Source organism: Ahaetulla prasina, chromosome 2, assembly GCF_028640845.1.
Source record: "Ahaetulla prasina isolate Xishuangbanna chromosome 2, ASM2864084v1, whole genome shotgun sequence".
NCBI lineage: Eukaryota > Metazoa > Chordata > Lepidosauria > Squamata > Colubridae > Ahaetulla > Ahaetulla prasina.
The window spans coordinates 273,174,608-273,462,965 of record NC_080540.1 but is presented as its reverse complement, the minus strand read 5'-3'; the positions used below and the strand labels follow the sequence as shown (position 1 = coordinate 273,462,965).

The 288,358-nt window shown below is 38.3% G+C and overlaps 2 protein-coding genes across 6 annotated transcripts; both read left to right on the top strand.

Moving 5' to 3' along the window:
- Window positions 1-43,529: 43,529 nt before the first annotated feature.
- On the top strand, window positions 43,530-50,881 carry LOC131190738 (uncharacterized protein K02A2.6-like; the record flags this gene model as incomplete). The annotated part of the gene is made up of 2 exons (XM_058168094.1): window positions 43,530-44,293; window positions 50,836-50,881. Coding segments are annotated over 2 exons (810 nt in total), but the record flags the coding sequence as incomplete, so codon positions are not given.
- Window positions 50,882-55,172: 4,291 nt separating this feature from the next.
- On the top strand, window positions 55,173-287,148 carry MAST4 (microtubule associated serine/threonine kinase family member 4). Of its 5 annotated transcripts, XM_058169501.1 has the most exons (30): window positions 55,173-55,944; window positions 88,505-88,658; window positions 97,666-97,787; window positions 145,230-145,304; window positions 151,817-151,848; window positions 216,203-216,291; window positions 228,873-228,942; window positions 230,686-230,764; window positions 232,587-232,744; window positions 235,287-235,362; window positions 235,807-236,016; window positions 238,417-238,518; window positions 241,419-241,551; window positions 246,239-246,300; window positions 247,240-247,325; window positions 253,889-254,097; window positions 254,667-254,805; window positions 255,452-255,584; window positions 256,213-256,378; window positions 259,005-259,106; window positions 261,595-261,717; window positions 264,199-264,314; window positions 265,355-265,479; window positions 265,577-265,809; window positions 271,899-272,099; window positions 272,999-273,228; window positions 275,494-275,616; window positions 279,613-279,749; window positions 280,561-280,742; window positions 281,042-287,148. In XM_058169501.1, the coding sequence occupies exons 1-30, from the start codon at window positions 55,480-55,482 to the stop codon at window positions 284,794-284,796; spliced, it is 7,887 nt and encodes a 2,628-aa protein (XP_058025484.1). In that variant the 5' UTR covers window positions 55,173-55,479; the 3' UTR covers window positions 284,797-287,148. The 5 variants fall into 5 exon arrangements, with proteins under 5 accessions (XP_058025484.1, XP_058025485.1, XP_058025489.1 ...); XM_058169502.1 differs by lacking the exon at window positions 145,230-145,304 and having other exon boundaries at window positions 55,174-55,944; XM_058169503.1 differs by lacking the exons at window positions 55,173-55,944; window positions 88,505-88,658; window positions 97,666-97,787 and adding an exon at window positions 114,575-114,628.
- The last annotated feature ends 1,210 nt before the right edge of the window (window positions 287,149-288,358 follow it).

Below are 288,358 nucleotides of genomic sequence, written 5' to 3'. Positions count from 1 at the left end.
GCCCACCCACACGGACGTCATGACATCATTTTTTTGCATCATTTTAAGTCTCTATGCATGCGCAGAAGGCTTTGCGCTTACGCAGATGATGGCATGTGCAAGCTTTGTGCACATTTGCAAACCGGTAGGGAAAGTAAGTGGATTTCAGCCCTGCTCTTTTCCTATTAGCTATCATTCTATTTGAGGGCTGATATACAAACGGTTCATACCTGACCAACCCCATTACTTCTTTCCCACATTTCCCCCCAGTATCTGCAGACTATGAACCATGCTTGAAAGAGCAACATATATGACTCACCTGTCCCTTCCCCATCTTTCCAGGACTTATTTTTCCCTTTTGCTCTGCTTAATGGTTGCTGTACAACACAGCCAAAGCCTCATGTTTTCTCCATGATTACTTTTACCCAAACAACTCTGCCTTGAAAATGTATGTTGTAAGTTTGTCTGCACCAAATATATGTACTGTCATCTGTGTACCCAGAATTTTATTTTCCTGGGATCGAAGATCACCGCAGATGGGGACTACAGCCAAGAAATTAAAAGATGCTTGCTCCTGGGGAGGAAAGCTATGGCATATCTAGACAGCGTACTAAAAAGCAGAGTCATCACCCTGCCAACAAAAGTGCGTATAGTCAAGGCTATGGTTTTCCCAGTTGCAATGTATGGCTGTGAAAGTTGGATCATAAGAAAGGCTGAGCAACAAAGAATTGAGGCCTTTGAACTATGGTGCTGGAGAAGACTCCTGCGAGTCTTGGACTGCAAGGCGATCAAACTGGTCAATCCTAAAGGAGATCAACCCTGACTGCTCTTTAGAAGGCCAGATCCTGAAGATGAAACTGAAATATTTTGGCCACTTAATGAGAAGGAAGGACTCATTGGAGAAAAGCCTAATGCTGGGAACAATTGGGGGCAAAAGATGAAGGGGATGGCAGAGAATGAGGTGGCTGGATGGAGTCACTGAAGCAGTTGGCGTGAGCTATCATCTCCGGGGGATGGTAGAGGACAGGAAGGCTTGGAGAAAAGTTGTCCATAGAGTTGCGATGGGTCGGACACGACTTTGCAACTAACAACAACAAACTGTTCGCAGATGAAACCTGTGTTTGTGGCTTGAAATAAGTATCTAATATTATATGTTCTATGTACAGAATCTTTTGTGTGTTCCTTTTTTAAGCCTTTTTTTTAACCTTTCTATCACTGGATTTCCTTTTCTACTTCTGTTACACACTAGAATTACTTTTTCACCAGTTGCATTTGAGAAATAACATTTCTTGAAACATTGAAGAAGCTAAGAGTAAAGTTTTTCCTCTGTGTTTTTAAAATGTGTTTTGGACCAGTTTTGGGAAATATATGCAATATGTTCAATCTGAATTGTGTTCCCGCTTTAACAATATAGAATTAATTATTTACACTTCAGTTGGAGTACAAAATACTTTATGAAATATTTATGACATTTACAAAGCAATCCTATAATATATATTGGCTCAATATAATAATGACAGGCATGAACAATATGGAACTAATTCGATGTGTGCATGTGTGTGTACATTGGGGAATGGAGACCGATTTAGAAAGGGGATTCGCTAAGAATTTATTGCTTAAATTGCAGCTATTGTTTTGAAAAAAATAAGACTGATAGAAATAAAACAGATTGTACTGTGGGAGAATACATTTGCATACTGAATTAAAAAATAAAATAACTCCTACCTTTTAAGAATAAAGTCCTTGTAACATGATATAAATATAGTTAGAAATATTCAGTTACACAATTTTAATACGTTCAGAGTTTGGTTCTTCTTATCAAATTTCAAACTGTTTTCTCCTAGGCTTTATTTCCCACAAAAGGATTTGGGGGAGGGGTTTGGGGTTTTTTTGGGCTTTTCTGCCCTATCTCCTTTTGACCTTTCCATTACCATAGTAAAGCCAGATGAAAAACTGCTGATTTCTGAGCCTGAATTAATGTCCCAGTTTTTTAAGATCAAAAGGTCAGAAGGAAACACAGCCGGTTTTTCTATCCGTAAAAAAAATTGCAATGCTTATTGTGGATGGAAAGCAGCAATTTATAAAGAGAAAATCTTGCTTGTGAAGTGTTCCACATCTCCCAGCTTCAGAAATCCATACGAATTGGAAGATGTCTAGTCTCTTCCTGTATTTGAGCTGCTTGAAAAGTAAGAAAACTATATATCTTCCATCCTCCTGGTCCCACTACTCTGGGATAGGCTGCTGGGGGTTCACAGGGGTTCAGGAGAACCTCTAATAAGATTCTGTGCAGTTTGGAAAATCCTCAAATCCCACTCCTGGCTGCCCCCATCCACCCCACCCCGCCCCTCCCAGGAGTCCCCACATGGCCCATTTTGGATGCAGGTAAGTGCAGGACACGTGCAGAGGCTCAGAGAGGGCGAAAAACAGGCCTACCGGAAGTTTGGGAAGGCCTCCAGAGCCTGGGGAGGCCATTTTCACCGTCCTGGAGGCTCGAAGAAACCCTCTGAAGCCCAGGGAGGGCAAAAACACCCTCCTACTGTGGTGCAGGAGGCCAACTAGGCCACACCCACCATGGCCACGCCCACTCAGCAGCCAGGCAGAGAACCCCTTGCTAAAATTTTTGAACCCCACCTCTGCCACTACTCTACTTTCCCTTTGATATTCATGTCTGTGTGAAATTGAAATTCCCGGAATGCTTGATTTTCCTTCCTTCCTATCAGTTCTCACTAGTTACATAGGAGAATATTCCCTGATCACTCTTCTCAACATAAAGACAGAGAATTATGCTCATGCATAAATTAAACCCCAATGTCCAGGTTTAGATGATTGAGGTAAATAAAACCTATTAAAACCAGGCTTAACCTCAATTTAATTTGTGATCAAAGTTCCCATGTCACACTAAGCCTAACTAACCTAACAGGATTTTTATTTGTTCAAGAGTAAATAGAAAATGCATTTCCTGACCATGAACAACATTTAATACGTGATGTACCTTTCAATTCTGAATTGAAGCAAATATTAATGAAACATTATGTTTTATTTATTAGGATGGTTTCACTAATTGAACAGCATTGTATGCTAAAAATTCTAAAGAGAAGAATCACCCATCAAACTTCTCATTTTTAAAAATTTTGGATGGTGATTCCCCAAAGCAATTAGTACATGTCCATTTCAGTTCAGTGCAAATACTGTGGTTGGAAACGGGAGAGTTTCATATAACTTTTTTCTATTGTGCTCAGCTGTCTTTAAAAATAATAATAATAATAATAGCTGAACTGAAAACAAATGCTTCACTAGAGCTGATGAGGCTCTGATGGGTTTTTAAAAAATGCATAAGCGCACTTAGAAAAGTGAAATGTGAGTATCTACTATCATCAGTTCTGTGATTTAAATCAGGGGGTCTCCAACCTTGGCAACTTTAAGCCTGGCGGACTTCAACTCCCAGAATTTCCCAGCCAGCAAAGCCTCCACGCAGATGAGTGCCTCTGCCACCTGTGTCAGTGGTGGGTTTCAAAACTTTTTACTACCGGTTCTGTGGGCATAGCTTGGTGAGCATGGCAGGGGAAGGATACTGTAAAATCTCCATTTCCACCCCACTCCAGGGGAAGGATACTATAAAATATCCATTCCCTCCCCACTCCAGGGGAAGGTTAGTGCAAAATCCCCATTTCCTCCTGATCAACTGGGACTTAGGAGGCAGAGAATAGATGGGGGCAGGGCCAGTCAGAATTTTTACTACCGGTTCTCTGAACTACTCAAAATTTCCGCTACCACTTCTCCAGAACTGGTTAGAACCTGGTAAAACCCACCTCTGCTGTGGCTTCTTGTACATCTAAGGCAAATACATCGAGGTCACTCTGCTTCCCCGCCTGCCACCAACCCTCTCTCTCACCAGCCCCATGGTGAGCTCCCGGCTACCTCTCCCATCCCTTCTCGGCCTCTTTGACGCCCTCCTGATGAAAAGCTGGCTGGTGGATTTGGGGAGTTGAAGTCCTCCAGGCTTAAAGTTGCCAAGGTTGGAGACCTCTGATTTAAAGGAACATGCTGAGAGAAAGCAAATTGGTTCAGACATTTTTCTATTAGTCTGAGAAAGAGGGCAAGGCTGCAGGAAACCCTGTCCTGCTACTTCGTTGGTGCCAGAGTCTCCAGCCATGGTCTCTCTAATGCTATTAAGAAGTCGCCTCATAGTCCATGGAATTAACATAAATGGCTGCTTCCATGGAGAAGGAGAGAGAATTGAAACCCACTAAAAGCCAGAAGCAAATTCAATAAAATCACTGCATGTTCTAATAAAAAGAAGTTATGGGTCCCCCAAAGACAAGAATTACATTGTGATAGAGGACAGTGTCTGAACATTGTTTATATTTATTTGATTCCATTATTTCTACCTTATAGAGGTAGGAAGCAGTGGCAACACGCATGGTAACAGATTTCATATTTTGCTTGAAATTGCTTGTTTGTTGTTTTAAGAGATAAAGAATGTGCCTGAATGGTTAATATATTGAACAAATTCCTTATTGCAAAGGCTGTGTCACACCCTTCTTGAGGTATAAACTGACATATAGAGAGATGTGCCTATTTCTCAATAGGTATTATTGATTTTATATGGGAAAATAAGTGGTTTGTAGATTCAGAAAATCAAGTAGCAAAGAATTTTTTGAATTGCACACATTCAGATTACAAATGAGTAGTACCAAAAATGCTTCCTTGCAACCTAGTAAACTTTTGCCTGTTTTTTTTTTCAACCCTTTTCAAGCAAAGCAATCATATCAGAGGGAAGAGTTTGTCTTGTTTTCTCCCTCTGGCAGATTCTCTATATGTGTTTTTATGCAAATTCTGGAAGTTGAAAGTTGGTGTCTCTGTAAAATACCAGATTAGGGGAAAGTAGGTTAAAGTGCAAACCGAGGGTGGGAATGGTGAAAATTCATTTTATATTATTTTTCCCCACAAAGATTAATACTGTAGTAGATCTGTACTGATATTGTTAGTAGATATGCCCTACATTTTTAGGCTCCTTTCTCTATTTTTTAAAAAAGTAACATATTTATTCATTGATTTGATACCAAATTTCATGCATAATTTAGAAGTTCCAGATGCTGTCAAGAAAATGGGAAGAGGGCGCCTGGGGAATTATAGTGAATATATATAGACTTAGAAAGCTTATTTATATCTATTTAGAAATGAAAGAACTGTTACATCAAACATGACATTTAATTGATTTTGTATGTAATACTAAGCTTAAATTATTGGATGTCATCTCAAGTAACTTATTTTTCTACCATCACACCATTTGACAAACCATGGAATAAACCTTCTTGAATCTACAAATCTGAGATGGGAAAAAAGCCCTTAGTTAAATGCGTTATTGAACTTAAAAAAAAAGTTGAGTGTAAAGCCAAAATCTATACGATATGGCTAAAGGGGGAGTTTGGATGATAGTTTGATATTTATGTACAAATTCTTATGAATATGCTTAGGATTAGCTTAATAGTAACCATCATAGTGCTATTATATAAAATCAGTACTTTTACCAAGTTTGGAGAAATGTGTCTGGATTCAGCATTTAAGGGATCTACCCCAGGGGTGAAATCTAAATTTTTTTGCTAGCTATTCTGTGGATGTGGCTTGGTGGGTGGGTATGTCCTGTGACTGAGTGGGTGTGGCCAACTCAATGTCACTCACAGCCATGCCCACTCAGTCACAACCCCCCCACCAAGCCATGCCCACAGAACCCAATAGGGGAAAAAATTAATTTCTATTCTGCCTTTTCCCTTTTTGCGAGATGCCTGCAGCTTCAGCCTTTCTGCCCGCTTGCCACCCGCTTGCCACCTGTTCTCCCTTCTCCTTGGGTCGGGGCCCGGGGCCCAGGGATGTGCCATTCCCCTAGGCCCCAGAGCCGCCATCTGCCTCAACGGGGTCGGGGAATGCACCATTCCCCAACTCTGGCCTTTCTCCAGAGCTGCCGCCCACTCACTGCCCACTCGCCGCCTGCTCTCCCTTCGCCTTTGGTCAGAGTCCGGGGTCTAGGGATGCCCCATTCCCTGAGGCCCCGGAGTCGCCCCCTGCTCGCCACCTCCTCAACCGGGTCGGGGAATGCACCATTCCCCGACACCAGCCTTGTCCCAGAGCCGCTGCCTGCTCTTCCTTCACCACGCAGCATATACTTACTTTCCTCCAGCGGCTGGCTGCCAGGAAAGGCAAACGTCCAAAAGTTATTGGAGTTGCTCTCCTTGAATATGCCGCCTTGTTCTATGCTCTGGCTGCGCAAGCGAACACCCAACCTGCCGCTGATAAATAAATGAAATAAATGGTGTGTGCTTGCGCAGCCGGTGCATGGAACAAGCAGCAATGGCGGAGGCATATTCAAGGAGATGGACTCTAACTTTTGGACTCTTGTCTTTCCTGGCACCCAGCCGCTGGAAGAAAGTAAGTATACGCTGCGTGGTGAAGGAAGAGTAGGCGGCACCTCCGGGGCAAGGCTGGTGTCAGGGAATGGTGCATTCCCTGACCCGGTTGAGGCAGGCAGCAAGCAGGGGGTGGTTCCAGGGTCTCAGGGGAATGAGGTATCCCTGGGCCCTGACCAAAGGCGAAGGGCGAAGAGGCGGCGAGCGGGCAGCAAGTGGGCGAAGGAAGAGCGGGCGGCGGCTCCGGGGAAAGGCCGGAGTCAGGGAATGGTGCATTCCCAGACCCGGTTGGGGCAGGCGGCGGCGAGCTTGCAAAGGCTGGACTGCGGGCCATGGACTGGTTTGGGGGTGTGGCCAGCAAGCGATTGCTACCGGATTGGCGAACCAGAACCAATCTCCACTACCTACTCGCCCGATCCGGTCCGATCTGGTAGCATTTCACCCCTGATCTACCCATATTTTTCGGAGTATAAGACGTACTGGAGTATAAGACGCACCTTAGTTTTTGGGGAGGAAAATAAGAAAAAAGCTGATTGGCGGGTGTATCGGCCTCCCGGAATACCCCCAATCAGCTGTTCCCAGAGGTGAACTTTAGCAACAGGTTTGTTGGTTGTGAGCTCTGCGCCTTGCTTTTTCAGCCTCTGAAACCTCCATTTCAGAGGCTGTTTTTTCAGCCTCTGAAACCTCTGTTTCAGAGGCTGGGCAGGGGCTACTTTCAGTGTATAAGATGCACCCAAATTTTCACCCTCTTTTACAGAGGAAAAAAGTGTGTTTTATACTCCGAAAAATACGGTATTTCTTTCAAAAACTTAACACAGTTACACACATCTGGTTACTTAAATGTATCAGATTGCAACCAGTCTGCCATTTCTTTCTCTGAAAGATCATTTTTCAATGAGATTACTTCACCTCACCTTCCTTTCTCCTTTCTTTTTCTACCATCCCTCCCACCTCAGCTCCTTTCCTTCCCTCTGCTTCCTCAATCCTTGTTGTTTTTTACCTCTCCTCTTTGTTCTTGAAAGCAATTTTGCCTGTCCTTCAGCTGCAACTTTTACTCTGAAAGAGGCCTGATTACCTCTGCAGCATCCAGAAGCCTTCACCTCAATCTGCCTGGCCGTTAGGGAATGCTTTCTCTATGCCTCCACCCCTTCCCACTGTTCAAAGAAGTATGCAAATGCTACAGCTATGCCAGTAGCCAAATCAGTCACAGATTAGTCATGGGGTGCCCACTCTGACCTGAAGCAGAATGTATCAGAGTATGTAATCATGAATCACGGGCAGCACTAATAAGATGCTAAATCAAATTGTAGCCGCTCATTTGTAAAATATTGCCTAGCATAGGGAATTATTTTCTTCATATTAAACTATGAAAAATAAGAGGAGTGAAACTCCAAATATATAGTGAGGAAACTCTGAAGTAGGAAATGCAGTTTAAGTCACAACTGCTCATTCTGGATTGCTCTGGTACATAAAAGATCGGATTGGCCTCTACATCTCTATCGATGATATACAAGTTAGTCTTTGACTAACAACTGTAATGGAACTTGCTCACTGTGGTCATAAGTTGTGATCATACAGTGAGTCATCAAGTGACTGATCTGATTTTACAACTTTGTTTTGCAGTGATTAAGCAAAACACCATGGACACTAAGTGAATCCGCAGTGTTTGCTATGGGTATTTCTGTGAAAAAATGAAGTAAAGTCCAGTTTTTGGCAAAAATGTAAATTGTGGTCATGTGGCTGTGTGACACTACAAATGGCCATAAATGCAGGCTGGTTGCCAAGTGTCAGAAATACAGTCATATGACTGCAGGGAGGGGGTACAGTGACCTAAGTACCTTTTGAGGTGTCTGCTGTAACTTTGAATTATCACTAAGCAACTGGTCATAAGTTGAGTGCTACCTGTATATTGAAGAACTAGGGTGATGCAATGATTAAGATGAGGGCTTAGGATAGGCAACAGGTTGGTTCAGGTACACTCAGCCATGGTGATTATGGATCATTTATTATCTCTCAGGTCAACTTACTTCATGGGACTGTAGTTGTGAGAAAAATTTAGAGCAGAAAGTGCCATACTTGCCTCCTAATGCTCTCATAAGAAAGACTGATATAGAATGAAGAAATTAGTAAGTGAATGCATTTCCCCCTATTTATACTCAACACTTTGAAGATAGATTAATATATATATTTCTCCCATTGTAATCCTGCAAGGTGAATTTGACTAACTGTAAGATAATGGTTTCTTCCATAAGTTGGGTGTCGTATGATAGTGTATCAAATTAGCCACATTGATTAGATGATGCTATAGTTGGATGCTACCCATAACAACAAGTCCCTAGTGTCAGTTCCACAAGATGGGAATATATATGGACATATAGATTGAATGAATAAATAAATAAATCAATTTTTAGGGATTGCATTTAAAAGAGTAGTCCGTATCCTTCAAGGATGCTTAGTTTCTCACTGGCAAACTCCTGGGAACCCAACATTGTAGCTACATATCATCTCTGTATAAAAAGCTCTAAAGACCACACAGCAGTCATATTAGTTTAAGAACTTTGCTTGAAATGGATGACAAGTTCAGTAATGGCAGCAGTTTGAGCTCTTTCTTTATTCTCTACAGACAGGAAAAGTTGGCACATTTTCACACAAAGATAAGGCTGGATGTGACAGTTTGACTGAAGGCAAAATGTGGGTAATTATTGACCAACAATGGAGACTGCTGATTGGTTGGTGATTTTTTACAAACATTACACATTTGCAACTATATCAATATGCCTACACACACAATTCTGTTGATGACAATGGTCTAAATAACCAGTCATAATTGTATATTAAAAATGACACCAGAAGATTCAGGCAAGAAAAAGACTCATTAGATTAGATTAGAATTCTTTATTGGCCAAGTGTGATTGGACACACAAGAAATTTGTCTTTGGTGCATATGCTCTCAGTGTACATAAAAAGAAAAGATACATTCATTAAGAATCATTAGCTACAACACTTAATGATAGTCATAGACAGGTGTGGGTTTCAAAACCCGTCGCTATTGGTTAACTCGTGGGCACATGTGCGCTCGCGTGTGCACACACCACTTTTGTGGATGTGCCGAAGCTTCTGCACATATGCAGAAGCATCAGGATGGGTGGGCAGAGCTTCCCCCACCGCCGCTACCAGGCCGCCTGATCAGGGGCAAACCGGTAGCAAACCACCACTGGTCAAAGGGTACAAATAAGCAATCAAATCATACTAGGAAACAATCAATATAAATTGTTACATTACCTAGAATTGGTGACTGAAATTCACCAATTTCACCAAAGCCTGAAATAGAAGCTTTATATCCCAATGGCAAGGCATTGCTTCAATTCGTCTTAGATTGGTCAAAATTTTGCACGCTCAACCTTGTTTTTTCCTGGTTAATTGGACTCGGTAGGCTCCCATGATTATGGAAAGTGATGTCTTCTAGAGCAGAGGATGTGTTCCTGCATGTTTATAGGAATCTATAAGATTTTATTGAAAAAAGCTGTCCATTTGTCTGAAGCATCTTTCCATTATAGCCTGCTTTCAAACATTATATTCTTGAATAAGATGACTAAGAAAGTGATAACAGAATAACAGAGTTGGAAGGGACCTTGGAGGTCTTCTAATCAAATCCCCTGCTCAAGCAGGAAATCCTATACCATTTCAGACAAATGACTGTCCAGTCTGTTCTTAAAAGACGCCAATAGTGGAGCATCCACAACTTCCGAAGGCAAGCTGTTCTATTGGTTAAATGTTCTCACTGTTAGAAAAGTTCTCCTTAGTTCTAAGTTGCTTCTCTCCTTGAGTAGTTTCCATCCATTGTTTCTTGTCTTGCCTTCTGGTGCTTTGGAAAATGATAAATGAAACTGAATTTCTGGACCCACTTCAGTTAGTTTTTTGTCCTGGATAGGATACTGGTACAAATTTGTGGCTTTGGTAGATAGAGGGAATGTAACGCTGGAGGGAACTCTTAGCAGCTTTTGTTACTATTTATATAAAGCACTACTAAAATTCTTGTGTCATGTATCTCTGTAATCTTTAACTGAACAAACTGGTACATCAGAGGACAAAACTTTTTCATCCAGGATATCTCAAATGGGCTAACCTATAAAATGTGTGCAAAATCCGGGCCTCATGGCTTCCGTGGGATTGAAATTTAGGAAAATTGTGACTGTTTCAGAGTTGTTGGACTGCTGCTACCGCTTTAGCACTGCTATTGTACTATTACTGTCCCCTGATCCTCATTATCAAGCTTCCTGGCCATGTGTGAAGTTTCTGACAAAAGGGCAGTTTTTTTCCAATAAAAACCTTATAGTTGCTTCCTATAAACATGCTCCCTCCTTTACTCAGCTCAGCAACAGCCACATACCTACTAGAAGAGAAGGGAAGAGACAAGGAAGGAAAGAGAAAAGAGAAGAATAGAGAGGAAGGAATGAAGGGGGAAGAATGAAGAGGGAGAGGAAGGAAGGGTAGAAGGAAGGAAGGAGGGAAGGAAGGGGGAAAGGATGGAAGAAAGAGGAAAAAAGAGGAAGGAAGGGAGAAAAGAAGGAAGAGGAAGGAAGGATGAGGGAGGGAAGAAGGAAGGAAGAGAGAGAGAAGGAAAGAAGGAAAAGAAAGGAAGGAAGAGAAAAGAGAAGAATAGAGAGGAAGGAATGAAGGGGGAAGAATGAAGAGGGAGAGGAAGGAAGGGTAGAAGGAAGGAAGGAGGGAAGGAAGGGGGAAAGGATGGAAGAAAGAGGAAAAAAGAGGAAGGAAGGGAGAAAAGAAGGAAGAGGAAGGAAGGATGAGGGAGGGAAGAAGGAAGGAAGAGAGAGAGAAGGAAAGAAGGGAAAAGGAAGGGAAAGAGAAAGGAAGGGAAAAAGAAAGAAAGGAACAGGAGGAACTGTTGTATGGGCCTCTGTGGCTCAGGCTGCTAAGACAGTCTGTTATTAACACAGCTGCTTGCAATTACTGCAGGTTCTAGTCCCACCAGGCCCAAGGTTGACTCAGCCTTCCATCCTTTATAAGGTAGGTAAAATGAGGACCCAGATTGTTGGGGGCAATAAGTTGACTTTGTATATAAATATGCAAATAGGATGAAGACTATTACTAACATAGTGTAAGCCGCCCTGAGTCTTCGGAGAAGGGCGGGATATAAATGCAAATTTTTTTAAAAAAAACTACCTATCAAAACTGCCACAGTATGCTTTTACTTTAGGTGAATATTGAAAAATGTCTCAAAATTGCAATTGCTGCTTGCTGACTAGGGCAAAATAAAAAGATTTGTGGGACCAACTTTCCTATCATGAATCTGTCCAGTTATTTAAATTAGGAGAAACCTTTCTGAAGATGCCAGCTGTCAGAAACTTGACCATCATGTCTTATGGAAGAAGGCCTTCTTCGGGCTACCAGGCTATGGAATGATCTTCCTAAAGAGACAGGTTGGGCTCCCATTCTCCCAGGATTTAGGAAGATTGTTGGAATAAACAGAAAGTTGGGATATAAATACAATAATAAATAACAATAAGCAATATGCATTGTATGATCTGAAATATATATATAACAATTAATTGCAGTTTCTGAGGACAACTGATCCATCCTTGAAGGTTACTGTTGTTATAAAACATCACTTTTATTAATTGTACAGCTGAGCCAGCTCTGGCCATATGGCAAGATGTAGTTACAAAAATAAAAACATGTAAGTTTTTTAAAATAAAAAAAAACTAACTGAAAACTAATTGTCAAGAGATAGAGAAATAAAATCTTTAGGTTTTAAAGCTGATGAATAATGGAATTTCTCATCGTTTTATTTCTTCCAGCCTTGTTTTCCCCAAGCAGATGGGAATATTTATTTTGAATCTATCTGCATTTTGCACTTTGAACAAGGACTTAGGATACATTGTCCTAGCTGCTTGCATACACTACACTAGATTTATTCAGCTCATGTTCTGACGCACTGTCATTCTGAACATGTTTTAGCCTTTCAATAAGTAGCAAGTGGCAAGTCCTGGTAACAAGGTATTTGAATGCTGATTTGTGTGTGTTTGTGTGTGTATGTGTGTGTGTGTGTGTGTATTCAACGTAATAAACATGAGGAGTTTCTTGGGGGTACTATAAAATCCTTCCAATCCCACCTTATTTTGTTGCTGCCTTTATGCAGCATTTCTCTTAAACAAGGCTGGATATTTAGAAATTTCCATTCTCTCCCACCTTTGGCAAGATGTGATTTGTTAGGACTGATAGCCGTGAACTCAGATGGTGACCTATATAATAAAGAATCTGTCTTAGAGCTGAGTCAGGTTATCATCAACAAGGTGTCTCAATTGGTACAGATCCCTGATGAAGATGGAGTGGTCTACTTTGTATTGCTATTAGTGCCACTAGTAATGTGGACGATAGACCTCCCTTTTGGTTTAGCTTTTATAAGGAAAACTGAGTGCGATGTCCTTCACCAGTGACTGGGAAGGCAATCAAACCTGAAATAGCTTTTATAGAAGAGTCGCAAAGGATTGGATAATGATACTAAAAAATTAATTCTGATTAATTCTGACTAGGCAGCCTGTGGGGGGGGGGGAGGCGTGTTTATCTACTCTAATTTTTAAAAATCCATCTTTCCCTTTTTTAAAAAATTAAAAGATCGTTGTACAGAATGCCAATATCCTAATATGTTTTGTGACTAGCAAGTAATATTGAAGTGGGATCAAGTTCTGGAGCAGCCAGTTTTGTTATCTGGATCCTTATTTAGAGAGCTGAAAGTATATTAAATAATATCTGGCATGCCAGAAAGTGATTGTTATTGTAATTGTATATCAGGGCTGGCTGGAAAATTCTCATCTTCTAAGTGCAAAAGTCTTAAAGTTGCCGAAGTTGTACATTCCTGATTTAAAATATTTAAGGAAGAGTGAGGTGACCATTTATATATACCCCCATTACATCAGTTTTATTTATGTGCTATATTTTATGTCCTACCTTTTCTCTAAGAGGTCAAGGCATGAGGGTCATGCTATCCTCACCAGAGGAACCTGTTGAGTTTGTTTATTCATTTATTTTGTATTTTCATTTTACAGGCATTTACACCATTTCAGTCAGACGGAGGATTCTTCTCTATAGCCGTGGTGATGTGTTTGTACTTGAATTGGGAGGAAAACAGAAAATGGCTGTTACCACATGTCAAAAAGAAATCCAGGGCAGTGATTTCTGCTTGCTGCCGTTGGGTGAATAAGGAAAACATACTGTTCTGACTTAGGCTTCCCAAAAGCACGAAGCCGACTCCTCGTCCCGATAAAACCCCTTTTATTTAGTTTAAAAGGAATTCCTCTCAAGAAAAGTCCCAGCCAACAGTCTTTCCAGAGATTTCACAACTACAGACCTTTATCAGGCTTGGAGAGCTGCCAGGCCAATATCTTCCAAATGCCACATTGGAGCAGACAATACTTGGCAAAAAGTCAGGAACAGATCTTCACTCTAATGAATTGAATTAATTCTCTCTTGCAAACTGTCCTCCCCTTTCACTCCTCTTTATTCCCTATGGGAAGGGCCATTCACCGTCCACCTGTGGCTTTACTCCCGAGTTGACCCTTGTTCCTTAGTTGTTCCCTTCTCCTGGCAGCTCTGCGGATGTGCACACTGGGAACAGGCTCCAGCTGTTCTTCTGCCCCACTGATGTCCGTCTCTGAAGGCAGCTGACAACTGTCAGATGGTCCTGATCCCACCTCTGCCTCTTGACACAGAGCACTCATCAGAGCCTTCCCCAGACTCTGGGACTGGCCCATGTTCCTCCCCAACCTCCTCACTGCCTGAGTCTGCCGCCAGATCCGCTGGCTGCTGGCAGGCCACAACACCATACACTTCCCGATGAATGAAGGTAAATATACGTTTCCTAGGATAATGTTTCAGGATGCAGTCTCGGCCGACTGGAACAGAAGTTTGTCTTCTGAGCAGAATGTGTGAGAGAGATGTTCCCTGAGGATGGGCTCCAGCATGAGTTGGAAAGCTACGAAGACTAAATCTCTGGTCCCAGTGACTGACCCAGATTGGTTCCTGCATATACTTCCCCTTTGCTGCTTCATGCTTCTACTTTCTGCAATAACATTTCAGATTTAAGCATCTATAGTCACTTTTAATAATCATCTCCATGCTAAGACACTGAGCTTGTCGATCAAAAGGTCGGCAGTTCAGCAGTTTGAATCCCTAGTGCCGCGTAATGGGGTGAGCTCCTGTTACTTGTCCCAGCTTAAAAATAGGGACCACCTTTGGTGGGAAGGTAACAGCGTTCCGTGTGCCTTTGGCGTTTAGTCATGCCAGCCATTAGACCACGGAGACGTCTTCAGACAGCGCTGGCTCTTCGGCTTTGAAACGGAGATGAGCACCACCCCCTAGAGTGGGGAACGACTAGCACATATGTGTGAGGGAAACCTTTAAATATGAACAAGATAATTTAAATTAGAAGCAGCCCTCATCCATATTAAGACAATAACTTAATTTGGGTCAGATAATACTTTTTAAGTATCTGTTCATTAGGTAAAATAATTACAAATCTGAAAGGGGTCAAACCATATCAAAACTTGGTCTGCGTGGCTTCCAGCCATGGCAGTTAAATCATTATCAGGTACAATTGTAATAATTTTTTTCCAAAACTTGCTGTAAAGCAAAACTAAGCAAATAATTGTTGGTTCCCTCTCTTTTTTTGGGGGAAAATATTATTGTTTCAAAACTCAAACTTACTTTAGCATGGCTGCTTTGTTTATTGAAATTGGCTGCTCCTTCTGGAAAGATACTCACTAAATCTTTATCTGAACTGCCTTCCTCTGCATGGAATTTGCACTCTTTCCTGTTTCACTGATTTCATTACTGAAGATGTTTCCTGAGGTTTCTGGATAACAATTGTTTTATTGTGCTTGGTAAAGGACCTTGGTTTGCCAATTAGAACCTGATTAAGGATGTCTCTTAGTACCACTAACCTAGCAGGAAGGTTAACATTTTTCCCTTCTTCATTAGTCATACTGTACATGGATGTGACAGGCCAAATGGTATGTTTATAAAGTAGGACTGAGCTTTCGTATCTTTTCTAGGACAAATCTTGACCTTGTGGCCTGACTATTGAAAAGTTTTGATATGGCTCTTGCTAACATCAAAGGCAGCTCCGCTCTGGAGTCACAAGAGGCTTTGGTTTCTTTTCAAGTGATGCCTTTTTTTATTCCTGACTCCTTGTCCTTAAATAATAATTGTTAGAATACCCTTCTGGCTTTACTAAAAAGCATTTTAGTCTTTTTCTTAGAAGGCCACGTTTGATATATTTATTACTGACCATAGACTATGTATCAGGTTTTCAAAAAATTTTGCTGTCTGGCTTTTGGTTAATATTTTAACATTCTAGACAGCAAGGTCACAGAAGTGCTAGGAAAATCTGACAATGTAAGGAGTCTTTGTCCATACGCTTCCCTAAGATTAGCTAGTTTAAAAAAATCATGCTACATAAATATATAAGACATATATAATAAAATAGTACACTCACCCTGCAACCGTGACTCTTTAAATTCTAAAATGTGATATTAAATAAACGTTTGAAGAAAAAAGGAGGTACAATTTTTCTCATTGCATCTTTTGAAATTGAAGTGAGGATGGACCTAATTGTCCTTCAGAGTACAGCATATTTTTTTAGCCACTCACATCTGTAATGGCAAACAGAAAGAAATCAGACTCTTTCATTCAATTGCACTATTCTCTTTTATAGTGAGGAAGACCTTTGACACATTCAGTTTTACACACGTAAGACATAGAGATTTGGATGGGGCTTTCTGCTGCTTTGAAACAGCTGCCTCGGCACTAACAAGCAGATTACACTTCACTGAAAATATCTCCTTCATCAGAATATGGATTTAAGGATAAAAGAGGTTTGTGGATGGAGACGTTCAAAAAAGTTGTTCTTTTCCATTTAGATTTCAACACCTGAATCAGTCACTACATCATGATTTAAAAGAAGTATAAATGTGATACAATATGGCGTGTACCCTATAATTATTATAGCGTATGTCATGTATATTTTGTTTCTTATCACATTACTGGTATTTAAGAGAGAAAATATATTTTCCTCTTTTCACATATTCATGGGAAGTAAACCACATTCAGACAACCTGCTTTTTTTTTTTTTTTTGCTGGTGAGCACCTTTAAAAGTTTAAAACTATGTTGTGAACAATATCAGTGTTGCTTATTTAGCTACAACATGGGTGCTATTGTAGTCACAGAAAATTATTTTGTCAGAATACAAACTGTGGCTAAAGTTATCGGCTATTTCTTTTAGGCCATCAGATGCTAGCCCATTTGTCTTGTAGTAGACTAACTTCCTTCCCATGTAATTGTCCCAAAGGTGCTTTTTTCATAAGGCAACAGACCTTCTTGTTTTCTTTTCTTTGAAAACATTTCACTTCTCATCCAAGAAACTTTTTCAGTACCTTCAGTTCCAGTTTCAGCTTCTTGGATGAGAAGTGAAATGTTTTCCAAACAAAACAAAAGAAAACAAATCCAGTTGTCTTTTGGAAAAAGCATCTTTGGAGCGACCATGACCTGGATGATTGAAAATCTTCATAGACATTTTCCTATGCAATTGTTTTCAATTAACTGTATCTAGAAAGAGTAAAGACAAGAGGTGACATAAATTTTGCAGGTAACACCAGGAATATCTATGGGGCCCCTGAACATTGTTATTACCTATTATTAGACAGAAATTGAGCTCTTATTTGGACAGTGAAATTCAGCAATATAACAGACGCAAGAACATAAGGATAGCTCTTCTGGACACTTGGAAGATTTTCCATGCTAAAGGAAAGTAGAAGGTTTTCCATTTGGAAATTGGAGGCAAAGCTGGCCTATGTTCATTTCAGTCCTTTGGAATGTCTGTAACAGGCCCGTGTATTTGAAATTCAAAACCTGCCATAAAATGTGTGTCTGATATACAATAACTCTGCTTGTCCAAGGAAAGTATTGATTAAGCCCTGCTGAATAGCATCCCTCCCACTGTGCAACATACTATTTGTATGTCGCTCACAGAAAAATGTGTCAAACACATCACTGGCTTACTCCAATCCGTGGGCATGCCTAAAGCAGACTTTTAGATCTGATTCATGATGTTTGGAGTCTCTCTCTCTCTTTCTTTTTATTCTTCCTGAAATCTACCGCCATGCCTGTAGCAAAAGCTTTACTGAAAGTGCTTAAACATCACTCAAGAACTATGGTTTAAAACTAACAGACTGCAGTAGGTTGCCAGCTTTTGTCTTCCATGGTTAACTGTGTTGTGCTGATGATGTATTCATAGTGTTGCAAAAATAAGTAATGGATTCTGAATCTCCTTCAATTAATTCAGACTGATGAAAGAGGGGTTAACAGCTATTTCTAATTAAGATTGCAGACGTCTCCAATCATGTTATTTCAGTGGTAGAGCCAGATGTCTGTACTAATTAAGACTCATCTGTTATCTATAATCAGAAAGGTTTCACTGCTATGATCAATGCTGATATCCTAGGTGGAGAGGACTAGCTTATTTTTAGTGAAATTGTTTCACCTTCAAATAGAAATAATACAGGCATACTGTATTGTTCTGGCATATGCTGCCTTTCATTAGTGGATGTGTAACTCTCTCCTTCCAACAAGACAGTCGATCAGAATTCAGTTTTTGTCTGAAATGCGCACACACACACACACACACACACACACACACACACACTATTCACATGAATAAAAGCTAACACAATTTTAAGGAAGTACTGAAGAACAAAAGAAATTAAAAATAATATGTTTTATCTTTGCTCATGACAGACTACATTTAAAAGATTGAGTGCAGGACCCACATTTCAAATAGGTTATTGCTGAGCTGAAAAACATACAGAAAAGGGCAATGAAAACTGTTGGAGGACTAGAACAATTATATTCTGAAGAAAGTCTATAGCTTTTGGCTTTTAAAAATATTTGTCTTCTACATTAGTATTAATCAATGCAGCTGAATTCTCTTTATAAGATACAACAAGACTATTAGCATACAGAACTTTAAAAAAGAGGATTAGATAAATTAATGGCCAGGAATCTTACTAATGGCTCCTAATTAGATGGGCATACTTAGCCTGCAGGTTCAGAGATAATATTCCACTGAGAATATCAATTGTTGGAGAACAACTGTGTGTATGTATCATTGCTCTCCTTTTTGTGGGTTTCCCTGAGACATATGGTTGGCTGTTGTATGCAACAGGATGCTGTCCTTTGGCCTGATTCAGTGCAGTTTTTCTTACATCGTTATTGTTCTTCTTATGCCTTCAACCTAAGACCCTGTTAAGATCATTTGCATGCCCCCTAAACAGAGTGGTGGGTCACTTACGCAGGGACAAAAATAGAGGTTAAGAAGAACATATATTTGAATAAAATAAATACAGGCTAATTTAGACAGAAGAATGAAAGGAAAGGTCAGGAGGTTTGGCTCTGCTTCAGCTGAAAAATGCAAACATCTTTAAAGAGGCTGTAATTTAGCCTGGGTCCTGCATTTTGATTACTGGTTACCTTTTCTGTTCAGTCATTAACAAACAATCAATACACATCTTTCTCCAGTATATGCAGAGAAGGCAGAACACAGAAATCTGACTTACATAGTAAAAAGGTGACCTGGCGCTTAGAGATGAAACATGATATGATTGAAAATCGGTTTCTTTTAAAGGAATACACAGGGTTTAAATGTTCAATCATTTACTGATTAGCTTAATGATATATTAACATAGAAATGCTCTTTGTTGAACGGGTTTTGTCTTTTAATGTGCAAGATTTGGAGACCCCCTACAGCCTCTCCTTGATGTGTCATTCAGACCACTGACTTAATCAATGATTGTGAATCTTGTGCTCTAATGCTTAGTGACAGCAAGTGTAGAAAAAGTAAATCTTGATCTTTTTTTTTAAACCTGCCTTGTATTTGGAAATCAATTGTTCAGCTGTAATGCTAATTTTTTTTTTAAAAAAAAGCACAGGGCTTATCTCACTGTTTATCCTGTAGTCGGATTTATTGTTCTGCTGCTTTTGGAAGTAATAACTACTTCTTTAGTGCATTACAACAGAATCTGAATTAAATTAATTGTTTCTAGATTGATAGGTTCTTACTCAGCTAACATTGTTATTCTGCATTGAGAACTTAATTGTGACTGTAGTTTATGGCTGAACCTCCAGGAAGTCTTGATTATTCTCTACAAGGATCTTTATCTTGTTTTCTGATCAGGACTTTTTATTTTCCATTCCAATGGGGTGCCCATTCAGTAAAATAATTTGACTTAAAACAAGAGACAATCCCAAAAGAAAATGCTTTGGGTAGATGACATGGTGGTACTTCTAATGAAAGGAGATGGACAGTTTCAAATTAATTTCATTAATTATAAGTTGATTCTACGAAGAAAAAAGTCAGGAAGCCAGTGCAAAGTATGAATAAAAGTTATTTCCTAATTTGTATGAAGAAATTCAGAAACATGGGCTTAGCCCTGCATAGAAACATGAATGTCTAAAGTAAATTCCTTCATTTCTTATGAAGAAAGAAACTTTTGATATATTCGCTGTTCGCTAAGTTGAGCTTCTAAGATTTGTAGAAATCCTAAACTTTAATCAGAGATTAGAAGGAACAATCTTCATCCTATGCTTTTTTCCATTCTTCATTTATATCTTCTGGAATTCTTTCCTAGTTTTAAAATGAGCAGTGTGTTTGTTTCTCTGTCCCAGTGAAGAGAGGCCTGAGGTTATTAGACAGCATGTGGGGCCAAGGGAGTGTGGATTGGACCCCTCGTGAAGAAGGCTAAACTCTCCACAGTAGTCTAGAAATTCAAGAACCATTTATATTCTCTTTTGCTTTTGCTTTCCATTAAAGAGAGGAAGAGCAGTGAAGTCATTTCATATCCCAGAAATACAACCTGCAGTCATGTGTATGACGGTTTTGCACCTTTATCTTTAGAATCTTTCGCTATTAACTTCTGCTCATGGGAATTCTTTGACATCCCCTAACAATGTACTAGGGAAAAATACATCCTTCCTTAGTCTATTTTTTCCTTGTAAGATTTGTAACAGAAAATATGTATTAAGTCTTGCGGGAATTGAAGAATGCCATTTACTTGCCTGCCTCAGCATGCTTACAATCAATAATAACTGGCATTCAAATGTATGAATAAATGGGCAAAGAGTGTTTGCATGTTTGTTCTAGCTATACAGTACCTGTATCTTTTCATCCTGATTCATGGGTGTTCTAATTAGTTTAAATGAGGGCATTTTGCCTAATTTCATTCTTACAATTACAACTTTACAAGGTATGTTTGGCTCATAATGACTGTGCAGCGCAAGCATACATGATTCTTTGTATATAATATATTTAACCAGTTTTCTGAGTTGGGACAACATAATAATCATGAACTAATCACATAGGCAGGGTTTATACAATACACTAAGGGGAAATGCAACTGACCTATTTATGTTTCATTGCAGCTTTAGCTTGAAGTTTACCAGTAAACACATTACAGTTCTGTAGGGAAATAAAATGGGTCTCTCATTTTAAGTCATAGTTTAAATCATAGTCACTGTGTCATCCTAGCTCAGGCTGTCAAACTCCTGGCCCGCAGACCGGATGTGTCGCACACTGGCCACGCCCATGCCTGGTTTAGCGAAGAGGGAAAAAATCCCGATACGTCATGTCACACCGCCATGTTGACCTGAGTTTGACACCCCTGCCCTAGCTGTTCAATATGTAGGTTATTTTTCTTGGAAGTTGTCATTGACAATGGGCAGAATACTACATGTAGTGCTCATCTTACGTAGACAATTGAGCCCAAAATTTCTGTTGCTATGAGAGACAGTTGTAAAGTGAGTTTTGTCCCATTTTATGACATTTTTTGCCATAGTTGTTAAGTGAATCACTGCAGTTGTTAAGTTAGTAAGCTTATGGATAACACTTTCTTTCAAATCATGGGGAGGGGAGTCTTCAAGAGTTGCAACTGATGTATTGGAAAACTGACAGCTCGGCTCTTCTTTATGTTGTGCTCGGGCAAATAAGTTACTAAGGATTTTGTGACACGCCAAGCTGTATGCTGGTAAGTGAGCTTTGAATAGCATGGAATTAAAGTTGTCATGGGAAATGACTGCTTGAATGTCTGTACTCTATTGTAGTACTCACCATATTTTTTGAGTATAAGACGCATTTTCTTCCGTTGGTATATTATTATTTTTCCAATTTTGTGCATATATTATTCTTGCTGCTGTTGTAATATGTATAATTAAGTCTTGTATTTTTTTGTCATATGTCCCTGGAAGTATTCCTAACAAAAATATTTCTGGCTTCATCTGCAAACGCAGCCTCTCAAACGGAGAGCCTCTCAAGCAGATTTTTTTTTCTTATTTTCCTCCCCCCAAAATAAAGTGTGTCTTATACTCTGGAGCATTTATACTCCGAAAAAGACGGTACTGGGAAATGAGACTTATTGGGAAAAGATTGAAATGTTTGAACATGGAAGGAAAAAACAAGAAATATGTATAGCCAAAGTCAGCAATCTAAGAAATCTAAGAAAAATACTTTATGTATCTGTGTATCTGTGTGTGTGTGTGTGTGTGTGTATATGTATACAAACATATACCAGGGGTGAAATGCAGCAGGTTCTGACAGGTTCTGGAGAACCGGTAGTGGAAATTTTGAGCAGTTCGGAGAACCAGCGAATACCACCTCTGGTATTCAGAGTAGGGTGGGAATAGAGATTTTGCAGTATCCTTCCCCTGCCATGCCCACCAAGCCACGCCCACAGAACTGGTAATAAAAAAAATTGGATTTCACCACTGACACACAGACATATTGAAGAAGTACAGAAACTGATTTTATCTTCAAATTTTCTCTTTTTTTTATCTACCCATAAAATTCCATATTAAAACATAAGAATATATAGCTAAGGAAAAGAAAAAGTGAATATGCAGAATTGGGAAACAATAGCTGATGAGAATAAATGCTTTCGGGAAAGAAAATTTTAAGAGCTGAATAGATATGTATTCAATAGAGCATGCCGTTTTTATGATGTAATCAACTGTAGCTTTAACTACGATAGCCTATATACAGTAGCTTGAATTGCAAAGATTCCTGAATATAAATTTTTGGAGGTAGAGAATGGGGTGAGGAAGAAGGAAACTTAAGAAACATTGATACTGTATGTAAAATTTAGGAGAGCAGAGGTTTCAAAAGACAGAATGTATAGAATAACAAATAATTAAACTGAGCCATGTGAAAGACACAATAAAACCTGAACAAAAGAAAATGTTAATCATAAACTTAAGAATGTAAAGAATCTGAAATAAACACCAAAAAGCTAAATAAGATTTTGATCTTATAGAATAGAATAGAATAGAATAGAATAGAATAGAATAGAATAGAATAGAATTTTTATTGGCCAAGTGTGATTGGATACACAAGGAATTTGTCTTGGTGCATATGCTCTCAGTGTACATAAAAGAAAAGATACCTTCATCAAGGTACAACATTTACAACACAAATGATAATCATAGGGTACAATTTAACACTTAATGATACAGCACTTAACAATAAGCATAGGGTATAAATAAGCAATCAGGAACAATCAATATCAATATAAATCATAAGGATTACCAGCAACAAAGTTACAGTCATACAGTCATAAGTGGAAAGAGATTGGTGATGGGAACGATGAGAAGATTAATAGTAGTGCAGATTTAGTAAATAGTTTGACAGTATTTGTTTAGCAGAGTGATGACCTTCGGGAAAAATTGTTCTTGTGTCTAGTTGTTCTGGTGTGCAGTGCTCTATAGCATTGTTTTGAGGGTAGGAGTTGAAACAGTTTATGTCCAGGATGTGAGGCTTTTAAATGGATTTAAGATGTGAGGGTTTTAAATGGATGAAAGATCTAGATAAAATTAGAATATTGAAAATTTTACAATTACAGTAATTATACAATTACAGTAATTATAAAAAACAAACAGCTTCTCATGGAAACCTGTTTTCGTTTTTAGAAGTCATTAAAAAACTTAATAATTTCAATTAGATAAAATTTAATAATTTCAAAAAAGATTTTAGATAAGAGGAAAAATGTAAAGACCTGGAAGATAGTACAAAACATTCAACAACAACAAAAAGGAGACTTCTGAAGAAAGGAATCAGAAAATGCTAGTTAGATTAACAATCTATATTGAGATTAACAATCTCAGTAATAATTTCTGCTTCTTTGGATAGATTAACCAAAAAGATTTTGCTGAAGTAATGTCAGGTGCAGAATAAATTTAATCTGGCCAGGTAGAAATAGTATAAAAAATAGATTTTGACAGGTGAAGAGAATGATTTAAAAAAGGATATTTCACTGAATTTAGAAAAGAAACAGGCTGAGGTTTTAACATTTAAAACAGAAATACAAATTACAAACCAAGAGAGTGGTCTGGATAATTTTTTCCTACTAGATTTACAAAAGAGGCTTGTTAAAGCCGTGAAGAACTTTGCAATGGGACGAAGAAGAAAAGGAATCAGATTGTATAACAATATTTGAATGAACTAAAGATTATTAGAATTAAAATGAAAGAATATAAAGTTGGTTTATTTGATCAAGGTTAAATAAGGTATGTTATTACTTGTGGTTACACTTCATGAACTTTCTGCTGGCACCAGGATTGAAAAGATAATCTTTTACTGATTTGTTTATAGATAAGAGATGTGATATGGGATGAAGAGATAAATGTAGTGTTAGAGAGGGTGAAGAGTTTCTAAATTTGTTTATACTTCTTGTGATTAAGACTGTGGACCACTTCTGTATATATTTCTTTTCTTTTTATTATAATCTTACTTTTCTCTTTCTTCTCTTTTTCTCTTTTTACTTTCTTTTTCCTTGCATGTTTTACTCTCTCTCTCTCTTCTTTTGAATCAGAAACCTCCAGGAAATACCAGGGATTGGATAAATGGGAAAGTTGAAGGCCATCTTAGAGAAAAGCAGTAGCAAAATATTTTGGTATTATTATTATTATTATTATTCACAAAATGACAGTATACACAGCAAACGAGGTAACTATGCTGGATTTCGTATCACTAATCACTAGTCGAACACTTCCCAAGCGTTTAAGACTGTGTGATGTATCGGCAGATTATGCGAGCAGATCCCAGTAAGGTGGCCTTCTGCAGCTGACCAATGGTGATCTTGTCAGTGCCAATTGTTTTTAAGTGCTTACCTAAGTGTTTAGGCACAGCACCCAGTATGCCTAGTACCACTGGAACCACCTGCACTGGTTTATACCAGAGTCTCTGCAGTTCGATTCTCAAGGCCTGATATCTGGTGAGTTTTTCAAGTTGTTTCTCGTCGATTCTGCTGTCACCAGGTATGGCAATGTCGACAATCCACACCTTTTTCTTCTCCACAATCGTAATATCCGGGGTATTATGTTCCAAAACTTGGTCTATATTTGGAAGTCCCACAGTAGTTTTGCATGCTCATTTTCAATCACTTTTTCAGGCTTATGGTCCCACCAGTTCTTTGCTACAGGCAGATGGTAGTTATGACACAAGTTCCAGTGGACCATCTGAGCAACTGTGTTGTGACATTGTTTGTAGTCAGTCTGAGCTATTGTCTTGCAGCAGCTCAGTATGTGATCAATGGTTTCATCTGCTGCTGCTAGTGCTTCTTCTCATCATCATCATCATCATCATCATCATCATCATTATTATTATTATTATTATTATTATTATTACACGGGTGTGTCCGTGAAGTCATTAGGGGTTGAGATGGATATTTTATTTTTGGTCAGAGGAGATGCCTGAATATTTACTGCAAATATCTTTATGTTAAATTTGTCACTGACTTGTTAAAATTCATCAATCAGCTATACAAATAAGGAAGGCTTAGAGGATGTTTGAACAATCTTAGGTCATGTCTGCTTGGAAAGGACATCCTTTGGTTTTTTCCTAATATCACTTTATTTATGATTTAGCCAAACTGAGGGTCAGATTACAGACAAAGAAGAGGAAATGAGGTGACAGTTTATAAGGGAGCAACTTAAACCAGTCATAATCTAAGTCACTTTATGGGCAAACTCGGCTGCACTGACTTCTAGCATATTTCTGAGCCCAACTCAAAGTGTTGGCATTAAATTATGAAGCTTTCATTTTTTTAGTGGGGAAGGGCAAGTTTTTTTGGTGGAAAGTTTCTTTCAATATTTCCCAAAGAGGATCTTGGTCACAAGTCCTTGTTCAGATATAAAGAAACTTTTTAAACTAAGATAAAATAAAAAGAAACCTTTTAAAATAATAGGATTCAATTTCTTACGTACTCGGAGAACAGGTTGCCCTTTTAAACATAGACAAAAAGCTTTTGAAATATGTATACAGCCAAGATTATTAATGAAGGGGAGATTTTCAAAGTAGACGTGTGCGTGTTTGTGTATTGTTTGGATGTATGGACATCCTACATTTTTCAATTCCAACTAGCCATGTCAAAATGATGAGAGCGAAAGACCAATGTATCCCAAGGGAAGTCAGCAAATTAGCCTTAAGAATAAATGCAGTACGTATCTTTGCTCAAAGATCTGTCTAAAGCTTCTGAAAAATTCTTATGTTTTTATATTCACTCATATATTCGCTTACATAATCGGAAAGAACAGATTCTATAAAAATAGCTTCAATAAAAAAATAGGATAAGAATAATCTGATGAATGTTAGAGTTCATATTTGGGAGGTCTCCAAATCCCTTGTTTCCTTTTGGTGAATGTTAAAGCACAGCAAGAATGTCTGTGCCGTTAACATCTGTGTGGGTTGGAATTATTTGGCATTACAATTAGAACGTAAGAATCGAGTTATTTATAGGACAGATTATTTAGTAAATATAGATGCAAAAAATTATTTAATTCATTTCATCCAAACTGCCCATTTACTAGAAGTAAATTCCTCTGACTTCCAAGGATTCATTAATATATATTCTGTGCTGTTAAGCCTCTATAATGCAGGGGTGAAATTCAGCAGGTTCTGACAGGTTCTGGAGAACCAGTAGCAGAAGTTTTGAGTAGTTCAGAGAACCGGCAAATACCACCTCTGGTTGGCCCCAGAGTGGGATGGGAATGGAGATTTTGCAGCATCCTTTCTCTACCATGCCCACAGAACTGGTAGTAAAAAAATAAATTTCACCACTGCTATAATGTATGCAAATATTTTTTTCTATAGATTTCCTTTTATTGTCCAGCTACTTTAATACAAAGTTTAAATCAAGCCTTAAATGCAGCATCCAGCATTTCTTGAAAATTTGTTGCCCAACTGTAATTTTTATTGTGAGAGTGCAGTATGAAATTGATGAAAATAGTTAAGAATCTTCCATTAATTTAATTTTGATGTTAGTTAAAATTTATTTTTGTCCTAATTTCATGCACCTTTATGTTCTCTCATAAAGGCTATTCTTACCTCTTAGGGTGATACCATATTATAAACCATTCAAAGGTCAAGCATGTCCCAATTTGAGAAAAGTTACACATTTCTGTTTTGTGGTTTTTAAAAAAATATTTTTATTCCTACTGCCTCTTTATTTTATTATTTTTTGACTTATTGTCAATCACTTTTATTTAAAAAACAAATATTTAATACAAATGCAAACAAGCAAACACAAATTCTAAACAGCAGCGAGATCAAGTATTAATTGGGGATTCAACTCTGCCTATGAAGGAATTTACCATTATGAATATAGAAATGCAGACATGTAGTGTCTATTATATTTTAGTCAATATCTTTTCTGTGAGTCACCATGAACAAAGTTAACACAATCTGTAACACACTCCTAATAACCAAAAAGAAAAATCACTTTGGAAAGATTGATTCTTTTGAACTTCCATAATCTCAATTTATTTTAACAAGGTTAAAACTCTCATAAGCTACAGCTTTATGGCAAAATTGATGTGAAGAGGGCCCTAACACATTTGAAAGGTGGCAGGTTGTGGAAGAATAATGTATGAAAAGTTGTCCTAGTTTTTTAAAGCTATATATTTAACCCTATTCTACAATATCTTTAAATTCTTAGGCTTAGCCAAAGAAAAAAGAAAAAAGAAAACAAACCTGCAATGCAGCAATTGTATTCTGCTCATTAAAACTATTCCCACCACATACAAATTACCTTGCTGCATTATTAAGTATGTTTGCCACATTATTTATAAAATAATAAAGGCGGGCTATAATAAATAAATAAATAAATAAATAAAGACTATTGACTTACACAATGTAAGCTGCCCTGAGTCTTCGGAGAAGGGCGGGATATAAATGTAAATAATAATAAATGAACTGGATAGATGCAAGCATATCTATTTGTCCATTGGGTTAATCTAGTCATGATGCATAGCGTAATATAGTATGCGAGCCCTGAAAATTATGATCTATGTGATCAAGAAAATCTTGACTCAGTGTGCTGCTGAACAGAGTCACAGTCCAAAAATGACTTTTAATTACTCTCAATATTTGCACTGCTGGCTAGCTGTGCAATTTACTACATAGGAAATAGCTCATAATCTGAACGAGGGCTGGTGGATATCAAGTATTCACAGTAGCCAGGCATAAACAGGAAAAATTAATAATCAAAGTTTTCATAGAAAAATGCAATGAATACAATAACTGGCATGATTTAGATTTTTAGAATAAGGTATTTGGTGTTATTGTTATTCAAAATAATATGACACTGGTGGCATGATTGTGTGGAACAGAAGTTAAACAAGAGCCTTCATTATAAATATAGGTTCCAAGTTAAACTGGGAACACCATACCATCATGGCAGGATGCTTTACAGACTTCAATGGCATTGCAAACTTTTAGTATAATTAAGGTGTAAGAAATATTGCCTGTTTTACCTGGGACTGTAGAAGAATTATTGTCTGTCTTGATGAGCTTGTGCTGAAACTTGCAATAGGAGAAAAAATTATTATCCTTGATAATAGCAATGAGATTCAGTATTACCAAGAATAAATTATTATTTGATATATTGGTTGTTATCAATGTTATGTGAAATAGATAACATAAATTGTAGAGGTGGCATGACAGAAAAAGCAGGAATTTCACACAGTCCTGGGACAAAAGGTGAATTTTAATCAGCAGTAAGATTCAGTGAAAGTTCCTTCAGTCAAAACTTATAGATTTTATTTTTGTATCAACACTGCTACCAACTAACGTGACAAATTTGAGTACTAGAAAATAATCACACCCTATAATGTGATATGATGGTTAAGATCCTAGTTCGGGACTAAGGGGAAGCCTAGGCTTGGCCATAGAATTTCCCTTGGTAACATTGGATTGGTTACTCACAGTCAGTTCAACATACATTTTATTCTATTCATTTAATTTATATTCTGCCTTTAATATTTTAACAAATAATTCAAGATGGTGAACAGACCAATACTACTTCCTCTTTTTATTTTCATCACAATAACATCCCTGTGAGGTGGGTTAGGATGAGGAAGGGTGACTGGGCAAAATCACCCAGCTGGATTTTATGCCTTAGGCAGGTCTAGAATTCACAGTCTCTTAGTTTATATTCTGCTGCCTTAACCCCTAGACTGTACTGGCTTTTTAATTAAATATTTAACTTTAATATTTGTTTGTTTGTTTGTTTGTTTGTTTGTTTGTTTGTTTGTTCGTTCATTCATTCATTCATTCAATTAGTTTGCAGCCCATCTTGATTCATGGTGACTCTGTTGAATGATACTGTTTTGTAGGGAAAATGTATTATGGTACATTGTGCACCATTAGTGAACAATGAATAAATGACACAAAATGTTCAGGTTACAAATATGAGAAATTGGTGAATCAAAACTTGTATCTGCTTATGAGCTTGTGGGATTTCTGAAAAGCATAACATAAAGGTTTCTGCAAAAAGCTTGCACTTCCCCTAGCAACACTGAAAGCTTCCTAGCAAGATTTGTCTCGCATTTGGCAATCTTGGCATATAAAAAGGATTATGTACTTTTATTGTAGCACAGTAATCAAAAGAGCCATTAAAATTTAAAGGCCTTTACATAATAAATTAGTCCCATGTCCTTTCATTCAGATTAATTTTTCAACTGAGTGAAGACACTTTGGAGACTAATATGGTACCTATATTATTAGTGTGATCTCTGTACAGTGCATAGCCCTAAAATTTAAATGTCAAAAGGCGATCAGTCTGTACAGAAGTATTTGTACTCTTCATCTCTAAAGAGGAATTACAACTATTATGGAAAGGAACACATAACCAGAATTCAAAAGCTGTCAATGCAGAACCATTTTTTAAAAACCAATTTTTATAACCTATAGCAACTATTGTTTCTAATATAATCTATTTTTTTTTTACACAATATAAAAAGAAGGCCATTGAACCTGACTGTCAATGTCTTCATTTCAACAAGATGCATTAACGGAGCTGAAAATGTATTATCACCTGAGTTTTAACTTCTAAGTAGTATGTTGGCTGTAATTTGTATTTTAGTTGAGTTATTCTGAAGAGCCCAATTAAAATAAATGGCCTACTTTAGTACAGATGGTTTCAGAATGCACATCCATTATTTTCTTTATTTAGAGCTTTCTCTCTATACTCATCTAGCCATTTTGAAAATTATGGATGGTATTCCCTATAGCAAGTAAAGGAAGTTACAATAAGTATAGTTTGAAGAGGTGATTCTCAAAGAATGATTTCCTGGGCAACATTGATTTTGAAGAATAGAATAGAATAGAATAGAATTGAATAGAATTGAATTGAATAGAATTTTTATTGGCCAAGTGTGATTGGACACACAAGGAATTTGTCTTGGTGCATATACTCTCAGTGTACATAAAAGAAAAGATACCTTCATCAAGGTATCTTATTTTGCTGAAATAAGAAACAGCAGTATTTGTTGCTAAAGTAGGACACATTTAATTTTAATTTATAATTGAACTGAAATTAGATATGTTGTTTTAGGTACATTAAAATATCTAAATTCCTCTGAATTATCCAAAGCCTGGGCTCACAAATATTCAGCTCTGAAAGATTTTGAAAGAGCTCAAAACATCTGGTAACAGAGAGGCTTTGAACTGATAACCTTGACTGCAGGGGTGAAATCCAGCAGGTTCTGGAGAATCGGTAGCAGAAATTTTGAGCAGTTCAGAGAATCGGCAAATACCACCTCTGGCTGGTCCCAGAGAGGGGTGGGAATGGAGATTTTGCAATATCCTTCCCCTGCCATGCCCACCAAGCCACACCCACCAAGCCACACCATACCCACCAAGCCACGTCCACAGAACCGGTAGTAAAAAAAATTGGATTTCACCACTGCTTGCCTGTTCTAAGAACATCAACTCTGATTTTCTAATTCAGATCAAATCTATATACTGTTATTGGAGTAGCTCTCAGTGGCTCCTACAATTCTTAAAAATAAGGCAAGTAGACAATGGTTACTTATAGTGGTGGGATTCAAGCAATTTAACAACCGGTTCTCTGCCCTAATGATTTCTTCCAACAACCAGTTTGCCCAGAAAGTTAACAACTGGTTCTCCCAAAGTGGTGCAAACTGGCTGAATCCCATTACTGGTTACTTATGCCAATACTCGCTAGTGTATGCTTTTGTGGTGTATTTCCTATATATAGAGTCATTTCAAAAAATTCATTGTTTGTTGTTGTATGAGATCCTATAAGAAATAAAGAAATGGCTGGATCTCCCCCTGTAGTCTTCTAATTAGAAAGAATCGTAAACAGAATGTTGATCATTCTGAGCTCAGCTCCAGTAATTCTTCTTAATTAATTTTTTTTTCTTCACCTTACTTGCCGAACTGTTGGGTAGATGGGGAGCAATGGAAGACTATGGGTGGGACTAAATAGGGAAAACCCACAGTTTATAGTTAGCCAACTTATCAGTTATCTAATGGTTTTTCCTAGATTCCAGGGTTGGGAATTCTGATCTCCAAGCATCACTGAAATTTATTTCAATATTCAGTATAATACAGGAGTCTCAGCTTTGCTGGCTGGGGAATTCTGGGAGTTGAAGTCTGCCAGGCTTAAAGTTGCTAAGGTTGGAGACCTCTGGTATGATACAATTCCTTTTATTCAAAATCAGTTTCTGAAATCTAATACTTGATGTAGATAATTTCTAAAACAAAACTTTCTTTTTAAACATTTTCAAGGTTTTATTTATTTTAATATTTGGTACTACCTGTGACACCAAGCCTCATATTATAGCTTACACTTCACAAACAATGAAAAAACATCAAATCTAGTCTATGCCACCATCCCCAAAAAACCAAAATCAGAATTTTAAGACTTTATAAACTAAGCTCTGAATACCAGTGGGAAAAACGCTACTTTTTAAAATATTCTTTTTGTATATATGTTGAATATATAGGGAGATGACAGGAATGCTTTCACAAAACATCTGCCACGGTGAGTAAAGCAGTCACAAAACACTCATATGTCAGAAAGCCAATTAGTAAACTTGTTTATTTCTAACTTAGCTTTCTATTGTCATGAGCAGGTAGTGTTGGGACACATTTCTCAACAAAGCTCTGTGTTGCAGCTTGCCGTCCTTCTTTGTAGGAATGCCTTTGGGATTCTATGTAGGCTCTATGCCATTCTTATAAATAATGTTAGTTCAAGAGACTGGCATTTTACCAGCCACTTTATTTTTTAAAATTGAAATTATTGTAAAAAGTAGGGTGGTTTCCAGGTGCTTTCTGTGACTACCGGATTGCCTGTTCCTGCTTTATGGTATGCTGTTTCTTACACTGCTACACAGCCTTAAAGATCAGGGGTGTCAAACTCAGGTCATCACGGTGTCGTCACGTGATGTATTGGGACTTTTTTTCCCCCTTCGCTAACTGGGCGTGGGCGTGGTGAGTGCATGACACATCTGGCCTATGGGCTGGGAGTTTGACAGCCCTAGTGTAGATCAATGTTTCTCAGCCTTGGCAACTTTTAAGACATTGAAGAAGCTCAACAGCTGGCTGGAAAATTCTGGGAACTGAAGTTCACACAACTTAAATTTGTCTGAAAAACATGGTCCAGGCCAGGGGTGTCAAACTCACGGCCTGCTGGCCGGATGTGTCACACACTGGCCATGTCCACCCCCAGTTTAGTGAAGGGGAAAAAACTTGCGATACGTCACGTGACAACAACATAACACTGCGAGTTTGACACTCCTGGCTAGACTCTGTCTATAAGGATAATTAAGTAATTTACTAATTACATTACTGTGTAACAAATTACTTCTTTTTTATAACAATAGTTTTATAATAATCCACATTCAGAATTAATCCAAGCTTTGAGAAGACCGAAAAATTCTCTGAGAGAGTTCAGATGAAGTACTTGAAGATGCTGGGATTTGAACTTCAGAAATTTTCATATGAGAGGCGGATCTGACACTCAGTAGCATGTTCTTATTCGGTAACCTTGATGTCAAATCTCTATAGGTAGTTATTACAGCTTCCTAATTCCCATACATTAAAATGTTGTTAAGCTAAAAATTAGTAGCAAGAAGTATCCCTTTACTTTGAAAAACCATACCAAACAATATAAAATGGGTACTCCTATTTAAGGTGATAGTACGGGGCAATTAAAATGTAAATAGACCAGGGCGTTCTTCGCTATTACGCTAGGTATGATCAGTAATAGGTTGACTATATAGCTGAACATATTTAATTGACTAGTTAATGGGTATCATAAACCTTGCTTATTATACAACATTTACAAAACTCATAGGACTGCATATATAAACATACTTCTTTATATTCAAAATCTGGGAGAAAGTTTCTAAAGGAAATAACGAGGAAGCAGGTGAATAAGGAATTTCCACAAAGGCTTTACTACTATGTACTATAAAGAGTAACTGCAGAATGGCCAGAATGAAGAGTCGATAGTATATTATACATTAGTTGTATATTGAAGCTTGGGTTAAAATAAATTTATTTGAAGGCTTTCTTATTACAACCTATAGAAAGACTAATGGTTTCTCAATCATTAGGTGAATGAACTCTAGCAACATTTTTAATTCACTTTTGCCGTATGTAGATACGCGCAGATTAATTTATCTGTAATTATCTCTTCATCTTTTAGTTTAAAATAAATTCTTGTTTATTAGGTACTCAGCAATTCTGAACAGATCTTGTATTTCACTTACCCTTTGTGATTTCAGTCATAAAGCTGGGTTGAGATAATCACATTTTTCATCCAGTGCAAGGCTGGCTTTGTTTCTTGTGCTGCTCATACCATTGCTTTATGTTTCAAGATTATTATACTCACTGAGGGCTTTGCTGTTAATCTCACAATTGAAAATTGAGTGTTATGGAATTTACAGAGTGATTAACATGATCACTGAGATACTGCTCATGTTTTCATGTAGAAATGCTTGTGGAAGTTGACACTAATAGCTTAAATAATAGCATTGCACTAATAGCATCGCTGTTCAGCTAAAATATTATTTAGTGGTTGTTACTTTTTTTGGTAGAGTATTTCAGCAAGTGACAGTTCCTGGCTGACCTTGATGAGCTCAGAGTAGAGTTGGGCCTGGTTAGTATTTGAGAGACTATGAGGAAATGCCCAGACTAGACACTAGACCAAGACATTGAAAAACATCCAAGAAGAAGACAATGAGAGATCATTCTTGTATCGCTGCCAAGAAGATTGAATTGATATCAGTAATTCTCTACCTTGGCAATTTTAAGATGTATGGACTTCAACTCCAGAAACCAGAATGCTGGGTGGAGAATTATGGGAATTGAAGTCCACACATCTTAAAGTTGCTAAGGCTGAGAAACACTGATTGATATAATCAATGAAGTAACCAAGATATGACCTTGCAGAGATACAATACTTGCTTTTACTAATTGTTGAGTTAAATTTTATTTACTCTTAAATTTACTCTTATTTAGCTTCTTTCTGACTTAGAAGGATACTTGAACTTTTAACAAGGACTAGCTGATGCAGTCATGTGCATAAATAGTAAACACGTAACATGAAATGTTGATATTTTTGTTGGATAAATTTGTCCAGGGTATAGCCTAGAATGAGATAGGAACCCCAGCAGGCACACGAGATAGCTTAACAAATAATACCATTCCACATCACAATAATTGTATCTGACTTTCTGAAATAACAGTCTTCTGAAAAAATATTGTGTATATTGTTTTGCCAGATGCTCTTTAACTTTAGTTGGTTGACATATATTATTTCATTGTATGCTTTATGAAATTAAATTGAAAATTTCCCCAAAGAATCTAATCATTTATAAATAAAATACCTATCAAACTTTAGCAAGTTAGTTCTACTCCCTTGTTTCTAGGGATCTCTCTAATTTAAGTATGTCTTGTAGAGGTGTAACTAAAATTTATCAAGTTAGAAACAGGAACATTCAAAACCTCTCACTATTTTCATTTAAAACTTCAATATTCATATGAAGTTCTCAGGAATGACAGTCTTTTATTGCAAAATTGCTTTTGAAAACTTGAAGGCATTTATTTTGAAAAATCTGGTTACTGAAAGAATCAAAGTAATAGAACTGTTACCGCTAAATATATTCAATCTATGTCCTTAATAGAATTTCGTATGAAAAAAGCACATTAAAGATTGAATAAGACAGCATGTCTATTGAAATACTTTCATACGCAGATTTAATGCATCATTTTCAACAATCTGCTGTAATATATTTAATACCTTAATGAATATATACAGCTTTGATGGATATAATGTCTAATATTCTGAGAAGGAATATAATAGTACATCTGTGAAAGAAAAATACATTATCCTCCTTTATGCTTATTGTTATTACTATTGTTATTAATAGTAGTAACTTGGCTTAAAATGCATCACAGTGCATTTTAAACTTTTAGCTTCTAATTTGTTAGAAGTCCTATGGGTGGGATTGCCATGGATGGGATCTTATTTGTCACTATTCCTGGTTTTTTAAAATATCTGTAAGTTCTCATTTTCAGTACAAATACAATACATTTGTATTGAACTATAGTATGGTGCTTTGGATCTTAGAACAGGTAAAAAGGGTAAGTCTGCTATAAAAATGAGAGCCACACAGGATGGACTTTGTAATAGAGGGACATGTGGCTCAGTGGCTAAAAGGCTGAGCTTGTCGATTGAAAGATCGGCAGTTCAGCGGTTTGCATCCCTAGTGTCGCGTAATGGGGTGAACTCCCATTATTTGTCCCAGTTCTGTCAACTTAGCAGTTCGAAAGCATGTAAAAAATGCAAGTAGAAAAATAGGGATCACCTTTGGTGGGAAGGTAACAGCGTTCCATGTGCTTTTGATGTTTAGTCATGCCGGCCACATGACCACGGAGACGTCTTCGGACAGCGCTGGCTTTTCGGCTTTGAAATGGAGATAAGCACCCCCCCTCGAGTCAGGAATGACTAGCACATATGTGCAAGGGGAACTTTTACCTTTTACCTTTTAGTTCTCATTTTCAGTACAAATACAATACATTTGTATTGATCTGTAGTATGGTGCTTTGGGTGTTAGAATAGGTAAAGAGAGTAAGTCTGCTGGAAAAATATTTCCCTCTCAGGGCCACACAGGATGAACTTTGCAATACCAAGAACATGGACTTTATAGTACTTGTTAACTAACACAGTTATTTTGTATTTTAATTTGACTTATTTTTCTCTCTTTTTAAATGATGTTAATGGTTTTATTGATAACCTCTAACATTCCTAAACTTCATGATATAAAATGCCTTTGTTCCCCAGATCAGGATAGGATGGGAAGACTGGAGTTTGTCTTCTGATAAGAAAAAGCTTGTTAGTGCTAATTTGTATCTGCTTCATCTCTCTGCAAACTCCAAATAATGTTAAGACTTTCCCCCCTTTCATTAACATGTTAAATTTTACATACCTGTTTTTGTCAGACTTCATTTAAATAGACATTTGTGTTGTCACATGTTTAGCACCATGTAACTGATTTTCTATGAAAAGGAGGAGTTACTTTTGTACTGTCCAATCAATTTTTCTCTTGTCATTTCTTTTGATATGTTAATTATAAAAGGGACTGAAAGTTGGGTCCCGAAGTTCCCTCTTTGAATGAGAGGAATCTTTTTTAGTCAGAACGTTCATAATAAAATGATCTTCTTATCATGGTCTGTTTCATTGGAAAGTATGTATACAGAGCCTCGAGCCTAGGAAGCCATATTTGGCTAAACCTCCTATTTTTAATTGTTATAGCATATGAGGCTTCTATATCACTTCCAGATATTTTTGTTGGGCAATGTAGTATTAAGGAGCAGTAGTAAAATCCAGCTGGATCTATCCAGATTGCGTGAACCGGTAGCACCAGCGGTGGGAGGCTCCGCCCACCTGCCAGGATGTCGCCTGGACTTTCTGACCGCCATCCAACACCGCAGGGAGACGGAGCCGATGCGTTGGTTCCGTCCCAGGCGCCTGATGGACCCGGAGAGGTTCCGGACGGAGCTTGGGCCACTTCCTGAGGGTCTGGCTCACGGCACGTCTGAGGAACTTGTTGCGGCCTGGGAACGGGCCGCGGCGGGGGCCTTAGACCGTGTCGTGCCTCTGCGGCCTCTGACCCGGCGCAGGTCCCAACCGGCTCCTTGGTTCTCCGAGGAGCTGAGGGGGATGAAGCGCCGGAGAAGACGCCTAGAGAGCTCTTGGAGGTCTAGCCGTTCAGAGGCTGATCGGACACTAGTGAAGTCCTATACTAGGGCTTACCTAGTGGCATTGAGGGAAGCGAGGCGTTCCTACACCTCCTCCCTCATTGCGTCGGCAGATAACCGCCCAGCCGCCCTGTTTCGGGTGACTCGTTCCCTCCTTCACCAGGGGGAGCGGGATGACCCGCTGCAGGGACGTGCTGAGGAGTTTAACGGTTATCTATACGATAAAATCGTTCAGCTTCGGGACGGGTTGGACCAAAATTGCGGTTACTCAGGTGAGATGTCCGAGGGTGGTCTTGGTGACGTTGTTTGGGATGAGTTTGACCCTGTGGCTCCCGAGGACATGGACAGGTTGTTGGGTAGGTTGAATGCCACCACGTGTTTACTGGACCCGTGCCCCTCCTGGCTGGTGCTGGCCACTCAGGAGGTGACACGAGGCTGGCTCCAGGCGATTACGACTGCTTCTTTGGTGGAGGGTGTCTTTCCGGCCGCCTTGAAAGAGGCGGTGGTGAGGCTTCTCCTCAAGAAGCCTTCCCTGGACCCGGCTGTTTTAGCTAATTATCGTCCGGTCTCCAACCTTCGCTTTGCGGCGAAGGTTGTAGAGAGTATGGTGGCATATCAGTTTCCCTTACACCTGGATGAAACTGTCTATCTAGACCCGTTCCAGTCCGGTTTCCGGCCCGGTTACAGCACGGAGACGGCTTTGGTCGCGTTGGTGGATGATCTCTGGAGGGCCAGGGATAGGGGCTGTTCCTCTGCCCTGGTCCTATTAGACCTCTCAGCGGCTTTCGATACCATCGACCATGGTATCCTGCTGCGCCGGTTAGAGGGATTGGGAGTGGGAGGCACCGTTTATCGGTGGTTCTCCTCCTATCTCTCCGACCGGTCGCAGACGGTGTTGACAGGAGGGCAGAGGTCGGCCCCGAGGCCCTCACTTGTGGGGTGCCGCAGGGGTCGATTCTCTCGCCCCTTCTGTTCAACATCTACATGAAGCCGCTGGGTGAGATCATCAGTGGTTTCGGTGTGAGGTACCAGCTGTATGCTGATGACACCCAGCTGTACTTTTCCACACCGGACCACCCCAACGAAGCTATTGAAGTGCTGTCCCGGTGTCTGGAAGCCGTACGGGTCTGGATGGGGAGAAACAGGCTCAAGCTCAATCCCTCCAAGACAGAGTGGCTGTGGATGCCGGCATCCCGGTACAGTCAGCTGAGTCCGCGGCTGACTGTCGGTGGCGAGTCATTGGCCCCGATGGAGAGGGTGCGCAACTTAGGCGTCCTCCTGGATGAACGGCTGTCTCTAGAAGATCATTTGACGGCCGTCTCCAGGAGAGCGTTCTACCAGGTTCGCCTGGTGCGCCAGTTGCGCCCCTTTCTAGACCGGGATGCCCTATGCACGGTCACTCACGCACTCGTGACGTCTCGCCTGGATTACTGCAATGCTCTCTACATGGGGCTCCCCTTGAAGGGCATCCGGAGGCTGCAGTTAGTCCAGAATGCGGCTGCGCGGGTGATAGAGGGAGCCCCCCGTGGCTCCCGCATGACACCTATCCTGCGCAGACTGCACTGGCTACCTGTGGCCTTCCGGGTGCGCTTCAAGGTTTTGGTGACCATCTTTAAAGCGCTCCATGGCATAGGGCCGGGCTACTTACGGGACCGCCTGCTGCTACCGAATACCTCTCTCCGACCCGTGCGCTCTCATAGAGAGGGACTCCTCAGGGTGCCGTCAGCGAGGCAATGTCGTCTGGCGGCGCCCAGAGGAAGGGCCTTCTCTGTGGGGGCTCCCACCCTTTGGAACGAACTACCCCCAGGACTTCGTCAGCTTCCAGACCTTCGGACCTTCCGCCGCAAGCTTAAAACACACTTATTTATTTGCGCAGGACTGAGTTAGATTTTAAATTTACGGGTTTTAAACTGGGTTTTATTTTTTATATTTTTTAATATTTGGCGTTTAGAATAAGTTTTTTAATTGTTTTTTACTCTGTATTTATGTGTTTTTAAGTGCCTGTTAACCGCCCTGAGTCCCTCGGGAGATAGGGCGGTATACAAATATGATTAAATAAATAAATAAATAAATAAATTACGTCCCGTTTTTGACACTCTGTGCATGCGCAGAAGACTCTGTGCATGCAAAAAAGAGGCGTTCACTCTTCCATTCCTGAACTATAGCGAAGGTAAGTGGATTTTACCACTGCCAAAGAAAATATTAATTTCATATTAGATCTAAGAAAACAGGTATGCATCTAGATCCAGAAAGTATATGGTCAGTAAACCATAGTATTTATACATAGTTGGGATTTTTAAAAATATAGTTCATTGTTTTGTAGCCTAGTTCATAGATCATGCTAAGCCATCGGAGATCAATTCAAATGTCACACTAAGCTAAAAGCAATTATATTCTGTTTTATCATTATTTAAAACCAGGCTATTACTATGGTTGCTGGATCTCTAAGTATCTAATGATGGCCAATACAAATGCTTATGATTTCTAAGAAAGTGACAGAATATTTATTTAGATAATATAGAGCTTTAACAAAATATATATTTGTTCGCATTAGCAATTTAATTCTCATTGTCCACTGTGCAATCTGTAATGCATAACAATGTTATGATGTAAACATTGACCATTTCTATTTATATCTCAACATATGATGTAAGTATGTTAGTCACCTGTTGTGTTGTGACATTACAACATCTGTTTTGCTATTTGCAAATGCAGTTGCAAATGCATTTGCATTTGCAGTTTGCATAGCTTTGCTATGCAGTAGACAACTTTGCTTTCCTTGAACTTTCATTATACTTCCTAATTCTAATGTTTTTCTGTTTTACATGTGTGATCCAAATGCAAAATTACAGAAAACTTGTGTTACATATTTGTCATGTACCGTTGTAGTCTATTAAACTTTTCACTGAGGAGATAACTAGGGCAAACCTTAAGTTGAAGAGTAAAAGTGAAAATAAATCTGAATTAAAAAAAACTAATAGCAATATGTGTGAAACACATGAAGCATTTTACATCCCTAACACGTTGCTTCCTGCTTTCCTCTTATCTTGTTGAGCTACACTGAAAATCAAAATTGTTTTAATGAACCCTTTCCTACTGAGTTTCCTAATGAAATGTTTATATAACATGAGTGCAAATATTGGAGAATTAAAATGGAAGGATGCCACATATTATTCTTATTGCTTTTTAAAAAGTGTTTGGAACTGATTGACACTATGGTGATTCCTTCAATGATGAAGCCAGAGAAAATATGGAGTTTTTTCAAAGCTTTTTCAGCCTTGAACTCCCGGTCAGGTATGGCATCAAAAACGGGCAAAGGAAACACATGAATTCCCAAGCCAGTTTGGCTATGTTTAAAGGGGCAAATATGTGTCACTGCTAATTATGTAAATTGTGTTATGTATTGATGTCTTGTAACTTTAAATATTTGGGCGGGAAACAAGCACGTTGCTGATTGGTTGAAGCCGCCAGTTGAACTGTATATAAGGAGAGGTTTTTCCCCAGCCAAGCCGCTGGGTTCACCCTATATTAAAGAGCTGTTGTCACTACCCTGGTCTCCAGCCTCGTTACTTCCCGAACTTAACACTGGCGACGAAGGTGGGATCTCGAGGCTAAGGAGCACCAGAACCGAGCTGAAGCACGATAGAACCGAACCCAGCAACTCAGGGCAGAAAACGCGGAGATGGCCAGCTACACTCCGCCCGCACCGTTTGACCCAGCCAGAGAGAAATGGGGAACGTACATGACCCGTTTCGAAAGCTTTTTAGAAGCCAACGAGCTGCAAGGAGTTCCAGATAACCGCAAACGGGCTTATTTCTTGAGCCACTGCGGTCCCGAGGTCATCGACATTGCGGAAGCCCTGGCAGAGCCAACGGCGGTACAATCGGTATCGTGGCAAACTCTGCAAACCCTGCTTAAAAACCATTTCGCGCCAACGCCGTCCAAATACGTGCGGCGTTTTGAATTTGGTGAGCGCAGACAGCTAGAGGGCGAATCCCTCAGCGACTACATGGCCGCCCTGCGGAAAGCCTCCAAGGACTGTGGGTACCGAGACTTGGACGAGGCGCTGCTAGAGCAACTCATCCGTGGGGTCAGAGACATCCGTTTGCGAAGGCGGCTGCTATCAAAGAGCAACCTAATGCTGGCAAACGCTCTGGACGAAGCCAGAGCCCATGAGATGTCTACCCAAGCGCGGAGACTCTGCAAAAGCCACTCACACCAAAGGCGAAGCACAAAAGTCAACCCCGTGCACCAAGAAGAGATCCAGACCGATTCAGACGGTGAGGATGAGGAAGGGGTTTGTCGTACCGAGAGACGGGACAAAGACGACCGAGAGGACTGCGGAAGTTGCGGAGGGCAACACCAGCGCCAACATTGCAAATTTAAGGACGCTACATGTCGGCGGTGCGAGAAGAAGGGGCACCTGGCTCAAGTCTGTCGAGCACCTCAACCTTCCCGCCGAAAATTCAAACCGACCAATCAGAGCACGGGATCGGCAAGGCGACCCGTGATTGGCTCAAACAAGAAAGGCGCGAACTTGAATCGCACGACTGTAATCATAGGCCGCGCCGAAACCAAGGTGGAGAAGAAAATCTTCACCAAACCCAGAATAGAAGGAGTGCCGTGCCGACTAGAAGTAGACACCGGGTCAGCGATCACAATCATGTCCTGGGACACTTTTGCGAAAGCTTTGCCCAAGGTCGCAAAACGCCATCTGCAAAAGCAACGTCTACGAGTCCACGACTACCAAGGGAATCGCATCCCTGTTCGAGGGACCACCTCCGTCCGAGTCGAGTACGGACCACATAAGAAGACCCTGCCCATCACAATCGTCGAAGGAACCCTGCCGAGTTTGTTGGGGCTAGACTGGTTCCGCGCGTTGGGCATGGGAGTGACTGGCATCTACAGAAGTGTCGTTAATCTTAAAGATGCACTCATGAGTGAATACGAAGACGTGTTCAAGGACTGCCTGGGCAAGTACAAGGGGACCCCTATTTCCTTTAATCTAGACCCCCAGGTAGCCCCTATCCGAATAAAAGCAAGGAGGGTACCCTTCGCTTTGAAGCCCAAGATTGATCGGGAGTTAGACAAATTAATAAGGCAGGGGATATTGGTACCAGTAGACCATGCTAAATGGGAGACGCCAATCGTCACCCCTGTAAAACAAGACGGGTCAATTAGAATCTGCGCTGATTACAAGGCAACGTTAAATAAAGCCTTGCAAAAAAGCGCATACCCAGTTCCTGTGGTGCAACACTTGCTGCACTCGTTGGGGCAAGGGCAGGTTTTCGCTAAATTAGATTTAGCACAAGCCTATCAGCAGCTACCCGTAGACGCAGCCACAGCAGAAGCTCAAACGATTGTGACGCATAGAGGGGCTTTCAAGTGCACCCGATTACAGTTTGGGGTGAGCGTGGCACCAGGTCTGTTCCAAAACTTAATGGAGCGACTCCTGCAAGGGCTCCCCGGGGTAGTTCCCTATTTTGATGATGTGTTGGTGTCAGCAGAAAATTTAGAGGAACTTGGGGAGCGGTTGAAAAAAGTTCTGAGCATTTTCCGGTCAGCCGGACTAAAGCTTAAGGAGAAAAAATGCCAAATAGGGGTAGAATCCGTAGAGTTTCTGGGCTACAGAATAGACAAAGAAGGAATTCACCCCACCGAGAGCAAGGTTAAGGCAATCAGAAAGGCTCCAGCGCCCAAAAACAAAACAGAGCTACAGGCTTTCCTGGGTTTAGTGAACTTTTACGCGGTCTTTTTAAAAAATAAGGCAACCGTTGCCGAGCCGCTACATAAGTTGCTAGGGAAAAAGGCTGCTTGGTCCTGGGGAAAGTCAGAAGCCAGGGCTTTCGAAGCAGTAAAAAACCTACTCTCGAGTGATAGTCTGCTAATGCAATACCACAGCAAAATGCCATTGGTTCTAGTATGTGACGCTTCCCCTTACGGAATGGGGGCTGTGCTCAGCCACAGGCTCCCAAATGGCACAGAAGCCCCAATAGCATTCTATTCCAGAACAATGTCCCCAGCCGAGAGGAACTATAGCCAGCTGGACAGGGAAGCCCTAGCTATAGTGTCTGGGGTAAAGAAGTTTCATGAATACGTGTTCGGCAGAAACTTCGAAATTGTGACTGACCATAGACCACTGCTTGGGCTATTGGCTGGCGACCGGCCCACGCCGGCGGCTCTCTCACCCCGGTTGACCAGGTGGACTATTTTTTTGGCTGCCTACTCCTACAAGCTGCAGCATCGACCGGGAAAAGAAGTGGGGCATGCGGACGCGTTAAGCAGATGCCCACTACCAGGGGCGATCGAAGACCCCACTCCGGGGACGCCCATCCTGCTAATTGACTCTTTGGACTCTGGCCCAGTCACATCTAAGGAGGTGGCTCGGGCATCATACCGGGACATTACTGTGAGGACTGTACTCGGTTGGGTACAAAGAGGGTGGCCCGCTGCGCCGGGCGAGCGTTTTAAGGAATTTGTAAAAAAACGTGGGGAACTCTCGGCTCAAGGGGGGTGCCTGCTATGGGGCGATCGCGTGGTGATCCCGGAGAAATTGAGGGAAAAGGTATTGGACCTCCTCCACGAGGGTCACCCAGGGATCGTAAGGATGAAAGGGCTAGCTAGAAGCTATGTTTGGTGGCCACTAATGGACTCAGAAATTGCTGAGAGGGTAGGGAAATGCCAGGCGTGCCAAGAGTCCAGACCTCTTCCCCCAACGGCCCCAGTCAGGGAATGGGAAAAACCCCAAGGGCCCTGGTCGAGAATCCACATTGATTTTGCTGGCCCTTTCCACGGCCAAACTTTCCTAGTGGTAGTCGACGCTTTCTCTAAATGGTTGGAAATCATCCTCATGAGATCCATGACAGCCGAGGCAGTAATCGCAGCCCTGCGGCACCTATTCGCAACCCACGGGTTGCCTGACACCCTCGTATCCGACAACGGCCCGCAATTCACGGCAACCCAGTTTGAGGAATACCTGGCAGACGAAGGCATCCGACATGCCCTCTCTGCACCTTTCCACCCTGCGTCGAATGGCCTTGCAGAGCGTTCCGTCCGGAGCGCTAAGGAGGCATTGTCCAGACTCAAGCCAGGCGACTGGCAAACAAAGATAGATTTCTTCCTGGCCGTTCAGCATAGAACCCCCAGCACTGCTACAGGCAGAAGCCCCGCCGAATTATTGATGGGACGGAAACTCCGGTGCCCACTGGACCGGTTAAATCCCCATTACACACCAGAGGGTTACAAGGGGGAACTGGAAAAAACGAGAGAAATGAGCATAGGCGACCGAGTGTGGGCCCGCAACTATGGGGACGGCCCAAGTTGGCTAGCAGGGCAAATCATAAAAGCAACCGGCCCAAAATCATACTTAGTTGAGTTAATAGACAACCACGTATGGAGGCGCCACATAGATCAGATAAGGAAACGAATAGCCGAACAACCCGAGCTAAATGAGACAGATCATGACCACTCATTATTTGAACCCACAGCTGACCAAAACCCGGGGGAGGCGCAAGACTTAGCTGAGTTCCCGGAGGTCCAGCGACGCCATCAGGTTCCCGATGGAAACGGCAGGGAAAACTCTGCAAGTAATCCAAGGCCGGATGGCCTAGAAAAAGAGTCTGCAAGTAATCCAGGGCCGGTTGGCCTAGAGAAAGAGCTGGGAGGAGCAAACAGCCCCTCCGACCAGCTCAACCCACTCCCAAAGACTGAACCGCGCAGGTCAGAACGAATCAGGAGACGCCCAGGTTATTTGCGTGACTACGTCGAAAAATAACATGTAAATAATATGTAAATAGAGGTAAAGTGTTTTCTGGGAGGGGAGGAGTGTTATGTATTGATGTCTTGTAACTTTAAATATTTGGGCGGGAAACAAGCACGTTGCTGATTGGTTGAAGCCGCCAGTTGAACTGTATATAAGGAGAGGTTTTTCCCCAGCCAAGCCACTGGGTTCACCCTATATTAAAGAGCTGTTGTCACTACCCTGGTCTCCAGCCTCGTTACTTCCCGAACTTAACAAATTGTAACTTTAAAACTGTTCCTGGGCCTATTGTGTAGTCCTGCAGAGTTTTATTTCTAATTCTGTTTTCTCCTTAGACTGCATATGTGCTATCTCACTGTTTGTCTCTCACCTTTTCACCTTTTCTAAAAAGACAATATTACTCAGCCTTCCCACTTCCATGTGCGGAAGTTGGAAATTAAGTGTTATTCTAATAAGGACTTATTAAGGCAACACAAATTATAGGGATAGAAGTAGATCACAGGTGTGCAAATTAAAACCTGAGAGTGCTTACAATATGCCACCAAGCCATCTCCCTAAGTATGAGCCTGGTTTCTTAGATCATGTTAATACGATCGGAACTGCCATTCAGAGTAACCACAAATTAATTACTCAGTTAATTTCATACGCAGTTTTTATTGGGTATGGAGGAGTATGGAGTAACTAAGAAAGGAATTAAAGAAATACATGGAGTCCTCACTGAACATGACTGTTCCAACTTATGAGGTGCTGAACAAAGGTACTTACAAAGAATCATTTTAGGTGTGGCTATCACAGCCTTCCTGCAGTCATGTAATCATAATTTGTATGCTTAAAAATTTGGGTTGCAATTACATTGCAGCATCCCCACAGTCACACAATGACCATTGGCGACCTTCATTGATGGCTTCCCACACACAAAGTAAAGAGGGAAGCTGGCAGGAGGTTGCCAATGGTGATCACATGACCATAGGATGTTGTGTCCATGCAGATTCACCTAGCAGCAAATGGGATTGTCTGAATTGCCATTGTAAATCAGTGCAGTCATGCGACATCGTGCCTTATGACTGCATCACTTAGCAATGACGTTCTCAGTTCGTTACTGTGGATAAGCCTGGGTTATCTGTATAAATAAACAACGTTGAGTCCTGGCATGAAGAAAATGTAAGAAACTGTTGCGATACCCTATAACAATGAATTTCAAAAGTTCTTTAGATAGATAGTCCTAAACTGTCTTTGACCTGACTTATCTCAAAACACTGACACCTAGAAGAAAAGATGAAGCCATTGTGCCAAATATAGACAGCAAACAAGGCTTACAAATCAATTGAACAATGTATGTGGTTTTAGTTGAATTATATATCTGATTTAGCATGTCATTGTTGCAGATCAGATTATCTTGTTACTTGAAGAACACATGAAGCCACAGATTTATAAATGCCTATCCTGATTCTACAGTGGCACTTGGAAGCACAAATATTAATTATGGCTCGGGATGACCATCATTTATGACTTCATAGATTTGAGAGCTCCATGCTTTATATGAAGTGCCTCTGGTGTCTTTCTAAAAGTTCCAATGCTCTCAGGCTGTGGCATTTTGTTAGGTTTGTTACTTAGAATGCATATTAAAATAAGAATGGGCAACCATTCCATTTTCTGAAACCTTTTTAAAGTTATAGTCTAGAAATGAATAGCCTAACTGAAAAGTTAGGGCAAAGTAGATCACTATTTTAATATTGCTTAAGCAATTTTATGTATAAGTCTTTCAGTTAATGATTAGTAAACTTATATATGCCTCAAAGTAATTTTTGTCTGATTGATTATACAACTAAATTATACTTACATGTAATTACTCTAATTATCATTGACATATAACTGACCATAATTTACTGCCTTCCTTTTCAATCACATACTGAAATCCTTTACAATCATATTACTGCAATACAGAATAATAATTTTTCATTATTAATTTTAATAGTCCTGTGAAATTAAATGTAGTTTTTTGGCATTTTAAAATTTTATCATGAAATCACTTGTAAACAATACTTTGAAAATCCTTTTTTCGATAGCAAATATTCCCCTTGGGGTCAACTACAGAAGTCAGAAACAACCGGCTTTGGGAGGAGAAAACAATGCACAATGGACATCAGAAAAGACAACAGAAGATGAAAAAAGATAAAAACTCATTCTGACTTAGGGAATAGACCCTTCAGGCTACTCCTGGGTGTTTTTAAAGTTACTGCTGGATTTTGAAATTGAACTGAAATCTGGAATCTCTCTATTCAGCTAGGACTAATTTATAACCATTCCTTATAGTACAGAGTAAAATATATTGTATCTAACAAACCCAAGCTGACAGCTTTGAATTTCTAGTGGAAATGCAGATGAAGATAAAAATACTGTCAATTCAAGCAGATGCTGTTTTCAGAGGGAGGTGAGACGTCTACACAGGACCTAGCAGTTCTGTCAAGATGACAAAAGCAGCATTGGGCTACTGCAAGATAATTGTCACATAACATACGTGCAATGCCATGATGCAAGAAGACCACGGAGTGTGAAGCGAGATGGAAGGTCCAATACTCTAGGGAAGTGGGGTAAGAAAAGACCCTTTTCGCATGTTGTTTTCAATTTCAATGCTTTAGGCTTTCATTTAACTCAAATAGTTTGGCCACCTAATGAGAAGGAAGGACTCACTGGAGAAAAGCCTAATACTAGGAAAGATTGAAGGCAAAAGAAGAACAGGACGACAGAGTATGAGGTGGCTGGATGGAGTCACTGAAGCAGTAGGTGTGAGTTTAAATGGACTCCAGAGGATGGTAGAGGACAGGAAGGCCTGGAGGAACATTGTCCATGGGGTCGTGATGGGTCAGACATCACTTCGCAACTAACAACAACAAGGGTTTCATTTGGCGCTCATATTTTTGGTTTTACAAAAGTATATCCAACTAGCATTTTACGTTAACTGTAAAATTTTTCTTAGATAATTTTAATCATTTACATTTATATTGTTCTATTCTGTATTTTTGATTTTTATTGTGCCTCACCTGAGAGCAATTCCAAAATTGCTGATATAGAAATTATATATCATATGTGCTTTACAACTTGGCTTTTACCAGGTGTGAACTAATTTCAATTTTGTTTGCAGAAAATATTAGTATAATGTCCCAAGATAATAAAAGCATTGAGCAAACTATAGATGGGATAATTTGTCTAGAAATGAAGCAAAAGAGAAATTGAAGTAAAAAAAGATTTAATATACCGTATATACTCGAATATAAGCCGATCCGAGTATAAGCCGAGGTCCCCAATTTTACCCCAAAAAACTGGGGTAAACTGGGGACTCGAGTATAAGCCGAGGGAGGGAAATGAGGCAGCTACCGGTCAGGGAAAGCCTCCCTCCCTCAGCCGAGAAGGCTGGCGGCTCCCCCGCCCCGCCCTCTCACTGCACCGGCAGGGCTTCCCCGCGCTAATGCAAAAGCCCGCCAAGTTTGCACCATCCGGTATAATGTGAAAAAAAGAAGAAAAAAAAAACTCGAGTATAAGCCGTATATACTCGAGTATAAGCCGAGGGGACGTTTTTCAGCACAAAAAACGTGCTGAAAAACTCGGCTTATACTCGAGTATATACGGTAAATAGTTTTTTTTTGAATTGTAGAAGACAACCTTGACAAATTAGGGTACTATTACTATAACTGTCTGGTTCGGTTCTGCAACCCAACAAGAAAAACACAGACTTCAGAGGATAATTAGAACTGCAGAAAAAATAATTGCTACCAACCTGCCTTCCATTGAGGACCTGTATACTGCACGAATCAAGAAGAGGGCCGTGAAAATATTTGCAGATTCCTCGCATCCTGGACATAAACTGTTTCAACTCCTACCCTCAAAACGACGCTATAGAGCACTGCACACCAGAACAACTAGACACAAGAACAGTTTTTTCCCGAAGGCCATCACTCTGCTAAACAAATAATTCCATCAACACTGTCAAGACTATTTACTGAATCTGCACTACTATTAATCTTCTCATAGTTCCCATCACCAATCTCTTTCCACTTATGACTGTATGACTATAACTTGTTGCTGGCAATCCTTATGATTTATATTGATATATTGACCATCAATTGTGTTGTAAATGTTGTACCTTGATGAACGTATCTTTTCTTTTATGCACACTGAGAGCATATGCACCAAGACAAATTCCTTGTGTGTCCAATCACACTTGGCCAATAAAAAATTCTATTGTTCGTATTTGATCTTTACTTTAGGTCCATTCTTTAGCAATAATAATTCAACACCGAGTTACTATTTTAATTTTCGCTTCCATTTCTCAAACGCTCATCAATATTGCTCTCAAAAACTGTAAGCTCACTAGAGCAGTATGTCTCTGCCACACAAATTAGAATGAAGCAGCAGTTCCCATTAAACGTCTCTTGGAATCACAACTGTGGTGCTTATACCAATATTTATAACATAATTTGTCCGATGAGGTCAGCCTGTGCATTTAAAAATAAACTACCAATAGGTAACTTTAGCATTTTGTAGGAGGGTGTTTTTGGGTGTGAGTGTATGTGCTTCTATTTCTTCTATCTTTCCTTGCAGCATAATTCTGTTGGGCAGAAGAGTAAGAGTATAACTGGTCTAAAGTTACTTGAAGAGGTTCCATGGATGAGGGTTCCATGTTGTTAACAATAAGTAGTAGAAAAAGTAATTCTCATCTTACGCTTGGTTGCTTAGCAACTACTTGAAGTTACAATGGACTTTCCCAGGGCTACTTAGAACCCAGTTCCAAAGTTCAAATTCCATCCTCGGATCACATGACCATATTTCAGGCACTCAGCACTTTATGGCCACTTGCAGTGTCCTGAGGTCACATGTCTACATGTTATGATGGTTTTTGCTGAAAACTGGCATTGATATCGTGTTGCAAAACTGGTCCATAGTGAACCATTGGTTTGCTTAACAACTGCGCAGTTCACTTAATTATTGCGCCCAAAAAATGTTGTAAAATCGGATTGGTTATGTGGTTAGTCCACTTTATGACTATGATGAACAAGCTCCTTCATAGTCATAAGTTGATGACTATCTGTAACACATACCGAAACAAAATGAAAAAGAAACATGAGATACGATTGCTTTATGTAACTTTGGGGGAACTGTTATTGTGTGTAATATCATGGGGAAGATTTTTAAGGGGTGCTTGAATACATTTCTTATCCCATTAAATTCTCATTAGTTGTAAATCTGGTATTTCAGCACATTATGGCATAAGTTAAACTGATACAAAACAGTAGTTGAAGCTTGAAATGAGATAGTTCCATGTAGCCTAAAAATCTGCTGGTCATATGTTCTTCTGAGATTATGAACAATGTGACAAAAACAAAATCAATTTCTTCTAATTTTTATTCCAAATTCTCACAGAATTCTCTGGGAGACCGATTTTAAAGTTGCCAAGTCTGAAAAACACTGATCTAAACAACAGGTGAATTATTTTGGAAAGAAGTACATTAACCTCAAACCCTTCAATACTAGTTTTATATATACTATGATAATCAACTCAGAGAAGATTGCTGTAAAGTCAGTACAGGTAATCTTCAACTTATAACAGTTCATTTAGTGACCATTCAAAGTTACAACAGCATTGAAAAATGTGCCTTATGACTGTTTTTCACACTTACAACTGCTACAGTATCTCCATAGTCACATGATCAATTCAGATGCTTGGCAACTGATTCATATTTATGACCGGTGCTGTGGTCCAAGATCATGTGATCACCTTTTGCACAAGCAAAATGATCACCTTCTGACAAGCAAAGTCAATGGGGAAGCCAGATTCATTTAATAACCGGGTTATTAATTTATCAGTTGCAGGGATTCACTTTCTTCACCTGTGGCAAGAAAGGTCGTAAAATAGGGCAAAACTCACTTAAGAAATATCTTATTTAATAACAGAAATATTGGGCTCAATTGTGGTTGTAAGTCGAGGACTAGCTGTACAGTGTGAGCTAAGTGCCAAACTTTACCTAAAAAGTCATAAGTAAGATTTACATTCTCATTATGCCTTCAGGATTCCAGACTTCACAAAGAGGGAGAAAATCGGTGGTACCACGTGAAATTATACTCTTGTCTGGGAGTAACCATATTCAACATAGCAGGTCTTCTATCTGCATAAACATACATAGAAGGTCTTGCCCATCATGGATATCCGAGGTTTTAGTACTGTAACACTTCAGAATCTAAACTTTAATGTATAATATTAACTGGCAACAGTAACAGTAACATAGGACAAAACTTTAATCTAAATTTCTGGGATGGTAGATTTTAAATACTTAAAATATCACCGTACCTCCCTCTTTTAAGAACTGCGGTGGCAGAGTGGTTAGAATGCAGTATTGCAGGCTACTTCTGCTGACTGCCAGCTGACTGCAATTTGGCAGTTTGAATTTCACCCGCTCAAGGTTGATTTAGCCTTCTTTCCTTTCGAAGTGGGTAAAATGAGGACCCAGATTGTTGGGGGCAATATGCAATATGTAAACCGCTTAGAGGGGGCTGTAAAAAGCACTGTGAAGCGGTGTATAAGTCTAAGTGCAATTGCTACTTAATATTTTTCTAAGCAAAATATAACTGCTATAATTTATTATAGATTTTTGTTCAAATAACCTCCAAATTGACAAGCATTATGATAGTCTTAACGCTTGCTGCATATTAGGAAAAATGTATATATTCATAGATTTCTATAATTATTCCTTTTATCTCACTAACGAAAAATGCAGAGTGAATTTTCCTAAAACATTTTAAAATTATGGAGACACATTGATTGGAATTACATGATTTATTGCTTGGTTTATGTTAGTGTGTTTACAGCTAGTGTGTGCTTATGTGTGGTTTAAATAATAGTTTATGGAGTAATATATCGTTCAAAACAACCTACTGTGGTCTATTCAATAAACTGGGTTTAAGCTATGTTTTGAAGCATTTATTTTTGAATGGTTTTGCTATTCATATAGTACTTTTCCCCTTTCCATTATCTCTTCATGATGGAGCCACAAGGTTAATGGATGCTGCAACTTTAATAAGCTGCACCCGAGTGTATTCAGTACTTTAGATGACAGTACTGTACAATTGAACTATGGTGCTGGAGAAGACTCCTGCGAGTCCCTTGGACTGCAGGGTGATCAAACCAGTCCTAGAGGAGATCAACCCTGACTGCTCTTTAGAAGGCCAGATCCTGAAGAGGAAACTGAAATACTTTGGCCACCTAATGAGAAGGAAGAACTCACAGGAGAAGAGCCTAATGCTGGGAAAGATTAAGAGCAAAAGAAGAATGGGACGGCAGAGAATGAGGTGGCTGGCTGGAGTCACTGAAGCAATCGGCGTGAGCTTAAATGGCGTCCGGGGGATGGCAGAGGACAGGAAGATCTGGAGGAAAGTTGTCCATGGGATCAGACATGACTTCGCAACTAACAACACTGTATAATTAACTTGATTCCAAACTCCCGTGTACTCAGTGATCCATGTGGTAAAACACAATCTTGATTCAAAAGTGCCCTTTGTTCATTACATCTAAATTCAGATCTGCTAATGGAGATCTATACAGTATTTCAGCGCTGAAGAATGCCTGCATAGGAATGAACAAACTAAAAGGACAAATAGGAAGCAATAATAATAATTACACTATAATAATCTTTCATTGGGCCAGTTAATTAAATGACTGTGGTAAACTTCACAAAATACTTGATGTTTATATAATATAACAAAGCTATTTTTAACAGAATAACAATTTTAATTCCAATTTTATAAACATAAGAAGCATCCTTAGGTCAATTACTCAACCTTTTAAAATCCTTTAAATAGAAATTACAATTACATGTGCTTTCTCACTGAGAAATATGTCCTATTTTGATTCTAGCTTCTCTTTTTACTACCAGTTTTTGCTGAATAAAAAAGTAAAATAAAACTACCACAAATAAATAAAGTGAAAAATGTCATTTTGAACATTATAATCATTATAAAGGAATAAGGTAAACATTTTCTTAAAACCAAGCTAAGTATAGTACCTTTGAAACGTTAGTGCTTCTTTGATGGAAAATGTCAAGGGAGCTGGTCTAAACCTTTTGATATATTACCTTCAAAATGATAACTTGGAAAGGATACAAAGTCTTCATTCTCATAGGTATATTAACACATTTCAATTAGTTACTATCTTCTAGATTTATGGAATATTTTGAACTATAAATTAAACAAAAGGGCTGGATTTACACAAATTAAGTCACAAGAGCATTAACCATGACTAAGCACTAATCAAGTTTTCATGTTGGACAATTGTAAAACTAGGTCTCTACCTTATTTGGTAAAAATACGTAACCATGGCTATTGACTGTAATTTTGGAACTTGAAAGGCAAGTTTCAAATTTTCATGATAAATTATCACCATTGCACTAATTTATCATTCTCAGTTTTTCTGATCCTCTCTATAACATCTGAAACATATCACTAGATTGTATTTGCTCTGTTCATATTCCAAAAATTAATAAGTAAGTCACATTTTGGCTCAACCTACTTAATTTCTATATGTTTTCCCTGTGATTTTTTTAAAAAACACCTATTGAACATCTTGTAAATTACTCCAAAATTGATTTCTGGAAAACCTCAATTGTAATATATGACTTAGAGAACTCTGGATGAAATCTACATGCTACATTCTAATTCCTGAAATTTTTTTTTTAGCTAACTTACATTCTGATTCTAAAAACTATTATAATTCTTTTTGGCCTAATAAAATTTATTTATTTATTTATTTATTTTATTAAATTTTTATACCGCCCTTCTCCCGAAGGACTCAGGGCGGTGTACAGCCAAGATAAAACACAGGAATATATACAAATTAAAACATTTAAAACTTAGCAAATTACAAAAAACATCAGCAGGACCAGATTCAGACAACTATTAGGATAATAAGGGGTCTAGAAAGCCCAAGAAGGATCAGTAAAAAGAGTTGAATATTTCTGGATTGGAAAAAGAAAACTAAAAGGAGACATGATAGCAGTGTATAAATACCTAAAATGTATGTGAAATTGAGAGGTTAAAAACCAATGGCTTGAAATGAGAAGACCAGAGATCCAGGATGAATATTAGAAGAGATTTCCTCAAGATCAGAGCTATTTAGAAGAACACTTTGGTTAGATCTCTCTTTCACAGGAAGATTTCAAAGGGGCTAGATAACCACTTTGTTGGAGATGCAATAGTGGTTTTAATTTTCTTAAAAGATAGAGAAACTGTTGAATTCAGCACTGTTAGTTTGGAAGTGTGTCCATGAACCTAGGAAAAGAACAGAATGGGGAATAGCGTAGAGCAGCTTTTTCATCATTAATTATGAAAATGGATAGATTTCCAACACAGCCATTTGTCAAAGTGTCCCTAATATGCCAATAACAAAGACTCCTTGAGACAGAAACATGATCCACTTGGTTTCCGACAGATGCTTGGGATGGGCAATTCTGCCATAAGCTGCATTGAGCTCCAATGATGGCAAGGACGCTGGATGCCATTGTTCCCTGGAGACCTTTTGTTTTTCTATACTGGCTGGGGAATTCTGGGAATTGAAGTCCACACATCTCAATGCTGCCAACAATGAGAAACACTGGTGTTTGGCAGAAGACGAAGACCGAGTTTGCTTAGAAACAGGTACAAGGTTTAGGCTTACATTGTTAGCCAAAAGGGCGCCCCCCAAAAAGTGATAGACATCCATACTTAAAGATTCACTGAAACATTGTCCAGAATGAGTAACTATTCTGTTTGTGAAGGATCAGGGATCCCAATTCACGTGCTGTGGCAGGTTTGCAAATAAAAGATAAATAAATAAAAAATGCTGGCGAATTCCACTCCCGAATGCACTTAGCTAAATCCAAAGGAAATGGGATACCTGAATAAATGCTGATGCTCTCAGCAGCTTTCTTAACAAGAGTATTAAAGCGGTCTGTTATGGACGACTTCCCAGTCTAAGGAAACCTGGGATTCCCTGGTGTCGTTTTGGAGTTCAGACTCTTGGAGATTTAAGGACCCACCTTACCATAAACTATCCGGCCAGCCCATTCTTAAAGACGATTGAGCTTCAGAAGTCAGCCCTATTACACGTCCAACAGGGGCGTGCTCCGACTTTCAGGGCGCTCGGGAGCGCTCCCGCGCGTTTTTCCTCGCCGGCGACTGCTGCGGCTACCGCTCCGTGCTCCTGTTACCTGCCTACTTCCCGCTCACCCAGCTCAGGATTACCTCCCCGCCCCCTCCCCCCGCACAGCCCTATTAGCGGGCCCGCCCATCGCCGGCGCCGCCTTCGCCATTGGCTGCGTGGACAGCCCATCTACCTCGCCTATTGCCAGGAGGCGGGTCCGCGGAAGGCAAGAGACGCCTCCCGGGCTGTCTGAGGACCGAGCGGGTTGCGCGCCGACAGCTCTCCTGCAGCCCGCGCAGAGTTTCGAGCCGCTGGCTTTTTTGCGAAGGTGGCCGAGGTGGGATGTCGCTGCCAGCGGGCGACATCCCGGTATAGCGGGGCACGGCGGCGGCAGCTCTGCTGGCGTTTTTCCCTTTCCGGCGGAGGATGCCTCGGGTGTTGATGCCGCCGGCGGAGGCGGGCGGCTGACTTTCTCCTCCAACCCACCCAAGGCGGGTGGAGGCGGCGGCGGCGGTCTTTCCTCCGCACTTAAGAGGGGCGGCGATGGGCAAGAAAGTTTCCGCGGTGGCAGCGCTGGGAAAGGAGGAGGAGGTTGAGCGGCGAGATGAGGGAGGCCAGCGACTCTCGCCCTCTTCTTCCTCCAGCTCCAGCTCGTCCCCCTCGTCGTCGTCCTCAGACTCCCAAACTCTTTCCGAAGAAGGCGAAGCCGGGTCTCCCGCCCCTCCGGCCAGCCGGAGTGGTTGTGAGCGGGCGGTTCCCCACCGACGCGGCGGTACCTCCGAGCGGCCGGGGCCAGGAGTGGAAGCGCCGGCCGCCCCCGCCGCGTTGCCCTCCGTCCCCCCTTGCACGGGGAAGGAAGGCGAGGTGGCAAAGGAAGGATGCGTGGACGGCCGGCGGGAGAGCGAGGAAGAGGAGGAAGATTCGGGTAACCCGGGAGGTCTGGAAGGCGGCGAGGGCGGCCGCCCTCGTCCCGAGACGGATGCCTCGCTGGAGGAGCAAGACGAGGAGGTGGGAGATCGGGGTTTGGAGGGGCGGTGCTGGGATAGGACTGCGGCGCGGCTATCTCCCCCCACCCCGAAAAGAGCGGGAGGATCCAGGCAGGCTCTTTCCGCCCGGCTGTGGCTGCCCGAAGCCAGCGGTGGCGGGTGGCGTGTGTGTGTGGGGGTGGGAGAAATGACCTGGCTTGACTGAGGAGTGAGGGCAGGAGAAAGCCACCGCCGGCCGCGGCTGCCCTGCCTGGCTCCTTCGGGGCGTCGGGAAGAGGCTGCCAAGGGCGGGATCCCGGCCGCGTGTTGACGGTCGGGTGAGCCTCTCTTCCTAATTGCCTGAGTGGGCTGTGTGTTTGTACGGGGCGTTTCTCTTTAATTACCCTTGAAATCGACCGCAAATGAGGCTCTGGGAATGGCTTCTCCGCCTCTCCGGGTTGGTTGGGCTCAGAGTTCGCGGACGGCCGTTGTCATCTTCCCCCTCAGGTGGTGGAAGCTTGTTGAATGGAGAAAGAGCAGGGAAGGCGAGGGCGCCCCGCTTAGATGGGGGTAACGGACGCAGATGGCCCCTATGACGGCCGGTGGGGCGAGTCCTTTCCTTCCACGCTCGGTGGCGCTTTGGGGGCCGGCGCTTCGTTGGCGTTATTTGGCGCCCAGGCTCCTCGGGAACGGGATAATGCTGCCTAGAAGGCTTTTGCAATGAAAAGTGGGGCTTGTCTCCGGAATTTCCAGGGCTACCTTCCAGGGAGGAAGTGGTCAATTCCACGGGCAGCTGCATTTAAAGTCAGCGTAAGGCATAAATACAAGACTCCAGTGAAGGTGTGTAAGACACTTTCTGTGGAATGAGGCTCCAGAGTCCTCAGAGGTGGATGATCTTGGCCAACGGACCTGAAATTGAGGTGTGGACATCTTTGAAATGCAAACAAACAAGCGCTGCTTAGATGAACTGCTGTACTGGGTGGTTGCAGGCTTAAAATACATTTAAGGTGTCTTCTGTCTCCCCATTGTAGAGAAAGACTTAGAAGGTTGAGAAAGAGAATTTAAGACTCAGTCCTGATCAATATAAAAAACTTATAGCAAAACATGATTCTTGGTGATTGCATGAACACATCCATGCAATTTGTGTGTTGGGAAAGGACCTTTTGGCTCATGGTCCTTAGTATCCTTAAGCTCACTGTTGTGAAGCTGGGCTGATTAGAATGTAAACCAACATACAGTTATGTATATTTTCATTCTGATTGAAATTACCGTTTTTTCCTGTGGACTTAGGTCTGTGAATTGATTTAGAGAAGATTCATTTATCAGATGCTTCAGAGTTACGGCTTTTCACAGAATATATTCTAAAGGCTATAAACAGGAAGCATCAAGCCTTAAATGCCTTGTTATGGCTGTAGAAAGGCAATTAGATATGATAGCTCTGCTTAGAGATTATTTTTTTGCATATCTGAAAACTGGATGTCTTTTGGTTTTTGGCACAACTGACATATTTGCCATGAGAAACTATGGTTTTTATTTTAACTAGCCTAAGAATAGTGAGTTTTAGTTTTTCCCACAGTGTCTATTCACATGCTTTGCCATTTCTATCTCCTGTTTACAGATTTCCCAATTGTAGCCTCGAATTTCTTTATCACCTCCTATGGAATTACCAATCAGAACTCTCATCACTTAGCTTTTGAAATCAGTCAACGTTGGCCAGGTTTCCCCAATATAACTAGGTGCCAGTCATGAAACCTTTTATGCTAGGACCTGATTCCACACTAAACATTAATGCTTATTTCTTAAATAGCAGAAAATGGGAATCTTCTAGTATAGTGTTTTCAATTTACACACTTCAGAATGAATTGTGTTTATTGATCAACTTACAAACAGCTTTCCCTAGAATTTGAACAAAAATTAATCTTGCTTTTTAGAATTTATACCTATTTAAACATTGTGCTTCGCCATAGCTATTGGATAAACCATAACCTTGGTTTGCATGACACATTAGACCAGGGTGTTAAACTTGATTGCATCACATGACGTATCATGACTTTGTCTTTGCGGAGCTGGGGTGGCCATGGTCTGCACATGACACATCTGGCCTGCGGGCTGCTAGTTTGGCATGCCTGCATTAGACATAGATTACAACTAAGAAAGACTCACCAAAACCAAGCCAATCATTTATAGCTTAGTGTGTTCTGTGACAGTGTCAAAAACATATTACATATTTATGCTGCAGTAATCTTGGAAGATTTGAGTGATGTGGATTAATGACTGACTTTGTAATTGACAGATCTGTTGAGTGTAATATGCATGGACATGTTCATTGTTCATTTGAACTTGCTACTTCTCTAAATGCCTGTAAAACAATGTAGAGACTTCTGAAGGGGAGAACAAAGGGATAGGGCCACAATGAAGTTTTTCCCCAAGTTAGGGATGAGAGGTTGGATGAGCTGAATTGTTCCTTTGACCTAGATATTGTTTTTTCCTAATGTGGACTAATAAATACGATGTGTAAACATATATATAAATCAGGGCTATATATTTTTACAGCAAATGTCCATATTGTAATGAATATTTGCAATAGTGGCGAATATCTGTAACTTGGGTGTAGGATGAGAGTGAAAGTTTGTTCTCCGAGCTTGTGGGTTGGTTTCCAAACGTTCCCTTACCAGGCTAGGTAACATCTTCAGTAGAGTTTAGGGATGTCGGTGTTCTTCTGTTTATAAGGGCTTCAGATGTGGGTGTGTCAAGTGAGGGACTTGTGATGGGCCTTGTGATAAAGAGTTTACATCTCTATCGGAGTCATTGGGAGGTGAATTGCTGGTGAGGAGATTGCATGGGTTGGTTGAGGGTCAGTGCTGTCTCTGGTTGGCTGTGTGGTTGATTTGTATCTGAGGGGTTCATAGTCTGGTTATAGGTCAATGTTGGAAGCCGTACGGGTCTGGATGGGGAGGAACAGGCTCAAACTTAATCCCTCCAAGACGGAGTGGCTGTGGATACCGGCACCCCGGTACAGTCAACTGCAGATGCGGCTGTCTGCTGGGGGTGAGTTGTTGGCCCCAATGGAGAGGGTGTGCAACTTGGGCGTGCTCCTGGATGGGCGGTTGTCTTTTGAAGAACATTTGACGACCGTCTCCAGGAGAGCTTTCTATCAGGTTCGCCTGATCCTCCAGTTGCGTCCCTTCCTGGACCGGGATGCCCTATGCATGGTCACTCATGCTCTCGTTACCTCTTGAGTGGACTACTGCAATGCTCTCTACATGGGGCTCCCCTTGAAGACCACTCGGAGACTCCAGCTAGTCCAGAATGCGGCTGCGCGGGTTATTGAGGGAGCGGTTCAGAGCTCCCATGTAACATCCTGCGCAGACTGCACTGGCTACCTGTTGTCTTCCGGGTGCGCTTCAAGGTATTGGTTACCACCTTCAAAGCGCTCCATGGCTTAGGACCGGGATACTTATGGGACCGTCTACTGCCTTCTTCTACCTCCCAGCGACCGGTGCGTTCCCACAGAGAGGGACTCCTTAGGGTGCCGTCAGCCAAACAATGTCGGCTGGCGGCCCCCAGGGGGAGGGCCTTCTTTGTGGGGGCTCCTACCCTGTGGAACGAGCTTCCCCCTGGACTTCAACAATTACCTGATCTTAGGACCTTTCACCGCGAACTTAAAACCTATTTATTTCGCATGGCTGGACTGGCTTGATTGTTAAAATTTTAATTTAATTTAATGGGTTTTAAATTTCTGTAATTTTATAGGGTGGAATTTGTATTTTAAATTTCTTTGGCCAATTGAATAAGTTTTTTAAGGGTTGTTCTTAATATTGTATGTGTTTGTGTTTGTATTTTATTTGGTTGTTTACCGCCCTGAGTCCTTCGGGAGAAGGGCGGTATACAAATTAAAATATTATTATTATTATTATTATTATTATTATTATTATTATTATTATTATTATTATTATTATTATTATTATTATTATTATTGGAATTGCTTGTGGAATGCCACTCGATGAACTCATGAGTGTGGAGGCTGGTAGCGTGGCTGATAATTTTTGGGTTATTCCAATCAAACTGGTGCTGTTTGGTGTCAGTGTGGGAAGAGATTAAAGATTTGGAATCGTGGCATTTGATTGCCAGCTGGTGTTTGTGGATCCTGGTTTTTAATTGACATGATATTTGTCCCACATAGAATTGATTGCACTGGTTACAGCTGATTTTATAGATTACATTGTTTTTTTTAATCCTTCTGTATCTTTGGTTCTGGATAACTCTTGGCAGAATGTGGCTGAGGGTTTCTGGGCAATTGCTAATTCTTAGGGGTTGGAGGATTCTGGCTGTCATTTCCAACACCCCTTTTGTGTATAGTATGGTAGGGTTAGTTTTTGCATGGTGGTTGGCTATGTGGTGTGTTGTGGTTTGGGTGCTGTGTGTTGGAATATGAAGTTTTTGGGATAGCCATTACAGAGAAGGATGTCAAACAGCCATTTCTTTTCTGCTTATCTTAGTGTTTTGGTGCTGCAGTATGTCCTGGTCCTTCTGAAGAGTGTCGGGACGCAGCTTGTTTTGTGTGCAGTTTGCAAGTGGGTGGTTGCTTGCAAAGCTGAGGATCTGGTCTGTGCATGGGTTTGTGGTAGACACAGGTTTCTAGTTCTCCATTCTCTAGCCTCCGTATGTTGAGGAATGGGAGTCTGTTGTCTGTTTCTTCTTCATGTGTGAATTTGATTCCAGGGAATGTTATTGAGTAGATGGTGTGTTTCTTCCATTTGGGAGCATTTGATGATGACGAAGGTGTTGTCGACGTAGAGTGTCCAGACTTTTGGTTGGATGGTGGGTAACATTATGGATTTGAGTAATTGCATGAATGCTTTTGCTGTTAGGCCTGATATGGGTGATCCCTTGTACTTGCTTATAGATTTTTCTCACTGGACTTGAAACAAGTGTTGAGGCATAGATCCAGGAGTTTCATGATGGTTTCTGTGAACATGGAGTGTTATGTAGTGCAGGGGTCTCCAACCTTGGTAACTTTAAGCCTGATGGACTTCAACTCCCAGAATGCCCCAACCAGCTTTGCTGGCTGGGGCATTCTGGGAGTTGAAGTCCGCCAGGCTTAAAGTTACCAAGGTTGGAGACCCCTGATGTAGTGGCATCATTCTTGTGGGTATGGTGTTTATTGGTGGTATATGGTTTATTTAGCCAGGTCAATGGCAATCACGGTAAAGAGAGCGGTGACATCGAATGAGACCATGATTTCTTCCTTGTTGATCTTTGTATGTTTGATACATTGGAGAAATGGTTCTGGGGAATTTATTGAGTGATTGAGTCATTGACCAGGTGTTTGAGTTTCCTCTGAAGGGTTTCTGCTAGTTTGTATGTTGGTTCAGGTAGAGACACAATTGGACCTAAGGGGATCCCGATTATTTAAGTCAGCTCATTTGGTTTTATGGATGTTAATATTTTCAGAAGTTTGACCACTAAACCTACAGTGTATTTGAATTTTCTTTAAGAGCTACAACTTCATTAGATTTCTTAATGAAAAAATGAATGTTTAAATATTTCAAATGAAAAGCATATTTTATTTATTATTTTATTATTTTATTTTATTTATTATTATTATTTATATTAGTTTTGTTTTCCATTACTCCAGTCCTTCCCACATTCTTATCCAGCTTAAAATGCATAACAGATCAATGGAATCTGATTTCACATTGGAGGAAGTTCATGCTGACGTGATAACTTTAGTGTCTTGCATCATAAATTAGTAATTTCTTTTTCTGGGTATAGAATTTTATTCTGTCTGCATTAATTATTTGAGGTCACTTTGCAGTTTGGTGTCCAACGTGCAGTTACAATTGTGTACTTTTAAGTCAGCACATTTGTTTTAGCTGAAACTGAGCTATAAATGTTCCTTCTGAGGACATTCTGAGATATCAGATATAAACAAACCAGTATGTACATAGAACAGAATGTTTTCTGGGTTTAAATAGAATTATCAAACTTTGGCTACTCAAAAACAAAAACAAACCTGAAAGAACATTTCTTATATCAAGAAAAAATATTTGCCTACCAGTGTTAACAAAAATGTATTAAATGTAAAGCTAATTCTAATACTATACATTGCTATCTGGAATAAAAGAACTTAGAAAAGAGAGCTATTTGTTTATAACTTCATTAATTCAAATCTGACTAGAGTACTTATAAATATGGATTTCAGAAATGTATTTTCATGTGTTTCTATGACCTTATTTTGTGCTAATCTATTAATGTCTAGTAACCTATGTATATGGAAGGAATTCTATAATGCATCTTTATCTGGTATACTGTAATTCACTCTAAAGGGGATTTTACTGCTATACTGTTACTATAAATATTTGTAGTAAAATTTTAAATGCAATTCCTATTGCATATTTGATTTAAAAGTGAATCCTAATCTAAAGAGTGAAAACTTTTGAATTAGAATAAAGTATTTGAATAATTGCTTCACACTTGCGTATAAAGTAATGTAGTGTATCATATGAATGAAGTTTTAGCACTAGGAAAGTAGTTGAAAGTAATGGGACAAAGCTTATATATTCTCAGTGTTAGGTAGAAGACCACCATAAATCCTTGGTAGTGAAATGGGTTTAGCTAAAAGGATTAATAAATGATTAATTCAGCTGTGAGAACTGAAAGAGGTATAGTATTTGTTCATTACAGATCTAATTGTATATGGTTACAAAAACTAGTAGAATAGAATAGAATAGAATAATAGAATAGAATAGAATAGAATAGAATAGAATAGAATAGAATAGAATAGAATAGAATAGAATAGAATTTTTTATTGGCCAAGTGTGATTGGACACACAAAGAATTTGTCTTGGTGTATACGCTCTCAGTATACATAAAAGAAAAGATACATTCATCAAGAATTTTTAGGTACAACACTTAATGATAGTCATAGGCTACAAATAAGCACTCAGGAAACAATATCAATATAAATCGTAAGGATACAAGCAACAAAGTTATAATCATACAGTCATAAGTGGAAGGAGATGGGTGATGGGAACAATGAGAAGATTAATAGTACTGCAGATTTAGTAATAGTTTGACAATGTTGAGGTAATTATTTGTTTAGCAGAGTGATGGCGTTCGAGAAAAAAATGTTCTTGTTTCTAGTTGTTCTGGTGTGTAGTGCTCTGTAGCGTCGTTTTGAGAGCAGTAGTTGAAACAGTTTATGTCTAGGACGTGAGGGGTCTGTAAATATTTTCATAGCCCTCTTTTTGACTCATGCAGTATACAGGTCCTCAGTGGAAGGCAGATTGGTAGTAATCGTTTTTTCTGCAGTTCTAATGATCCTCTGAAGTCTGTGTCTGTCTTGTTGGGTTGCAGAACCAAACCAGACAGTCATAGAGGTGCAAATGACAGACTCAATAATTCCTCTGTAGTACTGTATCTGATCTAGGCTAATATTATATAATATTAGCAACATGATTTCTTGAAGATGGGGTTATTCTGGAGTATCTGAGGTTAACTGCTAGGTTGGGTTGAACCAAATTTAAAGGCAAATGCTTTGTATGTATCAGGTGTGAATATAGAACTTGTCTATAGCTTCCTAAACCATATACCGTATATACTCGAGTATAAGCCGAGTTTTTCAGCACATTTTTTGTGCTGAAAAACGTCCCCTCGGCTTATACTCGGGTCTATACGGCTTATACTCGAGTTTTTGTTTTTTTTTAAGCCCCTCGGCTTATACTCGAGTATATACGGCTTATACTCGAGTTGTTTCTTTTTCACATTTTACCGGACGGAAGCCCTGCGGTGCAGTGAGAGGCGGGCGGGGAGCCGCCAGCCTTCTCAGCTGAGGGAGGGAGGGTTTCCCCAACCGGTAGGTGCCTCATTTCCCACCCTCGGCTTATACTCGAGTCCCCAGTTTACCCCAGTTTTTGGGGTAAAATTGGGGACCTCGGCTTATACTCGGATCGGCTTATATTCGAGTATATACGGTATGTTTTTTCCTGTGATTGTGTAGCAATTGTATTGCTCTAAGGAGTTGCAGTCATGTGCTGTTAAGTTCGGGAAGTAACGAGGCTGGAGACCAGGGTAGTGACAACAGCTCTTTAATATAGGGTGAACCCAGCAACAGGCTGGGGTAAAAACCTCTCCTTTTATACAGTTCTGTTGGAGGCTTCGACCAATCAGCAACGTGCTGATTTCTCGCTCAAATATTTAAAGATACAAACATGAATACATAACACTCCTCCCCTCCCAGAAAACACTTTGCCTCTATTTACATTTTATTTACATATCCTTATTCGACGTAGTCACGCAAATAACCTGGGCGTCTCCTAATTCTTTCAGACCTGCGCGGTTCAGTTCTGGGTGGTGTTTTGAGCTGGTCGGAGGGGCTGTTTTCTCCTCCCAGCTCTTTCTCTGGGCCAACGGGCCCCGGATTATTGGCAGACTCTTTTTCTTGGCCATCCGGCCTTGGATTATTTTTGTAATTTTCCCTGCTGTTTCCCTCGGGAACCTGATGGCGTCGCTGGAACTCTGGGACCTCAGCTAAGTCTTGCGCCTCCCCCGGGTCATTGTCAGCTGTGAATTCAAATGGGTATTGGTCATGATCTGTTTCCTTTGGTTCGGTTTGATCAGTTATTCGTTTCCTTATCTGATCTATGTGGCGCCTCCACACTCTGTTGTCTTGGAGTTCTACCAAATACGATTTTGGGCCGGTTGTCTTTATGATTTGTCCTGCTAGCCAACTAGGGCCGTCCCCATAGTTTCGGGCCCACACCCGGTCGCCTATGCCCATTTCTCTTGTTTTTTCTAGTTCCCCCTTGTAACCCTCTGGTGTGTAATGGGGATTCAAGCGGTCAAGTGGGCACCGGAGTTTCCGTCCCATCAACAATTCGGCTGGGCTTCTGCCTGTAGCCGTGCTTGGGGTTCTGTGCTGAACGGCCAGAAAGAAATCTATCTTTGTTTGCCAGTCACCTGGCTTGAGCCTGGACAATGCCTCCTTAGCGCTCCGGACGGAACGCTCTGCAAGGCCATTCGACGCAGGGTGGAAAGGCGCAGAGAGGGCATGTCGGATGCCCTCCTCTGCCAGGTATTCTTCAAACTGGGCTGCCGTGAATTGCGGCCCATTGTCGGACACCAGAGTGTCCGGCAACCCGTGAGTTGCGAATAGGTGGCGCAGGGCTGCGATTACTGCTTCGGCCGTAGTGGATTTCATGAGTATGATCTCCAACCATTTAGAGAATGCATCAACAACCACTAGGAACGTTTGGCCGTGGAAAGGGCCAGCAAAATCAATGTGGATTCTTGACCAGGGCCCTTGGGGCTTTTCCCATTCCTTGACTGGGGCCGTTGGGGGTAGAGGTCTGGACTCTTGGCAAGCCTGGCATTTCCCTACCCTCTCAGCAATCTCTGCGTCCATGAGTGGCCACCACACATAGCTTCTAGCTAACCCCTTCATCCTTACGATCCCTGGGTGACCCTCGTGGAGGAGGTCCAATACCTTTCCCCTTAATTTATCAGGAATTATTACACGATCACCCCATAACAGGCACCCCCCTTGAGCCGAGAGCTCATCGCGTTTTTTAACAAATTCTCTGAACCGTTCGCCCGGCGCAGCGGGCCACCCTCTCTGTACCCAACCGAGTACAGTTCTTAACACAATGTCCCGGTATGATGCCCGAGCCACTTCCTTAGATGTGACTGGGCCAGAGTCCAAAGAGTCAATAAGTAGGACAGGCGTTCCCGGAGTGGGGTCTTCGATTGCCCCTGGTAGTGGGCATCGGCTTAAAGCGTCTGCATGCCCCACTTCTTTTCCTGGTCGATGCTGCAGCTTGTACGAATAAGCGGCTAAGAATATAGTCCATCGGGTCAGGCGTGGCGAAAGTGCCACAGGCGTTGGTGATCGCCAGCCAGTATCCCTAGTAGCGGTCTGTGGTCAGTCACGATTTCAAAATCCCGCCCAAAGACATATTCGTGGAATTTTTTAACCCCTGACACAATGGCTAGTGCTTCTTTATCTAGCTGGCTGTAGTTTCTCTCTGGGGAGGACATCGTTCTAGAGTAAAAAGCTATAGGGGCTTCTGTGCCGTTTGGAAGTCTATGGCTGAGTACAGCCCCCACCCCATAAGGGGAGGCATCGCAAACCAGCACTAGGGGTAATGAGTTGTGATATTGGATGAGCAGGCTATCACTTGAGAGCAGGTTCTTTACTGCTTCAAAAGCCCTATTTTCCGACTTTCCCCAAGACCAAACAGTATTTTTCCTAAGAGCCTATGCAGCGGTTCCATAGCAGTTGCTTTGTTCTTTAAAAGACCGCGTAAAATTCACCAATCCAGGAATGCCTGCAGCTCTGCTTTGTTTTTGGGCGCTGGAGCCTTCCTAATTGCCTTAACCTTGCTCTCAGTAGGGTGAATTCCTTTCTTGTCTATCCGGTAGCCCAAGAAATCGACGGATTCGACCCCTATCTGGCATTTGTTTGCCTTGACTTTTAATCCGGCTGTCCGGAAAATGCCCAAAACCTTTCTTAACCGCTCCCCCAATTCCTCCATGTTTTCCCCTGAAATTAGGACATCATCGAAGTAGGGAACTACCCCTGGGAGCCCCTGCAGTAGTCGTTCCATTAGGTTTTGGAACAGCCCTGGTGCCACACTGACCCCAAATTGCAATCGGGTGCACTTGAAGGCCCCCCTGTGCGTTACAATCGTTTGGGCTTCGGCTGTGCGGGCGTCTTGCGCCCTTGCCCCAAAGAGTGCAATAAGTGTTGCACCACGGGAACCGGGTAAGCGCTTTTCTGTAAGGCTTTGTTAAGCGTCGCCTTGTAGTCAGCGCAAATTCTAATTGACCCGTCCGGCTTTATTGGGGTGACGATTGGCGTCTCCCACTTTGCGTGATCGACTGGCACCAAAATCCCCTGATTAATGAGCTTATCTAGCTCCTTATCGATTTTTGGTTTTAGGGCAAAAGGGACTCTCCTCGCCTTAAGCCTAATGGGGGCTACCTGGGGGTCTAAGTTGAAGGAAATAGGGGTCCCCTTGTACTTGCCCAGGCAGTCCTTGAAGACATCTTCGAACTCGTTAAAGAGAATGTCTTTCAGGTTACAGTCACTTCTGTAGATGCCAGTCACTCCCATGCCCAGGGCACGAAACCAGTCTAGTCCCAACAGACTGGGCAGGGTCCCTTCGACGATCGTGATGGGCAGGGTCTTCTTGTGTGGACCGTACTCGACTCGGACGGTGGTGGTCCCTCGAACAGGGATGCGATTCCCTTGGTAGTCGTGGACTCGTAGCCGTTGTGCTTGCAGGTGGCGCTTCGCGACGGACGGCAGCAACTTCGCCAAAGTGTCCCAGGACATGATGGTGATCGCTGACCCCGTGTCTACTTCGAGCCGGCACCGTACTCCCTCTATTTTTGGTTTGGTGAAGATCTTCTTCTCCACTCGGGTCGAAGCGCGGCCTATGACCACAGTTGTCTGGTTGGAATCCGCGCCTTTTTTGTTTGAGCCAATCGCGGGTCGCCTTGCCGATTCCGCATTCTGATTGGCCGATTTGAATTTTCGGCGGGAAGGTTGGGCCGCTCGACAAACTTGAGCTAGGTGCCCTTTCTTCCCACACCGCCGACATGTCGCGTCCTTAAACTTGCAGCGTTGCCGCTGGTGTTGACCACCGCAGCTTCCGCATTCGTCTCGGTCCCCTTTGTCGCGTTTCTCGGTTCGGCAGACCCCTTCCTCATCTTCACCGTCGGATTCGGTCTGAACCTCCTCCTGGTGCACCGGAGTTGCCTTCGCGCTCGCCTTTGGTGGGACAGGCTTCTGCAGTGTCTCCGCCGCTTGGGTGGACATTTCATGTGCTCTGGCTTCGTCCAGAGCGTTGGCCAGCGTTAGGTTGGTCTTTGCTAGCAACCTTCGCCGCAAACGGATGTCTTTGACCCCTCGGATGAGTTGCTCGAGGAGCACCTCGTCTAGGTCGCGGTATCCGCAGTCCTTGGACGCTTTTCTTAGGGCTGCCATGTAGTCTCCGATGGTTTCGCCCTCCATCTGCCTTCGCTCTCCGAATTCAAACCGCCGCACGTATTTGGACGGCGTTGGTGCGAAGTGGTTTTTTAGTAAAGTCTGTAGAGTTGGCCACGACACCGACTGCAACGGCGTTGGATATCCAACGGCGTTGGATATCAATGACCTCCGGACCACAGTGGCTTAAGAAATAAGCCCTTTTTCGGTTATCTGGAACTCCTTGCAGTTCGTTGGCTTCTAGAAAGCTTTCGAAACGGGTCATATACGTTCCCCATTTCTCCTTAGCCGGGTCAAACGGTGCGGGCGGAGTGTAACTGGCCATCTCCGCTTTTCTGCCCTGAGTTTGCTGGGTTCGGGTCTATCGTGCTTCAGCGCGGTTCTGGTTCTCCTTAGCCTCGAGATCCCACCTTCGTCGCCAATGTTAAGTTCGGGAAGTAACGAGGCTGGAGACCAGGGTAGTGACAACAGCTCTTTAATATAGGGTGAACCCAGCAACAGGCTGGGGTAAAAACCTCTCCTTTTATACAGTTCTGTTGGAGGCTTCGACCAATCAGCAACGTGCTGATTTCCCGCTCAAATATTTAAAGATACAAACATGAATACATAACATGTGCTATGTTTTTATACCCTTACTTTCCAAACATCTTTTTTGTGTGTGTGTGTGTGTGCGTGCGTGTGTGTGTGTGATGTCATAATACAAGTACAAAAGGTTTGTCTTGGTTGATACTTGGTCATATTTGTTTTAGTGTAATTTTTATATGAAAAAATAAATGTACAAGCACGTATAAAGCACAGATACACTGTTAAAATGGGAATAAAAAGAGGTTCTTATAATATTTGAGTATTAATTTTTTCTCCTCTAAGCAATAATGCAACCCATAATTTTGAAAGCATTTTGATGGAAGAAGACAAATACTACAAAATATAAGGAGCTTGCTATTTGGAGAAAAAAATTGTAAATAATAACTCTGTGTAAATGCAAGATCTATCTGGAGAGAAGATCTAATGAATATGTTTGGAACCCATATAATCAATTTATGAAGGGCCACGGTGTGGCTCAGGCTCTAAGATAGCCTATTATTAAACACAGCTGCCTGCAATTACTGCAGGCTCGAGTCCCACCAGGCCCAAGGTTGACTCAGCCTTCCATCCTTTATAAGGTAGGTAAAATGAGGACCCAGAATGTTGGGGGGGCAATAAGTTGACTTTGTATATAAATATACAAATAGGATGAAACTACTGCCTTACACAATGTAAGCCGCCCTGAGTCTTCGGAGAAGGGCGGGATATAGATGTAAATAAATAAAAAAAAGTCAAATTTGGTTAGTAAAGCATTATTATCCAAGTTCATTTTTTCCCTTGCTAAAGTTTCAAAAATATAGTAGTGAGTATTAAAATGTGGTTTGCAAACTATCAGTGAACTATAGAGAAATAAACATTATGCTTAGTATAATTTTCAAAATCAATTGATACAATGATCTTGTATTTTTATGTAACAATGCTTGGCTTAGGAAGTAAATGTATCCTCAATTTGTTAAACATAGAGAATACAAGTAATCCTCGATTTACAACAGTACATTTAGTTACAATGGCACTAAAAAAAGAGATTATAATCATTTTTCACACGTATGAATGTTGCAGCATCTGCATGGTCATGTGATTAAAATTTGGATACCGGTACTTGGCAAGTGACTCATATGACAATTGCAGTATCCCAGAGTCATGTGACAACCTTTTATGACTTCCTTACAAGCAAAGTCAATGGGGAAGCCAGATTCACTTAGCAACCATGTTACTAACTTAACAGCTGCAGTGATTCACTTAACAACTATGGCAAGAAAGGTTGTAAAATGGGGGCAAAATTCCTTTTACAACTGTCTCGCTTAGCAACAGAAATTTTGGGCTCAACTGTGGTTATAAGTCGAGGACTACATGTAGTATTATGCCCATTGTCAATGACAATTTGCAAGGAAAATAATCTACATTTTGAACAGCTAGGGTGACACAGTTAACAAATGTTTTGCTTAACAACATAAATGTTGGACTCAATTGTGATCATAAGTTGAGGACTACCTGTATCCATTCATATATTCTTTGAAACCACACCTGGAGCAAACTATTAACCCTCATTACTTGTACATGACCATCAAACAGTTTCAGATGTTTACAACTTGTTTAAAAGGATGACCTATCATATTTTGATTCGTGCTACTTCGTTGTCTATAAAACAAGCTTAATTCAAGGAAGGCTGACCAAGTTTAAATGGATTAAGTGTGGTTTATTATTCACTTAAGAAATATGTAACAGATATGTCTTATTTATTTCTTGTCTGTCCTGCATGACTATTTACAAGGATTTGAAGTCAACGACCACCTTTGGTACACTGAGACTGTTGAACATCATCCATTTTGATAATAAATAACACCTACTTTAGCTTTGATTAGATATTTCCTCTGTAGGAAATATATATCATGATATAGTTATGTGAATGAATGAATGAATGAATGAATGTGATTGGCAATACCGTGACAAATGATGGGTTCTTTGGGTTATGCTGAGGATTTTTCAGAGTACTAATAGTGCATATGATGGCTAGAATAAAGCCTTTGGAACATTTAATAACTGGTGTCTCATTCAGGAAAAAATGAATTGCACAGAATTGTAATTGAATCAGAAACACAACAATGCTCAGCACAATGAAAAATGAAATGTATCAATTACAAATTGTCATCTTAGACACCAGCAAATTGAAATGATTGGAATTGGACATTTCAGTCAGAATATATTGTTCATTACTCAGTACACACAACCAAAAAAGGACTTTTTGTAGGAAGGTTATAGAAATGATAGTATTTAGCTACAAGGTAATAGATGATCAAATCAAATCAATCTCAGAACAAATGATGGAAATTGCCAAGAAGAGAAGGCAAAGCTTTATGGAAATAACACAATATGAGAGAGATATTAAAATGGAGAAAAAAAGCAGTCTTAAAACAGCATATACATAAAGACCTTGAAGATGCTCATAAATATAGAAAAACAAGAAATGTGTTCCAAAAGATCTTTGGGCTCAGAAGAAGGTTTCAACTTTGAACTGATATGTTAAAGGGCAGCAGTAAGCAGATAGTAACTGATTCAAAGAAGATCAAGCAAAAATGCAAGGAATACACTGAAATACTGTAAAAAAAGTCAATATCTAAGATACTTAGAAGATACTCCTTATTTTCAAGAAGCTCTAGTGTCAGAAAATGAAGTTACTTGAATCAATTCCTGTAGCTCAGAAGGCTACAGGAATTAACGCGTATCTACAGAAATAGTAGGCTAGCAACTGAAAATTTGGTAAAGATTCTAGCCAAGAATTTGGTAAAGATTCCAGCATTTCTTGAGAACCACAAAGTGGCCAAAAGATTGGAAGATAACTGTCTTTTCAGGTACTTCTTGTTTACTGACTGTTCACAGTTACAACAATGATGAAAAAGTAACTTTTTGACATATTCTCGTATTTATGGCTTTTGCAGATCTGTAAAGCAAAGAAAAACTGAAGTAATCTGTATAGTTGTAGTTTCACTTAGCAACCATTTTGCTTAATGACCTAGTTGTCAGTCCCAATTGTGGTTGCTAAATGAGAACTACCAATACTGAAACAAGTATACCAATATTGAAAAAAGGTTACCTAAAAGAGCTGGTGAAGGATTGTATAATATCTTCAATTTTACATGCCGGCAAAATAATGTTTAGGATCATCCTACATAAATTAGACCTTTACATGGTATCAACAGTAAAGTAACCAATAAGTCAAGAAATACCCTGCAGACTACTGGTGTACTTGATAGAATAGCAGTAAAGTAAAAATAACCTGTAAAGTTAAGTTGATAAAGATATATGTTGTGATATTTTTATGCCCACAAAAAAGAATTGGGTAGGCAGTGGTTTTCCCTGCAAGAGTATGGAAATGAAAGTTAGACTTTGAAAAAAAATGAAACCAAGAATATTAATGCTTTGGAATTTTGGTATTGGCGAAGATTCTGGGAAATATCATGGACAGTCAAGAAAATAATCATTAAACAAATCAGCCCAGAGTTTTCAAGGCACAAATGACAAGCTCAAATTATTCTTCTTTGGGCATGTTGTGCAAAAATGCAACTGAGAAATGCACCAGTACTGGGAATGGTGAAAGGAAAAGGAGTTTTCTTATGATTCAGTTGGAGAGACATCATGAAATAACTTATCGTGAACAAAAGAGAAGCTTACCTGACTACTGTATCTTGTTTGCTATAGCTCTTATTCTTAAAGAAAGAACTTAAGAAAAATGCATATGTTTCTATAGATATACCACTTATATCTTTACAAACTCTGAAACAGCAAGCTTGAGAAAAGTTTGGATCTGGAAAAATGTTACCTTGATGTGAAAGAAAGTAGATGTAGTATTGAGAATGGGGAAGAAGTGAGTGGGCCTTTTGCGGGAGAAGAACTTTTAGAAAATCCCAAGAAAGAGGAAATAGAAAGAAACCCTGCCTTGATTTTGTTTGGTATAAGATGTGGCAGTGATAAATTCTGACTTCAAGATTCTGCTATTCTACTACAGAGGTGCTATTCAGCAGGTTCTGACCAGTTCTGGAGAACCCATAGAGGAAATTTTGAGTAATTCGGAGAACTGGTAAATACCATTTGTGTATATTGCTGTTGTTTTTTATCAAGGCTGTAAACCGCTCTGAGTCCTTCGGGAGAAGGGCGGTATAAAAATTTAATAAATAAAATAAAAAATAAATAAAATAAACCATTTCTGACTGGCCCCACCCCCATCTATTCTCTGCCTCCTGAATCCCAGCTGATTGGGAGGAAATGGGGATTTTACAGTATCCTTCCCCTGGAGTGGGGAGAAATGGGGATTTTGCAATAACCTTCCCCTGCCACGCCCACTAAGCCATGCCAAGCCACGCCTTACTGGTAGTAAAAAAATTTGAATCCCACCACTGTTCTAGTATGTAAAATCACAAGCATTCCTAGAATCTCTGCCATGCTTGGGTGGTGGAAAAAATGGCCACTTAAATTAAAAACCAAAACAACTGGAGATAGTTGAAGCAAAGTATCTTTATTGGCATGTACAATTACAGTGATCAGTGGCTTCCTCATCAAAGTATTCGAACAAAGTAAGGAAACTTTGTTACATAGGAAAGATTAAGAAAATGCTGTAAATATGCCTACTGTATATACAGGTAGTCCTCGGCTTACAATGACCACAATTGAGGCCCACATTTTTGTTGCTAAGTGAAATATTTGTTAAATAAACTTTTCCCCTTTTTATAACATTTCTTATCACAGTTTTTAAGTGAATCACAGTAGTTCTCAAGGTAGTGACACAGCTGTTAAGTGAATCTGGCTTCCCCATTGACTTCGCTTGTCAGAAGGTTGCAAAAGGGGATCACATGACTCCCAGGACACTGTAACCATCATAAATATGAGTCGGTTGCCAAGCATCTGAATTTTGATTGCGTGATTTGGATGCCACAAGGGCCATAAGTGTGAAAAACGGCCCTAAGTCACTTTTTCAATGCTGTTGTAACTTTGAACGGTCACTAAATGAACTGTTGTAAGTCAAGGATTACCTGTACTACCTTTTTTCACATCTTTAGGAAAGAGAACAACCTGGTTTGTTGTCTGTCTCCTTTATGGGAGACACTTCTTTATTTGTGAAGTGATTTTATTCACGCCAAAGGCATCTTCAATACCATGCATATTATTATAATTTCTTGATCCCGCCCACCTTGAAGGTTTGGCCGCGGATTAGAACAACAGCTGAATCTACCGGAATCAATCCCTTTGATTTAGGATTTCATTGCATCTGGTAAAGTTTGGTGGAATTGTGTCACCGATGAAACCAACCCATTTGGTACTTTCTGAGATTGCTTCGGATGGCGCTTACCTTTTCACAAAAAGGCTGTCATACTGTACAGCTGCAGAAGAAAACGTATGTGTATGAATAATGATGGAAAAGTACCTGCCCACACAAAGCCCATGAGAGATTGAGCTTCAACAGATAATCAAACAGAGGTTTATATCTAGCCTCAGGTGAAGGAAGGAAAAACTCTTTGATATGGCTCATTCCCTTCCACCACCTCCCTTTCAGTTGCTTTAATTTTTTTCCCCCTCACTACCATAAATGTATGGCAAGAACAATTTTTTCATTTCTTTCTCAGTTACCCAATATATTTCTCTCTGATTCTTCTATTCTCTGCTTGGCTGTTCATCTTGGTTTGAAAATCTACATGGTAAAGAGAGCGGAAGGTTGGAGAATTCCTGAGAGCTTTTGGTGGTCTGTCTCTGCAGATCAGAGGTGGGTTTCAGCAGGTTATGACCAGTTCTGGAAAACCGGTAGCGGAAATTTTGAATAGTTCAGAGAACCGGTAGTAAAAATTCTGACTGGCCCCATCAATTCTCTGCCTGCCAAGTCCCAGCTGATCAGGAGGAAATGGAGATTTTACAGTATCCTTCTCCTGCCACGCCCACCAAGCCATGCCACGCCCATCAAGCCACACCCACAGAACTGATGGTAAAGTAATTTGAAACCCACCACTGCTGCAGAAAAGAGGAAACCCTGCTTTGCAAGTGGAAACTAGCTTGGACACTGTTGGCTAAGATCCATTCCCTGGAAAATGAATTCATAATGTTTTTTGAAAGGTTTTCATTTCTAAAGACAATCCTCTGGTGACACATATTCATCATAACATAACAGTTTATGAATTTGTATGATGGCTTGTTGAATGGAAGCTGGAGATTATCAAGACGCCACAATAGCTCTCTATTGCAGGGTTCTGTCTATTCAAGTCTTCGTCCCATTTCCATTAAACCTGACAATTGTCTGATACCTCTTAAGAGGCCAAGAATTGATAATACTAAATGTTTATTAATTTACTGAAGAAAATGAACATTGTCTAAAATCACTTAAGGCTTAAAGTGAGATTGTATTATTTTCATAAAGAATAAATGGGACAAGTAGCTTATGTGAAAACAATTTTAATAATATAGTGACAGTATGTGTGTTATTGTGTATAATGTGAAGTGTGTTTGTGAATGTTATGATCTAAAGCAGTGGTAGTCAACCTGGTCCCTACCGCCCAATAGTGGGTGTTCCAGCTTTCATGGTGGGCGGTAGGAGTTTTGTCCAATACTGAAGCACTTTCCTTTTTTTTAATTTAATTGACTTTTTAAACAAATTTCATAGCATTATTTAAAAACATTTTCATTAGGTTTTCATAAAATTCCCCGTGACAATTTAAATTTCTGAAAATATACTATTTGTATCACCCGCACAAAAGTTTAGTTCACATTACGTAAGTGAAACTAAATGGTGCTATAGTGCGACCACAAACAAAAGAGCCTCGTCCCAGAATAGCTTGCGCATCTCCCCTCACACCACCCAGCTGTAACAGACAAGCAGAGCTGGTAGCCAGTGCCCCCCTCAAACCCAATCCACAATGCATGAGAGGCATGCACAGACGACAATACATGACGCATTACTGTGGAACCGGTGGGTGGTTAGAAAATTTTACTGCTAACAGAGATACAAAAGTGGGAGGTAGATATAAAAAGGTTGACTATCCCTGATCTAAAGCAATACATTGCCTATAATTTTTTCAAGTAGAATTATTACATATTTAAAAATATACCATTGAAGGTAAATAACTTTGCTTAATTTTAAATAGCATTGTACATGTACATGTACCACACTTTAAATTTATCTTTTTATTGGAATTTTAAAATCATTATTTTGATTGCTTCTTTAAATTGTCTAAATCAATTCATCAAGTCATAAGATGTGACAAAGTATCATGATAAACAATCTGCTGAAATAAACACTCTTTTATTCTATTCTTTTTATCACCTGCACTACTATAACTCTTGTTGTTTTCTCTTCCTATTCTTTAGGGCAAATGAACTTGCAGATATTCTAGACCAGGGCTGTCAAACTCCTGGCCTCCAGGCCAGATGCGTTACACCCGGTTTAGTGAAGGTGAAAAAATTCCCGCTATGTCATATGATGACATCATGATGATGTGAGTTTGACACCCCTGTTCTAGATAATTAGTTCCACAATGACCTATTACTGACTATAGTATTTTAGTCTTATAAGAGTAGGAGACTTTAATTTCTAGAGAACATTAGAGAAAGTTGCCTAGAACTTGGTCCCCAACCTTTTTGGTACCAGGGATCAGTTTCGTGGAAAACAATTTTTCCAAGGACCGGGGAGATTAGGGATGATTTCACTTGTGCTCACTTGCCTGTGGCTCATTTGCTGGCCCAGTTCCTAATAGCTGTTGGGGACCTCTGGTCTAGATCATATCATGACTAGCTGTGAGCTGAGGGCATATACTGGCCTATATCTGATTGTTCCATATGAACGATTCATATGAGTACTTCAATGGTTAGAGCAGCGGTCCCCATTCTTTATGGCTTGGTGGTCCCGCAGGGGGGAGAGGGGAACCAGCTCAAAAGTTGAGCTTTGGAACCAGGCTGCCAGCAGCTTGCGTGGCCCAGTCCCAAATGGGCCATAGCCCAGTAGTGAGCTACGGCCAGGGGTGGGCTTCAAAAATTTTAGCAAGTTCTCTCTCCGGTTGCTGGGTGGGTGTGGCCATGCTGGGTGTGACCTAGTCGGTCTCCTGCACCATGGCAGGGGGGAGTTTTTGCTTTTCCTCAATCCGGAGGCCTTCTGGAGGCTGGAAATGGGTAAGCCCATTTTTCGCCCTCCCCGTGCCTCTGCGCGTGCCCTGCACTTACCTGCATCCAAAACGGGCTGCCTGGCAACTCCTAGGAGGAGTGGGGTGGGATGAGTTGGGCGGAGCCAGCCAAGAGTGGAATTTGGGGTTCTCCAAGCTGCACAGAAACTTAACTAGGGGTTCTCCTGAACCTCTGCGAACCCCCAGCAGCCCACCCGTGCCTACGGCACAAGGATTGAAGATCCCTGCCCTTGAATACGTAGTATTTCTAGGTTGGTGATGCAGAAAACTTCTTTCTTTATGTCCTTACGCTAGAAATAACAATACTTGAAATTGTTTACAGCTACTAACATATTCTTATTTGGGAGTAAAGTGAGCACTCTTGCATTAATTCAGGCACTATAAAGATTTACATTCCTTACTATTCCCCTATGTTTTCCATCTTAATGTAGAACCAAAATTATTAACATTATAAATTAAGATCTATTTTAACAGTGATAGTGAAAAATTATTAATTTAGGGTGATTAACCTGGATATCTGACCACAAATGATTAGATCATAGCATTAAATTAAGCATAAGCAATAATAGACTTTTCCCAGTTTCCCAATTGTTCTCCCATACTATTTGACTGCTTTCAATAAAATATTTTTCCCTTTAAGTTTATATGGAAAAAAGCTTTTCAAAAAGAAAAAGAGAAAAAGGCATTCCTTATTGGGAAAGTAAGGTGTTTCATAACAAGGATATTATCACTGGTAAAGTTTGCTTCCTAACTCTCTCCTTGACCTTTTGTAAAAGAGGAATCTCTTTTGCAAAAGAGGAATCAGCCTAGCTTCTTGCCCTAAGTAGAATGGACACAAAGATTCTAACTGGATCAGATAATTCCAGGATAACAAGATCTTGAGCTAAGAAAGGCTTTATAAACCATAATAGGTAGTAAGAGACCAGAATTGCATCTAGAAACATACTAGTAGCCTATACAGCTTACATCAAAATGGTGGTGTTATGGTTTGTGGAGTAGCTGGATTTTGCACCGGTTGAAGCTTCCAAAGTATCTTCAAGGGCAGCCCCCCATATAGAGAGAATTATAATATTCAATTGTTGAGTGTCAAGAGTGTGAATTGCTATTGCTAGAGCAGGATCTCCTGAACAAGAAAGGACTATTACTAATGTACTAGCTAAAGCAGGAGAAACCTAGTGCCACATAATGGACTAAGCTCCCGTTACTTGTCCCAGCTTCTGCCAACCTAGCAGTTCGAAAGCACATAAAAAATGCAAGTAGAAAAATAAGGACCACCTTTAGTGGAAAGGTAACAGTGTTCTGTGCTCCTTTGGCATTTAGTCATGCCAACCACATGATCATGGAGACATCTTTGGACAGCACTGGCTCTTTGGTTTAGAAACAGAGATGAGCACAGCTCCCTAGAGCTGGAAATGACTGGCACACATGTAAAGGTAAAGGTTATCTTTACCTTTATCTTTAAAGCTGGAGAAACTCATCCTGGCCATCGCTCCATCTACTATGTCAGCAGGAGCTGCAAGTCTAAAAAAAACCCCCCAAATTGATGACCTGCCAATTCAGATTCAGAGAGAAATATGGAAGTGTGCTAGAACCCAAAGACTTCTGTACAAATTACACCTTTGTTTTGCTATAATTCAACTTAGGTTTGTGTCATGGTGTCTAGCCCCCATGCTCTGAATTTTCATTGCCTTTTTCTGCTTAGACTGGAGATGCAAACTGGATGTCAGGATATTGATGATTCCTCATCACAAACAATGGATGACCTCTCCCAGTGGTTTTGTGTAAACATAAACAAAATGGAAGAGTGGATTGAGCCACGAGGCATCCCACACTAAAATGTTGAAGATCTCAAGTCTCCTCTCCTGTCATTATTGATTAAATCCTCTCAAGCAGAGGCTTTCTGCAGAATATACTGAAAAATTATAGTGAAATCTGATGAGCAGTAATTCTCCTTTTTATTTGTAAAAATACTGCTTTGCTAATGTTTGAATATTGGATTTGTAAAAAGCTGAATGAAACATACTAGGTGATTATAATAAAAAAGTAACAAAAATGATCAGTAATGTTTTAGTGACTTTGTATAACCTAGCATAAATTCCTAGAATAAAGAAACACAGTGGGGAATTGTTCTCAGCCAAATGTTAAAATAGATTGTCTCTTTTCCATCTGTTGAGTTATCACCCGTCACTCTGTTCCCGTAAGAACATTTCTTTCACACCAGTCATTATGTTCCCATATGAACATTTCTTTCATTTTTGTTCTTTCCCTCATTCATTAATTCTTATGTGAGTATTATAAAATGTTAAATTATTTTTTTAAAAAAATAAAATTATATTATAATCATTGGTAGGTTTTGAATAATACTTCCTTTGGATTTTGCTATAAGGTAAAGGTTCCCCTTGCACATATGTAATAGTCATTCCCAACTCTAGGGGGCGGTGCTCATCTCTGTTTCAAAGCTGGAGAGCCAAAGCTGGAGAGCCACCTGAAGATGTCTTCATGGTCATTTGGCTGGCATAACTAAACGCCAAAGGTGCATGGAATGCTGTTACCTTCCCACCAAAGGTGGTCCCTAGTTTTCTACTTGCATTTTTTACGTGCTTTCGAACTGCTAGGTTGGCAGAAGCTGGGACAAGTTACGGGAGCTCACCCTGTTATGCGACACTAAGAATTTGAACCGCTGAACTGCCGACCCTTCGACTGATAAGCTCAGCTTCTCAGATATGTGTGTGTGTGTGTATGTGTGTGTATAGGTCTTGGCATATTCGGGTCTTTTCCTGTGTAAGGTTGAGAGTATCTTGGTGAAATTTTGATGAGGTCTCACTCATCATCTTCAGACTGGTGCTTTCGGCTTCGTGCTTGTGCGAGCAAAGCATGGTCAGAGCTTCCGTCTCTCTATAAATACTGGTGGGGAGTGAGGAATGTTGCTGTGAGCAGGTTGATTGGCTGTGTGGTTGCATCTTGATTGGTAGATGGAGTGGCTGTTTGCAGATTGGTTGGCTGTTTCGTAGCATCCTGTGTGGGTGTGGTCCTAGTCTTTTGTGTTGTAACGACCTGGTTAATGGACTGTGTGGAAACACCCTGAGTTCTGGGAATGCGACCTCTTGTAGTGGTAATGGGCTTCCTGGAAATGTCCTGAGTTCTGGGAATGTGACCTCTTGAGTCTTGTGCTGTAACATCCTGGGTAGTAGGTTGTTTTGTAATGTCCTGAGCTTTGGTGTTGTGGCCTCTGGAGTTCTGTGATGTGATGTCTTGAGCAGATGGCTGTGATGCAGCATCCCGGGTTTTGGTTTCAATGTATAATCCAAAGGTTCTTTGTTTCTGGAATTGACAAGTTTGGGTGTTTTGGAGTATAGATTGATGTTAAAGACCATGGATATTTCTATTGCAGGGGTGTCAAACTTGTGGCTTGTGGCCCGGATGCATCACGTGCTTGCCCCACCCCCACCCTTTTTAGCGAAGGGGGGGAAAGTTCCGATACGTCATATGACGATGCCGTGACAATGTGAGTTTGACACCCCTGTTCTATTGGAAAGCCTGAGTGGAATCTAGAATAAACTTTAAATCAAATACTTTGTGATGATTATTTTAAGGATTTTTCTCAAGTTCAAATAGAATTTTGCTTGCCTAATTTACAATAGTGGAGATATATACAGCTCAAGTTGTGTCCTGACAGCTCAGCATGGAAAAGTGTGCTTCAAAGATGTTTTGTTTTCTGATGGATTCTAATTCTGAAACAAAATCTACATCCTATCCTTAAAGAATATTTTTAAAGTTGAAATCACAGGTTTTTGGGATGCCTGGACTAAAGAATTGGAATGTCACTTTTTCAGTTATGCAGAAAAAGGTGAAACATTGAGAACAAAATTATGCCTGAAAGGGCCTTTAGTAGACATATCAGCGGACATACCATGCACCCTTTTTCCTGAACTGTAGGATGAGAGGGAAGGAAGAGGCCTTTAGTAGACATATCAGCGGACATACCATGCACCCTTTTTCCTGAACTGTAGGATGAGATGGAGAGGAAAAAGCTCAGCCACTCTAGATTCAGTGGCAATTAAAAGTCCACAAGAACTGACACCTTGAAGTTTAATGAAATCCAGTAGCTCAAGAAGGGACAATGCTGAGAGAATGATACACCAGTCCAGCTGTTCCCTAGAGCTCAGGTTCAACTAGACGGCCTCACATCAGTGGTGAAATTTAATTTGTTTTACTACCAGTTCTGTGGTGGGCTGGTGGGTTGGTGGGTTGGTGGGCGTGCTGTGGCTTGGTGGCAGAGGAAGGATACTGCAAAATCCCCATTCCTTCTCCACTCTTGGGGGAAGGATATTGCAAAATCTCCATTCCCACCCCACTCTGGGGCCAGCCAGAGGTGGTATTTGCTGGTTCTTTGAACTACTCAAAATTTTCTACCAGTTCTCCAGAACCTGTCAGAACCTGCTGGATTTCATCCCTGCCTCACATGCAGTTATTGTAGGTGCTGTTGCTGTCCTGGCATGTTTTAATGAGACCTGGATGTACATGTAGGATGAGGATGAGGACATATGGGGATGTAATAGGGTATAGGAATAGTCTTGAAAACCAGGAGGAAAAGCTGCAACCAAGAGAAAAGTCAAAAGAATTTGAGTCCAAAGCAATTAGAGAAAATGATTCAACTCGACCCTCCCTAGTTCTCCTGAAGATAGAACGAGGGAAGAAGCATATTCAGACTTGCAAGATTCCTGTTGCTGTAAACAGATAATAAAAGTAGTATTAGCATTCATAACTTTGGTTTTCTAGCCAAAAGGTTGACAAATTTATTGCAGACTAATCTAGCATTTAGCAGCAACTGCCGGAGTCCAGGTCTCTCAAGGAACTGATAACATGGTTCTGAGGAAAGATCTGGGGATTGGAAGATCCCTCTCAACCAGTGAAACAGGAAACAATCAATATCAATATAAATCGTAAGGACACAAGCAACAAAGTTACAGTCACACAGTCATAAGTGGAAGGAGATGGGTGATGGGAATGATGAGAAGATTAATAGTAGTGCAGATTTAGTAAATAGTTTGACAGTGTTGAGGGAATTATTTGTTTAGCAGAATGATGGCTTTCGGGAAGAAACTGTTCTTGTGTCTAGTTGTTCTGGTGTGCAGAGCTCTACAGCATCGTTTTGAGGGTAGGAATTGAAACAGTTTATGTCTAGGATGTGACGGGTCTGTAAATATTTTCACAGCCCTCTTTTTGACTCATGCAGTATACAGGTCCTCAATGGAAGGCTGGTTGTTAGCTATTGTTTTTTTCTGCAGTTCTAATTATCCTCTGAAGTCTGTGTCTTTCTTGTTGGGTTGCAGAACCAAACCTGACAGTTATAGAGGTGCAGATGACAGACTCAATAATTCCTGTATTGCTCCCCGACTCAACTTCAACATACCAAGGCTCTCCACCGTAAGGTGGGGGATAAAGTGAAATCGGTGCTAATGCCTGTGTCCTAAAAGATAAGACACTGGGTCAGTGTTCAACCCCTATGGCACAATGTTCAATCCACTGGGCATAGATCTTCAAGTACCAGAAGCAGCCCACTGTCTGTCCCACACCAAGTCTTTCCAGAACTTTTTTAGGGTACCACTTGAGTTTGCCCATATCAAAAAAAGGGTCAAATAGAATTCTTTTTTTGGGAGGGGGAATGTGTTCATGGGCTGGGGAAGAGGAGAGAGTAACTTGCAGAATTCACAACATTTGAATGAAGACTGGTTAAGGATTGATCCAAGCAATCATCTATGGAGATCCTCAGTCATTCAGATCATGGTTGTCTCAAAGGTGCTTTTTTCAAATGGCAACTGGACTTTCTTTGTTTTTCCTTGAAGATGTTTCTCTTCTCATCCAAGTTGCTTTTTGAAAAAAACCACCTTTGGGATCCAAGCAATCAGTTATCTTCCCTTTCTGCTGACGTGATGATGATGATGATGATGATGTTAGCCATTCAGTTGTGTCAACTCTTGGTGATTCTATAGGCCAGGTCTCCCCGCTCCTTCAGATCTTGCACTGCTTCTTTGAATTTTTCTATGTTGTGGCTGGTCTCAGTTTTGATAATCTCCAGCCACCATTTTCTTTCATGGCCTGATTTCCTTTTACTACTATCACTTTCTCCAGTGATTTCCCCCACATGACATGACCAAAATAAGTGAGATGCAGCTTCTGCTCACCTACTTTTCTTTTCTTGTAATCTTGCAGTCATCATAGATGGTAGAGGAAAGTTGATTGCCATATCACTTTTATTTTGTATTGAGTTTCTCTGAGTTTCTCAGTTCTTTTGCCCCTTTTCAGTTTGCAAAGCTTCTTCTTACTTGGAGTCCTTTTTAATTCTGCTGTTCTATCTCTATCAACCTCCTGGAACTCAATAGCAGTTACTACAGCCTCTATTCCTCATCCTGACAATATACCGTACCTCAAATAAATACCCTGATGTACCTCCTAATCTAATGGTTGTGATTCTTCAGTACAATTATAGATCAGGAATAGCCTTTCTCAGAGATCATTTTAAAGTGCCACTACAGAAAAACCACTTACAACTTTGACACCAAGTTGTAATTTAAAAGCCTTGGCAGATTGTAGGGCTTCCCTGAGTGCTGCAGGCTGATGCAAGGGGTTGGTATAAATGGAGATTTTTAAAGATAGCATATTAAATTAAATATGATTTAATGCTTACACTGCTACTATAATAAGGGATCCCCTAAAGACTTGGAGAAACTTGATTTAAGAGTTAAGCCAGTCTTTCTTTTGCTGCTTGAATCATGAATTAAATGGATTTGAATCAATCCATATCTGTTGTGAGAGTAGGTGAACCAATGGAATAGTTTATTGCAGCATGAATAATGCATAAATTGTCCTAAATTACACTCTCAACTAAGTGGGAATGAACCCTTATAATCTACAGGCTAATTTAAAAATTCTTTCTTCTACATGATTGCTCTGTTTTCCAGCTTTTGATGTTCTCAAAATGAATACAGATTCCTTTATATCAAAGACTTTCCAGAAACATGTAGGTGGATGTACTCACTTATCATCCTTATTGGGTGTATTCATTTAGTTAACTTTTTCAGTTTTCCTAATTCAGATGAAAGTCTTATATTTTCATTGGCTTCTTCTCAGCTTCAACAATTATAAATGTAGCTTTTAGCTTTCTAAGAAATATTTCTCTGATACATAGTCAGATAGTGCTTTGCAGATGGGTTCAATGATACTTTAAGAGATACTCAAAGTTTATATACAGTAGTTACGTGTGCAGTTAATGTAATAGTTGTGCTTCTAATTCTGTAGGAGATACTACGAAATTTCTTACTGTGATTTTATGAAAATATTAAAAGATTATGTGATAAAGTCAAGCATAGCAAGGTCACTGTCTTTATTGTAAGTACAAATAGTCCTTGATCGACCATGGAGATCGTGGTGGCTGTTAAATGAATCACCGCATTGCCTCAAAACCCCCCTCCCCTTCTTGATGAAGTTGTTAAGCAAACTTTAGGGGCTCTGGGGGAGACCATGGGAGTCTCGGCATAGGCCCTGCCCCGAGCATCCTGAAATTTCCCCTCTCCTTGAGGCACTCCATGCTCCACTTTCTGCCCTTGGTGTCCCCACAGGCCTAAGGCCTGCTACTCACCCTGCTGGGTCCTACATGCTTTTTCCCATGCCCTATCACCGATTGCTCACTTGCCTTTGTAGAGCTCCTTCTAAAACCTCCACAGATCGTATTGGGGAAATGTCTGCAATTACGTATCTGCAGTGCTCTGGAGATCCATTCTTGCTTATTTTTGCGAACATTTTTTCATCCATCATGTTCATCAGTGGTGGAATTCAAATTTTTTTTACTACCAGTTCTGTGGGCGTGGCTTGATGGGCATGGCAGGGGAAGGATACTGCAAAATCTCCATTCCCTGCCCACTCCAGGGGAAGGATACGGCAAAATCCCCATTCCCTCCCCACTCTTGGGGGAAGGATATTTCAAAATCTCCATTCCTACCCCACTCTGGGCTCAGCCAGAGGAGGTATTTGCCGGTTCTCCAAACTACTCAAAATTTCCGCTACTGGTTCTCCAGAACCTTTCAGAACCTGCTGAATAACACCACTGATGTTCATGCATTTCTTCATGTTTTTTTCTTTCAAATTTTCTCACCTTTCTCTTTTCAAGGACCTCATAATTATATCTGTGATATTTTAAAAATCTTCCTTCATATGCTGCTGTTAGCACCTTCAGCAACCAATCATCACTTCCATGTTTCTGAAAAACATATCATAACTAAAGTTGATTTAGATGAAGTGTATTATGAAGGAAATGAACAAATAGTCAATAAACTTCAACAAGCATGCAATAAAGCTCAATTTTTTTCCATATGTACCATACATATGTTCCATATGTTCCTCAGTCCAACTGAAGAGCAAAAAACAAAACAAAACACAACACACACACACACACACACAAATGGTGTGTGCATTTCCTGCTTGACATAAATCTGTACTTCCACTTCCCAAATTGTCATCTCTCAATCAAAATTCTGTCAAACTGCTTCCCAAGCGTGCTCCAGAGGTTTTTGCATTCACGCTGGAAGAGAATAACATGATCCAATGCAAGATTGATTATGTCTTCTTGGGGAAAATTGAATCTGTCATGCATGTCCTACTGCATTTTTGGTACGGCTTAGTTCACAGACTTAATAACTCCTTTGCTGCTAAATGATTCTGGTAGGTCAGAAAGGAAATGTCTGGTGGAACTTACTGTGGAGTTGTCTTCAGAAACTTCTAGAAAAGTAGCTCTGTTTTGTTAAATCCATGCTGTTCTGTTGTTACTAGTTTAGATTTTCAGTTGTTAAACATGTACTCACATGCATTGAAATACATACATATTTATGTGTGGAGAGAGAGAGAGCGAGAGCAAGAGAGAGAGAGAGAGAGAGAGAGAGAGAGTAGGATTTAAAGGAAGAGCAAAATATTTTGGCCTTGTTTATTTAGGAATAAAGCAAGTACAACATGCAAGAGTAAGATTAGAAAATTGGATGGTGTTGCATTAGTAGAGATTTTACCATCTTCCATAAAACTGGAATTCAGGATTATTCAGTGAAATGGATAGGTGTTAAATTCAAAATAATAGCTATTCTCTTTCACAATTTGTTTCAATGCAAAAAAAAATTGTAACTGACTGGCATTTTCGTTTGGGAAAAGAAAAAAGAAAACGGCTTCATGGAAAATCATTCTGCTAAGTCCTGTTATGATGGCTAGAATAGAACATATGGCTTCAGAAACAGCTACAAGGAGAGCTGCTGTAATTGTATCTTGCTTGTATAGAAGTTTGTGAACCTTTTTGATTTTTCAATATTTTTTGCATGAATATAACATAAAACATTATCTGTTCTCCACACACTTTCTAAAAGTAGATAAAGAGAACAACATTTAGCAAATGAGTCAAAGACATTATGCTTGTTCATTTATTGAAGAAAATGATCCAAAACCACATATTTGTGTGTGGCAAAAGTGTCTGAATTTTTGCTTTTAATCTCGGTATGTCCTCTTGGGCAACTATAACTGCAGCTAAATATTTCTGATTACTGTTGATCAGTCCTACAGATCAGCTTGGAAGAATTTTAGCCCATTTCTCCTTACAGAAAAGCTTCAATACAGGGATTTGGTGGTCTTTCTTTCCTCTTCAGGTCCTTCCACAACATTTTTATAAGATTAAAGCCAGGGCTTGTACTTGGCCAGTCCAAAACAGTAACTTTCTTCTGCTTTAACTATTCTTTGCTGTACGACTTGTCTATTTTGGTTTGTTGTCTTGCTCTGACCCACTTTCCCTTGAGTTTTGATTCAAAGACAGATCCCCTGACATTTTCATGTAGAATTTGCTGATCGTATTCAGGATTCATAGTTTCACCCATGATGGCAAGCTTTCTTGGTGCAGAGACAGCAAGTCAGGCACAAACCGTGTTATTGTCACTACCATGTTTTACAGATGGGATAAGAGCCTTATGCTGGAATGCAGTCTTTGCCTTTCTCCAAACATAACATTTTTCATTCAAGTACAACTTCTATTTTAGTCTCATCTGTCAACAGAACATTCTTCCAATAGCCTTCTGGTTTATCCACATGGTCTTTTACAAGCTCTAGATGGGCAGCAGCCTTCTTTTGATGAAGGTTGCTTTCTCCTTGCAATCCTGCCATGCATACTATTGTTCAGTGTTCTCCACGTAGTGGTCTCATGAACACTGACATTCACCTTTGTTACAGAGGCTTCTAGCTCTTATGACTTTACTCTGGGTTTTTTTGCTCTTGGTGGGATCTTGGTTAGTCAACCATTCTTGTGGAGGTAATTATTTCTTTATTATAGGAAATTTATATTGCCTCTTATTTATTTTTTTTGTTTACATTTATACCCCGCCCTTCTCCGAAGACTCAGGGCGGCTTACAGTGTATAAGGCAATAGTCTCATTCTATTTGTATATTTTTACAAAGTCAACTTATTCACACATGGTGACTCAAGGTGGTTACAGAAATGTAAAAACTTCATATGTAAAACAATAAAACTAAACAAAAGAGAATAATCATACAGTATAATAAATTAATATTTGCATCCGGAAACAAATCGGCCACCAATGCAGCTCCCGCAGGAGAGATGATACATGTGCACACTGAGGTCTGCACAAAACCATGCGGGCCGCTGCATTTTTCACCAACTGGAATGTCCAGATGCTCTTCGAGGGCAGACCCATGTATAGCATGTTGCAATAGTCAAGACGGGAAGAGACTAGGGCATGAATGACCATGAGTAGGGATAATGGGGTGGAATTGTTTCTGTTTATACACAACCTGCCTGACAATGGACTGGTGGCATCCATATTTGTTGGAAATAGTTTTGTAATCTTTTCCAGGTTACATGAGATTATGTCCTGGGGACATAATCAACTGTTTTTTGGAGGTTTTTGGAAATTTCCTTTCTTCAAGCCATAAAACATCCACATATCTATTTTCTAAAGATCAGGCTTTGATAGTGAATACCCAGAATCCAATTCTTTAAATAAGGCAGGATCTCCCATATTTGTATACTTAGCTTTTGGTTCATTTTCCATAATAAGTGAACAAGTATAGTGTTTTTTTTAAAACTCACTAGTTTAATTGGGTTCTCTTTATAGTTTAGGACTTTTCTGTGGAAAACACATATCTGCATAAATATGATCTAAAATATGATCTGTTTTCTCAAAAGTCCTAAAACTAGGTAAAGAGAACCCTATTAAAAAAAAGAAAATTAAAAAAGGTTCACAAAATTTTAGGCACCACTATGTATTTCTTAAAATGAATGGAAATAATCTGAATGGAAATAGGAAGATAGATTTTTGTTAAATTTAGAAGTCTTCCTCTCCCTTTTATTAGATCTTACTTTTAAGTAGAATGCTTAAAAAGGGTAGATTCTTCTCAGATAGAATTTCTTTAGTAAATTCTTGTTGACACCGTTACACTATCAGTGTAAATAAATCGTTGCTGTTTTGTTTATTATAATATAGTGCCACCTGGTGGATTTTCTACTTTTTCCAACAGTAGTATTAAAATGGAAATCTGGACATGAAATTCCATTTTTATTTTATTTGTTAAATTTAAGCTGCTTGACTATTGAAATCTCTCAATGATTTACAATAAAGAACATAACCAAAACATAAAACCAAGAATAAAATTAAAGTCATACTAGTAGTGTCATCCTTCTGTTAGTTATTCAAACTGCTGTTTAAAAATATTAAATTGGAGTATATCCAGAGCTGGACTGCAGCCAGTTCTGATATGTCCTGAATTTAAGAAATGCTATCTAATGACTAACTTTCAAACTGTCTTCACACTCTCTTTCTCTTTTTTTCCAGCTTGATAGTATATTGTCTCCTCCACCTATGCCATTTCGAAAATCCAGTAATCCTGAAGTTTCTTCTGGCCCTGGAAAATCGCTGAAATTTAAAAGGCAGCTCAGTGAAGATGGACGACCTTTTAGAAGAGGAAGTCTCGGAGGAGCACTAACTGGTAAGAAAAATGACTATAAAAATACTCATGCACATTTCTTTTAGAACAGGGGTCTCCAACCTTGGCAACTTTAAGACTTGTGGACTTCAACTCTCAGAGTTCCTCAGCCAGCTTTGCTTTGCTGGCTGAGGAACTCTGGGAGTTGAAGTCCACAAGTCTTAAAGTTGCCAAGGTTGGAGGTTAGAATACATTTTTCCAGTTTGAGGGATTTCTACCATACTTGCTTGACCACTGCGGGAACATAGTACAGGTAGTCCTCAACACAGCTGAGCCCAAAATTTAAGTTGCTAAGTGAGACATTTGTTAAGCGAGCCCCATTTTACAACCTGTCTTGCCTCAGTTGTTAAGTGAATCACTACAGTTGATAAGATAGAAAATCCGGTCGTTAAGTGAATCTGGCTTTCCCATTGCCAGAAGGTCACAAAAGGTGATCACATGACCTTGGGATGCAGCAACGGACATAAATATGAATCAGCTGCCAAGTGTTTGAAATTTGATCACATGATCACAGAGATCAAGGGGATACTGCTAAGGTCATAAGTGTGACAAATGGTCATAAGTCATTTTTTTCAGTGCCCTTGTAACTTTGAACAGCCACTAAATGAACTGTTATAAGTCGCAGACTACCTGTACCTTTGGACTCATCATGTTCTTACTGACTAATGTTACAGCAAAACAGAAATTAATCCTCTGTCATTGACCTCATTGGGTATGATAACTTCTCTCTCATCATCCTTGTGCTCATTGGTTCTGTTCTAGTATTCTCCTGCCAATCATGTCTATTCTATATACTTATTCCTGTAAACAGAATAATGCTTTACCAAATACTTTTATTTTAAAATGTCTTTGTAGACAACAAGCTGAAATATCAGAACAACTTGTGTAGACAAATATGCTTGAGGTCTTTGGTTAGACCTCAGAAAACAAATATGCTTGAATGTATACATATATATCCAACACACGGAGGTTTTTTTTTAAGGGTAAGCAGCATTGTGCAGAGTGCAGAAAAAGTATAACAAATAGTAAATCAACAAATTAAAGGCATTATAAATATAAATGTATCTAAAAGTAGGTAGCCCTTGACTACGACCACAATTGAGCCCAGAATTTATGTTGCTAAGTGAGAAATTTGTTTTGCCCCATTTTATAACTTTTCTTGCCACATTTGTTAAGTGAATCACTTCAGTTGTTAATTTAATAACGCGGTTGTTAAATGAATCTGGCTTCCCCATTGACTTTGCTTGTCAGAAGGTCGCAAAAGGTGATCACATGACCCCGGGACACTGCAATGGTCATAAATGTGAACCAGCTGTCAAGCATCCAAATGTAAATCATGTGGCCATGGGGATGCTACAATGGACGTAAGTGTGAAAAATGGTCACAAGTCACTTTTTTCAGTGCTGTTGAAACCTTGAGCAGTCACTGAATGAACTGTTGTAAGTAGAGGACTACCTGCAGTGTATATCAAGCCTACTCACTATGTTTTTGTAACATTGCAAAGCTTTCAGGCTTTCGACATGTTTTTTCTTTACATTTCTACCTCTCCTTCAGGTTAATTTCATCCAACCACAACTTCATTAGTTTCTTCTACACTTTTCTCTTTTTTCATATATTTTAGCAGGTTTATCCTCATTGAAAGTTAATCCAAATTATCTCAATGTATTTTTTTTTTCATACTGGTTCCTTCCTTTTGTGTTCAATACACATTTATTCAGTACACATTCATTCTTGACCTACTCTCTTCTTACTTTAGCATATACCATAGTTAAGTATCCAATTCCCTCTACATTTAATCTACTTTTATGTCTTTCCTGACATAGACAAACTTAATCTCCATATAAGTGGGATGCAGCCATGTTTTTTTCTTTTGACAAACACTTGTTCTTTACAATATATACAATACACTTATGGGACCGTCTACTGCCACCGATTGCCTCCCACCGACCCGTATGCTCTCACAGGGAGGGACTCCTCAGGGTGCCGTCAGCCAGGCAGTGCCGGCTGGCGACGCCCAGGGGAAGGGCCTTTTCTGTGGGGGCTCCCACCCTCTGGAACGAACTTCCCCCAGGACTTCGCCAACTTCCTGACCTTCGAACCTTTCGCCGCGAGCTTAAGACACATCTTTTTATCTGCGCAGAACTGGACTAGAATTTTAAATTTTAAATTTGGTTTTAATGGGGTTTTACTATTTTATTGTGGTTTTAATATTCGGCCGTATTTAATAAGTTTTTTAATTGGGGTTTAACTTGTATTTATGTTTATGTTTTACTTGGCTGTAAACCGCCCTGAGTCCCTTGGGAGATAGGGCGGTATAAAAATATGATTAAATAAATAAATAAATAATAAATAGATCACATGATGGTTACTATTTTTCTGCTTGTATTTACACATGTTTAAAGTTTTTCCAGCTGTTTAAGTATCTTTGATGATCATGCTATTGTTTTCTCCAATTTCTTGCTGCTTATGTATATTTTCCAGGTGTTAAGTAACTTTCACCTGTTAAGTATAATTGTGTTGGGTTTTGATGCATCAGTTTTCAAAACCATACTTTGCATTGCATCATACATACACAACATTCTCTGTGGAGTTCTTGGTGCTCTCTGAGGTTGCTTGTTGCTTGCACTAATGATGTTACTTACTTGGCTAATGATCTCCAAGCAAACAGCTTCCAGCATCAAGAACTCCAGAGATTAAACCTGAGTTGCAGATATCATTTTCAATTGGGATAGAATTCTTTGCACATCTTTTGGGTTTGCAGCCAACCATATGGCATCATCTGCATACAAAAACATACCAAGATTACTTCCTCAACCAATAAATTTTTACTAGGATGACATTTATCCATAAATATACTAAACAACCACTAACATATCATATGTTATTTTCTTTCTCAGTGTTGAAACCATTCATATCCATTCCATTTATTCTCATACATGCTTCATTTCCATCATATACCATACTTACTATATTCAGTAACTAACAGCCAATGCCAACCTTAACCAAAATATTTCATAATTTCCATCTAAATCAATAAATGATCTTTTTTACATTTGTACGACCTTTTGAAGAAGAAGAAAAAAATGGCTGTATTTTCCCTGCTCTGCATAAAATTGTGTTGTATTTCAGTTACTGCACATTTATACCTTTTATATCCTTTCAGACAGAATTTTACCAAACACCATCTTATGTTTGGTAAATTACTCACTCTATACTTATCTTTCCTTTTTTAGAGGAATAATATTTGCAATTTTCCAGTCATCAGTCAGAAATTCACTCTTCAGATAATGTTAAACAAGTTACCCAGCAAATATCCATATTTTAATACTTCTCCAGTTATATCATCTATACATCATTTATATTTTTAAATTTTCTTATAGCATTTTTACTTTCTTAATTTTTCCCCTTAGATGTGCAGATTTGTTTCAAGTAATTCTTCAACATTGCATAATCATTCCCATACAAACATATAATATTTATCCTTAAGCACTCCTCATAATTTGGCACACAATGCATCCTTTTAAAAAATATTTTATACGTAGTAAATGGGTAATAAATGTATCTTTACTACATTTTAGCTGATTTTTTTTAAATTTCAGGATGCATAGTTGTCTAATTTCATGTTTGGTTTGTGGACGGGATGGAAGAAGAGAGATTATGTAGTCAATTTTGCCTTTTAAGTGATTTTTCAAAGTTACTTCTACATGCCCCTTCTTCTATCACAAGAAGAAAATTTTTTTCCCGAAAATGCCAACCAGTGAGAATATCTGTAGTAGTGAATTTATGCCATTGTGTTCTAATACTTTCATAAAACCAGTTATTAAAAAAGGATTTTGATTTGTTTTTACATTTTTACAATTCCTTTGATACCAGGTTGAGTGCCAAGACAGGTTAAGTTCAATACTCCTTTTGAGCTTTAGAAAGCAGTGTTGGACTCTGATTTCACTGCAAATCTCAATTTATAGCATACAATGATCACCTACATATTAAAGCATTTGAAAGAGAGGTTTTGACCCTGAGAGATTAGAGAAGAATCCTGTTAAACACCGGTATAGTAGGTCCAGAAAAGTGGAATGCATTCTTCAAAGCTTGACAAAGAATTAATTGGCAGATAGGAAAGGGGTTGTAATATTAGACAAAGCACGCTATAGGTTGCTCATCCTTTTATTCATCTTCTGCAGGAACCTTTCTAAATAAAGTAAGCAGATTTTTAAAATAACCATATAAGTGATAGCAGTGATACTAGGGTACTTAAGAATAGAACAAAGAAGAAAGAACTTGCACAATAAACTTCAAAGTGTAAAATTTGAGCAGTCTTTTTATTAGTAATTATACCAGTTTAAAAAAATGGACGTTAGCTATTTCAGGACCAATACAGTGACATTGCTGAAGCAAAGCTATCTAGGCATAGAATAATAATAGGTGATGTAATAAGTCCCACCTTCATGGAAAATATGTGATTGCTAGGAGCTGACTTCAACTTGATGTCATGTGATCAGTCAATCAATAAATCAGTCAATAATTGCTACATTGAAATTGAGATATTTTTGATGAGAAAAATATTGAGGAAGTATGGGAGGTAATGGATAGTACCATTACCACTCATGCTTCATACAGTACAGAAACATTTTAGATCTGGTGACAGTTGAAATTTTGAGAATATGTAGTGAATGTACTCACAAAATAGAAACTTTCATATTCTCAATATATGCTGAATGCTGGCCAGTCACACAACAAAAGTTCCTCCTTTTTTATTTCATTTCAGTAGAAGTTTTTAAGAAACGTTAGGCATTTATGCAATATAGAATGCTTGTCTAGAAAAACGAGGAACCAAATGATGCCAATGTACAATAATTGATGAGCAGTACATTAATACAGTTGAATTTTTATATAATACATCATTAGGCTGTGAAATTGTCTATATGTTATGATGAAGGCAAATTATGTTGATGGTTTTAAGAAAAAAAAATTGAATAATAATAGACCTATATTACTTAGTGAAAGTTGAAGATAGTCTTCATTTTATCAAACAGATGCAAAGTATCTTATAATGGGAGTAGGCAGGAAGTCTGAGTTCATGCCCTGTTTCTGAACTTCCCAAAGGTATTAATTAACTAGCCTGTGTTAAAAGCAGAAGGATGGCTTAAATAGCTCTTTGGATTGATCAGCAATCTTTCCATGAGCCATCCTTTTGGGCCAGACTAATATTTCCTTGCTATTATGGCTTTTTAACAAAGTAAATTTGGTGAAAGTTAAATATTATTTCACGTCCGCTTGCTTGACAATTTCATAAATTGTATCAGAAAAGAATTAAACAGGTCTAGATGGGGAGAAAGACAGTGAGACTGAAAGTAACAAGATGGTAAAAGGTAAAGGTAAAGGTTCCCCTGGCACATACGTGCTAGTCGTTCCCGACTCTAGGGGGTGGTGCTCATCCGTTTCAAAGCCGAAGAGCCAGCGCTGTCCGAAGACGTCTCCATGGTCATGTGGCCGGTATGACTCAATGCCAAAGGCGCACGGAACGCTGTTACCTTCCCACCAAAGGTGGTCCCTATTTTTGTACTTGCATTTTTTATGTGCTTTCGAACTACTAGGTTGGTAGAAGCTGGGACAAGTAACGGGAGCTCACCCTGTTACGCGGCATTAGGGATTTGAACCACTGAACTGCCGACCTTTTGATCGACAAGCTCAGCGTCTTACCCACTAAGCCACCGTGTTCCCCCCCCCCCAAAAAAAGATGGAGTGTCTATTAATTCAGAACCTGAATTATTCCAAGATAGTGCCAACATTAATTCTGATTTGGGTGGAGCACCCTCAGAAAGTACTGATTCAGAATATGGAGATTTTCCTGGACTCAGAACCCCTGCTAGAAGATATGGAGAGGAGAATCTTTGCCCAGTTCCACCTAGCTGACCACTTAACTTTACTTGAAACAAAATTTACTGGCAGCAGTCACTTACAACTTTATCATTCTCGACTGGATTATTATAATATGCTTATAAGGGCCACCTTGAAGGTCACCTGGGAACTCCAATTGGTATAAAATGTAATAACCTATATATTAATAGAACTGTTCTGATATTGTCATTCATCACCAGTATTACAGGACCTGCATTGGTTGCCATTTTGATTTCATGTGCAATTCAAGGTGCTTTTAATCATCTATAAAGTTCTACATAATTTGACACCTACAAATCTATGAGATCATCTGCTTCAAGTAAAATTTGCCTGCCTAAGAGATATTTACAATGTGTGCAGCCATGTGTTCTCTCTACTTGCAAAGTTTAGCAGGAAAGGACTTAGAGTTGAGTATTCTGTGCTGGAGTTCCTCTCCTGTGTAATTGGTAACCTTCAGAAGATCTGCATCATAATATTCAAATAGTTTGATAAGATTCCAATAATTTGCTAATACCCAGCAGTTTAGTTCTAGGGTAAAGAACTTGATGGAATCTGGGATGTATGTTGTTATTTATGTTGAACTGCATGTTATATAGATGGGGTATTAATTGTTTTTATATAGGTCTTTAAACTGCTTTTGATTGTAGTGGCATAAAAGCAACAGAAATAATTAAAGCAATCCATTTATTTCTGAGATATAAAACATCATGTAATAGATATTATAAAGATATACTACAGATACAGATATTATAAAACAATGACTAGACTTCAAAGATCTAAATAGATTAAAATTGAATTTGTGTTTAAAAAAACCTCTTTTTCTTTGTATCCACTCGGTGTTTTTCTCTGATGTAATGAACTGTGATATTGATTAAAGTACATCCTACTCAATCTGAAATGTGGTTTTGCCACTTATTTCTAAAATGTTTCTATTATTTATGGACATTAATTTTAGCTTAAGCGTTGAGCTGGATTCATTTCTTCCTTTATTACAGATCGTACTGAAAAAGTGAAAGTCATTTTTAAAGAGCAAAGAATTAAAATAACACTAATTGTTAAATGTTAACTGGGCAATTATTTAAAACTGCTGCGAATATTTTAGGACCTCAATAATGTTTGCTGGATAGCTTTTATTACTATATGAAAAAGGAAAGGGGCATGAAAGTGCTGAATTTTGTTAATGGGGTTCGTACAAATGTTTCGCTTGCATTAGCCAAGGACAACATAATTAGGACAGCTGTAATTCTAGCTTTGATTGAATTTTATCAGCTTTAATAGACTGGAGGTTCATCATTGTTTTAAATCTGGCGGAGAAAGAAGTGCTGTCCATTAATTTTAACCATATGTACTTGAGTAATACACTTGACAGATGCTAATTTCCTTAAGTTGTAAGCAGCAAATGATGCATGAATTAAGCAGAACCATACAAGAAGTATGCCTGCTTGTATTCCTCCCCTGTTGGATTTAAATAAAGTTTCTTGATGTAGCCATAACAAAATTAAATAATAATAATGAAGGATTTGAAAACATTGGTTTAAAATCAATTCATGATCTATTTTTGATATTAAGATTAATGAGTATTATATTAAATTTACATATATTTATGTTAAACACAAATGCAGGCATGTCTATTTCATCTTTTGTTTTGGTGAGATTATACAATGGGAAAGCATGCGGTAATAAACCAAAACTCCTGGCAGATTCTAAAAATACAAATTTTTTATTTTCAATCCTGAAGTTAAATTATAATTATAAAATTATAATTGATGTCGATTCTTTTCAAGAATAGATATTATAAAAAATCTTTCCGTGTTCTTCTGGGGCATACCATGTGAGAAAGGGTGCAGAGGGGAGAAAAACAAACAAAAAAACCACCCCTGTTTTGGGATTGGATTCTGTGGACCTGATATTGATTGTACCTTAGATAAGGCTCTTTATTTTGGTTAGATAATGTTCAACTTTTTAAAACAATAACTTTATCTTTGAAAGAGCAAATAGATTTCCTTAGGATTCAATTCCAATGATTTATTTCTGTCAGGAGAACTATTGGTTTAGTATTTTGACAATGCAGTACTCTTAGTAACTGGAATAATATATATGTACCAGTTTTTCTTTTAGAAATTTTCTTAAATGACTGGCCACATACACATCTTGAACTGCAGGCATTCACAAACAAAATAATAACACAAACAGCTAAATTATATTGACAGGTATATTACATGCCTCTTATGGTGCAGTGGATAGTTTATAGGAGAGTTGTTATCTAACAGTTTATTAATCTCAAAAAGGCAGCACAAATGAAAGAAAAAAGGAATTGCTATTAACCAGTAACTGAACTATTTCCGTTCATCCATGTCAGTTTGTCATATAAAATTATTACTTTCGGTTGAAAGACTCTGAGTTTAGAAGCATATAAAAGCAGAAATGTGAGAATTACAGGTTGTCTTCAATTCAAGACTGCAGTCGAGCAAAAAATTTCTGTTGCTAAGTGAAGCATTTGTTAAATAAGTTTTGCCCCATTTTACGACTTTTCTGGCCACAGTTGTAAAGTGAATCACTGTCATTGGTAAATTAGTAACAGGATTGTTAAATGAAACTAGTTTCCTCATTGACTTTGCTTGTCAGAAGGTCACAAAAAGAGATCACGTGACCCCCTGGACATGGCAAACATCATAAATATGAGTCAGTTGCCAAGCCTCTGGATTTTGATCATGTGACCATGGGGAGCAATGGTTGTAAGTGTGAAAAATGGTCTTAAGTCACTTTTTTCCAGTGATGTAACTTTGAACGGGCACTAAATGAACTGTTATAAGTCAAAGACTACTTGTACTTTCTGTTAAACTTCTCCAAATGTGTCCAGTTTTTAGCTCTAAGATTTGCTTTTACCTGCCTTAATTTTACAGCAGTTTGTTAACTTTCTAAATCAGGGGTCTCCAACCTTGGTCCCTTTAAGACTTGTGGACTTCAACTCCCATAGTTCCTCAGCCAGCTTTGCTGAGGGACTCTGGGAGTTGAAGTCCACAAGTCTTAAAGGGACCAAGGTTGGAGACCTCTGTTCTAAATTATGTACTGTAAACTTAGTTTTAACTTATTATTTTTGTCCTCTTGGCAGGCAGGTACTTGTTGCCAAATGCTGTTACCCAACATTCATGGCAAACTGGTGAAACTTCCAATCTTGTCCGAATGCGCACCCAAGCACTCGGACAATCTGCTCCTTCTCTGACAGCTAGCTTGGTGAGTTACATTTCCAAATATTTGTTCAGTCAAAAAAGATTAATGTTAATATAATATTATGGCTAGGATTTTGTTTGCACACGAGTCAAATAACCCCAAATTGCTTTTCAAAACCACAATAATTCAGGCCCTTTCACATAACTGGGGTCGATTATTGTATATCATAGTACTAAACATGTTCAATGTATCTGAATTACGTTTGCTGGGAGGCCTCTAATTTTGAATTGTGTTGCTCATTTTATATAAAACGAACTGGCAGAATATTTTATTATAAGTTTTTCCATTTAAGAAAAAGAGGCCATCATATTTTTTAAAAACCCATTGCTTTCAAATATTAGGCTTTTTATAGATTATCTGTTGCTGTATGCATGTAACAGGCATATTCAACAAATATGTTGAGTAATATGATTCTCTTATGTGCATGTTTGAATGTCACCAAATAATGGGTAGAAGCGTAATGTAGCCTGCAGTACTTATTTAGTACTTATTTAGTGCGGAAATAAAAGTTTTATATTGCAAACGAGTCTAAATCTGATATTTGTAGATGGTAGTTTTCATGCTCACTTTTGTGAGAATGTTGATAACATAAACGCTTAAAAATCCAGTTGTGAAATACATGATTGTTTTCCATCTGACTGCTGACTTTAGGCATAATAATTGATAGCTGAAAATGTGAACATATTTTGTATTTTAAGGTATGGTTAGGTGCATGTCACTCAGTATTATTATGGAAGGAGTGTGGTAATCATAATGACCACTAGATGGCATAAAAACCAAGTGTGTATCATATAGCATTATTGCACTATTTTGAGAAAAGGTTCTTACTAATTTTGTTTTTAAGTTCTACTAACTGGGACTTTTTTCCTTGAGAAATACATTTATATTTCTACATGCATTTTATTATTGTGTTTCTTAACTATTTAGTGCATAAAACACTGCAATTATTATAACATCTTCCTGTGTTAGGATTCTAAAAGCAAAATAGAGTTTTCACTTTGAAAAAAATATAGAGCTGACTTCTTTCAACCAAGCTGTTAACTAATGCTTATTAATTATACAGAAGGATTAAAACACATACTGATATATTAAACAAAATAATGAAATATTTACTATTTGCTGTAAATATTTTATGAATATGATTGGAATAGGAATTTGGGATGGAATTCCAAAATTGCACTCATATCTGGAATTCAGAATAGAGTTTTTATTAGAATTGACTAAGTGCAGCTTCAGTATTCTAGAAAATCCACACAACCAATTCATATTTATTGATTTCTGCTGGTTTTTAAAAACTGATTTGTAAAGATTCAAAACTTCCAGCTATTCTCAATTGAGACTCTTCTCTCTTGAACCTTCCCATCTCGTGCTTATTCTGATCTCTCAGTTACAACCTACTGTTTATGCTTAAGGGAGTGAGAGTTCTGGATATTTCTCCATAACACGCTTCTTGGTTTGGTTTTACAAGGCAGTGTCCTTGGAAGCTTTCTAATTAGGTGCAATTCACTAGAGAAAATACGGGTGATTTTCTTCTGTATGAACCAGATAGTAAACTCAATTTCCTCTGCTCCTTTCTTGCTGGTCAGTGGTCTTTTTGATATTTACACTTTCAACTTTCCTTTGATGTGTCTTCTGAATCAGTCTTTGCAGTACTGTTTAATATTCTGGAATTACAAAAGGGTGAGACCATTCATCCATTCATTTGGAAGAGGAAAAAGGTTGAAGATGATAGCATTACTTTGCACTTATGAGCTATTTGATCACTAGGGCTGATACTGAGAAATAAGTAGGGGTGGGCTGGGGACTTCACACCCAATTCTTGCTGTTTCTCAGCTATTCTATTAGTCAAAGGAATCTTTTTGTTTAAGAAAAAGAGAACACACATTCTCTCACTTGAGACTTAATCCCAGCCTCCCTGTAAAGTTGTTAGTTAGAAGAGAGGGATTTTTATCTTCTTGTATCATCTAATAAATGTTATCTTTTACTTCAAATATAATGAATACCTATAAGCATTTGTGGGTACTTGGACTAATTCCATACAGTTAGTCAAACAAAGTGTGTGTGTGTGTGTGTGTGTGTGTGTATGTTGTTGTTAGTTGCAAAGTCGTGTCTGACCCATTGTGACCCCATGGACAATGTTCCTCCAGGCCTTCCTGTCATTCTCTGGAGTCCATTTAAGTGCACACCTACTGCTTCAGTGACTCCATCAAGCCATCTCGTTCTCTGTCGTCCCCTTCTTCTTTTGCCCTCAATCTTTCCCAGCATTAGGCTCTTCTCCAGTGAGTCCTTCTTTCTCATTAGGTGGCCAAAGTATTTGAGTTTCATCTTCAGGATCTGGCCTTCTAAAGAGCAGTCAGGACTGATCTCCTCTAGGACTGATCGGTTTGATCGCCTTGCAGTCCAAGACTCGCAGGAGTCTTCTCCAGTACCATAGTTCAAAGGCCTCAATTCTTTGATGCTCAGCTTTTCTTATGGTCCATCTTTCACAGCCATACATTGCAACTGGGAAAACCATAGCCTTGACTATACGCACTTTTGTTGGCAGGGTGATGTCTCTGCTTTTTAGTACGCTGTCTAGATTTGCCATAGCTTTCCTCCCCAGGAACAAACGTCTTTAATATCTTGGCTGCAGTCCCCATCTGCAGTGATCTGGGAGCCAGGAAAATAAAATCTGTCACTACCTTCATTTCTTCCCCATCTATTTGCCAGGAATTGAGAGGCAGGATGCCATGATCTTAGTTTTCTTAATATTGTGTTTCAGGCCAACTTTTGCACTCTCTTTCTTCACCAACATCAAGAGACTCTTTAGTTCCCCTTCATTTTCTGCCATTAGAGTGGTATCATCTGTATATCTGAGTTTTTTGATCTATCTATCTATCTATCTATCTATCTATCTATCTATCTATCTATCTATCTATCTATCTATCTATCTATCTATCTATCTATCTCAGTACAACACACACACACACACACAACTTTGAAGCTGTTTATCCATAGCTCTAGATACTCATTTAAGCAACCTTACATTAACAATAACATTTCACAACCATAAACTTTTTTCTTTAACTGTAAAAGTTTAAATTAAAGTCTTAAAAGAAATTAAATTAAATTAAAGCTTTAACATATGAACCGGATATTATTAAGAAGAGATTCAACAATCATTTGTCTGAAATTGTCATGGCCCCGGCAGATTCTGGTTCAGAAGAGGGGTAGGAATCGGGATCCTGCTGAATCTGCCTATGTGACCTGGGTCAGAACAGAAATGGTATAGGGTTTTCTGCTTGAGCAGGGGATTGGACTAGAAGATTTTGCTGCTCCCTAGGTGGCTCAGTGGCTAAGATGCTGAGCTTGTCAATCAGAAAGGTCGGCAGTTCGAATCCCTAGTGTAGGTCTCCTGAGTGACCAGGGGGTTGGCCTAGATGACCTCCAAGGTCCCTTCCAACTCTGTTACTGTTACCTCCAAGGTCCAACTCTGTTATTCTGTTAAATTATCTAAATCCTCAATCTTAATAAACTCCAATACTATACAAATGTCGCTGGATCCAAATATAATTTTTGTATTTCATAATGTTATAGAACTGTGATGGCGAACCTATGGCATGCGTGCCAGAGGTGGCACGCAGAACCCTCTCTGTGGGCCCACGTGCTGTCACCAGCTGCTCTTCCAGGTTCCAGAACATGCATGCGCGCTGGCCAGGCCTCTCCGGGGCATATGCATGCACCAGAACCCGGAAGAGAGTAGCTGACCAGTGCGCATGCGTGTGATGGAACCCAGAAGAGCAGCTGTCTGATGTGCTCATGCACGCTGGCCACCTGCTCACTTCTGTGCTCCAGTGCTCCAGCGTGTGTGCATGCACTATTCTCCAAAGCACCTGAGGGTAGAAAAAAAAGCAATTGGTGGAAACTAATCAAGGAGAGAAGCAACTTAGAACTAAGGAGAAATTTCCTGACAGTTAGAACAATTAATCAGTGGAACAACTTGCCTGCAGAAGTTGTAAATGCTCCAACATTGGAAATTTTTAAGAAAATGTTAGATAACCATTTGTCTGGAATGGTGTAGGTGTTCCTGCCTGGGCAGGGGTTTGGACTAGAAGATCTCCAAGGTCCCTTCCAACTCGTTGTTGTTGTTGTTGTTGTTGTTGCTGTTGCTGTTGTTATTATTACACGCATGTTCCAGTTTTGCACTCGGTGCCGAAAAGGTTAGCCATCACTGGTATAGAACAATATTTGAAAAATAAAGTAAATTAACATAAAGACAAAATGTTGGTCTTTAAGTAAAGGCCAGGTTACCTATAGAATTGTCTTCAATCCATTACATCAACCCACCTCACACGGTCAAGCAGGGCAGGTATGTTGCGGACCCCTTCAGCCATAGAATTCCAACTGGTGGGGTCCAGGAAGACAGACTCTTTCCTGCCGCGTGGAACATTCTCTCCCAGATATGAGGTGGGATTCCACTTTCCTGGCTTTCCAGAAAGTTGTGAAAAGATGTGTGGGACACAGAGGAGCCTATAGCTATGGGCCGGTTAGTGCCTCCCCTCCCCCACCATTTAATTAATTTTTAACATTGCTTGCGTGTTTTTAAAATTTTATATACAATTTTGATGTTTTTAGTATTTTATTTGTACACTTCCCAGAGTCCCTCTTTGAGGAGATGGGTGGTTTTAAAATTTTGCTACTGAATTTCTGTTGTTACCAACAGATACATTACAAGTTCTGGAATATCTGGAACTTTTGCTTTGCTTTGTTTTTGTAGCATTTGTTATGAATCACAGTGACAGTTTAACTATAAAACAGTTGTTAAAGGTAGGGTGGAAATGACATTTAAAAAGATAACTTGGCGACTTCCTGTGGCTCCGCTGGTCATTGAGGATGGTCTTTTTAGACCGCCAGCCCTGGATCGCGTAGAGCTGCTAAGACAGCGAAAATCAGCTGTCTAGCGGCTTGGAAACCTTTCCCTTGGGTGAAGAGGGAAAGGTGAGCGATCGGGTGGAGGTAGAGCTCCCCCAAAAGCACCAGGAATGATCCTGGAGGCTTGATGGGGAGAGTTCCCTTGGGAACCCGAGGAGCTCCGGATCCAGGACGCCTCTGTCTTTTTCGGCAGAGCAAAACGCCGCGACAACATCTGCGATCAATATTGAGTTTAAATGGATTTTTGACTTAACCAGACAGAGCAATGTCAGGAGGCAAGGTAAATGTAAGTACCAGACCTCAACCCCGTGTGTGGATTCCGTTTGAGAAGAAAGGAAATGGCGTCTGAGTATAATGGGTGTGAAAGTGAAAGTCAAAGAGGTGTTTATTAACACTGTTACAGTTTATAACTTTGCTTAAACTTGCTGGATTTATGCTTATATGAAGAAACTATAAAGTGAAAGCTGGAAGGATTATACAACTGACCTAATTTATCTTAAATACTGTGTTTATGGAAAGACTTTGACTTTGTTTCAAATTATAAAATTAAAGTAAGATGGCTTCTGTACAAATACAGCCTGCTGTTTTCAAGGAAGTTGGAGTGCTGTTAGTTCAACTATATGAATTACAAGAGGAGCTGAAGGAATTTCTGAAGGCTCAAATTTCATTCGGGATAAAAAAAATTAAGGAAATTGAAGAGAAAATATTGAAAATTAAAGACTTTGTTGCAGCTGAGGATGAAGAGATAAGAGAAGAAGTGCTGGCAGCATTTAAGACTGATTGAATACACAAAACAATTGGGTGAAAAAGTGGAAGAGATGGATCAAGTTAATTCGAACTTAAAAAGCAAAATAGAGGAGTTTCAGACCAAGGCAGAGAATATAAAGCAGTTGGATGATAGGGTTGAAGAAATTAATCAAGTTAATTTGGACTTAAAAAATAAAATAGAGGTGGTCCAGATCAAGGCGGCGAGAGCAGAAGAAGAGCAGGTGTTATTGCAATACAGAGTTATGGAATTTGCATTGAGAGTAAGAGGTTTGAAAGAAAATAAAAGAGGACTTAAAAAAGATTTTTGCAGAGGCTTTTGCACAGCTGATTGGACAGAAACCAGTGGACTTTGAAATACAAATTGAAAGAATCTACCGTGTTAATTCATGGGTTGCAAAGCAGAGACATTTGCCAAGAGATGTAGTAATTTATTTTACATCTAGGAAGATTAGGAATGAAATTTCACAAGTTTCTTATAAAAATAAAATTCAAATATTGGGACAAGAGATATTGGTATTGAAAGTAATTCCTTCTAAAATGTTAAGAAATAGAAAAGAATATGCTTTTTTGGTGGATCAGCTTAGAAATCTCCAGATACAGTATAGATGGAATGTACCAGATGGATTAACAGTAAACTATAAGGGAGGGAGATATTGTCTTTTTTTAAAGCAAGAGATTTTTATACTAAAGTATTGAAGGTTGGAAGTTTGCCATTGTTAGAAGATAAGATGAAAGGAGAGGTGGGAATGCTTAAAAAAGGGGAAAAGGAAGCAAAGCAAATACAACCTAAAATTGGACTGTAAATTTGGGAGAAGAAACACAGAAAGCCATAGGGAAGGATCAAAGTATGATTGTAACTACTAAACGTAAACAGCAAGGAGTAAAGAAGTAATATTTTCAAATGAAAAGACTTTCCTTTCATGGGATAGGGTAAATTATAAGCGATATTTCTGAATATAAAAAGTAGAAAGAAGTTATGGATTGTATGATAAACGGGGTGTAAATTGTTTAGAAAGTTATAGTATGGGGAATATGGGGAAGAATATGAGGTAAATGTTAAATTCATATAAGGAAAGATGATGTTTATTATTATGTATGATGGATATATAAATATGATGGATTATAAAGTATACTGAGGAATAATTTTTGATATTACAACCTTGGAAGATGGGATATTGTTTATTACAGAAGATTGGACTTTAAATTTAATGGACTTAGATGAGAAGGTAGAATTATCACCATATTTGAAAGATTATTTTTGAAATATATATATATATATAATGGAGATTGAAATAACAAAATACTAAATAGCTTTTAAATGAACAGAAGGTAATTGTATTATTATTAATATTTTCCTTTTTCTTCTTTTTTTATGGAAAAGGGGAGTTGAGGTTCAAGAAGAGGGATGGGAGTTTATGTTAATTAGCATATTTTAATTTATGATTGTTAGATACGATACCCTGTATTTGCTCTGGGAAGGAGGGGGTGGGGAGAGAATGGGGGAAGGAGGGGGGAGGTAGGGGAAGGGTTAGGGTTGGGGGGAGGAGGGATGTATGGGGAAAAAAAATCTTGTAAAACTTTTTCAATAAAAAAAAAATAACTTGGCAAAGGCTACGGGGAGGAAAAATGCTAAAACCCTTTATCCAACATAGGAATGCCACGTCCCAAATAAAATAATAACATTTCTAAAGTAATACACTAAATAATTTAAAAAAAATTGGGGAGGAACATTGGGCAGGTTTTTTTCAATAACTAATTATTGTTATTTTAAAAATAACCAACTATTAATCTTATGTTTCTGCCCTTCTTGCCTTTAACCTGCTAATCATTGACATTAAAAATGCCGATAAATACTTAAGTAGATCTAATATTTCAGTTGTATATCTGCGGACTCTATGTAGCCTTACAAGTTTGTTATTACTAATTTACTGATTGAAGATGAAATCTTCCACCAGCCTCTATAGAAATCTGGTCATTCACTGCAGCTGGTGAATTTCAAGCAGGTGCGCCAGTGCCAAAATAATGGATCCAAATGCATCTCAGTGGGGAATGTTTCTGTCACTGACTGAGTGAGTAGTAACTGTCCAATCTTTAAGGCCTCTTGTGTGATATTTTCCCTGACTCACTTAGCATTTGGTAATTAACCATGATGTGTTTGACTAGGACTGTGTCCCAGCAAATACTTCTGTTACAGTCTAGAATTAATTCTTGTTGGATAAATAGAAGAAAGTTCTTCATAATTTACCTCAGCTGGATAATAAAATGCTGTCAGACATGAGAGTTGATACAGAAAATATATAAAGATGTTATTAACAGTACTTCCTTTAAGGGATTATCAGCTGTATCAGAAGCATTGCAGAGTTTATATTTTGTTCTGTCAGAAACATTTGGTTTAACGAGCTTAGACTTATTAGAGGTTGGGAGAATCTTTGTGTGAATGTCATGGTGTTGGCAGAGCACTTGTTTTCTGGTGCATATTGCACCGTAACATATTGTACTGCACAAAAATAATCAAAAGTTGCTTTGCAGCCTGAGTTTACCTTCTGGCAGCAATACTGAAAAGCCCCAAAAGAATATTAACTTATGCCTCAATAGATAGGGACTGGCATACTTTGTAAAAATTACTTTCAGAATGTAATAGAATTTTAGATTTGCTATTTGTATTCGGTGATTTCTACTTTATTTGCAAAATGATGTATGTTTAAATCTAGCATCTGAAAGTCAAGCGAGATATTTCTGAAAAAACAATGAGTTTTGTCATTTAGTTTATTTCTGTATCTGAGAATACCATTTTTTGATTTTTCTGTTGTTTTTCACCTGGTCTAAGCATGTAGAAATAGTTTCATTTTATAATTTTTTGTTATATATTTGTTACTGCACAGATGTACTCTCTCAGAAACTTTTATTTTATCCTATATTGTTCCCTCCAGCATGTAACTATCTATCTATCCATCTATATGTGGGGGATGGCGGTGGAGGTGTGCGTGCACCTGCACATGCCAATGTGTGTGTAATGTGATTGTGGCCATGTGCACGTTGTCTCAAAGTGATGCTTTCTGACAGAAAATCAATATTTTTCATAGTAGATTTGATGGCAAGATTGGCATAATCCTATTGTAAACTTTGCTAATGGCTAAATACAAACCTGTATTTTTATCTTTCTCATTGGCCTTTGGTAAGAAATGTACCTTTCACCTCTACTCCAAAATGTCCTTGTTTCTCTTTCACCCCTCCTGAAATCTTTTTAAAAAGTTGAAAGTGAAGCAAGAATCTTAAATAGTAATGCTTGCTATAGATATTTAAAGTTCCAAGATGGTGTTTTGGCATAACTTGCAAGTGTGATAATAACAGGTCCTATTTTTTTCCATTTTCTCAAATATTGTGTTGTTTGGGAAACCCTCACAAAGATGATACTAAGGGAGACCTATATATTGGTTGTCATCAATATAGATCTATCATTATAGATCTATTTCATTTTAAAAATAAAAAGGTGTGTCTATTTAGAGAACAGAAAAGGTAATAATTTAGTAATTCATCTTTTAGAAATTCTATAAACATTTTTAAATAACTCAGTTAAATGAGGGCTACTCTTGTCTGCTGTCCTGAAAGGAAAATATTTGGACAGACATGTATTAAAATGTGATCAGCATCTTGCAGTAGAAGCTACCACTATGTACTGCTTCATGCATAAACCATGTATATATTATGAAAATGGATTTAATGTGCTGTGATATATCAGATGAAGAATTATCTCTTAATTTAGTTAGAACTGAAGATATTTACAGGCGCTAGAAACACAATAGTGCTATGATATAGCGAAGATTGCAAAAAAATGCCATGGAAATGAAAGGATAAGCTATAAAAGAAGATGGTTGAAGAAAAGATACCGACTTAGAAAAACAAAATGCTATTTTTGGTTTGAGAAAAATAATACTGCTAGGGATCCAAGCAAAAAAGCAGCAAATATGATTTTTTAAAACCTTAAGCTGCTTGTATTTCCTTTAAGTCTAATGTTCCCACAGTTGTGGAAAGACAGGAATTTTACAGAGGCTAGCTGTCTTAAGAGGGGTATTAAGTAGTTAAGCTAAAATGTACTGATATGCTAAACCACAGTCTGATTACACGTTGCACTTAAGCCATGGTTTAGCTATGGTTTGGTGAATAATCCACATTGCATAGATTTTTATAATACATTTAGCTGAAAACAAACAAATTACATTGATGCTGAGACTCTAGAGAGAGTGCAGAGAAGAGCAACAAAGATGATTAGGGGACTGGAGGCTAAAACATATGAAGAACGGTTGCAGGAACTGGGTCTGTCTAGTTTAATAAAAAGAAGGACTAGACATGATAGCTGTGTTCCAATATCTCAGGGTTGCTACAAAGAAAAGGGAGTCGGGCTGTTCTCCAAAGCACCTGAGGGTAGAACAAGAAGCAATGGGTAGAAACTGATCAAGGAAAGAAGCAACTTAAAACTAAGGAGAAATTTCCTGACAGTTAGAACAATTAATAAGTGGAACGACTTGCCTGCAGAAGTTGTAAATGCCCCAACATTGGAAATTTTAAGAAGATGTTGGATAACCATCTGTCTGAGATGGTGTAGGGTTTCCTGCCTGGGTTGGACTAGAAGGCCTCCAAGGCCCCTTCCAATTCTGTTATTATATTACATTATGACTTAATATGTGTAAACTTAGTCAAATCGTTTTAAAAAATGGAGTTGGATAAAAGATTAATTATTTGCAATTGCAGCTAACCATGTAGTGCTTTGCTTAGAAACCCCTTTATAAAAATGTATTTTTATTATATAGCATCTATATCAGGGGTGTCCAAACTTGGCCCTTTGGAGAGTGGTGGACTTCAACTCCCAGAATTCCCCAGCCAGCATGAGCTATAAATTTAAGCAAGTTGCTAGTTGGAGAATTCTGGGAGTTGAAGTCCACCACTCTCCAAAGGGCCAAGTTTGGACACCCCTGATCTATATGAAGTGATGTTTAAGTGTTTGAATTCCTCTTGGATTGATCTCAAGTCTACTGAGAAAATGATTGTGTAATTCTCTAAGGCTCCTTGGATTTTAGTTTTATTTTGTATTATGGTTTCCTGAGATACCTTATGTATTTCAACATGCATTTTCATGTTCTTTTTTAATGCCTAGTAATCAGAAGATAACTCCCTTTTGCAAATGCTACTATTAGTAGACTCATTTTGTATACTTTTTAATTGGGAATATAATCTGATAAAATACCCATTATTTCTTCAGACTCTATCAGCGTTTTGCTAATACCATTAATACTTTGTCAAATAGATATGCCACAATAGGTCATCATGACTTGGATTGGGTGCTCCTTTAGCCTTGGGCAACTCAGGATTTTGATGAAATCCCCCGAGTGGCTTGTTTTTTTTTTCCTAATTGCCAATCTTGGATGCATCTTGGTTTAGGAGATGAAGGGAGTCATAGAAACAATCTTATGGATTACCTGCAAAGAAAGACTGAAACTGGACTTGATCAGGCACAGTTACACTCTCAGGCATAAGCCCATACTTGGACAACAAGGGAGGAAAAGCATCATTATGTCTCCCTTATTGTTGTTGGTAAGCTATTCGCTTCCTTTAGTTCCTTCTTTTAGTGTATTGAAGAAGATAGACAAAATTGTTCAGAAATGCCACAGTCTTGATTCCTCTTGGGCAGACTCTAATATGAAGGCTGGGATATTATCCAGCTGTGTTAACTGGAATTTGGAGGGGGAAAGTAAATTGAGGAAGTGGTTTAGGCATTACCTCTGTGAAGCTGAAATTTTAAGGATATCCAGACCAGCGTATTCACAAACAACTGCAGCGCCGCCAAAGTCAGCTGTGGCCACATGGTTGTGATTTCCAATGTCCCACAAGCAAAGTCAATGGGAAACTTGCAGGAAGTCAGAAGTTTCTCCCACTCCTCCTACTAACTGGGTGGACGTGGCCAGCTTGACACTACTCCCCAAACTGCTGGCATGTTTCCTCTTCACATTGGTAGACTGGGCTGAAGCCACACTGGCCTGATCTTTCCAGTGGTGGGATTCACATTTTTTAACAATTGATTCTGTGGACATGGCTTGGTGGGCATGGCTTGGTGGTTATGTGACTGGGTGGTCATGTGACTGGGTGGGTATGGTTGGGTGGTCATGTGATTGGATGGGTGTGGCCAATTTGACATTCACGTCGAGGGGCACCTTGCCTCATCCTGGTTGCCTGGCCTCCTGAGCTCTTCTCATCTTTGTCTATTACAGTGATGGCTAACTTTTTCAGGACCAAGTGCCCAAAGCGTGCGTCTGAACCCCCAAAATGCAATGTGCATGCCCTGTGCATGCCCCTTGCATGCCCCTGCGCATGCACACCCCTCCATGCAAGCTCCCCACCTGCCCATGCATGCTTCCCACCCACCCATGCATGTGCATGCCCCCACACACTCCCTGCCCCCCACACCCCCCGCACCCCCCACATGCATGCACCCCCCCATCCCTGCACATGTGCGGCAGAGACACAAAGACCAGCTGGCCAGTGAGAAGTACGCGTGTATGCGCAGCAGAACTGAACTGGGGTGATGGTTCGTGTGCCATCAGAGAGAGCGCTGCGTGCCACCTCTGGCACATGCGCCATAGGTTCGCCATCACGGGTCTATTAATTTTTTTACTACTATAGTTTCTGGTTGGTTATCTAATGCCTGCCTGTCCTTCTGGATCCGGAACTCCCACAGATTCTTAGCTCTATTATTCTCCACAATCTTCTGTGGAAACTCCTTGATGTTGGCTGGAGAATTCTGGGAGTTAAAGTCCATACATCTTTCACCTGAGAGACACTGATCTACCCCTTGGGTTCTATCTAGTGTGGTAAATCCCTGCTTCTATGGATCTGGTGCTTAGTGCCTGTTTTTGTGCTGTTATGATCAGTGATCAGTGCTGCCTTTTACACACACACCACTTCAGGAATAATTATAAAAATGATGATTTCTTGCTCATTTCTTTACTAGTAGTAGAAACAGAATAACCAACCATAAATGTCACCTAAAGTTGGAACCCTGTATTTGGATTCTGATACATATTTATTATTGTGAATGCTTTTGCAAAACAGTGGTTGGGAAGACTTGCCACAGATAAGTTTACAAAGCACCTATTTCAAATAAGATTTCTTAATTGTGTATTCTTACTTGCCCTCTTGTACTGTACTATTGCATTTTGGATTCAAATGCAAAAAAAAAATAAAAAAATTGGAGAGCACAGAGAAAGGAATGCTGCATCTGTTTGCAATTCTTTAAAACAGCTGGGATTATACAGCTTCCTGTGATTATGCAGCTGCCCTTTTTCCCGTGAAAAGGCCATATTTTGTTTAAAGAATTGCAGACAAATGCGTTCCTGTCCACCATAGCAAAGCACAGCAGAGATGGTATTCAGCAGGTTCTGTCCAGTTCTGGAGAACTGGTAGTGGAAATTTTGAGTAGTTTGGAGAATCGGTAAATACCACTTCTGTCTGGCCCCGCCCCCATCTAGTCTCTCCCTCCTGAGTCCCAGCTGATTGGGAGGAAATGGGGATTTTGCAGTAACCTTCCCTTGCCACACCCACCAAGCCACACCCACCAAGCCACACCCACAGAGCCGGTAGTAAAAAAAATTGAATCTCACCACTGATGCACAGTCCACTTATAATTTTTCTGTTTTTTCAAGACAGTGGACACACTTCTAAACAAAACACTGTCTGCAGAAAGCTCAGTTTTTCACATTGCAGGAAAGTTTAGAAATGGCTCAGTGAGTCTAACAACTGGCTGATTTTGGGTCAGTCATTCCTTCTCTCAGCCCAGCCTACCTCACAGGACTGTGATGGGGAAAATAGGAGGAGGAAGTATATTTGGAATGTTTGCTGCTTTGAATTACTTATACAAATAATGATGGAATATAAATTAAGAAATAAATGATTTTTCTGGAGGACGGTGTTTTGCTTTTTGGAAAGTCAGCTTCCCAGTTTTTTTAAAAAAGTTTAAATATATTTTGAAGAACATATAAATATAGGTGGAGTAGATAAATTGCTAGGCAACTAGCAAGATATGTACAGGCATACATTGGCCCTCTGGATGGTACAAATGGTGACCCCAAGCCTCAGATAACTGGTAGAGCATATAGATCAGTCATTAAATTACCATTCTCTGTTTTCTTTTTTGATACTGCAAATCCACCCTTTTCAGAGGACCCTTTCTGCAGATTTAGAGAGCCTATCAAAATAGTCAATATGAACATTTGTAGAAAAATGTTATCACATGAGCTTATTTAAATAATTGGAAAATACAGTACAAAGTAATTTTGTGGAAACAGGGTCCAATATTTTTATTTTCATTCTAAATTCTAAGGAGAGATAATGCAAAAAGTGAACAACAATTTCAGCTCCTCCAAATTTCCCACCCCCTACTTATTCCTTTGTTAATAGAATTTGTTTCTACAGAATAATAAAAGAAGTCTTCTTATGTACTTATGCTACTAGTATGCAATTTAAAGATTTCTAATTGTGGGAAATATGGGACATAACATTTGGATACCTTATGATCAAACTGGTTTCTGTATGCTTTTCCTTCTAGACAAAACTTCTGTCCCACAGGGAATCCTCTCTTTTGACACTGGCCAGGCAGCTGAGCAGCCTCTCGGCCAGGAGGGAGAATGTTCTCCCAGCCAGCTCAGCCATGCAGCTTCCCAGCAAGGCAGGTGAGCATCTTGCCAGCCATGTGGCTTCTCAGCCAGGTGGGTAAGCGTTCTTCCGGCCAGGTAGGGCGAGCGCTTTCCCAGCCAGCGCAGCTATGCACCTTCCCGGCCAGGCAGGCAAGCGTCTTCCCAGCCAGCGCAGCCATGTGGCTTCTCAGCCAGGCAGTTTCTCAGTCAGGCAGGCTAGCATCTTCCCGACCAGCGCAGCGAAGCAGCTTCCCAGACAGGCAGGCAAGCATCTTCCCAGACATCCCGGCCACACAGCTTCTCAGCCAGGCGAACAAGCGTCTTCCTAGCCAACGTGGCAATATGGCTTCCTGGTCAGGGGGGCGAGTGTCCTCCTGGCCAGTGCAGCTATGTAGCTTCTTGGCCAGGGGGCAAGGGTCCTCCTGGCCAGTGTGGCCATACATCTTCCTGGCCAGGTGAGCGAGCGTCTTTTCGGCCAGTGCGGCCAGGAGGCTTCCCGGCTAGATGGTCGAGCATCCTCCTGGCCAGTGTGGCCATGCATCTTCCCAGCCAAGTAGGTGAGCATCTTCCCAGCCAGTGCAGCCATGTGGCTTCTCAGCCAGGCAGGTGAGTGTCCTCCTGGCCAGTGTGGCCATACAGCTTCTCGGCCATGTGGGCAACTAGCCTCCCAGCCAGGATGCTGGGAGTGAAGTAGTTTGGAGGGGGGCAATGTCAATGAAGCGATGTAGTGCAGTACCTGAGGCAGTGTTGGTGCCTGGAGGCACTGTCTTGGGCAGCCAGAGAGGCTCCTGAGGATGCGCGAAGCCCTGATTGAGCTGCAAAACTGCCTCAGCCGCCTCTGATTCTCAAGTGAGCCCTGTTATTCGGGGCCAATGGGGCACCACTCCTTCAGCCTCAACCAGCACTGGGAGCCCAGTCAAAGCCATTGTTGGACATATTAGCCTCATCCGAGACAAGTGTTATCAAACAAATGGTCACGGGACTACCTGTAGACAGAGATATTTCATTTTCTTTCTTTTGCTTGATGATGATGTTATCCATTCATTCGTGTCCGACTCTTGGTGATTCTATGGACCAGGTCTTTCCACATTTTCCAATCTTGCATTAATTTTTTGAGTTTTTCTATGCTATGGCCGATGTCAGCTTTGGTGGTGTCTTGTTGCTTATGTATCCTTAAATTTTGTGAATTAATTTAAAGTTGTTTCCAAAAACTAATCTTCATATATTTATTATTCATCTATTTTAAAAGTTCCTGTTTTAGTGGGGTTTCAAATATGTGTTTGCAAGAATTAGTCATGTAAAGAGAATGGCAGGGCCCATTTATGAAGCATGAAATGCAATCGATTTATTTGGTAGGTAGACATTTAAATCCCTAAGCAATTTTTAATGATACAGTCTAATCAGCTGATTTCAAGTTTAATAGCCTGATGACAGCTTCAAGAAAATCAATAATTGGGATAACCTAAGCTTATACTGATAAGTAAAATCAAATAGCTTTTCCCTTTTCTTTTAAAATTTGTCTAGAAATCATGAACTCAAAAAAAAAATATGAGGCTTTGTTTTGTTGTCAAGCTGAGTTTTATTTCCCTTTGACATTCAGTTATTTTTCTCTACTGAAATACAGAAAGCAGAATTTAAAGCTTTAAATATATCTGAATGTTGTGGTACATTAGTTTTGCAATGTGCAGTGATCTAAATCTCAATATTAAGCATCTTTCTGTTTAGGAATGGAATAAAATGAAAATGCTCAGAGTAAACAACTGAGATCAGTGTGTGAAATTATGCATGATGGTAGAAATAATATTTCTGTCTATGGCTTTCTTTTTTGAGGTGAACTTTATAACTGATAATATTTTTTTAATCAGATATTAATCCTGTGTGTACTGATATTTTAAATGGTTTTGTATCCTGAGACAGTTCTAATTTCCTAGGAAGCTAAATAACTGGTACTGTTTTTTAGACTCAGTGAGCTATGTTGTTTGAATATCCAGCTTTGTTTCAGTTTTTCCATGATTACTCTTAATTTCTCTCTTTACTTTAGGTGCCACTGCTAATTAACTCGCATTTTTACCTCACCGCTTCCTCTCAAAAACTTGATCTATAGACTGTGCTTAAAACGGCATGCTAGCACAGGATGGCAGGCGTATTGTTCTGTGCGAATAACAATCCTCTTGCAGGATTTCCTCTGTCAAATAGCTACTCCTGTCTAGATAAATTTGTTAGGTGTCTGGAGCCCACTTGCTGCTTTGTAATACAGCACTGCAAACATGCATGAGCTCAGAAGTTGCTGAGTGAATAACTGGCTAAAGTCAGCTGACTATTCCTTTCCAATCAGATAAACTGTGATGTAAGTGTTTAGCAGCTGCTAGGATCTGAATAAGTGAGCCGAAGTCTGAGATACTAGAGCATGGCTATATTGTTATAGAAGGAATGAGGGAGAGAATGGACGAGTCCAGCATTCTGAGAAGGCGAGGGCTTCAGGTAGGCTATGTAGCTATTTGAGAGCTATTTTCTCAGTGAATAATTTTGTTGTAAAAGTTTCATTTGTATTTGTGTCCTGTGCAAAAATGTAGAGACAATTTTAAACTATTGATTACTATGTTTCAAGTGCAGCATGATAAATGGTTCATCAGTGAAGTATTACTTGTCAGAAAGCTGCCTGCTTTTTTTCTCTTAAGGATGTGAAATCATACATCTTTTACTAACATTCACCTGAACAAAAAAGCTTTTAAAAAACATACAGTCTGACCTTACAGTCTTATCTGCTCTTTCAGATAGAGTAATAGATCATTGATTCCCTTATAAAGAAATTTTCAAAAAGCATCTTAAATGGGAAAGTATTTAGCATTCAGGTAAATATGAACAGCTTTAGAGAATTTGAAATGTTCTGAATATTTAAGCAAAAAATAAAAAGAAGGCAAACAACCCTATACATTTTTAAATGTTTTGAATTTTCAGCATTCACTGTATATTATTTGGCAAATGTGGAAGCTATTAGTAATACTGTTTCAAGCCTCAAACATCAATGATGCTTCAATTTGATTGTTTTTGATTAACATATTGGCAAAGAAAATTATAGAATCTACTTTTCTGGGAATGCGAACAAAGTTTTAGCAGTCTTTGAATTCATTGCCAGAGAAATAATTTCAGAATACTTAGCTTATCGTTCAAGATTTCTGAGATATTATATATGTTCAGACACGTTATGCCTTTTGTTGTCTGGACTTGTGGATGCCTTAGAATTTCAAAACTTTTTGTCTTGACAACTTAGTGAATTAAACTCTCACAAATCAGTGTTCGGTGTTAGACTTGTAAGCAAAGAATAAAACATAATTAACATGATTGAAGACAGATGAAGTACCACTCTTAAACCTCTTTGTTTTCTGTTGTTAAAGAAAAAAATTGCTTAGGTCATTCATCTTTGACTAAACTTCCTTTCCCATGTTTTCTATGCAATTCTATTGTTTCATTGTACTCAAAGAAGCTATGTTACTGCCATTGTAACTTTGCAGATATTTAATTAGTGGAAATTCCTAAACTTTTAAACCTATAAATGAGAATCCTTACTGAAATAACTATTTTGCTGAAATACGTGGCTGTTTTGACAATTATTCTAGTGAGATCAGTATTGATGAACTAAGTCTTTTGAGGTTTTTTGATAAAACATGTAGTCTTAAAAAGAATATATTTTGTTTGCATTAACACTTGTCACAAGAATAGTTGTCATATATTGGTTATATTAAATAACTGTTATGATCTGAAGGTATTAAATAATTGGGATGATTACAATTAAAATAAACAATTTACTATTAGAAGCATTAATGAATGTCTTGAAACTAGGATTAAAAAAGTAAGTTTTACTTGATTTTTAGTAAGTGCTAATACTGCTTAGCAAAAGCATATAATTCTTTATAAAATATATTTATCTATATGAATCAAGTATTTTTTGCTGCATATTGAAAATACAATCTAATTTTACTACTGATTTTTTGAACTATGCTACCAAAATAAATGCAAAAACTGTTTAAGTTCTTAGTTTTTCAACTTTATTGATTTTTTTTTCTTGCTTCTCATTCAGCTGAGAATTTGATTTAGGCAAAGAAATTTTGAGCTTTGGTTCTTTGTTTATTAAACTTAAGAAAAAATTCCCCAGTGTATCTTCAATATTTATTCAAATGTAACATCTATTTGTTTCTTTGTATTTTATTTACAGCAGTAAAGGCCTGCTATATGTGCTTATATCCACTAAAGAAAAATGTGATTCCCTAAGATATCATGACTTTAATTAGTGCTGATAAGACCTTGATCAGATAAATTGACCTTAGTTTTCTTGCATTAAAGGGATGACATTTTATTAAGACTACAGTGGCCAGTACATTGACAGTGAACATCAGTTTGCCTGCTTTTTTGGTACCAGCCAGGCTCTTTGTCCAGCTGGTCTTAAAATATTTTAAAAAATTCTTTCAATTTAGAGAAAAGGGAAGAGATTACCTGCCATATTGCAAACCAAATGCCATTAGTCAATTGGACTGTGCAGTGTTTCAGATTTGATTCAGTTTGATTCAAAATACAATTATTATTTTTTTTGTTTACATTTATACCCCGCCCTTCTCCGAAGACTCAGGGCGGCTTACAGTGTATAAGGCAATAGTCTCATTCTATTTGTATATTTTTACAAAGTCAACTTATTGCCCCCCCAACAATCTGGGTCCTCATTTTACCTACCTTATAAAGGATGGAAGGCTGAGTCAACCTTGGGCCGGGCTCGAACCTGCAGTAATTGCAGGCTACTGTGTTCTTAATAACAGGCTTTACCAGCGTGAGCTAAACCGGCCCCTGGAGCATGGACATAGCATTTGCCTCTAACTTTTAAAATCAGCAGACCTTTTCTTGGAAATTGCACATCTGCCAATTTTTCCAGGAAAAGACATGACTGTGTTAAAAAGAAGTGCTATGGACACATCCTTTCTGTACCTTGAAGCATCTGTTTGGAATAGAATCTAAATCTTCACACAACTCTTAGTATCCATTACCATTTAAATTTATTGGATTGTCTCTGGTACCACATACCTGAGGAGATTATCAGGGTGATGATATTTGTCTATGCACTGTAATAAATGTGCTTTACTTTCTTGGTTTATGTATGTGGTATAATACAGATTCGTTGTATATGTGTGCTTAATGGTACATTTTCCATATAGGTAAATATAGATATATTTCTTAAGTATTATTAATTTCAATTCTGCATGGGTAAATATGTCATTTAACATAAGAGTCTACCTCTCAGTAATAAATTTCCAAAATCTTGCAAGATTTGAGTAATTTCAATTTGATTTAGTTATTTATTAGATTTTTGTATCTCCTTCAAGGAGGTAAATATACATAATGCTCCTTCCTTGTCCTATTTTCCCACAACAACCACCTTGTGAGATGTGTTGGGCTGAGAGAAAGTGACTGGCCCTAGGTCACCCAGCATTCTTACCCAGTGAGAATGAATATTAAATAAATATTAAGCGCTTGAATATTAAACTGAGATTATGATAGAGAAAATTAAGATGTCATGCAAATGTACTGCAATTTCATATTTGGCAGTTTCATAATATATTTTTTTAATTCTAAAAATCAAATGTTTAAAAATTCGGGGGTTTGAATTGATGGACATGTGTTTGAAAGCACTGTGTTATTGACTCCCTGCTATCGTAGGAATAAATTTGTCTTTATATGCAATTATTATACATACAGAAACAATGTGCTAATTTATTAGTGGAAATAATTGTAGGTGTAATGTTGATTTATTGGAAAGGTTACAGATATATGCACGTATCTCTTTCTGTCTAAGTTAGCATGAATTGAGTAGGGAGAAGGAACACGGTACAGTAATCAATAATTTTGGCAATTCAGTGGCATATATTTATTTGAAACTGCTTAGGAGAATGGTGGATTGTTACTTTCCAGGCTGTGATAAAAGAAGAAAATGGATTTTCCCAAGGTATAGTTGATATTTATTAAGCATCAGATGAAAGTATACTTTGGATCTCTATAGTGGTAGGTTATCTTGCATATTCTGACACTATTAGATTAATTGAAAAAGTGCTAGCATTAATTTAATTATTTGTATAGCTTTATCATGTTTATATGGATAAGGTTTACTTGGGCAACGTTTGGCTATGATGAGCATCTTTAATGTAAGGGCTGGAATGAAAGAAGAAACTGTCAGGCTAAGATTCGCCCCTCCCCCCGCCCCATGCCTTTCCTACTTATTTGAAATCCTGGGAACCAAAGTTTGCTACAAACTTTGCTAATTCCAACTGAAGCAAATTCAAAACAAGCAAAACAAAAGTTTTATTTATTGAGGACTTGTATTATTAGCCTTTATTATAACTATGGGGACTGCTTTTTTTAAAATTAAATTTTGAGGATTTATCTTGGGAAATTTAAGACATCACTATGTAATTATTGCTTAGATGATATGTCTCTCCATTTAAATTGCACAAAATTATTCCCCTTTCTTGGTAATGGAAAGGGTGTAGAGAAGGGATGTACAAAACATTCCATGCATAAACTCTGCCTCCTGCCTGAACCAAAACACAAATATTTGGATTGTTTGGTCCGTGCACAGACTGGGAACCCTTATTTTGGGCAGAAGTGCTTTGAAGGAAGGCAGAAGATACCAGTTTTGGCTGACGGGACGCAGAAGAGAGAAGGAAGGAAAGGAGATTGAAAGATGTTTATGAAGGTTAGTCAGGCTCTGAGGTAGTGATGGCTGAGGGAAAGGAAATAGCAAAGAAGGGACGCCAATGAGATATGCTGCTGGGAATTGGTGGCAGTCATAAAATCTGAATGAATGGCTTAGAGTGGGGGCGTGCTATGAAAATGCTGAGGTGAGTATGGTGGTAAGGCATGAAACAATGGGAATTGCTGAGGGCAAGAGGAAAGAAAAGAGGTGATACACACCAGCCCTGCTCTACTCAATCCCTTTGGACTTTGTTTTATTTAAAACCCTAGCACTGATGATGTTACCTAGTTTGGGTAATGAAACATCTACAAAAAAACAAGCAAGTTCAGACAGCACCAAGGATCCCTCATGTCAACCCTGAGCTACAAATATTCTCCTTTATTTGAAATCCATTCCAATGTATTTATTTATTAAATTTATATACCACCCTTTTCGCTATCCAGAGTGACTCTGGGCTGCTTACAATACAATAAAATAATATTTAAAAAATTGTAATATACAGGAATAATTAAATAGTGTTTGGAAACCAAGGCTAATCCAAAACAATTTGGTAGAATTTTTGAAAGCTATGGTTTGTTCTGGATTTGAAGCAACTTTAATTTTAGAGACCGAGAGAAGGGACAGGAAGTAACACGCAATTCTAAGTCACTAAAAAAACCTGAAAATAACATGGAAGCTAAAAAAAAATTAAACACTAAGACTTTAAAAAGACTTGGGTAAGGAGGTAGGTTTAAGTTGATGTTAAATGTATGTATGGTGGGCTTTATAGAAGGTGTTCTATAGATACAGGCAGTCCTCAACTTAGTACAGGCAGTCCTGAACTTAGTTCGTTCAGAGTCACAACAGCATTGAAAAAAGTGACCATTCTTCACACTTTATGACCATTGCAGCATCTCATGGTCACATGATCAAAATTCAGACACTTGGCAACTGACTCACATTTATGATGGTTGTGGTATCCCAGGGTCTTGTGATCACCTTTTGTGACTTTCTGACAAGCAAAGTCATTGGGAAGCCAGGTTCATTTAACAAAGTGTTATTAACTTAGCAACTGCAGTGGTTCACTTAACAACTGTAGCAAGAAAGGTCATAAAATGGAGCAAAACTCACTTAACAAATGTTTCATTTAGCAAAAGAAATTTTGGGCTGAATTGTGGTCATAACAATGAATAACAAGACTACCTGTTCAAAGTTGGCTGAGTAGGAATAGTGTCATGTCCAAGCCCCAGAAACAACAGATAGTGGGAGTCGCTCAAGGACAGATCTTACTGGCTTGCATCTAATAGAATCTTGCCAGACTAAAGCTGTGACATTCTACCCTAACCGATATACCTTGGGGTATTCTGGGTTATAGCTACTCTGAATATTTTCCTCCCCCACCATCTAGTTCAGAACTGTGCATCTCGTCTTTTGTTTTGGGTTCCTCTCTGGAATGTGCTGCTTCCTTCCTGGGAAGCTGTGGTACTACTGCTGATTTCCCCCCCCCCCCAAAAAAAATCTCCTTCAGCAGCACATTACATCTCATATACTGGTCATTTGGGCATAAGCTTATTCTGATTGACACGTTTTAATCTTGAATTTTACACTTCCATAAAAAATTATAGGCTAATGAACTACTGCTTGCTCTTCATTTTAAAACAGGGGAACATGTTCTTAGAGAATAAATATTTTCTTCTTTTCATAGCCAAGCTAGAGATTGCTAAGCAGACAACATGTATTCAGTTCAGTTTTGGATTGACAAGATATGCAGCATAGCATTGATGATGGAGAAATTGATGTTCAGGCTAAGAATGGTTAAAGATTAGCTAAATTTATTTATTTATTTATTTATTTATTTATTAGATTTTTATACCGCCCTTCTCCTGAAGGACTCAGGGCGGTTCACAGCCATAATAAAAGATAGACAATATACAAATAAAACAAAGATTAAAAAACTTATTATATAATTGGCTAAAATTTAAAACAATATACCATTAAAATTAAACTCTCTAAAACTTATAAAATTATAAAATTTAAAATTACGAAGCCAGTCCCGCGCGAATAAACAAATAGGTCTTCAGCTCGCGGTGGAAGGTCCGAAGGTCAGGCAGTTGACGTAATCCAGGGGGAAGTTCGTTCCAGAGGGTAGGAGCCCCCACAGAGAAGGACCTTCCCCTGGGGGCCGCCAGCTGACATTGCTTGGCGGACGGCACCCTGAGAAGCCCCTGTCTGTGTGAGCGTACGGGTTGGTGGGAGGTATTCGGTAGCAGAAGGCGGTCCCGTAAGTACCCTGGCCCTAAGCCATGGAGCGCTTTAAAGGTACTAACCAACACCTTGAAGTGCACCCGAGAGACCACAGGCAGCCAGTGCAGACTGCGCAGGAATGGTGTTACATGGGAGCCACGATAAATGATAAATGATAAATGATATACACAGGGCAGTGATGGCGAACCTTTTAGAGACTGAGTGCCCAAACTGCAATCCAAAACCTACTTATTTATCACAAAATGCCAACATGGCAATTTAACCTGAGTAATGAGGTTTTACTACCTAAAATAATGATAATGCATAGTTCAGCTAATTGTTCCAAGAAAAAGTAGTAAATGCACTTTTATGCCCCTTCATTTTTTTCTGCTTTTGAAATATTACGTTTAGCAACAATAAAAAAGAAAAACTTTTGTAATATTTCTCTTTCCCTCCCTCTCTCTTCCCTCCCTCCCTCCCTCCCTCCCTCTATCTCTGTCTCTCTGTTTCTCTCTCGCTTTCCCTCATGCTCTCTTCTCTCTCTCTTTCCCTCTCTCCCTCTCTTTATCTCTCTCTCTCTCTCTCTGATCCATCCATCCATTATCTATCTATCTATCTATCTATCTATCTATCTATCTATCTATCTATCTATCTATCTATCTATCTATCTATCTATCTATCTAGTTAGCTAGCTGTGCTCTCCTGTCCAGCTTCATGTATCATGTATCCAACCACTTGGGCTGTGGATATGGAGAGGAGGCTGGCAGGCAAAGCCAAGCATTAGTGATCCACACAAAATAAGGCAACTCTAACTTGGATCCTGTTGGGGATGATTCCCCCCTTCCCTCTTCCTCTCTCCCCACGGCGGGGGCCTGGACAGTATGAGCATAGTTCTCTCCTTGGAGATGATCAGCAAGCAAACAAACGTGGCACTCTGGCTGGGAGGTGGCAGCAGGGAGCCCCAGCTCTGGCCAGTGAGAGCGGAGCAGGCAGGGTAGGCACCTTTCCCGCTGCCACCACTGCTGGCCAGGAGAGACGTGAGAGCTGAATGTTTGGAACCACACTCAGTGAAGTTTGCAAGCGGGCTTAGTGGGACCACTTAGCGGGGAAACTCTGGCCTGTTTGGTTTGCTTCAGTGCGGGGTGGGAATGCAAAAGGCCGAGAAAATCCATGCCTCTTGGCTTTCAGCCCTCAAAGACTCCTTTGGGACAACTTTTTCTGCTTTTGAAACATTACATTTAGCAACAATAAAAAAGAAAAACTTTTGTAATATCATCTCTCTTTCCCTCCCTCCCTCCCTCCCTCTCTCCCTCCCTCTCTTTTTCTCTTTCCATCCTCCCTCTCTCTGTTTTTTCTCTCTCTCTGCCTCCCTCTGTTTCTCTCTCTCTCAGCGCTAGTTCAGGGATTCAGGAACCCCTGAGCTGGTGCTGGGTGTTAAGAAGGCTGATGAGTCCAGGAGCAGAGCACCCATGCTCAGCTGGCTGGTGGGGAGGTGGGGCATCCCAATACAGGCTGGAAAAAGCAACTGCTTTTTTTGCCAAGCCAAGCCGATGCAGAGTTGCATTGTGGCTCCATGTCGTAATGGGCTTCAGGAGGAGGACAGGACCCCATCTCCCCCATTATGAAACACACGAGTGAAAAAGTTCATTCAATCAATCATGCACATTCCTTGCTCCTTTTTATTTGTTGGAAAATTTCCTAGTAAAGTTTGCAAACCTCTTTGCATGTTTATTTTGTGGCCAGAAACAGGACAACATCTAAGCTTTCAGATGAGGTATTAACACTGGTTGGATGCCTCTGTGAGAAGCTCAGAAGTAGCAGAAATACAACAGTGGAATCTTCAGTTATGAAATGGTTCTGACTGAGGGAAATTTCTTTGGAAGGAGAAAATGGAGACCACCTACTTGTGCTGTGAAAGAGCTCCTCAAAAGAAGACCACAGGAATGTAGTTTTTTTTGTGGTTGATCGTAGGTACAGCGATTTGGGAGCTGAGGGATTTATTACATGTCATTAACTGCTTCATGGACATATGACTGGCAAAATTCTCATCTTCTTAATCACTTTACAACCTAAAGGAGATACTCCAAATGACAGTGAAGACCAAAACCTCTAAATGAGTTCCTTCTTTTTGAAATTAGGAAAAAATATGCTATTTTATAGGATTTCATTTTAAAAGCAAAAAGCTTAAGGAGATTGTGATCAAAGAAAGTTTTAAACGGACAAAAGGAACATTTTAAAAAGAATATTTTTTTCTTATGAAAGTGCCTTTGAAAATAGTAAAATCAATTAGATTGACTGGAAGTTCATGAAAATGTTGATTGTTTATTTTTAAAGACAGAAGTAATTGTTTTGTTTTGTTTTGTTACAAAACAAAAATATGAGGATATGGGCTAACTTATACTGAGACTGTAACTATGGAGACCTAATTGGGACTAAAGTGTTAAAGATAGAGAGAAGCAAAACAAAACAAAAAGCCTGCCTTTACTTTCATTGTAGCAATTGACACTTCCTCACTTTTTCACCATGGCAACCATAAGAAAAACTGCTAAATTGTGAGAGGGATGCAGGGGTTCACTAGAACAAATTAGAAGTAAAGGTACTTTACCAGAATGAAGAAAGTGTTTGAAGAATTTTGCATAAGTTTACTGCAACAGTTGCAGGGCTTAAAGAAGTTAAGAAAATAGAAGATTCTGTAGGGCAAAAGAAGCAGACTTAAAACAAATCAGATGACAAAATTTTGGAAACTAAGACAAATTGTAACTAGGGCGAAGGAGAAGGTATTCAATATAATATGCTATTATTGTAACCCTAGGATTTCAACTGTGGCATACAACACAGTTTGCAAGAATGGGTTGTTATACAAACTGGGCCATGTTATCTCCTGTAAAAACTCTGTCAACTAATTAATAAAATACTGAGTGATAGTAATGGGGGACAACGTAAGTAAGGTAAGAAAGTTAAACAACAGCCTCCCACAAAGCTCTGTAACAGCACCTACACTGTTCAATTTATACATATTAGATATTCCAGCAACAAGAGGACACAAATTTGGATATGCTGATGATTTGGCCATAGCAGTACAAAAGAAATACATAGACATGGCAAACAGCTTCTTGTCCAAAGATCTTAGGATCTTGGGAAAATTCTTCACTGACTAGAGACTTATTCCTAGCACCAGAAAAACAGTAACTACATACAGCAAACTAGCATATGAAGATCGATTTAAACAACAACAAAGTACCTTGGAGTACTTTGGACTGGAATCTCTCATATAAGATACATCCAGATAAAATGGCCGCAAGTGCTGTCCCGGTGTCTGGAAGCCGTACGGGTCTGGATGGGGAGAAACAGGCTCGAGCTCAATCCCTCCAAGACAGAGTGGCTGTGGATGCCGGCATCCCGGTACAGTCAGCTGCAGCCGCAGCTGACTGTTGGGGGCGAGTCATTGGCCCCAATGGAGAGGGTGTGCAACTTGGGCGTTCTCCTGGATGGACGGCTGTCCTTCGAAGACCATTTGACGGCCGTCTCCAGGAGAGCTTTTTACCAGGTGCGCCTGGTTCGCCAGTTGTGCCCCTTTCTAGACCGGGATGCCCTATGCACGGTCACTCATGCTCTCGTGACATCTCGTCTGGATTACTGCAATGCTCTCTACATGGGGCTCCCCTTGAGGAGCACCCGGAGGCTCCAGTTGGTCCAGAATGCGGCTGCACGGGTGATAGAGGGAGCCCCTCGTGGCTCCCATGTGACACCTCTCCTGCGCAGACTGCACTGGCTACCTGTAGCCTTCCGGGTGCGCTTCAAGGTTTTGGTAACTATCTTCAAAGCGTTCCATGGCATAGGGCCAGGTTACTTATGGGACCGTCTGCTGCCACCGATTGCCTCTCACCAACCCGTGCGCTCTCACAGGGAAGGACTCCTCAGGGTGCCGTCGGCCAGGCAGTGCCTACTGGCGACACCCAGGGGAAGGGCCTTTTCTGTGGGGGCTCCCACCCTCTGGAACGAACTTCCCCCAGGACTTCACCAACTTCCGGACCTTCGAACCTTTCGCCGCGAGCTTAAGACACATCTGTTTATTTGCGCAGGACTGGACTAGAATTTTAAATTTTGAATTTGGTTTTGATTGGGGTTTTATTACTTTTATTGCTATTTTAAATATTCGGCCTTATTTAATAAGTTTTTTAATTGATGTTTTATTCTGTATCTATATGTATGTTTTTTAATCAGGCTGTAAACCGCCCTGAGTCCTTTGGGAGATAGGGCGGTATAAAAATGCGAATAAATAAATAAATAAATAAATAAAAAAATCAATACTAGGAGCAACATATTCCACAAATTATGTGGAACTAAATGGGGAGGTTCAGCTCAGGTCATCAGCACTTCAGAGGATAATTAGAACTGCAGAAAAAACAATTACTACCAACCTGCCTTCCATTGAGGACCTGTGTACTGCACGAGTCAAAAAGAGGGCTGAGAAAACCGAAGAGCCAGCACTGTCTGAAGACGTCTCCGTGGTCATGACTAAATGCCAAAGGCGCATGGAACACTCTTACCTTCCTACCAAAGGTGGTCCCTATTTTTCTACTTGCATTTTTTAAGTGTTTCAAACTGCTAGTTTGGCAGAAGCTGGGACAAGTAACTAGAACTTACTCCGTTACGCGGTGCTAGGGATTCGAACTGCTGAACTGCTGACCTTTCGATCAACAAGCTCAGTGTCTTAGCCACTGAGCCATCGCATCTTCAAATGTATTTTTGAAATCTGAATAACATGAAGCAGCATTTTATCATGCTTAATGAACATAAATTTATAAAGGTGAATATGTATTTATTGAGGAAAATGATCCAAATCTACATATTTGTGGGTGGCAAAAGGATGTGAATCTCTAGGATTCATTTGAAGAGTCAGAAGTTTTAATCAGTGGGATGATAATCAGGTAGGAGGTCCTGCCTTATTTAAAGATCAGAATTTCTGATGTTCACCATCAAAGGTTGTTCTTCACAACATAGGTAGATGCAAATGTCTCATGGTTTGAACAGAGGAGATTTCTGAAGATCTCTGACAGACCATTGTTGATGCTCCCCAAGATAGAAAAGGTTACAAAACTATTTCCAGAGAGTTTGGACTCCAGCAGTCCATTGTCAGGGATATTTTCAAAAAGGTTGACAAACTTTGAAGGACCATTCTAGAAAACTGCCTGATGGGAAACTGAATCTTTAGCTATTGGTACAAATTAGGAACCGTCCTTAATGTTTTAAATGTAAAATCTAATCATTTTATCAGAAGCAGATGTTGGTGAACTAGTCACTTCCTATAGAATCCTGAGAACAATACATCTTGTTGATTCAATGCAGGCTGGTCCCCTCTGGGAGTTCAGTGTGCTATTTACCGGTATTACCTACAAACAAATCCCTACATGATTTGGGAGAAGGATATCTGCATGCTAATTGTGTATCATATGTACATATATATCCTGCTTTATTATTTAATAGAATTATATAATTATGACAGAAAGATAAATTATATTTATAAATATACATTATAATAGTGCAGTGATGCAAAAAAAAATTCAATTAATACTCATCAGAAAGTTTGCAACAACACTTTGAACTCTGCAGTCTTTTAATTATCCTCCTTCATTGCTCAATTCAACTGAACTTGCTTAGGAAGCATGGCTATAGTTCAGTATTATTTTACAGTTGTGAGTCTCTTCAAAAGTAACCTAAGGCATTCTGAAATATTATGTGACCTCTGGCATACAAGGTTTTCAGTGAGCTAACCTGACTCAGACGGCTTTTTAAACCTTTTTTTTAAATAAGAAAAAGATAGGATTGTACTTCTGAAAAGAATTAAATGAAAATTTGGGAGATTATTTTAGATATGACTTTACCTGGCAGTAGAGCACAGAATTAAGAATACTATGCCTAGAAGGTCTTATTCCAAAAGAGATAGTCTAACGATTGTTATTCAAAGTCTGATAACATTCAGTTTAGAGCATGGATATCCAACCGAATGGCTTGCCTGGGCCTTACTGAGTGCAGAGGAATTGTCTTGGGCCATAAATAAAATACCAGTATATAATATAGTTAATGGATATAAGTTACATAATCAAAGGTGGTATTCAGCAGGTTCTGACCAGTTCTGGAAAACTGGTAGCAGAAATTTTGAGTATTTTGAGTAAAACTTTTCAAATATTTATAGTTCTTAAAAGAGTACTTGAAACATTTTCACTAGACAGTCCATCTTAAAAGGAGCTAAGTTGCATGATAAGTGCAGCACTACCTAGTATCTGAGACCAGAAATGTCACTTTATTTTTTGAATATTTGTTTCAGCTGTCACTTTGAAATAGTGACAGCTGAAACGAATAGGAAATGTAACATATAGTCAAGTTCCTGGAATTTTAAGCTAATGCTGGAAAAACCAACAACATAATTATCACCTTTAAAGCGCTCCTTGGCATTGGACTGGGATATTTACGGGACCGCCTGCTGCCGCCAGTTACCTCCCATTGTCTGGTACGTCCAGTGCGCTCTCACAGGGAGGGCCTTCTTAGGGTGCCGTCGGCTAGCCAATGTCGGCTGGCGGCCCCCAGGAGAAGAGCGTTCTCTGTGGGGGCCCCGGCTCTATGGAATGAGCTGCCGGTGGGACTCCATCTCCTCCCTGATCTCCGGATCTTTAAACGCGAGCTCAAGACTTTCTTTTTTCACCAAGCAGGGCTGGCCTGATTGATTTTAATATGGGGGGTTTTAGTGGGTTTTTTAACAAGGTTTTAGCTTTTGAAAAATTTTAGCTAATATTTTAAGTATACAGTGGTTGAATTAGATTTTTAAACTTGTTATGGTATTTTAATTTTTTGGATTTTTGTTGTTTTATTTGCTGTACACCGCCTTGAGTCTTCGGAGAAGGGCGGTATAAAAATATGAATGAATGAATGAATGAATGAATGAATGAATAAATAAATAAATAAAATAATTTTACTCTTCTGAGAGCCCACCGATCCTGGAATAAATAACTTTTAAAAATTGCAGGTGGTAAATTCACTATTATTTTGAGTAGCATCATAGGTCCTGGGATCCCTGCTTTGTTGAGTTTTGAAATTTATTACATTAGACTATTTTTTAAAAATGTAAATATTTTACCTAAATCATTTCAGTTTCAAAGTTATTTTACCCTACAGTGATTCTGGATGATTTACAATTGAACAGTGAAAAAGGAAATGATTTATAGCAAAGAAGAAGAGTACAGCTGAAAGGAAGACAGAACCAAAAACCAATCTACCAATCCATTGCCATCCAAACCAAAGTTTAGGGAAACAACCAGGTATTTAATACCTTGTGGAAAATCAAAAGGGTGGAAAAAGTAGAGATCTCTGATGATAATGATGATATGTTATCAAGTCTTTCTTAGTATTTAGCAACCACATAGTTATATTTTCTCCATGATGATCTGTCTCTTAGTTTGATTCTTCAGCTCCTCCAGTGATGTAGTTATCATTACTGTAACTGACTCATTCATTTTGCTACTGATGATTTTCTTTCCTTCCATCTTCCCCAGCATTAGAATCTTTCCAGAGAGAAAGCTTTTCACATAATGCATCCAAAGTAGGATAATTTGAGCCTGGTCATTTGTGTCTTGAGTGCAAACTCTTGGTTGATTTATATCGTGATCCATTTGTTTGTTTTGTGGCCTGTCCATGTTATTCTCAGGAGTCTTCTCAAATACCAACGTTCAGAAACATTGATGCACTTCCTATCCCGTTTCTTCACACAACAAAACACAACAAAGAATGTTCTTTCTGCGCCAACTCAGAAAGCTCAAACTGCCCAAGGAGCTGCTGATCCAGTTCTACAGAGGAAGGATTGAGTCTGTCATCTGCACCTCTATAACTGTCTGGTTTGGTTCTGCAACCCAACAAGAAAGACACAGACTTCAAAGGATCATTAGAACTGCAGAAAAAACAATGGCTACCAACCTGCCTTCCATTGAGGACCTGTATACTGCATGAGTCAAAAAGAGGGCTGTGAAAATATTTACAGAACCCTCACTTCCTGGACATAAACTGTTTCAACTCCTACCCTCAAAATGACACTATAGACCAGAACAAGTAGACACAAGAAGAGTTTTTTCTTGAACGCCACATCACTCTGCTAAACAAATAATTCTCTCAACACTGTCAAACTATTTACTAAATCTGCACTACTATTAATTTTCTCATTATTCCAATCAGCCATCTCCTTCCACTTATGACTGTATGACTTTAACTTTGTTGCTTGTATCCTTACGATTTATATTGATATTATTTCCTGATTGCTTATTTGTACCCTATGACTATCATTAAGTGTTGTATCTTAGAATTGTTGATGAACGTATCTTTTCTTTTATGTATACTGAGAGCATATGCACCAAGACAAATTCCTTGTGTGTCCAATCACACTTGGCCAATAAAAAATTCTATTCTATTCTATTCTATTCTATTCTATTTTATTCTATTCTATTCTATTCAGTTCAATATGGATTTCTGAATTGATATAATACCACAGGACAGGAGCCATTAGAAAGAAGGCAGATTTCCTGACTTTTGTTGAATCTGTGAGATATGGAGAATGTCCATCAATGTGACCTCATTGAATGGGCAGCAACATATGGACATAGGATGTTCAAGTTGCCAGGCTCTAAGCTATGAAAGATTTTATAACTTATACCTCAGATTCTACCTGGAAACCAATTGTACTTCAGCAGGCAAAGTAGCAGGAACATGTGGATGTTTTGCAATGTTACCTATCACTGCCCATGCCACTGCATTGGGTGAGTGTTCTTGGACGACAGTCCTGTGTAGACTGCAGTTCAGGTGTTCAGTTGAGAGGTGAGAATGGCATGAATGAGTGCCTGATGAAGGGCATTCTGGATCAGCTAGACGAACCTTTGCAAAGACTCTTTTGGCCAAAAGTTGTCATCTGCTCTTTAAGCCTAGGGGACTCCCAGATTGTGCGCTAGTCTTGCATGGAGAAGTGCAAACTGCATTTGTGTGTGTGGGCATTTTAATTGACATTCAAGTGTCCCATGGTATATTATCATTGGGAAGCAAACTGAATATGTTCACAAATATGTTTGTATGATTGTTCAAATATAGGAATATGGTGCTTTTGTAAGTCAAATAGATAAATAGATAAAAAATGTTGCTGAAAACTGGTGGCTTTGTTTTTGGATTTCAGCAATGTGATTTGGGCACATGGATTTCATATGCAACTGATGGGTTGCAAATTGCTTACCTTTATATTGGTAGATGCACCAGGAAAAAGAACAATGAAAGATGTAAGCCTTTGTGCCATTCCTATACAGCTACTCCTTGATTTATAACCATTCGTTTAGTGACTGTTTGAAGTTTTATTTATTTATATAAATGAGCCTTTCATAAAGTGGCTTTTCTGACTTGCTTAGGATTCACAGAGAAACACACAGATCTGGGGCTGGTTAGCACCTTGAAAGGTGTTGAAAGGTATTGTGATAATATTCTCTTAAGTGTGTTTGGAAATCTTAATTGGTCCAGAATGCTGCAATCTATTTGTAAATAGAAGTTGCATATAACATAACATAACATAACATAATAACAGAGTTGGAAGGGACCTTGGAGCCTTCTAGTCCCCCTGCCTAGGCAGGAACCCTACACCATCTCAGTCAGATGGTTATCCAACATTTTCTTAAAAATTTCCAGTGTTGGAGCATTCACAACTTCTGCAGGCAAGTCGTTCCACTTATTAATTGTTCTAACTGTCAGGAAATTTCCCCTTAGTTCTAAGTTGCTTCTTTCTTTGATCAGTTTCCACCCATTGCTTCTTGTTCTACCCTCAGGTGCTTTGGAGAACAGCCCGACTCCCTCTTCTTTGAGGGAGATATTGGAACACAGCTATCATGTCTCCCCTAGTCCTTCTTTTTATTAAACTAGACATACCCAGTTCCTGCAACCGTTCTTCATATGTTTTAGCCTCCAGTCCTCTAATCATCTTTGTTGCTCTTCTCTGCGCTCTTTCTAGAGTCTCAACATCTTTTTTACATCGTGGAGACCAAAACTGGATGCAATATTCCAAGTGTGGCCTTACCAAGGCATTATAAAGTGGCACTAACACTTCACGTGATCTTGATTTTATCCCTCTGTTTATGCAGCCCAGAACTGTGTTGGCTTTTTTAGCAGCTGCTGCACACTGCTGGCTCATATCTAAATGGTTATCCACTAGAACTCCAAGATCCCTCTCACAGGTACTACTATTGAGCAAGGTACCACATATACGGTACCGGTGCATTTTATAGAAATCCTAAACTCTTTAGAATTCACATCCTGTGTAGTTGAGTGATGTTACATTTTTATTAGCATTTAAAAGCTTTACTAGCTTTTAAAAAGGACAGTTAAAACACATCATTTTGTATAGACTCTTAACTGCTGATTTTAGCTGGTAATATTAATAATTTTGTTTATTTTACTTGTTTGTCTTAATTGTTATTTTTACAGTTTTAAAATCTTGATTTTAAATTCGTTTTTGTTGTTAACTGCTGAAAGACTTCAGAGTTTGGAGTGTATAAGTTAAGTACAAATAATTCTAAACCTAAATGCTTTAGAGGCAAAATATTTGAAAGACTACCTTCTATAAAATAATTTGTCTTTTGAGTTATCTTCAGAAGCCTTCTTCTCAAGATCAGTAATTCCCGAGAACCCTGAAAAGTTTTGGTTGGGATTAAAGAGACATTCTGGTCCAAAGTAACAGAGGCTTAGAATTATTTGAGGCCCCAAAGACCCATTTTTTAAACCACTGAAACCCTACAGTTGCCAAAATCAGTGGCACAATGTCATGCATTGTGAGATGTGAAATTCATGAAAATTATACTATAGCTCGAAAGATCGGTTCAACATGGTTTAAAAAGCAGAACTTTCCAACCATGAGAGCATGAAAGAAGATAGATCCTAGACCTACCCACAATCATTCATTACCTTTTGTATCCTGACCCCATTGCATTGGGTTCACAACCCCTAGTGATCACAGAAAAGGAAGTGCAGGACCTATTTCACAGACAAAAACCAGGAAAAGCTCCAGGCCCAGACAAGATAACTCCTTCTTGCTTAAAAGTCTGTGCTGACCAATTGGCCCCCATCTTCACCCATCTAAGCCAGGACTGGCTTAGATTTTAAATTTAGAGGGGTTTTAAATTGATTTTAATATTTATATTTTATATTTATATTTCTATTTTTAATAATTCGGGCGCTAGAATAAGTTTTTTAAGGATTATTTTAATTTGTATATTGATGTTTTATATGCCTGTGAACCGCCCTGAGTCCTTTGGGAGATAGGGCGGTATATAAATTCGAATAATAAATAAAATAAATAATAAATAAATAAAAATAAATATTTTCAATAAATCACTAGAGATGTGTTATGTTCCTTTTTGCTTCAAACGCTCTACCATCATCCCAGTGCCGAAGAAGCCCACCATCAAGGAACTGAATGACTACAGACCAGTTGCTTTAACATCTGTAGTCATGAAAACCTTTGAAAGGCTAGTGCTTTCCTACTTGAAAACCATCACGGATCTACTGTTAGACCCCTTGCAATTTTTTTTTTAAATTTACATTTATATCCCGCCCTTCTCCGAAGACTCAGGGTGGCTTACAGTGTATAAGGCAATAGTCTCATTCTATTTGTATATTTACAAAGTCAACTTATTGCCCCCCCAACAATCTGGGTCCTCATTTTACCTACCTTATAAAGGACGGAAGGCTGAGTCAACCTTGGGCCGGGCTTGAACCTGCAGTAATTGCAGGCTACTGTGTTCTAATAACAGGCTCCTTACAGCCTGAGCTATTACGGCCCTAATTTGCGTACCGAGCAAATAGATCAACAGATGATGCTGTTAATATGGCTCTGCACTACATCCTACAACATCTTGAGTCTCCAAAGACCTATGCAAGGGTCCTTTTTGTAGACTTTAGTTCAGCATTCAATACCATCATTCCAGACATTCTTCTGTTGGAAGAAATATCCATCTGGGTTCAGTTCCAAGTGGGGACAAAGACACTGGAAACATGGAGGCTGCTTGGAAAGATGGTTTAATGGTGGCCAGGATCACATGACTTGAGATCCTGAACAGAAAAGGGCTGTGATCCTGTGTGCTCCCTGGCTTTATGCTTTTTCTGAGCTTTGAACTTTCTGGGGCACAAGAAGAGTACCCTGATTGGCTGTCAGACTCCCAGGGGGTGGGGGTCTTAGCTAGCCTTGCTGGCTGATGTAATCTTCCCAGGTGCCATGTGGTGAGTTTCAGTTGCTAGATGGGTTCTATTATGATGCAGATGATGGTGGCCCATTGACAAAGGTGGGGGGTGGCAGGAAGTTTAACATAACATAACATAACATCAGAGTTGGAAGGGACCTTGGAGGCCTTCTAGTCCAACCCCCTGCCCAGGCAGGAAACCCTACACCATCTCAGTCAGATGGTTATCCAACATTTTCTTAAAAATTTCCAGTGTTGGAGCATTCACAACTTCTGAAGGCAAGTCGTTCCACTTATTAATTGTTCTAACTGTCAGGAAATTTCTCCTTAGTTGTAAGTTGCTTTGAACTAAGGAGAAATTTCCTGACAGGGAGTTGCAGGGAGCTGCTTTGTCTTTAAAACATGTTTCTCCATTTCTCATCCAGGGAAATATATTCTGCCTTTTTAAATATTTTCTAAAATATTTCATTCTTCTAGGAGGGGGGTGGGTGCTAAATTCCTACAATCCCTACTTTTTTTTTTCAAAACGTTGAGTTTTGAAACATGCTCTTGGCAAAAAATTAAAATTGATAAAATCAGGGAGGCTTGATGGGTGCTTTTAATTTTTCTGATGCAAAGGAAGCCATTGATAGAGACAACAGAAAAAAGATTCCTTCAGTGGCTCCCAAAAGCTTTCAACCATGAAGGTCTAGCAGCCAGGGGAAAAGTTCTGGTAAGAATTTTACAGTATCCAATTTTCTATGCCAATTAATTTCAGCTGTTAGATATCACTTTCTGTGAGCTTCCAGTCAGGTTTCAAGCAAGCACACATCCCAAAATTTTCACAGCCATGGTTTTCCTTTAAATTACAGGCTGCCCATTTCCAAGGGTTGGTTACTGAACCTGCCCTAGCTCTTACTTTAGTGCATCCAGATTTTTTTTAGTCCAAATTGAGGTTAATCAGTATGCAATCCAGGCTTTTTCCTTTTTTTTTTTTAAATTACACACAATGAGCCCTGGGACTTCTACTCATGAGACCACCAGTGCAACATATCTTGCTTTACTGGGCAACTGGGCAGCATCATTTGTGAGTCAGTCAGGGCTTGGGTTTTGGATATCACTTTTTCTGCTATCTCTTCAAGAGAGGAATTGCCTGAGGGGGATGCCCCTCCCCCATGGAATTAGCAGGGAGTTCTGGCTCCTTGGGCTTTTAGTGCCACAGAGCAAAATCAACCTAGGGGAAGTCTTGTGTGGAGGTAAGTGAAGGGAATAGTTTCAGTCTAATTCTGAATGGTGTGTCTCTCTCTGTGTGCCTGTGTATGCAGCTACCTTTACAATTCAGGCAATACAAACAATACAAACATGCTGGACAAATTTCCCTACCATTAGACAGAAATCTCAGGTGTTCAGAACTAACTGTGGCAGCCACTTTCAAATACAATCCTTACATGAATACTTTAGACTGATTACAATATAAAGGAGACAAGACAGAAAACCTTACAATGAATTTCCACCCTCCCACCATAGTCTTTCCAGCTGTCTTCTGGGAATTGAAAAGAGTCTTTTAGTCTTTACTTGTACATCTCAGGGTCCTTTCTTTCATGTCTGCTGGGTAGCATGCTTGGTGATAAGGCTGGTTAGTCAGGCTTGGAAGGTCTGCTCCACTCTGGTTGCTGTGATGACTTTCAGTGGGGGCTGGATTCAAACTCAATTCCTGGCTCCAACAAATGGAAGGTCTCCTCTGGGGGCAGCATCTGGAACCATGTGCTCTGCTTCCACAGTTGCAGAGTCATCTTTTCAGGGCTGAAAGACATTAGAACAGGATCTCCTCCCCACTTTTGTGGGTAATCTTCTCAGGAAAGGCATTGTAACAGGATTAAAGGGGTGGGGGTAGATATCTTGCAGGCAGAGTTTGAAAAGAAACAACACATCAATATTGCAGTTACTAAAAGATAATGCAGTTTCAACAAAATGCAGTTTCAACAAAATGGAGACATAACTGATGAGAAAGAAAAAACTGGATTCACCTGCTTCAGGAAGAGGATGAACAGGTAAAATCATTTAAACACACAGTAAATGCAAGACTGAATTTTTTTTTCTCTTGTAAGTGAACTTAAAACATTTCCTCATAAACTTGAGTTGTTACTTTAAGATAAAGAGAGGGAAGGAGAAAAAAAAACAGAAACAGGATGAAAAGTCCTCTTTACTGTTTTGTTGGCCGGACAAAGACAGGAAAAAGGCTCTTTCCTTTTTTCTCTCTCTCTCTTTCCCATTTTCATTGCTTCAACCTTTTGTTTTTCTTTTTCCCTAACAATTTAAAATTCTTGTCTCTAGAGATCAGATACATTTTACAGTTACAATTACCTCAAGGGCCCACAAAGACAGACATACACACATAAAAAACAAGGAGGACAAAGAGAAAAACAAAACTCTGAGATTTACACACACACTGATCATTCCCGCCATAAATCTCAGTTAAATTAGGGAAGGCACAAATCTTAACAGACAGACCACGTGGTTCCATAGAAGACAAAGAAAGAGACAAACAAACAAAACAAACAAAACAAAAACCCAAACATTCCTATTTACATATTTCCCTTTTCTTTTAAGTACCTTTATTTAGCCAAATTTGTTTCCTATTCTCATCTCTTAGCAAAGCCCATTTTTCACATAGTTTCCTCAACTACTTTTTCCGCATACCAGGCAAAACTGGCAGCCGCCTGGCATCCCAGGCCCCAAGCAGGTCTCCTAGGGGATTTCCCGCCACCCTCGAGCTACTGCTTCCCATGTTTCCCTCTCCGATGTGAGGTTTTATTTTTCACTTTGGCTTAGCCGGGTGGACCCTCCTACAGTTTTCAGAAAAAAAAGTTCTGGGAAGGACTTCGACTCCCTTCTGTCGAAGTATGGGCCCCTTCCTGTTAAGGGAGCTTCGTTTTGGATCAAAAAGGTGATCCCAGAGGACCTACTGCCCCTCCAGCAGGTACGAGCACCTCCTCAACACTGCTTCCTGCTTTGCTTTCTCTAAAATACACTAGTAAACTCTACTCTTTTTAATTGTCCCCTTCACGCTCACTTTCCTTTTACTCGGCTCCCGTTCCTGATAAACACAAAGTTCCACGTTTGGCTTCCCCCCCTTGCTTTCTCTAGCTTACCGGTCACAGCTTGGTGGAGCTAGCAGTAGGCAGAGGTGCGGCTAGAGGTTGCTCAAAGAGGTGGAATCAGATTGTTTCCTCAGGTGGAATCCCACACACACACTTCCTCCTTCCCTAACAGAAGGTCCTGTGCTCTGGCAAAACCCCCATGCTCTCCAGACTTTTGGTCTTTCTGCGGTTAGGAAATGCACAGAGGAAGCAAGATCCAGCTGTGATTGGGAGAAGGGCTCTCTTACACACACACATGCAGGCATACACATATTTCCTATACTTTTCCATGCTTTAAAATTAAAATTTAGAGGTACTCACCTTCTTTCCAAGCAGCCTTTGAGCTCAACACTCAAAACCCCTTTAAAACCTAGTTCCAAATGGCCAAGGTCCAGGAAAACTTACCCACAGACTCAATGGGTCTGCTGCTAGCAAGGGAGGCTTACCTGGGCCAGGTCCATTGGTTAGGTTAGCTTGGAATCCCATCTGGGTCGCCAATTGTTGGAAGAAATATCCATCTGGGTTCAGTTCCAAGTGGGGACAAAGACACTGGAAACATGGAGGCTGCTTGGAAAGATGGTTTAATGGTGGCCAGGATCACATGGCTTGAGATCCTGAACAGAAAAGGGCTGTGATCCTGTGTGCTCCCTGGCTTTATGCTTTTTCTGAGCTTTGAACTTTCTGGGGCACAAGAAGAGTACCCTGATTGGCTGTCAGACTCCCAGGGGGTGGGGGTCTTAGCTAGCCTTGCTGGCTGATGTAATCTTCCCAGGTGCCATGTGGTGAGTTTCAGTTGCTAGATGGGTTCTATTATGATGCAGATGATGGTGGACCATTGACAAAGGTGGGGGGTGGCAAGAAGTTGCAGGGAGCTGCTTTGTCTTTAAAACATGTTTCTCCATTTCTCATCCAGGGAAATATATTCTGCCTTTTTAAATATTTTCTAAAATCTTTCATTCTTCTAGGAGGGGGGTGGGTGCTAAATTCCTACTCTTCTAACTAAGCTAAATCAGCTACAGGTACCGGAACAGACTTGTAAGTGGATCACAAGCTTCCTAACAAACAGGAAGCAGCAGGTGAAGCTAAACAAGATCACATCAAATACCTGTACAATTAACACAGCCCTCCCCCCAAGGCTGTGTGCTCTCCCCACTTCTCTCTGTATACCAATGACTGCATCTCCAACGATCCATCTGTTAAGCTACTGAAGTTCGCAGATGACACAACAGTGATTGGTCTCATTCGAGACAATGACGAATCCGCATATAGACGAGAGGTCGAACGACTAGCCTTGTGGTGCAACCAAAACAATCTGGAACTGAACACACTCAAAACCGTAGAAATGGTGGTAGACTTTAGGAGAAACCCTTCCATACTTCCACCTCTCAGAATACTAGACAACACAGTATCAACAGTAGAAACCTTCAAATTTCTAGGTTCTATCACATTGCAAGATCTAAAATGGACAGCTAATGTCAAAAACATCATCAAAAAAGGACAACAAAGAATGTTCTTTCTGCGCCAACTCAGTAAGCTCAAACTGCCCAAGGAGCTGCTGATTCAGTTCTACAGAGGAATTATTGAGTCTGTCATTTGCACCTCTATAACTGTCTGGTTTCGTTCTGCAACCCAACAAGAAAGGCACAGACTTCAGAGGATAATTAGAAATGCAGAAGAAATAATTGTTACCAACCTGCCTTCCATTGACGACCTGTATACTGCACGAATCAAGAAGAGGGCCGTGGAAATATTTACAGATCCTCACATCTGGGACATAAACTGTTTCAACTCCTACCCTCAAAACGACGCTATAGGGCACTGCACAACAGAACAACTAGACACAAGAACAGTTTTTTCCCAAAGGCCATCACTCTGCTAAACAAATAATTCCCTCAACACTGTCAAACTATTTACTAAATCTGCACTACTATTAACCTTCTCATAGTTCCCGTCACCAATCTCTTTCCACTTATGATTGTATAACTGTAAATTTGTTGCTGGCAATCCTTATGATTTATATTGATATATTGACCATCAATTGTGTTGTAAATGTTGTACCTTGATGAACGTATCTTTTCTTTTATGTACACTGAGAGCATATGCACCAAGACAAATTCCTTGTGTGTCCAATCACACTTGGCCAATAAAAATTCTATTCTATTCTATTCTATCCTTGTTTCTTCTATACCAACCTTTATTTTATACTCTTCCTTTTTAAGTCTGACCTCTGGTCAGTTAAAAAAAAATCATACCTGGCTTATTCCGAATAAAACTTATATTCTTATTAGGAGCATTTTAGAAGTTGGTAAATACCTCCTTTATTTTATTTTTTTTAAAAACAATCAATTTATATCAGTTTTTCTTTTTCTACTGCTTTCTCTCCATGTGTTAGAGATTGTACAGTTTGTTATGAGCTTCTAGAGCTCTGTGGAGGATAATTGTGATTGAACTAACCCCACCTACCTTAGCGGTATTCCTATTGGTACATAAGTACATAAACAAATTGCAGTGTTTGTTAATTGGTTTTCATTGAAAAATGGTTTGGAAAAAACGGAACAGTGCACTGCTAAATTTAGCTATCTTTTTTATTTCTTCTTAGTTAAATTGCTTATTAGAAGTTTATACTTCTGAACAAAATATGGCTTTACTTCTCAAATTAGTTGTATCTGGATGTGCTTTTAATTTCCATTGAATTAATTTTTCTTGGCGTACCAGGTAACAGTGTATTTGCTTGCTTTGTCTTATGTTTTTGAAACATTTAGCACATTTGCCAAGTTTTCTCCAGGCTCTTCATTTTTTAATTGTCCATCCTGCTATTATTAAAGCTATTAAGCTTCACAAAAGGGTTAACACAATCCCCATGGCTTCACTATTTCTGTAGTCTTGTAGCCTCATGTAACAGAAGCAAAACCTGTTAAGTTAATAGCTAGAGTATTTGGCATTTGGCCAAACTAAATGTCTGTAGCCTGTATCGTACTTCTCATTAATGACTTTTTGTAATTGCACCAACATTTCTTGATAATGTGTACAATATGTTACCAAACTGACTATTTAGTGTTCTGTTTGAAAGGAAAGCATAAACTTAATGTTCCTTCATGTCAAATCTATTATCAAGCAATATGTCTTGATAAAAGAATCTGAGGATATTTTGAATAGGATTACATTGCATTTTTAGTTCGTCATTGTGGTCTCTGTGATTCACACATATGAGTTTATTATTGCACATAGCCCTGTAATGAAGCCTTCAAACATCATACGTTCAGCATGTTTATCTTAAATTGATCGATTCCTTATTTTTTTAATCATCTCTTTTTTAAAAAAATAGTTTTTTTTTCATATGTCATTTAATCTAATTTTGGAGTTATGCTCTAGGAGGATTTTTTTAAAGGAAGGGATTATTTAGACCAGAGGTGTCAAACTGGCGGCCCTCAGACCAGATGTGCCACACACAGGCCATGTCTATCTCACCTCTGCAAATGGGAAAAAATGTCATGAAATGTCATGTGACAACAACGTGATGCCATGAGTTTGACACCCATGAGTTAGAGAAATCTTTGTGTTGTTCATGAAAGTTTATTATATGGTACAACTGAGCTTGGGTGAAGGCTTAGAATAACACAATTCTTGAATCAGATTTCAGGCCCCAGGCCTGAAGTAGCATTGATTATGCTTGATTCTGTCTTGGTACCTGAAGGCTATAAAGAGAGAAATGTTGCTAGGTTGAGGGTGAGTTAAAACATCCTCTTCCTTGTTTATATTGTTCCTTGCTCAAACCCATAGGCCCCCAATCCATACATGTACAACCTACAGCCTTCTCCAAGAGGATTGCTAAACCCTCTTCCTGTACTCCTAACCAGTCCTCTGAAACTGGATTGGCGGGGCATTCACTCATCTAGCGTTCATTACTCTGCTTTATTTTCATGTTGTTACATATTTGATGGCTATGCTCTTTGAGTTTTTCATTTCCTGCTACTTTTATCTGTCAGCTTTTCATATAGCCTCTCTAGTGGTAGTCATCTCAGGTGCTGAGGTTTCATCCTTCATACTGTACCTGGTTCTGCACATAGATGAAGGACCTCATATTGCTTAAGAATTTCAGCTTGTCAAAAACGTCGTTTTGGTTTTCTTCTTTAATCAAAACCTGAATCTCCTTATATGATATCCACTTCTTTTGGAAGGTGTATAGTGAGGTTACTGATTTATAAGCATCAGACCTTCCTTTTTATTTATTTATTATTTAGATTTTTATACCGCCCTTCTCCCGAAGGACTCAGGGCGGTGTACAGCCAAATTAAAACAATACAATATACAATTTTAAAACAACAAATTAAAAGAACATATTCTATAATGGCCGAAAAATTTAAAAACCGTCAAATTTGACCCAATAAAACAGAATACCCAATTTAAAATTATTAAAATTCAAATAAATTCAAAAAAGTTTTAATAAGAAAAGTCCAGCAGCAGGTAAATAGCTGAGGTACTTCTTGGAGGGGCTAATGTCAAGTCACAAAGCTTATCTATCTACCTTGATTTTTTTTGTATAAATGTTCTACTTGTATATTTATTAGGAACTGAGCAAGGAAGCATTTGTGCTGTAAGACAAGTGATGAAGCATACCAAAACTTCACCATTGATTCATAAAGTTCCTAGTGGTTTGTAGAAAGTATAGAACTGATTCATTTTGTACAAATAACTGGAAGAACTACACTCAATCTGTAAAAGACTAATTTTGCTCTGACTTCTAGACTATGTAAGTGAGGGGAAGGGTGATTCAGGATTTTATACTGAAATTCCTATACATTTGAATGCATTGCAAAAATGATATATAAATTTTCAGTAAAACAACTTTAGAATATAGAGAACAAAACAGAATATTGAAATATATTTTAGAATATATTGGTGCCTATAATACTAAATCTCACTCTTAGGAAAGAGGTTAATGGTTAGAGTAAACTAAACCATGTGCATTTATGGGAATCCCTATGATACTAAAATAAGGTTTATCATTTTACAGAGAGGCAGTAGTGATGCCCCAAATTTGAAACATTTACATTTTTGGAAACTCTGAAAGGGTAATCCAAAAGGCATACAGTATCAGAAATACTGCTTTTATTTTTGTCCACAAGAAATGTTAACAGGTAGATCTAGTGAACAGACATATGTTTTAAAGGCCAAACAGAATGTTTTAAACATTTCTATTTTTTAAGTTGTCATATATTGAAGTTTTCCAAGGAAAATAAAATTAAAAAACAGAAATAAAACTCTTAAAAAAAGAGGAATAAAACCCATAAACACTGCAAAATTGTTAAATTAGTTTAGAAGCATCAAATAAAATATCAGAGACATACTATATGAACTTACAAATATAGTAGATGAAACAAACAGCAGCAGAATAAATAATTAAAAGGACAGTACAAAAAGATACTTAGTAAACACCAAAATGAAGGGATAGTTGCCAGCTGAACTTTTACCAGCCTACATTGGTAAACACAAATTCCCAATTCATTTTTTCACTAAATGAATCAGGTGAAAAGCTAGAGAGGTTTACTTGTAAACATATCACTTTCAAAATTTCTGGTTTACTATTTTAAAGTCGCCAGGTTTTTTCATAAGCTGTCAATCTTGTTTCATGTAAGAAATCATAAACATTGTAGAGATTGTTCCAGTGAAAGTGCTGCTTTTGTGCTCAGCAATATCTCTGCTGATTTTTAAAATGAAAAATAGGAAGCACATGATTATCCATTCCAATCTATTTTCTCCAGATAGAAGTGCCATCCATTAACAAAACCTCCATTTTGCTGGCATGGGCTTTAATTTATTGGTTCCCATCCAGATCATTACCACAGGCAAGCAGTGTTGTAGAATACTCACTTCTAAATATCTCACTAGGTGTTGATAGACGAGGGAAAAAGAGCTGCCTTGTGTATTGTTGTACATTAAATTATTTCAGCAGATTTATTTCTATATTTAGTTTAATATAGTTGTTAAAATAGTATGGAAATGAAAAGGGAATGAATACAAAAGGATGAGAATGCTGTAGTGTCTGGGAGAATCAAGTAGCATTCCCCTGATTTTTATCTGGCAAAGATGTTTCCCCAGAGTGATCAAGTCAGTTCCAATTAGGCCTTTGCAGTGTTTTGCATTTGATGATGAAAAATATATCTGTTATGTATGAGGGGGGGGCGGGTTGTAGCATCTGTATGCAACTTCTTGTATCAGCTGCGTCTTTCCAAGGATTATATGACTTCCCTGTGCAGCAGAATGACATTAAGAAATGTAGCATTAAAGGATAAAGTAGCTTTTTCATTTTTATTGGAAAATTCATAGTAGCTTTACTACTAGGCATTTTAGTATAAAAATGCATAGCCATGGAAATGCCTATTTCACAATATAAGGTGGGGAAAGTTATAAAAATGTTATAACTTTATTTTTATATAAATTTATATATATATATATATAAATACATCATTTTTCTTGCACTTGTGGCATTTTCTTTATATGTAATTCATGTAGTAACTACAGATCATAACATCTTTTCTAGTAATTATTCACTTATTGTCTCACAAAGATAGCCAGGCAGAATATAATGGTGAATATCCTTCATTTGAGGTTATCCACGTGGAAATGGACAAAATAAAGATAAACAGTCATCCTGATTAACTATATTGGCGCAACAAACCTTTAAGAAGTAATAGATGTCAGTATAAATAATGAATGGTATTGGTTTAATTAGAGCTCAAGAGAATATATAATCCATGTAATTTATGAATACCATCATGTCATTATTTAGTCTTAGAAACCACATAGATAGATTTTCTTCATGACAATCTGTCCCTAAGCCGGGTCATCCAATGGTGCACTCATCACCATTGTAACTGTTCATCCATCTTGTTGCTGTTTGTCCTCTTCTTTTTCCTTCCATTTTTCCAAGCATCAGAACCTTCTCTAGAGAGCTAGGTCTTCTCATAATGAGTTCTAAATAGGATAATTTGAGTTTGATTTTTTTGTGTGTTGAGTGAAAATTTTGGGTTGATTTGTGATTCATTTATTGTTTTATGGGCTGTATTTTCAGGGTTTTTTTCCATCTCTAAAGTTCCAAAGTATCTATACTCTTCCTAACCTGCTTCTTCATGGTCATCTTTTGTTTCAATAGAGTATCACAGAGGAATACCATTGGTTGTACAATTCTGCTCTTTTTAGGTATGCAAAGGTTTGCAAATCATGGCCTTTACATCTGCTCAGTGGTGAAATCTGAACCGGTTTACTACCGGTTCACTGGCTGTGCATGCTTGCTGTGTGCGCGCATGCACAGTGCGCACCATGCACCAGATGTGAGGTGTGCACGTGTGCAGTGTATGCCAAAAGGAGGTACGCGGTAAGTAGAACAGCGCGCGTGGGATGGGGGTGATCAGCTGTGGTGCGCAATCTTTTTTTTTTTTAACTTTTAAAGGCATTTTGTTTACAACCTATTCGGCCGCACGGCTCAGCTGTGAGTGTCAGAGCCTTTTTTTTACCTTTTAAAAGCATTTCTAAAAAGAAGTGGCAAGCAGGCAACCAGGTGATTGGGTGGGCATGGGCGGGGGGGGGCAGGGATTTTTGCTACCGTTTCTTTGAACCACCCGCCGCCATCGCTACCAGATGGGCTGATCTGGTCTGAACCGGGAGCATTTCACCCTGCTTCTGCTCTATCAAATGCTAGTCTGTAATGTATTTCTTTATTGCTTGTTCTTTACTATAGATCCATAATGGCAAACCTATGGCACGCATGCCAGAGGTGATACATAGAGTCCTCTCTTCCGGGTTCCAGAGACCACTGAGTGCTGAAACTGGAGTGTGCGCATGCGCCGGAGTGCCGGAACCCGGAAGAGAGCAGCTGCCCAGTGCACATGCTTGTGACGGAACCCGGAAGTGCAGCTGGCCACCGCACACATACGAACTGGCCAGCTGCTCTCTTCCAGGTTCCGGTGCTTCGGCACATTAGTTTAGTTTCAGCACTCGGTGCTGAAAAGGTTAACCATCACTGCTATAGATGGTTGATCTTAAAAGGCACAAGCTATCCACCACTTTGATATCTTTGTTGTCAATTGTAAGGCCGATTGTTATACTTATTATCATTAGTTTGGTTTCCCATTTTTCACTATGCTCCATTTATTCTAAAGATTGCAGACCACTTACAAGTATTGCCAGGATAGCAGGTTATTGATGCTTCTTCCTCCAATTTTAAAATCACATTCACCTTCTTTTAATCCAGGTACTCTTAATATATATTCAGCATGTAAACTGGGAGTATACAGTCTTCTCACACTCCTTTGCCAGCCTGAAATCAGTTTGTTTCACTATGTTCTGTCCATACTGTATATATAAGTTTCACACGAGGCCAGTAAAATGTTCTGGGATTTTTCAAAATTTCTAGATATAAATGATACACCCTTAACTGAAAAGTATGAAGATGTTTGGCTGAAGAGTGCTTGAAATTAGAAAAGTCACATGATTTGGCTGAATTGTGCTAATATCAATTATAATCTTAGTAGTACTTGGTACCTACATTTTTTCAGTATTAATATTGTTAGATTGTCCTATATTCTCCTTTATTGGTATTAAATTCTTAGAAACATAGTTAAATATAATTTAGTTAAATATTCTCCCTTTCCCTTTTCCAATCATTCCCCATTCCTTCCTTCCCATATTTCATCTTTCCCTGTCTTGTATTCCCCACCTTCACCCCCACCACAACACATTCTATTCACTGTCAGGAAGGGACACCCCCGAAGAGCCATTTCAGCTCAATCCGGCATCGCCAGCGGCTAGTGGAACCAGCAGCTACAAAAGTGAGTGGGCTAAAGGGAAATTTAAATGTATCAAACAAGGGAAATATTTCGTGGCTTTCATAAATGTATGCTGGATATTTTACATTAGTACTATTGTTAATCATAGGCAGCTGGTGTCCTTTGGGTACTGTTGGACCAGTGTAAGTTACTGTGAATACAGGAGCCCTTTCAAAAACATTTTACTCCAAAATCACAGGTGTAGTTTTCAGATTACTATCAAAGCTAACTCATACAAGAAATCCATGTTATATTAGGCAAGAAATGACGTTGTATTGGATTTCTTCTTCGTATTATTGTTTGCCTTTGCTAAAAGATTGTTTTATCTTTATAGTCACAACCATATCAAATTTGGGATGAAAGTTATTCCTGATGAATTAATCTGGAAATAATTTAGGATCACAAAAGATTTGTTTAAGAAAATTCTGGCTCCTTTCTATTTCTGGTCAGTTTTGGCTGCTGACATAGAGAAGCATTATTATATGGAAAAGTGTTGTCTCTTATGCCCTTCAGATCTGGTAACAATGAAATTGAACTCAACTATCTTATATTGCACAATTTTTCTTTAAGGTATCATTGATACTATACATTCTTTCTGAATAATATGTCTGGTTTCTAATAATTTATTAAATATCCTTTTATAACCAACAATATATAGAAAAGAAAATGGTAGTAGAAATAATAATTGTTTTAACAGACAGTTATTATTATGCTTTGGAATCTCTATGTTAGGAATTAGCTGTATTTTACTTCGGTTTGAAAGAATTTTTAAGATCAAAAGACCAGTTTGACGGTCTTTTTGTTTATAATTTTGAGTATAGGGTATGACCTATCTTCAGTTCCATAAAACAGAATAGCAATGGAAATCAAGCTTCTAATGACTCTGTAACATTTAGTGCAGTCAGATAACACAAATTCTTAAATGAGGTCATTCTGAACATTTTTGTTAATTGCAAAAATTAACAAAATTTTGTTAATTTGTTGGTGTGTTTTCTTGTGTTTGTGTTTTATGTTCAAATTACAATTGTTTTGTGCTGTTGTCTTGGTTGTCTTTCAGCATTAGTGGTTTCTGATTCCTGAATTGATGAAAGGAGCACCATATATCCCATACAAGCCCATCCACATATAATATGACCTTCAAATTTTTAACCAAAATACCATGAAAAATGGGTTTATTTATTTATTTTGATTTCTATAGCCATCAGTCTCAGCAATTGACTCTGGGTGTCTCACAATTAAGCCTTAAAAATATTTTAAAACAGTAAAACAGTATAAAGTACTGAAACAGTAAGAACATTAAAAGTTTGAAGTATATACAAAGCAAGATGTCTGGCCTGTTAACAATATAGCCAGGAGGCAGGGCCCTTGACTCATATAGTAACCCAGGCTTAGGACCACAGCCATAACCATAGCATTATCAGAATACTAATAGGGTTGGGGCCATTCTAATCTGTGAAAGGAGGATATTCCACTGCAGAAAAGGTTCACTTTCTAATCCCTGTCAGTGTCAGCTGACATTTTTTGGGTTGCGCATAGATAAACCAGCTTTCAAATTTTTCATATTTTTTTTCAATTAATTCTGAAGTATTGTTTATTTTATTTCATAGTTTGTATCAATAAATGTTGTTTTTCAGAACATAATTCTGTTTTAGTTTTTCACAATTGGCTTAGCCGTGGGTGGCTCAGTTTTCTTGGTATTTTGGTTCAGCTAATTTGTGACTATATATGGGTACTTTAAAAAAGTTTTACCATATATGCTTGTGGACAAGCCTATCCATAGGTAACCGAAATTTACTTTGTACTTTGGAGCCTAAAACTCTTGGCTCACCCTTAAGCATATATGGAATATATGGTATTACCCGCAGGTATATAGTATTCTTAGGCAAAACAGATTCTGAAATATATTTCTTTCTTGCAGTAGTATATAGGTAAATTTTATGTAAATTTAAAGAGGTAGGGAAAAAGACATGTAATTAGTACTGTTGTGCATTCCAAAACATTTCAAAAGAGATGTTTTGGAATGTTTAGGAACATGTATAAAGTGTGTCAGATAAATAGTTAAACAGAACTATCTTTCTCCAGACTTATGGTTCTGGCTGTTAGGAGTAGCTTCTGAAGCAGCCATGTGACCCTGAAAAAGGTGCTTTTGCTCTAATGATTTGAAAATAAGATATTAGAGTCTTTGGGTGCTGGACAACAACAGAATGATTACAATGTCTAATACCAGACAAAGTAGAAACGGTGCAATTCTGAGCACAGATATGGGACAACCAAAAGATATTCAGTAAGAATACCACTTGAATAAAGCATGTCGATAAAAATAAAAAACGAAGCTGAAATAAAAAAAAAACTTGTAATAGCAGCAGAAATGGTGGAGAAAAGGGTAAAGAAAATCAAGAATTGGTCAGCACCAGATGAAAATGAACTGCATAGTTTCTGGTTGAAACTTCTGACTGGTTTATACCTAATAGGGCCTCTTGTGGCTCAACAGGCTAATGCAGTCTGTTATTAACACAGCTGCCTGCAATTACATACAATTATTGCAGGTTCGAGTCCCACAAGGCCCAAGGTTGACTCAGCCTTCCATCCTTTATAAGGTAGGTAAAATGAGGAGCCAGATTGTTGAGGGGGGGGGCAATACAAGTTGACTTTGTATATAATATACAAATGGATGGGACTATTGCCTTACACAATGTAAGCCGCCCTGAGTCTTCGGAGAAGGGCGGGATATAAATTCAAATAAAATAAATAAATAAAAAATCACTGTCAAGCAGTTTAACAACATACTGTAATGAAAATTGCTTAACATTTAGCAAAAGCTTTCTGATAATGAAAAATTCTGCAATGAAAAGAGCAGAATCAGGCAATTGCAGGTCAAAGCCATGCTTACCAACATCTTATAAATTGCTGACTGGTGCTGTGGCTGAAACACATCTAGTTGAAAATGATCTCTTTCCATCTGAGCAGAAAGGAAACCACTCAAACAGCGCAGAAACAAAAGATCCATTCCTAAATGACAAGATGATTTTGGAAAACTGCAAGAGAATGTAGACCAACTTGAATGTAGCTTAGATTGATTATAAGAAAAAAATCGACTCCTGATTATTGGATAATCAAGTACCTAGAAATAACAGTAGAAACAGTGGAAGCTTTGTGCAAAGATCAGGAGCACAATGGATGACGTAATTGCTTGTCCATGATGATAGATAGAAGAGGTTAACATCAAGAGAGGAATGTTTCAAGGAGTCTCAGTATCAACACTACTGATTGTCATTGTACAGATTCCTCTGTCAATGATACTGAACAAGTCAGGCCATGGCTATCATACATCAGAATCATCTGTCCGGCTATCCTACCCCCTTTACACAGATGAGCTGAATGAAGCTGAATGAAGAAACTCCATTTAAAATAAAATCGCTGCTGAACACTGTCCATATATACATCCAGAATATTGATGGAGATGGAGTTGTACTAGGAAAAGGTGCTACCCTTTCCATCAACAGGTGAAAAAATAGTGAAAATTGAAGATGGAAGATGTTATGGAAATAACATCTAGAGTCTGGATAAAGAAGATCACTACAAATACCTAGACTTCCTTCTGTTAACATCAAGAATATGGAAATCAAGAAGAAGGTTAGTAGTGAATACACCTAATATACGAGAGTGAAGAAGATCATAAAGTCTAAACTCAGTAGAGGAAATGCCATTCAGGCAATTATTACCTGGAAAATTCCAGTTGATACACAATTAGAACAGTGGACTTGACTCAAACAGAACTGGAATCCTTGTATAAGAAGACCAAAACATACAATTATAATGAATTGTGCCTTTCATCGTAGTAGCAACACTGACAGACTCTATATACCAATAAGTATAGGTGGGTACGAAATGTTGCAAGTACACCAGACAGTTGAAGAGGAAAAAAAAGAAGATGCAATGAAATTAGTATACTGTGTTGGGAAGGCTTACTGAGTTGTGGAGAGACCAAACTGATCTACAAAAAAGACTAAATAAGAAACATGATAAGGCAAAGTGTTACATGGGCAATACATTAAAAAAAAAACCCTAGCAGGCAAAGCAGATAACAAGACCTGGCAATGGCTAACAGAAGGAAAGGCGAAGAAAGAATGGGGTTGCACAAGACCAAGCCTTATGAACAAATGCATAGAAAGCAAGGATTAAGAAGACAGCAATAGTCATCAAATGCTACCTTTAAAAAGAAGCAGAAGAAACAGTGGACTACCTGGTAGCTGTTGCAAGAAATTTGCATAGACTGAACACAAACAATGGCATGATAAAATAGCAACAATAGTGCATTGGAATATCTGCAAAAAATACTGTTTTACTGCCATCAAAACAAGAATTGGTGGGACCACAAAGTAGACAAAGTAATAGAAAATGAAGAAGCTAAAGTGATTTGGTAGTTTAAAACTCAAACAGACAACGTTTGCCATTTAACATCCCAGGCTTAACAGTTGTTATAAGACAGACAAAAAAGTCTGGGTAGTGGATATTGCAATACATGGAAACAGCAGAATAGAACAGAAAGAACTGGAGAAGATAACAAAATACAAAGATGTGAAATGGGATATCTGTGGCAAAAAAAAGTAAAAGTAGTACCATTAGTTATAGGTGACTTGGATGCAATTCCAAAAACAATTGGAGCACCACTTGAACACCATCACCATTGACCATCAGTTAATTGGAAAAGGCAGCTGTTCTGACCCAGCTCCCCGAACATGACAAACCCCCTGTAGTTAAATCAATGATTTTTTTATTAGAAGTGCCAGCAGCCCTGGCAAAAGTTTATCTTTCACCACAGGCTATCAAGTCTGTCCGGCAGAGAGATGAATAGTTGTCTGCCATATCTATTCATCTCTGCCCCCGACTTTTATCCCCAGGGCTAGGATAGGGTTTTTCTAGCAGTGGTCGCCCTTCCTTCCCAAGGATTGGCCCATAGATTTCCATTGCTTTCCTCTCCTCTGCCTTCTGTGCATCCTTGTGTCAGGCACTGGACCCAGCTGTTCTGCCTCTTCCTCATCAGCCACCTCCAGACCTGGGGGCTGTTGTCTCTCCATCTGGGGGCTGACATGTGACCCAGGCTCCGCCTCTGCCTTTCTCTCTCTGCCAGCTCCATTCATTCTTCCCCCACGGAGCTCTCAGGTTGCCTTGATGCTGACCCTGACTCCCACACCTCCTAATCTGATTCAGCTGCTGGAGGGGCCTGTGGCCTACAGGCCACAACAGCAGCTTTTGCTTGGAACAGTTTACTTTCTGCAAGAATACCTTTAACACCATCAAAGAACACCTGCTTATCCCAGATTCTTGTGAAAGACTCAATAAGTTGATAAAATCCCAGTCTAAAAAATTGGCTATATGACCAATAATACTAATAATAACGTGCAAAGTACAGTATTATTATTAGATGTTAGATAACAGATGAGGGCAGAATAATTTGTAACCTGTTGCTTGCCTAGATAATTCTAAAACTTCAGTTCTACATTCATAAATAGAGGGGAAGTTCCTGACTTTGTCGTGAAAGATCTTGAATAATTCAAAATCCAATGAATAAGTATAGGAGGAGATTGTACTGTTTCACGGGTGGTATTTTCAGTCACTTTACTCATCTTTCTTCAGTTGGCAGCTGAGAAACAAAGCTGTGTCTTTCAATAGGTGATGTTCCCAATATGCAATGTGCCATCCTGAATAAAATTCATCCAGACTGAATAAAAAACCTGAAAAGCATTGTAGTTGTATCCTTTTCTTGAGTAACTGAGAAAATTTAGTGTGACTAGGAACAATTTCCGGGGTCCCAGAATCTGAAAGAAGTAGGCAGAGCTATATATACATTATTGGAAGAGTCAAGAAGTTTCATTTCCCCAGCTAATTGTTTTGCATATACCATTTTCTCTCATTCCAGGCAAACATACTAGTATAGCAAAGGATTTTTTTCATTTTACTATTTTTTCTCCAAACTTGTGGTTGTTATCAAAAACTTTTTAAATATCTTAATACTAAACAATGTTAACTTAACGCATATATTTTCTTAACATATGTGCACCATGATTCATAATTCTTAGCCCTACTGCTATTTATTGCTCTTGATCTTATGATATTAATTGACATTTTTACCATGCACTTTTAGGCTGAAAAGTTGACAGAAGACTGGGAGATTTTGTTACTGATAAACATTTAATCAATGCCAGGCTTTAAAATCTTCTAAATGAGACTCGGATGATGCGGTTTCCCTTATTTCCCAGGTTGTGTCCTTAGATGTTTCAATGAGTTTTCTCATCCCAGTATCCATACATTGTAATTAAACTATTCAGTTTATTACAGGTTTAGTTTACGTATTCTGTATTTTGATATTCTTTGTATCCACAATGTTGTCCTTGGCTAAACTGGTTAAAGCTCATTTCCTGAACTGAAGTAAATAATAATAGTAATAATAACCACCAAAATTTTATTATATTTTTGGGAACTCAAAGTAAAATACTCTTTTCCTACTTTTGCAGAAGGAGCTGAGCCTTCCAAGAAGAGGAAGTTTGTAAGTAACCAATGTTTATTTTGATTATGTGTATTCATTATAAAGGGTGTGACAGGTGCTCAAATAGTGAACAAAAAAAGTTTATAGTTCTTGTGCTTTTTTCTGCTTTTTTTCTTTCCAGATATAATTATTGATCAGGACAGATTAGGAAGATTTTTTTAGATTAAGACATTTATTAATTCAATTATTTATTCATTTTTTTAAAAAAAGTTTCATTATAACAATATAGGTTGTCAATATTTTTCTATGAAATTACATCTGTATTACTTTGAAACTATAAAAATTGATAGATGCCACCCAAAATACTAATTCCTACTGGTGCCTATCATATCTTCTAAGAAACTGTGACTACTAAATATGGAATGAGAAATAAAACAGTTGTTGGTAGTTGCTTTAAGAAAGTCTTCCGATGCTGATGAATTGAGTAATGAGATTGTAGCTAAAAACAATCTGCTATCTATTGCCACCTAAATAATTTCATCTTACCCCACTCCCATTTATTGCTGTTTGCTAATTCAATTTGTGACAATCCTGTATCAATTAAACATCAAGCGGAATAGTTCATTGAAAATTTGCAAAATGGATTTTTTACTTATGATATGCAAAAATGTTGGTTGGTTATCCTGCTTTCCATGCATATCTCAGCTCTTTGGAGGTTTTACATAAATAAAACATAATTAATAGTAGATATTGTTTTGGTTTATACCATTGTAGAATGCAATTTTTTAAAAAGCGTAAATGATTTTACTTCAACATCCAAAGTATATACATAAGCTACATGCAACCTTATGGCCATTGTGGTGAGTCCTATTCCATTTTATCATAGTACATGATAAACTTCTCCTAAAATTAAAATCCTATGGCATTTCAGGACCCCTACACAATTGGATATCTGCTTTTCTGTCTAACAGACAACAAGTGGTTAAAATTGGTAATGCTCTATCAAATCCTGTTCCTGTCAAGAGTGGCGTTCCTCAAGGTAGCGTTCTTGGACCAACTCTCTTTATACTATACATAAATGATCTTTGTGACCATATCTCAAGTAACTGTGTTCTCTTTGCTGACGATGTCAAACTGTTTAACACCATCGACAATACATCTACCATTCAAAAAGACCTTGATCATCTAACCGCTTGGTCTAAAATTTGGCAACTACAAATCTCAACCAGCAAACGCTCAGTCTTACATATTGGAAAAAAGAACCCAATCACTAAGTATATGCTTGATGGACATTACCTTACAGATGACCCCCACCCTGTCAAAGACCTTGGAGTTTTCATATCTAATGATCTAAGTGCCAAAGCCCACTGCAACTACATAGCAAAAAAGGCTCTAAGAGTTGTTAACCTAATCTTACGTAGCTTCTTTTCCAAAAACACCACACTACTGACCAGAGCATATAAAACTTTTGCTAGGCCAATTCTTGATTACAGCTCGCCTGTCTGGAACCCATACCTCATTTCTGACATCAATACAGTTGAGCGTGTCCAGAGGTATTTTATGAGAAGAGTTCTCCACTCCTCCATAACCAACAAAATACCTTATGCCACCAGACTTGAAATCCTGGGTTTAGAAAACTTGAAACTCCGTCACCTTCGACAGGACCTGGGTTTAGCTCATAGAATCATCTATTGTAATGTCCTTCCTGTTAAAGACTACTTCAGTTTCAACTGCAATAATACAAGAGCTACCAATAGATTTAAACTTAATGTCAACCGCTCCAATTTGGATTGCCGAAAATATGACTTCTGTAACAGAATTATCTGTGCTTGGAATGCATTACCTGACTCTGTGGTCTCTTCTCATAACCCCAAAAGCTTTAACCAAAATCTATCCACTGTTGACCTCACCCCATTCCTAAGAGGACTTTAAGGGGCGTGCATAAGAACACAAACGTGCCTACTGTTCCTGTCCTACTGTTCTTTTCATATATATATATAATTATTATTTATTAGATTTCTAGACCGCCCTTTTCCCGAAGGACTCAGGGCAGTGTACAGCCAAAATAAAACATAAACCATATACAATTAAAAATGAATTAAGAAACTTATTATACAGATGGCTGAGAAATTAAAATATTTAAAAAATCTAAAAAGCTAAATATGCTTATACTTCCTTGTTTCTCCTCATATATATGTTTATATATTATATAATCTTTTTGTGTGATGCTTGTGTATATTGTTATGACAAAATTAAATAAATAAAAATAAATAAATTTTAAACTTTAGCTAATTGCAGCCCAGATGGGCTTGTTTTTAGTAAGTGACCCTTTCAGAAAATTTTGGCTTTTTAATTTATTTTGGGACTAATAATCCTGAAACTAAGACCATTGTGATATTATACTTGTATACCTGTAAAATAATAATAATAATAATAATAATAATAATAATAATTCTAATAAATGCTACAAATGACAGATTAAACTAAATGATAAACAAAATTCCCATCTATGTCAGGAAAATTCAGTACAGAAAATCAAAATTCTCTTTCTAAAAACGGTCCTAAAACTTGTGAAGGCTAGAATGCACACAAATATAACACTAATTCATTGTTTAAGGTTGATTATTAGGAATAATTTTCATTTTTTTCTTGAGTTCTTCCATAAGGTGGACTGTAATGGCTTGAACAAATTATAGCAAAATGTATAATCTTTAGGTGTCTAAAAATTATTGTTGATTGGTGTATATTGAATCCAAGATCTGTTTTCACTTCCTGGACTAATATTAGAGAAAACTAGTGAATGTAGTACTGTAGTTGCATATCGTATCAGCTGTGTTGCTTGATGGGAATAAACAAATTTTTCTTAGAGAAATAACTATGAAAGTATTCAGAAAATTTGAGCTGAACCTTTCATCTATTTTTCAAAACTAGCAGCAGACTCAAACTGTTGCTATAATGAACTGGTGTTTATGAATATGAGTATTAAATATTTTTTTAAAATTATTACACTGAAAAATCTTTTCCTTGTTATTTATTGAAAAGGTAATTTTGGTCCTTTATTTCTGAGTCTATTTTTAGTCATTTGAGATTCTTATGATTGTTGTAGAAATGTCACATTAAAACATGACAGTAGGCTTATAAGTTTACAGAGAAGATTTTTGGAAAATAATTGAACAACATGTTTGGTTTTAATACTGTTACAGCCTTGTTTATCCTTTTCTACATCTAATTTTAATGAAATATGTCAAACTGTCATCTATGAAAATATTTCATAGAACCTCTTTGTTCTATTATTTAAGCAGTTTTCACAATCAGGCTACTGCAGGTTTCCGATATAGCAATCACAAGTGTCATTCTGCATTGGAGGAAAAAGTGGCTAATAGAGATGCTGAGTACAAATTTCACATATGAAGTTTAATAAGAATTATTAAGATACTTTTTCCTTAAGGTTTATTCTGGCATGTTTCCTAAAAGCTGATAAAGGTTATAATTTCCAACAGTAATTCTTGAGTGTGAATTATTGGATTATTTTAAGGAAGGAAAGATATAATGGTAGAAGATACAATGGAATATTCTTATATTTTTCAAAATAAAATGAAGTATGTTTGTTACCAGTTTAAGTCCAAATTAAGAAAAATGCAGTTGTCTTAACAGATTTACAGATTCGTTTGAAATGTCAATTCTAATGCACCAATGCAGGAGAGGTCCCTATGTCAGGAACCCTAGGAAAACAACCATGAGCCATGCAGTCATTGGCAATGTTATCTGGCCAAAATTTATTTATTGTTGGCTTTTAAAATTTCAATGAGGGGAAAGCAGAGAAGTACTATTGGCTGAATATTCAGCATTTTCAGAATATGTACACAAAATAGGATTTATCTTTTCAAGAAATTTAAGCAGTCACTATTTTCTCTAGGTAATTAAGTATTATTTAAATAATAATAAATAAAGGAAAAATCAGTTATGATTCAAAGCAAATTTACATTAACAACAAATATATCTTTTGGGAAATAAATTACTTGAATAAATTACTCATTTGTCTGTTCTATGTGTAAGACAGAAGCCTATTTTGACTATTTTGAAAGAATGAATAAACAAACGCATATGTGAAAAGATGAAGCACTGGAGTGCTTATCTTGATGTTGTAAACAAAATTAAATTTAAAAAACAGGCTTACACAAAATTAAATGCAGTTAAAGAATTATATTTCTAAACATGAGGGAAATCTCTACAATTTATTTATTTTTTTTTGCTGGGGAAATCAACTGAAATAAACCGGATAACATTCTATAGCACGGGTGTCAAACTTGCCACATCATGTTGCCGTTACCTGATGTTTTGTGATGTTTTTCCCATTTGTGGAGCTGGTGTGGTAACGAATCCAGCCCACAGGCCGTCAGTTTGACACCCCTGTTTGAAAGGTAAAATAGTTGATCTATGCTGAACTCCTATTTTCAAGCAGTGCATACAAAAATACAGACAAATATATTTTACTTATGAAGAATATGTATTCAGGTAGCCCTCGACAATTAGGACTAGATTTTCAGTTGCTAAGCAAGGCTGTTGTTAAGTGAATTGCACCTGATTTCAAGAGGTTTTTTTTTGCCATCATTGTTAAGCAAATCATTGTAGTTTTTAAGTGAATCTTTCAGTCATTAAGCCAGTCCACCTTCTCCCATTGACTTTACTTATTGAAAGTCTGCTTACAAGGATGCAAATGGTGATCACGTGACCCCAGAATGTTGAAACCATCATAAATACATACCAGTTGCCAAGTCAAAACTTCTGATCACATGACCTTGGGGATACTGTACTGGTTGTAGGTTATTTTTTTCAATGCCACTGTAACAAATGGTGTAAGTCAAGGTTTATCTGTATTACAAAGGTTTCTTCAGTCTTAGAATACTTCTTTCTAATCTTGGAGCATTCATCTGGATTGGAGCTTCAGAAATTCATGACTAAAATTTTAGTACCAAACTATTTGTGCAGACAAAATGTAATAATTCACCACAAAGCCTCTCAGTATGTTACCCATATCCTACCTGCTTAATGTAGCTCTTCCATATAAAACCCTACTTAAGGTTAGCTGATTGCACATTTGATCATCTAGCTGCATACTTGATCCTCTATCGCAGGGGTGTCAAACTCGATTTCATTGAGGGCCACATCACGGTTGTGTTTGACCTTGGGGGCCGAATGGGCATGGCCACTTGATATCACTCATGTTGGGGGCACCTGTGGTGGCCCGAGCTCTCTGCCAGTGAAAACGGACATCGGGCGGGCCATGTGTGGTCTTCCCAAGCTCCGTTTTCACTGGCAGAGTCACTACGGGCTGGTTCTTTGCTGTTTCCAGGGTTGCCCTGCAGGCCAGATCCAGCCCACCGGCCTTGAGTTTGACACCCCTGCTCCATCGGCATACTTGCTGTGCTATGCTCCTCTATTTGCTATGGAATATGCCATCTCTCCCAATTATCAGTCTCAAAGAGTAATACTGTTCAGGTAATTTTTACTATAATATTTTTATTTTATGTTTTAAATGTAGTATCTCAACTGATAATGGAAATAAATTAATATTTCTGAAGCAAAAATATTAGCATGAAATTCAGTGTGACAAAAACTATTATTTTCTGTAATCATATTGTCTAGTAATAAATTGCTCCTTATTTTTTGTCTGTAGCAGAATATAATAAAAGTGAATGTGAATCAATATGTCAGAAATTCGTACCAAATTAAAAACTGTAGGTGGGAACTAAAGAAGGAACACAATAGATTATACTATACATTCTGTATTTCTCAAGTCACCCCTTTTTTGTGCAGTAGGCATGTTCTTGAAAAGGTGTCTCATAAAAGAAGAAAGAGAGAGAGAGAGAGAAAGAATACTCCGTAGGTAAAAGGTCTCCAACAATTGTTAAGAAGAATGAATAGATGAAACTCATAAAATTCGGTAGAAAATATCAAGCAGATATAGATAAAAAAAAGAAATAAACCTCCCAATCTTTATGTGGTACTTCAAAGATACTTTCTCAGTATATTTATATGTTTGAAGATTGTGTTTGCTTATAGACTTTTTTCACCTTTTGCATTGAACTGTTGGTCCTTTCATCTTTAAAATGTTCGTTTTTTAATTGTTTACTAGCATGGTGATAAATTGTGGTCAGTGGACAAAAATACTAGGAAGATTAGGTAGAAAAATATATTTTATAAATTGAAAAGTTAGTTTATAGGATATTGGTTGAAAGATTTTAATCTAATATATTATTAATATTGGAATCTCTCTCGTGCTCTCTGTGGTGCAGTTCTGTTTGGTAGAGAAAGGACCCATTATATATTAGAATATGTTTGCTTATATTTTCTAGGAACAATTCTTACTTATCTTAATAAATTCACCAATGCACATATTAAGTTTCATAGCTATCAAAATATTACTTTCAAGTCAGGTGCTAGTTTTTTAGTATGCTTCATTGTCAAATATGATTTGTTATGTAAAGTTCCATTTGCATATAATAATCTTAAATAATTTTCAATTATCCAGTATCAATGGTACTTCAATTTTATTGTGGCAACGGGAGTGTATTCAAGACTTTTATTGTAAATGTTCAACTAGTTTGTTAATTTGCACTCTATTAAAAATACTTGAATTAAAAACTAGCAACATACTTTTAAAATATGGTACTAATATGGTTGTAAGACAACACTTTGTTTCAATTCACATATATTTGTAGATATCAACCATTACTTTTTTTTATGGAAATAAAATGTGGTCCCTATTAAAAAATTGATTCTGAAAATGCACATAGTTTTATTTGGTGAAAATACCAATCATTGAATTGGACCTAGATTTAAAGAAACTTAATGTTATATATATTATAAAACTTGGTATATTTAAAAAGTTACTAAAACCTAATGTTAGCTACTTGTTCTGTGTCTGTGTATTTTAAACTGTTTTTTGAAAATTAGTAAATAATAAAGTGCATTATTATGAGTATATCAGTATATTGTATAACACTAGGGCCTCTGGTGGCTCAGCAGACTAAGTCTGTCTGTTATTAACACAGCTGCTTGCAATTACTGCAAGTTCAAGTCCCACCAGGCCCAAGGTTGACTCAGCCTTCCATCCTTTATAAGGTAGGTAAAATGAGGACCCAGATTGTTGGGGGCAATAAAAGTTGACTTTGTATATAATATACAAATGGATGAAGACTATTGCTTAACACATTGTAAGCCGCCCTGAGTCTTCGGAAAATTTATTTGAATATAAATTCAAATTAAAAAAAAACAACACTCATAGTTGGTAACGTGAACAATCGTGTATTGGCATGCAAAGTAATACCTTGATAAATAATCCTAGTTTAAATTGACATTGTGAATATACTTAGAGAAGAAATGGGCTCTGACTGCAAATGTAGCATACTGGCCAATTGTGCCAAAATCTTAACAGTGTATAGGGAATGTTGCATTTTGTATGGTTATAACTATAGTTTATAATTTAGCACATCTTTTCTTCATTTTACTGAAACGTTTTATGAGTGGCTTGATTGGCTAATGCCCAGACAGAAGGTAGAGATCAATATTCTGGATGATCTATTCATGAACATTTCATATGGAAGGTGTAATGCAACTTGTAATACAACAGTATTCTATGACAAAAGCAGGTATAAAAATAGAAAGAAAAATAGATATGCTGTGTTTCTGAAACTAAAAGAAAAGGTAAGAAGATTTATATGTAAATGGTCTGATCTCGTGGAATGGAGTTAATGAATGCATGCATAGAAATGAAGATGAAATGAATTATTATGAATAAAGAGGGTAAGAAAACATGAATGATGTAATCTAATTTATTGAATGTGCACATAGAATGGAAAGCCATATATTGTTCAATGTGTATTACGCTAGACTGAATAGTGATCATGAAAAATTAGAGATGCTTTCGAAAAAAATAATACAACATTTTGAAGGAATGTGATTTGGGGGAAAATTATTAGCTGACATCAATGGATGCATGAGATGGAAGATAAAGAAAAAGAGTTTGAACCATTTGGAGAGTCAAGAATAAATGAAAATGATGATGTGACCATCTGCCTAGAAAAAAAATGAAGGACCACTATGAATGAAACATTTTATGGAAATTAGATCACCCACAGAGAAAGAATGAGGATTGAATCATCAAAAGAAATCTATGAATGGGGAATGAATGGCTTGAGAGAGATTTAGAAAGTTATGGTTGGATGGAGATTCTGAAAAATGAGATGTTGGAAAATGTTTGATGTTTGAGGAATTATTTTCCTTTTTAATATTATTTGGCGATCTTACCTAATAAAACATCTACGGTACTAATTTATGGCTATGGTAGCTAAAGAAGGATAAAAGGCACTGATTCTTAGCTGACAGATCAGCAAGTTTTTTCTGTACAGAATTTCTGGTTTTTATGTAAGAAAAGCAAGGTCTTTCCCCCAATATTCACAGTACTTTGAGTTATATACCTTTGAAGTTCTTAAGTATTTTCTTCCCTTATTTTCTGTGCCCCTCAACCATATCGAGTTTGACACGCATGTTCTATATCATTCCTGAGAGACGGCTATCCAGTCTCTAATAGTAGAAGAGTTGAAACAAACTCCTGTTGGCCTAGATGGGCTTAGATGGGTTCTGATCCAGCAGAGCACTGCTAATGTTCTTATGTTCTTTGGTGCTTTGCTTTCTCATCTGTTTGTTTAAATATTTTATGTAGTAAATAAGTTAAAATATTTACAATCCATCCGATATCCCTTGATCTTAGAGCAAGCTATAATAATGAACCATTAAAATAGATTTAAAATACTAACAAGAAATATATAAATCACAATTAACACTGAGATTAATAAAATGTGAAAATTTGGAGTTTTAATCTGGCTCTGAAATAAAGTTACAGTATCTAATTAGGCTTGTAAGGGAAATTATCATTTCATCAGTGGCATTAGATCTATTTTTTATTGAGATTAGTTTTTAAGAACAGAATTTTGCAAATGTGAGTGTATTTCAGAGAATCTGCCTAAATCACTTTTGAATTTTTATTCTTAACCACCGATCTCCCTCACAATTATCTCATTGTTCTGGCCTTAAAAATACATTTCCACGACGTTGCCTAAATATTGATATTGCATATCTCCATCAAGATCAGGTTCTACTTTACTTTACTTTACATTATAGTGTCCAGAAGGGTTGAAAGGTGGTCAGGCAGAGAGCAACATAATATCAAAATGCCAGCTTTTAAGGAAAAAGCAGGATGGAAAGAGCCTAGGCCATATACAACACATGGCCAACAGAGTGTACAGAGTCTGGCAGGTGTGCCTTCTCAGAACTGTTAAAACTGTGGCATCAAATTCACCACTTCAAATAGCTGCTGGGAAAAGAACTCTGTGCATTGTCAGCCATTTTAGCTGTCTTTATTGCCCAGCTGCTGTTGTCCAGTATTGAGCAGGTAGCTCCCAGACACATAAAGGGGGATGAAAAACCTATATTTGCATCCAGTTGGGTGCTGTTTCTTGGGGGCAGCCTTGCTAACCGATGTGTCATCAAAAGCTGGTTAACTTCCCCAGGAGGAAAACTTGGGCAACAGCAACCCCTCCCATCAGTTTGTTTCCAGATACAGGGAGGGGGCGACTTCTGATCTCATCATCAGCTAATTAGGAGTGATGTCTTAAGTTTCTACAGGACAGTCTATAAAGTTCTACACAATGATGAATGTGTAATTGTTCTGATGGATACTGATATCCATTTCTCTCTCTCTCTCACTTTCTCTCTCTCTCTCTCTCTCTCTCTCTCTCTCTCTCACACACACACACACACTAATTTGTAGAATATATGAGAACAAAAAATCATGTAGTTTGTTTTTATTTTTTGATTACCAAATCAGAATTTGGATGATGAATTTAGCCAATTGCAACTACATCAACAAACCCTTATTAAACAAGATGTCTGGTGGTAGGTGCGAGTTTTGTTTGTTTTTAATCTTGCATACTTTATAATTTGAATATTTGTTATTAGCTACGTAGGTTTATTTTATATAATATGGGCAGTCCTAGGTTTTTTTTCCTCCAATAAATAAAAGAGTAAGCTTAACAAGATTGGGGGAATCCAGTATATGCAAACAAAAAATTAAATCAGTTGGAGAATCAGAAGTCACTTCCATCCTTTGGAGAATGATTTGCAATATCTCCTCAAGGATTCAGGAGCAGTGCTCATTGGATAAATAAAATTTTTGCAAGTTGCAGAGGATCTTGTAAAAAGCTGAAAATAACCTTGGACCAATGTTATCATATATGATTGTTAAAGTTTATGAAGCATAAAACATACACATTTCTGATTTTTAGCTGCTTTAAAAATCTTTATACAGTATTTATATCTTCATTTTATAATATCCTGTCCTTACTAGAAACCTGGTGAAAGGCATGCCTGTCTTCATTCTTACTCTCTTTTGTTCTGTAATAGGAAAGATAAAGTAGCACTATAACATGCCACTCAAGTTTTCCTCACGGCCACCTTAATGTACATTCCTCTAGTTCTTGACTCATAGTAAACTATGCTGGGGTAATGCAAATTACACCAGTGGCTGAGTTGTAAGTTGTCTTCCCAAATATTCTTAGAGATTTATTATTGCAGGGAAATTTAAGGGAATCAATTATTGTACTGTATTATCCTAGATTTACTTTCCCTCCCTTTTTGTGAGACCAACTGGTATGAAAAACTATCCCCTTAAATTGGTATGGATGGTGATGCTAGTGTTCCACTATGGCACATCCTCCTATCTTGCCTTCTCCCAGATTCTTTTGGTTCCTTCCTTCCTTGTCTCTGCTTTTATCTCATCCTCGCTGTGTCCCAGAGCAACATACACTGTAATGTATTTTGAACTTTGAGAGGGAATTTTGGGCGGGAAAATTGCACGTTGCTGATTGGTTGAAGCCTCAACCAAAAGAGTATTTAAAGAGGGGTTTTTGCCGGTTGTTCTTTGCTGGGTCACAATAAACTAAAGAGCTGTTGTCACTCATTGGTCTCCTGCCTCTTCATTGCCCGAACTTAACATTGGCGACGAAGGTGGGATGTTGAGGCAGTGAAATCGAAAGAAAGAGCTGAAGGAACCAGGAATTCAAAAAACCCAGCCAGTTTTCGAAGGCGGAAAATAGCGATGTCTAGCTACACGTCGCCAGCGCCATTCGACCCAGCCAAGGAGAAATGGGGTCGATATGGCTCGCTCGAGTGTTTCAAGCAAACGAACTACAGGGAGTCTCGGACAATCGGAAGCGAGCATACTTCCTGAGCCACTGCGGTCCAGAGGTCTTCGATACGGCGGAGTCACTCTCAGAGCCAACGCCGGTACAATCGGTACCGTGGCAGACACTACAAACAACACCGAGCGCACTACGCACCGGTACCCTCAAAGTTCGTCCAACGTTTCAAATTGAGGCAACGGGTTCAGCGAGAAGGCGAATCAATAAGTGTGTACATGGCCGCATTGAGGAAAGCCGCAAACCACTGCGAGTACAGAGATTTGGAGGATTCCTTACTCGAACAGCTCATTTGTGGGGTCAGAGACATCAGACTACAAAGGCGGCTGCTGTCTAAAAGCAACCTGACTCTAGCGATAGCCCTGGACGAAGCCAGAGCTCATGAGATGTCCACCAAGGCGGCGGAGACCTTGCAAAAGTCAAACGCGCAGGGTGCCGGGACAAAGACTACACCGGTCCACAGTGAGGAAGTCCAGGCCGAATCAGAAGGTGAGGAAGAGGAAGAGGTGTTCCACACCGGGAGGCTGGAGAGAGGTGACCCGGACGAATGTGTGAGTTGTGGGGGGCAACACCAACGGCAAAACTGCAGATTCAAGGACGCGGTTTGTCAGCGGTGTGAAAAAAAAGGACACATAGCTCGGGCCTGCCGAGCCCCCCAACCTTCCCGCCAAAAATTAAAACCGACCAATCAGAGCGCGGGAGCAGCGAAGCGGCCCGGGATTGGTCCATTTAAAAAGGGCGCGAAGTTAAACCAGACCACTGTGAGAGTGGGCCACGCATCGACACGACTAGAGAAGAAAATATTTACCCAAGTCTACATTGAAGGGGTGCAGTGCCCCATGGAAGTAGACACTGGGTCGTCAATCACAATTATGTCCTGGGACACCATCGTGAGAGACTTGCCAGCGATCGCTAAACGTCAGCTACAAACCCAGAAGCTGAGAGTGCAGGACTACCAGGGGAATCGGATCCCTGTTCGAGGAGCCACATCCGTCCAAGTCAAATATGGACAATTCACAAAGACCCTGCCGATCACCATAGTAAACGGAACTCTACCGAGTTTGCTAGGGTTGGACTGGTTCCGAGCTTTGGGCATGGGAGTGACCGGGGTCCGCAGGAGCGACGTCATCCTCAGAGACGAACTACTGAAGGAGTTCGAGGACGTATTCAAGGATTGCCTGGGCAAGTACGTGGGGACCCCTATTTCTTTCAACCTTGACCCCCAAGTCGCCCCCATCCGGTTAAAGGCTAGGAGGGTTCCATTCTCCCTAAAGCCTAAAATTGACTGAGAATTGGACAAGCTAGTAAGCCAGGGAATATTAGTCCCCGTCGACCATGCAAAATGGGAGACACCCATAGTAACCCCAGTCAAACCGGACGGTTCGGTCCGAATTTGCGCTGACTACAAAGCAACGCTTAACAAAGCATTGCAGAAAAGTGCATACCCCGTTCCAGTGGTGCAACATTTGCTACACTCATTAGGGCAAGGGCAGGTCTTCGCCAAACTCGATTTGGCCCAAGCCTACCAGCAGCTACCTGTAGATAGCAGCACAGCTGAGGCGCAGACAATTGTCACGCACCGTGGGGCTTTCAAATGTACGCGACTCCAGTTCGGAGTTAGCGTGGCCCCAGGGCTCTTCCAGAACCTAATGGAGTGATTATTACAGGGCCTGCCAGGAGTGGTACCATACTTCGACGATGTATTGGTATCAGCTGAAAACTTAGAGGAACTAAGGAAGGTGTTGGGCATTTTTAGGTCTGCGGGGCTTAAAGTTAAGCTCAACAAATGCCACATTGGGGTGAAATCTGTAGAATTCCTAGGATACCGAATAGACAGGGAAGGGATCCACCCCACGGAGAGCAAGGTATGGGCCATTAGAAAGGCCCCAGCCCCCAAAAATAAAACAGAATTACAGGCATTCTTGGGGCTTGTTAATTTTTATGCGGTATTCTTGAAGAATAAAGCAACAGTAGCCGAGCCGCTACATAAGTTGCTAGCAAAGAAAGCTGTGTGGTCCTGGGGCAGAGAAGAGGCTAGGGCATTTGAGGGGGTAAAAAACCTTTTGTCCAGCGATAGCCTCCTCATCCAGTACAATGGCACGTTGCCACTAGTGCTAGTTTGCGATGCTTCACCATATGGGGTGGGGGCGGTGCTCAGCCATAGGTTACCGAATGGAACAGAAGCCCCTATAGCGTATTATTCCCGGACTATGTCCTCTGCGGAAAGGAACTACAGCCAGTTAGATAGGGAAGCAATGGCCATAGTCTCCGGGGTTAAGAAATTTCACGAATACTTGTTCAGGCGAGATTTCGAGATAGTCACGGACCACAGACCCCTTCTAGGGCTTTTAGCGGGTGACCGCCCAACACCCGTGGCACTTTCTCCCAGGCTGACCCGATGGACTATTTTCCTAGCGGCATACTCCTACAAATTGCTCCACCGCCCAGGAAAAGACTTAGGGCATGCGGACGCTCTGAGCAGATGCCCTTTACCAGAGACAATTGAGGACCCCACCCCAGGGACACCCGTCTTACTAATTGACTCTTTGGACTCTGGCCCAGTCACATCCAAGCAGGTGGCTAGGGCATCGTATAGAGACATTACAATTCGGACTGTAATCGGTTGGGTGCAAAGGGGTTGGCCCGCTGCACCGGGCAAGCGTTTCAAAGACTTTGCGAAAAAACAATCAGAACTGTCTGTTCAAGGGGGGTGTCTGTTATGGGGGGATAGGGTAGTTATCCCAGAAAAATTACGCGAAAATGTGTTGGAACTGTTGCATGTGGGCCACCCAGGGATTGTGCGGATGAAGAGTTTAGCGAGGAGTTATGTATGGTGGCCCTTAATGGATAAGGACATCAGCGACAGGGTAGGGAAATGCCAATCCTGCCAAGAGTCGAGGTCGCTACCCCCTACAGCCCCAGTTAGAGAGTGGGAGAAACCCCAGGGGCCTTGGTCCAGGATTCACATAGATTTTGGGGCCGTTCCATGGGCAGACCTTTTAATTGTGGTAGATGCCTACTCAAAATGGTTAGAAATAATCCTCATGAAAAGCACAACGGCCGAAGCAGTAATCACAGTCCTAAGGCATCTATTCGTAACACACGGCCTGCCCGACACCCTAGTCTCTGACAACGGCCCGCAATTCACGGCAAACCAGTTTGAGGGGTATTTAGCGGGAGAGGGCATCAGACATGTCCTCTCGGCGCCTTTCCACCCGGCAACGAACGGACTTGCAGAACGCTTCGCTCGAGCACCAAGGAAGCGCTATCTAGGATAAGTCCAGGCGACTGGCAAACGAAAATAGACACTTTCCTGGCCGTCCAACATAGAACCCTTGTGTAACAACTGGCCGCAGCCCAGCCGAAATCTTAATGGGCAGGAAACTCAGGTGCCCACTAGACCGACTAAACCCAACTTATACCCCAGACGGGTACAAGGGTATTCAAGGAAAAACCAGGGAAATGACAGTGGGTGACCCAGTATGGGCACACAACTATAGCGAGGGCCCAACATGGTTAAAGGGGGAAATTCTGGGCATAACCGGACCCAAATCATATGTAGTAGACATGGAGGACGGCCGGGTATGGAAACGCCACATAGACCAGTTAAGAAAACGTATACCAAACAAACTAGAAACCAAACAACCAGGCCCTGACTACCAATTGTTTGAATCTGCAGCTGACTCAAACCCGAGGCGAGCGGAGGACTTATCTGATTCCGATGAAGTCCAGCGACGCCAACCGGTTCCTCCTGAAGGCAACAGGAACGATTCAGCCAATAATCCAGGGCCGGACGGCCTAGAGGAGGAGCTGGGAGGAACAAACAGTCCCTCCGACCAGCTCGACTCTCTCCCAGAGAATGAACTGCGCAGGTCAGAAAGAGTTAGGAGACGCCCTGTCTACCTGCGTGACTACGTAGAGAAATAGCATGTAAATATTATGTAAATAGAGGTATAAAGCGTTCTGGGAGGGAAGGAGTGTAATGTATTTTGAAATTTGAGAGGGAATTTTGGGCGGGAAAATTGCACGTTGCTGATTGGTTGAAGCCTCAACCAAAAGAGTATTTAAAGAGGGGTTTTTGCTGGTTGTTCTTTGCTGGGTCACAATAAACTAAAGAGCTGTTGTCACTCATTGGTCTCCTGCCTCTTCATTGCCTGAACTTAACATACACTACCAACCTGCCCGCCCCGATTTTTTCAGTATCTTTGCTTTCTCACAACCACATCTACCACCACTGATATTTGCAAACCCAGTCACCAAGAAAACTCTCAACCTTGCTTTTTCCTGCTCTTATTCCTTGTGCCATATTTGGAACAAAGCAAAACAAAATAGCCCTGTTCCATTCCATTAATTACTTTCCTGTTGAATCTTTGCTGAGCACATCTTGTTGTTTGAAATGAGGTTATTTAAGAAAGATGACTTATTTGAATCACAAATAAGGAATTACAGTGTTTCAACATTCCTGCATTGCTCTCTAAAACTTTAATCTGCTGCATGAGAAGAGAAAGAACAGATCTTACCTTCCTATGATTTTCTCAGAGCTAACGCTTATTTGCTAAGATTGTGACGTCTGTTAGCTCTGTTAAAGAGTAATCTTTTTACTGCACTTTAAAAAAAAAAAGAAATCTAATAGTTTTTGTGGCTCTTTGTCCTCTAACGTTTGTGCCAAGCAATGCTTGTTAGAACATTGGAAATGTGTAGCTTGATATTCAAATTGGAAGCTTTCTTGCTGCTAGCTAAATCAGTACACTGCACTTGGTGGTTAATCTAGACGAAAGCAGCTGACATTTTTTCATGACAGCTAGAAGTGGAAGGACCCAAATTTACAGAGCTTCCTCCCCCAAGGGTTTGTTAGACCATTCCTTTATAATGGCTCATTTGGGCTCTCTGTCATCACCAGGATGCTGCCACTGAATGTTTGTCATGGTTACAGTAGAATGTGTTAACCTAACAGCCATGAAAGCCCAACGGGAAAGGCTGCAAATTCCAGGGCTGACCTTGGAGTAAGTATTGTCTGCCTTTTAATATTTTAATGCTTTCTGCATGGCACGAGCTTATTTTACATGTGTTTATGCTGACAGGCTAAAAGCACTGCAGCTTTAGGTTGCAGGAACATTTTCAAAATGTACTGCAGTTGCTTTAGCTTCAAATGTGTTTCTCTAAAGCAGTGATATTGCAGGATATTTTAAACGATACTGCATATCTAAATTTGCTATAGCTGAATGCATGAATCTGGGCATCATAAATGTATTAAGAAAGACCTTCCTTCTGTAGGCCATGGTGATCCTTTTCTGTCTATCATCATCCAACCCCCCAACCCAAATCCATTACTATTTGTTTATCCAAATGCTGCATTTTTTGAAAGGCCTTTTTCCCCTGGTGAATAATAGACAGCTCTGTAAGAAATTAGAGCAGAAGAGGAATGCTATTTGTGAAAAATCATTAAATATGATTTCTTTTTTTTTTAACTGAGCAGCAGAATATTCTTGAACTATATTGTATCATGACGTTTTTGTTTGGTATTAAAGACTTTAAGCTAAATATATTTGGCTCTGGAAAGGCTTTGCTTACTATCTTCTAGAAATGATAAGAGTTATTTGTGTGATTCTAGCTTCCATTTATAAAACAATTACATAAATATATTCATAGTGTATTATAGACCATAATGGCCATCTCTGTCAAAAATATAAGTATATTTCTTCTATTTAAACAGCCAAACTTAAATACAATTAATTTCGAATTTCAAAATATACTGCATGGGTATATAACTATATGCCTGTGTGCATATGTACACAAATAAAATATTCTCTTAAGATTTCATGTTGGTAGTGATTGAATACTGATTTAAATATCAGTTGTGTTATTGTGCAAAAAGAACACGTTATCTGTAGTTTAAGCTATTTAACCATAGGCTATTGAATGAATTTTGGGTATCTAGAGACTGTTTCATATATTTCTTTTGTTACATGCAGTATCAATTTCTTTGAGTTATAACTAATGAAAAGTAATATTGCTTTAAAGAGGATATTCTGCTGGCTTTTATATTTTAGATAACTATATTACAAAACATTGATTTTAAATGTATTTATTTATAATGGCTGTAATTTTATATCAGTTTATTGAAGAGTAAGTCTTCAATACTTCTGTATATGGATTAATAAGATTCTATTAGTTGTAAATAATATTTGGAAAGAACTTATTGCAGCATGGATTATTGCTTATATATTAATTATATGGTTATAATTTTAGACACTTGGTGCTTGGGGCAAACTTTAAATTTCTTGGGAGGAAGTGTTTATTCCCAACTTCATTTTCTGTCCCAATACTTATAAGTAAATCAGTTTAATAATATATGTTTTTAAGCATCTAATCTCAAATTTTAATACAAACGTTTACTTGATAAACTAGAATTTTAAACAAAAAATGGATCTCAATCTCCTTGTACATTTTTCATTATTAATGTTGAAACAATCTTATAAGAATTGATGTTCTCCTTGCAAACTTCCTTTTCCGGTTATTTTAATTCTACTAAATAATACTATTCATTATTTTTATTTTGATGTTAATTAATCTTTTTCTATTGGTAGTTATGTTGATGTGATTTCTGAACCATTGTTATCATGGCTAAGTACAAAACTAATCTTGGAGAAATGCTAAAACGTTAAGAAAATTGTCGCTATAAAACATTTTGTCAAATATAGAAGTTAAAGGAAATGATCAAAGTTTATAATTCAACAATCAGAAATGCTTAAGTTCACCTCAGTGATTTGAACCCAAGCAGTAAATGATTATAGTTACTAACTTTATAAGACACTTTGAAATGCAGATCAATAATGTATTAAAATTAAATGTGCGTGTGTGTGATACTGTAGTTGTTGGAATGTATTTTTCACAAATGGCATTCTCAAAAGCTAAAAAGAGCATTTTTAAAGTTTACTACTTATTTTTAAATTTTTATTTGCAATGTTTTGGTTTTTTCTATTCCTTATTCAATAGATGTAATTATAAATACTTAATTCACAGTTTGTGCAGTGCAGCATGCTACTTAGGGCGATTAAAACTGAGGCATGATATTTCTAACAGAAAACTTTTCTTAAAGTTCTCTTAGATATGGAAATTCAGAACCGGTGGTGCTTGATTGAAAATTACTTTATTTTTAAATTTTTTAATAATAAAAACATATTTGCATGCTTAACACAGTTTTCTCCTCAGTGCAAAAATGGGATTATCAGAGAAATATTAAAAATAGACATTGCAATCTCTATTTTAGCATGTTTTTTTTATCAAAATAGAGAAAACAGATTCCTACTGTTGATTGTCCTGAAGCTCATACTCCTTTAGCATGCTTTATTATTATTATTATTATCCAGAGGAGTCACTAGAACTAATTCTCTGAATTCAGTCAAACTAGAGCTTTTAATGGTTTTCTATCACTAGAGATGACATTATTTTAACTTTCAGTCTCACTCCAAGAAGTCTGAGCCCAACCCCAACCAGTCCCTGCAGTCCATGCAGTCCTCTGTTCGCTTTTCATTTTTGGAGGTAAGCAACTATACTTCCATTGTTGTAGGAAAGGAGAAACTGAATAATTGAAATATTTATATGTGCACATATGCTCTAAAGCGAACTATTCTATATGAAAGCCTAAAGTACAAGGCCAGAATCAGAAATGTTAGCAATGTGCCTGGATTAGGAAAATGAAATAAATACAGATTACCTTTTGAGAACTAGTAATAGTCCAGTTTACCTATCACAATAAAGAAAATTGAACATGTTTAATACTCATTTCAGTAATCTCTATGCCAATGGTTTATTCTGGAACCAGTATATTCAGAATACCATGAAGCATTTTTTGGTCCAAAGAATATGTTTCCAGAAAATTTTGTTCAGAATATTTAAATAGTCTGAAAATTATGTGCATTATATTTATGATAGCCTGAGATATTGATATAAGATACAGCTAGTAATAGCAACATACAATAGCAGAATTATTTTTCTGAAATCACTTTTGAAGTTGTGCATGTATAATGCATGCTGTCATTAGCTATCTTATATCAAAGAATCGCCTCACGTATTATAAAAAGTTTGGAGAAAAGAGCATTTTGATGCAGTTTGCAAAACATATTGTGTTTAGGCACATGTCTTTTTCTGCTTAGATGGAATTCTAAATGACTGAAATGGAGTTCTATCAGTTCGCCTAACCAATATTCCGAGGGCTTACAGTATTATAGATCCAGCAGCCTCTAGAAATGAAGAAAAGAGTTGATGCATCATTGTGAAACTAATTAGGAATGACTGTATGAATGAGTTCATCGGAAAGCACATATGATGTTATATAAATAATAGAGACATTTATATTTTTTAAAAAGAAAACATTTGCTAATGAAAAATCAAGTTCGCCACTCAAATGACTCATCTAATTAGCTGTGTGAAAGATATGATGCATTCATTTTGGAAATAATATGTAATACTTTTGTTCAATCTGAAGCTTGATTCTGGGGGATAAGGAATAGATCCAGTTTAGCCCATCGTGTACTGAATTAAAACTTTCCATGAAACACTAAACCCAAATGTGTTTGTTTTGGTAGTACTCAGAGAGGTGGGAAATCCCCATGAAAGCTATAGAATGGAGAAGAGAAGCCTTTACTTCAGAGTTACACATTACATTTTTTACAAAATCGATCAGACAGTCTCTGTCTGGCCAAACCGTAATCCTGTAGATCAGGGGTGTCAAACTCAAAGCCTGGGGACCGGATCTGGCCCTCAGGGCCACCCTGGAAACAACAAAGGACTGGTGCATAGTGCCTCTGCCAGTGAAAAGGGAGCTCCATTTTTGCTGGCAGAGGGTTGCAGGAGGCCTTCGCAAGTAAAAATGGAGCTCAGGAGCCCTTTTTTGCTGGCAGAATGCTTGGGCCATCACAGGCACTCCCGACACGAATGACATCAAGCTGGCCATGCCAATCCTGGCAATGCCCACCCTGGCCCTATCAAACACAATCCTGATGCGGCCCTCAATAAAATTGAGTTTGACACACCTGCTCTTGAAAGCAGTTTGTTAGTTGCAAAGTCATGTCTGACCCATCGCAACCCCATGGACAATGTTCCTCCAAGCCTTTCTGTCCTCTACCATCCTCTGGAGTTCATTTAAGCTCACGTCTACAGCTTCATTGACTCCATCCAGCCACCTTGTTCTCTGTCATCCCGTTCTTCTTTTGCCCTCAATCTTTCCCAGCATTAGGTTCTTCTCCAGTGAGTCCGTCCTTCTCATTAGGTGGCCAAGTATTTGAGTTCTAGATAGCACTAGTTTGTTGCCAAGAGTTGGAACTGTTGGTGAAGGTCTAATGTGGAAAAGGGAATTACAATTGTCATATAGAATTTCATATGTCCTGTATAAATCTGCTATTTACTTACAATTTAGCGTTCAGAGGCTTTGATTATAGCTTTAAAAAAGGGTTCTGTTTAAATAATTTACTGATACAAAAACTGCTCACCAATTCCAGGAGATTTAAGTGACCCTTATTCCAACAAGTATGTAGAGTAGTGACTTCAATTAAATTAGTTTTACAATTCATATCTATGAATTTGAAGAAAACAGTCATTAGTATAATAGAAGAAATGTAAGGAAAAATGAGCACTTACTATGTAAGAAAATAAAGTAAGGATATTGTATATATTTTTTCCAGGTCTATTTTTTGCAAGCAATCGTTAGCAATATTAGTTTGGAGCAAAATGTTTAGCCATATATGAGATTATCTCATATAGTAGATACTGTATTATATTGGTCCACTTAATTTTTATATTTCCACTTTTTGTCCTTATGATGGGTAGCTATCTCTATTCCATCAATTTTAATTTAAAAGGACAGCTGCCTCTTTGATTAAATGCCCACCATGAAAAGGTGTTTTTGCTCTGAAAAGAGGAACTCTCTTCCTCCAAAAGAGACAAGCAAACACTTAAAAAAGCTATTAAATACAATCTAGTGTGTCCAGAATGTGAGATAAGTGCAAATGCACTTTTTGATAGGCTTCAAGTTGTTGTGCCTTCTTCTCTGGCCAGACCTCTTTTTTTCCTTCTGGCATCAGTCTGTATAGCACTATGAAACCTCAGCAGTGTGTCCAAAGTATGTTCTCAAAGGCTAGAGTGCTTTTAGATGATTTCTAGCCCTTTAAACTATACTGGAAATAAGCTGTCAATCTGTGTTGTTGATGCAGAGTATGTTTTCATAAGTTAACAGTCCACCAGGCAAGTTGCATCCTGCACCAGCTGTAGATTCTGCACAGCATTCAAAAGTGCTTCCGCGTAAAAACACATTGTATGAATAAGCAGAACATTCACCACCTTCTTTTCACATATGATTGAAATTGTTGACATAACAAAAGGTACTTTTGGCAATATTGATACTCCTTAGGCAGTATTAGCAGACCCTTCAGACCTAAAGGCAGTATTTATTAACTGGATACAGGATTTAGAAATGACACAAAGCTAGGATTAGAAAGCTTACCAATTTTATTGGCTTTTTATATATTAAATGTGATTTTAAAACCTCACTTGAAAGTGAGTCACAGAATTTGGAAACACAGAATAAGCTGTTGGTTTTTTTGAAACTACATTACATACCCAGATCAGTGAATGTGAAAGAAGTCTGTGGAACTTGCTACATTATGCTGAAGAAAGAAACCGCCAAACACATATGGCTCTCCCCACAAGCATCAGGGTCAAATGAGGAAATAAGGAGATATGTGGGAATTGTGGGAGAGTATTATCCTAGGATGTCAGGAGTTGTTATAGTGGTTGCTTTTTTCTTTTTCTTTTTTCTCTTTAGCTCTCCAGGGTTGCGGTTTATAATATGGATGGATATAAATTACTATGAAATATAGTACCCTGACATATATTTTCTAAAATATTTCGATTTTGCAACTCCTGATAGATATTGCAAAATTTTTTGGAACAGTTGTACACCACCTGTTCTATAGGTCTATTTTGGTTTTCTTATTAGCAGACTGAAATGTACCCAAAACTTCCATACTGTAGCCTAAATGTGTTTTGCTTTTCTCTGGGTATTTTTTTGTTTTGTTTTCTTTTGTTTTGGTGTCATCAGGTTAGTGTTGACTTCTGTCAACTGCCCAAACTAGTTCCTGCAGTTTTGTTGGCAAGATTTCCACTGCCTCTTTTCTAGGACTGAGAGACAGTGACTTGCTGGCTTTGTGCCTAAGATAGGACTAGAACTCAAAGCCTCCCTATTTGTAGGCAGATGCCTTAACTACTACACAAAACTGGCTCTTCCTCTAATGTTTAGAATTTTATGAATCAAATATGATAAAATATTTGTTCATCAAATATTATACAATTTCTCAGATGTATTCATTTATTAATCAGTTTTAGTGCAACCTGTTTACTGGATTTTACTGGCTTATTTTTACAAAAATGTAACAAATATAATTGCTATAATAGAGTCAATAACAGTTAATTAATCCTCCATTACTGTTGGCTATTCAGAACCTTCCAGTTTAAAGATCTTACAAAAAAGATATCCTAAATTACGGAAAACTGAACTTGTGTGCAGGTATCAATATATTATACAATGAGAAGGCTACTACTTTGAAAGCTATTTTATGAATCTCTTCCTTCTTGATCTTTTGGAGGTAGACACTACAATGCCACTTCATATCCAGTCCATATTAGGTGGACAGATTCTGATTGGAACAGATAAACCTAAAGGCTGTGAGAATGCAACCTATGTAGGATTAGCAACTGAAGTAAGGATGCTTGACCTTTACAGCAGAGTTTCCCAACATTTCTAGCATTGCAGACTGGGGTGGGGGGAGAGGGGATGGCTCTTCGTGAGCAGCCAGCAAGTGTGCACACACAGCTCTGTTTGCATGAGTGGTGTGCATGCACATCTGCCACTCACAGAGATGGAATGCGTGTGCACACGGTCACCCGCTGTGAGGATATGCGTGCACGCATACCTTCTGTTTCCACAGCCCAGTTGCAGTCTCCTCAGCTATAGAAATTGAGTAAATAAATAAAAAATAAAACATATGAAACATTTTTCTTGTTCTTGTTTTATTGTTGCTGTTGAGTTTCTTATATAGAACAGAACAGAACAGAATAGAATTCTTTATTGGCCAATTGTGATTGGACACACAAGGAATTTGTCTTTGGTGCATATGCTCTCAGTGTACATAAAAAGAAAAGATACATTCGTCAAGAATCATAAGGTATAATACCTAAGGATAATCATAGGTACAAATAAGCAATCAAATCATACTAGGAAACAATATAAATCATAAGGATATAGGCAACTAAGTTACAGTCATACAGCCGTAAGTAGGAGGAAATGGGTGATAGGAACAATGAGAAGATTAATAGTAATGCAGACTTAGTAAATAGTTTGACAGTGTTGAGGGAATTATTTGTTTAGCAGAGTGATGGTGTTTCGGGGAAAAACCATTCTTGTATCTAGTTGTTCTGGTGTGCAGTGCTCTATAGCGTCTTTTGAGGATAGGAGTTGAAACAATTTATGTCGAGGATGTGAGGGGTCTGTAAATATTTTCACAGCCCTCTTTTTGATTCATGCAGTATACAGGTCCTCAATGGAAGGCTCCTTGGTGGTAATTGTTTTTTCTGCAGTTCTACTTATCCTCTGAAGTCTGCGTCTGTTTTGTTGGGTTGCAGAAGCAAACCAATAATGTTAGCTATGTTTTTAAAACATTCTGCCATAGATTTTTTCATATTAACTCATTTTGTTTTTCCCCCTGATGTTAACTTTTCACAAATAACTTGGGAACTCACAATTTATCTAATTTTTGTATTTATTTTTTTTAATATTATGTTCTTTATTAATGCACACATACATGCAGATGCCGCTCCCTTATTTTTGAGCCAAAATAAGTTAGTTTGCTTTCCACTCTAGATGGCAGCCTGAATACACTATTATTCTGTTGTGTGGAACATTACAAAGAGGGTATGTAGGCTGAAATATCTGGTCACCTTTAGGTATCTGGCTGCATTTCTGTTTTCATTGAATACATCCGTGTACAATGTCTCTTTTGACTATAGCAAATACAGGGGGTTTTCTTTTCACTATAGCAAATGTGGATTATTATGTGTCTAAATTCTATAAAGCACTGGACATAGAAGTATGTGGTGAATATATGTATGTATAAACGGTCACATGAAATTAAATAGCACAATACCTCTATTGCTCAGACTTGTGATCACAAATTGTTCCTAGATCCTAAATCTGGTTTATTCAAATCAAAATAAATGCTGTTTATAGTATATTGTTTTAGAGGACTGCTTGTTAAAGGTCATATAAAGACAAAGTGCAGAATTACTACTAGAAACAAATCTTGATTCTTAAAATAAGGTATTATGCTTAATTTCAATTGTAAAATTTAACTACTTTGAGCAAATAATCAGGATGATTGCATTGTTTTATGTTGATTTCTAAATCAAGTTTTTTTTAGTAAAATAAGTAGGATTGAAAGATTAGCATAGTTTTAAAACTGAAGCAAACTTCAATAACCTTAACTGGGCTGTTAATGCTACTCTCACAGCCAAAAATGCAAAGGATCTATAAGCTCTAGTAATAAATGTCAAGAAGCACATTGAAAAAAATAGGACTAAAATTAAATAAAAAGAAGATTAAACTAATAATTAGTATTACAACCAGAATTGGAATTGACATAGAAGATATTAAGGTGGTGGATAGCTTTTGCCTTTTAGGTTCAACCATCAATAATAGAAAAACAAGTATTTAATAAATGGTTTGGTCTAATAATTAAGGAATCAGACTAAAACCAGGAGACTGTGAGTTCTAGCTTGGGTTTAGGCATGAAAGCCTGCTGGGTGACCATGATCCAGTCACTGCCTCTCAGCCTAACTTCCTTTATAGAGTAGTTGTTGTGGGGAAAAGAGGAGGACAGAGGAGGACTAGATATCTTCGCTTTCTATTTATAGATATTTATAAAAATAATACAGGTAGAATATAAATAAATAAATGTCACAGATTAACATTTGGTAGAGCAGCCATGAAAGCTTTGGAAAAAATAGTCAGATGCTCTGATGTGTCTGTACCTCCAAAGATAATTCAAACCGTAGTATTTCCTATGGCACTGTATAAAAGTGAAAGTTGGACTTTTGAAGAAGTCAGATAAGAAGAGTGTTGATGTTTTGAACCTTGGTATTTGAGAAAATGCCTGAGATAGTCAAACAAACATACGAATCATTGAACAAATCAACCCAGAATTCTCACTCCAATCAAAAATGAACAGTTTAAATTGTCCTACTTTGGACACATTATGCGAAGACTTAGCTGTCTGGAAAAGGCTCTGGTTGTGGGGAGGAAAGTAAAAAAAGAGGATGACCAGCAGCAAGATGGATGGATTCAGTTACAGTGGTGATGATGCAACATAGAAGACCTGAAAAACCAGTTTAGGAAGAGATTGTCCTATAGAATATTTATCTTTGTGGCCACTCAGAGATAACAGTGAGTTGATGGCACATAATCAATAGCTGAACATATTTCATCGTTTAAATTATTTTACTAGTTGCAATTTTTAGTTACTAGTATGTAACCCACCAAACTGTATTGACAATATGTAAGGATATTATTTTATTCAAAGTTCTGAAAATATTGGGAATGCTGTTTTATTATAAGGAGTCATGTTCTTTCTTAAAAACAACTTTGATATATTGCAACTGCAAGAATAATTTTGGTTGGTCTTAGCAAATCTAAATAACTACAACACCAACACCAACAACTGGTTCTGTTGCAGTAGCCAGAAGCCTTGTGCTTCTCCTAATAATTGATACGTTTTACTTTCAGGCATCTATTGTGAGAATGGGCCTGTTTATTATTTTCACTTATTAAACATCTGTTGAATTTGGCAGTTCCTGTCCACTGACAGTGTACAAATACTAGTTTTGGCTCTAATGATCTTCTACCTAGTCTTTCGTACTGCATCTGTTTATGAATGGGTGTTTCCTTGTCTTTTCAATTATCCCAATCTTTTTACTATACCTTACCTTGTTTTTCCTATGTTTTCTTACTATAAATACATATAGAATCTTGACGCTAGAATTTAAAGGTCTGCAGTTTAACATTAAAAAAAGCTTTTCCCTGTTACCTGCCCAGCTCCTCTCCTGGAATACGCTTATTTCTTTACTAGGGTAAGAGCTTCATTCCATTTCCTTTTTGAGTATTATTCTATCTCATTTGTATGGATTTCAGGATCTGGGTGCTCAATTATGGGATTCTTTTTCTACTTCCTGGCACCATTTGTCTTGGAGTACATTTAGGAATGATTTGAAAACCTTTTTATTTAATAAAGATGACAGATTGGTAGAAGTATTTGTGAGCAGATGCTAAGAATGGCAGAAGGACTGGTTCAGTAAAGATTTAGCTTTGTTTAATTATACAGCATTTTATTTTCATTGTAATTGTAAATATAGTATTTCATATAGATTTTGTGAATGTGCTTGTGTGTGTGATCTTTACTTATTTATTTTTATTTATTAATTTTACCATACTGGGATCCCACTTCCCCAGTTTGTGCGGGAGCATTATACAAATCTTTGTTTATTTTGCTGTCTGCTGTGAAATATTTTACATGATTAGATTAAAACATGTAAAATTACCCTTATTCTTTTGGATAATAGTAGCATTAGTTTGCAAAGCATATTTCTAGTTTCTAGGAGTTTTATATAGAGATAATTCCTTTGCAGGTTTTATAAAATACCTTTATTTCATCATAAGTTTTGTGATGGCAAAGTGACCTGGTGTTCTATTTCTTTTGTTTTAAAAAGAAATCATGGAATACTTTTAATAATTAAGCACTAGTATGCTTTAATGTATTTTTATAACAACAGTACGTTTATAAACTAAAGATATATATGTATGTATGGGAAACAGAAAAGTGAATGTAATATATTAGCTGTATTGAAAAAAAAACACATCAGAAATTTTTAAGGTTATATTTTATATACTTAAGTTGCACATGCTGCTATATAGATAAAAGTACCAATTTATGATCTAATAATAGCAGATCAAAATAAAAAATAGAGGTTCAAGAGCAAAACACTCCTGCTGTTGTCTTATCAGTATAAGCATACATGTACATGTTGATGTTTGAACAAGCAGGAGTGTTTGAATGAATGAATTATCTTTATTAGTGTATAGGTCACAGACTCCAGACAACACTCAATATAATGTATGCTATAAAAAGGTCAGTGATCATGCCCAGTCTATTTGCTATCAACAAATCTTGATTTCTTCAGGCTACTGTTGCAAATTTAGCAATGGCAAGTGTTATTTGAAGAACTTTATTTGCCAAACTTTATATAATTTGTTTTGTCCATCCAGGAAATGGATTAAAAATGATACAGTAAGCCCTCGATTTACAAGCACAACTGAACCCAAAATTTCTATTGCTAAGCGATACATTTGTTAAGTGAGTTCTGTCCCATTTTATGACCTTTCTTGCTGCAGTAGTTAAGTGAATCATTGCAATTGTTAAGTTAGTAGGATGGTCATTAAGTGAATCTAGCTTTCCTATTGACTTTACTTGTCAGAAGGTTGCAAAAGGTGATCACCTATCCCAGGGGCACTGCAACCATCATAAATATGAGCCAGTTGCCAAGGGTCTGAATTTTGATCACGTGAGTATGGGGATGCTGCAATGTTCATAAGTGTGAAAAACGGTCATAGGTCACTTTTTTTTCAGCGCCATTTTAACTTTGAATGGTCACTAAACAAATTGTTGTAAGTTGAGGACTGTAGTTTATTGCAAATACTTTGATAAAAAATACAATAAAACACAGTATGACCCTATGGTTTTTTGGTCCTGTCTTCTGTATTTTTTGGGAATTTTAATTTAAGGGACTTTCTGGAATTTGCCATCGAGCTCTGTTGACAGCAATATATTGAATTGCACTAATATGAAAGCCCAATGAAGTTTTTTTGTAAGTTGTACTCTATGTAACAGCTTATCAAATTCTGTTTGTAATTTTGTATCAACATTTCAGCTGGAAATCCCATTTATCATGTTTGCTATATTTGATATTTTGAAAAACATTAATATTTAGCTGTGAGAGATGTGTCAAGTCTTGAGGTTGAAAATTAGCTTTTGTCCAATATTTAAATACATAAAACCATACCATCATTCCAGTTTTATGAGCTTTGCTTTTTGACAGGGCAACATTAAGCACAATATTTTCACTCTGAATAATTTGCATACAAAACTGATTTGGAATCTTTAATTTATCTTAACTGATGCCTGGGTTTAACTGAGCTCCATATAGGAACTGTAGTAGTATCTTGCTTTGGAAAAAAATAATGCGGCTGGTATGTGCTGGTTACTTTAAGAACTGAATTGTGTGCTTTATACTGAATATTGCAACATAGAACCCAATAATAAAAACAGGAAACTTGCTATACGTTAAATACCTTGAGGCTCATAGTAATTTTTAAAAAGTCCCTTGAAAAAGGCATGACTTTTGCTTTCTCAGGTTTAATTTGTAGCAAGTGTTACAGAAATGGACCAGTGGTTTCACTGTCCTTCTGAAATTTACTAGTGTCTATGATAGGGAAAGAAATAGGATAAGACAGGACAGGACAGGACAGAATATTCTTTATAGGCCAAATGTGATGGGATACTCAAAGAGTTTGTCTCCAAGATTATTACACCATCATCTTTCAAAACCAGTATCAATAAATATTCTGTAAGTCTGTTTTTGAGGTTGGGAAGTTTGCTTTTACAAAGCACTTATCAGTGCATTGATATAACTGTGTTAAATGGCTGATGGACACTTTGCAATGTGTACTTATAATTATTGTCTTGTTTTGCTTGATAGTCATGGTGTTATAAAGATTGGTTTAACGTTCTTTTGAATTCTTTTCTAAAAACTTGGAACTTGTCATTGTATGAAGTTCCAAGTTTTTAGAAAAGTTTATATATTTATATAGTTTATATAAACTATATATAGTTTATATTTAAACTATTTAAAAATTAGGCTAAATAATTTCCTTTATGCAACATAATTTGTTTTCCTCTGTCTCTCCCTCCCTCCCTCCCTCCCTCCCTCCTTTCCTATCCTAAAAAAAAGTATACGTTTAAAAATATTTTGATCCATGTACAAATACTCTATTGCACAGGTAATTCTCCTAGCCAAAGGCATGTTATATTTCTTTTCTGTGGAGCAATATACATATTAATCTAATGTCTCCTCTGCTTTTTTCATAAAAAACTATTATCTGATATGTAATTCAAGGCATCAGAGCACATCCTAACAAAAATTTACAATGTGTAACAATATTGGATGCTTGTCTAATTTTAACTCAGCATTATATAATTAAAAATTAGTTTTGTGATGGGTAAATTAGAGATGGTAATTAAATATTGTTTGGCTCTCCCAGAACATGTTACTTTTGTTGGCAGTGTTACAGTTTTTCAAAAAACTGGCAGCTAATAGTGACAGTTTGGTGGCATTTAGGATATGTAGATTTTTCTGGTACCAGCTTTTTTTCTCATTACTTATTGCTTCTTCTTTCACAATTGTTTGGATTTTAAATCTAAATCAAATGTTGTGCTGCTTACAATCTTTATCACAATCTTTATCTACTATTGTAGAAATAGTAGTAACAATATAAATTCATTTGCACATTAGAAATAGATCCTTTCATAAAGTATTCATTTGATGAATTCTACCTAATGTATTTTTACCTCCAGTTATAGAAAATGGGAATCATAAGACAAAATTTCAGAATAATATTTGAAGCGGCCTTGAACATAAACAGGTACAAACACTTTCTAAATTAATGCAAAAGTTGCTGTATGTAGTTGTTGAACAGCAATACTTTTCTGCAAGGGATTATTATTTGTATTGGATTTAAAATATTTCAGGACATGTCAAGAAAGGTCTGATGTCAACTGCAAATCAGATAGCCCTTGACTTGCAACTGCAATGGGGCCTGCACATTATAGTTTTAAGTCATGATAGTTGTAAAGCAGATCATCATGTAACCAACCCGATTTTTACAACATTTTTTGTGGCAAGGATCATTTAGTAAATCCAAGGTCATTAAGCAAACCCATTGTTTATCATAAATTGTTTGTTGTAAATTACGTCATGTGACTGTAGGCCCCTGTAAACAGCCATAAATATGAGCCAATTGCTGAATGCCTGAAATGTGGTCACATAAACCATGTTCTCTCCCCCTTTTAATGCAAAAACATTAAAAACACCCAACTAGAATAACACAGTAAAAACTGTTGGCATGCCAGCATAGTATTTTCTGAATGTCAGCACTGTACCTCGCTGAGTTATGCAGAGATCTGGTTTCAGAGGAGGAAAATGGATTTGGAGCATAACTGGCATGCATTATTATTATTATTATTTATTATATTTGTATACTGCCCATCTCCCGAAGGACTCAGGGCGGTTCACAGCCAATAAAACAACAGAAAACATATAATACATATAAAACAGCAAAAAGAATAGACAATTAAATTCAGTTGATGCCTTAAAACTTTTAAATACAAATTTAAAACCCATTTAAACCCCTGATTTAAAAACCCCAATTTAAAACTATGGTCAAGCTAGTCCTGCTCTTCGAAACAGCAATGTCTTCAGCTCGCGGCGGAAGGACCTGAGATCGGGGAGTTGACGAAGCCCCAGAGGGAGCTCGTTCCAGAGGTAGGGCCCCCACAGAGAAGGCCCTCCTGGAGGTCGCCAGCCGACATTGTTTAGCTGACAGTATCCGGAGGAGGCCCTCTCTGTGAGCGCACTGGTTGGTGAGAGGCTAATGGTGGCAGTAGGCGGTCCCGTAAATATCCCGGCCCTAGACCATGGGCGTTTTAAAGGTGATAACAAGTATCTTGAAGTGAACCCGGAAGACCACCGGGAGCCAGTGCAGATTACGAGGAGGGGTGTTACACGGGAGCCACAAGGTGCTCCCTCTATCATATATAATGCATGCACATTGCATTTCTAACATTTTCTTAAATACACTTTTTCCTTTTCCAGAAAATATAATTTGCTTCTTTAAGGAACTACTGACAGGTATGACATGCACAAATGATCTGCATCACCTTTTCTCTCCTTAAATTTAGATTTATGCACATATCCATTGAGTGTACTGAATTCAAAAATGGTAGTCAATATATATATATATTAACTGGAACTGGAATATTGTATTTTTATCATGTAGTGAGTGAGTAATGAGTAAGCATGAAGGTGCTTCTAAGTGAAAGAAACTCTGGGGTGTGTACTTTTAGTCATTAAATAGTTTCTCCTACCCCGCCCAAAATTTTGGATTGTTTGTGAGAATATAACAGAGTTAATCTGTCTGAGAGAGATTATAGTCAGTCTTGGAGTGGGTGGTTAAGTCCAGGTTGTGGAACGTTTGGCAGGAAAATACTGAGGCGGTTTCCTTCTTATATTCTGCTTACTCCATCTGTACTGTAAAATGTTTTCATTTTTCCAATTTCACTTTCAGTCTTGGCAGTCAGAATATGATCAGATATATTAAATTAAAATTTACAAGTGCATAACCATCCCTGTTGTATTTTTCCTTTAAAAGAAACTTATTATTTTTTGGTATTCAAATAGTACTGTACTAAGCACCCTTCCTAAATTGTCTATAATTTGATAAGTAGTTCCATTAAAATAATATTTTTGAGCAAGTAAATACTACTTTAGTAACTTCCTGATTTTGTTTCAAGTTTCATGCTACTTTTAATACTTGGTAGACTGTAAATAATTTGTGGACTTTGACTAATTTAAATACAGGTAATGGGATGAAACTTTTGAATTCAGTAACTTCTGTAAATTTTATTGTTTCAAGTTTCATGCTACTTTTAATACTTGGTAGACTGTAAATAATTTGTGGACTTTGACTAATTTAAATACAGGTAATGGGATGAAACTTTTGAATTCAGTAACTTCTGTAAATTTTATTGTTTCAAGTAGTATAACTTTTGTTATGGAAGTTGAGGCATAAGTTCAAGTTTGATCACATTCTTACCTGTAGAAATAAAAGCTAATGAGCTGCTGCTATATTAATGCTATTATTATTATTATTATATTTGTATACCGCCCATCTCCCGAAGGACTCAGGGCGGTTCACAGCCAATAAAACAACAGAAAACATATAATACATATAAAACAGCAAAAAGAATAGACAATTAAATTCAGTTGATGCCTTAAAACTTTTAAATACAAATTTAAAACCCATTTAAACCCCTGATTTAAAAACCCCAATTTAAAACTATGGTCAAGCTAGTCCTGCTCTTCGAAACAGCAACGTCTTCAGCTCGCGGCGGAAGGACCTGAGATCGGGGAGTTGACGAAGCCCCAGAGGGAGCTCGTTCCAGAGGGTAGGGGCCCCCACAAAGAAGGCCCTCCCCCTGGAGGTCGCCAGCCGACATTGTTTAGCTGACGGTATCCGGAGGAGGCCCTCTCTGTGAGAGCGCACTGGTTGGTGAGAGGCTAATGGTGGCAGTAGGCGGTCCCGTAAATATCCCGGCCCTAGACCATGGAGCGTTTTAAAGGTGATAACAAGTATCTTGAAGTGAACCCGGAAGACCACCGGGAGCCAGTGCAGATTACGCAGGAGGGGTGTTACACGGGAGCCACAAGGTGCTCCCTCTATCATATATAATGCATGCACATTGCATTTCTAACATTTTCTTAAATACACTTTTTCCTTTTCCAGAAAATATAATTTGCTTCTTTAAGGAACTACTGACAGGTATGACATGCACAAATGATCTGCATCACCTTTTCTCTCCTTAAATTTAGATTTATGCACATATCCATTGAGTGTACTGAATTCAAAAATGGTAGTCAATATATATATATATTAACTGGAACTGGAATATTGTATTTTTATCATGTAGTGAGTGAGTAATGAGTAAGCATGAAGGTGCTTCTAAGTGAAAGAAACTCTGGGGTGTGTACTTTTAGTCATTAAATAGTTTCTCCTACCCCGCCCAAAATTTTGGATTGTTTGTGAGAATATAACAGAGTTAATCTGTCTGAGAGAGATTATAGTCAGTCTTGGAGTGGGTGGTTAAGTCCAGGTTGTGGAACGTTTGGCAGGAAAATACTGAGGCGGTTTCCTTCTTATATTCTGCTTACTCCATCTGTACTGTAAAATGTTTTCATTTTTCCAATTTCACTTTCAGTCTTGGCAGTCAGAATATGATCAGATATATTAAATTAAAATTTACAAGTGCATAACCATCCCTGTTGTATTTTTCCTTTAAAAGAAACTTATTATTTTTTGGTATTCAAATAGTACTGTACTAAGCACCCTTCCTAAATTGTCTATAATTTGATAAGTAGTTCCATTAAAATAATATTTTTGAGCAAGTAAATAATGAAAAGTGTTTTGCTTTGAATATAAGTAATTATCACAGGATCAATATACTTCAATAAACAATCTTTCATCTGTAGAAAAATGTTAATATTTATAAGTTCCTCTGATTTGAATGAAATGATTTATTCACATTTCTTTATATACCTCTTACTAAATTCTTCTCTTTTAATAAATAACTCCTAGAATTCTTTAGTAATATCTGCAACAGGCAATTTAAAGAAGTGAGACCTTTTTTTCCTTCCATGGTAAACCACACTGTTTTAATTTTCAATCTTTTATTAATCAGAAATACAAGTTCAATGATGATAGATTGAAGCCCTGGAAAAATCCCTGAGAGATAAGCTCATTTCCAAAAATTGTTTAGGGGAGCGATTGTATGGTCTTTTTAGCTTTTCTGATATTAAAGAATGCTAAAAAAGCAAGAGTGTCCTTTAGGTATTGGGCTTTTTAAAAGTAGAATTATATGTTAAACCTATAATAACCATAAAATTATAAAAGAAAAAATATAGTTCCCCCTCTTGCTGGCTCAGAATGGTATCTTCCAAACATATGACAAAGTACCTTGGCTGAATCACACGTACAGGAACAGAGTTTCAGCAGAACTGGAATCTGAGAACTATTGTAATGCTTAGAAGCACAGAAGGTGTAGCGAGGAAAGGAAAGACTTTTTTGTATTTGCGAGAAAAGGATTTTTAAAAATTACTATTGTTATGATTATTATTATTACTTTAGACATCTAAGGTACCCAGCTGTTTGATCTATATTAATATTTTGAGTGGAGTTATTGTTTACATTTTCAGTAGTGAGAGAGAGACAATCGAACTGGGATTATTATTTTTTCCTATTCTCCACTTTTTCAAATAATTGGTGTGTTAAAGAAAAGAGTATCTGGATATGTCTGATCCAGCGATTTGGAGTGTCCTCTCAAACTTTACATTGCCTCATTTGAGAAGTGGAAACAGGCTCCGTCGAACACAAAGGTAAAACAGAGTCCAGAAAACTCTTGTACTAACTTGTCTATTACCTATGTTGTAAAAGTTTTTGTTTTTGTTAAAAAAATACTGTACACAATTCTTTACCGGTACTGTTGTCAAATAGGTTGAAAAGCAAGTAAATACTACTTTAGTAACTTCCTGATTTTTGTTTCAAGTTTCATGCTACTTTTAATACTTGGTAGACTGTAAATAATTTGTGGACTTTGACTAATTTAAATACAGGTAATGGGATGAAACTTTTGAATTCAGTAACTTCTGTAAATTTTATTGTTTCAAGTAGTATAACTTTTGTTATGGAAGTTGAGGCATAAGTTCAAGTTTGATCACATTCTTACCTGTAGAAATAAAAGCTAATGAGCTGCTGCTATATTAATGCTATTATTATTATTTTCTTAGATGTTAATATGTGGCACACAGTTAAAAATAGTTACAGAATATGTTCTTATTTAGAAGCATGATTAGAACCACCTAAATCTATCTTAGGGTAGTTTGGCGCTGTTGCTTATTTAGGTATGTGATAATAGGATCTGCTGAATAATATTGAGACTATTAAGAACATAATTATTTCAATCTTATTTTCTGATCTGTATGCATTTGTATGTATAGTAATGTATCTATCAAATTAGTTTTCTTATGTCAATTGGAAGCAATATAGTAGATGTATCAAAGTAATAGCAAGGAAGAAAGAAATACATAATTGAAGTAATAGTGAAATAAGAATTGTTTCAAGAACAAAATACTATTCTGAAATGAGCGTGTGTTTTGTCATATTAGTGCTTGATTTAAGTAACATGTTTTTATCCATATTTTTGTATACAGTTTGCATCCACTTATCCTTGAACAAACACACTGAAAAGGTTTAGACGAATGAGGAAGAACTACTGCATATACTGTATTGTAATTTATTACTGCTCACTAAATTCTCTGTCAACTGAGATAGATGTTCTAAAAAAAAATTCAGTTGTTCCTTGTTTCAGACCTCCCGCTTTTGGGGGACAAATTGAATTTAAAACATGAGAAAATTATCACATTTACTAACTGAGATCTCTTTACCAAGACCAATTAAGAGCCATATAGTAGTAGATATGGGAGTGATCCCTTGGGGTTCTTTTTCAGTTCAATTTTCTCTAGAAATATGTTTACGTAATAACTAGTCTAACTTTTGATTTGTATTTAAGAAAATATATCTGAAATAAAGAGACTTGCAAGTATCCTTCCCCACCGCCTTCTTATTGTATGTCCACCTTCACATTCTTATACTGATACAAGACAGTTTGAGTGATATATTCAGCAGTCCAGAATTAAATGCTAGATAGCAGGTATCTGTCTAAAACAGAAGATATAGTCAGAACATGTTTCCAGTCTTCAAAATGCAAGGGTCCTTATGTATAAAATGCTTGGCTTTCAATCCATTTTTCATGAGCCACAGCTGTGATTAAAAATTAATAAACAATTATTTGAAAAATTATTTTAACTTAACAGCTCCAAAGCAAACAACAAAAGTTTGTAGTTATATATAAATTATGGTAAAAGTGGCAGTGGAAGAAAAATACACTCATGACAAGTTAAGTAGAGTATAATCAAACCAGGCGGCAGGTCCAGAATGTGGCGGTTCACTGTAAAATTGGAAGATACTGAAGATAAGTTGCATTTAAAAATTGGAGTGGGTTTTAGTAACTACTTGTAGAATGTTGTGAAGTTCACAAAAGGAGCTGTAGCCACGTGCTACATTGAGACCTAAATTGCATACAGATTTAATCTTTGGTTTCTGGTATGGGAAGAAGCTATAGACATAAAAGGCCAGTTGAGATTGAAATAGACCAGTGGTCTGACTCAGTATGACTGAGTTTCCTAACCTATACCAATACTTTCAGTGATTAACTGCTATCAGTGAGACATTAATTAAAATAAGAACAAATGGTAATGTTCTGAACATTTTGCTGGCATCAAATGCCTTTCTTTTTCTAATGGTTGAAATATTAATTTTATTCTTCTTGGGTTGGTCTCATCAAATTTATTCCTTTTTTATTATTTTAAAGTTAGGTGTTAGGAGAAATGATTTATATTTAAAAATACCCTGTAAACAAAAGACCTGGCAGTTGGCTTAGGACCCCAGTGGAGGAATAGCACACTGGAGATGGTTGATTGACTAATAGCAACTTCCACTTTTCCCTGAACAATCTGTACCTTTTCTCCCCATCTATTATTTTTAGTTATAATTTGTATTTTTATCATGATTTTATTGGGATTTTATACACTTACATGTGTGTGTATAGATATATAGATATGTGTTTTTATTTTGATGTAGTAAGCTGTCCAGAGTTGCCTTGCAGCAACATGAGTGGCAAACAAATTTAATAAATAAAATAAAAACATAAAACTCTTTATTATAGTTATAAGCCAGCATAAGCTCCATACCTTTTGGCTAATAAAAACTTAAATAAAAGTGTCAATATTAAAACAAATCTTTATAAGGATACCTAACCTTAACATGAGAACTCTTGTCCCATTTGCTTTCTGCCTTTCCAAAATTACAGACTTTCTCTTTAAGTACAGATATCAGGGATTCTAAGGAACAGCCAAGGATTTCTGGAAATTGAAGTCCACATATCGCAGGCTCACTCACATTAGGCTATATACCAATGGTACATTTGGTTGTGTTTCTAAGTTAATGATGGGATTGTATTTATGAGACACATATTAGAAAAGAGTCCTTCCTTCCTCCCTCCCTCATAAAATTATAGAATGCAAGTCCAGAGATGATCCAGTGGATCTGATTACAATACAGGTAGTCCTCAATTTACAACCATTTATTTAGTGACCATTTGAAAAAGTGACTTATGACTACTTTTCACACTTATGACCGGATGGTCGCATGATCAAAATTTGGACACCTGGCAACTGAGATACATTTATGATTTTTCCAGGGTCCTGGAGTCATGTGATCACCTTTTGTGACTTTCTAGCAAGCAAAGTCAATGGGAAAGCCAGATTCACTTAACAACCACATTACTAAAGTAACACCTGCAGTGATTCACTTAACAACCATAGCAAGAAAGGTAATAAAATTGGCCAAAACTCACTTAACAACTGTCTTGCTTAGCACTGGAACTTTTGGGCTCAATCGTGGTTGTAAATCAGAGACTACTCATACATATAAAAAACATCTGGATTTTTGCCACTGTTTGAGGCCTTATCAAATATCACTTTATAACAATATATAGCATGTTGAAAGCATTCTGTAGGGCTTCCTTTTTATTAGTCTGCATAAGTTAGCAATCAATTAGGCAAATAGTACTGACCATAAGTATTTTGTAGTTTATTTTTTTCATGATAACAGGTAATGTCAACTCTTTGATTTTAGTATCTCCCTTAATATGAACAACCAGTTTTATTTCCCATAGTCTGGAAAAATAGACTACTATGGCTGAATATACCAAAATTTCATTTTGCAATTAAATGCTTTAGATATAACTATTTTGAGTATGCACCAGACCAAATGGCAAATTTTTTTGTATTAAGGGCACTTCCTTGGAGAAACACTTATTGGCTTCTGTATGTATGCCCTCTACATGTATACTGAAAGATTTTTTTTAATGCTAGACAAACATTCACTATTTGCTCAGAATGGGACTAACTGTACTGCTTTAAAATACAAAGTTAGAACTGTTAAATGGTAACTATGCAAGCTATTAATAACTTGTTTTAATGTCATATCAGACCTTGAAGAGTGCTACCAGCAAGCAATGCTTTTTTTCCCTTTTGTGTTCTCCAATGCAGTAGTACTTGCCTTAGTGAATGGAATATGGCTGTCCATTTTCTATGTTAATAGTTTGTGCTTTTATCTCTTTTGGACAACTCTATGCTCACATCTTCTGCTAAACTACGAATATTAAAATTTACTGAAGTAAGAACAGTTTGTCCTTTGAGGTTACACGCAAAAAGGAATTCTTGCCTTTGGATCTAAGTTCTAGATATGATTACATCTCTATCACTGCTTGACATCAGAAGAAACAGCATCGTATTCAGTCTATATGCATACCCTGTGGTTTTGATGCAATAGATCCTTTTGACCATTAACAGATTTCAGCATTAAAGGAAGTGTGTGCATTGAGTCTCACAGCTATAGGTAGGGTGAGTCTTCACTGTGTCTGTGTTCATTCAGCAGGACTGAATGAGTACTATGTTGAAAGCTTAAGTTAAACATTAATTCTCCTCTGGATTACCATGTCCATTTCTTGCCTACAGCTGAGCCAAAATATAATTCTTGAGCTTCTTTGTTTCCTAGATGAGTTGCAACATAGGATTATTATGCATTTCAGGGTGCTCTCCAGTTGGCCTATGTCTTGACTTGAATAGTAACAATAAAGAAAGAACCCTGACCTCTTTGTTCATTTTGGATTTGGAGGATTTCAAAGAATAACACTTAAAAGGAGAACATTTCGTATTGTAAATGAAATTGAAGGTGGTGTTGAGGTTTGGAATGAAACTCAGCCCCTGGAACATCAACCACAGAAAATGGGTGGCTGTGCTAAGATGAAGGAATTTTTCTCCTAACATTTTTTTTGATTAAATGTTAATGAAAGAATAATTGCTCCATAGGGAACTCATATTTTCATAACAAAATAAATCAATGCACACCATATGCATATATAAGAATCTCATTCGTTGGGAGCATGTGGTCGATGTTTAAAGGCGATCACGTGCTCCGGCCCCCCAGTCCTTACTCGTTCCCTGGATGGTCAAGATCCTCAGAGCTTGGGTCTACGGCTGATGCTCTGCAATGCCCGGTCCGTGGTTAATAAGGCTCCCCTGATTTGTGACCTGATTCAGAGGGAGTCCGCGGACTTTATGGGCATTACGGAGACCTGGCTGGGCACAGAAGGGGGTGTACCCCTGGTTGAACTGTGCCCTCTGGGTTTCCGTGCATTCCATCAGCCGAGGGCCCAGGGTAGGGGTGGGGGGGGTGGCGGTTGTGATTAGGGAAAGTCTGGAGCCGAGGGAGTCCACTGTTCCTCAGATAGCTGGCTGTGAATCCCTCCTTGTGAAGTGGGGCCATCGAAATCAGATGGGGTTGTTGATCACGTACCTGGCTCCTTGCTGCGTGGCTACAGCCCTACCTGAACTACTGGAGGTGCTCGCTGGCGTGGCGGTTGAGATTCCCAGACTTCTGGTCTTTCAACTTGCCATCGGCCGGCTTGTCATCAACAGTGGTTCAGGAGTTCCAGGCCTCCATGACGGCCTTGGACCTGATTCAAGTAACTGATGGCCCTACACACATTGGGGGAGACGCGCTAGACTTGATTTTTATCTCTGGTCAGTGGGTAAATGATCTGGATTTAGGAGATATAGTGAAAGAACCGTTGTCATGGTCAGATCATTTTCTCCTTCGCCTAGACTTTCGAACCGCTGCTCACCACCGCAGGGAGCCGATGCGTTGGTTCCGTCCCAGGCGCCTGATGGACCCGGAGAGGTTCCTGATGGAGCTTGGGCTGTTTCCTGAGGATCTTACCCACGGCACGACTGAAGAACTAGTTGCGGCTTGGGAACGGGCCGCGGCTGGGGCTTTGGACCGTGTCGTGCCTTTGCGGCCTCTGACCCGGCGTAGATCTCAATTGGCTCCCTGGTTCTCCGGGGAGCTGAGAGAGATGAAACGCCGGAGAAGACGCCTAGAGAGTGTTTGGAGGTTTGGAGGTCCAGTCGTTCCGAGGCTGATCGGACACTAGTGAGGTCCTTTACTAGGACCTACCTAGTGGCAATGAGGGAGGCGAAACGTTCCTACGTTTCCACCCTCATTGCATCGGCAGATAACCGCCCGGCCGCCCTGTTTCGAGTGACCCGTTCCCTCCTTCAACAGGAGGGACGGGATGACCCCCTGCAGGGACGAGCCGAGGAGTTTAACGGTTATCTATACGATAAAATCGTTCAGCTTCGTGATGGCTTGGATCATGATTGCGATGATTCAGCCGAGGTGGCAGAGACTCGTCTTGTTGAGGTTATTTGGGATGAGTTTGATTCTGTGGCTCTCGAGGACGTGGACAGGTTGCTGGGGAGGTTGCATGCAACTACGTGTTTACTGGACCCGTGCCCTTCCTGGTTAGTACTGGCTGCTCAGGAAGTGACACGAGGCTGGCTCCAGGGGATTATAAATGCTTCTTTGGCTGAAGGGGCTTTCCCCACCGCCTTGAAGGAGGCGGTGGTGAGACCCCTCCTGAAGAAGCCTTCCCTGGACCCAGCTATTTTGGGTAATTATCGTCCAGTCTCCAACCTTCGCTTTTTAGCGAAGGTTGTAGAGAATGTGGTTGCATGGCAGCTTCCCCGGCACCTGGAGGAAGCTGTCTATCTAGACCCGTTCCAGTCCGGCTTCCGACCCGGTTACAGCATGGAGACGGCTTTGGTCGCGTTGGTGGATGACCTCTGGAGGGCCAGGGACAGGGGTTGTTCCTCTGCCTTGGTCCTATTAGATCTCTCAGCGGCTTTTGATACCATCGACCATGGTATCTTGCTGCGCCGGTTGGAGGGGTTGGGAGTGGGAGGCACCGTTTATCGGTGGTTCTCCTCCTATCTCTCCGACCGGTCGCAGACGGTGTTGACAGGGGGGCAGAGGTCGTCCTCAAGGTGCCTCACTTGTGGGGTACCTCAGGGGTCGATTCTCTCGCCTACCCTGTTCAACATCTACATGAAGCCGCTGGGTGAGGTCATCAGTGGTTTCGGGGTGAGTTATCATCTGTACGCTGATGATACTCAGCTGTATTTTTCCACCCCGGACCACCCCAACGAAGCGGTCGAAGTGCTGTCCCGGTGCCTGGAAGCCGTACGGGTCTGGATGGGGAGAAACAGACTCAAGCTCAATCCCTCCAAGACGGAGTGGCTGTGGATGCCGGCACCCCGGTACAGTCAGCTGCATCCGCAGCTGACTGTTGGGGGCGAGTTAGTGGCCCCAAAGGAGGTGGTTCGCAACTTGGGTGTCCTCCTGGATGGTCGGCTGTCCTTTGATGAACATCTGGCGGCCGTCTCCAGGAGGGCCTTTTACCAAGTTCGCTTGGTTCGCCAGTTGCGTCCCTTCCTTGACCGGGATGCCTTATGCACAGTCACTCACGCTCTGGTTACGTCTCGGCTGGATTATTGCAATGCTCTCTACATGGGGCTGCCCTTGAGGTGCACCCGGAGGCTGCAGTTAGTCCAGAATGCAGCTGCGCGAGTGGTAATGGGAGCCGCTCGTGGCTCCCACGTAACACCACTGCTCCGTAGTCTGCACTGGCTTCCTGTGGTCTTTCGGGTGCGCTTCAAGATCCTGGTTACCACCTTTAAAGCGCTCCATGGCTTAGGACCCGGGTACTTACGAGACCGCCTGCTGTTACCTTATGCTTCCCATTGACCCGTACGATCTCACAGAGAGGGCCTTCTCAGGGTGCCGTCCGCCAAACAATGTCGGCTGGCGGCCCCCAGAGTAGGGCCTTCTCTGTGGGAGCACCAACACTCTGGAACGAACTCCCCCCTGGCTTACGTCAAGTGCCTGATCTTCGGACCTTTCGTCGTGAGCTTAAAACATATTTATTCATTCAAGCAGGACTGGCATAAATAGTTAATTTTAAATTGGGGTTTTAATAATATTTTAAATTTTTAAATGTTTTAATTATCGGCCGTATAGTAATAGTTCATTTTAATTTCTTTTAATTGTATATATTCTGTGTTTTTATTCTGGCTGTACACCGCCCTGAGTCCTTCGGGAGAAGGGCGGTATAGAAATTTAATAAAATAAATAAATAAAATAAATAAAATGGTAAGTTGGAATCCTCATGAACAGTCAGATTGTTATTTAAGTAGAAAGATTCATAGACCACCATTTGACGGTTTGATTGTAAAGGGGAATATAGGCCAAAATATTAGTGCAGAAGCCAGGCGTGTAAGTAGACACAAAGGAAATAAATGAAAAAGGAAGAAATAGTCCATTTTAATTGGACCTAATATTGTTTCTTTTAGTCTACAGAAGAATGTTTTTGTTGATTTTATTTTCGTGAGCTACTTTTTAGCTTAACAAAATATGAAAAGACAGTTTTCTCATTTACCTTTCATGTTTCTGGGCAAATTCTTAGGACTGGAAAATGCCATACAGGTGGTTATTGACATATAGCCACAGCTGTGACTGGAATTTCCATTATAAGTCACCACAGTCAAAAGGAGTCATCACCTGTTTGGACTCAATTTTATAACCATTTTTATCACATTTAAGTGATTACATGATTGTTAAGCAAATCTGGCTTCTTAAGCAAATCTAATTTTGCTTGTTGGAAGCTGACTAGGAAGATTGCAAATCATGATCATGTGACCATAAGACATTGCAGCCATCATAAATGTCAAACACTGGTAATGTGATCATGGGATCATGGGGTTGGTCCAATGGTTATACTGTGGGACAGGCTGTAAGGCACCTTTTCCAAGGCTGTTATAACTTTGAACTGTTATTAAATAAACAGTTGTAAATTGAGGATTTCCTGTATTTGCAAATACTTCAAAATAGTTTCAAGCTTTATAGAAACTGATTTTGCATGTCAATTGAGTCTTCATGTTTTAAACATAGTTTGGGCCATTTGAACATAGCCATACACATTTTGCACATGCGAATATATCTCCTTTGTTTGGAATTGTGTTTTTTTTTAATAGAAGAGTTAGAGAAAAAATTGGAAGAAAAGAAAAGTTGGCTGTTTATTCTAGTGTATAGTCTGTTATCAGAATACATTTTGAATTACTGTAGGCATACAAGGGATATTTAGTCCTTTCCTCCAATATATCAGCTGCTTGTGCTCTGTAAGCTTGGGGACCTTCCCAAATGGTATTCATGATATCGAAGTAGCTGCCACTGGGAGGAGAAGTTGGCAGCTTTCCCATCTGCTTTGGGCCTCTCATGGAAAAGTTGCTTTATGCACAAGTATAGTACTTTATGTATATTTTTATTTATTAAATATTTCTAGCTGACATGTCAGCAAATCTTTCATGGTTGATTAACTCAGTAAAAACAATAAAGGCAATTAAGAACAGTAGAGTACTAAACGTAATTGAATAACAGATAGTCCTTTAATAGCTTCCAGAGATCTTTCTTAGGTCAGAATCGGACAAGTGATCAGAATCTATCCTTAAGTTTTTCATAAGAAAGCCCATAAAGGCCATTTAAATGCATCCTTGAGTAAACCCAAATTTCCTTGCATTATACAAGAATTCACTAGTCTTTCATTTTTTAAAATCTTCCTGGGAGGAGTTTGGGTTGTGTGGGAGGAAAGTTTTAAGCCCACAATATAATACTTTCAAAGATTTCATTTTAATGAAATCTTCAAAGACTTGGAAAGGAATTCAGTGCATTCAGCCTTAAAAACTCCAGGAGCAATCCATATACCATGTCTCAGTTTTGATTGCCAATATCTATGACACATATTTTTATGTGTCTATGACACTATGCATAATAGGAATGCATAGGTGCATTCCTATTCTCCATCTTCTTGGCTTGTTGTTTACAATACGAAGCTTATATTCAGCTATATAATATTTTCATTTTGTACATGTTTTTCTTGTTTTCTTACAGCAGGTGGTGGTAACCATTTGATTATTTCATTGTGTTTTATTTTGTTTTACTACATTTTCCAAGCTTTTGAAATCAAGATCATCATCAGTCAAAATCAACCTACTATAGGATGAAGACCTCTTTACTGAAGATAATGGAGAATAAACTACCATACTGGTCTGGCCGATAGATTGGTAGATAGATGTATTTGTATTTGTATTTCCATGTTCAGGACTGAAAGAGACTGGCTCAAAGTCACCCAGCTGGATTTTGCTCTCTTTTTTTGTTGTTGTTGCTTTTGCAGGGTTTGTGGAGTTAATGCTGAAAAATAGAAGCACTAACTATTGTGGTTTGATAAAATAGAACACAGTGAAAGACCACACTGTATTAAAAACACATTAACAACAGTCAAAATTTCATCTCCATTGGAAGATGTTTAACAGCTGAAATAATTGTTATTCAAAAATCCCTTTATTTACAACATGGTTCATGATAATGACAATAAATCAGAGGCAGGTGCTGGTAAATCCTGTAGATCAGGGGGGTCCAAACTTGTTTGAGTGAGGGCCAAATACAGAAAAATAAGCAAAGGCCCGGGCCACCGGGGGGGGGAATGGGCGTGGCTTATTTTGGGGTGTGGCTTGGTGGTCATGTGACTGGTGGGCGTGGCTAACTGCTCATGTGACTGAGTGGATGTGGCTATGGGCATAGAAACTACTCAGAGGGCTAAAAAAAGTAATTTTTGACCAGTCCTCACACTTATGACCATCCTCACATTTATGCCCATTGCAGCATTTTTAACAACCATATCACTCATTTCACAACTGCTTCTCTTCACCACGGTTACAAGATAGGGTGCAAAATGTAAAGATAGTTGTACGTGTGAGGACCAGTCAAAAGTGTGAGAACCTGTCAGAAATCACTTTTTTCAGCCGTCTGGGTAGTCCCTATGCACAGTTTAGGCTTAAGTATACTATATGTGTGTGAGTTATATATATGTGCATGTGTATCTCTATGTTTGTGTACGTGTGTGTTTGTGTTATGTTGGTTTTAATGTAATATTTTAAATATAATTATTCAGAAAGGCATGCGGCCTGAAAACCTGGGACATTACAATACAGATGGATACAGTCAGTCTACTAAAAAGCAACAATATGTGGATATCATCTTCATTTAAGGGGGGAAAATGTTTCATATTCATTCATCTTGGCCAGGGGTGTCCAAACTTGGTCCCTTAAGACTTGTGGACTTCAACTCCCAGAGTCCCTCAGCCAGCAAAGCTGGCTGAGGAACTCTGGAAACTGAAGTCCACAAGTCTTAAAGAGACCAAGTTTGGACACCTGATCTTGGCTTTGTTTTGTATTTGGTATGAACTTGAAACTCCTTCGTTATTCCCTGCCCAAGGGGTGGAGGAGGAGCCTCACCAGGCGGCCCGAGGAAGGCGAGGATAGAACTGCTGGGCCGGGCACGGCCAGCAGCCTCTTCGCGCTTGCCGCCTCCTCCCTCCTTCGTTATTCCCTGCCCGAGGAAGGCGAGGATAGAACTGCTGGGCCGGGCACGGCCAGCAGCCTCTTCGCGCTTGCCGCCTCCTCCCTCCTTCGTTATTCCCTGCCCGAGGAAGGCGAGATAGAACTGCATAGGTGCATTCCTATTCTCCATCTTCTTGGCTTGTTGTTTACAATACGAAGCTTATATTCAGCTATATAATATTTTCATTTTGTACATGTTTTTCTTGTTTTCTTACAGCAGGTGGTGGTAACCATTTGATTATTTCATTGTGTTTTATTTTGTTTTACTACATTTTCCAAGCTTTTGAAATCAAGATCATCATCTGTCAAAATCAACCTACTATAGGATGAAGACCTCTTTACTGAAGATAATGGAGAATAAACTACCATACTGGTCTGGCAGATAGATTGGTAGATAGATGTATTTGTATTTGTATTTCCATGTTCAGGACTGAAAGAGACTGGCTCAAAGTCACCCAGCTGGATTTTGCTCTCTTTTTTTGTTGTTGTTGCTTTTGCAGGGTTTGTGGAGTTAATGCTGAAAAATAGAAGCACTAACTATTGTGGTTTAATAAAATAGAACACAGTGAAAGACCACACTGTATTAAAAACACATTAACAACAGTCAAAATTTCATCTCCATTGGAAGATGTTTAACAGCTGAAATAATTGTTATTCAAAAATCCCTTTATTTACAACATGGTTCATGATAATGACAATAAATCAGAGGCAGGTGCTGGTAAATCCTGTAGATCAGGGGTGTCCAAACTTTTTTGAGTGAGGGCCAAATACAGAAAAATAAGCAAAGGCCCGGGCCACGGGGGGGGGGGGAATGGGCGTGGCTTATTTTGGGGTGTGGCTTGGTGGTTATGTGACTGGTGGGCATGGCTAACTGCTCATGTGACTGAGTGGATGTGGCTATGGGCATAGAAACTACTCAGAGGGCTAAAAAAAGTAATTTTTGACCAGTCCTCACACTTATGACCATCCTCACATTTATGCCCATTGCAGCATTTTTAACAACCATATCACTCATTTCACAACTGCTTCTCTTCACCACGGTTACAAGATAGGGTGCAAAATGTAAAGATAGTTGTACGTGTGAGGACCAGTCAAAAGTGTGAGAACCTGTCAGAAATCACTTTTTTCAGCCGTCTGGGTAGTCCCTATGCACAGTTTAGGCTTAAGTATACTATATGTGTGTGAGTTATATATATGTGCATGTGTATCTCTATGTTTGTGTACGTGTGTGTTTGTGTTATGTTGATTTTTAATGTAATATTTTTAAATATAATTATTCAGAAAGGCATGCGGCCTGAAAACCTGGGACATTACAATACAGATGGATACAGTCAGTCTACTAAAAAGCAACAATATGTGGATATCATCTTCATTTAAGGGGGGAAAATGTTTCATATTCATTCATCTTGGCCAGGGGTGTCCAAACTTGGTCCCTTAAGACTTGTGGACTTCAACTCCCAGAGTCCCTCAGCCAGCAAAGCTGAAGTCCACAAGTCTTAAAGAGACCAAGTTTGGACACCTGATCTTGGCTTTGTTTTGTATTTGGTATGAACTTGAAACTCCTTCTTTATTCCCTGCCCAGGGGGTGGAGGCGCGAGGAGCCTCCCCAGGCGGCCCGAGGAAGGCGAGGATAGACCTGCTGGCCCGGGCCCGCCCACCACCCTCTTTCGCGCTTGCCGCCGCCTCCTCCCCCCCTCCCTTCGTTATTCCCTGCCCGAGGAAGGCGAGGATAGAACTGCTGGGCCGGGCACGGCCAGCAGCCTCTTTCGCGCTTGCCGCCGCCTCCTCCCCTCCTTCATTATTCCCTGCCCGAGGAAGGCGAGATAGAACTGCTGGGCCGGGCACGCCAGCAGCCTCTTCGCGCTTGCCGCCGCCTCCCTCCTTCGTTATTCCTGCCCGAGGAAGGCGAGATAGAACTGCTGGGCCGGGCACGCCAGCAGCCTCTTCGCGCTTGCCGCCGCCTCCCTCCCTTCGTTATTCCCTGCCCGAGGAAGGCGAGATAGAACTGCTGGGCCGGGCACGGCCAGCAGCCTCTTCGCGCTTGCCGCCGCCTCCCTCCCTTCGTTATTCCCTGCCCGAGGAAGGCGAGGATAGAACTGCTGGGCCGGGCACGGCCAGCAGCCTCTTTCGCGCTTGCCGCCTCCTCACCTGTTTCTCGATGGCTGTCACTGCCGCCACGCGTGTCCGACATGGGGAGGCGCGAGGGGCCTCGCCAGGGGGTCCGAGGAAGGGGAGGATAGAACTGCTGGGGCAGGCACGGCCAGCAGCCTCTTTCCCGCCGCCTCCTCTGCCCCTCCTTCATTATTCCCGCCCATGGGAGGAGCATGAGCCGCAGCTTAAAAGGGCCATATTAAATTATACTTCCAGAATTTGCTGCGGGCCAATAAAAACTGACCCGCGGGCCGCAGTTGGCCCGCGGGCCGTAGTTTGGACACCCCTGCTGTAGATAATGACCTCAAATCATTTAGGAAGTCTCAGGAAATAAAACTGGAAAGTGATTAAACTGTTTCAGGACTGATATAAGGTAATATGTAAAACAGTCTCAGGCAAAAGTCTTTTTTGACTAACCTGCATTCTTCAAGCCTTTTTTAAAGACATCAATTCCGATCCATGGTGCATTACAGTAATAATATAAATGAAGAGTTATTAAAGTTTGGATCAAGGATTCCAAACCTTCCTTCAAAATGAAAGGATGTAGTTAGCACACAAGTGAAGCAGATCAGTGGTGGGTTTCAAAATTTTTTACTACCGGTTCTGTGAGTGTGGCTTGGTGGGCATGGCATGGGAAGGATACTGTAAAACCTCCATTCCCACCCCACTCCAGGGGAATGTTACTGCAAAATCCCCATTTCCTCCCGATCAGCTGGGATTTGGGAGGCAGAGAATAGATGGGGGCGGGGCCAGTCAGAATTTTTACTACCGGTTCTCTGAACTACTCAAAATTCCGGTTCTCCAGAACTGGTCAGAACCTGCTGAAACGCACCTCTGAAGCAAATCCTGTTAATAGGATTACTGCCATCATTTCCCCTTGATCTTTCTGAACAACATAGCATAAACGTACCTGTAATTGTACTGTTCCTTTTTTGGAAGTATTGTTATCACATCAAAAATAGTTAGATTAGGTCGTCTAATAATGAATAGGGCATCTCTTGAGTGAAGTATGCCTCATTTTGTTATCCCTATCATTAACTAAAATGGGATTAGAAAATTAGATAACAAGTTTTATCTGTTTAGATTATGAAAAATAATCTGAACATGTCTGTTCATAATGTCCTAAAAATTCACTCACTAACCTTGATTGTTGGTTTGAAGTCAAAGATAAAAATGTTGAAAAATATCCCACTTCCTATTCCTATACTATGAATTTATAGCTAACCAGCTACATCTGGAAATTATCCTTACTTAAAATGATACAGGAGAATTCTGGAATTTGGTGATCCAGCGCAAAATAAATTTGCTTATGCACACTTCAGTTATTTCAAAATGTATTTTTAATGCAATATACATTTTTGAAGTTATGATTTACTTCATTTGATTCATATACATAGATTATAGCTATCTTAGGGGACATGTGTTTTAGACGCTTCTAGCAATTATTTTGACTAAAGTGAATTGTATAACGTATAAATACAGTATAGGTTAAACTTTTCCATGTGCCAAAAGGCAATGGTGTATTCAAAGGTGAGATGGAATATTTTTTATGCCACTGGAGTTTTCATAAACTTATTCTGAATGAAACAGAAGGAAAAGCAGTTAAACAAGTTCTGCTGCTGTCTGGTTTTCTTTTTATTTAGATGGAGTGTGTGAAATAATATGACTAATGCTGTGCCACTCAAAGATTACTAACAAATAGGTCATGCCTTAATTTACCTAGGAAGCAAGAAGAGACACGTTAGAAAGCCAGGATCAGGGGTTTTTTTTAAGCTTCATTCTCACTTTAGGTGTGATGACTCTTCTCTTCCACTTCCTTATACTAAAAGGAACATAAGGTGATGTAATGTTTTTCTCATAAATCTATACTTTCAGATCTGAGCAAAGACTTGTTTCTATTTACACAGTCCTCTATTTCCTCATTAAAAATCAGTAGAGGACTTAAGAGACTTGGCCAATTGAATGAGTTATCTGCAGCAGACTAGAAAACAGGAAGTGATTTGAATATACCTGTTGCCAATATTTTTTCCCTGACAAACATTCCTGCATGACAAGCAGAAATCTCACATGTGAAGCTTCTCCTGTAGTTGAACAGTTTCATTATTCATCATGACGGGTATTAAAAAGATATATTTACAAATTCAGTGTACTAAACCAAACCAGGGCTTTCTAAACTTGTAGGCTGTGGAACTTGTTAGTTAAAAAAAAAATTCAGAACCTTTTTCTTTCTATCACAAAACAAAACACTAGTGATGGGGGCCGCAGTGCCTCATGTACTAAGACGCTGAGCCTGCATTCTACTGAGGCTGGCAGCTTGGCGGCTCAATTCCTGTGAGCGAATAAATGGCTTAGGAACAGGAAAGGAGCCTCCCCCCAGAGGTGGATTTCAGCAGGTTCTGACCAGTTCTGGAGAACCAGTAGCGGAATTTTTGAGTAGTTCGGAGAACCGGTAGTAAAAATTCTGACTGGCCCCACCCCCATCTATTCTCTGCCTTCCGAGTCCCAGCTGATCAGGAGGAAATGGAGATTTTGCAGTAACCATCCCCTGGAGTGGGGTGGGAATTTTTTTTTTATTTTGCATTTATTCTCCGAAGACTCAGGGCGGCTTACACTATGTCTTCATCCATTTGTATATTATATACAAAGTCAACTTATTGCCCCCAACAATCTGGGTCCTCATTTTACCTACCTTATAAAGGATGGAAGGCTGAGTCAACCTTGGGCCTGGTGGGACTTGAACCTGCAGTAATTGCAAGCAGCTGCTGTTAATAACAGACTGCATTAGTCTGTTGAGCCACCAGAGGAGATGGAGAATGGAGAATGGAATGGAATGGAGAATGGAATGGAGATTTTACAGTATCCTTCCCCTGCCATGCCCACCAAGCCACGCCCACCAAGCCACACCTACAGAACCGGTAGTAAAAATTTTTGAAACCCACCACTGCCTCCCCCGAATGCCTACTGGCATTCAGGTGTCCCACGGGTAAGATAACACCACCTGAAAAAATTCCTTCTGTGATCCCTGGCTAACACGTGCCATATGGTTAAAAAGAAACCCTGTAATGATAGAAAATTGCTATAAATGAGTGAAACTTTCTCCCTCCCCCTCTTAAATCCCATCAAAGATTATACAGAATAAATATAGTTTGAAAAACACTACGAAACCTGATGAAAATGCATTTGTGTATCGAGGCTTTCAGTTTTCCATGTAAGTGTAAATGATAAGTGAACTCAAGGTATTTAACTTATTTATGACATATAATGGAATTTATTTATTTATTTATTTATTTATTTATTTATTTATTTTGGTTGAAGCTGCCCATCTCCCTCAAAGAGGGCTTGTCAGCATGTACGAATAAAATATTAAAACATAAAAACAGATATAAAATTTAAGAAGAGGCAAGCTTAATTAAATATCAGTGTTAAAAGTTAATTAATGGGTGAGCTTTGAGGGCACTCACCAGCACCATGGCCATGCTCCTCTCCGAGCCCAAGGAAGACAGCAGAGCCATGTTTTGAAACCTTTCTAAAAGACAATGGACAATACCGTTGTTATTTCAAAGCTACGTTAGCTGTTTGAAGTAGTCTAGATAAGAAGCACAACCGTGAGTACAAATTCTGTCAGGGGTCTGCAAACTTGGCAATTTTAAGACTTGTAGAATTCAACTCCCAGAATTCCTCAGCCAGCATTATGTGCATTAACAGAATCTTATAAGATTTAATATTTCTATCCTCCTTTTACTGTCTAGAAAACTAGGGATGGCCTCTTCTGAAACACTTCTTGTATTCCCCCCCTCCTGTTTTGTGACCTCAGATATGTTTTACTTGATAGTTGTCTAGTTCTTTCTCCTGCCTCCCGTCTCCCAAAAGCATTCCCACACATGGGGTTGGCCTTAATGGTCATCTAAAACCTACAGTTGGTACTAAGTCAACTGCTTGTATGCCGACCAGTCAGACTGGAATAGCAGATAATGGTGACGTTGTGGGAGTTGTAATGGCTGCAAGTTTACCTCTGAGTCTAATTTAAGGTTTGTTTATATTTGTAAAGTCTTTACAGCTCACATGCTTGTTACTTCCGGTACTATATGATCCAGGGAGAATCTGTCCATCTACTACATCCTGGCTGAGAGGAGAGGATAACAACCTTCCCAGTCCCTATGTTTTAAACCCGAGGTGCCCAAAGGCAAGTCTTCTCAAGTGCAAATCTTCCAACATTGAAAATAGCCTGATCCCTACCAATTGTCACTTGAGATCCTCATTTACAATGAATTATCTTATGTTACATCATTTGCACCTTTTTCAGTAATTGGGAGAAGAAAAGGTATTCTTTTTTTGGGGGGAGACATATAAGTAGGGTTTAAATCGATCTGTGTTTCCATGAAAATAATGAATCTTTAGAAAATGTAATAATATCAGCAGAATCCTTCCCCAACTAAGAATGTCACATTATGCCTAAAAAGAAGACTTAACCAGTTAGATGGCATTTTATGTGATGGAATATGTGTGATGATTACAACATCAAAAGACTGCATCTAAATCTATTTATAGTTTTAAAATTATTATTTGACATACAGTATGAACATATTCTTGCCATGGAGGTTTCTCATTCACAGACTGTATCACATAACATATGACTTTTAGTAAACTCAGACAAGAGTAAACGATGGCCTGAGGTGATGCTGCAAAATAAACAGATCTACATCGACTGTGTCGATGATTTGGAGTTTTATTATTATACACATGGTTTTAGGGATGGAACTAATGTTATTTTATGATTTATACAATAGTTTCATATGTTGCCTTTCTCCAAATTGTGGAAAACTTTTAAATCCCATTAGTTTTTTGCAGTTGCCCTCCAAAATTTGATGGAATGGTTGGTCAGAACAGGAATACATGAAAATTGAACTTGTGCAAAATATCCACTGCTGTCTTAAAAGATGCATTAAATTAATGCAATTAGGATTTTAGATGACATATTCTGTATTGCAAGGAAACATATTTTATATTTCTCTGAAATTCTATGAAATGGATAACATGAAAGAATTAGTTTACCAAATTTTCCAAGGTTAATAATCCAGAAATTAATGAATTATGTGCATTCACAGCCTGGAATTAGTCTGAAAAGAAATGTTTGCAAAAATAAGAAACCTTAACTCGTTTTGGTTGAAAGATAAGAGAAGAAAACAAAAAACAAATTTTTGGGGGATGTCAGTAATTTCCATACAGTATATTAATTCTGCACCATCACCTGGTAGTTATATTTTAGTTGTAAGCTTTTGGCTGGGAATCACTTCCTTCAGAATTTGTGCATTTCAAGATTATAGCTCCTGCATTTTTCTATGCCGTTTCAACTTTACAGTTTATATAGTTTAAACAATTACTCTCCCAATCTGAAATGCTTATGAACTGGGCAGAATGGGTTAGATGCCAGGTTTCATTCCATTGATGGCAGTGTGTAATTCTTCTTGCTAGTAAAAAAACAACAACAACAAAGAAAAGTTATAGGTAGTCTTGTTTAATGACTGTCTTGTACAGCAGCTATTTTCAGTTACAGTGGTGATGAAAAAGTAACCTTGCTGCCAGTCCTCACATTTATGACCTTCATAAATCTATACAGCATAGGAAAGCCGAAGTAAAATCATAAACACAGTCACAGTTTCATTCAGCGACTGCTTTGCTGAGGCTCCCAACTGTGGTCACTAAACAACGGCTATTTATATTACTTTGCCAGTGTTTAACTTTTGCTGTAATCTTTGGTTCTAAAGCCTCTTTTCAAATAATAGCTTTTCAACGTGCAGGTAGTCCTTGACTTACAACAGTTCATTTAATGACTATTTGAAGTTACAACAGTACTGAAAAAAAAATAACTTGTGACCATTTTTATGACAATAGCAGCATCCCCATGGTCATTTTATCAAAATCCAGACGTTGGCAAGTGACCCACAATTATGACAGTTGCAATGCTTTGGGGGTCACTAAATCAACTTTTGTGACCTTCTGACAAAAAAAGTCAATGGAGAAGCTAGATTCACTTAACAAGTGCATATTAGTTTAACAGCTGCAGTGGTTCACTTAACAACGGTGGCAAAATACTTGTAAAATGGGACAAAATTCATTTAACAATTGTCTTTGCTAAGAACAGAAATTTTGGGCTCAATTGTAGTCATAGGTTGAGCACTACCTGTACATTATTAGATGTAGAGGGTGGGAGAAAACAAATTGGTATTTCATCCTCTATTATATCAGACATAGTCTAGGGACATTTTAAACTGGGGCAAGCATTATTTATGATTTATTTATTTATTTATTTATTTATTAATCAAACTTTTATACCGCACCATCTCCTGCAGGACTCAGGGCGGTTAACAGCCATATTAAAAAAAACAATATAATAAATAACAATATAAAACCCAATTAAAACTAAATATTATAATAGCCAAATCACTAACTCGTCAGAGTTAACATGGGGTAAGGAGCTTAGGTGCTACATCTGGCATGCCAATCAGTTGCTTGGCAGCTGGTGGTGTGGCACAACAATGGAACTGTCCTAGAGGCCTTATTGGTATGAAGTGGTTACAGAAGAAGAGACTGCAGCAACAAATCTTGTTATGTGTAGGAGCAAGAATGCATTGATAGTGAAGCAGAGAATCAAACTGGACCCTGTAGTTTTAGCCCAGTTCCAGTCATGGTTTCATATCCAGTTCCAGCCATGTGTGCCTCAGGTACAGAAAGATGAATTTTCAATCTGTGCAAGACTGAGAGTTCACTTATAGGGTGCCTGCTATCAGTTGGAGAAATGCATACAAAGGCACAATTGAGAAAACCTCAACAGGTAGCAAATGGTGTCTCTATAAAGAAGCAATAATGGTGCTTGGAATATCTGCAAATACTATCCTTCTCTATACAGTACTGCTTCCAAAGAAAGTAGAATATTGTTCTGTGCCTTATTTTGAAATACAATGCAGTTTCTTGCTAGGGACAAAACAATATTATGCAGCTATCATTTCCATTACAAAGAATCTCTTATCAAATTTTATTTGTACTCCAAATGGAATGAATCTTGTCCACCAGCAATAAATAGGAAATGGATATCAAGTTTCATATTTACTTCAACCTTTCTTGTGGTTGTAAAATCTCAAGGGGATATCCTCCCAGAATCAGTATCTATACTCTGAATGTATTAACTGCCCTTATCATTTCTGATTCTTCTGCTGATACTACAGGGAAATTAAAAAAAATATGTTTCCTCTTTAAAAGTTTATTTTGGTCACCTTGGAAAAATTAGGTGATAAGCAAGTTCTCTTTGTTTTTTATTTTATTAAATAATTGAAACACACTGAAGGAAAAAAGCAGAAAATAAAGCAGAAAAAATAGAAATTTAAAGGTGACCTGCACACAACTGTTTCTCAAACCATATAAAGCAAAACCATTGCACAGAAAAGAGATGAACGATCTATAACGCTAAAGCAAGTATTTTTTTCCTAGGGCTTTTCTGAGAGCTTTTAAGGCTTATCTCTGCTCTGAGTGGCTATACAAAACTTGTGAAGTTACATTCACAGTCTGGCTAGGAAAGCAGCCAGAAATTTTCTAAATTTGTCTAAATAAAAGAAGACAGTGATAAATTTTTGAATTACAAAAGTGGTAAACTTAAAGAAATGAATAATTAGAATTGTAGGAAAAAGAATCAAAACGGTGTTAACTTCACAATTCTGGAATTCCCTTTAGAATAAGGAGTTCAGTTTTGCTAACCAGCATGATTTATGATTAGATTTAGATTTAAACTTCATCTTGCACACTGAAGTACATGAAGAGCTGAAAGTGAACTTGGGGTACTGGTTAAGTCACCAGGCTAGAAACCAAGAGACCAAAACATCTAGTCCTTTTGGGAACAAAGGAAGTTGGATGACAATCTTGAGCCAATCACTCTTTCTCAGACCAGGAAGGAAGCAACAGCAAACCACTTCTAAAAATTTTGTCAGGTAGCCCCAAGAAGTTCAAACAGACCTCCAAAGCATAAACAATAACAATAATAGCAATAAAAATAGGAGTCAACATTGACTAGATTACCCTCCCCTCCAAAATGAATCACCACTACTTCCAATTTTCCCTACAATAATCCTGTGTAATAGGGTTGGGCTGACAGACCATGAAGTACCAGGGAACTGCCAGAGGATAGTTCCCCGGTGCTTGGAAAAGAGCTGATGAAGTTCCCATCTTTAAAAAAGGGGAAAAAAATAGATCCAGGAAACTACAGACCTATCACCCTGACCTCAATATCAGGGAAGATTCTGGAAAAGACAGTCAAGAACGAGTCAATATTGTTTGACAATTAGTTGCGATATGAGATAACTGAGCTGTATGATGAACAGTAAAGTATTTTTGAAAATGAAATCAAAAGTTTTGCAAATAATTTAATCTGTGCACAGACTAAATGCACGATTGAATGGAAGGGAAAGTGATTAAGGATGGAATTATAAAGCAATGTATGAAGCACCGTATGTACAAAATAGAAGCAAAAATGAAGATATGAAGAGTTTTAGTGAATGTTGATATAAATTATATTTAACTATTTTATATTTTCTTTATATTTTATATTTATCTTTTGCTTCTTTCTTTTTTTCTTTTTCTCTACATTTTGCATAACATTTTTTATCTGAAAGTAAATTGTGTCATGGAATGTATGTATGTATGTATATAGATATTGGAAGGCATGTACTGTCAAAAAGTTAAACGTAGGTTTCACTTCAATTTTGTAAAGGATCCAAATATAGTTGATAATAAACTTGTCACTTCCAACTATATCAATTTAATCATCATCACCAGCATAAGCACAGTATTAACAGGAACTGAGGTTATCTTCATCAAGACCAGGGGTCTGCAACCTTAAACACTCAAAGAGCCATTTGGACGTTTCCCACAGAAAAAAAAACCAAACACTCAGAGCTACAAAACCTGGGTGGGCGTGGCCAATTCCACGTCGCTCACTCCCACTCAGTCACATGACGCCCTAGCCAGACCTACCCAGCAGGTCATCAGGGCGGAGAACCGGTTGTTAAAAAACACCACAACAGGAACCACAAAACCCTTCTCTCCCCCCTCCCCGTATCTCCCCCTCTCTCTCTGTATCACACTATGTCTCTTTCTCCCCCCCTCTATCTCCCCCTCTGTGTATTTCTCTCCCCCTATCCCATTCTTCTCCCCACTCTCCCCCCTGTATTTCTCTCTCTTTTTCTATCTCTCTCTATGTGTGTCCATGTCTTGCTCTCCTGCTCTCTGTATCTCTCTATATCTCTCTCCCTCTATCTCTCTATGTCTCTCTCCCCTTTCTCCTCCCCTCTCTCTGTATCTCTTGTGTGTGTCTGTCTGTCTCCCCCCCTCTCTGTATCTCTCTCTCCCTCCCCTTTCTCTGTATCTTCCCTCTCCTCCCTCTATCTCTGTGTGTGTCTGTCTTTCCCCCTCTTTGTATTTTTCTCTGTCCCTCTCTCTCCATCTGTCTCTCTATCCCTCTCTCTGTATCTTTCCCTCTCCCCCTCCCTCTGTATCTAACTCTCCCCTTCACTATCTTCCACTCTCCATCACTCCCCTGTGTATCTGTCTCCCTCTGTCCCTCTCTCCTCTCTTCCTCTGCCCCCTCTGTATCTCTGTCTGTGACTCTCTCTCTGTCTCTCTACCCACTTCTCCCTCTCCCCGTCTCTCTGTATCTCTCTGTGTGTCTGTCTCCCCCTCCCTCTCTCTTCATCACTCCTCCTCTCCCCCCTCTGTCTCTCCCACTCCTCTTCCCCTCTCTGTATCTCTCCCCCTCTCCCTATCTTCCCCTTTCTCTCCGCCCCTCTCTATCTCTGTGTGTCTCTCTCTCCTTTCCTGTGTGTGTGTGTGTGTGTGTGTATGTCTGTCTCTGCATCTGTGTGTATCTCTCTGTATCTCTCTCTGTGTGTGTGTGTGTGTGTGTGTGTGTATGTGTGCCTCTTCTCACTCTCGGAAAGCTCAGTGAGCTGGGAGCATGTGCACAAGTGGGAATACCCTCCTCAAGTGAGCAGCTGGGTTTGGCCAAAGAGCAGCAAAGGCGTGGTTGGGACGGCTGGCACTTGTGCACATGCTCCCCGGCCCCACCACAGCCAGCCATGGGGTCGCAAGAGGAGAAGGAGGAGGACTTGGGGGGAAGCCTCCATCACAGCTCACACTTGTCCCTCAGCCACCCCAAATTTCCAAAAAGTTGCTAAGAAGAAAGAAAAGGGGTTGTGAAGAGCCCCAAGGAGAGCTCGTGGGCTTTCAGAGAGAGAGAGAGAGAGAGAGAGAGAGAGAGAGAGAGAGAGATGCACGCACACACACACACACACACACACATCACACACACACAGAGAGAGAGAGAGAGAGAGAGAGGCGGGGAGCAGACCAGCTGACGGGTGAGCGTCTTTGGTGGGGGCGCTCTGGCTTTCTCCAGACCTGAACTCCGGGGTGGATGTGCAAGGTTTGGTGGGGCCAGCCCCCTTTTCCTACTTTCCTGAGCTTCTTATAGGCGTGGATGGGTGCTGTGGTCCATCCCCCTTTCCAGCGTCCCTTCCTCCCAGATCCCACTCCACCAGCCGTCCTGTTAGTCGGTGTCGGTTGCAGCTGGGTCAGGCTGGTATCTTGGGACGGAGAGCAGGTTGCGCATCTACCCAAGTGACTGAGGCACGCCCAGCACCAAAAAGGGCTGGAAGAAGCCCCAGCAATCATCCCAGGCTGCTTCTCTATCCCCCTCTGTCACCCTTACCTTCTCAGGCCAGGCAAGGAGTGACTGGGAGGGGAAAGCGAGGGGCAGGACCAGCCAGTGATGGGACAGGGAGCCGCAGCAGAGGGCCAAAAGAGCTGCGGGTTGCCAACACCCAATCAAGACCATGGATGTTTAGAAGGTAAACTGGTCAGCCCTTTAAAATAGACCATATCAGGAAGCAGATTTCACAAGGACTACTAGAACTCTACCACTGTAGGGTATAATAATAGCATCTTGAAAGGCTGCCAGAGTTTTGTTCTGTCTCATTTTATATCATGCACAATCAAGGCAATGTTATTTTGAATCTCTCTCTTACTTTCCCACAGCTGACATTTAATTTATAGTTATTGCATTCCTTTACCAACATTATTTCTGCCTCTGTCAGAGCAACACTCTGCCAGAATCTTATTTCTACTGAAAATTGTACCACATACTTTAGATAGTGCCTACTGTCATAAAGAATATTTTCTCCTTAAAAGCCAATGTATACATGAACGTGAAAGTCATAGGAAGTTTTTTGGGCATTGAAATGGAAGTTGTTTGCTAATAAATCCAATTCCAATTTCTAATCATGCTTTGAAATGATGTATTTAGAAATCAGTGACCCTGTATCCATATTTTGCCTTATTCTACAAAGGCAATTATGGACTAAGATTAATGAGTCTAATTAGCCACCAAAAGTTGTAGTTTTCTCTTTACTCATTTGTATGTATATATTTTCCTTTATTTTTTTCAAACAATTTGCTGTGATTTTATTTATTTATTATTATATTATGCTTCTACGAGCTCTTGGTTCAAGTCTGTTGAAGGAACAGTGTTATTTTGATGGTTGCTATGTTGTAATATTCAAAAGAGATTTGTTGCAAGTAAGGCAATTCTAAGGCACAAAGTGAAAAAGACATGAAATTCACAAGATGCTGACACTGTTTGATTATCCCAAAATTGCTGAACTAGTATCATACTATAGGAATTAACCATTTGCAGTACTATGTATAAAAATATCTGTGGTATTTAAGCTTCAATGCAAGAAACGAGCTAATATCATCTACTAAAAGTTCCATCTGTCATCCAAAGATCTATAGAGATGATAACCTAATTCAACTGCAGAAAAATTCCTGAGAAAAAGTTGGAAGTGACTCAGTTTTATATATACAAAACAATTAAAATTTTCTTGCATTTCTTTTTGCATAGAAATTTTGAAGAACTTTGTGATTTCTACAGATTCCTAATGTGTATTTTATGCATCATGCAGAAGTATCTGCAACATAATTATATAAGACATATTAACATAGCAGCCTGCAAAAACATCTATATTATTTCTATATAAATAAGACCAATGATAATTATGGATTTAGGGAGCAAATAAAACACTGTTCAAATTAAAGGAAATACTTTATGAATAATGTTGGACAAAAGTCAGTTTGATCTTCTGGAAGAGAAAGAGCTACAGTTACTGTACATGTAAAACAGCTCCAGGTTAATTAAAAAGCTACTAGAAATACAAGTCTGGTTCAAAAGAATGGCTATTATATGTATAACTCCATTTTTAATTTTTTTTTTTTTAATTGACTACATGATATAACACCAAACCACAACATGGTTGTTCTGATGGTCTTATCATGATGGCTGAACTATTTTTTTCCCCTTGGGATGAGTTTGTACATCAAACTATGCCAAAATTAAATATTATAGATCAGTGTTATATATAAATAAGACCTGTGATTAACTCTGTTAGTAAATGAGGACCCCGATTGTTGGGGGCTATATGCTGACTCTGTAAACTGCTTAGAGAACACTGTAAAGCACTATGAAGTGGTATATAAGTTTAAGTGCTATTGCTATTGCTATTAATTTAATGCTATTAAATTCAGCATCTCTCTTGTTTAATTTCTGGTTAACAGGAAATTATTTTTATGCATATGCCACCAAGTAGGTAATAGCTATATTTCAAAATGTGGATATCTCTTTAATGTTAACACACAATGCTACAAAGTACCGTACCCAATACTTCATAAGCAAGGACAGGTTTCTTAATACTGCCTTACTGGGTGTATCACAGGTATAAACTTAACAAAACATTCCAAGCCTTGCCATAAACTTCTATACAGCCTAAAAAACCTTAAATCCAATACCTTTGTATTATCTTTAGACTTCAACCATTCATCTTCTATAATAACCCAAGCTGTTTGACAGTTGCTATTATAATTATGGTTGGTCACCCAGTCAGACAGATATTTAGGCTGGATTTGGCATTTTTATCCACCTATTGAGTCCTTCCCCAGGACTTGGGATAAACAGGTGTTGTTTAATGGTGTTAAAGGTATTGTTTCAAGAGGTAAGCTGTTCCAAATAAAGCTGCCTTTTGCAGTTGTCAATGCTAATGTGTTCCAGTTGTGCTGCAGTTGTTTTGGGATTGCACCCAAGACGCTTATTACTACTGGTATTACCTTTGCTTTCTTTTGCCACAGTAATTCTATTTCTATTTGCAAAACTTTGTATTTTGCGATTATCTCCATTTCCTTCTCTTCTACTGTGCTATCTCCAGGTACTGTCATGTCCACTATCCAGACTTTTTTGTCTTTCTTATCAACAATTGTTAAGTCTGGGGTGTTACATGGCAGATGTTGTCTGTTTGAATTCTAAGGTCGCAGAGCATTTTAGCTTCTTCCTTTTCTATTATTTTGTCTACTTTGTGGTCTCACCAATTCTTGCTTGCAGGAAAAAGAGGGGTTTTACTGTCAGGTTTGTTGTGATACATTTTAATAAGGAGAAATTATGTTGGAACTAAGCCAATAACTAGTATCTGTCTAATAGCAACATTAATTACAAATGCGTTCAAGATTGTTTTCTTGATAAAAGCCTTCTTATCCCATATTAATAGCGTTGCTGCAATTTTTAAAAAGTATTTTTAAGTGAAAACATTAACTTTAACTTTTTGAAATAACAGCTTTTTTCAACCATAATTTCTGCTATCCAAATCCTAAGATGTTGCATTCATAGTTAACTTTTTGTACCTGAATTTGCAAAGACAGCAAATAATTGAAATGACAGATCAGCATGTTTCATAATGCATGCCAATAAACAAAGTAGAAATGAAATAATCTTATTTCTTGGAAAGAGATGTTTGGCATAGGTTTTATTACAAAGAAAGATGAATAAAGGAGGGAAAAGAATCTGTGTAACATATCTTTTTTTTCTTTTGCTTACTGCAGCTAAGTTTTATAACAAAAGTTCTTCCTCACATTTTTGTTGGCCAACTGCATTATTTCATTTCACAGTAGCTTTTCAAATACAGTGGTTCATATTCTTTGAAGCTTCATCTCCTGCTTATCCAGATGGCAACTAAATTATGGGCTACATTACAGCAGAGTGCAATAGTCAGCACATGTTCCTAAAGGTGCTGCCATAGTATTTTAAAGCTTGTATCCATCTTCATTACAAGCGCAAATATTAATAATTAAGGATGTTAAAGTGAAATTATTATAAACGATTAAAGCAGACGCCAAATTTCATGTGAAAACCATGATAAGGAGTAATTGCTGTCAGCACATCTTCCATTCATGCTCCTTTTAGCAATTAACCTTTATTGCTAGTAATTTACTCCTGTATACAGACTAAAACAGTGCTCTCTGAAGAAAGAACCTTAATGGATCATATTATTGGGGTATCATTGGTGCTGTTGATTGCTTATCATGAAAACTGCAGTTAGGAGTATCGCTTTGAAATATGTTTGTATGTTAATATTGATTTATGTGTTCTATTATATATAACTGTTAAATAACTAAGAAGTTATCAAACTTTACGTAATTTATCAGAAAATGCTACATTTAGTAAGTATGGCTATTATAAAGAGGTATTTTTTCCTGAATGCACACAATTTTAAATCAAAAAGTAATCTAGGTATTTGATTCTTGAGCAGTTATTTGATATTCTAATTCTTCTGCAATACTTGGCATAAGACTTCACAGTTAGAAATATATTTATAATTAAGAACCTTTGTATTTAATACTATAGGTTTTGCACCAACAGGCTAGAAACATATACTCATTATATGAAATAACAAAAGGTGGCAGTCTGTTAGATACTTAATACAGAAACAGTGCTAATTGAAGAGTTGGAGTCATTGTTTAGTTAAAGTATTAGAGTGAATGAAGGGGGAAAACGCAGAACAAAAGTATTTAGCAGATTGGTAGTGTTTTTCCTCTGGCGTTCTTGTCAATCTAGAATAAACCTAAAGAAGTAGAGAAAAGAAAGCTGGAAGTGATTTAATTGATTGATTGATTTGATTGATCAAAATGAAATAATAGAAACATTTGAAGCCAAATTAGTCCATGAGACATAGTGAACAACATGTGTTGTGGGAATCTGGCTGAGACCTGTGAGACAAACTCTCATTAAAGAGACACCAGCATTTATATGACAGGATGTTTGTGAATAGTGAATAGCAATAGCATTTACATTTATATACCGCTTCACAGTGCTTTACAGCCCTCTCTAAGTGGTTTACAGAGTCAGCATATTTTCTCCAACAATTTGGGTCCTCATTTTACCTACCTTGGAAGGATGGAGGCTGAGTCAACCTTGAGCCTGTTGAGATTTGAACTGCCAAATTGCAGGCAGCTGAACCATATAATATTGCGTATTGGAAACAATAGCAATATAATTCAATAGAACTGTAAACAAGATTCATGATCTTGGGTCACTGTTAATTGTAAAATGATTTACAGATATAAAACGAATTGAGAATGCAATAAGACAGTAGGACATGTATTCAGGAGTCTTGAATAACCAGTAACTCCTTTGGGGCCTTGAATAAACAGTAACTCCTTAATAATTCATGTCCAACTACACTCATAATTTAAACAGGTAAATCCTTGCTTAAAGGATTATGGACTGGTAAACTGCAGCAAGAGTGAATGGGTGAGTGCTGTGATGTGATTGCAGGCAGAGGTAGGGCTGAGGGTGGTTAGCACGAATGCAGCTGAGGCTTGTACTTGCCCTGCTGGGGGCTTTCCAGAAAAAAAGCAGTGGGAATGATTGTCTGGAGCAACTTGTGACCTCCTGCTGGCTTCCTCATTGACTTTGCTTATGGGAAGGTAGCAGGGAAGGTTGCAAATAGTGATCACGTGACCACCATTGCCTAGAATTTCAACATTTATAAATACTGCTAAAAATCTGCAAAGAATTCTTTCTATTATGAAATATAACTATAATATTCCTGTCAACTCTAATTGAGAAAAATAGTGATTGGCAATATTTGAGATGCAAAGCATATGAACAAAGGAACACATTTATCTTTGCAGTATATGCCACATCTATTTACAACAAGCCCAGATGTGAAATTTGCCTCAATAATTAGATTTTTAATTGGTATATCATAAGACAGATCAATCATTCCTCTGTTTGACATAAAGAAATCTATATAGATACAATTACAATGATTTTTTTCACAATCATTTTTTCTGGCCTTTTCCCCTTACCTTTGCTCCCTTACCTTTTTCCCTTACCTTTGCTCTATATTAAGTAAACCTGCATTTGTAACCTTGAAGAGGAAAGTGGAGGGTGAATATGTTTGCTGGATAATGCTTGTATTAAATGTGGCTTAATTCATCTTAGTATATTTTTCCTGATATATAGGATATACCCTCCTTTGCCATTTCATATATAGGATGTAACAGGTTTGTAACTTAGTGTTGAAATAGGTGACATAGATGCTATGCATTTTGAGTTATTTAAATATTAACTAATGATTATCATTTAATAACCAAGTACTCTCTTCTTATAGTTGCCGGACAAGTAATCGAAAAAGTTTGATCTGTAATGGACAGTCTTCAGCTATGCCTCGGCCCCATTCACCACTTTCTGCTCATGCAGGTAATACCGTTGTTCTTTTAAAATCTGTTATAGTATTTTCCTGTTTAAAATTTTGTCTAAATGTAGAGTATGTGATATGATGTGTTTTAATGTAGAATTTAATAATATGAAATGCAGGTTTAATATTTATTGGAATGAATTTGTCATATCTATTTGAATAATTCTTGCTTATAACCATAGCAAAAGTCATTGATAAGATAGGAGTGAAAAAATTTAAATACTGTAATTAATGCATTATGCAACATTATAAACTGATAATTGTATCACTAGTTGATTTCTCTGTACAATTTGAACAACTGACATCAGTTATTCTTTTTAAAGTGAATTGGTTATTCTCACTGATCAGAAGCAGTACAAGATAAAAACATCTGCAGAATTGACATAAAATAGATTTGGAACTATAACTTCAGGCAAAACAAATGTAGTTGATATTAATTGTAATAGATGGCACAGGTTTACAGATAGAGCTTTGTTACATTCATTTTTGCTAGATCCTAATAAACTAAAACAAAGTACAAATAAATGTTTATGCGAAGGTTGGGTAAACTTGGGCCAATTGCACTCTCTCAGCTGGTGGTGGTAAAAAATAGAAGGAGGAAAGAGAATTAGGGTAATGGAATGTGTTGATGATCCTTGGGGGATGAGGGAAAGGGGTGCTGCTTAAGGAAACAATGAAACAAGAGAGAGAGGAGCCTACAGTCACCACATTATTTTGCTAAAAATAATAAAAGTGGGATTATTTTTTTTAAAAAAATCTAATTAAAAGAGGACTGATAACAATTTTCAGAGGTTTTCTAGAACAGAAGAAAGGTAAATCAATTCTGATGGATTATGTGCTTACTTCTTAAAAAAGGTTTAAACCACCATAGTAGAACCTCTTAGCATAATCTATGAAATATCTTTCAGAACCAGCTCCTTACCTAATTTACGGTCACTAGCCACGGTCATCCCTATCTTCAAAAAAGTAGCCTAGTTGAAAATTACAGACCAATTTCCTTACGTTGCATCACCTGCAGAGTCATGGAATGAATTATAAACCAATCCATTACCCTCTACTTAGAGACAAACAGCCTACTCTCTAACAAGCAGTTTGGCTTCAATCTGCAACTCTTACACTGCAAAAACATATGGACTTCACAACTTGTCCAGGGTAAAGCAATAGACACAATTTATATAGACTTCTGTAAAGCCTTTGATTCAGGGTACACGACAAACTACTTCTAAAACTAAAATCTTATGGCTTTTCCGGATCCCTGCATAAGTGGATAGCTGCATTCCTATCAAACAGGCAACAAGTAGTCAAAATAGGGAACACCTTATCTAAACCTGCACCTATTAAAAGGGTGTCCCCCCAAGGTAGCATTTTAGGACCCACACTCTTTTTCTTTTATATAAATGACCTTTGCGATCATATTATAAGCAACTGCGTTCTCTTCACTGATGATGTAAAACTTATTCAACACCACCGACAATGTGCTACCCTACAAAAAGACCTTGACTATGTGTCAGAATGGTCAAACAATTGGCAACTCCAAATCTCAACCAACAAATGCTCTGTTTTACACATTGGAAAAAACAACAACAACAAAAAACAAAAAAACCACAAAATACAAGCTGGGAGGATACGACCTCGTAGACAGCCCTGACTCTGTCAGGGAACTTGGAGTACTCATCTCAAATGGTCTAAGTGCCAGAGCTCACTGTAACAGCATTGTCAAAAAGGCATTAAGAGTTGTTAACCTAATCTTGCATAGCTTCTTCTCCAGTAATATTGAACTGCAAACTAGGACATACAAAACATTTGCTAGACAAATTCTTGAATACAACTCATCTGTCTGGAACCCGCATTGCATATCGAACATTAATACAATTGAATGAGTCCAGAGATATTTCATGAGAAGAGTCCTCCTTTCCTTTGCTCGCAACAGAATAACTTATGCCACCAGATTTGAAATTTTGGGCTTAGACAATATAGAACTTCGCTGTCTTCAGTCCAACCTAAGCGTAGTACATAAAATTATATGCTACAATGTCCTACCTGTCAATGAATACTTCAGCTTCAACCACAACAATACACGAGCACACAATAGATATAAACTTTTTTAGTGAAAGGTTAGTATTTTCCTCACTTGGAAACAAAAATATGTCTTCATATAAAATGTTAATGTTTTTGCACTTAAATATTTTTTACCTTCTGGAGTAATTAAAAGTATTCCCTAAATATTTTTGAAAGCAAATATTGGGCCTTAAAAAGTTACTTTGCTGTCCAGATGCATCAAACCTTAAGGCATATATTTTGAAAAGTTACAAAAGTTACAAAAAGTTACAAAATTCCTGATTACATCAAATAATACACATGCTGCAATAGCAACTAAGTTTTCAGGATTTAAAAAAAAAACTATTTCAAGAATAATTCTCCATATAATATATCAAGTTCAGATACATTACTATTTTAAATATTCGTGTGTGTCTTTATGTATGTCTGCCTTTGAGTTAGTTTGGACTCCTGGTGGAGCAGCTGACAAGATTTTTGTAAATGGTTTCTTCCTAAGAGTGAGAGAAAGAATGACCCATCAAAGCCACCCATCTGGCTTTGCCCCTAAGATGGGACCGGAACCCAACATTTTTCAGTTTCTAGCCTGGTGCCTTAACTACTATACCAGACTGATTCACTCAGGGATGATTAGCTACACTCATATCAATGTCTCTGTGTGTAATGTATCTTTAAATATTTTGGCGGGAAACAAGCACGTTGCTGATTGGTTGAAGCCGCCGGGTTAAACTGTATATAAGGAGAGGTTTTTCCCCAGCCCGGTTGCTGGGTTCACCATATAGTAAAGAGCTGTTGTCACTACCCTGGTCTCCTGCCTCGTTATTGCCCAAATCTAACATTGGCGACGAAGGTGGGATATCGAGGTTAAGAGCACCAGGAACGAGCTGAACACAACGAAAGAACCGAACCCAGCAAAGCTCAGGGCAGAATCGCAGCGATGGCCAGCTACACTCCGCCCACGCCGTTTGACCCATCCAGGGAGAAATGGGGAACGTACATGACCCGTTTCGAGAGCTTCCTGGAGGCAAATGAGCTGCAAGGAGTTCCAGACAACCGCAAAAGGGCCTATTTCCTGAGCCACTGCGGTCCCGAGGTCATCGACATCGCGGAAGCCCTGGCAGAGCCAACGCCGGTACAATCGGTATCGTGGCAAACTCTGCAAAATCTCCTAAAGAACCATTTCGCCAACACCGTCCAAGTACGTACGGCGGTTTGAATTTGGAGAGCGCAGACAGCAAGAGGGCGAATCCATCAGCGAGTACATGGCCGCCCTGAGGAAAGCCTCCAAAGACTGTGGGTACCGAGATTTGGACGAGGAGTTACTAGAGCAACTCATCCGTGGGGTCAGAGACATGCGTTTGCGGAGGCGGCTGGTATCAAAAAGGAATCTAAGGCTGGCAAACGCCTGGACGGCCAGAGCTCATGAGATGTCCACCCAAGCGGCGGAAACCCTACAAAAGCCACTTACGCCAACGGCGAGTGCAAAAGAAACCCCGGTGCACAACGAAGAAATCCAGACCGAATCAGACGGCGAGGATGAGGAGGGAGTTTGCCTCACCGAGAGAAGGGGCAAAGAAGACCGGGATGAATGCGGAAGTTGCGGAGGGCAACACCAGCGTCAACGATGCAAGTTCAAGGACGCTACATGTCGGCGGTGCGAGAAGAAGGGGCACCTGGCTCAAGTCTGTCGAGCACCCCAACCTTCCCGCCGAAAATTCAAATCGACCAATCAGAGCGCAGGATCGGCAAGGCAACCCGTGATTGGTCTAAACAAAAAGGGCGCGAGTTCAAATCGAACGACCGTTGTAATAGGCCGTGCAGCAACCCGCGTCGAGAAGAAAATCTTCACCAGACCAAAGATAGAAGGAGTGCCGTGCCGACTAGAAGTGGACACAGGGTCAGCGATCACAATCATGTCCTGGGACACTTTTGCAAAAGCTTTGCCGAAAACCGCCAAACGCAAACTGCAAACACAACGGCTACGAGTGCACGACTACCAAGGGAATCGCATCCCTGTTCGAGGGACCACCTCCGTCCGCGTCAAGTACGGACCACACAAGAAGACCCTGCCCATCACGATAGTCGAAGGGACCCTGCCAAGTCTGTTGGGTCTAGACTGGTTCCGTGCATTGGGCATGGGAGTGACTGGCATCTACAGAAGTGACTGTAACCTAAAAGACACACTCATGAACGAGTTCGAAGATGTCTTCAAGGACTGCCTGGGCAAGTACAAGGGGACCCTGCCAAGTCTGTTGGGACTAGACTGGTTCCGCATTGGGCATGGGAGTGACTGGCATCTACAGAAGTGACTGTAACCTAAAAGACACACTCATGAACGAGTTCAAGATGTCTTCAAGGACTGCCTGGGCAAGTACAAGGGGACCCCTATTTCCTTCAACTTAGACCCCAGGTAGCCCCCATTAGGTTAAAGGCAAGGAGAGTCCTTTGCCCTTAAACCCAAGATTGACAAGGAGATAGACAAGCTCATCAGTCAGGGATTCTGGTGCCAGTCGATCACGCAAAGTGGGAGACGCCAATCGTCACCCCAGTGAAACCAGATGGGTCAGTTAGAATCTGCGCTGACTACAAGGCGACGTTAAACAAAGCCTTACAGAAAAGCGCTTACCGGTTCCCGTGGTGCAACACTTGCTGCACTCGCTGGGGCAAGGGCAAGTCTTTGCAAAGTTAGACTTGGCTCAAGCCTATCAACAACTGCCCGTAGACGCCAACACAGCCAAGCCCAAACGATTGTAACTCACAGAGGTGCTTTCAAGTGTACCCGTTACAGTTTGGGGTGAGTGTGGCACCTGGTCTATTCCAAAATTTAATGGAGCGACTTCTGCAAGGGCTCCCAGGGTAGTCCCTATTTCGATGATGTATTGATATCAGCGAAAATTTAGAGGAATTGGGGAGCGTTGAGAAAAGTTCTGGGCATTTTCCGTCAGCCGGTCTAAAGGTTAAAGTGAACAAATGCCAGATAGGGGTAGAATCCGTAGAGTTCTTGGGCTACAGAATAGACAAGAAGGAATTCACCCCACTGAGAGCAAGGTCAAGGCAATAAGAAAGGCTCCAGCGCCCAAAAACAAAACAGAGCTACAGGCATTCCTGGGGCTAGTGAATTTTACGCGGTCTTTTAAAAAACAAGGCAACCGTTGCTGAGCCGCTGCATAAGCTTCTGGGAAAGAATACTGTTTGGTCTTGGGGAAAGTCGGAAGCTAGGGCTTTCGAAGCAGTAAAAAACCTACTCACGAGCGATAGCTTACTGATCCAGTATCATAGCTCATTGCCATTATTATTGGTTTGCGATGCCTCCCTTACGGGTGGGGCTGTGCTCAGCCACAGACTTCCAAATGGCACAGAAGCCCCAATAGCCTTCTACTCCAGAACGATGTCCTCGACAGAGAGGAACTATAGCCAGTTGGATAAGGAAGCGCTAGCCATTGTGTCAGGGGTAAAAAAGTTTCACGAATACGTTTTCGGCAGAGACTTTGAAATTGTTACAGACCATAGACCACTGTTAGGATACTGGCTGGCGATCGCCCAACGCCTGTGGCACTTTCGCCACGATTGACCCGATGGACTATCTTCTTAGCCGCTATTCCTACAAGCTGCAGCATCGACCGGAAAAGAGTTGGGGCATGCGGACGCCTTAAGCAGATGCCCACTACCAGGGGCGATCAAGACCCCACTCCGGGACGCCCATCCTGCTAATTGACTCTCTGGACTCTGGCCCAGTCACATCTAAGGAGGTGGCTCGGCATCATACCGGGACATTATTTTGAGGACTGTACTGGTTGGGTACAAGAGGGTGGCCGCCGGGCGAGCGCTTTAAAGAATTTGTAAAAACGTGGGGAACTTTCGGCTCAAGGGGTGCCTGCTATGGGGGATAGAGTGGTGATCCCAGAGAAATTAAGAAAAAGGGTGTTGGATCTCCTCCACGAGGGTCACCCAGGGATTGTTAGGATGAAGGGTCTAGCGAGAAGCTATTTGTGGTGGCCCTTAATGGACTCAGAAATTGCTGAAAGGGTAGGGAAATGCCAGGCCTGCCAGGAGTCCAGACCTCTACCCCCAACGGCCCCGGTTCGGGAATGGGAAAGACCCCAAGGGCCCTGGTCGAGAATCCACATTGATTTTGCCGGCCCCTTCCACGGCCAAACCTTTCTGGTAGTAGTCGATGCCTACTCCAAATGGCTGGAAATCATTCTCATGAGATCCATGACAGCCGAGGCCGTGATCTCAGTCCTACGGCACCTATTTGCAACACATGGGTTGCCCGACACATTGGTTTCCGATAACGGCCCGCAATTCACGGCAACACAGTTTGAGGAATACTTGGCAGAAGAGGGCATCCGCCATGCCCTCTGGGCGCCCTTCCACCCTGCGACGAATGGCCTTGCAGAGCGCCGTCCGAGCGCAAAGAGGCATTGTCCAGACTCAAGCCAGGCGACTGGCAATCAAAATAGATATTTTCCTGGCCGTCCAACACAGAACCCCTGTGCCACCACCGCAGAAGCCCTGCCGAATTACTAATGGGCCGAAAACTCAGGTGCCCACTAGACCGCTTAAATCCAACTATACACCGGAGGGTTACAAGGGGACTCGAAAAACAAGAGGAATGGATATAGGCGACCGGTATGGGCACACAACTATGGTGAGGCCCGACCGGGGTAGCAGGAAAAATTCTAAACATAACAGGTCCCAAATCATACTTGGTAGAGTTAACGGATGGCCGAGTATGGAGGCGACATATAGACCAATTGAGGAAACGGTTAGCCGGACAACCCGAGTCAGACGAAACAGGCCCTGACTATTCCATGTTTGAACCAACAGCTGACTCAAACCCGGGAAAATCGCAGGACTTAACTGAATTCCCGGAGGTCCAGCGACGCCCACAGGTTCCTGTAGAAAACAGCAGGGACGACTCTGCAATAATCCAGGGCCGGATGGCCTAGAGGAGGAGCCGAGAGGAGCAAACAGCCCTCCGGTCAGCTCAACCCACTCCCAGAGACTGTACTGCGAGGTCCGAAAGAATCAGGAGACGCCCAGTCTATTTACGTGATTACGTAGAAAAGTAATATGTAAATATAATGTAAATATATAGGTAAAGTGTTTTCTGGGAGGGAAGGAGTGTAATGTATCTTTAAATATTTTGGCGGGAAACAAGCACGTTGCTGATTGGTTGAAGCCGCCGGGTTAAACTGTATATAAGGAGAGGTTTTTCCCCAGCCCGGTTGCTGGGTTCACCATATAGTAAAGAGCTGTTGTCACTACCCTGGTCTCCTGCCTCGTTATTGCCCGAATCTAACACTGTGAATAACCTGTGTTGATACCTTATATAATGTCTGATCCCATTGATTAGATTTAAATAGTAGTCAACAGTCATTGCAAACTACCTGTCAATGAATACTTCAGCTTCAACCACAACAATACACGAGCACACAATAGATATAAACTTTTTTAGTGAAAGGTTAGTATTTTCCTCACTTGGAAACAAAAATATGTCTTCATATAAAATGTTAATGCTTTTGCACTTAAATATTCTTTACCTTCTGGGGTAATTAAAAGTATTCCCTAAATATTTTTGAAAGCAAATATTGGGCCTTAAAAAGTTACTTTGCTGTCCAGATGCATCAAACCTTAAGGCATATATTTTGAAAAGTTACAAAAGTTACAAAAAGTTATAAAATTCCTGATTACATCAAATAATACACATGCTGCAATAGCAACTAAGTTTTCAGGATTTAAAAAAAAAAACTATTTCAAGAATAGTTCTCCATATAATATATCAAGTTCAGATACATTACTATTTTAAATATTCGTGTGTATCTTTATGTATGTCTGCCTTGGAGTTAGTTTGGACTCCTGGTGGAGCAGCTGACAAGATTTTTGTAAATGGTTTCTTCCTAAGAGTGAGAGAAAGAATGACCCATCCAAGCCACCCATCTGGCTTTGCGCCTAAGATGGGACCGGAACCCAACATTTTTCAGTTTCTAGCCTGGTGCCTTAACTACTATACCAGACTGATTCACTCAGGGATGATTAGCTACACTCATATCAATGTCTCTGTGAATAACCTGTGTTGATACCTTATATAATGTCTGATCCCATTGATTAGATTTAAATAGTAGTCAACAGTCATTGCAAACTACATGACATTTTTGAAGTCTTTGAAAGCATCAGGCTCTGGAACAATAGGATTTAGAGTAGACTAATACTCACAGAAAATATGTGAGTTATGAAGGTTATAGCCAGGCCTCTAAAATTAATATTTTTTCCTCAATTGCTACACAATTAAATATTTCATAGCATACTTTTTTTAAATCTTGTATAAAAGTTTGTCCAACAAGAAGATTTTTTGCAGCCAGAATAAACTGAGTCCTTAAAAAGGGCCAGGTAGGTATGGGGCAATGAAAAAGAAAAGAAATAATTAACTAAGATACATAATAGCAATAGCACTTAGACTTATATACCACTTCACAGCGCTTTACAGTCCACTCTTAAGTGGTTTACAGAGTCAGCACATTGCCCCCAACAATCTGGGTTCTCATTTTACCTCAGAAGGATGGAAGGCCAAGTCAACCTTGAGCCTGCTGAGATTCAAACTGCCAAATTGCAGACAGCTGGCAGTCAGCAGAATTAGCCTGCAATACTGGATTCTAATCACTGTGCCACCACGGATAAGAAAAGTACTATTAAAAATATATTACTTTGAAATGGTTGGATCAAAAGCAGTTCTATCATCCCCTTTCCTTTTGTTTCTTACATTCCCCATGTTGAAATTGTGGCCCTGCTGGTCAGCACCCCATTTTTCCCAAATAACTCTTCATCGAACAAGTAAGACATTGACTCCAATAAAAAGTGGCAAACATGCTTAATTTTCACCTCACTGTTAACTTCTTTTTTGCTTTTAAAAGAAAGAAAGAAAAAAGAAATAGGATTTGAAACTCAGGAATGAAGTATTGCTGCTCATCTCATCTCCCAAGTATGCATGGATACAAATAGGGCTGTGTGGGTACATTAATTTCCCTTGACAATTCCGTCTCTTCCCTGCCTGATTAGTTTGTTTACATAATTCATGTTGTAAAACAGTTTCAGTGCTTCCTCGTTGTTTTCATTTAGATCAGAATTTCCTCAAGAACAGAGGAGTTTTATAAGGAAAAAAAACACACCTCAGCAACACAATAGATTTCCTTAATAAAATATGAACTGCAATAGAGCGGTTGTAATCAAGACTACTGGTTTATTTTGGAAGGAAACAAACCATTGGGTGGGAATTAAAGAGTTAAGAACCAGCTAAAGAGCTAGCAGGGTAAACTGTTTTAAATGACAGAAAATATTTTCAATAATAAAAAAAATAAAGCAGCCAAAAACAACAGAAGGTTAAAAATATGACATGGGTCTAACAATATTTTAAAGATATGGCTACTTATAAATGATTCTGAAACCAGAAGGCCCATTAAGAAATAACAAATTTCACTATTCAATATTCTTTTGTATCTTTAAATCTGACTTTCATAAGGCAACCTTTTAAGTAAGGGACTATGATGTAAATGATGTAGCTATTTTATTTAAATTGGGAGAAGCTAATAGGACTGAAACCATGCAGAATCATAAATACCCAGTCTTTCATTTTAGCAGATTTATATTCTAGATTAGAAGAAGCAGTTTAAATATATAAAACAGAAATATTTTAATTTGGCCAGTAAGCCTAAAAAATTATCTTCTCTTATACCAAGGTACAGATTAAACTATTATACAAAAGAGGTACAGTGGTTCAGTGGCTTAAAGATGCTGGAATTGGCAGCATGAAAAGGTCAGCTCTCCATACTCCAGCAGTTCGAGCCCTAGTACTGCATGATGGAGTGAGCTCCCATCACTTGCCTTAGCATCTGCCAACCTAGCAATTTGAAAGCATGTAAAAATGCAAGTAAATGGATAAGTACCACTTCGGTGTGAAGCTAATGGCATTTTGTGGGGTAGCAAGGAACCAACTGGCACTGGTGCTGCCTGAATGCGAGGCAAAATTGGTGTAGAAAGTCTTGGATAACGCTGATACTTGGAAAGTGTTGTTAGCTACCCTCTCTGTGGAGCTAGTTTGCCCCCTGCAGTGGACCCTGGATAGCATGCGAGTGTGAACTAAACAAACTAGCAATCCTAGGCAGCGAAACTACTTATAATAACATTGTAGACTCCCTGGCTCTCAGTGTACAAACACCATATGTTAAATAAATAATAACATGTTATATACACTATAATTCATTTTCATTTGTAGGATATTTTATGTTATACAATCATAATTAAATTGGTAGAACATTTTATGGTAAGTAGTTAATCAATGAAGATCTGATATGTCTTCATATTTTAACTGATACACTTCATTAATAATTTACTAAGTTAAAAAAACAAATACCGAAACGAAGGTTGAAAAATGCAAGTCCTATATGCAGTAACTCAACTGTATTCACTAAAGTGACATGATATATTTTTGTGAAACACAATAAAGGCTTATCAAAGAATTTTATAAAGATACTAATTCATTTTCTGACAGGCATCTTTGCTTATAAAAAGTTCAATTTTGTTTTGTATCACCTATATATTTTGCCTATAGAAAATCCTCATGTTCCAGTTATACATGTTGAGGGTAGAGGAAGAAGGAGATATCAGCCACTGTGTGCCAAGCATTCCCAGTGTTTAGCAGCAAGTTGAATGGTTTCATGTAGAGCTGTGGTGGTGCAGTGGTTAGAATCCAGTATTGCAGGCTGACTCTACCTACTGCCAGGATTTTGATCCTGACCACTTCAAGGTTGAGTCAGCCTTCCATCCTTCTGAGGGGGTAGTAAAATGAGGATCCAGAGTTTGTTGGGGCCCTTAGAGTGTGCTGTAAGGCACTATAAGGAAGTATATAAACCTAAGAGCTATCGCTATTGCTATGTAAGAATAGTAACAAAGCCAAAGGAAATGCCCTCTTCACAATGAGGAATCACATCTTTATATCTTTCCAAATCATCTCTACATGGCCTGATTTTTCTAGCAGTAATATTCCATCTGATTTTAATAATGTGTTTATACCGTGTTTCCCTGAAAATAAGACAGGGTCTTATTTTCTTTTGACACCCCCCCACCCCAAATAAGGGCTTGGCCTTATTATTGGGGGTCTTATTATTTTGGGGGTGCAGGAGGTGGCGAGTGTGGGACTGGATGTCCTTTCACTGCCATCATCTCCCCTCCCTGTTCTTTGCGCCGGCCGAGCAGCACAACACGTCCTACCCCACTCCAATGGCAACAGCTGCTTTCCTTCCCCGCTGTCTCTTTATTGAGAGGGGTGGCAGGTGGGGCGGGTGAGAATCGGGACACAGGTCTTACCTTTCACGCTCCATTGCTTTTCACGCCGTTGTGTCCAGGGAAACCCGCTGTAAAAGAAAATCTTCTCGCGAGTTCAATCAAACTTCTCGAAGGGAGGGGAACCTTGACCTTTATCGAAATAAAATAAAGCACCACAGATGATGTAATTTGTGTTATATGTTTAATGTTTTAATAACACAAATGACACAAATTGGTATACATGACCTAGTTTGGGTCATTGGTTTAAAAAGAGAAGTAATATATTACATATTACTGTAATAGGTTGTATTTTAATACTTTGTTTTGGTCTACATACATACTTAAATATATTTTTAGTATATAGAAAATATGGGTTTTATATACTAAAATACAGAAATTATATTTTCTGCTGAAGAAAAAAAAGAGTATTTGAAGAAAATAATTTGGGCTTCCATCCATTTAGTTTGGCTCCATTAACTTGTTTCTTCAGTCCACCAAGCATGGTTCCTAAAGAAATAAGGTCCTGGGAAAGAAAAAAAAATGGTTATTCATCACTGTCTTAGCTGCTTTTTCATTTGCATTTATTTAATATCAGTCCAAATACAAAAAATATTATGTTTGTTTGGGTGAAAAGTGGGAGACTTTGCACCAAATTATTAATACAGGTAGTCCTCAACTTACAAACACAATTGAGCCCAAAATGTATGTTGTCAAGTGAGAAATTTGTTAAGTGAGTTTTGCCTCCTGTTACGACTTTTCTTTTCACATTTGTTAAGTGAATCACTGCAGTTGTTAAATTAGTAACATGGTTGTTAAGTGAATCTGGCTTCCCCGTTGACTGCTTGTCAGAAGGTTGCAAAAGATGAACACATAATCCCTGGACACTGCAACCACCATAAATGTGAGTCACTTGTCAAGTATCCAAATGTAAATCATAGTACCATAGTAACTTTGAATGGCCACTAAGTGAACTGTTATAAGTCAAGGACTACCTTTACTCACATTCCTTGAGTTAGTACATAAGATATCCTGCCAGGTACCTTAAATAGAGCACAACTCAGTTTCATATAAGTATATATGGAAGATAAGGCAAAAAGGGGCATCTAAATGAGAAATAATAATTGGAATTTATTACAGATTCTTGTTGAACCTCATGATTTATGGAACTTTCTCTTAAGATATTTTATATTTATCTTGTTCATAACAGGCAGCAGTCCTCAAGACAGCCCTAGAAATTTTTCTCCTAGTGCCTCAGCCCACTTCTCTTTTGCACGAAGGTAAGAAAATATATGCTTATAACATTAGAATTATCAGAAAAATATTTTTGATACGTATCTTTAATGATAATGCTGATGGTTAGGGTGTTAGCTCATTTAGTAGTTTCTTGATTGGATATTGTTTACATCTTGATTTTGGATCTGATATCAATCTTGATGTTAATCTGTGCTGATCTGGGTATTGATTGCTAGTGGAAAGGTGTTTTGTTTTTTTTGTTCCAACCAAAGACGGTCCACAACCATTCCTACCAACACTGACATCCCTTCTAGCACTGATAATGTTACCTAGTTCGGTAATGAAACGTTTGTAAAGAAGCAACCAAACTCAGAGAGCACCAAGGACCCTTCATTTCAACCCTAAGCTATAAATATTCTCCTTTCTCAATGAGATACATAATCATTTGCAACAAGCTCTATCGCAAATTATGTTATAGTAACCCACCACTGTCTCTCTATAAGAGGTTGAATTTGTCCCATCTTTATTATCTGAGAAAAACAAAACTAGATCACCTCCATAGCATTATCAAAAACTTCATTTGCAGGATGCTTGAATAAATTTTATAAATGATCAAGGAAGCCAGGAAGAATTAAAAATTTGTATAATTCACTTGAGCATCTTTTTGTGCATCAAAAATTGTTAATATGGGTAGTCAGTTTTTCTTTACTAGAGAAACTAACTGTAGAAATTAATCCCACTTGTTTAAGTTATTTGAAGATTCTGTGTAATTTACTCATACTTAAAAAATTGTCCTTTTGTGTTTCTTTCTAAATATATTTGGTACAATTACATTTGCAGTCATGGGCATCGAAATGAAAGGTAAACTATCTCTTACCTGTACAAGCTGTGCTCACTGTTGCAGCCATGTCTGTGCAAGGCTGAATAGGTCATTACAGCAAGTCCAGATACAATCTGCAGCTATTCTGTTTTCTGCCTGCTTCTTTTGCCTCATAGAGAGAAAACAAGGAGTGCTTGTGTGGTGTGTGGTGTGTTTCCCCCCCATGTATGTGTATTTAAAGTGTTCAGTCTGATACGATTAGGCACCTATCTGTGTGGTAGATAAAGTGTTACATTCACATGTGGGACTAAATATAGCTGTGTTTCTGCATGCTGAATTCTGAACAATGTCGAGCAGACATTTCTTATATGATAGTTAAATCATTCATATTATGCATGTAACTTGCTGTACAAACTATAGCTTGGTTGAGTTTCCTGATTTATGCTTTGTGAGATGTTTGTCTGAGAATAGTATTGCTTGGTAATAGTGAAATTTAAAGCATAGGCAACAGCTATGCATGTGTTAGATAAATATTTAGGCTGTGACTGGGAATGAAACTAGGTCGGTAGTTCTATGTCTCAAATTTCATTACATGTATTAAAGATAAAAAATGTTCCATATGATCAATATTTTGCCAAAAATATAATCATCTCTGTTTCATTTTGCAAATAAAACAATTATCATTCTTTATTCACTTTAACTGTCAATCTACATGTGTTATATTTAGTACGTAGATTGTTTTCTCTACTTTCTTCCTAGTTGGCATTTTGAATTGGCTAATCAGAATGATGAAATCTTCCATTTGTTTCCAAACATTTGCACATGCTTTAAAAAAAATGCACTGAATAAGACTTGCTTATAGTGCTGTATTTTCCTTTTGGTCATATTATTGCATAAACTCTATTTGAATATTTTGGCATAGTAAAATTGCAGTTGTATTTTGTGACTAAACTCAAATACACTTTAGGACTGATGGACGGCGTTGGTCACTGGCATCTCTCCCTTCTTCTGGATATGGTACAAATACTCCCAGTTCAACAGTTTCAGTAAGTGATTTCATACTGGCTTCTTTCTGTAACATATTTTCAGATTCAGCTCTCTCTGAAAACTGTGGTGTTTTGGGTAGTATTGACAAGTAAAGAATGAACTCTGTATCACAGTACACACACACACACACACACACACACACACACACACACACACACACACACACACACACACGAATATATACTGTGAAGTTTAAACTTAATAATCTGTTGAGAAGTTTGATTGTAGAGACTGGTTGTGTCATATTTTCTACTAGATAGATAGAAACTGAGTGATGATGCTAGAACATCCAATAACTGGGCGTGTAAATTTTTATATTAGAATGTCAGAAATGTGCAGCACATTCCAAGGTCAAACCATTTTTACCCACACATTTTGAATAAGATCAGAATAGCACCGGAATAGCTATATTTCAAGGTCAAAGCAGGGCTTTTTGCTTTCCAAACAATTTGAAAATATTTTTATATTTTGCCCATTTTTACAACTTATTTCTGTGACCGCCACAAAACTAGGCAGCATCTTTATTCTTCATTTTCTTTTATAAGAGTTCTAGCAAACATTATTAAATAAAATGTAATTTGTCTGATTTAAATTAAATACTTATCATGACTTTAGTACTGAGTAGCTCAGCCACCTATAACTGCTTCTTATCTTTCTATCCATTAGAATGGAAGTGCTGAAGAAGTCTGTGGTTTCTATGTTGATAGTATAGGTTAGCGGCTAGCCTCAACAAATCTATCCAAAAAGGTTTATAATTGAACAATATGAACCTGAAAACTTGTAATAAATTAATCAATATTGATCAATACAGGAAGGAATATTTATTGTTATATGGTCACAATCTGGCTATGATAGTGAGAATTTCAGTCACCTTAAATAGAATTTGTGAACACATTGGTAAATGAGACAGAGATTTAAATGACCTAAATATACAGCTGATAGTTTAATCCACCCATTAGACTTTGAATAATTTACTCTAAAAAGTCTTGTGTTTGAATTATGGAAGGTAAGATCTGCCTGTAGTGATGAGAATTCAATGACATTTTCTCTAATCTTTCATTATTATCTATGCAAGATTTAACGCTGCATTAACCGTTATGTAAAAATTTTTGCATTGACAAATTTGAATTACCAGTACTTCCCCTGAAATAAACCCATCTTTTAATAAAGCGTCATATTCATTGGAAAATATGCTTGGTTCCTAGGTATTCTGGAATATTATTTTAGGTACTCAACTTTATTAATATTTATTTTTATGATGAATGGTATTCAAAAGAAACAGAAGGAATTATGATTAATTGCATTCCTCCATTCTTAGGTTACTTATTTTATCAAATTCTGCTATTTTAAAACTTTTAGAAAAATCTTATAATGAAATACTTTAGTAAGAGGTTTCCAGAGAGATTTTGTATTCATGTGACATTGAAGAGATTGTTCTGCACTAAATACTCATCAATTTGAAATTGAGCAAAGTTTATTTCACTAGAATATGTATGAGATAGTAAACATGTAATTAAGAGAAAGCCTGTTTTTCATTAACAGCTTTTTTTCACAGTTAATTTTTTTAATGTTATATTTTAAACAAAATCATAAATATGAGTAATTTTTCAGGAAGCAAACATTCTAATTTGTGAATTTAAATTCCAAGTGCTCTGATTTAGCACATGTTTTGGTTGGTATGGAAAATTATATTAGAAATGCAATATTGTACATTTACATGTAAAAAGAAACTTCTTTGTATACTGTAACCTTGTTGATAAGAAGTGAGAAGAGCTGATTTTTATTTTGACTATTGGTACATATTTCATACGTTTATTGCAGTCATCCTGTTCTTCCCAAGAGAAGTTACACCAGTTACCATATCAGCCAACACCAGACGAACTTCATTTTTTATCTAAACACTTCTGTGCTACTGAAAGTATCGCTAGTGATAATAGATGTAGGACCACTCAAATGAGGCCACGATCCAGAAGCCTCAGGTAGGTTTATTATTTTTTTCCAGAAGTATGACATCAGAGGTGGGTTTCAGCAGGTTCTGACCAGTTCTGGAGAACCGGTAATGGAAATTTTGAGTAGTTAGGAGAACCGGTAGTAAAAATTCTGACTGGCCCCGCCCCCATCTATTCTCTGCCTCCCAAATCCCAGCTGATTGGGAGGAAATGGGGAGTTTATAGTATCCTTCCCTTGGAGTGGGGTAGGAATGGAGATTTTACAGTATCCGTCCCATGCCACACCCACCAAGCCGTGCCACGCCCACCAAGCCACACTCTCAAAATCCGTGGTAAAAAAATTTGAAACCCACCACTGTATGACATGTATCTTGGTATCAGAACTTGTGAAAAATGATCTGAATACACACACACAAACAATATTATTATGCTTATACTGGTATTTGAGATGCCAAAAAATTTAATCTATCATGTTTTATATTGTTGTTTAAAAAGGAAAATCGATTCTGAAAGGTGCTTTCAATGTATAATTCTGCAGTATTTGTATGAAGTCTAGACTTTTATTGTAAAATTTGTAATTTTTATTCTGGTTAATTTCTAGTCTAATATTCTTTAGAAACATGATTATCAATGGACATTAGAAAAATTGATTAAATATATCTTTATCATAAACATACATTGAATGGCAATGTAAATTATTTGAAATCTCCAAATTTAAAGAAAAATGTGTAAATATATTTTGTTGTTAAAATGTATGGGTACTTTATAACTTTTAATAAAACACTGTATTCATGACTAGTAGAATGCAATGTATGGAATAGAGGTTTAGCAGGCAAAAGCTATTCTTCTCATGTTTGTGGTTCACAGCTTTGATTTTATTGAATAGCAGCACAATATAATTGAACAGGGGACTGTAATTTGTCTGTCAGTATAACCAAGTCAATCTAATGCAAGCATGCAATGAACCCTGATCAGATTTCTCTGGTATCATCTATTACTTTAATCAGAATTTAATGGAAGTATATAGATTTTGGATGAATGAGAAAAAGAAATATTGTTTGACAAGACAGGGCTAGATTGATAAAGGTAAGCTGATGTTTTATAATCAGGTCTTGCCACAATACATTCTGTTTGATGGAGAGAAATTTTAATCTAAGTGAGAAGAGGTAAACATTGATGGTCTCATTTTTGCAATGGATATTTTCTTTTGATGGATTTATCATTTGCTTATTAAGTATTTTGATTAAATTTTAAATTTGGAATAAAGTCCACCTCCTACAAACTTTGTAATTGTGTTTGTGTGTGTGTCTTATACATGCAAATATTTTCTTTTACTAAAATAATTTTCTTGATAAAACTGCAGTATACCTACAAAATTCTATAGTCTTGGCCTCCAGGTATGCCAGATTATGGCAAAATCACAAAAAAAGTAATCAATTTCATGATATTTTTTATTTAATTTATTTATTTTTCACATTTCTGAACCCAGAGGGATATACTTTTAGTCCTATTTTCTGGACTCACATACATACAACATTGTTATATCAAATATTTAATGGTGATAATTTTTAAAAAAACCACTAGGAACACTTGTTTTACTGCTCTTTTAATCATACTTGGAATAAGAGCTAATTCGTTGAGTTGAGCGGCTATAGAAATTGAAAAAATAAAATAAACCCATATTGTAGCATTTTAATATCAGGAATAATATTAGGCAATGTCTCAAAGTTGGCAACTTTAAGATGGGTGGATCTTGCCGGCCAAGGAATTCTGGGAGCTGAAATCCATCCATCTATTTTAAAGGGTCACAAGAGACTTCATCTTGAATATTAAGAGGTAACTCAACTTGACTAAAAGTTTTTCTCTTAAAGTATTACTCTGAACATGGCATAAAATAAATCATGAGTCTTGTTAAGAATTTGCGGCAGTCTTTCTTCCTTGTTTTCTTAGTACAATATTTATTAGCTATGTTCTCTAATATAAGAAACAACATATCAGAGCTGGCTTCAGCATATCTCTGTCCCACTAGTTCCTAAATTAATAATTGTTTAATATCTTTATCAATATATAAATGGATTAATATATATTAATCCATTTATATATTGATTTATTAATAATATGAGTATTGAATGGTTCATGAAGTAACTGCTTAATAATAGTCTAAAACTTTTCAATGTATTGAAATACTGTTAGAAGATATTCTGTTTTACCTAATGTGTAGACAGTTTGTCACCATTAATAGAAAATTAAAACATATTAACAGGTTTCAGAAAACTGCAAAACTTGCAGGAGACAAAAAGGGGAAAAGTACATTAAAAAAGGGATAATGCTGTAAATTAATGGAATATGTGAGATAGGCCCAAAGTGCTAATAAAACACAGACAAAAATTGGCAATCAAACAGAAACCAAGTAAAATAAGATACTGTTGGCAGATTGGAACAGTAAACAGAACCTGGTCCCACTATTTGGGCAGATTGTGACTTGTAATAAACTGGCTGTCAATGGAAAATATGGATTATAAATTTTAAATTAATTTAGAATGAAACTGAAGGGTTAATTTCTTTCTTGCAGTCCCGGACGTCCTCCTGCCTGCTGTGACCATGAAATTATTATGATGAACCATGTGTATAAAGAAAGGTTTCCTAAGGTAATAAAGAATATAAATTGTATCTAGTGTTAATTTCACAAAAAAACCATATGGAAAAACAGTGTTTTGTGTTTCAGATTAAAATAATCCCAAATAGCTTTTTTTCTTTTACGTTCCAGAAAATTTAAAGCAGCAATTTTTGACTTTTATGTTAATATTTAATTGTAAAAATGTCCTTATTGACATAGCAGAAAAATGTATCTGGAATCAATAAGTCCATATATAGTGTACATATGTACAATTTATAGGGTTATACTTTAAATATGGTTTTAATTTTTTGATTTACCTTTATAGCTTTGTTAATAATATCTGATTAAGTTCAAAGTTTCATTTATAATTTAAAAGTAATTTTTTGGTTTTTGCATTTGCTTTTGTGCAAATTTTGATTTAGAAGCTTAAGTTCATTAATACCTTGATTAAGTCTATAAAACATATATTATACAGGCTACTGCTCAGATGGAAGAAAGGCTTAAAGAGATTATCACCAACCATTCTCCTGAGAACATCCTTCCCTTGGCAGATGGAGTGCTCAGCTTCACCCACCATCAGATCATTGAACTGGGTCGTGATTGCTTGGATAAATCTCATCAGGGTCTTATTACCTCACGATATTTTTTTGAATTACAGCACAAATTAGATAAGCTCCTACAAGAGGTATAATCAATTAAGGTTTCATAAATTGCTAAGCAAAGTTTATTTATTTATTTTGTACCTTCAAGTCACTGTTTACTTCTGATGACAGCCTGCTGCTTTTTAGACAAGTTTTTTTCCAGAAGTAAACAGAAATTCTTTGGACATTTTGGACAGTAGATATTGATTCCATTACTATTTTCCAAGATCTTTCTTTGGCATGGAATCATTGTCAATTAGTCAACTACCGTATTTTTTGGAGTGTAAGACACTCCAGACTATAAGATGCACCTACCATTTTTGGTGGGGAAAACAAGAAAAAGAAATCTGACACTGACTCTGTGTCCCAGCAATTTTGCCTTGTTGCAGCAAACAGCAAATAGCCTGCTTTACTTTCATTTTCGTTTTCAGCATAGCTTGATTAGCACAAGAAAAACAAATCTGCTCCCAGCAATTTACCTCTTTGCAGCAAGCAGCAGAGGCCCGCGCAGCAATAGGCAATGGGAAGCCCTGCACCCTGAAACAGCTGAGCGTCAGGAGGCTGATCCAATGGACAATCAACTTGTGCTAGTTAGGTTGTGCTGAAGCTGAAATGGGCTGTTTCTTCTTGCTGCTTGCTGCAAGGAGGCAAATTGCTGGGAGGCAGAGGCCAAATTGTAGGGGCCAGTGGGTGGGCGGGGCTACATTCGGTGTATAAGACGCACCTAAATTTTCACCCCCTTTTAGGAGGGAAAAAGGTGCATCTTGTACTCCGAAAAATACGGTACTTAATAGTCTTTAGAAGTTTAAAATGTATTAGTAAAATGCATGAAGGTTTCATAATTTTGGAAGTACTTTGCATGTCAGTGTATTTGACAGATTGGGATAATTGTTTCTGTGTTTTATAGACAAATGAGTCTATGTTACTCATTCCAGTACAATGTAAACAACTATTTGTGAAAAAATACGGTTTTATGTGGTAAATCAGTATGGAGAAATAGATATTTAACCTAATGTTTTAATTCAGTGGAATGATTTTGATATTCTTAATTTATGAGTTTACCATTGATTCCCAAGCACGTTTATAAACAGTATCTTTAGAATCAAATGGCACTTTTATGGTTTTCATTTATGTATCCTCTATTTTCTGTCTGATTTACTGTGTTTCTCAACCATGTAGTCTTGCAGGAAAGCCTGCTGTTTTTGGAACTACACTGTGGGAATACAGTTTAGTATTTTGGTGATGCATTTCAGTCAGTCCCCAGCTGTGACATTCAGTAGATGGCTGTGTCCCCTGCTGCTTGGCACATTGTGATTGCAATGCATGGCCTAGGGAAGTCACAAGGCATCTGAACAGTTTTGTTTAGCTGACGTTTCAGGAGTTCTCAGGTCAAGGTTAACTGAGTTTTATTGCTGGAATTTTTTTCACTTTACAAAAGCTTTGTTTATAGTTTCACCTAGTGTTTCATTTAAGCCTTTGATACCAATAGTAATATATTAGGTATGTAGCATTTAGTAGACAGATATCTCTGAAATTTTGACAAAATGATTTATCCATTTCTTCTATTATTATAATTAATTAATGCTTGGAAAAGCTGAATTAAAAACAAATTAAATCTATTCAAAATCTGTTATTATTTTTATCTTAATTATAAATATTTACAAACTTTTTATGCATGAACTATACAAATGTTTTAAAACCAAATATCTAGGAGTGAGTTGTAATCTGTTTAATTCAATTCCATATACAAATAATTGTCCACCGTTGTAGACTGTAAAGTAGTATATGGGATTTGAACTTTATCCTACAACTGCTTTGAAATGAAGCAGAAAAGTGTCTTCTTGAGATATGAACAAAGGCATGTAAGAATATTTCCCCTAGGAAAGAAAATATGGTTGGGGTTGGTTTTTTTTGCATTTATTAGACTTCTGGAAGTCTACTCTTACAAGTCAGTTTTGATTACAAGTCAGTCCAGAATATATAATTTATTTCCCCATTTATCTCACTTAGATCATTCATTTATTGTTACTTCTCTAAATTTAAAAGTGTTTTGGGGGCCACATACAAACTTTCTGGGGTCACACATTGTGGTAAAATTGCCATAATTGATCAAATCAGTAGGGCTCCTTTCATATTATGTCTGTTTCTGTAATTTCTTCTCTAGCTTTCATTGTTAATTTGGACTAAGATGTTTGTCTTTCTACATAGTAATTTCCTATACCATAGAAATCAAACAAATGATAAATGGTAAATATCAGTTAGTAATTTATGCTAAAGAGTAATTGCTCACTTACAAATATATTGGTTTTCTTGAATGTTTAAGATTGTTGAGATGATTATGTTGAAATAATATAGTTCATTTAATTCATTATATTTACTCTATCATATTTGTGTTTCTTTGTGTCATGTTTAATATCAAGACTATTTTGATGCCTATTTAACAGGGCCAAGAACGATCAGAAAGTGGAGAACTGGCATTTATTAAGCAGCTTGTCCGAAAAATACTTATTGTCATTGCACGTCCTGCTCGTTTACTTGAATGTTTGGTAAGATTATGTTTGCTTTACATAACTTTGATAGCTAGTGAAGTATAGCATATAAATCATAAACATAAATGTTCATATATTGATTAAACTTAAATAGCATTAAATATATACCTGTCCAAAGAAGTGAGCAATTTCCTGTATTAATAACGATGACAGGACTATCCTTGGGTCTCACTGAAAATAGGGCAACTTTATTACATCTGATTTAATAGATATCTAATAAATGTTGAAAACAAATACTGGATCTGCAGGCTCTTTAGGGTCTGCCAATTGTCTGGTAATATCAGTGAGGAAGTGATGAATCTGCCAATGTCCTGATACATTGCTTAAAAACATGACAATACCTTGAAGAACACTTGAGGCTTTGATACTAATACTGCCAGATACTGTCAGAAGCAGATATTATCTGGCTAATATTAGAGACAAATGATATTTCTTATGTCCTGTAATGCATCAGGATATAGCTGTGTACATGCTTATGATAGCATTGAAGTCTGTTACACAAACAATATCTACGTTTAAAAATGTGTTTAAAATTTGGCAAAGAAATATGTTTAAAATTTGGCAAAGAAAAAATACACAATAATTTTAGAGAATGAATACAGTGTGCAATTTAACTTAAAATTACATATCTTTTTAAAACAAACAAACAATTGGATTGAATAAATCTAAGGAACAAAGAAATTTAATCATCAGATAACCTGGTAAATGTTAAAATAACATTTAATCAAATTTCATATAATTCACTGTTATATTTTACACTTTAGAGTTTACAGGTAATTTTGTATAGGTAAATAGCCTTGTAACAGATGCTTTATAGTCCATAAACATTTCATTACCAAACTAAGTAACATCATCCATGCACATCTGCAAGAAAACAACCATATCAGAGAGCTTCAAGTAGTGGTGGGTTGCTCCTGGTTCTGTCCGATTCTTTAGAAGAGGTAGTAAAAGCGGCGGGAGGCTCTGCCCACCCAGCCAGATGTCATAATTGATGATCTGCACATGCACAGACGCTTATGCACATGCTCCCGTTGCGAACCAGTAGTAAAGGTAAGTAGAACCCACCCCTGGCTCCAAGGACCCCACAGTTACTGTAGGCTGCATTAATGCAGTATGCACAGGATAGATTCCCTTACTAAGTTACTTTTCCATGCTGTCTGCAGCATGGTAGTCTCCATATTACTTTGTGCTATTCAATTTTATCCAGTAGTCTTTTGATGTTCCCATGCATGGATCTTGTGCAGGTGTGGGATTCAGAAATTTTAGCAACCAGTTCTCTGCCTGGTTGTTGGGTGTGTGTGGCCATTGTGGGCATGGCCTACTTGGTCTCCTGCACCACAGGGGGGAGGCATTTTCACCCTCCCCAGACTCCAGAGGCTTTTTTTGAGCCTCCAGGAGGGCAAAAATGGCTTCCCCGGGCTCTGGGGGAAATGGGCCTGTTTCCAGACTTCCAGAACTTCCGGTAGGCCCATTTTTCGCCCTCCCAGAGCCTCTACGAGGGTGCTGCACTTACCTGGCATCCAAAATGGGCTGCGTGGAGACTCCTGGGAGGGGAGGGGAGATGGCTGGGGTCAGCCAGTCCTTGCAACTATCGGTTCGGCGAATCAGATTAAAATTAACATCCTGTTCGTCCGAACTGGTCTGAACCCACTGAATCCCACCCCTGGTCCTATGTATCCAGATATTTAGAAATTCCTTTTTAAATAAATTAAGGACTTTTTTTTTTTGAGAAGTTAAGTTTAATTTCAATTTTTCCTCCTCGCTCTCCATTGCAAAACAAACAAAGACACAGAAATTGAAAGTGTCTTGCCAAGACACTTCCAAAAACCTCAGAAAATATATATATATATATATATATATATATAAAATTGAAAGTGTCTTGGCGACGTTTCGACACTTCTGGGAGCAATGTGTGATCGCAGAATGTGTGCAATGGGAGCAATGTGTGATCCCAGAAGCACGAAGCTGAAGCCTGAAGATGACGAATGAGACTTAAAATTGAAAGTGTCTTGCCAAGACACTTCCAATTTTACACGGAGAAAACCAACAACCAAAGACCTATATACAAACACCCGTGAAAACCTCAGAAAACATATATATATATATATATATATATATATATATATGTATGTATGTATGTATGTATGTATGTATGTATGTATGTATGTATATAGATACAGATATAGATACACACACACACACATACATATACATATATATATATGTGTGTGTGTTTTCGTAGGTTTTCACGGGTATATGTATGCAGGTTTTGGTATGTTCGGGTCTTTTTCCGTGTAAGATTGGAAGTATTTAGGCAACGTTTCAATGATATATATATTATATCTGCATTGCTGTTCACCAGCTCAAATCCCCCTGCAATTCAGACTAATCTGAGCACAACCAAGCCTCCACCCAAACAGGACACAACCCCATCCAATCAGAGCACAAAAAAAACCCCATCCAATCAGAGCACAGCCAAGTTCCCACCCAATCATTTCAAACCCCCACTAGCAGTTAAAAGGAAGAAACAGCTGCGATCACACATTGCTCCCAGAAGCACGAAGCTGAAGCCTGAAGATGACGAATGAGACTTCGTCGAAACGTTGCCAAGACACTTCCAATTTTACACGGGAGAAATCCCGAACAACCAAAGACATACACACACACACACACACACACACACACACACACACACACACACACACACATATGGCTAGCAATGATCATATTTATAGCATGTGGAATTGCTATACATAAAGTTGTTTTTATAAAGAATTAATAAAAACTAATAGCAACCATAAAGCAAAATTGGTTCTTTTCCTGCAGGAAGAAGTAAGTTAATGTCTACTGGGGTAAGGGTGAAATCTCCAATTCATGTTTTCTTCCTTTTCCATTAGGAGTTTGATCCTGAAGAATTTTACTATCTTTTGGAAGCTGCAGAAGGCCATGCAAAAGAGGGGCAAGGCATTAAAACTGACATCCCTAGATATATCATAAGTCAACTGGGTTTGAATAAGGATCCTTTGGAAGGTATGATAATTTAATAATCACAACTGATTTTTTTTATTCTGCCCATTTTTTGGTATTACCATTTTTATTCATTTTGTATATTTCAAATATGTATCTAATGCATCATGGGATTTTAATTCCAAACTGCTATAAAATAATAAAAGACCTTTGTTAGACAAAATAAATTAGAAGATTAAGCTCATTCTTTGTTCATCTCAGAAAATAATTGATGAGTTAGTTGGGGATTAATATCAAATTTTTCAAAGAAGGAATATTGGGGCAAGATGTTTGACAATGTTGTCAAAGCTGGAATGAATGAAAATTTAGTCAGATTGTAGGCTATGATGATGAAGCTTGATGTAAATCCAGTATTATAGTAGAACACATCAAAGCATTAACATAAAATAATTGGGGTATTTTTTAATTATCTTCACGTAGAAACCTGAAATAATTTATTAGACAATTAATGAAGTAGAAGTACAAACTGAAAAACAAACAAAAACATCTGTCTCATAAAAATAAACTAGTTTCATAATAAAATTGAATGTAGCACAAATGCATTTGACTTTGTGCATAATCCCTTAACTCAGAATCATGAATATTTCTCAAATTGAATGTTTATATTTTGATCTAATGATTTATATTATTTGCTATTATGGAAATAGGTATCCATAACAATATAGTTTTATTTGTATGTAATGTTCAATTAGTATTAGCAATAGTTTGTTGAACAAGCAATAGTGGCTTTATGGGTTTATAAATTATACTAGGGCAAAACAAATTGCATTATCCAGGTTTATCTATCATACCTGAACCATAATATCTTTATTTTCTTTCTTCTTGCATCCTAAATGTTTAAAATCAATCACAGCTTCATGTTGTTTTGAAATTAGAGAAGGTGCAAATTTGTTTTGATTGTTTTTACATTCCCAGAATTTCAACCACAATGTCTTTATTTGTGCATTCTTAAAAGAAAATGTGTTATGTAAGTCTGAATGTCATGCAGCCTATTTATCCCACATTGTAGCATCACATTCTAATAAAGAATGTAAATTAAATATGGTAATCTACATGTTTTAAAATAAAGATTTGAATAACACTTATTCCGAAATTAGTATATTGACTATTTCACCTTTTATATTCAAGAAGGTATCGTTGATCAATCATTTTTACATGCTTTAGAATGAGCCAAACAAATATATGTCTAGGTAAATACAATTTTTCAGGGCAAAATGAAATTAGGTTTAACTGAATTATGGTCCTTAGTTATTATAAATTGGCTATATACATATATGATAATTGAAACAACAATTAAAATACTAACAAGGGAGTATTCAGTTTTTCTCTAGGATCAATATAAATTAAGTACTGCTTTATTTGTTGTGCTATATTATGGGAACTTCATAGTATCCAAGCCTACAGCTGCTGATTTATGTTATGAAAGCACATTTTAAAGAAGGACATTGATTTTTTCCCGCCCCAGTTATAATACATTTCTTTGCTTCCAATGGAATTTTCCAGTAATTGGACTTAAAATTGCATCCTTTACTTTTTTGTCCATTAGGTATAGTTTCTCTTCAAATAAATTGATGCATGCAGTTTTAACAGATAATGCTAGATAAAACTATTTTGTACCCAAAGCAATAAATAGCAGATTCATCATTTATTGGAGTGTGGTCATTGTATTTCAGAAATGCTCCCCAGGTTGAAATTTTTTCCTGTGGCTTTTAGATTAAATTTTTACCTTTTTGAATTATGACTCTTTAGAAATGGTTTAAGTCAATAAAGTAAAAAAGCAGATGTTTAATGGTATTTAGATGAATTTTAAAAAATGTCTTCAGGCGTTGCAAAATGTTTCCTTAGCTTTCAGCTTCAAAAGCTGACTTGGTTTTATTCTATTACTACCTACTGTTTACAAATAATACGTACTTCTCAGATAATTTTTTAATTCAAAACTAGGATACATAACTGAATCACTTTGATTTTCTATTTATGAATATAAATATGGGATTGACAAAACTGTCAAAGTACATTACAATGGTTTGGTTTAAACAAAATGAAAAACAAACCAAAAGCTGTTTCTCACAGCAGTTCTTTAATAAAATTTCACTTTTATATTGATAGTAAAGCTAATCTCAAGTTTTATGTTTTTGTTCTAAGTGTCCTTCATCTTACATAAAAACATGCTGGGTTTGATTTGAAAGAATACCCCGCAGGCATGTTTGACTTAGGTTGTTATAAATTTGTAAGAAACTACATTTTGGATTATGAATGTTATATTTGCTATGATAAGATCTTTCCCTTTGTACTTTCAGCTTCAAAGTCAAATAGATGTTTGCCAGTGTTTATAATTGCGCGTACAGGTAGAACTCTGTTAATGATGGTCACTGGTATCAGAGTTTCCATCGCTAAATAATGTCATAAAGGGCATCAGATGATTGCATTGCTTAATGATGGCATTCCCCTATTGCCATTGTTCAGAAAAAATCAGAGATCATTAAGGGAGACTCAGGCAGCTTACATACAGGCCAGCAGAGAACTAAAATATGGTGTAGGGCATGCATAAACCGGGGCCAGGAGTGACTGCTGCTGGGTGGGGAGGGTGTGCAAGTTTCCTACAAGGTACAAGGACTAGCTGCTGCCAGGCAGTGAAGAGTGTGAGTGACTTACCACAGTGACTTGTGACCTTCTGTGCCAGATTCCCAATTGATTTCGCTTGTGGAAAGCTGGCAGGGAAATTCACAAATGACAATCATGTAACAATGGAATATTGATCCTGAGGATTCCAGTGATGGTTACACATTTTCTCTTTTTAGTGCCGTTGTAACTTTTGACTGGCTGCTGAACACACAAGTTGAGGAATACCTGTACACATCCACAAAATAAAATTATTTATTTTTTAAAATTTCTGCTTCTGCATTTATTTCTGTGACTAAAAGATTTAAGATTTATATTGACTGTTTCCCTATGACTATCATTGTGTTGCACCTTATGACTCTTGATGAATATATATTTTCTTTTATGTACACCAAGAGCGTACGCACCAAGACAAATTCCTTGTGTGTCCAATCACACTTGGCCAATAAAGAATTCTATTCTATTCTATTCTGTTCTATTCTGTTCTGTTCTGTTCTGTTCTGTTCTGTTCTGTTCTGTTCTATTCATTGTAAGGAAATCTGTAATGCAATAACAAAGTTTGAAACACAGACATAATCTACATAGAGATTTTCATATACATTCTTTTTCTAGTCATGTGAATTATTGGATAAATATGAGGAGATTAGAATGAGGCACAGATCACTTCTGCTGGTAGATGACTTCTGATGATCCCCAAGGTCTGTTGACAGAAATGTGTCCTCACTGCTTTCCTGTCCAAAATACACTCTTGAGGAAGTGATAAAGGGATAGAATTGGTGTAGCAAAAAGGGGCCCATTTATGCAACATCCAGGAACACCCTTCATTGCTGACAGTTAGATCTTGCTGATATCCAAACAAAAGAAGTCTAAAAAACCAAGTCTTTATTTCCTTTCTGAGCTGCACCCATTCTAAAATAATTCATTTAAGATGATGATGATGATGATTGTTCAGTTGTGACCGACTCTTGGCGATTCTATAGGCCCTGCCTCTCCACATCTTCTGATCTTGAAGATATAGATTGGTTATTTCTAATCATTTCTCTTTCTGCTAACTTGCCATGATTGCATGTTGTATCAGCATCTGGTAAACCAGCATAGGATTAAGATTGATAGGTAGCTTTTATTGAAGAGACATGGGAACATTTTTAAAAGTTTCAAATCTTTATAATTACTGTAATCATGTTAATTACTTATATCATAAATAAAAGAAAAAATAGTTCATACTTAAGATTGTATCTGCTGTTTCCACCAATAGCTTCTGCAGAACAGAAACTACTGGTGGAAACATTCTGAGATTACAATGGAAAGTATGGGAAAGATAAACAAGAATATATCTTGTGTGACTATAATCTTGGGATTTCTGCATTTGGCAAGCATGAAAGTCAAATCTATTATTTTCTTTAAAAGGAATATAAATATTTAGACATATCTTAAATTTTTAAAACATTTCATTCATTACATGTTTGCTGCAAGTGAATTAGTAGAAATGTTCAGAAGGTAACAAATCAACTACTCAAATATAAAGTAGCCATATAATTTGCTAAATTTCCTGTTAAGCTGTATAATTCATTTATACATTTTATTCTAAATATGTAAGATGAAATCCTTGCAAACCAGCTAGTTATCGTTAATACTAAACCTTAAAATCTAATGATTTTTTACTTTTAAAAAAAGGCTATCAGTAATTTATGGAGCATCCTATAAATCTGTACGTTGTTTTAAGATTCCAGTGCATCAGAATTCAAAAGCCAGGGAGCAGAAATTAAACGGATTAAACTATAAATGGTAGTGATTTTTGATTCTCAATGACACAACAGTTCATTCAAGGGCTAATTTGCTCGTTTTTATATTGGTGCATTTTAATATTATGGAACCTAGTTTAACATTGATCTTAATTTAGTGGATATTGATGTGAAAAGTTGATACTACTTAAGAAGATCCTGAGTTAAGAATTTTCTTTCCATCTTAGAGACCAGGATACGGTGCATTATATAACATAACATAAAACAATACTAATAAAGCTTAACATACATAAAATGTTTTCTAAAAATCATATTCTTTTTTCTGATAGAAATAGCTCAGCTAACTAACTATGACAGTGGAGCAGCAGCCACTCCAGAAACGGATGAACCGGTCAGTATATATCTCTTGCTTTCTTGTACTTTTACTATTAAATAAATAGTTTCTGCTTTGGCTGAATTCACCCAAAATGCAAATGATATTTTTAAGATATGGGAACAATCATAATGAATTAGCTTACCCTTAATGATAAGCAACATATGTCATTGCTAAGTCAAAAACAAGCTATATTTTAGCTTAGTGTTATTTGGGAAATAGCTGATTTTTATATTCAGGTGTCATACAAAAGTAAATAAGGCAAGAGTACGGATCTGAATCAGCATATGTGTGTTCCTTAAACAACTGAAAAATTCTTGTCGTCCTACCCATGCTGCCACTTTAACATGCACTGCAGAGTACTGACATAAAAACTCTAATGCTGTAAGACAAAAAATAAGTTTAGAGTAAGCATTAAGTATTAGATGTTAATATTGATACTGTATCTCTCATCTAAAACTGATGAATGATTTTGTTATGGTTACTCTTGATGATGTTTTCTAAGTAATATCTAAAATAAAGTATGCAAATTATTAAAATCTAATGGAAATCTGATAAAATAATGGCTTCTAATATATTGCTGGGCGTTACCGAAAAGACAGTATTTATTTGATGAATGGCACTACATCTGAAAATCTGCTAACTATAATGGATTGGTTAATTGTACAGAGGATCTGTGGTGGTGCTTTTGATCACAAGGGAAAAAGATGCTTCACAATATATAGGGTTTTCACATAGACCTGCCAATAGTTAGAGAAGCTAATTGTTTTTTTTTTAATTCCAAGATGATTCCTTCATCAATTACAGCATAATTTCAAGACAAGGCAACATTTGATTTAAGGAGTTGCCAACAAGTGTTCATGCACATGTGTGCATGTTTTGAAGTTTATCTGAAACTCTGTACAACCCTAGTGTTACTGTCTGGTGTAACTAATTTTCTTCCCCTTTATTTTGAAGAATTCTAATGCATCAGTTAAACTTAAGAGGAAGCCTCGTGAAAATGATTTTGAAACTATTAAGCTGATTAGCAATGGAGCATATGGGTGAGTAAAAATAAATAAAATTCTCTGGGTTTTGTTTGTCACAATTTTATGTACCTTGGTATATTTTTCTTACTGCGCACAAAAATTGTGTTTCTTTTGGAGGAGTGCTAAAATATTGCTGCAGAAAAATGTCAGAAGAAATGTACTGAAGCCTACATACTGTTTAAAATGAAATGCGTTTGTCATTTCTTTCTCATGAAAATTGATGACCCGAGGGAGAGGGAGAGGGAAAGAGGGAATAGGTGGCCACAGTGGCTTTATAGCATTCTTCAGTGATCCTGATGAAAAAATCCCAGGTTGACAGAATGAAGTAATTGAGAGGTGAGCTAGTGGCTGTGTGAAGCACTGAATAGTGTGTGGCTGACATATAGTCATAAATCTGAAAGGGGTACTCTGCTTCATACTTCAGCTGTCAGGAAAGTATAGGAGAAATGAGAAAGAAGCTTGGTGGAATAGAGAATGGAAAAGAGAGGAATTTGCTGGTAGAGCTCAGAAGTCAGAGAGTAGGAATTGGGAGAAATGAAGAGAGACATTGTTTTAAGGGATTGGTTGAGAATGAAAACATTTCTGGAATAGGAACTGACAGCAAAAATGTCAGTTGTTTGATTGTGGTGGCAAAGAAATACGTTTTATGTGTCAATCATTAAAAATAAGTACATCCTGAGAGCTTCTGATTAAGTTATATTCTTCCCATGCCTTTCCATCAGGTCCTAGTTGTATAGAAATATTACAAAAACAACAGCCAATGTTAGCACCTAGGCTACAACATTTGTCAGGCACCAAGAACTAAGAAAGATGTGGACTTACCATATTTTTCAGAGTATAAGATGCTCCGGAGTATAAGATACACATTAGTTTTGGGGGAGAAAAACAAAAAAAAAAAATTCTGCCTCTGCCTACCAGCATCCATCAATATTCATCTGGCTAGCATCCTTGTAGCAAGCAGCCTGGTCAGCTTCAGCACATTATCGCAGTCTGATTCAGCATGCACAGCAGATTGGTGGTTGATTCAGCCTCCTGGAATACCACCAATCAGCTGTTCCAGGCTGCGGAGATCGCCACAGCCCATCGCCGCCTCCATGCGTCACGTTTTTTACCGCGGCGTGTTGCATTTTGGCCAGTTCCAGGCAGCAAGGATTACTGAAAATGAGGCGGTGATCGGAGGCGATGTGCTGTGGTGATCCTTGCAGCCTGTAACAGGTTTAAATGGAGCATGTGGAGGGCAAAAACGTGACGCGCGGAGGCTGAAAATGGCCGGCAGGTGGGTGGTGGTTTGGCAAAATTCGGTGTATAAGACTTGCCGCAATTTTCACCCACTATTAGGCTGTGTGTGCATCTTATACTTCAAAAAGTATGGTATTTCTGAGTAATTGTCATTATTGTTGCTCACCTATAAACAGAAATTTTGTTAAACTAAAGCAACTATTTACAATCACTGAGATATACTCTGGGAATTGCTGGCGAGTTGTCTTCTTAACTCTCTTTCTCCTGACCAAAACCTTCCATGCTTTTCTGCCTCTTTGCTCTCTGCTTCTTTGCTCTCTGCTTCTTTGCTCTTTGCAGCCTATTCCTCCTGGGAGGAATCCAAACTACCCTTCACTACAGATTTGCAGAATGACACTCTTCTATAACTTCCAGCAGATATCAAAATTTCAACCCCTAAGAAACATTTTGATTATGACACTGAAATTTGTACTTTATAGCTTTCAATGTTGCCAGCAACTGCAAGGCTTTGCTCAGTCACATAGAAACACAGTCTGATATTCACCTGGTGATTATATCCTCCCCCTGTAACATTGATTTGGTACTTTCTGTTCCTTCAGCTTGACAAACTGATCCTTCTCCCCTAGCATAGACCTTGTTTTTGCTTTAACAGGATTTGATTAACATTGGATTACAAGCAGTTTATTGCTGCCTTTGCTATAGAACTCCATGTTCCAAGCACCAGAGCATGAAAATGTATGGACAGGATTCTGTGGGTGTGACTTGCAGTGTTTTTGTCATGTATGTTACTTGCATGAAAACAGCCTGGAATTATCTTTACTGCAAATGAACTGTTTTTAGCACCATTGATGAAAAAGTTAACTGGTGGAAATAAGTAATAACTATTGTCCCTCCTGTGACAAAGAATACGGGTTTATCAGATCAAATAAAAGAGACTTTAAGAATTGAGACAGCAAGCAACCCTTTGTAAGGAAGGGAGTCAAAGGGACAAGCAGTCAAGAGATTTGCAATTAGAAACAAGCTACATAGAAACTATTTTGCACTGCTGGAACTTAGAAACAGCTATCAAGACTTCACAGAAGAATCAAGCTGGGCATTTTCAGAGGAAAGAATGAAGACAGCAGAACAGAAGAAAAGATCTCAGAAGGACAGAGGAGATGCAGCTGTATCCTGACAGAAGATGAAACAGTCATGGTGGTAAATAACACTACAAGGGATGAAAATAAATGTTTGTTAGCTTGACAATTGGCTTATAAAGTGTTCTGCCTGCCCAAAGCAAAGATTAGGGACTGAATAAACTTTGAGTCATACTAAAAACATAATAATAAGTTATCCCTTCTAATCCACACAGGGAAGGACTACTGCAGAGGACTGTGAATATTTATGAAGGAAGCATAAAATTCTGGGGATTTAGGTGGTGGTGTCATCCATCCTCCTTCCTTTTGGAAGAGAAGTCTTAAATGATATCATCCCACTCTGCATTAGTCAGAACCCATTTAGAATACTGTATCCAGTTTTGGGCATCACAGTTTAAAGAGAACCTTGAAAAACTAAAATGGGTTCAGTGATAGGCTACCAAGATGGTAAAGAGATATACACAGTGAAAGGAACTTAGTAAAGAGACCCCTAGATTTATAACTCCACGTGGAACCAGAACTTCCATCACTAAGCAATGTGATTGTTAAGTGAGTCATCATGTGACCATGCCCAATTTATGACCTTTTTGATGTAGTCATTAAGTGACTCACATGGTCTTTAAGTGACTTCAGCTTCTCGCTTGAGTTTCCTTGTTGGAAGCCTGCTGGGAAGGTAACAAATAGTGATCACATGACCCTGGAACACTGCTACATCATACAGATATGCTTTGATTTCAATGATTGTATGAAACAAGATACAATTTGAATTCTTGATGTACTAATGTAATTATAATTTGATTGATATAATGGAGATTAATGGGACTTAATATCTTGACTGAAGTATAGGATATAATTTGTTCAAAAAGACTAAAATCACTTAGAAAAACCACTTAATACTGTATATTAAAATGCTCAGAAATTCAAATGAATAAACCTGGTGATACTACATATCATATCTAAGTTAAAATAGATGGAAAAACAAATAAAATGAGGACAATAGCTTTTATTGCATGGCCAATCTAACAAGAAGAAATAGATAATGATTTCCAAAAGTAAACTGGAGATTTTTCAAACAGGAATTAAATAATAATGATGAAGAACTTGCATTACCCCCACATCTTTTGGGAGAGGAACTCCCAAATCATCCAATCATCATTGTTTACGGAATGTCTATCTTGCCTTACAGAGGATGGGGAAAGGTACAATACATCAGATATTCCTGACAGAATATAACTGATAGAGAAATTTAATTTAGGAAGTTGAAGTAGCATTAAAATTAGATGGAAGTGACAATGTAAATGCTGGATTGAGAATACTCAAATGTGCATTTTGTAGTTCAGAAACTATGGATTTTAATAAACTCAGAGCAATGATAATATGGTTGCCTGATAGGAAAGCCCTAATAGAAGAATGGATTTGAAATGTATGATTATTTTCCATCAACAAAGAAAATGGTATTGAATAGTATAAGTTGTAGTCCTGGACCCTTTATTTGTCTTTTTTTTAAAAAAAAAATAGCTTAGATTAATAATTGGAGATTCTTTTTATAAAACTTGCAAAAGACACAAAATTGGATTGGATAGCAAATATCCTGGAAGAATGAAACACAAATCAAAAGTTAGGAGTACAAATCAAAAGAAGCAGAATCATTCATTTTGAAAACTAAATGCACATTTACAAGTATGGGATAAAGATACTTGGGAAAAGGTTGGAATAGTAGTTGATTACTAATTTCCTGAGTAGTGTTATATAACAGTGGTCTCCAACCTTTTTGGCTTGGTGGCCCGGGGAGTGGAAGAGGTGATAGTTCTGTGCGAGCAGTAGGCACGTGCATGAGCACGCTCAGCTCTATTTGAGTAAGTGGCAGGCTTGTGTGCTTATCACTCACATAAATGGAACTTTGAGTACAAGGGCCTTCTGCTCACAAAAAAGGAGCTACATGCGTCCTCACCCACCATTTGCCCTATTCTGAATGGGCCACATCCTGATAGTGGGCTGAGGCTTAGGTTTGGGGAAGACCATGAGTGGGTTATTCATTTTTCCAAGGGTCCACATGAGAACCTGGGGCTATTGTGAAAAGCTGCTGATGCATCTCTACTACCCCTTGACCACCCCGACTGCCACCCCCAACCATTGTTGCCACCATTGCCAGCCGGACAGGGATTGTCAGAGGGCCAGATGTGACTCATAGGCCATAAAATGCTCGAGTTGTATAAGACAGACAGCTATGTAAGTTTCTTAAATAAATAAATGAATATGAGGCAGCAGTGTGACGTGGTTGCAAAAACTATATTTTCAATTTTATGGTATAGTAAGAAATATAGTTCCCAAGACATAAGGTGTAAATGTACCAAATAACACTAACTGCAAATACATTAAAATGAAAAAAACAAATAATCAGAAATCTTCTCTCTAAATAGCTAATAGCATGGGAGGCAGATTGACTTTCTAGTGAGATGCTGTTCCAAAGTGTAGTTACACCAATAGAAGAAAAGTGGCTTTGGGTCTCTGAAATGAGCAGTAGGAATAATCCTGAAGAAGAGGAGGAAGATCCACAACCACGGCAATAACCAGAAAAATAAAAACTGAGCCCAGAGTAGAATTGTAATGTAAGAAAGTGTCTCATACATGATCATCCCTTGTTTTCATGACGGTAAAGAAGAGGGTGGGGGAAGTTTATTCAGAATTGCAAGTATCTATTATTGTAATCTTATAATAAAAGTAGTATACACAACTCATGCTGTCCTAGTCTGATTTGCTTTGAAAGGCTGACACATTCATATCAGTGGTGGTGGCTCCCGGTTCTCTCTGGTTCTAGTGAACTGGTAGTAAAAGTGGCGGGAGGCTTCACCCACCCACCCTGATGTCATATTTGGCGATCTGTGCATGCGCAGAAGCTTCTGCGCATGCGTGTGTGCTCCCATTGCAAACCGGTAGGAAAGGTAAGTAGAACTCATCCCTGATTCATATGTATCAATTTGTTCAACTATTCTGTGGTGAAGAATTGCGGAATTCCAGAAAAGCATAAAGACAAATGGTTTTCTCTTATGGAGCTTTTAAATACTGCTAAGTGTTTAGAGGAAAGGCTGTTGATTCCCCATCCCCTCATATTTCTACTACTTAATGTATTTGAAATATTTCCTGAAGGCACTTCATAAAAATATATATCTTGAAACTTAAACTATAAATATTTACACAAACATCAAATTTTGAAGAGGCAAATGTGGCTTTATGGCAATGAGAACATGGTGTTCCCTAAAATAAATTATGAGGAAATACAAACAGTGGATATGTGATTTGAACTTTTGATTAAGTTAGTGTTGTTGTAATTTGAATTTTAATCGATTGTAATAATATTGGCTTGCCAGCACTGAATTATGGTATGTTCAAAGGCATGTCAGCTTCAGTTTTTTGAGTTTTCATTTGTTTGCTTTCTTTTTTCCCCCTGTATACTTTCTCTAGTCTGAAAATTAAGAAATTAAAGTAACATTAGTGTATTAATTGTGATACTACATATAGCATGAGTAAGGAGGAATCTGTTTTTTTAAACTTCTTATGCTAAATCCTGACTATAATAACAGTGTTTCCTATCTAATTGATGCCATTTTCAAGTTTATAATCAATGTGTTAATTTTAATTTATTATTTAATTATTACCTAAATTTTAAATTAATTTATTCTTAATCTATTAATGCAGAACTGGCCCAGGGGTGGTTTTGAGTGTTATAATGCTTATCTCAGCTATGAATTTTAAGATGGTTTTAATATGTTTTTATATTGTTTTACTATTTTATTGTTCGGTTGTTTTATATTGTTTTATTTATTTATAAGACATATATATATGACATAGACAGCTGTATAAATTAGAATAATAAATAAGCAATTTTTTTCTTATGTTTACAATCTTTCAACTTTCCTTTGAAACTAAACATGTATATTATTACAATTGCAATATTGTGCCATATCTTTTTTTACAAAAAATTTAATGAAATGAAACTTACGGATAATTATCAAAACATTATGGATGCTTCTTTTCTGTAGTTGAGTAGATAAATGATAAATTGGGATAGCAAGCTGCATTAAAAAATAAATTCTATTACTTCTCAAATGTTAAAATTCTCCTACCAGATTACACATCCATTTAGTATTACAGATTTTAAAATTGTAATTGATTTACTAATTCCCCATTACTTTTCTTTCCAAGTGCTGTTTACCTAGTGCGTCATAAAGAAACAAGACAGAGATTTGCAATGAAAAAGATTAACAAACAGAATCTCATTCTTCGAAACCAGATTCAGCAGGCGTTTGTTGAGCGTGATATCCTGACATTTGCAGAAAACCCATTTGTAGTCAGCATGTATTGTTCCTTTGAAACTAAACGCCATTTATGCATGGTCATGGAATATGTGGAAGGTACAGTCTTTGTTTTTGTCAAGTGCAATGTATTATAATATTGAGAAACCATAAATAAATATTGAAAATTAGAAATGTCTAATGTTTTGTCTCTTGATTTAAAAGATGACTCTCCTCCATATGTCATAGTATTTGTGTAGCAATAACAGGGCTGGAAAAGGGAGTCATAGCATCAAGTCTCTGTATGATCACAAGATTATCTAATGTCATTTTGTCTGTCATAATCTCTATTTAATTTATCTCATGGGTTATTGAGAAAAGAAATGAGAGTGGGAAGCCAAGACTAGTCCTGGTTGGTACAAAATTACCCCCAAGTCATGATGCCCATTTGTAAAGCAAAATGCTTTCTTCGCTATAGTATAATCAGCAAATTAGTGTACAATATTTTAAAATTTTAATCTGAACTAAAAAAAAAAAGAATTTCTATATAACCACATGTAAGTTTATTTTGTTTTTTGTTTGCTAACGAGGAAGTTTTGTTTTTAATACTGCCATTAGTTTGCTAGTAAGAATGCTGTGGTTGATTTTTCTGTGTGGAATAAAATATAGCAATATGCATTATGTTCTAGGTGGAGATTGTGCTACTTTGATGAAAAATATGGGCCCTTTGCCTGTCGATATGGCCAGGATGTATTTTGCTGAGACTGTTTTAGCACTGGAATATCTCCACAACTATGGAATAGTACACAGAGATTTGAAACCTGATAAGTATGTATGTAGCATGTAATTAACAGAAAATATTTACAGAAAAACTAGGAGTGTATAATATGAAGCAAAAAGCAAATGTTTGTCTTATTCTTTTTATGTAAATTCAAAATTCACAATGTGATTGCAATATTTGTTAATTATATAAAGAATGATTTATGAAATAAATTCATAATTATGATGAATATTAGTACGTATCTCAAGATATTTATGTTTATAATGTGTTCATTGATTGATATTTTATAACTTTCATTTTCAAAATTTGAATTGAGTACACCAATGCATTATAAATTTGGTGTTATGAAGTTTGATATTTAATAGTGAATAATTTAAATTGACTTTGTTTTAAAAATCTGACACAGTTTACAGATTGATAACTTTAGTTTTTTAAGGTGTCAAGTATCCTTCCATTATCCCTTAAGACTATCTTGTGATTTGATGGATCTCATTAAGCTAGTAGCACTTTGTTTTCAAAATTAAATGTACACTATGAAAAATCACATTTCAAGTGTCATAGTCATTTCAACATTCTTGCAGATAGGATGTGATTATAATAAAGGCTTAATATTAAGTGGTGATTTGAAAATACTTTTCCGTTACAACAGTAACAAAGTTGCTAATAGTTACTTATTGTTATTCTCTTTCGCAGTTTACTAGTAACATCCATGGGACATATAAAGTTAACAGATTTTGGGTTGTCTAAGGTTGGCCTCATGAGTATGACTACCAATCTTTATGAGGGTCATATTGAGAAGGATGCTAGAGAATTTCTGGATAAACAGGTAAGCAATGTTTTTCTTTCCAAAAGTTTAGCAAATTAGTTTTAATTTCTATAATAGTATTGCAAATTCCTATACAAGAGTTATCTTTATTTTTGCACTGCAGATTGTTTCAGATTTGGTTTTTCACCATTAGGGTCTATTAGTAAGATGAATGGTCTAATTGAAAGCAAGTGAGGTTGTGAAAGAGACAAATTGAACGTTGTTTTTATAAAGAATTCAGAGTCTCAGCAGAGTACTTGTGGAACTCATGATGCATTGTACAATCAAGGATGCTAAAAATCCTAGCTATGGCCCATTTCCCTTTAAGCATGCCTCATTACCATTTACCCACAATCTGTTCATTCTTAAGACTTACTTAAGGTAAAACTGCTCAAGTTTTCAATTTAAAATAAGAATAATCCAAACATAATCTATATAAATATATGTATAATATATTTTTATTTCAAGTTAGCAGATAGTATCTGTGAAATATTCTTTTACTCACAAGTTAAGTTGGAAACTTTTATTAGAAAAATATGAAATCTTAACATGTTTTCTTAAAATTAAAAAAGGAAAAGAAAATTTGAAATTATTTAATACGATAGACATTAAAGTTTACAGTTTTCTTTTTTACTGTTTCCTTATTTAGGTTTGTGGTACACCAGAATATATCGCTCCAGAAGTGATTCTGAGGCAAGGTTATGGCAAGCCAGTGGACTGGTGGTCCATGGGAATTATCCTTTATGAGTTTCTTGTTGGGTGTGTGCCATTCTTTGGAGATACACCAGAGGAGCTATTTGGACAAGTTATCAGTGGTAATTATCACAAGATAGAAGTGATTTTCCTTATATCATTACACACTTTTCCTTAGGGATGGCTACCTGTGATGGGAAGTGCTGCTGGAGCAAGGGGTAAGGGAATTGTGGCACTTTGGTTTCAGGGAGGACGCAGCACATTCCAGTTAGGGGCCCAAAACAGAAGGCCTGCAGGCCTGCACAACCTTGAACTGGATGGAGAAGTAGGAAAAAGTTCAGGGTAGCCACACTTTAAAATCTCCCAGACTGTCTCTATTAAGTTAGAAGGTTATGCCTTTAGTCTGGCAAGATTCTACTAGGCACAGGCAAATAAAAAACTGAAATTGATTAGATTTCAACATGGAATGTTTTGGGCTTGACTGTGACTGTGACACTCCCTGACCAGTTTTAATTCCTCAATCAGGGTTTTATTATTTATGAAAGCCTATAATACTATATTAGTTATCTATAACTAATCTCCATCTCGTCCATCAGGCAAGAATGATAAGTCTGCAAATTTAAACTTCAGAAAAAATAGAATAAATTTGCTAAGAAATATTATATATTATTTTCAGCGTGCTTATTTTTTTTAGAATAGAATAGAATAGAATAGAATAGAATAGAATAGAATAGAATAGAATAGAATAGAATAGAATAGAGCCAAGTGTGATTTTCCTGGCCAAGTGTGATTTGACAGAATTTGTCTTGGTGCATATGCTCTCAATGTACATAAAAGAAAAGATACATTCATCAAGAATTCTAAGGTACAACATTTAATGATAGTCATAGGGTAAAAATAAGCAATCAGGAAACAATATCAATATAAATCGTAAGAATACAAGCAACAAAGTTACAGTCATACAGTCATAAGTGGAAGGAGATGGGTGATGGGAACGATGAGAAGATTAATAATAGTGCAGATATAGTAAATAGTTTGACAGTGTAGAGGGAATTATTTGTTTAGCAGAGTGAAGGTGTTCGGGGAAAAACTGTTCTTGTGTCTAGTTGTTCTGGTGTGCAGTGCTCTATAGCATCGTTTTGAGGGTAGGAGTTGAAACAGTTTATGTCCAGAATGTGAATATTATAAATAAATGTAATTTTATATAATATAACTGTAAATATAGTTTGAATCATTTCCATGCTTTCCCATTCTGTAAAGTGCTAAAGTTTTCACTGTTGGAAGAACCTTTTCTCTTGACACACATTCCAGCTTTAAAGTCATTTGAGTAAATGTGCTTGCTTTTCAGTAATTACAATAACAGCAATCACAATTACATTAACTAATACTAGTAAAGTTGTGACTTTGCATTAAATACACATTTAGAACAATTTCTGTCTCCATGTTCCCAGTATAGAGCAATTGTGATTAAAGAACCAGGGAAAGGAATGGAAAAGGAAGAATAATTTGTTACAGAGCTGCCAGAGAAGAATAAGATCATAAAGAAATTAAAAGTTAAGATATCATTAGTCATATACAGAGCAATTACATTATAGAAATGAGTGACTATATATATTTTAAAAGGAGAGGGAAAAGCAATAAAATCAACGACAGTCGGTTTAAGCAGGAAGAAACTATTTAGATTAATGATTCAAAGTACCATAGTTTAGTCAAACCTTAAATATTAGCCATACTTTAAAAAGTTCACAATGACTTAATTTGCATAAAATGGAAAATGCCTAATAGCATAATGCAATAAATTAGAAGAGGTGTAATAAAAAGCTAAAACAATTGTTTCCCAAATAATAAATAATGAGGAAATGAAGAATTCAAATGCAGTTCACAGATTGTTAATGATTTCACTGGTGGCTGTTACAGTATAATGTTATTTCTGTAGCAGCTGTTCTTCTTTCATTTAAAATTCTATAACCTTTTAGATTGTAACCTGCAGGCTGAACCAAAGTATTGTTTTGCAGCTTGTGGCAAAACTAAATGCTAATTGAACCACATCTATCACAATTCTAGTTGGTGTTCTTTCATGTTTTCCAGATGCATAGAAATAGATACTTGTTGTTTATGTCAAACAATCTATGTTTACTCATTTCCCAATATATTTTACAAAATATGCTGTTAAGGTCTATTAATAAAAGGAGGTAGTAATGGTAAAGAAAAAAATTGCAATTGTGTTTTTAAAAAGGCTTTTAAAAAAAATAATCTGGCATATTTTTAATAAAAGTGAAGAAAATATATGGTGTGCCTACTGTTAATGAGCTTTTTATACAATATACTAGCTGTTCATAATACAAGTAATAAATACTGTTTCTGGTATGGTGCAAAGCTATATGAAATGTTTAATTAGTACATGTAACAAATGTTTTAGCTTGATCCCTTAGGGTATCAACACATATTCATATTTTTCAAATCAAATTTAAATGGCATTTTAAAAACTGAAAACCAGCAAACTTCAAAATAAGCTTTTTATTTATTTATGTGCTCGAATTCTTGGGTGTATGCATAGTATATTATATACTACAATAGTAGTACAATTAACTAGTAACATTAGACAATACAAAAATGTTTCGAACATTTTGGGGGCTTAAAATCTATAAAGAAATAACAACCATGAACTGAAAATTAAACTGCCTTGATTTGTCCATATAGCATGCCTACAACATTAAAAAAAACAAATGGTATTTTTTTTTCTCCTAGATGAGATCAACTGGCCTGAAAAGGATGAAGCACCCCCTCCAGATGCCCAAGATCTGATTGCTTTGCTTCTGAGACAAAACCCCTTGGAGAGATTAGGAACAGGTTAGAAAACTTTGCTTTTGTTTTACTGCATGCTGGAAGTGTTATCTCTTCCTCTGCTGTGTGGTTGGTCTTTTTGTTTCTACTTGATAAATACCTGTCTCTGACTGTAGTTTAAAAACATATTTCCTGGTTCTCTTTGTTTTGCTAATTTAAACAATAACTAAGCTGGCATTCAATCAAACCACACCTTCTAAATTCTTATCATTTTCTAATCTATTCTTACTATTTATGTATTTGTTTGTTTATTTATTTATTTGTATCTTGGCTTTATTATTTTTACAGACAGCTGAAGGCCACAAACTTATCTAAGACCCCTTCTTCCTCCTATTTTCCCCCACAATAGTTCAATAAATGCTGGTCCTCGCTAGCTAAACAATTTGCCATCATGGTAAAGACTGCAGAGCAGGGGTGTCAAACTTGCGTTGTCACGGCGTCCTCACATGACGTATCGTGACTTTTTCACATTCGCTAAACCGGGCGTGGCCAGCGTATGATGCATCTGGCCCATGGGCTGCAAGTTTGACAGCCTTGTTGTAGAGGATTGAGAATTTATTAATGCCTGAGACACTTGCAGAGAACCTGGAATGGTTTATCTAGATAATAGTACTTCACAACTACACTTTTAAAAAACTATCATGTTTGCCATGATGATTAGAACCCCAAAATTTTGATGGGATCTCTTCAATCATAAAATCGGTCACACATGTTTTGAAGCAGTACACCAATTATTTTTCCCTCCCCCTCCTAATACTTAAAATTTTCACTACAGTTGGGGACTCAGGTTGTAGACTATTAAAAGTCTCATTATGTTTGTCTGTGTGTCTATTTGTCCTTTCAAATTAGCCCAAACAGTGCATTATATTGCAGCAATTTTGAATCAAAGTACCTACAATCCACTAACTTTAAATATATGTAAAAAAAAATCCAGAACCCATTATACCTGTGGAATTGAAATTCCCACTATGTTTAGACCAGCTTTATTTGCAAAAGGTTGTGGCTGTTGCACCATCTCCATGATCATATGATTTCCCAATGCTCCCTGCCATTTCCCACAAGCAAAATCAATGACAGAAATCAGAAGTCACTTCAGCTCTCACTGCTTTTTTCCTCACTTGTGGTAATTCTATTTATTTGTTTAGGTAAGTACATATTGAGTTATTTTTGAAGTTCTTTTTTCACTACAATTATGTTTTATTTATGATATATGTACTCAGATGATTTTTAACCATCCAACTGGGTTAAAAATAGAAATATATTTATCCTATAATTAAATGTTTATTTTGCTCATCTCAGACCATGCTAGCTTTTGTCAAAGTATGACCCACAGGGAATTCTGCTAAAGATATAAAGTTGTCCTTAAAACCTAGCCTATATTTACTAAGCATCTTTCTTTGCCTATACTGTGTTCCTTTTTGTTGCCTTGTTATAAAATTAATAAAATACAATGCAACACAGACTATGTTAAAGAAGTATAAAAGAAAGATTTGCTTCTTTGTCTTCTTTTTATTGGAGGGGAGAGAGAAATTGTAGAAATTCTTTAAATTTAAATTAAATTAATGTAAATTAATAGGTCTTAATTTTAAAAAGTTACTGTATCACAAATTAACTTGTTCTTATAGTAAAAGTTGGATAATTTTGAGTAAAAGAGCCTAAAATCAGAGTTGGAATTTTTACGCAAATATGATTCCTACTGGGAAAAAAGTGTAACTTGGTTTGATTGGAATGAACTCAGAAACTTAAAGGACTTTCTCATAGGTAATCAGTGTAAAGCATGACACTAAAATTGTAGTTTGTTGAAGCTGGAAGTAATGGAAGAGGAAGGAGGTGTCATTTGTTTTCAGTAGAAGGTGGAATTTCTTATGCTTCAAACTCTGTTTCATTAACCATGATTGTAGAATTGTTTGCAAATGATCATATATCAATGAAAAAATATTTATTTTCTATAAATATTTAGTCTACTCTGAGAAATTACTGTATACCTGAACATCACAAATAAATAAAATGAATGTTATATACAATCCAATAGTACACTGCCAAATGTTTTACATGCCGACAAGAATTGTTTACCTATCAAATTTGAGTATTATGGGAAAACAAAATTTACGCAAAAAATGCAAGTAGACCCTTGAAAAATAGTTTTAAAAAATCTACAAGGAGTCCAGTGTTTTAATAAGTAATTGCTTCCAGCTGATTTATAAATAAGCTTTCTTCCTTTAATATTATGTCTTGAGTTTTGGATCTAATATAAAATTATTGAATACTGCTTAATAACTTAAAAATGCACTGATAGTTAATGGGCATATTGTACTTTCTTTAGTGTCCTTTTTCCAAATGTAAATATTTCTTATTAATTATGAAAATTAGTGGCATGATAAACCTCCAGCCCTTCTAATCATTATGTGTACATTTGGAAGGTAATTCACTTTTCAAACATATAAACAATTTATTTGTATATATAATCTGCAACAGTTTTCTCTTGCTCCCCCAGGTGGTACTTATGAAGTGAAACAGCACCAGTTCTTTCAAAACTTAGATTGGAATAGTTTGCTGAGACAGAAAGCAGAATTCATTCCTCAGCTGGAATCTGAAGATGACACAAGCTACTTTGACAGTATGTCTACTTCGATAGAGATATACCAAATATCCATATATTAAGTTTTATGGCTAAAGTAGTTGATTTTGAAATGCATTTTTGTTGACATCTAAAGATTTTTGAGTAAAACTCATTTAATTAATTTCTGAGTCATGGTAATTTTTATTATTTTGTGTGTGTGTGTGTGTGTGTGTGTGTGTGTGTGTATTTCGAAAATAAGCCCTAGGATGATTTTATGTGTGCGCCTAATGTAAGCCCTACACCCAAAATAAGCCCTACTTAAGAGCCTGCACAGTTGGCCAGCCATTCCATGTAGTTGCTTGTGCAGTGGCGAGGCAAGGTGGTGGTGGAGCTGCCCCATGCATCCCGCACTGGCTTACCTGAGGGCCTCCGCAGCCAAGCCATCCACCCCCCAACACCTACCTCACAGAGGCAGCACCAGTAGCCATGTGCAACAGCAACCCATGTGGATCCCGGCTCACTTATTCTGCTTGTGGCCGCAACGGAGCAGGAGGTCAAGCAGTGTGTGGGTACCGCAGCTGCAAGGCGAAGCAGGTATTGGGGCGTGGGTAGACTGGCTGCGGGGGGCCCTTAGGTAAGCCAGTGCAGGGCACATGGGGCAGCTCCACCGCCTTCCACTGCCTTGTGGCGGCAGCAGTGGTATGCCATGGAGCCTCCTGCCTTGCCATGAACAAGCAGAAGTGGTAGACCTCCTGTACAAAAAATAAGATACCCTGTAAAAATAAGCCCTGGTCTTTTCCCGTGTAAGGTTGAGAGTATCTGGGCAACGTTTCGATGAGGTCTCACTCATCATCTTCAGGCTGGTGCTTTTGGCTTCGAGCTTCTGTGGGCAAAGCATGGTCGGAGCTGCCGTCTCTCTATAAATACTGGTGGGGAGGTGGGGAGTGTTGCTGTGAGCGGGTTGGTTGGCTGTGTGGTGGCATCTTGATTGGTAGATGGAGTGGGTGTTTGCAGATTGGTCGGCTGCCTCACAGCATCCTGTGTGGGTTTGGTCTTTTGTTCCTGAGCTTTGGTGGTGTGGCCTCTGGAGTTCTGTAATGTGATGTCTTGAGCAGATGGCTGTGATGCAGCATCCTGGGCCCTGGCCTGGCTCCAAGGTCCTGTCATGTGTTCCTGACATGTGTTAGCTTGCTTTGCGTGGGGATCGGAGGGGGGCGCAGCAACCAATGGTGCCAGCATGGTCTGGCTTCTGGATGGTGGTTGTGTTTCGTCTGTGGGATGGGTTTGGGTTTGAATCTGGTGAGGATGATCGGTGGTGGTGTTGTGTGTTATCCTGGGTCTGGTGTCAATTTTTGTGGCTGGGACTCATTTGTTGACTAAGGACCTCGGACTCAGAGATAGACAGCCTTCTGCACAGACCAAAAAAATAGCCAACATCTTAAGAAACCCCAAAGACAAGATCCATCTAGAAAACCAAGGAGTCTATGAAATACCATGCAAAGTCTGCCCAGCCACATACATTGGACAAACTAATAGGAGAATAAATGCATGCATCGCAGAACACAAGAACGCAGTCAGAAAAGAAGAAAAAACCTCCTCCATTTTCCAGCATCTTAAAACCACAGGACATGAAATTGATTTTGAAGGAACCGAATTAATCTCCAAAACTGAACACTATAACAAGAGAATAATTATGGAAGTCATCGAAATAGAGAAACACCCCCACAACATGAACAAACAGGATGACACCTCCCACCTACCAGACATCTGGAAACTGGCCTTAGTCAGCAAATGAGTCCCAACGAAAATTGACACCAGACCCAGGATAACACACAACGCCACCACCGATCATTCTCACCAGATTCAAACCCAAACCCATCCCACAGACGAAACACAATCACCATCCAGAAGCCAGACCATGCTGGCACCACTGGCTGCTGCGCCCCCCTTCGATCCCCACGCAAAGCAAGCTGACACATGCCAGGAACACATGACAGGACCTCAGACTCGGAGCCAGGCCAGGGCCCGGGATGCTGCATCATAGCCATCTGCTCAAGACATCACATCACAGAACTCCAGAGGCCACAACACAAAGCTCAGGAACAAAAGACTAGGACCACACCCACACAGGATGCTGCGAGGCAGCCGACCAATCTGCAAATACCCACTCCATCTACTAATCAAGATGCAACCACATAGCCAACCAACCCTCTCACAGCAGCATTCCCCACCTTCCCACCAGTATTTATAGAGAGACGGCAGCTCTGACCACGCTTTGCTCACAGAAGCATGAAGCCAAAAGTACCAGCCTGAAGATGATGAGACCTCGTTGAACATCGCCAAGATACTCTCAACCTTACACGGGAAAACACCCGAATATGCCAAGACCTACATATATCTATAGCTATCCATCCATCCATCTATCTATCTATCTATCTATCTATCTATCTATCTATCTATCTATATTAATATATGTCTCTGTCTGTCCGTCTCTCATCTCTCTCTCTCTCTCATCCATCCATCCATGTTGTTTTATAGCTCGTTCTGAGAAGTACCATCATATGGAGACAGAAGAAGAAGAAGAAGATACAAACGATGAAGACTTTAATTTGGAGATAAGGCAGTTTTCTTCATGTTCACATCGATTTTCAAAAGTTAGTATTTAAATGTTGTGCATAATACAAAAATGTAATTATAAATGATTACAAAATAATGTTGCATATAAATTTAAGGGTTCAGTATGTTAATATGGGTGAGCAACTCATGGCACACATACCATTTGTCATCCTTAATAGCTACCTGTGCATATCCTCACAGGACAATAAAATTCTGTTTCCAGCAGCTCAAGGAATCAGTAGGATGCCAATATGATTACTATGAAGTGCATTTTTCTTATACTGAATGAACCTGTTGAGGAGGAACAGTAAAAGTAAAGTAAAGTAAAGTTTACAGTAAGTTTGCAATTGATATGGAATTGCAATAAACTTGATATCCTACTATAGTACTCTCTTGGATTATTGTGAGTAAATTCATTCAGAGGGACTGCCCTGTTTCCAAATTCTTTTTGCCAACAACATTCGATTATTCTATTTAAAAAATATAAATGTGTGTTTCTTTAATCCAAACATTATTGTATGTTTTTTACTTTTCCTCCAAAAGATTTCCATTTGTTTTTCAATTGAATTGTTAGCTTATATGTTAAAGGTGCAAAAATTCTAAAGTGATTTATCTTGATCTGATTTTTTAATACCTCAAAAACCTGGCATTTTAATAGGGGTATGTAGACTTTTTATATATATTGTATGCGCTGCTTGTATTCAAGGTGGTTGCAATTGGGGGAGGAAAGGGAAAGGGAAAGTCATGAGAAAATCAGCAGGCAAGTTGGTACACAGGCATGCAAAAAGGAGAGGAAGGATGAAGGAGCAGGAGCTTTGCACTACTCACCTATTTTGGGTTTTTTCTTTGCCAAAACCAGAAACAACTAAAATAATCTGGATTTCACTTTGATTGTACTGTGAGCTACTTAGAATGACCCAGACAAACCCCATGATATATTTCTTCCTTGTATGAAAGTAAAAATAGATTGTACACACTTTCATTTGAAGCATATTGCATACTTTTCTGAAGTTCTGTTTGATACAAGTAATCGTTAACTTTTCATTATTTTGTCCGTATTCCCAATCCCTGCACACAGGTTTTTACTAGTATAGATCGAGTGACTATTCAAACTGAAGAAAAGGAGAACACAATAGAAGGAACAGCAAATGTGACACTAACATCTTCAGAATCTTCATGCTGGAGCTCAGAATATTCTGATATGTAAGTAATATTAATAACATTTAATTATTGAGCAACATTTGTGAACTTATGTATATTTAGTGTGTGTTGACATTATGTGATATCATTTTAAATATAGGCAACAGATATCTACATCAGTTTCTTCAGATACTGAAAGTGTTAAGCAACGCCACAGTTCAGGGTTACTTCCAAAATTAGCTATATCAGCTGAAGGAGATTCAGAGGAATTACTGTGTTCTGTTGGATCTCATAAACTTCAAGAAAAGACTGTGTTTGTAAACGAAGAAACTGTTCAAGATGAAGTAGAGGTAACAACTCCAGCAAGCACAATTAGTAATTCCACGCTCTCAGGTATGATGCATAATATATAGAAATGGCTTTTCTTAGGTCTACCTTTTGAGCAGGCTATAATAACAAGTTACCTTGAATTTTTGAACTCCTCAGTGGAGTGAAATGGGTCACTCCGATGAGAACATTAGATCATTTTCTTTATATCACAACATATGGGGAATGAACACAAATTTATTTTATTTCTTGCCCCTTTTGTTGCAAAAAAAATAGCCCTTGGTTTAGATATAAGAAGATAGTTCTGTCAGTGCTTATATCAACTTTTTAAAAGCATATTTGTAACAGTAGGAAAATCTATGAGCTGAGGTGGCACAGTGGTTAGATTGCAGCACTGCAGGCTACTTCAGCTGACTGCTAGATGTAGTTCAGCAGTTCAAATATCACCAGCTCAAAGTTGATTCAGCCTTCCATCCTTTCAAGGTGGGTAAAATGAGGACCCAGACAATATGCTGACTCTGTAAACCGCTTAGTTGTTGTTGTTGTTAGTTGCGAAGTCGTGTCCGACCCATCGCGACCCCATGGACAACATTCCTCCAGGGCTTCCTGTCCTCTACCATCCTCTGGAGTCCATTTAAACTCATGCCTACTGCTTCAGTGACTCCATTGAGCCACCTCATTCTCTGTCGTCCCCTTCTTCTTTTGCCCTCAATCTTTCCCAGCATTAGGCTCTTCTCCAATGAGTCCTTCTTTCTCATTAGGTGGCCAAAGTATTTCAGTTTCATCTTCAGGATCTGGCCTTCTAAAGAGCAGTCAGGGTTGATCTTCTCTAGAACTGACTTGTTTGTTCTCCTTGCAGGAGTCTTCTCCAGCCCCAGGTTCAAAGGCCTCAATTCTTTGGCGCTCAGCCTTTCTTATGGTCCAACCTTCACAGCCATACATTGCAACTGGGAAAACCATAGCTTTAACTATACGCACTTTTGTTGGCAGGGTGATGTCTCTGCTTTTTAGTACACTGTCTAGATTTGCCATAGCTTTCCTCCCCAGGAGCAAGCGTCTTTTAATTTCTTGGCTGCAGTCCCCATCTGCGGTGATCTTGGAGCTCAGGAAAATAAAATCTGTCACTACCTCCATTTCTTCACCATCTATCTGCCAGGAATTGAAAGGGACGGATGCCATGATTTTAGTTTTCTTAATGTTGAGTTTCAAGCCAACTTTTGCACTCTCCTCCTTCACCCGCATCAAGAGACTCTTTAGTTCCTCTTCGCTTTCTGCCATTAGAGTGGTATCATCTGCATATCTGAGGTTGTTGATATTTCTTCCGGCAATCTTAATTCCAATTTTTGATTCATCTAGCCCTGCCTTTCTCATGATGTGTTCTGCATATAAGTTAAATAGGCAGGGTGATAGTATACAGCCTTGCCGGACTCCTTTCCCAATTTTGAACCAATCAGTGGTTCCGTGTTCAGTTCTCACTGGCTTCTTGACCCGCATACAGGTTTCTCAAGAGACAAATAATATGGTCTGGTACTCCCATCTCTTTAAGAACTTGCCACAATTTGATCCATACAATCAAAGGCTTTAGCATAGTCAATGAAGCAGAAGTAGATGTTTTTCTGGAACTCCCTAGCTTTCTCCATGATCCAGCGTATGTTGGCAATTTGATCTCTAGTTCCTCTGCCTCTACGAAATCCTGCTTGTACTTCTGGTAGTTCTTGATCCACATACTGCTGGAGCCTAGCTTGTAGGATTTTAAGCATAACCTTACTAGCATGTGAAATGAGTGCAATGGTGCGATAGTTTGAACATTCTTCGGCATTGCCTTTCTTTGGAATTGGAATGTAAACTGACCTTTTCCAATCCCCTGTGGCCATTGTTGAGTTTTCCAAATTTGCTGGCAAATTGAGTGTAGCACTTTTACTGTGTCGTCTTTTAAGATTTTGAATAGCTCAGCTGGAATACTGTCTCCTCCACTAGCTTTGTTGTTGCTCAGATTTCCTAAGGTCCATTTGACTTCACATTCTAGGATGTCTGGCTCAAGGTTAGTGACCACCCCATCGTGGTTATCAGGGATGTTAAGCTCATTCTTGTATAGTTCTTCTGTGTAATTTTGCCACCTCTTCTTAATCTCTTCTGCCTCTGTTAGGTCCCTGCCATTTTGGTCCTTTATCATGCCCATCTTTGCATGAAATGTTCCCTTCATATCTCCAATTTTTTTGAATAGATCTCTGGTCCTCCCTATTCTATTGTTTTCTTCTATTTCTTTGCACTGTTCATTTAAGAATGCATTCTTATCTCTTCTAGCTATTCTCTGGAATTCTGCATTCAACTGGGTGTATCTTTCTCTTTCTCCCTTGCTTTTTGCTTCCATTCTTTCCTCAGCTATTTGCAGAGCTTCCTCAGACAGCCATTTTGCTTTCTTGCATTTCTTTTTCTTTGGAATGGTTTTAGTTGCTACCTCTTGTACAATGTTGCGAACCTCCGTCCATAGTTCTTCAGGCACTCTGTCTATCAGATCTAATGCTTTAAATCTATTTGTCACCTCTACTGTATATTCATCAGGGATATGATTTAGTTCATACCTGAGTGGCCTGGTGCTTTTCCCTACTTTCTTTAGTTTAAGCCTAAATTTTGCAAGAAGAAGCTCATGATCTGAGCCACAGTCAGCTCCTGGTCTTGTTTTTACTGACTGTCTAGATTTGCCATAGCTTTCCTCCCCAGGAGCAAGCGTCTTTTAATTTCTTGGCTGCAGTCCCCATCTGCGATGATCTTGGAGCTCAAGAAAATAAAATATGTCACTACCTCCATTCTTCAATTCTGCCAGGAATTGAAAGGGACGGATGCCATGATTTTAGTTTTCTTAATGTTGAGTTTCAAGCCAACTTTTGCACTCTCCTCCTTCACCCGCATCAAGAGACTCTTTAGTTCCTCTTCACTTTCTGCCATTAGAGTGGTATCATCTGCATATCTGAGGTTGTTGATATTTCTCCCGGCAATCTTAATTCCAATTTTTGATTCATCTAGCCCTGCCTTTCTCATGATGTGTTCTGCATATAAGTTAGATAGTATACAGCCTTGCCGGACTCCTTTCCCAATTTTGAACCAATCAGTGGTTCCGTGTTCAGTTCTCACTGGCTTCTTGACCCGCATACAGGTTTCTCAAGAGACAAATAATATGGTCTGGTACTCCCATCTCTTTAAGAACTTGCCACAATTTGTTGTGATCCACACAATCAAAGGCTTTAGCATAGTCAATGAAGCAGAAGTAGATGTTTTTCTGGAACTCCCTAGCTTTCTCCATGATCCAGCGTATGTTGGCAATTTGATCTCTAATTCCTCTGCCTCTACGAAATCCTGCCTGTACTTCTGGTAGTTCTCGATCCACATACTGCTGGAGCCTAGCTTGTAGGATTTTAAGCATAACCTTACTAGCATGTGAAATGAGTGCAATGGTGCGATAGTTTGAACATTCTTTGGCATTGCCTTTCTTTGGAATTGGAATGTAAACTGACCTTTTCCAATCCTGTGGCCATTGTTGAGTTTTCCAAATTTGCTGGCAAATTGAGTGTAGCACTTTATTGCGTCGTCTTTTAAGATTTTGAATAGCTCAGCTGGAATACTGTCTCCTCCACTGGCTTTGTTGTTGCTCAGATTTCCTAAGGCCCATTTGACTTCACATTCTAGGATGTCTGGCTCAAGGTTAGTGACCACCCCATCGTGGTTATCAGGGATGTTAAGCTCATTCTTGTATAGTACTTCTGTGTAATTTTGCCACCTCTTCTTAATCTCTTCTGCCTCTGTTAGGTCCCTGCCATTTTGGTCCTTTATCATGCCCATCTTTGCATGAAACGTTCCCTTCATATCTCCAATTTTCTTGAATAGATCTCTGGTCCTCCCTATTCTATTGTTTTCTTCTATTTCTTTGCACTGTTCATTTAAGAATGCATTCTTATCTCTTCTAGCTGTTCTCTGGAATTCTGCATTCAACTGGGTGTATCTTTCTTTCTCCCTTGCTTTTTGCTTCCATTCTTTCCTCAGCTATTTGCAGAGCTTCCTCAGACAGCCATTTTGCTTTCTTGCATTTCTTTTTCTTTGGAATGGTTTTAGTTGCTACCTCTTGTACAATGTTGCGAACCTCCGTCCATAGTTCATCAGGCACTCTGTCTATCAGATCTAATTCTTTAAATCTATTTGTCACCTCTACTGTATATTCACCAGGGATATGATTTAGTTCATACCTGAGTGGCCTGGTGCTTTTCCCTACTTTCTTTAGTTTAAGCCTAAATTTTGCAAGAAGAAGCTCATGATCTGAGCCACAGTCAGCTCCTGGTCTTGTTTTTACTGACTGTATAGAGCTTCTCCATCTTTGGCTGCAGAGCACATAGTCAATCTGATTTCTGTGTTGACCATCTGGTGATGTCCATGTGTAGAGTCGTCTCTTAGGTTGTTGGAAAAGAGTGTTTGCTATGACCATCGTGTTGTCTTGACAGAATTCTATCAGCCTGTGCCCTGCTTGCTTTATTTTGTACTCCAAGGCCATACTTGCCTGTTATTCCGGTTATCTTTTGGCTTCCTACTTTAGCATTCTAATCTCCCATGATGATAAGGACATCATTTTTTGGTGTTAATTCTATCAGGTGCTGTAGGGCTTCATAGAACTGGTCAATTTCATCTTCTTCAGCACCAGTGGTTGGGGCATAGACTTGAACTACTGTGATATTGAATGGTTTGCCTTGGAGGGCTGTAAAAAGCACTATGAAGCAGTATATAAGTCTTAAGTGCTATTGCTATTAAAACAACAAAGAACTAACATTTTCTATATTCTGCTGTTCATTGTATTCTTAACATCTACTTTTAATGAAGAATAAAAAAAATCTAATGTGATTCATAGTGGCATGGTCATGGTCTCATCCTCAGAGATATAAGGATTTATAACACTCTTGCAAGCATCAATAGACCAAGATACAATCCTTTGATACTAATAGAAAAAAAATTTAACCCATGGTTGAACTGTGGGGTCCTTGGTGCTCTCTGAGCTTGATTGTTTGCAGATGTGTAATTACCCTGTAACCCGAAGCCCTGATCTAGCACTGAAGATCTTACTTAGACTGGTAATAAAACGTCTACAGCAAACAGCCAGAGCTTGGAGACATGAAGGACTCCACAATCTTTTGATTAGATATGTATATATAATTTAATAAGTACAGCTATATATCTACTTCTTACATTAGCTAATCCATATTTGTCTAGCTTGCTGAGTAAAATATCATGGAAGGTACTAGCATAAATGTTTTGCTGAAATGATATACAGTAGCATTCCTATATCTGTTAATAAAGTTATCTAATAAAAATTATATATGAGTAATCTGATAAGACCTATTCCTGAAAAATTCATATTCCCTTTTTTAAAGTCAAAGGCGCATGTTTGACCATATTCAGCTTAGTTTAATTTAAAGTCAGAAGCTCCAGCATTATACGATCACTTTTCTCCAATGTTTCTACTACTGCTACTTTCTCACCTCAGTTTTCTATATTGTTTAATAACAAGCAATACTCTTTGCCTAAAATGTATTTTATGAGCATACAGAAATAATCATCTTAGATCTGATAATCTTTCCTCTTTCATATGAGCTCTAACTTTCATATGAGGTCTTTTGGTTTTATGCTATAAATGCTTACGGAGATTCTCAATCATTCAGGTCATGGATGTCCCAACGGTGCTTTTTCCAAAAGGCAACTGAACTTCCTTGTGTTTTTTTTTTCTCTGAAAATGTTTCACTTCAGAACTGAAGAAGATAAATATTTTCAAAGAAAAAAAGTCCATCTGTCTTTTAGAAAAAGCACTTTTGATATGTTTTATGTTGTATTTTAAAAATTGTAGCTGACAGCAAGCTAATCCCTGCAACTTTAAGCAGGGTTGTGAAAATTACATCAATTATTAAAATAAGGAAAACATGGGATGTTTAGTGCAAGGAAGGATAAAGAAAGTAATATTAATGCTTGGTCCTCATCCCAAAATGATGATTAATAACTGTGCAGGTGCTTGTTCTAGAATTTTATTGCATGAGATTGTACCAGAAAAATAAATCCTCATGTTATTGCTTGACTTCCTCCCAAATCTTGATTTAATGTGTTGATTCTTTTATTTTGTGCAGCCGGTAGCTTTTCAGAGCACTTGGATCAAATAAATGGAAGAAATGAAAGTGTGGACAGCACAGATAATTTTTCAAAGCCATCTACTGAACAAGCATCTCACATGGCTCGTCAGCGATTAGAAACTACAGAAAAAAAGAAAATATCTGGAAAGGTTACAAAGTCTCTCTCGGCCAGTGCTCTGTCCCTTATGATTCCAGGAGGTAGATACTGTTTATAATGATGAAATTGATCCTTTTTTTCTCTTTAAGCAATACATCTTGTGTTAGAACGAATCACGCTTTTTAAAGGTTTTGCATGGTGTGTACACTGAATCTGATCCAGAAGAGAGATGCAGATAGAAGGTGGCTTGCAATACTAAGAATTGGTCCATTCGAAGCCACCTGCGTTTTATCTTCAAATCACCGCATCTGCTGCCTTTCCCAATGCAGATACACACTTGAATCAGAAAAATGGAAGAAATGAAAGTACAGATAGCCCAGATATTTTCTGAAAGCTATCTAGTGAACATATGCAACACAAGAAGAAAGAAAAAAGAAAACATGCTCATCACATTACATTGTTGCACAGAAAGAAATACAGAACTGTATTTCTATGGACTACATTAGTCCTATAAGACTTGGCTGGTGAGGAGTTAGAATGAAACTATCCATCCCATGTTTTCCCTTCTTTGTTTTAACCATAAAATAATATTCTGCAAAACATGGGTCTATTATATAGTTTGTAAGAGTAGGAACATATTCTGCCTTCAGTTTTTAACCCAAAAGATCATAACTATAAACATTGTATAAAATACATAAACCTGTAGGTTAATTTTTTCCACCAGAAAAAAAGAGAAATATTTTGGAATGTTTTGAATAGTGGCAGATACTTCTTAAACAGCAAAGCTGTGCATTTGATAACATAGTGACATGATGGCGAACCTATACATGTGCCGTCACCCTAGCTCAGCCAGCTGGTCATTGGGTTTCCGAGGCGCGCATGTGTGGTGGCCAGCTGGTCGTTGGGTTTCCGTACTCTGGTGTGTGCACGTCATCACTGACATAGTGTATTAACATATATATGAAACGGAAGATACTAAACAGAGGACCATTTTTTCCAGATATATTTGGGGTGTCGCCTTTGGGAAGTCCAATGTCCCCCCATTCCATATCTTCAGATCCTTCATCTTCCAGAGATTCTTCTCCAAGCCGTGACTCATCAACTGCTCCTGCAAGTCCCCACCAACCTGTCATAATTCATACTTCAGGCAAAAAGTATGGGTTCACTATCCGAGCAATACGAGTATATGTGGGTGATAGCGACATCTACACAGTTCATCACATTATTTGGGTAAAATTTACAATCTCTTGTACCTGATTAATTTATTTGTAGGTTATGCTTAAATGAGACACATAATTTAGTGTGGTTTAATAAATGGAAAATATTATAACTTAGTATAATAGGTAATCCAGCTGTGCTCAATCATTTCAGGTCCTCTTTACAGTCTTAAAAATGATTGAGGACTCCAAATATCTGTCAATAGTTACTATATTAGAAATTAAAACAGAGAAACTTCAAAATATTTAAAATATTCATAAATCCCATGGAAAGCTGTTGTGAAACCCCAAAATTCTCCAGACGAGACTTTGAGAGCCACTGATTTAGTCTAAATTGGAAATATAACTAAAGTGCCTGTAAGACAAAGTAGTCCTAACCATTTAAAATAGAATATTTGAACTTAAAGGAGGAAAATGTATGAGATTCTTACCTTGTTTAGGCTTATTGAAATTAAAAATAGTTTCAGAAGAACATATCTTAATGTATTCTATAGACCTTGGCAGTGTTTATTCTTTACTAAACTTCAATCTGATCGCATTTGTTATTGAGGTACCATAATTTCTGTGGACCAGTTCCAAGTTTGGTTTCTCTAATCTTTCAGCCAATGTCCCCTTTTCAGTTTGTCTGCATCAATATGAAATTCAAAAGAAAAATCTTCAGGAAAAAAGTTTAGTTTTCTTGTAACTCGACTTACCAATTCAGCCAAAAATGTAAATGGCATTAAAATTAGCATTTGTTCTAGAAGAACAATGTCTTTCAATTTCTTGCTATGGCAGTAGTTAATTAATAAAAAAAGTTGAATCATTCCCCTTATTTGAATCCAATACTAATGGGGGGAGGGGATCTGAAGTCCAAGGCCTTGTGCTGCTGAATCCCCCTTTTCTGATCAATTCAGCTATGACTTTTTTTCCCTTTTTCCCTCAACGTTTGCACTTTTTCTTCACATATTGGTTCAATTGATTCCAGTTTTCATTCATATTTTCTATATGAGCAAACTACCTCAGCATTCTTCCTTAATACAGGTAATCCTCATTTAGTGATTGTGTCATTTAGCAACTGTTACAACAGTGATGAAAAAGTCATTTTTTTAAATGATCCTTTCATTTATAACCTTCACAGATTTGCAAAGGAAGTAAGATCATAATGACTATTGCAGTTTCACTTAGCAACCACTTCACTTAATGAAAAAAATTGCCAGTCTCAATTATGATCACTAAAAGAGGACTATCTGTAATGGCTGCTCATTTTTGTATTCAATCCACATTAATTCTTCACCTATCTGTTCTTCACCAGATCTTTTCTTGTTTTATTCCACACATTTCTTTTTAAACCCATTTCCTTATATTTTACATTTCTTTCAAATTTCACTTGTATATAACAAAGCAGGAAGACACATCCAGTTATGCATAGCCACTGTTCTTTCCTCATAACACACCATACACTGTTGTATCAGAATGTGTGTGTCATAAAATTTCTTAATCCATTTTTCCATCTTTAGTAACTATTCTATCAAAGAACACAAATTCATCTATTTGCTATAAATTTTCATCATTTATATATAATTTGCAGTTGTTCACTCCATTTTCCCTACCAAACATAATTTCCTGGGTCTCTGATACATTAATTTTAGATGCATACTCTTCCATCATGCAGTATATCTAACATTTGCTGCAAATCTTTCAGGTTCTCAGCCAACAACATGGTATCATCTCCATCAAAAGGTACTCATGCATATCTCTCCAATCAACATTCCTCTAATTTCTGCACAAACATTCCTTTATCTGTAAATATATTAAATAACCAAGATGTAATGAGACATCGTTGTCTTGAAAAATGCAACAGTAATTTTAAATGAAAAAACAACTCCCCACCACCAGTAGGGAAATCTTGGATTTGCATATACTTGTAAAATGACTTTGTCTACTTTATAACATTTAATTGTGCTGTCAGCAACCCAGACTGGTTAGTGTTTCCCTTGGTTTTCCCAAATTTCCCTTTCATGATAGATCCAAATGTGATGGTTTCGAATGTAGAAATTTTAAAATGAAAAGTGTGGCACATAACAGGCAGAAAATTTAACATTCACAATTAATCTTTAATATTCAGTGATATTAAAGAGCAGACTTGTTTATATTATGAAGGTGATGGACTCTGTGCCATTGGCATGTGGAAGAACAACAAAGTAATGCCTTTTTTTTCTTGATAAATCCAAAAGCTTCTGTATTATACTTTTAGGACAAATATACTTAAGTTTATACATTTTCTTTTACTTTCTAGAACATTGAAGAGGGAAGTCCAGCCTATCATGCTGGGTTGAAGGCTGGTGATCTCATTACACATATTAATGGAGAGCCAGTGCATGGCCTTGTTCACACTGAAGTCATAGAACTGTTATTAAAGGTACAGTAATCTGACAAAAATCTGTCCCTCTGCTTCATTGGCCCTTTCACCCATTTCAATTCCTTTCATTTTGGTTTTTGTTTAAATTGGATATGTTCATTTATATTTATCTCTTTTTAAGAGGTCTATAAATAATTAAAAGCCTTCCTTTATTTGTCCAGAGTGCCTGGTAGTGATTCTGAACCATATGCATTTGGTTAATCAAGTGAAAAATGGTTAATAAAATCATTTACATGTCATAAAAACAGAGGCCTTGGATGTTCCTGTCAGAGCTAGAGGAGGCATCCAGGGAGGCAACCTGGCAGGATGGGTGGAGATGCACTCCCAAGTTAATGAAGAGAAAAGTGGCAGAAATGTAATGATATAAAATAAAGCACTCCTTGCAATTAGCTATCCTCTGAACTGTGTAATTATATTTCATTTTTTCTGCTAACACCTGATAATGATATACTAAAGGAAGCCTCCAGCAGCTGGTCTTTTCAAGTGAACTCAGGTCTCCTTCATATTGCTCTCAAGCATGCAATAGGCACACTGTTGCTTTTATATTTTAGAGAGACTGAAATTATAAAACAAAACCTTTTTTTATTTTTTAAAAAAGATAATTAGCTTTATCTGAAAAACTGTCTTCCACAATTCTATCACCATGTATAATTTGTCAGCTTCAATCCGGCAACTGATGGAACAAAATGGGCCCTCAGAGTATATCATTAAGACCATGTTTTTTCTCACAAGGATTAGATACCACTTTTAATTGTTTTTCTCACAACTGAGGAAAATGTCATATCTTGTTATTACTGTATATTCCGTATTGCCAAAAGTGTGTGAATTCAAATCATTTGAGGAGGGTTTTAAAAAATGTAGTTTTCTTTTTTGTAAATTTATTTATTTATTTATTTATTTATTATTTAGATTTTTTATACCGCCCTTCTCCCGAAGGACTCAGGGCGGTGTACAGCCAGATTAAAACAGAACAATATACAAATTAAAACCACAGTTAAAATAACGTATTCTATAAATGGCCGAAAATTAAAACCGTCAAATTTGACTCATAAATAAAATACACCAATTGAAATTGAAATGAAAGGCACAATGAAAGAGTTTTAGGAAATGGATTTTTATAAAGTCATTTTAAAAATATTTTGCTGTAAAAAACATCAGAATTTTTTTTACTATGATTTAATTTATAGAAGGATTAAAGTGTATGACAAAAGTACATAGATAACTGCACACAATTGTGCTAATGCACTACAGGCTATATACATACATTTATACAGATTGTGTGGTGTGTGATGTTTATCTATTGCCCTGCATAAACTGTCTATATATTCTGGCATTAACTGTTTGTTGACAGGATAATATGGCTTATTTCAGTCTTTCTCAACCTGGATGAGGTTGTAATAAACTTTCAGAATTTTCAGTAATACCATTTGGGCTGCAGAATTCTCGTGGTTGTGATGTTACTTTTGGAGAATACCCAGATTAATATTACCTAATTTGCTGTTCCTTTCACTCAATTTATCCCAAATTGGCTTAATGTTTATACACCCCAAGACACTGGTTAATGCCCTGGGGACAAAAAAACAGTTTGTTGCAGGCAGCTAATTCTTAAAGATCTGCAGAAAATGCTTTAAACAACAACAACAACTAGAGGATATTTGCCATCTATAGCCAGATATTTAGGCATGCCTAGGGGGCTTAGATGTCATTTGACAAAATGACAAAATTAATAGACCAGAGGAATGCTGTCGATATAATTTACTTGGACTTCAGTAAAGCATTTGATAAAGTAGACCATAACCTACTACTAGATAAAGTAGAAAAATGTGGGTTAGACAGCACCACCACCAGATGGATTCGTAACTGGCTGACCAACCGCACTCAACGTGTAGTCCTCAACGGAACTACATCCACATGGAGGGAAGTATGCAGTGGAGTACCCCAAGGCTCTGTTTTAGGCCCAGTACTCTTCAACATCTTCATCAATGACTTGGACGAGGGGATAGATGGGGAACTCATCAAATTTGCAGATGACACCAAGCTGGCAGGAATAGCCAACACTCCAGAAGATAGGCTCAAATTACAGAAAGATCTTGACAAACTTGAACATTGGGCGCTATCTAACAAAATGAAATTCAACAGTGAAAAAAGTAAGATTCTACATTTAGGCAAAAATGCACCAGTACCGTATATGTGGTACCTTGCTCAATAGTAGTACCTGTGAGAGGGATCTTGGAGTCCTAGTGGATAACCATTTAGATATGAGCCAGCAGTGTGCAGCAGCTGCTAAAAAAGCCAACACAGTTCTGGGCTGCATAAACAGAGGGATAAAATCAAGATCACGTGAAGTGTTAATGCCACTTTATAATGCCTTGGTAAGGCCACACTTGGAATATTGCATCCAGTTTTGGTCGCCACGATGTAAAAAAGATGTTGAGACTCTAGAAAGAGTGCAGAGAAGAGCAACAAAGATGATTAGAGGACTGGAGGCTAAAACATATGAAGAACGGTTGCAGGAACTGGGTATGTCTAGTTTAATAAAAAGAAGGACTAGGGGAGACATGATAGCTGTGTTCCAATATCTCAGGGTTGCCACAAAGAAGAGGGAGTCGGGCTGTTCTCCAAAGCACCTGAGGGTAGAACAAGAAGCAATGGGTGGAAACTGATCAAAGAAAGAAGCAACTTAGAACTAAGGAGAAATTTCCTGACAGTTAGAACAATTAATAAGTGGAACGACTTGCCTTCAGAAGTTGTGAATGCTCCAACACTGGAAATTTTTAAGAAAATGTTGGATAACCATCTGACTGAGATGGTGTAGGGTTCCTGCCTAGGCAGGGGGTTGGACTAGAAGGCCTCCAAGGTCCCTTCCAACTCTGTTGTTATGTTATGTTATGTTATGTATCTATTTAAAATGGCAGTTGTTTATTTTACTTTTGGTTTAAATAGCAGATTCAATGCTCAATAACAATTTGTACCTGAAAATCGTGTTAGTTTGAAAAATATTTGTAATACAAGTAGTCCTTGGAGTATGATGGCAATTGGGACCAGGATTACCGCCGTTAAGTGATGCAGTTGTAAATCCGCAATACCACTTGACCTATTGTTAGCAACAACAATTCCAATCCTGGTTGGCATCATAATCCAAGATGCACAAGTTGTTAAGCAGGAAGCATGGAAGTTCCAGGTAAGGTATCTGGGGGTGCCACAGGGAAGGGGAATGGCCCTGGGAGTAGTGGTGCAGGCCAGATGCAAATACAGGAAGTCTGAGGCATGAGGATATGATGGACCATAAATACAGGCAGCCAGGAAATAATCATGCAGTGGGGTATGAGCCAAGAAGCGCTGGGGAATGGACAGGGTGGAGGGGCTGGGGGACTTACCAGAGCGTCTTGCAACCTTCCCTCATTGGCTTCCCCATCGACTGTGCTGTAGGAAACTTGCAGGAAAGGCCATAAATAGCGATCACGTTGCAACCATTATAAGTGCAAGCCAGTTGCCAAACACCTAATCATTGTCATGTGGCTACGGGGGCATTCTAAATTAACATCACTTGTAATATGAAACATAAGGAATGCTAAAAGCAAGAAAAATACTGCTCATGGTAAAAATCTTATTTATAATGGTTTGCTTAACAAAAACAAAGATTTGGTAATGAGAGTGATACAGAAAATCCTATAACTATATAGATATAGAAAACAGGATTTCTCAAACTTTTTCAGGCTATAGATATTAAGGAAAAATCCAGGAATACCTGGTCAAGACACAAAAGAGTAGTGATGATAAAAATCAGCCAAATTCAAGTGAACATCTCTCCCCCCCATCTTAGTATTTCAATAGTATACCAACCTCTAGGGTTTTGTGATGGAACACACCAACCTAATGGGTGTTTTTTTTCTTCTGGTTCACATATTAGACCCATATTCTGATTATTTTGTTCCTTTTTTAATAAAGACTTTATAGTGATACCATATTGTCTGATCCTGTTTTCTTATTTGACAGAGTGGCAATAAAGTGTCAATTACTACTACCCCATTTGAAAATACCTCAATAAAAACAGGACCAGCTAGAAAGAATAGCTATAGAGGCCGAATGGTTAGACGGAGTAAGAAAACAAAAAAGAAGGAGAGTTTGGAAAGGTGAGTTGTGATTCCTTAATGAAGAGTAAATTTGTAATATTTGTGCAATATAGACTTCTTTATGTTAGATGTATCTTTTTCAATTGTATTTTCATTCAAGATTTCCAATTTTTCTTAATCTTACAAGCATTAAATATTGCCTCAAAGGCTGTTGATTCATTACTCATGTTTTACAAGATCTCTTAAAATCCCTAAAGTTTAATCATCATTAGAATATTAAAATCACAGCGTTTCATTAGAGTAATTTAAGATTGTGCTTTTTATAATGATTAACCTGCTAGAAAGCTGGTTGGGTTGTGAGCCTTAATTTCTGTATTTACATGTAAATAATATGAGGGGCAGTGGGATTTTTCTTTTTTCTTTTTGTTTTATCGCAGATCTTTCTTTCAAGAGTTTTTCAGAATTAAGGTTTTGGTTAGTTAAGATTTCTTTAAAAAGTGTTTAGCGTATGGCTTTTAAGTGCTATTATTATTGCTATTTGTAAACTGCACAGAGTCACTCAGTTGAGATGGGCAATGGATGGAGGGAGGGATAGATGGATAGATAGACAGACAGACAGACAGACAGATGCCTAGCACTTGTTATCAGAGCATTATCCCAGACTTCCAGAATAGAATATTGGAAATGATCTCTCATAGTTTGTAGATTTTAACAAATATTTCTGATTTACAACTTAAGTGCCTAAACATCTAGTTGCAATATCAAGTAAAACATTGTAAGTTTTTAACTACTAAAGGAAATGTTGTTATAACTTTTGGATTATTGCTTTAGATATTGGGATTTTACTGAAAAAAATTCGTTTTCGTGTTAGGAAGAGATCTCTCTTCAAAAAGCTGACTAAGCAACCATCACCTCTTCTTCATACAAGTCGGAGTTTCTCCTGTCTGAATCGATCGTTATCATCAGGAGAGAGCTTACCTGGTTCTCCAACTCATAGCTTGTCTCCCCGATCACCAACACCAAGCCTTCGTTCCACCCCTGATTTCCCCTCAGGTAAGGAATTGGTGATTAAAGATTCTCAATGAAAAAAATTAAAAGTTCCTCAGATAGTAATCCCAGAGTTAGTGTGAAGGTGGGATTATTTTCATGAAGTTTCTTGTGTGGCTGTATGAGTGGCAAACATAAAACTTCTATGGCTGGAGAAATATGATCTCTGATAATATTTAGTCTGTATCGGCCTTGACAATAGTTTTTTCATGATCTGTAGATTCTATGAAAATAATGTATCCTATAATAGTTTCTAAATATTGAAATGAAGAACTTACAGTTTTATGTGTTATTTTTTTTTCTAGGAACAAACTCTTCCCAAAGTAGTTCTCCAAGTTCAAGTGCACCCAATTCTCCAGCTGGCTCAGGACATATTAGACCCAGCACACTCCATGGTTTAGGACCCAAGCTTGGAGGATCAAGATACAGATCTGGAAGGCGCAAATCAGCTGGCAGTATTCCCCTTTCACCATTGGCAAGGACTCCGTCTCCAACACCTCAGCCAACCTCTCCTCAGCGATCTCCATCACCCTTACTGGGTCATTCAATAGGCAATGCAAAAATAGCTCAGGCTTTCCCCAGTAAAATGCATTCTCCTCCCACTATAGTAAGACATATTGTCAGACCTAAGAGTGCAGAACCACCAAGATCCCCACTGCTCAAAAGAGTTCAGTCAGAAGAAAAACTTGCTCCTTCTTATGGCACTGATAAGAAACATTTATGTTCACGCAAACACAGCTTGGAAGTAACTCAGGAAGAGGTTAATAGAGAAGCATTCCAGCGTGATATAACTCTTCAGAGTCTAGAGGAGAATGCGTTGGAATCTCCTTCGGTCACACGAGTGAGACCTGCAGAGCAAGGCTGTTTAAAACGCCCCCTTTGCAGGAAACTGGGTAGACAAGAATCTGTCGATGAACTGGATAGAGAAAAATTGAAGTTCAAGATAGTTGTAAAAAAACAAGATCTGGCAGAAAAACAAGAATATTTGCAGAAAACAAGCACCGTACATGAACTTTTTAGTGAATCAGAAAACCCTATTATCTCAGGCCTGGAAGACAAGGATAGCAAAAAAGTGTTTCAAAAAGCTTTGGAAAGATCAAATCATGAAATTAAAATTACTGCTTTGGAGACACAGTCACCAGGTGGCATACTGAAAGAGACCCTTCAGAAGAATGCAAATTTGAAGTCCAATGAATACAGTGCTTCAGATGTGTGTATGTCATATCATAGCCCTGCACTTAATGAACTTAGTCATTTGTCTTATGATTTCAAAAGACTTTCCCCTCCGTGCACATTGCTAGATGTTCTGCCTCACTCATCTGAGAAGTTGGCAAATGGAAAAGAAGGGAATATAGATAAAAATGCATCAACAAAAGAATTTGTCAAATTTGAAAGATTAGATAGTAAACTTGCAAATATAGATTATTTTCGAAAGAAAATATCTTCCGAAGAAAGTGATGACAATTCCAGTCCAGTGCTAAAGCCCAAATTGGCAACAAACATACTTGAATGCCAACAGCTTAACTCAGCTAAGCCTATAAATATTATGCAGAATTCCAATTCGCCTGCTGAAAGTCCACCATTTCTCAGCAGTGCTCATGCTGCTCAGATTAGTTCTGTTCCTTTTGTTCCCCTCAAAACCTTGAACAGCAGAGCAGAACCTAGCATGGACAAATCCACCCTGATCTCCACAGAATCATTGGCCTGGAAGAGTTCATCAGATTACAAGCTAGAAGGAAGATCTGTTTCTTGCTTGAAACCAATTGAAGGTACATTAGATATTGCTCTACTTTCAGGGCCACAAGGTTCAAAAGCAGAAACGTCTTCATGTGCATTCCAAGGTGACCAGAGTGCTAAAAATGACCAACTCCCCCAGTGTGACAACAGCCTGAAAGTTGAGCCCTTATCTCAGAAGGTGCTACCAACTATCCAGCAATCCAGATCCTATAAATCTGATCTTTTGGAGTTGCAGAGCTCAAAGCCTAATAAAAATACCCAGCATTCAACTGCAGCATCTGTGATGATTGAACAACAGCCAAATAAATCATTCTCTAGTCTCAGTGCTAATGATGACTCCTCAGTAAGGGAGACCTGTCAAAAAGAAGAGACAAACCAGGTTGGTACAAACAATATGAAATCTAATGGCTTCCAAAATCAGAATCCTACTTTGATAACTTGCAGAGCTATTCAAGGCCAAGGAAATACCGAAAAAGGCAAACGAAAAGAGAAGAAGCACATTAAAGAAGTTTTGGAGAGCCACATGAAAAATGAACAGACTGATGATGAGAGAATTGCAGATTCCTCAGTGAAGAGCTTCGTTGCAGATTTGGTTTCGAACCAAGACTCTAAGCACAGTCAAAGGTATACTTTGGATTCAACTGCTCATTTACAAGCATGTGGTACAGCAAAAGTACAAGCATCTAATTCCAAGATGAAGCCCAAAGATGTCAAAGATATGCTTAAACAGCCTGCAAAGGAAGATGAAAACATCAGTGGAGAATTTTCAGGAAATGAGTTTGGCATGCCTAAACCGAAAATGAATGCTTTGCTTTCCCCAAAGTATTTCAGTTCCGCTAAAATAGAAAAAACAATGGTTGCTGCAACTGTGCAAAAGGATAAGACTCGAGACCTGGGATCAAAAGAGCAGAGGCAATCCAAAAACACACAGCATCTGACTGCTGATAAGGAGCCTAATTTTGCTTCTAAGCCACAAAGTAGCAATTCTGATGTTCCTGCAGTAAAAGAACCATTCAACAGACCATCTGCAGCAGATGTTCCTGTGCGTTATAGCAATCAAGAAAGTCTCCGGCCTGCTATGGAGAATAGCGCTGTTAAATCAAAGCCGGTTCTTGATGCTTGTTCCTCTAAATTAAAACATTCTGAAAAATTTGCGCAGAAACCATTAGCTACACAGGTGAAAGAAAAAGAAAATGGTGCGCTGGGAATGGCTGGTTCTCGAAAGGAGGGGAAAAACATATTTAAGATCACTTTGGATTCTTTCTCACATTCTTCAAGCTCTCAGAGAAAGCTAAATAATGCACAGATACAGGCAGAACAGAACGTGGTTGTAGCATGTAGATCAGAACCACCGGTCCAACTCAATAGAACCGTTGCTGAAAATCAGCTTAAATCTTTTAGTAAAAGCCAGGGGACAGAGAATACCAAGCTTTTTCAGAAGGAAGAGACAGCAAGCTTAGGAGATCCAGTTGATCAAAAGCCATTCCATCTACGGAATAAACCAAAGGTATCCACTGCAAAAGAGTGTCCCTTGGCGAACAAAGAGGGAGATAAGGATTCAAGTAACCCAACAGTGTCTCCAGAAAAACAACCAGAAGGAAGGAAATGTACTGACGCACTTTATTTTCAAAGTGACAGCAAGAAATTGGATTCCAGCCTTTCTGTTTCTGCTTACGATGCCAGAGTAAAAGGTGTGGAAAAGTCAGCCACCGGTAACAAAAACTTTCAGGACTGTAAAGGAAAAGGACACGCAAATCCAAAGCAATTTGCAGAAGGGAGTAAATCAAATCCAACAAAACATTCCTCCTCGGCCGCATTGCAGAATCCGTGTCGCACGGTTGGAAACACTACAAAGCAGCTGGATGGCCCATTCAGCTGCCCAGAACCTAGACAGAAAGCCCCTGTTTTGCCTTCCTCAAAGGCAAAAGTGCTATCGGCAGCGCTGCCCTTTGAAGCTGGCTGCAAGGAAGTCAAAAAGCAAAGCAGCTTTCCTTCCTCAGCAGATGGCAGAACAGAAACTGTGTCACTATTGAACTTTCGCTGTACTTCACCCCCTAAAGAAGAGCAAATTCTTACTCCCGATTTAGGGGGAAAGCCCAGAGGTCAGGAGAGGTCTCACTCTTCTAGCACTATGGACATAAAAGGAAGAGACCCCAGTCTGCCTCAATCCTCTGCTATAAGAAAACAGAATGTAGGTAAAGATTTGCCAAAGTCAGGGACTACAAACGACTCTCTCAGTGCACTTTCATTGGACAAAGATTCTTCCCGGCAAAAACGAGGAAAAGACCCCTCAAGACACAGCCCTCACAAAAAGAGCTCTTAGTAGTTGCTTGCAAATAGGACATCTAGGATGAAAATCTAGTTCCTTGTCTGTCTTCCCCCCGCCCTCAAAAATCAGCACTGTGTAGTGTTTTTTTTTTCTTTTCAGAAAAAAAGTGTGCCACTTAAGCAGCAAGGTCTGTAAAGAAAGACTCGAGTTTTTTTCCCCTTTCATAAATGTCTTCCCAAATGTTACCGGTTAAAACTGTTAGCCTATGGTATTTGTATAGAAATACTTTTACAAGTTGAGGTAAAGTGGGCCTGGGGTTGCGGCTGGTCATGGCAAGTTCATGTAAATACTTGGTGTGTTTGTTTTGATTTACAGTATCCAACTGCTGCTGATTGTATTTTTTACTCTTTTTTAGAGTTGTTGCTGCTTTTCCACCAATTTGCCATAATCAAAGAAGAAACAGAATAGCTAAAGCTTAGGCCTAAGCTGAACCCACATATTGCATTGCTCTAATGGGAGAATGAAAGTAGATCATTTTTTTTCTTGTTCAGATTTCTATACCTAGCATAAAAGTCTAAGAATATCGAAATCTACTGCTTTCTAATGAGTTTAGCTGCATAGTTTTAAGACCTACAGATTCATACTTTTGTGGGTGAGCTAGACTTACTCATTTAAACCAGTGCTTCTTAAACTGGGAACTTTTAAGATGTGTGGACTTCAACTCCCAGAATTCCCTGGACACCCATGCTTGCTGGGAAATTCTGGGAGTTGAAGTCCACACATCTTAAAGTTCCCAAGTTTGAGAAACACTGACTTAAATGAACAAACTGCAGTTCTGTAATGCACAGTGATTGTATTTATTCAGTGTTGGTGTTAGGAATCAGAAAGAACTTCCATTGTCTTCTCATATAATACTTCCTTGTTAGAAGACAGTTTTTGGAATAACAGGAAATGTTCCTTTTTCTTCATGGCATGCTAAGCATACTTATCTTTATTCAGGTCATATTAACTATGGTTTGGCCTTTCTGATATGATACTTATGTAGAAGCAAATGTGGTCTTAGGACTACATTTCATCTTTTCTATCATGACAGGTAAATTTGGTCATTTAGTGGTTCAGTTTTCTTTGCTGTTTTATGACAAAAATGGTGAAGGGGTGCATTTTCCATCATTTTATCTAGATAATATATTCAGTACCTGATAACATTTAAATACTTAGCTGGGGCCTTACATTGTAGATTAAACTTGCTGTTTATTTGCAAGTGATGCTAGGATTCACATTCTGGTTGAAGTATATTAAGTATCTGTAAACATTTCATGGCATGATATTTATTTGTATAGAAAAGAAGTTAATTTTTTAAAATAAGAAAAACATTTTTAGATTAAAAGGGGAGAACATGTTGGAGCTATTTGGGACTAGAATGTGAGCATGTTTTGTTTTGTTTTTTAGTTTTCCTAAGCCTTACATTAATTTCATGATTCATGAAATAAGTTTAAATGGATGACATTTGAAGGAAACTTGATTCGGTTGGAAACAGATAAAAACATCAATGATAGACAAGAATGTTAAAATGAGAAGAAAATTCATTAATTTTTCTTCCTTTTTATATAAACTTATGGAAGTCCATTTAAAGTTGAGTATTCCTCCAGGGTATTTTTCCTGTTTCCTAACTACAACCAACCAAGCATAACCTAATTATGAACTGACTGTTTATAAGATCTTTACAAGTGTGCTAAATGCATTTCCCTGGGGAAGAAATAAACCAGGTGGGATTTGTTCATATTTATAAGCCTCAGAAAATGATAGCAGCAGCCAGTTTCTAAATGTCCATTGAGTGGTATTGTATTCATTTGCCACTCATGAATTATTTAAAACAGGCAGAGAAGGAAAAATACTCTTCAGGTATTCCTGTCATTTATAGTCTGAAACTGTGCTTTGGGAATAAAACTGAATGCAAATGCACCCCAAAATCAAAATGTCATTCTCTGGGAAGTATTTTATAGTTTACAGTTACTTGTACTGGGGGAGAAAACCTTTTCACTTTTTTTCTTTAAAGCACATTTAGCTATCTTGTTTACAAATGTATCTTTTAATGTATATTTTGTATATAGTGCTTTATCACTTTTGCCAAATATTTCCCCTCATTTTGAAAACATGGTAGCACTCATGTAATTCCTTGTTCGTTAATGTTTACCTTAAAGTGAACTGTTAGAGGTCCTCTGAATTGTGTATTACTTGTCAGTCTTTGTGTGGCTCTATATTATAATGTCCATTTGTAGTATCCCCTACTGTTAATTATCAAATTATATTAAAAAAAGTGGTTAGGATTTCTGCAATAAAGTATTTGCAGTCTCTTTTTTTTTCTTTAAGAGATCCCCATGATTGTCATAAAAATTGCCTATTAAATGCAAATATTTATACTTGGAAGTTGGAGAACATTGAAATAAAAAAAGGGCATGAAAGAAATCTTAGTTTGTTTCTTGACCTGGCTTTCTTGCATTCTAAAATACTACATTTTAAATATTCAGGATTTAATAGAACAAGAATGTGTGTGAAGTATTTTTTGTTACCTTGATAAGTACACCAGAGCTCCATGTGAATTATGTCAAGGAGGCTGTATGAAAAGGGAAAAAAATTGGTAAACATTCTGTCATTTGGAAACACAATATGATTTATTCTTCAGTGAAATATAAAAGAGTGACAGAAGAAAGAATATTGATCATAGATTTAGTGGGTTGTAAATTGAGAATAAAATGAAAAGAGTAAATTTTTATAAAGATATAAGAAAAAGGAACAGCAACATTTCCAATAAACTTGAAATCACATATATATGAGAACTTCAACAACCAAATTAGAGTGTTTTTCAGTACACAAAATCTTTAATTACTTTATTTATGACCATATATGTTATATGCTGACTTTGTCCAATGGCCTGTGTAGAGATGTAGAAGTATCAGCACATCCATTCTGACTCATGACATTTTCTGTAAGTGAGAAATAATACAGGTATGTGAAGAAAATTGAGAATTTTAAAAATTCCATCATTATGACCATGGAATAAATAATAACACAGCACAATATTGTTGGAAAGAATACCTGGCATTTAGGTTACAGATTTGTACAACATTGTAGACTTTAGGCATAAAGTAAATTTCCAGGAGAAAAGTTTTACATATAGAAGAAAAGAAAGGCATATTCCATTGGCATCTAATTATACAGAAAAAAATTGAAGAAATTATTCCCAGGTAACTGGATGCTAACTCTGGAAGTATCAATAGCGTTTTATGGGAGATTTATTTTAGGCCTCTGTGTTACTGGGCTATAAAGATATTTTCCACCACTGAGCTGAAAGATGAGATCAATTAATAAACCAATATCATATCATATATGCTCATTGATCAAATGTTTTTTCTGTAAAGTATTTTGAGTGGGTGGAAACATGGAGTGATCTGATGGCATGTTTGCCATATCCCAAGATGTGTAGGTACAATGAGCACTGTCAAAATTGTGGCTGAATAGGTAGGAAATGTACTGACACTTGAGATATCTAAAGAAAAATGACTATTCATTTGAACTTGCTGATAAACTGCACTAATAAAGAAGTATTTATGGTTTA

Bases quoted from the DNA above. Each gene is read 5' to 3' on its own strand.
- MAST4 (XM_058169501.1), top strand. From the start codon at position 55,480: ATGGGCAAGAAAGTTTCCGCGGTGGCAGCGCTGGGAAAGGAGGAGGAG. The intron at 216,292-228,872 runs GTAATACCGTTG...TGTTCATAACAG, and splicing joins ACCACTTTCTGCTCATGCAG to GCAGCAGTCCTCAAGACAGC. The intron at 256,379-259,004 runs GTAATTATCACA...TTTTTCTCCTAG, and splicing joins ATTTGGACAAGTTATCAGTG to ATGAGATCAACTGGCCTGAA.